Source organism: Orcinus orca, chromosome 10, assembly GCF_937001465.1.
Source record: "Orcinus orca chromosome 10, mOrcOrc1.1, whole genome shotgun sequence".
In the NCBI taxonomy this organism is placed as follows: Eukaryota; Metazoa; Chordata; class Mammalia; order Artiodactyla; family Delphinidae; genus Orcinus; species Orcinus orca.
The window spans coordinates 84,584,174-84,868,429 of record NC_064568.1 but is presented as its reverse complement, the minus strand read 5'-3'; the positions used below and the strand labels follow the sequence as shown (position 1 = coordinate 84,868,429).

Sequence of the window (284,256 nt, the reverse complement as noted above, 5' to 3'; positions counted from 1 at the left end):
TTTATACGTAGTAGTTTGCACCTCTTAATCCCCTACCCAGAACTCATTGATTTTAAGTGTTTGAAGATATCCAGGCTAATGGGGACAGGTTTAGAGATCGAGAGAATAGTGTAGGATGGAGATATAATTTATCTGTTAATTTAATCCAGTGCCATTTTGTAACTACCTACTATATAAGCTGCTTGACTCCTGGAATTGGAGTAACATTCTTGCAAGTCTGTCAGTCAGCCAATCGCATCCAGGTTGCACACAGATAACAATCAGTTGTTGTTGGCGCACAGATAACAGTCAGCTCAGGAAGGCTGGTGTTTCAGCCCACTAAGATCCAAGCTGCAAAATGTAAAAGCTCAAATGATTGTCTTCTCTTTCTATCTCAAACCTCCCCCAAAGGCTGCGAATAGAATCTTTTGACTCTCAGCTAAGTATACATACTGACATATCGGTAAGTCCTTCATCTTCTCAAGAAGTGTAGCAGCTCAACATTTATGATCTTACTGCTTGGCACACTCTCTGAGACCAGGTCGGAATCATCTGGAATTATTCAATTTTGTGATCACCCCCCCTCACCGCTTATTTTAAAAATGTTGTGAGAAACGTTTTAAAATGTTGTGAGAAAGAGGAAAGTTTAATTAAAGTTCGAGGACGTTTCTTTTCTTTTCAAAAAGCTCGGAGCATTGTAAAAAACAAAACGAAGAAAAACTTGTGGGGTCACAGCCCAAATGGGCTTCCTTACAGACAGAAAAAGCTTTCATCTACAGGTGTGTGGCCTTCTCAAAGTTACAAGGTGACAAACGCTGAAAGAAAAGATTTCTTGTGTGACTCTAACAGCCATAATAATGATGATCACATTGGGTTACTTCTTCTGCAGTATTTTCTTGCTGCAAAATGCTACACTCTCTGAGGATTGGCCTCGAGGCTCTCACGTTATGAGGCTCATATGCTGCCTACCATGCCAACAAGGCAAATGACAGGGGTGTCCTGTTATTCTTTTCTAGAGGTTTTATAACTTGTTTGATAATTTTTAATAGCAAAGTAAAATCTTATTTGTCTGTTATCTGCTGGATCCATTGGGATGAAATTTCTGCTTTGGGGAGTTACCAAACGAGGTCTCAATCAAGGGCTGCCAAGTTATGCTGCTTTAGTAGTTCCTAGCAGGGCAGAGATGGTGTTGGTGCCCCTGTGCTCAGGTGACTTGAGGCTTTGGGTCCTCTAGAAGAGTGAACTTGGATTTAGAGGAAAAGGTGGTATAGGCAGGTTACTCAGTATGTAATGGGGAAGAATAATTTACTTTAACCTTTGTATTCTATTGCTTTTGCTACAAGTTAGTCACTAAAGGGATGTTGCCTATAAGCTTAGCTTATACATTATGGCTCATCTCTGGGAACCCTTCCTCCCATGTAATGAGCGTTAAGCTAAAATACCTTTGTTTAGCTCACAGGAAACCTCCTGACCAGGCCCACCTGTGAATGGCTGCAGGAAGGAAGAAATTAACGCATCCTAGAACCAGGACTTTGCTCCCTCCCCTTTTAGTGTAAAAGAAGCCTGAATTCTAACTCAGGGAGATGGTCCTTTGGGACACTAGTCCACCATCTTCTCCTTCTGCTGGCTTTCTGAATAATGTCGCTATTCCTTGCCCCAGCAACTCGTTTCTCGATTTATTGGCCTGTGATTCTGCTAGCGGTCTGAGCTTGGACTCGGCAACAAGCACAGTACCCATTGTTCTGTACTATATGTTACATTTCATCTTTATGATCACCCTACAGCCCAGTGTTTCTCAATGAGGGAGATATAAAATGAAATTAAGCATGCGTATCACCCAGCATTTTTGAGAATAACATGGAATCTGAAATAGAATGCAATGCATGTGGTAAGTGGTAATTCAGGCAACTTTTGTTCCTGTTACACATGTGTGTGTGGGTCCACATGTAAACTAAACTACAAACTGGTCATGGCCAGTGGTGAAGCACTGCCCCTAGGCCACGAATTCTGAGTATGGTGCCACCTCCTCTATCCAGTTTACCTGGGCATCCCCAGAGCTGAGCTCTGAGAGGAGCACACCAGTGTAGAGAAGAGCGAGCAGTTCTGCACATTGGCTGCTTTTCAAGAAAGAGTTTGACCTTTGATAATTTGTTACCATTGTTAATGAAACTTTTACTCGAGCTCTAGATGAAATGTTTTGTGCTGTGGCTTCCGGCTAAAAGGCCCTTCTATTTTCTGAAAAGGTCCTAGGTTGTGATAACTATGCCATGCTCAGGGTCCCCTCTTTTATTCTTTAGGGAAATCGGCTTGTGATTTGAGTTTACCTTCCTTTCTGTTACTATTCTTTAGAGATGAATATATAGGAATAGGGAAAGAAAATGACAACGCCCAAACAGGGACTTGAACCCTGGACCCTCAGATTAAAAGTCTGATGCTCTGCCAACTGAGCTATCCGGGCTCACACAAGAAAAAAAAAAACGCCTTCCACATCAACTATAGTCAATTTATGCATACATTCAGAAGAACGATTTTAGGCATTTCGCCTGTGATTCCGGTTCAGAGCTGGCTATTCAGAAAATGCTTGGCATAGAAACTCAGCCACAGTGAAGGTCTTTAAGGCCGCGATACTTTGATTTTTTTAGGTAAGAAAGGACTAAGCCCTTTTCCAAATTGTATCTTTCCCGCTCACTCTAGTTTAGATATATACTATATGTATATAAACACTGTATCTCTATGTAGCATATAGAGATATGTTCTATAGTACCATATAGAATTCAGTGCAGTCAAAAACTGCAGGTTGGCCTTTAGTTCCTAGGCTTCCCAGAGAAACAAGTCAAATATTCTACATTTGGGCCCAAACACTTTCAAAAGGAAGCCAATCCAATGCTGATGCTTTTAAGGGATAATTAAATCACCTTTCGGCCGCTCTTTGGATACCTGAATATAGGTCTAGGGACTGAGGGAGCGATTTGATTTCGTGCTGGGTCTCAGCTGTCTTTGGAGAGGGGAAAAAAAGGAAAAAGAAAAAAGGAAAGAAGCTTTTAAAGGAGAGTCCCACTCTCTTTTTTCTCGTCAGATTTCGTTCCGTCTCTAAGTTAAGTGCTTGACAAGGGTCCAATGACTGGAAGGCTTTCTCCACTCGAAATGCCCATGAACGTTGCCCCATTCACCATTTCAAGATTTTGCTGAATAAGCAAAGGAGAATTTAATTTAAGCATTCAGAAGATCTTAGAGTTGCAGAGGGGGAAAAAAATTCAGATTCAAAGAATTGGGAAGTGCTACAAACCCGTTTTCTGCAGGATGGGGATGTAGCTCAGTGGTAGAGCGCATGCTTCGCATGTATGAGGCCCCGGGTTCGATCCCCGGCATCTCCAGGTCCTTTTATCTACATAATCAGAAATTGCCCTTTAAAAACATCAATGTTTACTCTGTATCCTCCTCCAATTTTCTCGGTACTCTTTTAGCCACGGCGTATAGAACTGTATACGTAGAGAGGGAAACAGGATACCTTTGAAGTTTTTTAGGATATCTGTAATGAATGAAATTGAAAACGCAGAAAAGCACACCCAATGGACAGATGGCCGAAGAGGAGCAACTTGGAAACTTGCCCAGGATCCATTAGTGAACGGCTAGCTGTGGTAACGGGCCTGAAAACACTCAAAGGGGAGGAGGAGGTATTGTTGCTGAGTCATGGTACTGAAAAGTAGGACAAATGTTGGGAAAAGGACGAAGCCTTGTTTGGTGTAGGCGAATCCAGCAGCTCAGATACACAATACTGTTCCTATTATCAAAACATCAAGAACGAGAAAAGTTTCTTGTAAAGGCTTCCAAAGAAGTGGAAAAACGAGCGGCCGGTTAGCTCAGTTGGCTAGAGCGTGGTGCTAATAACGCCAAGGTCGCGGGTTCGATCCCCGTACGGGCCAGAGTCACCTTTTAACCACCACTGTGATTTAACCGTGAAATAGTTTTGATTACTTTCCAGCCAAACTGTCCAACGACTGTCCTACGAGACAACCTGCGGTATCTCCACAAGAGACATTTTGTCACAAGTCCAAACCATCCTAGGGAGTCCAGAGCACACGTCTTTGAGCAAGACAGATTGCTCAAAATTTTGTCCAAGAGAAGCAGAAAAGCAGCAAGACACCTTAGGAGTTATTAAGTTCATTAGAAGGAAAAACTGTCACCAGTTTGTTTAGTGGCCAAACACTGCCCTCGAAATAGTCTGAAAACATACTGAGATGCGGGGCAAGTGTGAAAAGGCAGTGTTCATGATCTCCGATTGCTCAGTTGAGGATTTCTATTCGGTTAGATCATCCCTCACATGAAGGAAGGACTCCCATATTGGGAAAAGTGTTTTCTTGTTACTTTGATTTTTTTAGGTAAGAAAGGACTAAGCCCTTTTCCAGAATCTACTTTGCCGTCTGTCACCAACCAGTTGGTCCACGTTGACCGACACCAGCAGACCCTCTGTTTCGTCCACTTCTCGATGTTACGCCTCTTGAATCAGTCTCATTTTCCACCAAAACCGACTTTCTGAACACTAATTATGTATCCCCTTGTTCCTTGTACAACGAATTTTCTTTATTCATTCACGACCTCAGAACTTTATATCCCGTTGAGTGAATTTTCACTATTTTCCGTGGAAAATACTGAGATCAAGCCAAGAGGAGTTAGGGAGCTTGTCAAAAATGCAGCTTATTGGGCCTCACCCCCAGGGACTTTGGCTCAGTAGATTTGAGGAAGACTACAGGTTTCTTTATTTTAAATAAACGCCACCGTTGTTTCTTACAAAGGGTGGATCAGCGATCTCTGAGAAATAAGGCTTTATACAGACCAATCTTCGAAGGATTCTGTTGCGGGGAAATCCAGGAAACTTCTGAGCCAAGTCGATCTGGTTTTAAAACTAGGAAGGGAGGGTAGCAGGGAGACAGAAACAAAGAGAAACAGAGACGGAAAAAAATGTTATATATCCAAATAGGAAAGAAAAACGGAGAAGTAAATATTTAGGAGAAGTAAATATTTAATCTGTTTAGAAAAACAATTTTTGCAAGTGGCTCGTTGGTCTAGGGGTATGATTCTCGCTTAGGGTGCGAGAGGTCCCGGGTTCAAATCCCGGACGAGCCCAAGTTTTGCGGCCTACACCCGCTATTGAATTTTTTATTAAACTCACTCAAAAGAAATTGGTACATCTGCTGTTAAATTAAACTGCTATATTTTCATGTAGAAATATGTAGGCTGTATATGCACTTGATTCCAATAAGTAACTAGATAACTCTTCTAGTTAAGAGAGACAAGTACTTTTCAGTTTGGGCTCTTACTCAGTTTTGCATCAGCTCTAAACTGACTCTTGCAAAGGCCAAGGTTTCTGGTTATTCTAGAAGTTCGACTCCACGGTTGTGGTCATATGAAATGTATAGGAAACAACATTGTAAAGCAACTATACTCCAATAAAAGTTAATTTTAAAAAATCCAGGTAATAAACATTATATTTTTAAAATTAAAAAAATAGTATAGGAAGACGATGGTCATATCTCAATTCAATGTCACCCATCATTCATTCATCACATCAAAGAAATGGGTTCAAATGGAAAAATAAAATATTGACCTATAGAGTTGGGGTGCTGGAAACCTTTGTACAAGTTATTTCGGCTTTCCTTGTTGCGTATTCTTCCATCATTCAGGAATAGGAGCTCTGCTTCATTATTGAGAAGGGGCACTTTTTCTCTTTTCCCGGAGCATACTGTTGGTACACTCTTTAAACAGATATTTGTTTAGCATCTATTATAATCAATGAGCTTTTGCAGTCTGTGGTAAACAAAATACACAAAAATCACTGGATCCTATATTCCAGTGGTTGTCAAATATTTTATATTAAAACGCAGTTGCAACACCCCTTCCCGCCTCCCTTTTTTGTGTGTGCAAGCCCTGATTGTGGAGAAGGACAACAAATGAACAAGAACAAGCGTCCTGAAAAGGAGGGAGAAAACCGCAGGGAATTCCTTTAGGACCACATTTACACAGCGTGGCAAGAGGGGCCAGAGTTGACAGGTGATAGAAACAGGAGAGGAATGTCTCAGTGGGTTACGGAGAAGGCCCAGTGCAATGTTTTGGTTCGAGGACCTGACCTTTGGGACTGAGCTTTGGAGCCACATTGGCAACCAGGCCTGGAGCTCTGGGAATGCCAGAGCTGGGCTCACCCTTAGAGCATTCAGAGATTCCGACTCTTGGATTCCGGAAGGATTTTGTGGTCTATCAAGACATGTTGGTGAGAATGAGGCGAAAAGGGAAGATGTAGTGAAAGCGAATGGAATGCATGCCAATAATTTCAGACAATGCTTACATTCTTTGCGTGTCACGTCATCTTATATAACAAAAACAGTCAAAAAACCTAGAATCCTATTAATCCCTGTCAGTCCAGGAAGAATTTTATAGTCTCTTAATTCACCAAAGGAAGTTCGCGTGCGGGGTGCCCGGCTAGCTCAGTCGGTAGAGCATGAGACTCTTAATCTCAGGGTCGTGGGTTCGAGCCCCACGTTGGGCGAGTAATCTCTACCTTTTGCTCGCAGCTACATTTCTGCACCTTCCTCTAATCTCCAAAACAAAGTGCCTCACCGTTGTCAAACGAGAAATTTTAGAAAGTATTGAATTGCGGAATCCCGGTGACCAGCTGTGGTTTACTGGCTCTGTTGAACTATTCCGGCCAGCTCTATGACTCCGGCAGCGTTAAGCCTCATCGCCCCCTGGCGGCAACGCACTTCTCTGGCTTATTAGAGCTTTTGTTTGGGTAACTAGAGAGAACATGGTCTCTGGTAGGGCAGTTAGGCTCCTGGGATGATTCTGAAGCACCATCCCCACCGAAAAGGGTTTAGTATGCAGGGATGTTGGAAAACGTAGTATGAAGGTGGAGACGATCCAAACAAAGGAAACAGTTTGATGGGCAGAGGCTCAGAAGCAGCAATGTCCATGGAGAGTTTTGAGAATGGTGACAACTTTCTGGCCCAAGCAAGTGTCATTATGTAATAACGGGAGACAGATTTTCTATTACCACTACCTCATACACCCTTTCAGTTCCTGATCAACTACACCTAAACAGCACAATGGACCTCCTTTTAGATAGTGCTGTTTCCAAACTTTCTTCCCTTCCTTCGGCAAGTAAAAGAACCAACCAACCCACAACAGGTTGCAACTGCCTGCAAAATAAAATCTAAAGACTTAAGCCTGGTTTTTATAGTCCAAATTGCATTTCTGCCATTCTCTCTTGAATGGCAGTGTGAAGGATATAGTCAAGAATAACTTTAAAGTCAGAATACCAGCTTTATAAATTTATACTAAGAAAAAAAACTAAGTGGCCCAGTGTGTTTTTATTGGCCCTCAAATTTGGGAAGGCAAAATTCATACGAAATGTTGCCTAGTGTATAATCAGAGCAAAACGAGTTAGATGTTAAAAATATTTATGTCGCTTTGAAAACCTGATAATGCTGTCTACACCCATTGAGACCAAGAGCCCCAGAACTATCAACATTGTATTGAAAGAATGCCCACTTCTGAGCATGCTGGAGACAGGACAATTTACCACTCTCCATCCTCCCCCATCCAAACCTTCCTTTTCTCTTTACTCAGGAACCTGAATATTGTTAATATATCCCTTGCTCCATGTGATGTTATATTCCGTTTTAAAACTATTCCGTATTTTACCTATTTAGATGAATAGCACCTATGGTTGGGCACATGGAATCACATGTTTTAAACTAGGTAGAATCCCTACAATTTGGAAGTATTGTCAGTATATACACGATGAAACCGAGAATCATGAGTCAACTTAAAATGGATGGACAAGAAACAACTTTCCTAGAAGAGTACACTGAGCCTTGACTGTTTTCCAGGTCTCAAGACATCTTTCAAATTAATTGATGAACGTATTTTTATTAAGCGCCTTTTCCCTGTTGGATACTTAAAATGAAAATATGCATATAACATGGGCCATGCCTTCAAGAAGGCTATCATTTACTTACTGGGTGAATGTAACTGACTCAAGTGAAAATTAAATTCTCAGTTGTATTTTAACTGTCTAGCATTAGGAAATGAAGGTGCTTGGAGTGACTGTTTTAAAAAATAGGTGATGGTGACAGAAACGGAGTTAAGAAATTACCAGCGTTTATCCAGTAAAATCAAAGGAACAGAGGCCCTGTATCTGACTCATATGAATATTCTACTTACTAGAGAGAACAATCCTTGAAAATTTACAGACTCCATGTTGTGGGTATTAAGCCCTAAGTCTTATTGTAAAGCCTGGACTCTTGATCACCCAGCAGCATCAACTTAATGTTTCGGTTTCCTGGTATGATGAAAACTATAAAGGGATGTCCTAGGTAGAGAACAAGTATTGCTGGTGTTAATAAGCCACATGTCCTGTTGTCAATTAACTTAATGGATTTCTTGTTTATAAGCATTTTTTGAGTTGCTTGGAACAGACTGCTTTTTCCCATTCTTATGGCCCTTTGGCTATATTGTTAAAATTGAGTTGACATACTTAAAAATTGCATTTCTGAACTCAAGGCCTGTGCCAACATCTCCAAGGCCAAGGCCATCCTGAGCTTGGTCCTGAGCACAAGCTAACCTAACTCCTTAGACATAACACTTCAACTGCAAAGGAGTCCTTGATTAAAGGTGGTTAAAAAGGGCACAGGTTGGGGGCTGGTGTCTTAGTCTGCTTGGGCTACCAGAACAAAATACCACAGACTGGGTGGCTTAAACTGAAAATTTTTTATTTTCTTGCAGTTCTAGAGGCTGAGGAATCCATGATTAAGGCACTAACTGATTCAATTTCTGGTGAGAGCTCTCTTCTTGGCTTGTAGAGGGCTGCATTCTTGCCACGTCCTCAGTGGAAGAAAGAGGGAGTGAGCTTCCAGATGTCTTTTCTTTTAAGAACACCAATCCAACCTTAATTACTTCCTTATTCCAAATACTGCCACACTGTGGGGTGGGTGTTAAGGTTTCAACATATAAGTTTGGGGGGGACAATATTCAGTCTACAGTAGGGGGGACAAAAAAAGCAAATCACACTATGACATTTTGGAATTCAGGAATCTGACACACAGTAACCTCTCACATATTTGTTGAAAGAATAACTTTAGTTGCATTGCCTTTAGGATACTTAATCTTTTATATAGATAACATTGTTTAATAAATCTTATCAAATTAACTAAAAAAACCTTAGTGGCTTTTCCTTAGGACAGATAATCTGAAAGCAGAGTCCACAGACTCTCTATTCATAACTAGAGCTTGACTGATACTGGCCTGAGCCAGATATGAAAGAAAAGCCAGAGGTCAGTAATTTGGAGGCTGCCTACAAGAGCATGTTAGCCTACAGTTAGGTCTGAACTTGGGAGGACAGTCTCTGGAAGAAAAGCAAAGGCAGACACAACTACAATTTTGTGAATACACAGGTCTGTTCAGAGAAGGTTATCAACAGCAAATTGTATAGTCAGGTGTGCTTCAGGAAGTCTTGGTAGTTGAGAAGAGTAAACAAGAGACAGAAGTCAGGGCCTTAATCCTGCTCCAGAGCGGACTTGGAAAGCTGGGGTCATAGGTAAAGGGAAAAGGAAGTATTCTACACAAGAGTATTATCTGCACCAGCAGCCCAAGGTGACAATAGCTCAGGCATTCCAGAAACAAGCCAGTATTATTTTTTGAACATGAAATAAAGAGGAAAATATATGTATGCCAGAACATATTTTCATAATCAGCTGGATTCCAGAGTTCAGAGTCCTAGGACTTTTTCTAAAAGATAAATGTTTACATCAGCAGAATACACTTTTATTATATAGTATGGTCTAAACTACCAACAAGAGAGGTCCCACTAACTTAACTACCAAGCGTTTTGAGTCAGAGCCTTCAAAGCTTTAAATCTTTACCTCCATGATTGACTCAAACTTACTGTTTGAGCTTTTCAATTTGACACCTTTTGGGGACAGAGTTTATCTTATTTGCCTCTGTGTGTTCCCAGCACTTAGCATGGTGACTGGAATAGTCAGTGCTCAATGCATGTTTGTGAATATTAAAGGTCACTGTTGTGTATACGTTACCGAGTTCAAGTTCGCACTGCTTGCCGCATGACAGGTCAATAAATTGAGAGACAAGTTTTGGGGGCACGGAATAGTGACTTTATTCGGAAAGCCAGGCGTCAGTTAACATGGTGATCTTGCGTCCCGGAGTACCATCTTATCAGGGGCTGGACGCTAGTTTCTTTTATAGAACAGAGAGAGGGAGGGGATGAGGAAGTAAAGTAAAAAGGCTTTAAGTCTTACAAAAGACCTCCCGGTTTTGGCCCATCCTCGGGGAGGGGATGCGTTAATTTCTGCTTTTCTGCAGCCATTCACAGGTGGGCAGGGGCAGAGTGTTTCCCTGTGGGCTTAACAAAGGCACTTTAATTTAACATTCAGGCAGAGAGGCAGGGTTCCCGGAGGCAGGCCATTATGTATGCCTAGAGCTATAGACCGAACAAAAGCAATGGAAAGCAAGGTCCGGCAGACCGAGAAGATGGAAGACAAACGTCCTCAAGAACCATCTTGCCTGGCTTTGGATGCTAGTTTCTTTTATGGAAAAAAGAGGGGGAGGTGAGGAGATAGAGTAAAAAAGGCGATAAGTTGTTGCAAATATTTCCTGGTTCTGGCCAGACTCGGGAGGGGATATGTTAATTTCTTCTTTCCTGCAGCCATTCACAGGGAGGCTAGGTCAGGATGTTTCCCTGGGAGCTAAGCAAAGGTATTTTTAGCTTAACCCCTCAGGCATGGGAGGCAGGGTTCCTTGAGACGGGCCATTATGTATACTTTAAGCCTTAGGCAACGTCCCTCTAGTGATTAATTTATAGCAAAACTAATAGAATGCAAAGGTTAAAGAAAAAGAAACATATCCAGTATAGAGTCATATTTGTTCTTCCCTATTGTGGGATTCGAAATTCATCTCCCACCTGCATCTAAGAATACTGAGGAAGGCGAAAAAGAAAGGAACACCAAAACTTTCCTGCTTCTTATATTTTCACAGTTATATTTTATTGTGTAAATATATGGAAAAGAAGGCTAGATATATATGGAAGAACCAGACGTGATTCTTGACCTACGAGAATTCAAGTTATTCACATACACACACACTCCTCAGAATCCCTCAAATCTGCTTGTTCTTTTCTCAAGGCTCCTTAAGGCCTGTCTAGCTTTCTGTCTGTCCGAATCTTCTATAATGTGGAGTGGGAGAAAAGGAAGGAATGGATCCTTTTTGTAAAAGCGTATTTTTACAAAATGGATAGTACTAAATACATTTATAAAATAGGATAACTTATTCAGTCAATTGGGGTTGGGGAGGAGATAAAATTTTATATTTAAAATGATTCAGACTAGCCCCCTCAAAACAGATGTTTCATGAAGACTTGAGGAGCTAAATGGCTAAATTAAGTGATTAGCAACTTGCTTTTAATTCCAATTCAGAAAAAAAAAATCTTGAGCCATAGAGGAGTGAACACTGGTCTCAATGTTCCACTTGCACAAGGGGGATCGTTTGTCCTATGTGTATGGCTCCACTGTATGACAATGTAATGATTTTTAGTGGAACGTGAAGAACAAAGATTCCTGATGTCAGTTGCCACCTCAAGTGGATTTCACTTACATGAGAGTAATAGCCATTCTGAGCTTCAGACTGTCACAGAAAATTAGACTAGGCTCAAACTTTGTAAAATTAGTGTTTGAATGACATTACTTTCTACCTTGTTAAGATAATTTAAAAAATATTTTAGCTTCCCATCGACAGTGTTTTTCTGAGTTTAGAATTAGTGTGTTCGTCCGGTTTATCTACAGGGACTAAATGTCAATTAAGAACGTCTTAGTATGGTTTTGAAGAGTTTAACCCTGTGCTTGTTTTCTTCCTCCTCCTCCTTCTGTTAATTATCTGTTAAAATTGCAGATTAAAGTACTTCAAATTCTATGTAAGATTGGTTATTTAAATTCATTCATCACAGTAAAAGACACTCATTGCTAAATTTTTGTCAGTTCCTCATATCTCATTATTTTATTTTCTTCTTGCAAACCAGTGGGTGCTAGCGTTTTCTCCTTGGTCCAGGGCAGTGGTCCTGTGAAGGAGTGCTGGGTTACAAAAAAAACGTGGAGGCCACTAGAGCAGACCTAATCAACAGCACTAATGAGTAAAACAATAAGCACCAATGGCTCTCCAATCTCGTGCAGAGATGGCATGCTCTGCGGGGAAAACAGTTACCGTGATTCCTTCGATAGCTCAGTTGGTAGAGCGGAGGACTGTAGCGAGTATATTCCTTAACCAGGCATCCTTAGGTCGCTGGTTCGAATCCGGCTCGAAGGAGTTCACGTTTTGCGTCTGCTTTTTTCACCCTCACCCTTAAAAAGGTTTATCTCAGCTATATATATCCTTGCTGTGCATCTTTTTAAGAGTAATCTCAGTGTGCAACGAATCTAATTTGTTTAATTATTATTCTCCGTAATAATTACTAATACGCGATCAAACTTCAGGCTCATAGTTCATAAAGGGCCCGTGCCGCAAAAAAGTCCCGAGCCCCAAGCAGGCGGATCAGAGGTGGGCCCCCTAAGCAAGGGATCCAGTGACAAGTCTCCGCCACCCTACCCGGCATCCCAAGACTAGGGGAGGGGCGGCCTGCTAGGAACATAGCTGACCAAAGGTTAGTAACTGGTTGGGCACGGGCGCCCTCTCGTGGTATTAGAGTCCTGAGTCTCTCCGAAGGTTTTGTTTGTTTTTTTCCCAGGTGGACGCTCAACTACTGGCAGTCGCCCACAGACCCTGGGGCACTACTCCCACTTCTCCGTTTAATTATGTAAAAGTGATTCTCAACCCTGGCGCAGAAAAGTGGGTGTATGTCAGAATCACCTGGGACTATTTTACAAAGCGCCTTTAGTTGCGGCACTTTGAAGGTGGGACCCAGGCATTGGTAGTTTTAACAGCTCCCAGGTGATTTTAATGTGTTGCAAGGTTTGCGAACCACTGCAGAAGAGAAAAATTTTAGAATTAAAAATAATAGACAAGGGGAAAATTGATAGAATTTTCTACCCACTTTGGTCTAAACTGGTAGCTCCCTTGCTCTTTGAAAGCGACTCGAGGGCAAAAGAGTAAACAAGAAAAATTGTCCAATTTTCAAAGATAACATGGGCCTTGGTTGCAAATTTTATTAGATAGTCCTGGACTGAGCGTCTCATCAACGCACCATAGATTCCAACCCAAACAAGTTCTCCACCGCAATTTCCCTCCCATAATTGGGCCATATCCTGCAATATTCCAGTATCAATTGGCAGTAGCGGCCCCACCACCCCGTAGAAACAGCCAGATGACTCCAAAAGAGGACGAGTGAATGTAAAAAAACCAAATCTCAAACATACCTACATATTTTTGGCTCTTCAAAATTTCATTAAGAAATAGAAATTATTTGTTCCAGTTGTAAGAACTTGAGGTGGCCCTCAATAGGTCATACATGTGGGAAATAGATTCTGAGGATAAAAATGTAATATTAATGCATAAATAATTGAAGTGTAGATTTGTAAATCCACCTGGCAGAGACCAATATTCAAATCTTCAAAAGGCGAGAGAAATCTCTAAGAATCCATCCTTCCCTATCCTGTCACTGAAGAGAAGAGAGAGGCCATCAATTAGGAATTGGGCCCTTATGTGGTAACGTTGGAGCAAGGTGTTTATTTACAGAAGCATGGAAATAAAGGCCAAAGAGTAGGCGGAACATAAAGCTGGAGAATGCGGGCATCGATCCCGCTACCTCTCGCATGCTAAGCGAGCGCTCTACCACTTGAGCTAATTCCCCTCCCTACTAGATGCTTCTGCCTCCCATACTTTAATATCCGAATGTAATTCAGAACTCGTGGCCACCTTGGTACCTAGTTGGCGTTAGACAATAGGACAAAGTACGGGTTATCAAACAGCCCCTGGGGCGCCACCTAGAATCTGTTCTACGGTACTGGATCCTGTTGAGAGAAGACTGCAGAGTGCAGGTGGACCAGGGCGTGGAATCCATAGAAACACCTGTCTTCGAAATTGGGCAAGATTTTAACACTGGAATCATATCTACGGAAACCGGGGACCGGAAGGAAATTGTAGGTACATCCAGGAGGGCAAATCAAGTTTCTCAGGCAATGAGACTAGGCTTTTGGCCATCCCAATATTTCCTGCCAATCCCCGCACTCCTAAATTTTCCACCAATTGATTCTGCTAGTACCAGAAACAGATTCTCCAGAGTTCCTACGAATGTCCCCTAATCTGCTTTCTGTCTGGCTTTTTTTATAGATAAAAATCACCGTCGGTGGACACAAGGTCACGAGGGGGTGTGCGTCCCAGTTATTTTCTCCCTTCATTCTGGCTTCGTAGTCCCGATTTCGATCAAGGGTGTACAAGTTATTTTTCTAAGGTAAACACTAATAGAAGTGAATATAATCATGGCTGCATGCTTAGATCTGGATTCCTTGCAAAAAACCGAAAGTAGTAGTTGCCTCTTTTTCTTCTGGGCCTGCGGAGTACTAGGTACCAGGTACTGTGCTTAGGTGCTCGGTACTTCACAGAGCTAGTTCTTCAGAGGAGAACTCTTGAGCATTGCCGGAGACCCATCATTTGCAGGAAAGCCATGTGAAGACCCTTCCCGTCAACTGGTTCTTTGTCTGAAATTCCATCATTAGAAACATTTTTTTCTTTTTGGTTTAATGTTATTTTCTAGTCTCAATGAAATTGGGACAAAGTGATGAAATGGAGATGAAACATTTTACTTAAGAAAGTGACTCTATGTCCCTATGCTGTGCAGGCACGCTGCGCAGGCCTTTCCAGGACCCTTTTAATGCCCTTAATGCTTGCTCTTCTCTTTTCTTTTTCATTGCAGTCAGGGCTGACAAATAAAGTGAATAACTTTCTGTGGGAAGAAATCCTCCACCTTCCTGCACCCCCTCCATTTGAGACAAAAGAGTTCAAAGCTCAGATGTTCTAAATGGGTGTGTAGAAACCCACCATTCATCTCAAAACTTGGCTCAAGGTCAGCCTTGCCTTGATTCTCTCCACCGTCTGGGTATTCTCTCCTCACTTCTCCTTGGACAGAATTTACCCAGCTACAGAAGTCAATTTGGCCTCCACTCATTTTTTTTCTCCATTTATTTTCCATGATTCTATTAGGGGTGCAAGTGTGGAACTGGAGTGAAAGAAGGTGGACTAATTCCATAGCTCAGATCCATGGATTAAGCTTTGGGATGACTGACTGTGAACTGGGAGCAACTGGGGGCTTTCAACCATGAGCTGGGAGTTCTAGTTTCCAATACATTGGATTAGGTATTAAAATTTCAACAGCTTAGCTTGCACAGAGGTAAAATGAAGATGAAAAATAATATCTTAAAATTCACATGGAAGTTTTCCCAGTTGTTAAACTACTGACTCAACCTTAAGCTCACTGTTCTGGACTGCATTGTGTTCTTCCAAAATCCAAATGTGACTGTATTCAAAATTGGAAAGTAATTAAGGTTAATGCAGTCCTTAGGGTGGGGTCCTGATCCCATAGGATTACTATTCTCATAATGGGAAACACCAGAGAGTTCTCTCAAGTCAGGAAGAGAGCTCTCACTGGGAATTAAAAGGCTGTCATCTTGATCTTAGACATCCCAGCCTCCAGAACTGTGAGAAAATAAATTTCTGTTATTTAAGCCACCTAGTCCGTGGTATTTTGTCACATCAGCCAGGGCAGACTAAGACACTCATCCTTCTTTAATCTGCCTTGTGATAAAGGAGGTAAACCACACGGCTCCATATTAGGCTTTGCCAAAAAGGAAGCTAGAGGGAGAATGCAAGGTTGGAGGAGGAAGAGGAAAGGTGGACTTGTCTTTTCTGTTTCCTTTTGGAGAGCTTCCTGTTCCTCTAAGTATCATCCCAGGAAGACTTCTGCATCCCAAGAGACGACAATTCTGTAGCAGCAACTGAATCCAGCACCATGCTGAAATTTTACACTTGTTGGCATCTCCGCTATTTTCCACCTTGTATTCAAGGCGCAGATAGGAGGACACTTGACACTTGACAATGAAAGAGAAACTCCACGTCCTACAGTCTCTCTTCTCCCGCTGCTAATTCTCTATTAGGTCAGGAACACTGAAAGTTGCTAGATGATATTTTCTTGGTTTGTCATGGAAAGGGATTTAATTACTGAGTTCAATATCGACTACGTCCTCTCAGTGCCCCTAATAGAATGCATTGGCAATTGCCATTTGAAAAAAATTTTTGGAATTCTTTTTAATAATATCATTTTGTAGAAATAATAGTTTTGTATAAATTTGTAGAAATAAGCACAGATATTTTATAGAGAAATACACTTAATCTTTTCCTTAAGCATATTTCCAAAGAAAGCCTTTTCTCTCCAGATAATTTAGTGTATTCTCCATTTGTGTATATTTCTGCTTTAGGCACAAGTGTAGGGCAATCTCTGTTGAACCTCGATGTTTGATGATTTTCTTTGAAAAAAGAATATATTTGCATTTAAATTTTAGGGGTTTTTGTTTCACTTTAATTGCTCCACAAAAATTATGCAATATAATATGAACCACCCAAATTATTTATCCAAGTAAGAAAATTCACACACACACACACTCCACATATTTCATCATTAGAGCTATGAATACACACGATTTCCCATTAGATTTTCAGAAAGGAGAATCACAATGATACCAAAATGCACTGGATATGCTCTGTTCACAACTTTGGGATCCTCTTCAACCCAAATGTCTGTGTTTACGTAATTATATCATTTATCGAGCCAACCTAGACACTTTTGAGAGAAAAAGGAGAAAGTAATTATAGGGGACAGCAGGAAATCGGGCGTAATCCAGGGAATTCACCCTAGGTATATAATGCTTAGGGAGGAGGGCATGGGATACCGGTAGGGTTTTTGTTTTGAGATATACACAGAACAATATCCTAACGTCTTAAATGTACAACTCAATGGATCTTACATGTTTATTAAACCCAGGAAACCAACTACCCAGATCATGACATAGAACCCATTCAGTGCCTTAAAAGACTTCTTAAATTTGATTATACTTTCAAAAGTGAATATGATCAAAGCGGAAACCATCTGGATAGACATTAGGATTGAGATTCTAAAATGATGGGCATAAGTGGTCCTTCGATAGCTCAGTTGGTAGAGCGGAGGACTGTAGGTACAACACTTAGATATCCTCAGGTCGCTGGTTCGAATCCGGCTCGAAGGATGAGAATTTTGAAAATTGTAGACCGAAACAAATCAAACATACACATAGAGTGAGTGAACTCCTTCCGGTCCAAAAGAATAACAAAAGAATAACTGGACAGTAACTCCGCTTCAAGATAATAGCTCCCTCTTCAACCCATTTAGGAAAACCCTTTCATTTATGGCTCACTTCTGATTGAGAGAGGATGCGCTAAGCTGATGAGACAGCAGGAGTGTCAAGGGTGATGGTCCTATCTGTATTGTATCCAAGGGCACAGGATAATGAATTAAAGCACAACTCTTTATTGTTCAAGGGCATTAATTTTTTAGTATACGCCTATAATCACTACCCATATCAGTTTTAGAATATTTCTAGCACCCTTCATGTTTGCTTCTACTTTTGAAATAAACTTATAGTCAAAACAAAACTACAGGATTGAGTAAAGATTATTTAAAGTATTCTAAGACTTTTTTCTCAAAGGCCCTTCGATAGCTCAGTTGGTAGAGCGGAGGACTGTAGGTGTTTGATCTTTCGGTCATCCTTAGGTCGCTGGTTCGAATCCGGCTCGAAGGATTCCGTTTTTGAAAGGTTGTCATTGACACTGCTGGCCTGAACACGATAGAAAAATTGAACAGTGAACAGTCATTTGTGCTCAGATCTTGTAGGAATGAGTGTATAAACACACAAACGATCCTCAGGTACGCCTAAGAGCCTGTCAACAAAGGTTGCTTCAGCGAGACAGAAGGTGAGTCAGAGTGTCCTCTTGTGGTGACCATTTCTTCGGTACCTTTAACTCAAAATAACGAGTACGCCATTGAGGCATAATTTTGGGTGGCCTACCCTGGACCCCAACACTGTGAAAACAAGTCCTGGAGAGAATAAAGCTCGCGGTACAGGCAGTCGCCTAAATCAGGGCCACGTATACATTTGACAATAGGTATTTGTAACATAAGTATAAATAGGAATCCATGCATCAACACAAATGTAAAACAGGCGCCAAATAAGTTTCTAAAAGAAATAATTGTCAAACATTAAAATTTTTTAGACATTTTATTCACAAAATCAAATTTTAAATTAATATTTTAAACTAAAATTTTTTTAACTAAATGAAAAGGTCACAGATGAAATTTTCAAAAATCAAATCTCAACTAAATTTCAAAAACTTATATTTGCAAAGTTAAATTACATTTTCAAAACTTAAATTTAAAATATTCAAATCTCTAAGTTAAATTTTGAAAAATAATTAAAATTTCAAACTTAATTAAAAAATTGAAATTTAAGTAACCTTTAGAAGTTGAGCCATCCCCCAACCTTGAGTCTCACCCGAGTCCCTTGGGTAAAATGCTATTTTGACCGCTAGAACACAAAGAAACCTCCCCTCACTCCCAAAATAGTTCTCCAAAATTTCCGGAAGAGCCTGCTTCATCCCGTCCTTCTGCATCTCACCGAGGAGCGCTATAGGGTAAGTTATACTTGGAGCTCTACCTCTCCGGTTCTGCCTCATCAGCTCAAGTTCTCTCACGCTTTGAATCTCCCGGCAGACCCGGGACCCACTTCCGCTCTCTCCTCTAGGCCTAGACTCGCGGGCACCGCCCAATCTTGTCCTTTCCTTTGTCGTCACCCGGACCGACCCCGCCCCCTCGACACAGGCAGTCGCACAAGGTGTGCGTCAGAGGCGCGGCGCTTTACGGCTGCCCTGCTTTACCTACTCGCAAGCATGGAGGCAGAGAAATCCGAGAAGGCAGCCGCTGAGCTGGAACCTCTGGAAGGGAGTGATCAGAAATCAGAGGCAGAGGAGGAACAGGAGGAATCCGAAGGGGCGGCTGGCGGCAGCAAGAAACGGGTAGTGCCAGGTATTGTGTACCTGGGCCACATACCGCCCCGCTTTAGGCCTTTGCACGTACGGAACCTTCTCAGCGCCTACGGCGAGGTCGGGCGCGTTTTTTTCCAGCCGGAAGGTAAGTGCTCAGGCCTTGGCGGTGAGGGTAGGAGGGTGATGCTCGCTGGCAGTGAGCACGCAATGCATGTCCTGTTGCCTCAGCTTGCCCTGGTCCGAGGCGCTGACGGAGCCGGGGACCCGCGTCCGGCTTCTTTGGTAAATCGGTAGCGCGCATGTCTTTTAGGAGGCGGCGATGGGATGTGGATAGCGCAGTATATACCTCGCTGAGCCTTAGTTCTCGGATAGCTAATTTTTGGATTTTAACTTCGGCTCCGCCCGCCCATCTTTCCTGAGCCGAATTTACCAGTTTGTTAAATGGGTACAGCCTGAATTAAAATCTCAGTGGTTTTCCCACAAAACTGAACGTATCTCTTTGTCATCGCGGCCCAGGTCTAGAGAAGGTTTATGATCGGCCGTCCCCAGCTCGCATACAGACAGACACTAATTGGAATTGGGGTTGGGGGCCTGTGCGGATTTTAAAGAGAGCGTTTAGGGCAGACCTGATAAAGGAGTTAACATTTGAGGAAAGGATTGAGTTAGACAAGGGGAAAAGGGTGGACTTTGCAGTTATCCGCTTCCGGGCAAAGACGTTGAGGTGGGACTCTGGCCTGAGGGAAGGTTTGGAGAATTCGGCGAATGGGAGGTGCAGTTGAGTGGGTGCTGTATTGGCCTCCTTGACCACTGCTCTGTCTTTGCTTCGCAGACGGGTTCGTGAGGCGCAAGAAGAAGGCAGCGGCAGCCCACGCTGCGGGAGGAAAAAAGCGGTCCAAGTACAGCAAGGACTACACCGAGGGCTGGGTGGAGTTCCGGGACAAGCGAGTAGCCAAGCGTGTGGCGGCCAGTCTTCACAACACGCCCATGGGCTCCCGCAGGCGCAGCCCCTTCCGTTATGACCTGTGGAACCTCAGGGTGAGGGGATCGGCTTGTCTGCCGCACCGCTCAGCCTTCCGTCTTCCCAGCCCCAGCCGGCGCACCCCTGTCACCTCTTGTTGGCCCCGGCCCCCCCATCTCCTCTCCATCCCAGATCTGCCCTCCTCAGATCTTTTCTTGTTTTCCCTTCCGCAGTACCTGCACCGTTTTACCTGGTCCCACCTCAGCGAGCATCTTGCTTTTGAGCGCCAGGTACGCAGGCAGCGCCTGAGGGCTGAGGTTGCCCAGGCCAAGCGTGAGACTGACTTCTATCTTCGAAGCGTGGAGCGCGGACAGCGTTTCCTTGCCGCTGATGGGGACTCTACCCGCCCGAACGTCTCCTGGGCCTTTGCCCAGCGTCCTACTGAACAGGAGCTGAGGGCCCGGAAGGCAGCTCGGCCAGGAGGACGTGAACGGGCTCGCCTGGCCAACGCTCAGGACCAGGCCCGCTCCAACAGAGGGCTTCTTGCCAAGATCTTTGGATCCCCCACCCCCTCAGCGAGCATGGAGGACTCCTCACTGGTCAGGAACCCTTGAAGGGCAGGGAGGCCCCTTCCACCTCCTAGCCCAGCCCAGCGTCCTATCTACCTGATAATGACTACCCAGGCAGACATTTTATTGTGTTTCTCAAACCAGGAGTGAGTGCTCAAGACATAAAAGTTTTGAAGGCCTCTCCTTCCCCCTCCAATTCCTGTACATGCCTCGCTGATGCACTTAATTCTTACTAGCATGATTATGACTACTGCACATGTCTGTTTTGCCTTGTTTGATTCTTGGCGACCTGCCTCCTGCCCACTGGGGGCCTCTAAAAATCCTGCTTTCTGGCCCCAGGAAGAGCCTTTACTTTGAACTAGACTGATAATGGCTAGTCCAGACAGCTGTTTACCCACCACATTACTGGGCATCAGCAACATCCTTTTTATTTAGAAAAGATTAATAAGGACAGGGCTTAATGGGTTAGAGTGGCTTGGGAGCCACCTTCCAAATGTATTTATAGAAAAGAAAAAATATATATATATTTTATATGCCTTTATAGTTTATGGGGGGTGGGGATGGTCATTGGATAAGTTCCAACTTCTGTCTGTGTCCCATTCACTCACCTTCACTCCATCTCCTGGTCTCAGACCCTCCCACTCCCCCCGAATTCAACCTGGACCCTTTTCTATGTATCTAATCAATTTCTTAGGCCATGTTATTAATAGTTATCTAATGCAGCATTTACTAAGTCGCTGTATGAGGACACAGAGCGGACCCTTGGGCCTCGGACCGGTATTGGCAGCACAGCAGGAGGTAAGCGGTGGGCAAGAGAGCAAAGCTTCATCTGGCTCTCCCCATCACGCGCATTGCCGCTCCCCATCACGCGCATTGCCGCCTGAACCATTCCCGCACCCCACCTGGCCCCTGTCCGTGGGAAAATTGTCTTTCACGGAACCGGTCCCTGATGCCAAAAAGGTTGGGGACCGCTGTTACAGACCACTTAAAAAAAGATAAATGTTTAAGAAATAAATGCACAGAAGTACTACAGGCATCATGGTAGATGTGTATAAGGGGTAGAGTGGGGCCATGGGAAGACACGGGTGACTCCATCTGCATGTGTAGTCGGGGAGGTCTCCTGACTTCAAGAATGAGGAATATGTGGACTCTTATCGTCTATCTGGGCAGAGCCCAGACTCCTCTCTCAATTGTCCTGTTGTTCCCGGCTGGAGTATCCGTCCACAAGGAAGGAAGGAACTCAAACCGTTTGCCCTGGGGGCCCATCTGTCTCCTGCCTCAAAATACCAAAAGAGAAAAATCTCTTTTTCTCAAGAAATTGGCCACAAGAGAAAGGGTTAACCTGTATTTGAAACAGCTTCCATGATGAATATTTTCTTTATCTAGAACCACAATAAGTTATAAATGTTAAATATCTGGGACAGTTACTTATTCACTGTCCACTCTGTGTGGTACCCTGGTAAACCAACATACACGATACGGTCAGGACTGGAAAAGGATGAGCAGAGACTTTGCAGTCAGGTGGCATTAATCACACTCAAGCTCCACCATACCAACGTGCATGTCCTCTGACAAGTTATTTCTACGTGCTTCATTTTATTTCCTTTACATAGTAGAAATAACTTTTTAAGTTGTGATTATTAAACAAGATATCAATGCAAACCACAGCATCTGGACAGGGCATCTGACTTCTCAAGAAACATAACCTATTATTAGGATTACATCCATAAATTTATCATATGTCAGTATGTAGTGAATTCTGTAACAGATGAAGAGAGCATTTTGAATGTCATTGCCTATATAGTAAAGTAAAATAACTAATATTCTGTTGTTTCCAAGAGATACTAACTTTTGCATTTATGTAATCTTATCTGTACACCAAATTTAGAGACTAACCAGGACTACTACTTATACAATTACATAGATGATGAACTTCCAGTTCAGAATAATTGGTAAATAACTGCATGTAATTTATACATCATGAAGAGATGATTTAATTGTGGATGAGGAAGTAAAAAAATCAAAATTATGATTTATTTCAGTCTGAAAGGGCAGTTCTTGAGATTTCCCTACCCAGAGGAGGATTTAACTGAAGCTTAAGTCCATTAGAAGGACCTAGCAGTTTTTTATTCACCATTGTATTTTCTTTTTTTCTTAAAGAGGGCCCCTCAATGTCTTAGAAGTTTCAAGCCCAGCCAGAATTGGCCTATCCTTGCTCTCATCCCTTCATTGGTAGAAGGCCTATGCGATTCTATCATCCAGAGACTGTCTGCATCTCCTGCCTTAATGTTGGGCTGTGGCAAGTGACCCATCATTGCACTGTGGGTATCGTTTGCAAACAGTATCTTTTCTGTTTTCTCCTACTCTCGTCCTCCCTGCTCTGGAGATTCATGTCCACTCTAGACTGCCCTTCCTCCAAATTTTGTGGTGAAATTAGCATCTGTGTGTGTGGTTTGTGGGAGGAGACTATGAGGGCTATAATGTGCTTTGATCTAGTCTACTTGGACACTAGTACTAATTAAGAACACTGATCAAATCCATATTTAGCCTTTTGCTTTTTCTGGAATACACTAGGTTTTAGATCCAGAGCCTTCATGATAATAACGTGATGGTATATTTACTTTTAACCTAATAACACTTCAATTTTACTGTAGTATTTTATGCTGAATAAAATTCAAATGAAATCAACTGTGCAGATTATTTCAATAAAAATACACAAATTAATATGTCTTGATTAAATTAATTCAATCAGTATTCACTCAGCTAATACTTAATAAAACTTTTACCATGTTCAGAAAATTATTTTGGAAACATCAAATAATCAATATCCCTATTTACTAATGATAGCATTAGCTAACCAAGAGTTTTACTTTTCAGATATCTGTGCAAAATTATTTTCTAAATAAGTTATTAGAAAAATAGACAAGTTTATAAAACTTGTGTTTTATAAGTGTTACCAAAAATACGGAGTTCTCATCTTAATACAATCAATGAAGATACAAATTTCAAATTCTTGGCTTTTATTAATCAGGGTATTTCAACTATCTCTAGAGTTGTCTGCTATTCTCCCATATTATCTGTTTTAACTTTAATTTTTTAAAAGGCTGTAATTGCACATTTTAAAATGGAAATTCTCATATCTTGTTCCCCACAGGTATACAGTTTTTAATAATTTGTTTATTTCACCCGCTGGTTACAGCCATAATAATACGCTTTTCCTCATGTCAGACTTGACATGAAAGTCACGAATTTATGTCTTTTACAACAAGTAACAGTTGTTGGCCAGGATGTGGAGAAAAGGGAACTCTCGTGCACTGTTGTTGGGATTGTCAGTTGGTGCAGGCACTATAGATAGCAGTATGGAAGTTCCTCAAAAAATTATAAATAGAACTGCGATATGATCAGTCATATTCTATTACATTTGATTCTATTGATTTGAATCTAATCCAAAAAGTTGTATGACCCCGATGTTCACTGCAGCATTATTTACAGTATCAAAGATATGGAAGCAACTGAAATGTCCATCCACAGATGACTGGATAAAGAAGATGTGGCATACATATGCAATGGAGTGTTAGCCTTAAAAAAAACCCCGAAACCTTGCCATTTGCAACAACATGGATGGATCTTGAGGGTAGTATGCTAAGTGAAATTAACAGTGAAAGACAAACATTGCACGCTTTCACTTACATATAGAATCTAGAAAACAAAACAAATTGAAAACAAACTCACAGATACAGAGAAAAAAAATGGATGGCTGCCAGATGGGAGGACGTGGGGACTAGGTGAAATAGGTGAAGGGGAATAAGAGGTAAAAACCTCCATTTACAAAATAAATAAGCCGCGGGGATACAATATACAGCATAAGAAATATGGACAGTAATATTGTAATAACTCTATGTGGACAGATGGTTAGAGACATCTTGGTGATCGTTTCATAATGTATGCAAATGTCAAATCACTATGTAGTACACCTGAAACTAATAATATTGTATATCAACTATATTTCAATAGCCATTTCTTTATTCTGTCTTCTGAAAATATTTATAACCATAGTGTCCCTTAATTCTTTAACTGTACATCTCAATAATCATAAACGCTAATTTTGGTTTCTTCACTCCTTTCTATTCCCAAAGACTCAGTCACACAGTCATACAAATTTGTTATTAAAACTAACTCTCTCATTCATACAAGTACATCTGTTTTTATACCCAAAATCCACAATCCTAATCCTCATATGTTGATAGTTACTATACAAGCTAATTAACCCTTATTTCTGAAGATCATTAAGTTTCCAGCTCATCCTTTACATATATATTAGTGGCCATTACTGTACTTCAAAAAACTACAGAAACTTCAACCTAACATTCAGCGTGTTCAAAGATGTAATCAACTTACTAAATAGAGTTTAATTTTCCATAGGAATATTGTACCTCACTCAGTCGGCATATTTCCTATTCTTGATACGTGTTAAGTAACAGTATCGAAACGTTGAAATAAGGCAAAAAGGCAGTTGGCATTGCTTTTCAATATCATACAAAGGCATTGTTTAACAGACTCTCCCAAGAATTATTTAATACAGGGAATGTACCTGTGTTTGTCTATGTGTTTATGTGTCACTATTCCTGGGAACATGTAGTGTTTCTTCATCCCTTCCAACGATAAGAATTTCTGATCTAAAACTAATCTTCAAAATTTGTTAGAGAGCTTAAAGTAACAGCTGATTAAAACTTCTCTGTATTGTCACACCTGCAAAACTATATCTTGCAGCAACACTAGTGGTCAAAAAACTTGTGGTTCAGTAATTTTCAAGAACATCTTAGACTGTCTTTAGTTATACAAATAGTAATACAAAGGGTTTTATATAGTAATACACCTAAAATCTTAAATTGTGTTAGTTCAATCTTTTGTATTTTACTTTCTTTTGCACAAAAGAAAATCCACATCCAAATGCTTGCAAAATGCTTTCTGCTATATAATCCTGAATTAAGGGCCCACGTGTCATTGATCATTACAAACAATGTATCATTAAACACTATATGGCTATACCTAATTACTTCATTAGAGTACAGAATGAGATTGAGCTTACCTGTATTCCTAGTTCCAAGAGGAGGACCTTCCAAGTATAAATTAAATACATATATACATAAACGGAAAACTGGAGAGAGGAGGAACAGAGAAAAACCTCTGTTGAGGAAGATGACTGAATTAGTTTAAATTTTGAGCAAAAATGACACTTGCAAGGGATAAGAGACAGAGGAGAAACCACATGGAGAGGACAGATAAAAATCTGGACATGGTCAGGGCATACCAAGTATGAAGAAGAGGTCAATTCCTCTGTGGATGCCAGACTAACTTGTATTTTCTCTTAGTTATAACACAGCATCCTCCTGCAGAATACAGTAAAAAGCCTGCCCCAGGACAGACGGAAAGTACTCATTTAGTGCCGTGATTCTCACAGTGCGATCCCCCAACAAAGTAGCATCAACATCCCCTGGGAACTTGCAGGAAATGCACATTTCCAGGCACCACCTCTGACCTACTGAATCAGAAATATGTTTTAACAAGCCTCCAGGTGATTTGAATACTGGCTACTGTTTGAGAACCACTGCTGTAGGCCATCTTCCTGCTTTCGAAGAGGACCCTCTCATGGTATTCCATATAGAGAAAAGCTAGTACCTATTGGAAACACAGGGCTACTTCTGAAAATTTCCTCTGCCTCTCCCAGTAACATTGTTAAATTTTCAATAAAGTAAATCCTTTACTTCCCCTCACGTGGATACAATATTCTCTGCTTGCTTTTTTTTTTAGTACCATTGAGTTATGTCATTCTCCTTGTCAGAGACCTCCACAGGCTCCAAACTGTCAGAAAATCAAATGACAACTATTTCTTTTGGGGTTCAGGATACTGCACAAGAGGTTACTCCCACCATCTCAAGAGGTTTCTCCTCATTGTTTTTCAACACAAACCCTGAGAATTCTCCCTTTCATCCCCAAATATTTTCTAATATGAGGTCTTGGCTCAGGTTAGTTCCCTCATGAAGAAGCTTTGTTCTCCAACTCACCCCAACATTTTTAGTTCGTTCCTTCATTCCAGCTCTAGAACAACCACATCACCCTCATGAACTCTATTTCATTTTAATAGATCATATGCTCCCCATTCACTAACTTCAGTCATATGGTCTCTTCTACTGCTCTTGGAGCAGAGTGCTGAACTGGGATTTTGAGATCAGATGGGTCTGTGATTGAATCACTGCTCTACTGCCAACAGTGATATTCTCAAGAATCCTCTTTAAAAAAAATTCTATAGTGAGACCAATATCATCCCTCAGCGTTGTTGCAAAGATAATAAAACTCAGCATAAAGCTTAATCCAAAACATACGAACTCAGAAAATATAAGCTTCAACCATCTTATTACCGTTACCATACTTTTGGTATTTAATCATACTGTATTAGTTTGCTAGACTGCCATAACAAGGTACCAAAAACCAGGAGGACTTAAACAATCAAAACTTCCTGTCTCACAGTTCTGAAAGCCAGAAGTGTCAAATCAAGGTGTCAGCAAGACTGGTTCCTTCTGAGTGCTGCAAGGAAGAATCAGTTCCATGCCTCTCACCTAGCTTCTGGTGGTTGCTGGCAACCTTTGGCATTCCCTGGCTAGTAGAAAATAACCCTGATGTGTCCTTCATCTTCGCATGGCAATCTTGCTGTTTTGTGTCTGTTTCCAAATTTCCTCTTTTTATAAGGATACTTGTCATCTGGATTAACACTCACCCTATTGACCTTATTTTAACTTGATTACCTCTGTAAGGACCAAATCTCCAAATAAGGTCACATTTTGAGGTACTGGGACTTCAACATATAAATTTTGAGGGACATAATTCAATCCATAAAACTTATGTTAATTCCCATCTTTATTTTTTTCCTATTATTTTGTATAATGACTTATTCTCTAAACTAGAGTATAGGCCACTAAAAGATAATGTCATTTTTAAAAGTACTACTTTAATCAAACAGAACTTTGCTTTACACAGAGTTGAATATGTGCTTCTTAGGGGAAAAAAAGTGTAGATTTAATGAAATAGATCCATGAAGAGATTCTCTGAATGAGTTTTAAAGTTGTGTACATTATAGAACAGTCAAATCATAATGCCTTACATTCACATAATATTCTTTAAAAAGAACCCAAGACCTAGACAAGACTAATATTTCTCAACTTTTAAATATGGGATGAATTAAGGTAGGCCAAGTTAAGATGAAAATGTATCTACTGCTTTGGAAGTATCTAAAACAGTATAGGTTGTCATCCATTTCTGCCTCCTTGAAACCATGAAGGTGCTAGAAATTTTGAAATTTAAACTTCTTTTTCCAATCTTACCTTCTGGTGTTTCCCAAGAAGAAACAATAGCACTGACTGAGTAAATAAAAAGGCTTAAATTCCTAGGATATTTTCCCCTAGTTAAATTTCTTAGTCCACAGGGGTTTAGTCTCTTGCCTTTAATTCCACTGGTGAAGTTATCTTCAATTTTTTCCAAGGTCATCAAGGTAATTGCTTCTGTTTCCAGCATAAGCTTTGTTTTTGATACCAGGTAGTAGAGAATGATCTGTTTCTTCCATCATTAATAACATAGACTGCTTGAAATAGTCACCTAATGTCTGGCTTTAACATCTTCACAATTTCTCCTGCCTCTGCCTGAGTGGTTCTCAAACTTAGATACTTACTAGAATCTTCTGAGGAGATGATTCAAAAATGTTTTCTAGTACCTGACCTTTCTGGACTCACTGAATCAGAATCTCTTCGGAAGAAACCAGGCATTGCTATGTTAACAATCTTCCCAGTTGATTCTATTGTGCAGGTTCTCTTCTTCCAAAGTTAACAATGACATCTTGGTCCCTGGATTTCATTGTTCTCTATCCCATGGAAAAACTTGTTCAATAAGCTTTTTTCGTTCACCCTATTTTCTTTGTCAGTTGACACTTTTAGATTAAGCTACTAATAAGCCTCAAACATGCTTGTTCTTCATTAAACAGCTTTCATATAATGCATAGGCTTGCTGCCAGTGATATTTTACTTTACTATGGTTAAGAAAAAGAGAATTATTTGCTAACTCAGAGTCTGAGGTGATTGCTGAGTTGATGAGGGATATTCCCTTCCGTACCACTTTTTTATTATTTTGGGGGAATATTTCAAATGTTCAATAATGGCCACACATTGTCTTAAAATGGACATCACCAGTCACTATTGGCCTCTTTTTCCTTATGACAGGAGTGATTCAAATATTGGGCCTTCACTCAACAGTCATTACGTTCTTAGTTCTTTGTATGGCTCCCACTAAAATTTCCTGCCTGACCCTAATTAGAAATCTTTCAAAGCTCAGATTCAAATGCCTGATACTTATCACAGTTGGACAGTTTGGGGATATGTGTTAGTTCTTCTGATGACCGGGAAATGTGGAGTCCTATCATTTCCATGAGAAGGACCCATGGGAGGAGAAGTCCAGTAAACACTCAGAAGCCCCAGTAACACTATGAGTAGGAATAGTTGGAGAGCTCCTCCCTATAAATGCCAAATGAGGGATAGATGGAGCCTTACCAAAACTCTACCTACCTTACTTCATCTCAGTCCCCAAATCCACTAAGCTACTTTGTAGCTGATTTAGAGTACTGAGCAAGTTGCTGTGTAACTGGGCTTTATGATACCAGATCCAATGGTGCATCAAGGGTCCGTGTTAAATAGAGATGCTCTATGGAGCCTCTGTCAATCCACAGGAAAAGAATACCTGAGAAAAAGCTCCTCACTCTTTACTGGGCTTTGTAGAGACTTAATGCTGCACAATGGGTTACAAAGGAGGGCCATGTGACCTGAACTTCCTTTTAGATATTGAGTATTGTCTGACTCACAATCCATAAAATTGTGCAAGCCCAGTAGAGTCCTTCATCCATGGATATCTTCCATAGTCACTTCCGGTCATCAGAGAACAGATACCAGAGAGCCTTCCAAGGATGTATGAGTTCCATATAAATTCATATTTTGTACAGATATTTATATTCAGATATTTAGATTTGAGTATCTAGAAAGCAATATGAAACACAGTCCAAGTACAGAAAGCACAGTAAACAAAAAACAAGTATGTTCAGTGGATAGCAAGGAAAACTGCCTAACTAGATAAGACATTATGGAATATATGAAAATGTTTTCAGTTATAAGCAATAGAAACCCAACTCAATAAGACGTAATCAAAAAGGATTTCTTTTTTCTCATATAATTGGAAGGCAGTAGTTCACTTCAGCCATGGTTCTTGACCCATCTCTTGGCAATTCTCTCAGCTCTGCTTTCCCCAGAGCCGGATCAACCATGCCTGTGGAATGAGTGGGGAGGAGTTTATATAAGATTTTTCCTTTAGTCTAATTGGGCCAACATAGTTTATGTGGCCACCTTAGACCCATAATGCTAATTAGGATAATGCAAGGTGCTAAATTAGCTTAAACTTGGGCTCACAAACCAAAGGAAATGGTATTTCATGCCTGAAGTTGCCCTCGATTCATCAAACCACACTCCTGCCGCACAACGGATGAGGGTGAAATGTCAGCTCTAGATTAATTTCAGAAAATATATCTAAAAAGGGATCAAATTTTAGGCTCCTTAAAAGCTAGGTTAGAAAACGTACAGTTGATGCTATACATAATGGAAAGTAATCTATTTAAGGTTGCATAAGACAGTGTAAAAGGCAGGTAAACCTACTGAACTGAGTAGGATGGAGAGAAACGGGATAGATAATAGAGATTATTGTAAAAATCAAAACTAATAAGTTTCTGGACTAGAGTGGTTATAATAAGAATGCAAATGAAGCAATAAGGGTGAGAGACATGAAGAAAGTATAACAGGATCTGGTGACAGTGGAGAGAAAAGAAAGAGTCGAAGATGATACCCTGGCTCAGCAAAGGTGGTGCTATCAATCTTAATGGAAAAATTGGGACATGGGTCAGTGGTTGGAAATGGAAATGAGCTGGATTTTACATGGTTTGAGCCTTTAAGAGAAATGACTCAGGATGCTGGAAAATTAAAATTAGCTATGGGAATGAGAATTTGGAGGTTATTTACATCTGAGTAAAAGACATACAATACAGATGAATACATTTTCTAAGAAAAAGCAGGTAATCAGCCCCTATGCTTTATAAGATTAGGAAAAAAGCAGCCAACATAGGCGTCAACAGAAAGAAATGTCAGAAAGACAGGGTGAGTATCAGTACTATACTGTATTGCTAAGGACACAAAAAAGAGGCAGGCAACTGATGTGCGGTGTTGGAGAGCACATCATCCACTTTGGTTCAAAGGTCGCTAATGATCTTTGAGAGAATACCTAGGTAGGAAATTGTGTAAAGCCAGATTATAGCATGATAGGAAATGAACACTTAGAAACGGAGGCAGTATAGATTTTAAGCTGGTGAATTCTGGAAGGGGGGAAATTAAGAGAAACACTAGCCTATTAAGGGCAACCTAAAGTTTAAAAAGAAAAGGGAATGAAAGGGCATCTATACATATTTGAAGACATGAGGGAAAATCTCAATGAAGGAAATAAATGAAAAAAACGAGATAAATGAGGAAGGTTTCAGAGGTTGTTGAAGAGAATGTGCTTGGCATGTTAAAGGAGTCAGGATGTTTATTCCTTTGGGAGAAGAAAGGCAGGATAAAGAGATTTGTTTTGAAGTGGTCAGGAGGCCTCTACTAGAGATTTTTCTTGTTGGAGTAGATGATCCTATGCAGGGGTGGTGGGGTGGTGGTGGCTGAATAGGGTTGGAGAATGAGGGCTGAGAGTGTGGGCTTATGACATTGACAGAGGAGAGAAGACACGTCGCTGCAGCAGTGACTGTTCCAAACAACTCCCTTATCAGTCCCCTGCTCAGTCAGAAACAACTGATGTGGTTTAAATTGCCTGTTGGTAAATCATGATATGGCCCTACTGCCCCCGAACCAATTGCCCCCATGTCTCCCAAAGCAGTTCCAACTTCCTCTACCTGCAAGACTGAAGCTCCTCATCTAGACGAGATGCTGGATTCAGTAGTGAGGAGGTCCACTTAGAATTCCATATAAAAGACTTCTCATTTTCAGATACATTAACGCAAATTTCTGAGCCAGGCAATTAAGACCAAGATTCCTGGATACAAGAGGGTTGCAGAGAATTTGAAAGTGGATATAAAAGATAACAGGAGTTACTCCAAGTCTTCTCTTTTCTTCACTAATTACCAATTATTTGATGTTATCAGTTACTACTGAGAGTTGGATTCCTATACCCCTATTTTTAAAGTGTCCTGTGCCAGATGGAAAAAGGATTCTCTCTGCAAGGGTTAACTGCCTTCAGCCTCCCTCACTTTAAAGTCCAAATCTCTGCTTGGGTAATGACACAAGCTAATATTTTGGGCATGAAACAAGAAAGCTTCAGTTGCATACAAGTGCTCCCCAGCCCGTCAGGAAGCAATGTGAAGAACTCTTACAAGAAACTCTTGTGGCATATACGTGTACTGGGAGGCACCTTTCCCTTCTTCTACCCGAGTGTGGCACCATTTCTCTTCTAATTACTTGTAAGGGATATGACTAGTGTTTTTCCCAGAGGTATTTCTCGCCACAGCCCAGCTAAACGTTGGGATGTAGCATCACTTTAAGCGGGGGGAATAAGCATGAAGGCCACAGGCCTTGTTCTAGCCACACCACTTTATGTCAAAAGAAAAAACAAAACTTGAAATTGTACCATTTTCCCTTCCCCTTTTCATCCATCCAAATTGTCTTAACTCTTATTCTTTTCCCACAATGAGAGCCACTTAAAACGCTGGGACCTATTCTGTGGCAGAGCAAATAGATGTAAACTGGGGCAAACTTCATAATGGGAGGTAAATCAGTGCCACCATTTTTACACCATCTGCTTTGCCCCACTCCAACAAATGATAAGGTGACAAGAGGTAGAACTGGAGTCATACATGAATTCCACTGGGAACTGAAAATTCAAAATTGTCCTTTATTTTGAGGGTGTAGACAGACAGTTTTGTTGTTTCTGAATTTTAGTCCCAAATACGGTCAGTTTAAGCTATTACTCCTCCCTGTACTCCGTATGTAATGCAATGGGTAGGCTCCAAAAATGATCCAATGTCTACAGCAGAGCAAAGACAATAATTCCTTCCAGGTTTCCATTCATTATTTGCCTTAGCATCAAAAATTCCTGGAATTCTTAAAAAAAAAAAAAAATCTTGGAATTCTAGAGATGGTTCAATGGCTATCATCACCACCAGGCCAAAGGGTCACATGAATATCCACTTTATTCCTTTTCCCCCCAGCTTTACTGAGATATAACTGACAAATAAAATTGTAAGGTATTTAAAGTGTACACTATGACAGTTTGATATACGTATACACTGTGAAAGGATTCCTGAACATCTGCTTTATTCTAACGCAAGTGTAGGGGAAATGCTTTTTCTTAGTACAGTGGAGGCAAAAATGGGAGTTTTCAGAACAATGCTTTTATTTAAGAATTAAGGGAAAACAAAAACATTAAAGCATAGGAATACATTGACTGAATACAGGTGTCTCGTTTGGTCTGAAATCTAGAAAAAGTCACTCTGACTACTTACCTGAGGTAGATTTAGGTTGGCACTCTTTCAAGAGAACCTCCATCCATCCCAGAAGTTACCTTCTAGTTTTGGTTACAGGCTCCCAAGTGGTCCTTTCCAACCTCAGGTTATTCTATATGAGTAATACCAACACCTTTTTCCCCCCATGGTTAAAAGCCCTCAGACCTGTTTCATACCCCCAAAGTTCTCTGTGTGAGGGATGGTCCATTCTTAATTTACTTAAAGACTAGAGACAATTACCAGGAAGATTAGTTGAAAGAAGGGGCAAGTCACTGCCCTGCCAAAGATACAAACTCTGTTCCCTTCTCCAAGTTCTCTCTAATGACTAACAAGTAGCCATAAGGACTAATTTTCATCACCACCAAGCCATACACCCAATACTATTTTAAGAATTACAATTGTCAAACATATACTAGTGATAGACATGATTTTCACCAAAGAGAAACAAATACATCTTGTGTGTTTTATCACACCGAGCAACTTTTTATGGTATAAGAGCTATTTATGAAAATTACTAAAATACATCAGATCAAATAAACTTCCAGGACATGTTTTCTAAAAGAAGAAAGAAAAAAACACCATAGAATCAGATTCCTTATTATCACTATGAGCTATATCTTCTGACCCTAAGATTATCAAGGTCAACAACCAGTCATCAGGATCAAAGCTTAGAGCCATACACAAGGTGGCAGTGCAATAGTTGGCCACTGCCATGAGTCCGAACACCAACGCTCTCTGGAGTTCAGGATTTGCTAAGATAAACCAGAGGACTCAAAACTTATTCACCAAGCCTACAGTCCCAAATACTGTAGAAGTTTTAAGTATTTATATTAAATGTCGTTTAATCGGAGGGAAGAAAAAAACCCTCAGAAGTGTCCACTTACAGATCCCTGGATTAATTAGAGTATTTCTGGAGAATATTAAAGGTAATCATAATTATCCTGTTAAGTTGGAGATAACTGCTTATCCTTAAACCTCTGATGAATCTGCCAACTACTTTTCCCTTCTAGCATTTAGAATCCTACATTACAAGCGAAATATATACCTTATATTGTGGTGACTGCAGTCTTTTCCCTGGGAATAAAAAGTATTCTCTTTCCTTGGCAGAAGCGAAGTAAATGAAATGCATGTCATTATGCGGCTTGATTTGCTATAAACAGCAGGATGATGGAGTGGAAAAAAAACACAAAACACCAGCTTTTGAGTCACGATTCTCAAAATCAAAGTCTAGCTTCTCCATTAATAATGCATCATTATGTGTTTTACTCTGTGCCTACTCAGGCTTAAATCTTTCTTTCAGCTTTAATTATTTTGCAAGGAGCTGATGAGGATATCTTACCATTGAAAGAAACATGATAAATGAAGTCACAAAAGTATGGGTACTAGCAAAAATCATAACTATTATCCTGGAACGTGCATCTCTGAGTTGAGAAGAAATGAATCTCTAAAGCTGAAGCTGCAAATACCAGTAATAATCTGAAAGATTTTAGGGAAAGGAAACTTTTAAGGGTATGCCTCAACTCACAAGTAAAAAGCTGAGTATTCTACCTTGTTATGAGGTTGGCCCTCCAAAGGGGAAGCCTTGGGAAGAGTTTTGATCTATGATAACTACTCCCTAGCTGCTTAGTTCTTTTCACAACCAGCAAAAGGTTCCCATGCTGCTATCAACACACTAGTCCCCATTCCAGCCAAGACTTACAAAATCGACAGAGGCAAAGTAAATGTACTTCTTTCCCCCAACAGTAACACATGCCACACCTTCTATCTCAAGGTTACAGTCCTTTCCTTTATTGGAGTTCCAAATTTTAAAAACTGAAAGTAAAGCAATCATTAAGTGGTTCAGATAAAAGAAAAGCATCTTTACCTGAGTTTCCCATCAGGCCTACTCTGACCTGCCCTAGCTCCTTCCAGAAGAAGTTTCTGGGTATCTAAAAAAAAACAGTTTACATATTGACTCATTAAAAGTCATCTCTACTGTATGAGTCAACTAACTATGAGAACAGTTCTTCTCATACCTATTAAATGTACACAGTCCACAGTTAGATCTCTTACTAGAACAAAATTATCTGCAGAGTAGGTTCTTTGGGGCGCAATAAGGTAGGGATTTCCTGCAAGGCTCTTTTTTAGACTCAAGGTTATTTATAGGGTTTTTCACTTATGTGAGTTCCCCAGTATACCACAAAAACTGATCACTGACAGACGCTTTTCTCACTCAGAGAATTCATAAGGTCTTTCCTCAGATTGTTTTTTTTTTTGGGGGGGGGCGTGCAAACCCAAGAAGGCTCTCCACCTAATGCTTTTGCCACCTTCAAGGCAAATATAGAAATTTTCACCTGTATGGCTTCTCTGATAGGTAAGAAAGTCATAGTTCTGTTAGAAGCTTTCTTCACACTTGTGGGGGTCTCTTCCCAGTGGGGCGTTCTGACGTCCAATGAAATGTGCACACTCTCTGAAGCACTGTTGACACAGGGTATTAAAAATGCTGTCCACCAATGTGAATTCTCTTGGAATGAGAAGAGGTGACCATTGCTAGAAAGCTTTCTCACATTCACCAAATTTGTAAGGTTTCCCACCTGTAAGAATCCTCTTGTGGGTGATCAGATACAAGCTTGGACTAAAGGTTTTCCCAAACTCAGAGCATTTGTAAGGTTTCTCATTGGAGTGGTTGATAAGCTTCTGTAAGGACAGCTCTCTAGGCAAATCATTTCTCAACTTCCTACAATTGCAGATTCTCTGGTCCCCAGTGAAATCTGAGCTCTGAGGAAAGTCTGAGATTTGCTTAGAGTTCTTCATCTTAAGGAGTTCTCTTACATTGCAAATACATTTTTTATGGCATTATAACTTCTTGTCTGGTCAAGACATTTGTGAGGCTTCTGATGCATGGGGAGGGCTGAGCTCAAGACCTTTTTCACCCACATCACAGATATATGGTTTTTCACCAATGTGGATTGTCTGATGTTGAAGAAGTGCTGAGCTCTGGTGAAAGCTTTTATCACAGACACCGTATTTATAATGCAGCTCCTCTGTCTGAGTTCTCATTTTCTGTTGGGCAACAAAGTCCATGCCCAGGAGGAAGCCACTCTCACATGCAGACCACTGATGTGGTTTCTCTTCCATGTGAATTCTTTGATGCACAATAAGGTCTGAACTACAGTTGAAACTTTTCTCATATTCCAGGCATTTAAAAGTGTGAGTGTGAGTTGCCTGGTGCCTGATTAGGTTGGCGCTCCGAGTAAAACTTCGCATACATTCTAAACATTTATACGGCTTCTCACCTGTGTGGACTCTCTGGTGTACAATAAGGTCTGATTTCTGGCCAAAGCATTTCTCACAGGCACCACACTTATAGGGCTTCTCCCCAGTATGAACTCTTTTATGAACAATGAAGGCTGAACGGTGTCGGTAACTTTTCTCACACTTATTACATTTGTAGGGCCTTTCACCAGTATGAGTTCTCTGGTGGCTAATAAGATCTGATTTCCCACTAAAAGCTTTTTCACACTCCAGACACTTAAATGGTTTCTCACCTGTGTGAGTTCTTCGGTGTCTTATGAGGTTTGTACTTCGGCTGAAGCATTTGTCACACTCACTACATAGATACGGTTTCTCGCCTGTATGGCTTCGCTGGTGGACAAGCAGATCAGAGCTCTGACCAAAATTCTTGCCACAAATGTCACATGTATAGAATTTTTTACCTGCATGTGTTCTCTGGTGTCCTGAAAGGGCTAAGTGGTGCCAGAAGCTCTTCTCACATTTGCTACATTTATAAGGTTTCTCATAATTGTGGATCCTCTGGTGTGAAATAAGATCTGAGCTTTGGATGAAGGTTTTCTCACACATATCACATCTATAAGGTTTCTCCCCTGTATGGGTTCTCTCACACATAATAAGAGCTAAGTTTTCACAGAAGTTTTGCTCACATTCAAGGCACTGGTATATATGATCATCTATTTGAGTACTCTCATGCACATGAATAAAAATCTTTTTACCCTTCTGAGGGTATACATGATATATTTTCCTTTTTTGAGTTCTCTGATTATACCTCTCTTCTGAAGTGTACATTTTCTATGGCTCTCTCCTAGGGAGTTTTCCACTGGTCTTCCTGACCCATCATTTTCTTCACAGTCATTTTCTCGATGAGAACTTGAAAGATACATCTGTTTTAGGCCTTTCAGTCATGAGCAGCTCCTCTCTGCAAGTTTCCAGCATCATATATACTAATTCTTTACTTGGTATTTCCAACCCTGTGAGACAAAGAAGAAGTATTATTTATATTCCTTTAACTAAGAAAAAAATGCTCAAAATTAAAATTGCTGCAGAAAAGGCAGAATTTCTGTATCAAAGTCCACAAGTGCTCTAGGTTTTACAGGGGTTGAAAGCAGTTACTTTTCCTCTTTGCTAGTATAAAACCAATCAGCAACACATACAGGGCAAGTACCAGAAAGAACTGTTTCTTTAATGAACTCAGGTGATCTCAAAACCAGAATTCGTCCTCTTCCCTTGGTTCAACTGAATAATCAAGATGCCTAATAATTAGTACGCCTGCTCATGAAGAAAACAATCCAAAAGGGGCTATGAATATCTGTGCAGTCCTTTCTATAGTAAGGTTTGGAAGAAAATGGTTAATGATCATTAGAATTCCCAGTGCAAAGAGAGAGAAAGTAAGTTTCTATGACTATCATCCTAGCTGTGTGATGTCAGGCAAGTTACTTAATCACTCTGTACATAGTTTCCTCATCTATAAAATCGATTAATGATGGAAATTATCTCACATCATTGAGTTGAATAATAAATTAATCACGATCTATCTCATGGTAAGTACTCTGTGTTAGCTATTATAATAACTATTATTATGGTAAAGGGGCCTAAGAGTCTGCTTTGATATGGCTGTATGAGCATAAACCTTGCTCAAAAAGAAAAATCCCAACTTACTGCTGATAAAAAAAAATAGGATGACTTTGCTTCCTATTTTACTGAGAAAATCTAAGGAAGCCAAAAACCAAAAACATAAAAAAAACACTTCCACATGCTCCCACCACATCAACCAACCTCTTCCAAGGCGGTCATGCACTCTCCATCTTTCCTTCTGTTACCACGGATAACAAACTTCCCCTGCCCAATCTAAGGACAACCTGTCCATTGGTGTACTGGATTCCACCCCTTTTTGCCACAAAGACATCACTCCTGCAATTCTATCCTCTTTCTCCTGCAATATCAATTTGTTCTTTCCTACTGGATCACACTAATCAGCAAACTAGCTGTTATGTCTCTCCTAAAACCAAAGCACTAACAAGAAACTTCTCTCAACCACCTCACGCTCGAGCTATTGTCTCACTTCTGCTTCTCTTTACAGCAAAATTCCTCAAAAGAAATCAATCTGTTTATTGTCTTTAATTCTTATCTTCCAAGGTTTCTGGAACATACTCCAATCAAATACCCTCACCACTCCACCAAAACTGCTCCTATTAGAACCTAGGAGTCCCTAGGAAATCTGATTCCTAGTTACCACTCTGACACACTTCTCTGCTCTTCTCGTGTGTACTGCACGCTAGTCACCTTGGCCTCCTTGCTGTTGTTCAAACAAGCCAGGTCCATTCCCATTTCAAGGTCTTTGTGCTTGTAGTCTCCCCCTGCTAAAGTGCTCTTCCTTTAGATCTTCAAAGCTCCCTCTCTCACCTCACTCAAATCTTTGGTAAACTGTCATAGTCTCAGTAAGGCCTGACTGACCATCCTATTTTAAATTATGACACACCTCCACCCCAGCTGACCCACACATACAACACTCCTTCTCTCCCTTCCTGTTTTATTTTTCTCCATAGAATGTAAGCCCCTAAAGGACAAGGATTTTAGTTCATTTCATTTGCTGCTGTTTCCCTAGCACCTGGGACTGTGCCTGGCACAGAGAAGGTATGTTCACATATAATGAGGTACTATGTAACTGTAAAACAGGATGAAGATAACCTTTATGAATTGATGTGGAGCAATTTCTAGGATAAACCGTAAATTTTAGAAAGCAGTTGTGAATTAAGTAGAAATAAGAAACTACACATGTATCTATTCATTTGGCCAAAAAGAAACTCAGAAAAGAAGAAACTAATGAGTTTGGTTATCAGCAAAAGGTAGGTGTAAATGGGATCAAAAGGACAGGAAAATGAAATTGGTACCAAAGGGTGGATGGAAAGAGAGTCATACTTCTGTTAGCATATACATTTTTGTAAAACACACATTTTTACTTTTTAAACTGTTACATTTCACATATTCAACAAATACATAAATACATAAATAAATAGAAAAGCTGAGGGAGAAAAAAATTAAAATGGAATACAAATAAAAACAAACAAGTCTGTATTTCAAATTAATAACAAAACCACCCAGGAGGGGGAAAAATAACTCAAATAACTTTATAATACAGTATTAGGATTATATAAACTCAAACTAAAGATAAAAAGGACTATAAACAATTACTGAACTCTAATTAGTAGGAGTTTTCCTCCAGAGTAGAAAAGGTTCACTACTTAATGTATAGCCTAGGAATGAACAAATAAATAAATATAACGGCACCCAGATGCTTCCCTGTCAGCGAAGGGGGTTACAAACACAGAAAAGGGAAAGGCTAGAATGAACTCTGCATATGTAGTGTTTAACTGGAATTAGAAGTATCAGTATGAGGTCAAGGTTTTTGGTTTTTTTTGCGGTACACAGGCCTCTCACTGTTGTGGTCTCTCCTGTCGGAGCACAGGCTCCGGACGCGCAGGCTCAGTGGCCACGGCTCACGGGCCCAGCCGCTCCGCGGCACGTGGGATCTTCCCAGACCGGGGCACGAACCCGCGTCCCCTGCATCGGCAGGCGGACTCTCAACCACTGCGCCACCAGGAGAGCCCGAGGTCAAGGTTTTTAAGTATACACAGAAAAAATAGAAATGTGTGTATGTGTGAAAGTGTGTACTTTTTTTTTTTTTACTAATGTCTGGCTGTGAGGTCACAAACGATGAAATCCCAGTAGTAATGAGCACACCAAGCACTTAGAGCATGGTTTCTAAACACCATTTCCCACTGAAAGGAATCAAGGCTCACTGGAGAAATGGCTAATTCCAGGGCTTAGAAAGTACAAGATGAACCTGGAACACCTTGTTTGTGTCAGAAAATAAGGAAGTGCTCAAAAAGTGGTGACAATATGCCAAGAGGACCCAGGAGCCAGGCTGAAGGGGCTGCCACTATACAAATCAGGAACAAACAACATCAAAATAAATAATGATAGTGATAAATTAGTAACACAATAAGAATCCATGAATCCATACTCATTTAAAAAGTGAATAAATAGTCCGCCGCCGCCATATTGTCTGTGTGAAGAGAGGGGAGAGCGTCCGCCGCCACTGCAGCTTCCACCACAGTTTGAAGAAAACAGTTCTGAAACAAGCTCTTACCCCCACTTGCCTCTCAACACAGTGACTGCCATCTCTCCAAACGTCAAGTCCAGCTTTGTCCGCCAACCTGTCTGACATGTCGGGACCCGTGCCAAACAGGGCCAGAGTTTACACAGATGTTAATACGCACAGAGCCCAAAAGTACTGGGATTACAAGTCACATGTGGTGGAATGGGGAAATCAAGATGACTACCAGCTGGTTAGAAAACTAGGCCGAGGTAAATACAGTGAAGTATTTGAAGCCATCAACATCACAAATAATGAAAAAGTTGTTGTTAAAATTCTCAAGCCAGTAAAGAAGAAGAAAATCAAGCATGAAATAAAGATTTTGGAGAATTTGCAAGGCAGTCCCAACATCATCACACTGGCAGACATTGTAAAAGACCCTGTGTCACGAACTCCTGCCTTGGTTTTTGAACACGTAAACAACACAGACTTCAAGCAATTGTACCAGACGTTAACAGACTATGATATTCGATTTTACATGCATGAGATTCTGAAGGCCCTGGATTACTGTCACAGCATGGGGATTATGCACAGAGATTAAAGCCCCATAATGTCATCATTAATCATGAGCACAGAAGCTACGGCTAATAGACTGGGGTTTGGCTGAGTTTTACCATCCTGGCCAAGAACATAATGTCCGAGTTGCTTCCCGATATTTTAAAGGTCCTGAGCTACTTGTAGACTATCAGATGTATGATTATAGTTTGGATATGTGGAGCTTGGGTTGTATGCTGGCAAGTGTGATCTTCCGGAAGGAGCCATTTTTCCATGAACATGACAATTATGATCAGTTGGTGAGGACAGCCAAGGTTCTGGGGACAGAGATTTATTTATATGACTATATTGACAAATACAACATTCAATTAGATCCACGTTTTAACGATATCTTGGGCAGACATTCCCATAAGCGATGGGAATGCTTTGTCCACAGTGAAAACCAGTACCTTGTCAGTCCTGAGGCCTTGGATTTCCTGGACAAGCTGCTGCGGTACGACCACCAGTCATGGCTCACCACAAGAGAGGCCGTGGAGCACCCCTATTTCTACACTGTTGTGAAGGACCAGACTCGAATGGGCTCATCTAGCATGCCAGGGGGCAGTATGCCTGTCAGCAGCACCAATATGATGTCAGGGATTTCTTCAGTGCCAACCCCTTCACCCCTTAGACCTCTGGCAGGCTCACCAGTGATTGCTGCTGCCAACCCCCTTGGGATGCCCGTTCCAGCTGCCGCTGGCGCTCAGCAGTAATGGCCCTTCTGTCTCCTGATGCCTGAGCAGAGGCTGGGGAGTCCACTCACTCCCTTGATGCAGCTTGCGCCTGGCGGGGAGGAGTGAAAGGCTTCAGAAGCACCGTGTCTGAACCGTTGCTTGTGGATTTATAGTAGTTCAGTCATAAAAAAAAAATTATAATAGGCTGTATTCCTTTTTTTCTTTCTTTTTTTTTAACTCGAACTTTTCCTAACTCAGGGGATTCCCTGAAAAATTCTCTGCAGGTGGAATATTTCACGGACAAATTTTTTTCTCCCCTTCCAAATTCAGTTCCTCACCACTAAAGAACAACGATAAACCAGCCTCAATTCTGGCTGCTGCGTTTGGGTGGAGATCTCTTCCCATGCCCACCATTGCTCCCCTACCATCTCACACTTTGAGGGGTTTGTATTCCATGCTCTCCTCCAGAGATTACAAAAATGTAGCTTCTTGAAGGAAGGTGGGAAGGAAGGAAGAAGGAAGGACCCAACCTATAAGAGCAGTGTACTGCTAGTCACTTATATCACTTTACTCCAAAAGTGCTTCAGTGGGGTTATACTGGTAAATCTAGTGGAAATATGTCTTAGTTACACCGAGATGCTGAAAATCTACCCAAAGTGCAGACAGCTCCTGAAAACGTCTGTTCAGTATGAATCATGTCTTACTGACCTAACCTAAATGCAACTCACTTATAATTTAGTTTCAGTTCAGTTTAAAACTTTAATACCGTCCCTCCCAGGCTCCTTACCTCGGTCCTCTCCCCTTTCATCTCCCAACATGCTCTATAGCTGGTAGGAGGGGGAAGGCAAAATCTTTTTCAGTTTTCTTTGACTTGGCCCTTTTGAATTCAGTTAGTTACTGGGTATAATTACTGCGTTTTACAAAAGAAAAAAACATTGTCTATGTTGATTTCATGCTAGCAGCTCTTGAAGAGCTAATGAGAGATGTGGCCACTGCATTTTATTTTAAGCTTTCTACCTTCTTTTCCTACCTTCCCCTTCCCTCACATGCCATCCATTGAGAAGACCTGCCCCTCAGTCTTGTAAATATACCTGAGAGGTAGGAGCAGAGCCACTATCTTCAGTGAAACTGAAATGGTAGAACTGTAATTGTGGGAAAACTAAACTCTCCTGTTACAGCCCTGCCACCCCTTGCTGTCTGTATATATATAATACTTTGTCCTTCATATGTGAAAGATTCAGTGTTGGAATTCTTTGGTGTAAATAAACGTTTGGTTTTATTTATCAAAAAAAAAGTGAATAAATAGTGACTGAGAAGGGATAGTTTTTTCTTATATTAAAAAAGCCAACAATTAAATGTAGAATAAATGATGGAATTAAAAACATCACATGTCCAATGAAGAGTAACAACTGTTTCAGGCAAAAATACAAAAATATAGTGGATGAAAGTTTTATGAGAATCAGGATATTTACACAATCTGAATATATCTCCCCACTAGATATTTAATAATTAGAAAGACAAAAAAAGTAACTTCACAGTTTAGAAACCTGGAAGACACCACCTTAACCAAATGATCAGAGTTAACACCACCAGTAACAAGATATATAGTTGCCTCCTAATATGATGCAAAGAACAGAACATCACTTCTGTGCTATCTTGCCAAAAATGTATAACCTGAATCTAATCATGAGGAAACATCAGACAAACCCAAATTGAGGAAAATTCTGCCAAATAAATGGCCTAAACTTAAAAAAAAAAAAAAGTCTAAAGACAAAGTCTGAGGATATGTTCCACAATAAAGACATGACAATTAAATGAAATGGGTGATGGTGGAATGGATCCTGGACAACAAAAAAAACTTATTTTTCTTTTCCTACAAAGGACGTTAGTGGAACAATTGGCTAAACTCCAATAATGTCTGGCGATCAGATAATAGTATTATATGAATGTTAATTTTTTGACTGTGATAACTGTAATGATAATATAAGAGAATAGCCTTGTCTTCAGGGAATAAACAATTGTGTATTTAGGACAGGCTTTCTCAACTAGAGTTCTGGCAAAGAACGAAGCCCTACAGAAAATGACTTGAGTAACTATTTTTAAAATTCTCCCAAGGATGGCATGTAGCTAGTAGCACTGAACACACATGGGAGAGAAGTTAATTCATTGCATACCTATTACTTCAGGGCTTACCATGTCTTAGGACTTTAGGGCTTAATTCTCTCGTAGTTTGAGATGAGGTATTATGTCTATAACTTACTCTCAAAAGGTTCAGAAAAAATGTACATATAGGTACATGTATGTATAGAGAAATTAGTATAGACAGACTCATAAAACATAGTAAAATGTAAACATTTAGGGACTGCAGGTGAAGGGTGTATGGGTATTCTTTATATTATTTTACAACTTTTTTGTAAATCTGAAATTACTTCAAAATTTAAATGTATCTTATTTTGTTTTTTAAGAACATGGGAGCTGAGGGCTTCCCTGGTGGCGCAGTGGTTAAGAGTTCTTCTGCCAATGCAGGGGACATGGGTCCGTGCGCCACTACTGAACCTGTGCTCTAGAGCCTGCGAGCCATAACTACTGAGCCCACGTGCCACAACCACTGAAGCCGGCATGCCTAGAGCCTGTGCCCTGCAACAGGAGAAGCCACCGCAATGAGAAGCCTGCGCACCAAAATGAAGAGCAGACCCCGCTCGCTGCAGCTGGAGAAGGCCAGCGTGCAGCAACGAAGACCCGATGCAGCCAAAAATAAATAAATAAATAAATAAAAAAAAAAAAAATATATATATATATTAAAAAAAAAAAGAACATGGGAGCTGAAGAGTTAGTATATTGTGATAGCTAAAGCTGAATGTTCAAACTCTGGAATCAGATTTTGGCTCAAATTCCCACTGTGCTTTTTGTAGCTATGAGAACTTGGGTAAGTTACTTTCTTCAGCTTCAAACTTCAATTTCGATAAAATAAGTAAGATATCATTACATGTCTTAAAGAGTTGCCATGGGAACTGAGACACTGTCAATAAAGGACGTGGCTCAATGCCTGGATCTCAACAGATGCTCAATAAATGGTAGGTTCTATTATTTTCTTAATTCCAGCTTCACAGTCACAAAAACACTAACATTTCTTGAGCTCATCCTCTGTGCCTATCTCTTATGCAAAGCCTTGTTCAAAACCATTTAAAATAGTTAACTCAATAATAAATAATAATCAGTTAATGATTAATACGAAGATTAAGCAAAAAACAGAAAAACATTTATGGAGAAATGCTAGGAGGAAAAGGAAGACTTCAGAATCACAATTAAGTAAAGATATGCATCCATACAGACAAATAGCTACTCTAAGATGGTGGCTGTATGGGAGTTTTGTCTTTTAAAATGTGTATTACTGTTAAGGTCAAAAGGAGAGGACAGTAGAGTGGAAATAAATGATTCTGAGCATGGTCATAGCCTGTTAAATGAATTAAAATATTCCCTAATTTTATCAGCCGAGGGTATCATATTTGCCCTAAATAGCCAATCAACTGTAGGGCACCAAGGAAAAAAATTAAAAATAAGGAAAAAATTAAAAATAAGGAAGACTTTTAGAGGTCAGCACCTAGAAAATAAAATACAGTCTGGCTGTCAAAATTGAAAGTAATCCATGACACTTCCCCAGTTCAAAATACTATAACTGCTTCCTACCACTCTAAGAATAAAACCTAAAGTTTTCACTGCGCTACATAATGCGGTACCTCCCCCTACCTTCAGCCTCACACAGCACATCAGAATCTTTACACTTGCTCCTTCTGCCTAGAATGCCCTTCCCCCAAGTAGCTTGCTCCTTTATTTGATCAAGTCTCTGACTGAAAGTTATTTCCTTAAAAAGAGGCACACCCTGACTACTTCATCTAAAATAGCTATGTCCCCTTAGCCTGTTTTACAATATTTCTCTTCATAGCACTTATCATCATCCAACTTTGTGGTATGTATCTTATATTTGTTAACTTGTTTCTCTCTCCTACTAGAATGTAACTTCCATTAGGGTTAGGACTTAGTCTTTTGTTCACTGCAATATTCCTAGCGTCTAGAATACATTTATTGAATGAATGAAAAATATGAATGAATATCAGAACCAAAAAAGAGCCATCATCCTCTAAGCCTCAGCATCAATATAACAGGCTAGGCTAGTAGCCCTGGCTGGTGCATCTGGCAAACCCAAATATATACTTCAAGTCTTAGCTTCAGGGTACCCTTCGCTAAGAGGTTTCTCTTACCTCTTCCTAGGAAAAGACTGGTTCTCTCTTCCATGGCTAGGGTCAGAGTGCACAGAATAGGCAGACAGGCTGAGTACAGAACTTCAAAGCTCAAGGTTATCCTTATAGTTAAAGGATGTACGTGACAGGCAGATAAAGTTGATAAGGTGTTATCTAAAAAACTAGATAATGCTTACTGTATCAGGTCCCAGGCTAGGGATTACCTCATTTATTTTTCATTAATTACATGGATTATCTCATTTAATCTTCCCAAGATTGTAAAATAGGTATGAATACCAATGTCTGCGCCTTACAGATAGAAAACCTGATGCTCAGGGCAGTTAAATAACTACGTAAGAACTCACAGCTAGTAAGTAGCAGAGCCAGTGTCTAAATCTTCATCTTCTGACTCCAGGGCCTGCTTAAGCATCGGGCATACTGCCTTTTGGGGGCTGCAAATCAATCACAAAGGAATTACTAAAAGCCTATTGTGAATAAGCCTGTTGAAAAGGAGTAGAAAATACACTTAAATTGGTAGCACAGCACTGGTTTTAGCACTCTGCTATCTCAGGAGCTAAGAAAGGGTCATGTATCTTCTTTCCATGTATCTTCTCCCATTCCTCCTTCTCTCCCCCAGTTTCCCTCTCCTCCGGCCTCAAAAATCCAGTTTATATAGAAACATACAGCCTGGTATGTTACTTACCATAACAACAAAGACTCAAGACTATCTTCCTTTTGGCTCCAAAAGGTCTCTAGTCCATAACTATTCACAACACTCAATTCTTCCCTCTCCTAGAGGAAAAAAAAATCAATAATGTAGAAATTTATAATTTTTGTGAAATTTATAACTTTTCTGAGGCTTGAACATCTAAAAATTGGTTCCATTTACTCCCCGGTCTGGTCAGTATCTTTCAACCATAACTTACCTCTTCCCACCTTTCCTTACATTCTATTTTCTCCTGCAAGAAGCACCTGCCACTGGTAGCCATCAGTTCCTTCCCAAACAGCTCTAGACAAAACATCGAGAATCCTTCTGGGTAATGACTAACCTTAACTTCATAATAAAGCCCTGAGTCCTGTTCTACTTGTTTCAATTTTTACCTCAACTTCTGAGATCAATGACCCATTCTTCTACCACTATAAACCTCAAGATGCAGTTGATAAGTGCATATGATACAAAGCTATATATAATGCCGGTTTCCAAAAATGGTTATGGAATGATTAAACAAACCAGATTTTTCTGCATACAGATTCGATGCAACATGACCAATCTCTGCCTTAAAGATAGGGGTGGGCGGTGGGTGGAGAACATTCAACGTCCTTGTTTTTTTTTTTTTCCCCCAAAGTGAAAGATACACTTAGATCACTTAGAAAAGTGCCTGGCAGTGTTTACTATTATCTCCAGGAACGATAGTACTAAGCTTCTCTTCCTTCAACTTTTCATTGACCTCCTTTCAGTCGCCGTCGGGGGGGGGTCCCAGACCCTGCTCTGTTGCGCGGACCAGAGGCTGCTCCTACCAGGCGGAGGCCGAGGGGGTCTCGGGTCCCGCAGAACCCCTCCCCCGATCCCTGGGCCCCGCAGGCCATGCCCCTCCCAGGCCCCGCGGGCCGCGCTTACCACGGCAGCAGACGGCGCCGCCCCTCCGCCTGGGACGGCACTTCCGGTTACTCTCCGGACACTCGGGTTTGGGTTTCCCGGCGGCCGCAGGCTCCTGGCGGTAAACCTAAGGGCCCACCTTCGGGAAAAGCAGGAAAGCCAACCTGGGAGGCCGACGAGAACCAGAAGCAGCACCCTTTGCGTGGCTCGGCGAGGGCAGTTGAGGCCAGGCCATCCAGGGGGTTCTTTAAGGGCCGACAAGGCCGGCTACCCGAGCCCTTTCAGCCTGGCTGGGAAGCGGCCGGCGCAGCCCCGCCCCCAAGAATCACATGATCACCCCCTGTTCAGCCACTGGGGCAGTCCAACCCCGGCCTCTGGGCCAATAGGGGCCGAGCCTCTGGACCGGGGGCGGGGCTCTGGGGCGCCTGCGCTCCGGGACCCTTGGTGTTTCGGGGCGGAGCGGTCGAGGACTTTATTTAGGGATCCTTTCCGATGCTACTGACGTCTGGGGGTGACGAGAGGACCCCACTACCACCTTGTCTAAGAAGCAGCAACCCTGTTTATCTTACCGTTTCCGACTTATGTTCTCTTTCCTGAAGGCTGTTAAAAGAGGACTCGAGGCAGGAGTAGCGTCAGAAGAGATGGATGCCACCGACCCTGTGGAAAACACCCCGAAGGAGCTGGAAGAAATGGAGGATACCGAAACACGGTGGAAGCGCTCCGCCACCCAAGATGTAGCCAGAGAGATGAATGAAATGCTTTAAAGGGGGGATAGTGTTGGCTTTGTGTGGGTAGAGAAAACTGCAGAGGAGGATAGGACTGCTCTGATTGTAGGAGGTTTCCCAGGCCTTCCTGATTGTTTATGGGCTGGAATCAACTTAAGTAATCACCTATGTTTGGGTTGGAGCAGAAATGAGATTTCCTTCAGAGAGAAGTAAATATACCTATATCTACATCTCCCCTTGCTCAATTGTTCAGTGAAAAAAAAGTTTCCTAAAATCCCTCAGACATCAAAGGAGAAAGATTAGTACAAGGAATATAGAGGACAGAAGGCTGGGTAATGAGACTAAGAACTTGGATTGGGAGAAAAATACTGAGTTTAGGGAGTGGTGAGAGCATCATCAGGGTCATAACAGTCGTTTATTCAAGATTAACTAATCATGTTCCTAATTCTGGAATTCTTCCCCAGAGGAGTTGCAACTTAGTTTCATGTTTGTTTTTAATGAAAACTTCCAAGTAAGGCCCAAATATTCTATCCAGAGCCTTCTTAATATTTGAAATAATTTTTAATAACTTTAGAGTATGTGATATGTTCCAGACATTGTTCTCATCATTTTACACGTATTATCCCTTTAACTTGTAACAAAAATTCTATGAATGATGAATTGGGTGATTGGGATTGACATATATGAACTAATATGTATAAAATGGATAACTCATAAGAAACTGATATATAATAAAATAAAATTCAAAAAAAATTCTATGAGATGTTTATTATTATTTTTATCTTAGGAGAAAACTGGTGCAGGAAGAGATTGAGTACCTTGCCCAAGATCACACATTTAGTAACTAATGAAGCTGAAATATGAACATTCATACCAGAACCTGTGCTTGCCATCATTGTACTTATAGGGCTGTATCAATAGTGGTGACTGTATAGTGGAAAAGTACTGAGTTCTGATTCCTGCACTGTGTATAGGAAGGTCTCAATAATTGTTGAATTGAACTCTTCAGCTTTTTCTTTAAGGATACATTGACCCAAGCAAAGAGCTCATTTTATTCATTGTTTCATTCACTCAACACATGTTTATTGAGCACTTCCAGTTCACCTGACACGATGCTGAGTATTAGGAATTTAAAGGCAGGAAAGACTCAGTCCCATTCCTCTAACGGTTCACAGCCTACTATGGAGAGAGCAAGTGGTGTGATAGAGGTAGAAGTTACATAAGGTAGTGTGGGAGCAGAGAGAAGGAGCACTTGTTTGAGAAAGGGTCAGAAATGACTGCAGAATGTGGGGCATGAGGTGAGGCTTGAAGGAATGGAAGCAAGTAGTTGAAGATGGGACTGGAATGGAAGATGGGAAATAGGTCAGAGATGTTTTAATGTGATTTCAGTTAATGGACTTTATCTTGTAAGAAATGGGAATCCATTCATGGGGTAGCTCAATTATCCCCAACCTTAAAATCTTTAGAAGGATGATTTTATTTTAGTTTTACATATAGAGAGAAGCAAAACAGGAAGCCTGGAGACAAGGATAAAGAATAAGGTAGAGTAGCCAGAAAATTAGGAAAATGAAAAAAATGGGTCATGGCAACCAAGGGAGGAGAGGTTCAATTAAAAGTTTATTGAGAGCAATGTCAAATAACGAGGTCAGATGAGATAGCACCAAAGAACATTGGATAAAGTTTACATGAGAATTACTATGTTCTAAGTGCTGTTATAGGCACTTTATAGTATTAGCTCACTTAATCATCCAACAACACTGTGTGCTTTAATTCTCACAATAACCCCATATTATAGATGAGGAAGATGAGGTACAAGGAGGATAAGTAATTTGGGCAAAATCATGCAGCTGTTAAGAGACAGAATGGGGATTTAAACACTGGGAGTCTGGCTTCTGAGTCTGTGCTTGTTACCACTACCCTATCCTGCCTCTGTAAAGAGGCTCTGCGGAGTTTAGGAAAAAAAGAGGTTTTTTTTCTTTAGTAAGGGCAGCTTCTGTGGACTGTGGTGGAAAGGGAAGTAGGGAATGCAGGTAGCATCATCTTTTCTTTCAGAAACTTGGCTATGAAGAAGAACAAAGAAAGGCCATCTCTAGCATGGAACACAGGTCTTAAACAGTGAGCAGGGCCTAGGGCTTCAGGGTGGGGGAGATTTTAATATGTTGCTAAAGGAAACAAGTTCACAGAAAGGATGAGGATTCAGGAAAGGGGTATTTGGTGTAGAGAGGCCGCTTAGGAAACAGGAGAGGCTGAGGTCTGCAGTACGAAGAGGAACTAGCCTTGAATGGGAGAAGGAATCTGAGATCAGAGCAGGAAAATATATCTGTGTTGCTTTGGTCTTGTTCAGAAACCCCTACTTTTAGAATTTGGAGGGAGGAACCTCAACTGGCCATAGATACTCTATTCATCAGGCTCCCATCTATTCTATTAGTCATTCGCCAGAACCCTGATTCAGAGGAATTTTTCTCACAAGAAATAATCTTCTGTTTGATTGAATCCAAAGATAAAAAGCAGTAATATGTAGGGCTTCCCTGGTGGCGCAGTGGTTGAGAATCTGCCTGCTAATGCAGGGGACACAGGTTCGAGCCCTGGTCTGGGAGGATCCCACATGCTGCAGAGCAACTAGGCCCGTGAGCCACATGTGCGTCTGGAGCCTGTGCTCTGCAGCAAGAGAGGCCATGATAGTGAGAGGCCTGTGCACTGCGATGAAGAGTGGCCCCCGCTTGCCACAACTAGAGAAAGCCCTTGCACAGAAACGAAGACCCAACACAGCAAAAATTAATTAATTAATTAAAAAACTCCTACCCCCAACATCTTCTTAAAAAAAAAATCAGTAATATATTTTTGAAAATAAATCACCATGTTCATGTTTCAGCAATTCTAGTAGGATAGCATTGCTGTTCTTTACCTCCTGATTTCCCAGGTATCTCAGATTTTCCCACTGAAGTATAACCAAGCATAGAGGAGAATGAACAAGTACCTCAAAGTGGCTTCTCACAGTTGGAAAGTTAATTTGGATGTCTCATTTTATCTTTAAAACTCATGCAATTTGCATTCTACCCTGTGATCTAGTTGGGCACTGGAAATAGAAAATTAAAAAAATTGGTTCCTATCATTAATAAATCATAGTTGAAAAATGAAATAGATATTTGCCTAGTTCAGAGGTGGCAAATCTATGTAGTAAATTACTAGCTTCTTCCCCCATATCCATGGCACTAACACCAATCAGTTGTGAATTTTCTTTTCCACTTTACAAAAACTTAAGCTCAGGTACCTTCTCAATACAATATCCACTGTCAGTCAATCAGGATGGATTTTGCTTTGCTACCCCTGTGCACGAGAAAAGTTTAATTCAATAGCATATGAACTAGAGGAAAGATCTGTACAAAGTACCATAAGAATGTTGAAGGAAGTGGGTTATTCTGTCTGGAGGGATCAGAGGAGACTTTATGAAAAAAGATAGGCAGTCTACGGCTGTTATGAGTGCTTTGTTCCACAACTCTTCAGAAAGCTGGGTTTCTTCCAGTTCATTGTCCCCTGTTCGTTGGAATGTTGCTTTTATCTGGTAGGTAGAATTCTAACCATCACATTCACATTTTAGAAAGAAAGATGGAGAAAGAGATAAAGAAGAAAAGGCAAAGGGCATGTGCCAGCTTTTAGTAAAGGAAGTTTCCAAGAAGCTGCCACACAATCATTCCACCTGCATCTCATTGGCCAGACCTCAGTCACACTGTCACATGGAGTAGCAAGTACTAATCCTATGGATGAAAGTGAATATGGATATTACATGGGAATCTGGGATGGGGGAAGGAAGAAGGGAAGTTGCTTTGTTAAATACTGGATTAAATCAAGTGGTCTATTTTTCATTTTCTGCATCACTCTTGTAGCTATAACACCCCTCCCCCATAATATGCATGTTCATCTTCTTCCATAGGAATAGAACCCAACATTTTTGGAAAGCATATGGACAGCAGAATAAAAATTAACTCCTTTGCAGCTACAGAGCATAATGAGACAATGATAGTCGCTAAATAAGAAGGGTAACAAAAGTAAGGAAATCTGGAGAGAATCAGCTTGAAGAAGCAAAAAATGAAGTTGGTGGTATGGAGGGCCCAGGAGGTAAAGAGGGAGTGAATTATGTGAAGAGGGCAGAACTTCGTTTGGGAAATCTGATGAAAAGCCACCAGGGATTTGGCCATATCTGAAGTCTCCTTTTAAAAGAGCTCAAGTGGAGGGGGCTAGCTCAAGTCTGGAGGGGAGAAATAGCAGAGGGAAATTTCTGAGTGTGTCTTGTTTTATCCTGTTAGTGGCTCCGTTCCTTCCTTACCAGAACATGTTTCTCTCCCAAGGAGAACTCAAGGAACTAAGTTGAGTTTCTGTCTTGGCCCTCAACCTCGTGGCTCCCCTCTTGCTGAAATAGACTTCTATCTCCCCTTACTGAGTACAAATCTTGTTCTTAGACACTGACATTCAGCAGTGTCTGGGACGTCTGTTTTGAACACGATCTTTGGCTTTCCCCTGGTAAGCAGGGTCACTTACCCTTCGCAGCCAGGATGGCTAGAGAGAGAGTGGTTACTTTGTCGCAGGCTAGGTCTTTATTAGGTGGGTATTACTGACTCAAGCCTATATACACAGATGCTTTGATTGCCCTAATTTTCAAAAAAAAAAGTTCTCCTCCTATACTTGAGGACGTCTATCGTAAATCTCAAGTACAATCTTCTGCCTCAAGTGTCTTCAGGTTGTTTTTCTAACTTAAATTTTTTTCAAGAAATGGTTGCCCCCCCCCTTTTTTTTTTGGCATGAGTTTTGAGTTAAACAAAACAAAACAAAACCGAGATGAGCACCTCACATCAGTCCTCCAGGTAGCCCCCAGACAGGTTAGAACAGACCTATACGATAATTTGAGAACAAGGACTGTTCTGCTTTTTTTGGAATCAGGCACCAGGTTCCCACACTGGGAACACACACTTCTGTCTTTAAGTCTGCTGCTGAGCCAGAGGGGGAGTGGGGCAAGAGCAAGTAAACATGCCACAAAGATTCCTACCATTTTTTTTTTTTTTTCCTATACGCGGGCCTCTCACTGTTGTGGTCTCTCCCGTTGCGGGGCACAGGCTCCGGACGCGCAGGCCCAGCGGCCACGGCTCACGGGCCCAGCCGCTCTGCGGCATGTGGGATCCTCCCGGACCGGGGCACGAACCCGTGTCCCCTGCATCGGCAGGCGGACTCTCAACCACTGCGCCGCCAGGGAAGCCCTCCTACCATTTTTTGGTTGACTTTTTCTTGAGTCAGCTTTCATTGGTTGCTGTAAACTTTGGACTACCTTCCAGAATTCTCATGAAATTAGCTTTCACATTTTCTGCTTGTTTTTAAATGTTTTTGTCAAGGGACAGGAACTTAGAGTTGCCTGCTCTGCTTTCTTGCCCCAAATGTTTTTATAGAGCATCTCAAACTCTTCCAAAGAAATTCTGCGATATTAATTCACAAAACACGTGAACATAACTGAAGAATCCTTCCCCTTCTGCAGGCTGAGGGACAATATCTTTAGGTTAATAAAAACTTTTGTGCTTTTGTTGATGTGTTGTTGATATTGATGTTTGCTGATGTGTTTAAGACAACAGAAACCTTCAAAACAAATATCGAAGAACCTTTGGAATTTGGGGGATAAAGGAAGAAAAAAGAAAAAGAAAAATCAGATAAAACATAGTAGAGAAATAAGTTAGGGCTCAACAGATTGTTCTGTAAGTTAATACATGGCTCTTCTTTTTAGAGAACAATTATGTATTAACTCAACATCAGCCTAGCTAATAATCTAGGTACCCAGCCTGAACACAATTGGGGCAAACAGTTTTAATTTACTCATTCAGCTAATATGTATCAGACACTAACCGAGGGGCTATGCATGTGACGGACATCATGCCCCAAAATTGCTCTGAATGAAAGAAGTGGTAGTTCTCAAGAGAGACATGACTGTAGAATCCTTTGTATTCCCTGAAAGGGGTGTGAGTCAGTTCTTTATGGCTCCTGTAACAAATTACCATGTACTTAGTGGATTAAACAATACAAATTTCTTATCTTACAGTTCTGTAGTTCAGAAGTCTAATTCAGGGCACACTGGGTTAAAATCAAGTTGTTTGCAGTGCTGCGGTCCTTTCTGGAGAATCTGCTTCCTCGCTCTTGCCAGCTTCTAGGTTTCCTGCAGCTTTGGGCTCATAGCCTTCTTCTTCCATCTCCAAAGCCTGCAGTGAAGGACCAATTTCTTCTTATGTCACATCTCTCCAAGCCTTCTGTCATTGCAAAACTCTGACTACAGCCAGAGTCAGAGTCTCCACTCTTAAGGACTCATGTGATTAGATTGGGCTCACCCGGATGATCTCCCCATCTCAAGGTTGTAAACTTGATCACATCTGCAAAGTCCTTTTTGCCATCATGGTACTATATTCACAGGTTCCCCCTGTACTGATTGCTCATGTCAGGGGAGGACTCTAACGACTTGGCGGGTAGCAAAGATCATCGTTATTGCCAACCACCAGAAATAGAAGTCTAGACAAGTCTGCTCACTGCATCTTGCTCTCAGAGTCACCAGGGAAAACACAACACAGTCAAGCACAGGATGGAGCAACACTTTACTTACATAGCGAAGAGACAGAGCAAGGTCAGCTTTAATATGAGTGTCAGTCCCCCATGTCTAGCAGGTCCCCACAGCAGCTATGCACACCCCTCTCATGCCACAGTAGGAGGACCACAACCCCTTTCCCGTGGGGTCTGAAATACTGGAAGTTGGGAGCATGCCTGAGGGTCACTGATGCATGTGCTTAAGCAGAACAAAGGAATACACATTATGAAACAGGGAAATAGATTCCCACATAAGGCAATAAGCCTGGCACAGACTGTGTGGGCTCTTTATTTCTTGGTAAGGATGTGTTCCAGGCACAAGGCCTATTCTTATCTGACCAAGCAGGGGCTGAAAGACTGTGCACACGAGACTGCCTTTCTCAAGAATCCACCCCAAATCTACTGAAACAATAGATAAAGCATGTCAAATCCGGTAGCACCCTAGTCTACCTCAAATTTGGAAGCATAACTGGGTCCAGTGGGTTCCCTGAACAACCTGTGCAGATGCAGTTCACTGGAAGAGACTTTCTGTCCTTTCGAGAGAGCACTTTACCAGGTTCACTAAGAGAACTACACCCAGGAGTATGACCAGTCTTCCCTGGAGCCTGGTCCTCAACTAGGAACCCCAAATGCCAGGGCTGAACCAGCTGAAGAGGTCAAAGAATGAGTCTAGGTATGACACTTAAAACACGAGCAAAAAAAAAAAAAAAAAAAAAAGCAAAAGTAAACCCTACAGAATTCGAACCTGCCAGTCCACAACCACAAGAATAATTCCAAGAAATAAATGTCTTTATGTGTGAAAATAAGAGCTAGGGCAAGGTTGAAGATAAGGTTCATCTCCTATGTGAGGCCGCTCCTTCAAGACCAGGAAAGGGCTGTTTTATGTAATGTATAGAAAAAACACAGAGTAGAAAAATGAGGAAACAGAGGAATATGTTCTAAAGGAGAAAACAAGATAAAACCTCGCGGGGTGGCGGGCAGACCCAGTAAAAAGGAGATAAGTAATTTACCTGAGTTTAAAGTAATAGTCATAAAGATGATCAGCAAACTTGGGAGAAGAATGGATGAACACAATGAAAACCTCAACAAAGACATAGAAAATATAAGAAAGTACCAAACAGAAGTCATAGAACTGAAGAATACAATAACGGAACCGAAAAATACACTAGAGGCATTCCACAGCCGATTCTTTTCCTGGAGCTCCTAGTCTCTTGCTCCCTCTGGTGTTCATCTGTGGTGCTGCAGGTTCTGTGGAGCTGCAACAAGCTGCCAAACTCTCCGGTGTTCCCTGTGGCCCCAGGCCTCCGAAGTATGATGGTTCCGTGTCAGTGCTCGTAATCACGTGAGACAGAAACTAGTCCCTTGGGCAGCCTCCCCTGCAACCCCCGAAAACCAAAATGTTGGGCCTGTGTTCCATTCTTTCCTTTCCTTCCCAAGAGGGAAACAATAAGTTGGGCATTTTCTCCTGATCTTGCTGGGCTCTGTCAGCTTGGAGGAAAGTCTACAGTGGGTAGAATGCAATGGTTTTATTTATACGTTTCAATGTAGCCATTCTTGGCTTTGCAGTACTTGGGGTACTGCAACTTCTCAACTGGTTTCTGGAGCTCTCAGAAAAGCTTTTTGGACCATATATTGATGTTAAGTTGGTGTCTCTGTCAGGAAACAAGACTTTCTATTTTGCCATCTTGCTGATGTCACCCCTTGCCAGCATTATAATTAATTTAAAGCTCTAGAATTTATACTTGCTATTCATTTGAGGAGGCTGCTTCTGATGGTAACATAATCTGGGGAGGTTTTGTTACTTTCTTCTATATGGATTTCATTTTAAGCAATAAGTTAATGCTCCTTAGTATTCAAACATTTCTAACTCTTGGCTATGCCTCCATCAGTTCCTTTCTGCTGATTATCAGGGATGGTCATCTGACTGAACACTGGCATGTTCACTGACAATTGTGATAACTTCTATCTACAGGAGAGGAGGTTGGGTGTGAGATCCACAATGAAAAACTGAACACATAATACATGAGAATTTTTTACCTATTACTTCAAGATGTATAGGAAAGAAAAGATTCAAGAAGTCCAATTCATCAAAAGCTGGAAATATAAAAAGAAATCCATAGCCAGTTACATCATAGTGAAACTCTAAAAGAAAAAGAGGAGAGCAAGAAGAAGGAGAAGGAGGAGGGGGGAGAGGAGGGGGGGGGAAAGAAAGGATCACAATGGGTTAGAGACTAATGACAATCCTCAAAAAATAGAAAAGAGATTGCCTGCAAAAGTGACACTGTTAGCTACAAAATAGCTTATTAGAATTTTCAAATTGAAGAAATAAAATTACTCTTCAACTAAAATTTTATTTAGTGTATCTATTTTTGAAGAACATTAGTGACATAAAGATACCATAAGACAAAAGAAAATTTGAGAGTTTATCCCACAAGTGATCCTCAATAAAGGAGATCTCAAGAATATACTATAGAAAGAAGGAAATTTTCACAGATATATTCTTCAGCAAATATTTTCAGAGACACTGTTCTGGACTTTTTGGACCAATCAGTATACAAAAATGACAAAGAATTTACATTCTATTAGACTTGCAATGCAAATCACGGTGAGAAAACGCATAGACAAGTATCAAGGAGAACTGCCTATTGCTGGTTGTTCAACTCGAGTGTAGTGCAGAAGGCATCCACTTAATTAAGAAGGGGGCTGCAAGCACAGTGTCGGAGCCCCAGTGAGATGAAGAGGGTAGCTCAGCATGAGGTGTTGAAGCCTAATCAGCAGGAGGGATGTGTCTGTGGAAGCAGGAGCCCAGCCAGTGGCGTCAGATCCTGAGCGGGGTGAGGAGAGCATCCGTATAGTACAAAGAGATGGCAATGGAAAAGAATTTATGAAGAGGATTTTGGAGTGAGCTGTTGGTATGCTGTTATTTCTGCACATTCCCTACACAGGATGCAGATTGCGGTGTCTCTGCCCTTTTACTAAATCTGCACAAGAGAGGTGCCAGCAATGGCATCTTTGAGGCCAGGCAATGGCATCAAAATATGGGAGACACGGTGGAGAGGGGCATGGGTCATATAAAGGCAAGAGGTGGGCAGCTTGACTGCCTGAAGTTGCTCTTTTCTTGGCATTGGCCTGTGGCTCCAGAGCTTATCAGGGACAACCAGGCATCAGCATTTCCCACAAAACATGTGCGGGAAGCAGGAGAGAGGGAGCAATGTCAGGGGATCAACTTAAAGCCGGTTCAAGTAGGCTGAGTGGAGAAAAGAAAGCAGCTTAGGAAAAAAGAAGCAGGAGGAAACTTTGAGTTTCAGAGCTGCTGAAAAGGAAGTCACAAGGAAGGAAGTGGAAGAGAATACGTCCTCATCAGGGGAAATGCAAAAGAGAACCCACAATCTTGTGTGTTGTTCAAAGAAGAATTATTCATATTTAAAATCTGAACAACCAGAGAGGGTCACACTAATGACATCACCATTTAAGTAAGAATTTTAGTGTACCCCCGTCCCCTTAATCTCACCTCGCTCTGCCTTAATTCATCCCTCCACTATACTCAAACTTGGAAGGGTCAAAGCCTTAGTTAACAAGATGGCAGAGGAAGGGTAGGAGTTCAGGGAAGCAAAGAGAGATGAAATATTTTCCCTAGCATTTATTCAAGTAGCCATGACTCAACATCCCCAGTGGGTGAAGGGAGAAGTTTTATCTTTATGTCAAGTTTGCATTTTAGAGTGTTGCATGGAGCTTAGCACTTTAATTTTGGGACTGAGATGGTATTAGTCAGGATAAGTCATAAAACTTCATATGGAGGTAGGAAAAGAATGCATCCAGTGAATAAAACTAAAATGATAATGGAAGACCTAAGTATATCTTCTGTATTATTCTATCCTAGAGATTGGTCATTTTCATGTCACAGAATTTGGAGAGGTCCAATTGATAAAGTTATATGGCTATCCGTTAATCAGTTTTGTTATTATTACTATCATACCAAAAAATGACATCTCAGATATCTAAGAGGCAGTGCTCCATTTGGGTTATTCCAAACACATGGCAGATACAACAATGTTTATAATGTAAAGCTACTTGACATTTTCAATTTCTGAGTATTGGTGTAAATATAATTTCTGTTTAGAGATGGCAAATAAAATAAAAAGCCATGAATTTCATGTGTCCCAATTACTTGCACTTTTGGAATAATATCTTGTTCTAGCCAATAACTCCCACTTATTTGTCTTTAACATACCACAACATAAAAACTGTTTAAAACTAGAGCAGAAAGTAGATACTTCCTGGTCTATTGTCAGCTGTTCCCTATTTGCATTTGTGCTATATATTTTGAGACACGAATGTGTATTTTTTTCTCATTTGATGTCCCTATTCAAATTTAAATAGAGATGTGTAGCAATGTAGAAAGTAGTTATAGCCAGGATCCCCACAACCATCACCCCAAAGATCTAAGAGGGTCTGAAAAGGATCTGAAGAGAAATGTAGCATGGAGGAAGAGGTTTTGTAAAAGAAGCATATTAGACTAGACTTTGAAACAAGAGTGAAAGAACTTCCCTAATTAAGAGAAAATGATTCACCCAAATATGGAGGAAGAGAGGAACATCCCAAGTACCTACAGGCATTTTGACATGCAGACCCATTACTGGCATTGACCAAGACAAATGACAAGAGTTCACCAACGAAAGAGTTCATTAGAAAAGATACTCTTAACATTAGAAAAACTCCTGAGACTATGGCATAAACCATCCCATGACATGGATGCTACAGAGCTTCCAGCTAAAGGAACCAGGTAGGTAGAAACAGAAGCAGGGTTAGCATTACTTTCCTCCCTCTTTTCCTGGGACCCACATTGGATCCTGTAAGCTTGGCAAGAACCTGAGTGAATAAGAAGATAACAAATGGCTACCTTCAGGATCAGGAGAGTCAGGAATTTCTTTAGGCAATATAAATATTGGGTTGGCCAAAAAGTTCATTTGGTTTTCCCTAAGATGTCTCTAGTAGCGCTTAGTTGTCTTAACTTCATTCGAAACAATTTTGTTAGATTGTATTGTGACAGCTGTCAGCGTGTATTTGTATTTAAAGAAAAACTTATCAAAACTGGTGAATTTTTGTGTAGCCATTTTAATATTGAAGATGGAAGAAAAAAAGCAACATTTTTGGCATATTATGCTTTATTATTTCAAGAAAGGTAAAAACGCAACTGAAACACATGAAAAAGATTTGTGCAGTGTATGGAGAAGGTGCTGTGACTGATCGAGCATGTCAAAAGAGGTTTGCGAAGTTTCGTGCTGGAGATTTCTCACTGGATGATGCTCCACAGTGGGGTAGACCAGTTGAAGTTGATAGCAGTCAAATTGAGACATTAATTGAGAACAATCAACGTTACACCACGCAGGAGATAGCCGACATACTCAAAATGTCCAAATCAAGTGTTGAAAATCATTTGCACCAGCTTGGTTATGTCCATCGCTTTGATGTTTGGGTTCCACATAAGTTAAGCGAAAAAACCTTCTTGACCATATTTCCACATGCAAGTCTCTACTTAAACGTAATAAAAACGTTCTGTTTTTAAAACAAATTGTCGCAGGTGATGAAAAGTGGATACTGTACAATAATGTGGAACGGAAGAGATCATGGGGCAAGCGAAATGAACCACCACCAACCACACCAAAGGCCGGTCTTCATCCAAAGGAGGTGATGCTGTGTATATGGTGGGATTGGAAGGGAGTCTTCTATTATGAGCTCCTTCCAGAAAACCAAACGATTAATTCCAACAAGTACTGCTCCCAGTTAGACCAACTGAAAGAGGCATTCGATGAAAAGCATCCAGTATTAGTCAATAGAAAATGCATAATCTTCCATCAGGATAACACAGGACTGCATGTTTCTTTGATGACCAGGCAAAAACTGTTACAGCTTGGCTGGGAAGTTCTGATTCATCCTCATATTCACCAGACATTACACCTTTGGATTTCCATTTATTCCTTCACAAAATTTTCTTAAGGGAAAAAATTTCAATTCCCTGGAAGACTGTAAAAGGCACCTGGAACAGTTCTTTGCTCAAAAAGGTAAAAAATTTTGGGAAGATGGAATTATGAAGTTGCCTGGAAAATGGCAGAAGGTAGTGGGACAAAACGGTGAATACGTTGTTCAATAAAGTTCTTGGTGAAAATGAAAAATGTGTCTTTTATTTTTACTTAAAGACTGAAGGAAATATTTGGCCAACTCAATAATTAGTCTATGCATATGTCAGGTTTTGGAGTGTAGCTCCACTGGCAGCACTTCCTTATGGATACAGTGACCGCTAGATGGAAGATATTAATGAAAGATGGGGCACATCCATACTGAATACTGTAACAGCAAAAACCATAAGATGATTACTGAAAAGGAGTCATGGATTCCAGAAAAAAAGTCAAGATCATATAAGAATGGAAGTATCAAGAATGGGCCTTAGAGAATGAAGAAGAAGAGAAATCACGGATGTGTGAACCAGGCATGGAAGTGGGAATTCCTCTATGAGAAAAAGTGTATGGCCTTTCTAATTGAGGGGGCTTTAAAATACTCATGAAGGGAAGTAGTGACAGCAAAGGCTGAAAATTTGGAGTTGAAAATATAAAAAATCTGAGCGTGTTATGGGCTGAATTTTGTCCCTCCAAATTCATATGTTGAAAGCCTAGCACGCGGTACCTCAGAACATGACTGTATTTGGAGACGGGGCCTTTAAGGAGGTGGTTAGGTTACAATGAGGTCATTAGAGTGGGCCCTAATCCAAACTGACTGGTGTCCTTATAAGAAGGGACAACTAGGGCACAAAGAGAGAGATACCGGACATGTGCCCAGAGGAAAGACCATGTGAGGACACAGCAAGAAGGTGACCATCTGCAAGTCAAGGGGCCTGAGAAGAAACCAGACCTGCCGACGCCTTGATTTTGAACTTGTAGCCTCCCGAACTGTGAGAAAAATTTCTGTTGTTTAAGCCACCCAGTCTGTGGTATTTTGTTATGGCATCTCTAGCAAATTAATACAGAGCAGAAGGGTTACATTATCAAAATGAAATATTCAAGAGGCTGTTTTTAGCTGAGAGAATGAGGAGGTTTGAGAGTATGGGAACGGGGCCTTTGTTTATCCTGTCAGCTCCTGAGGTCGGGGTTGCCCAATTGCCTCTGACTCCCCAAACCTGGCACAGAACACGTCCTCAATAATTATGAGTAGAATGAATGATGGAATGAAAAGGAAGAGGGAGATTCAAGAGAGGTTCTGTAAAAAATAATCTAGTGTAGTAGTTCTCAGGCTTTCTGGTGTCAGGACTCATCACACTCTTAAAAACTTTATAATGAAACCCAAAGACCTTTGTGAATTTTATCTGTCAATATTTATTATGTTAAGATTTAAAATGTTTATTTGATTTTTAAAATAACATGATCAACCTATCAGATGTCATCATAAGTAATATAATTTTATGGAAAATAACTCTTTAATTTTAAACTCTCTTTTTTTTTTTTTTTGAGGTACGCGGGCCTCTGACTGTTGTGGCCTCTCCCGTTGCGGAGCACAGGCTCCGGACGCGCAGGCTCAGCGGCCATGACTCACGGGCCCAGCTGCTCCGCGGCATATGGGATCTTCTCAGACCGGGGCACGAAGCCGTGTCCCCTAGCATCGGCAGGCGGACTCTCAAGCACTGCGCCACCAGGGAAGCCCCTAAACTCTCTTTAATGACTGGCTTAATAGAAGACAGATTTTTATATCTGCTTCCACATTCAAAATCTTGAGATATAATGTTTTGTTTCAAGCATATGAAGAAAGTTTGGCTTCATACAGATATGCTATTAGAAAAGGAAAGAGTATTTCAATAGCCTTTTCAGGTAATTGTGGACATCTTTCTTTGATTTTACACCAATACTTGACAGGCAGTACCTTCTTTAGGGTTGGTCGTAAAGTAGAATCTGACGCCTTATTGCTAACTTTGAATGGATCTTTTACCCATGTGTGATTTGGTAACAACTTGGTTATATTGGTCCACTGAGATATATAGTTCTTCCAAATGTTGAAACGTTTCAGTATACAATATCAAACAAACAGAAAAGAACATTCATTGATACCATCACCAATCTCATCAGAAACATCTCTAAATATTGGGAAGCTGCAAATTCATGAAGTTTCCTAGATGCTAATTTTCACTTGCAGGCTAATATTTTATCACTGCAAACAAATTCTGTCAGTTATTTTCTTTGAAGTGACAGGCTGAATTTTTTTATGCTTGAGAAAATGCCTGAATGTGTCATAGTTTTGTCTGTTACTTCTTTCAAATAAAAGTGGTGTTCCCTGAAAAACAAAACAAAACAAAACCCATAACTAGAACAGTTCACAACTCAAAAGTCACCCAAGTGCTTTTCTTAGAGATAATCATCCTACTGTGGTGCACAGCTGAAGGGCTTTTTCTGCACTTCTCATTTATTCACACAAATTATTAAAAAGACATGGACTTAAGGGTGAGAGTTAGTAAATATTTTTTACTGCTCCATCAAGGATATTCTTAAGTAAAATACTTTTTTTTTTTCTGAGTGTGTGGCGGATAGACACAGTGGCTGCTAGCACAACTCGATGTCACTGCCTTGACACCAGAAGGCACCAGAAGGCACCAGAAGATTTATGCGCTGCTGTTTTTGCACCATCAGATTTTTTTTTCATAGCAAATAAAGCCTTGATAATTATGAAAAAATTGTTGGCCTCACAGATACCCTGAAAGTGTCTCAGAACCCCCATGGGTCTGGACACCACACTTTGAGAACTGATAGTCTAAAGTATTTGTCAGGATTTGAGGGACGAAAGGTCAAGGTTTTCTTGGAAGTTTTGAACTCAGGTGCCAGGCACATGGCAGGCTGTGAATTAATGTCTGTTGAATGGACTGAAGAGTTCACAGTTCTATAAATATGTGTGTAACGAGTGAATGTGGTGATGTGGGGAAGAACATAATCTAGAGTGAAGAAAGCACACTTTTTGGAATCAGCAAAATCTGCTTTCAACATCTGGCTTTGCCATTTAGCAGCTGTGAATCTGATTCTACTGAGCCTCAGTTTCATCAGTAAAATGTGGATAATGATATATAGATTTATGGCAAAAAACTAAATTGGACTAAATGAAATTGAATGAATAGAATCTTTAATAGGATTTTTGGTACATAGAAGTGAAGAAAACATGCAGACTTACAAAGTCAGTTTGTGATATACTGAGGGGAACATCTCAGGCAACATAGGTGGAAATGTAGATTTAAATTAAGACACGTAAGTGTAGACTGCAGATATGTTTGGGAGCTATGCATTCATCCAACTACTATTTGGTGAGAGTCTACTATTCCGACAGAGGAGACTATGGATGGTAAAAAATCGACTGATAATTGAGGGAACGACAATCCAGATGGTTAGAAAATAAGGACAGCATCAACCAGAGGTCAGGCACAATTGTTCAGTGGATACACTAGTTTCCAGGTATGAAGCTCTTTTGAGCGCGGAGCTAGAAAGGACCCTGGCTATTTGGAAATATCTTGGATAACCAGTAACTCTGGACGAAGAAAACTGAAAATCCAGAAAGTAATCCGTTTCGAGGGAAAGAAATTAGATAATTCATTTAGAGCCGGGCTAAGCAAGGTGCCCCAGCGCCTTCTTAGCGCAGTGGGCAGCGCGTCAGTCTCATAATCTGAAGGTCCTGAGTTCGAGCCTCAGAGAAGGCAGCTTTCTTTTCTTCGGCGTGTTCGTTTTCTTTGTTTTTGCACTCATTTACCTCTGGGACGTAGTTTCTTCTGCTGTGAAGTATCAAGAAGTGAGATTGTATGAGATTGTATCAGAGCCAGAGTCTTCCTACAATAACCGTTCGGGTCCCCAGCAGACATGCGCTCGCCGCTCCGCGCAACTGCTGTTTCCCGAGGGGTTCTGGAGACGCTCTGCCTTGAGGGCGGTGATGCTTGGGACTCCAGACTAGCCCTGAAAAACCACGCGGGGCATAAAACTTCTAGTGCCGCAATAACCACGTGCTCAAAATAGCCAATAGCGCAGAAACTGTACTTCACTAACTTCGCTGGCTGGTGCCTGCAGGGTCTACGCCCGAGGTCTTCGGCTGTGCATCTCCTTGCCCTCTTGGTCGGTAACAGCAACTTCCCAGATGACTACAGCTCAATACAGATATAGAAAACATTGACTTTTGGGGGGGGGGCGGTGTCTTAAATTTTTTTTTTATGAGCCCGTAGAAGACAGGGAAATATTGGACATTGAAATATTGGAAGTGTAGTAAATCGGATCTTTCTGATTTTTTTCCTCGTATGGTTCCACACATGACAGGGCTGGCGATGTCTTAACTGACACTCCAACTTTGTAGGCGGTGGAGGAAAACAGTGGAAGAGAGATGGGGGATCTCGGAGCAGGCAGAGATAGATGCTCAAAGAGGAAGAAGGTCTGTGGGAGGCTGGGCTGGTCATTTTCCATCACAGCAATGCGCGGTGCTGTATGTCGGGTGGGTCCTCAACCCCGTGTTATAGAAGCCGAGAGAAGTTAATTTTAATGGTGAAAAGTTAATTAAATGGCCAATGACGGGGACCTAAAGAAGCTAGATTACGAGAGGACTTGCGCGTCTAAGGTCTCCTAGTAGATGCCGGTTGGGGAGGGGATGGCAAAGAGCCAGAGAGTCGGGCAAAGGAAGGTTCTGACGCCCAGTGGAATTTATAGAAAATGAATTCACGCAGGAAGAGGGGGAAGAAAGAGAGTGTTGGGAAGTCTGTCCTTAACGAGATGCTTACCCATCTGCCTAGGACCCCATGATTACCGTCCCTGCCTGTGTATTTCAACCGTAACGCCGGTCCTGAGCAATAACTTTAGAAACCCTTCAAAATCATTAAAGGAAACAAAGAGGCCATTCTCATGTGCTACATACAAAACCTGGATAGTTTTTCCTCTTTTGTTTTAGAGGTTCCTGGAGATAGACATAGATATGCAAAAACTTCACAGCAGAAAATACTGAGAAGCAATTCCATCAGGATATTTATTTTTAATACAGTCTGACATGTCTAGATTGTCAGAATTATTAAAAAATAAACATACTGGGGGTGGTGGTGGGATGAATTGGGAGATTGGGACTGACATATATACACTAATATGTATAAAATGGATAACTAATAAAAAAATATACTGTCTATAAGAAACTCACGTAATATAGTTACTAATAAGTTTGCATACAGATTTACTATTTAATAATTTATTAATTGCTTGTTCCTTTTTTTTTTTTTTTTTTTTTTTTTTTGCGGTACACGGGCCTCTCACTTTTGCGGACACAGGCTCCAGACGCGCAGGCTCAGCGGCCATAGTTCACGGGCCCAGCCGCTCCGCGGCATGTGCGATCTTCGCGGATCGGGGCACGAACCCGTGTTTGCTGCATCGACAGGCGGACTCTCAACCACTGCGCCACCAGGGAAGCCACCGCCCCTTTCTTTTTCATATTTCTTTGTTCCTCTTCCTTCCTACCTTCATTTGACTTATTTAAACATTGTTAGTAGGTGGTCTAGTGATTACCCTATACATCCTTAACATCTCACAGCATACTTGGAATCAATAAATTACCATTCAAATTGAGTATAGAAACCTATACCACCATTATGTACCTTTGCCATAAGCCCTTTATGATATGTATATAGTACATGTAGATATAATTAAACTCTATGAGACAATGTTGTAGTTTTCACTTTCAATCATCAAACATACTTTAAAGAACTCGAGAGAATAAGTCTGTCATTTCTACCCACATCTTTCCTAGCTTTGCTATTGTTCAATCATGCTGTTCCAAGTGTCCTGCTGGTATCATTTTTCTTGTCTCACACTTTACTTTTTTCTAGCACTTCTGCTGGCAATGGATTATCTCAGTTTACCTTCAAATCAAAATGTATTTTTCACCTCTTTGTCAGAACGATATTTTTGCTATATCAGCATTCTGGTCTATTCTTCCAACATTTAAAAAAGTCATGTCATTTCTTTATGGCCTCTGTGGTTCTGATGAGAACAGATCAAAGTTTCCCTTTAGTTTTCCTCAGGTTGCTTTCAAGAAGTTTTTATTTTTTTCCTTTGGTTTTCAGCAGTTTAATAGTAATATGTCTGGGTGTGGCTTTATAGGAGTATATCCTGCTTCAAGTTTACTGAACGTTTTGAATCTGGTTTAGGTCTTTTGCCAAATTTGGAAAGTTTTCAAATTTGGAAATTCAAAATAAATTTCCCCCCTTTTCAAGGTCCTCTTTCTCCTCTTGTTTTGTGTCTCCAATGATGTGAATATAAGATCTTTGGTATTTTCCAATTTGTCCCTGAAGCACCAGCCATCTTTTAAAATATACTTTTCACTCTGTCATTTAGACTGGACAGTTACTATCATCTATCTTCACATTCACTGACTTTTTCTCAGTCATTGTCTGCTATTAAGACAGTCCATTGAGGCATTGTTGTTTATAATTTTGGTTAATACATTTTCAGTTCTGAAGTTTCAATTTGGACTTATATGTCCCATTTTTTTGCTAAGACTTTCTAACATTCAATTCATTTCAGTTCTCACCCCTAATTCTCAGAGCACTGAATAACCACTACTTCAAAGTATTTATTAGAAGATTTCAACATCTGTATCATCTCAGTATTGATATCTGTTGATTCTCTTTTCCAAGTCAGTTAACCAATTTTCCTGGTTCTTCATTTGCTGAATAATGTTGGATTATAACCTGGCCATTTTTGCATCAGACTTTGTGTCTTGTTCAAATTTTATGGAGAATATTGCTACTTTTGTTTTTGCAGTCAATTGACTGCCTTGTGTCAAAGTTCCAAGTACCAACCAGCCTTCTGTGTGTTCATAGTCCAATCCATTTCCAAAGCCTTTCTGATGCTATTTGGAGATCTCTGGAGTGTGTGCAGTCCAGTGACCAGTGTGGACTTGGGCAGTGCGCTATCACTTCAGTTCTCAAAGTTTTTGTTGTTTAGGACCTGAATCACTTATACATAGATCATGGGTTCATCCAGAAGTTCACTAATAACTTCACGTGTTTGCTTTCCACAGTGTCTTTCTCGATATTTTCTGGTTACTTGGGACACTCGGTTTCAGTCCCTGATGAGAAAGCTGCGGCCTTATTGAACCCCGCTCTGTCCTGAGCTTCTCAGGACTGTGCCGCCTTGTGGCTAAGTTGCAGGAAGAAACAGGAATAAAAAGACGAATTGGGCATATCCCTTTAGATGACCAGCTATTCTGAAGAAACAGAAAACAAATTATAGGTTGAAAATATCTGTACATACCGAAAGCCAGTAGAGCCAGCGCTGCCCTGCCTTGTCCTTGCCCAAAGAAGTGTCCAAAGTGTCTAATTTTCTCATTTCTTACTACAGGCTGGAAGATTGGCGCTCCTCGGTAGAACGAGTAAAACTTAGAGAATGTGGATATCGATCCCCCTACCTCTCGCATGCCAAGCGAGCGCTCTACCACTTGGGCTAACTCCCCTACACCAAACTCACTCTCTCTTTTTTCCCCCCGCCCCCCCTTCCTCCTTCAGCTTTTCAGAGTACTTCATTATTCGCTCTTTTGGAAGGCCCAAACGTCAGGAAATGTCAAGGCCATTAATGCGAAACCAGAATTTAGACTAAGGGCACATCTTCTCAAAGATGCCCCAAAGCAAGAGCGCGGTTGGTACCTATTCCTCCGCTAAGAAAAGAAAGTAGCCATGGGAAAAGTTTGATACCCCAAAAGTTCACGTTTCAGATTTTCTGGGACAGAAGAGAACACGTCTCACTTGGGAGGAGTCACCCAGAACAGTTGGCTAATGCGACAAGACTACCTCAGGATGATTATCTGTGTCTTGAAAAGGAGACCGAAACAAGAAACCAAAAGAAGTTGGATGATCACTTGTTCCTTTTAGGGCAGGTGGTACACTGATTTTTCCCAGATGGTGGAAGGCAAAAGAATCAGCTGTTGTTTCCGCTCGGTTTCGAACCGAGGACCTCTCGCGTGTTAGGCGAGCGTGATAACCGCTACACTACGGAAACTCGCGTTCTAATTTTTTCCCGGCATATTTATTCAATTCTTGCTGAGGTGGGTTATGAAAGGTTTCACATCTACACTGTGTGAGAGAATAACCAAAAACTACAAACTATTACAAGTAGGACCCATCGAAAATAAGAAGCGAGATCATATCAGAGAGAAGAAATAAAATATGGACACTGAGGGGTGAAGATGAAGAGTGAACAGGGTGGAAGGAACAGGCATGGAGGTAGGAATTCCTGTGTTCAGCAATTACCTGTTTAGTTGGAGTGGAGTGGAGTGTGTGCGTGCGTGTGTGTGGTAAAATAGACATGGAGGGAAACAGTGATTGAAAAGCCTGGACACATGAAGATACATTGGGGGGAAGATTGTGGAGGCTTAAGAACCTTTGAAAAAAAATCCAGGCACATGCCTTTAAAATCAAAACATTTTATGAAACGTTTTTATTTTGAATGCCAAATAGGTAGGAAACGGAGAAACTAGAATTAGAGAGAGAGAAAAAGAAGTTATAAGATATTAAAGAATCGAGGTTTATTCTTTTAGCTCCTGGGATTAGCAGTAGCATAAGTCTTTCTGCATCTCCAGCCCAGTACACTGCCTGGTACAGAATACATTTTTCATAAACATAGAATGGATAAAGGCATAGATGCATGAGAAGAAAGAGAAAGATTCTGGAGAGGTTGTCCAGGAAGGATCTACAGTATTTGAGTATATGCCAAGACACTGGATGTAGAGATTTTGAGGGAGAAGAAAGTGTCAAAGCCATGTATAGAATACTTGAACCTGGGTGGTAGACACAAGTGATTTTGAATTAATATCGGATGCATGGAAGATTAAATCCACTGATTTATAAGTATTTGTTTTAATAATGAATTAATGAATGAATTGGTCTGGATAAAAAGTGATAAGACTATGCACAGGGCTAAAGGAAAAGCCTACATTTTAATATAGGAAAAAAAAAATCAGTTTTCCACTTCCGGTTTTGCTCCACACATCCATTCAAACTGAGAAAAAAATGGTTCAACTACTCTGAGCTTCAGTTTTATCAGTAAAGTGGGAATAATGATATTTGGATGAACTGCAAAGCCTAAATCAAACAACTTGCATAAAATTAATAAACATTTAGTACAATTTTCAGCATATGGTGCTGAAAAAGGATTTTTTTTTCATTCTTTCGTAGCCTGTATTCCAAGTCCCCAGTGGTGGTCATCCTTCTCTCAAAGGCTCAGAGAGGCAGCAAATGGAAAGAGGTAATCCCCTCGTAACCACTGTGGTGCTTTCTCCAGCCTGAAGATGCCTCCCTTCCTTGAGCCCTTAAGGGGAAGAAACAGCATGGTCTGATTTTCAGGAAGCAATCTCTAGACAAGCTAACCTTCAGAAATCCATCTCTGGGTGTCATTTTGGTAACATGTGTATAAGAAGTAAAACAGAACATCACTTCTCTTTCACATTTTAAAAGAAAATCAACTGGGCAAAGTTGGAATCCTACAACCCATAATCATATATGTCACCATACCGTCACTGGTTCCCCAAAGAATAAAGTGGTTTCAAGATATTTTATTATCCTGAAAAGGCTACTACACTGTCTACACTGTCAGCATTCCAGATGTGACCACTGTCTCCGCTTTCTCCTTCCAGCTTCCAAGCTCACAGAATGTCAAAGAACACCTTATCATTATGTAACTTCTCACTTAATAACTGGAAATTTAAAGTCCACTTTGTCTGATATGAATACATCCACTTCGGCTCTTTTTGATTAATGCTTGTGTGGTGTCTCTTTTCCCATTCTTTACTATCAATCTCCTGTGTAACTTTAATCTTGTTTATAACATTTAATCTCATATATTAACACCTTTGAAAAGAGTTTCTTAAGGTCAGCATATTTATTTTTAGTATATTCTGACGATCTCTGATTTTTATGGGTGTGTCTAGATAATGTATATTTAATGTTATTATTGATAAATTTGCATATAGATTTACTATTTAATAGTTTATTAATGGTTTGTTCCCTTATTTTTTATTCCTTGTTTCTTTTCCTACCTTCTTTCAGCTTATTTAAACATTATCTGTAGCTGCTCTAGTGATTACTCTATACATCCTTAATATTTCACAGTATATTTAGAATCAATAAATTACTATTCAAGTTGAATATAGAAAACTCACTGCCATTCAGTCCCTTTACCATAATCATTTTATGTCATGTATATAGTACATGTAGATACAATGAAAACTCCATGGGACAATGCTGTACTTTTCACTTTCAAACATTAAACATACTTCAAAGAACTCAAGAGAAACATAATAGTCTATCCTATTCACCCAGATATTTCCTTCTCTGCTGTTGTTCTGATGAGAATGGAGTCATCATAGTTCAGGCATATAAAAATGGAGACGTCTGCCATTGAGAATCTGGTCTCAGACACATCCTTACATCAGTGAGAACTTGAATTTTCTTTGAACTTTGCCAAACCCAAGGATGCCATTTGCCCTGTTGAGAACAACATAACCAGCTGCAACTTTATGGTCTCAAGGTTCCCCCTTGTAACTATGTAACCATTGCAGACCCCAACCAAACCTTGCTTAGCCAGTTCTCAAAGCCTATGGTATGTTGTTTAGGATCAGAGCCATTTATTCACAACTCACAGGTGCATCCAGATGTTCACTAATAACTTCTTGTGTTTGCTTTCCTGATATTTTCTGGTTACTTGAGGTTCCTGGTTTCAATCAGTGACAAGAAAGCTGGGGTCTTATTGACCCCCGCTCTGCCCTGCACTTCTCAGGACTCTGCTGCCTTGCTGCCAAGTAGCTGGAAGAAACAGGAATAAAAAGAGGAATTGGGCATATCCCTTGAGATGACCAGCTATTCTGAAGAAACAGAAAATAAATTACAGGTTGATAGTAGAGGTACATAAAAAAGGCCAGTAGAACCAGTGCTGTCCTGTCTTGTCCTTGCCTGGAGAAGGATCCAAAGTGTCTGATTTTCTCATTTCTTTCTACAGGTTGGAAGATTTGCAGTTGTCAGCTGGAGCTCCGTGGTTGAAAGAGTAAAAGTTGGAGAATGTGGGTATCGATCCCACTACCTCTCACATGCTAAGTGAGTGCTCTACCACTTGAGCTAATCCCCCACTTATTCCTCTGGCCCCTTTCCTCAAATATTTTAGAGTAATATCTCCACTTCATTATTCACTCTTCTGGATGACCCAAACTTCAGAAAATTTCAAGGTCCTTATTGTGAAACCAGGACTGGACTGAGGGCACAGCTACCCAAAGATGCCCTGAGGCAAGAGCATGATTGGTACCTATTCCTCTGCTAAGGAAGGGAGGAGAGAGTGGCCGTGGGAAAAAGAAGAAGAGACAGAGGGAACATTTTTGGACTTCACTGTTGAAGAGAAACTGGAAATTAAGAACCTGTGTAGAAGAAAATACATGCAAAAGGAAATAGGGTTTTAATTCTGTTCCAGTTTTCACCCAACTTTAAACTGTTATCAGTTGTGACTGTTTTATAACGGGAGTCCTAAACATCTGTGTTCCCTTACATCTTTATTTGTTATTCACTAATTACAGTAGAAGTAGAAGATTCTGTCTGGGAAAATTTTAAATTATACAGTATAAATAAGTTGTCATTCATCAATAAAATTCAAAACATCGAATAAGGCATAAAGAAAGAGTAAAATAAATCGACAGACGCAGAGATTAACATTTTGGAAGTTAATGAAATCATTTATTAAATTATTAACTGTTCAATATTTGATCTACCTATTCCTTAGCCTTACCTAATATTTTTATTTCAAGACAGAAGCCATATTTATGCCTTAACTTCAGGCACTGAGGACACAGTGAGGGCAAAACAGTGATTTGAGCCTAAAGATCCTTATATTCTAGAGGAGAAACAGGAAATTTAAGAAGAAAAACTTCATAAGACACTTTCTGAACCAGAGTGTTTGTGAGGAAGGTGGCATAAATTGATGTGATAGACTGAAATCACGATAAGAGACATTAGCTATGGGCGGGGAGGTGGTCTCAGTAGCAAAGTAACATTTGATTTAGCGGCTGAATGCCAAGAAGTAGGCACCTTACTAGGTCTGATTCAAAACGAAAAGACGTATTAGTCAGGAGCTGAGAGGTGAAGAAAGGCCCTCTGTGGACAACTGGGAAACTAGCCCAGACAGAGCCCGGTTACCAAATACCCACAGCAGAGCCAAAATGCGAGAAATTTTCCATCTCATTTGAAGACTGTGTGACTCTGGCCTAAGCAAATGTTGGGTGTGCTGAAGGAGCACCCATTCATAGAGTCTCCAAGAGCAGCACCCACAGGATTCTCTGTGCCTGAAGACACTTAATATCAAGTTGAAGGTGAGGGAAGTCTTTCAGTGAAAAGCAAAGGGCAAGGGCTGTTCACAGCTCAGCATGGCAGAATCATGACCCGCTTTATCTTTCCTTCCTGTCTTTGGACCTCATCTGGTTCTGATCGCTAATGTTGGTAAATATATTTCCTGCATTACCTGTTGGGATCCCCCCACCTCCTTTTTAAATCATATTTCAGCTGCCTGTGCAAAGAGGAAAAATTTATTTTGGATTCTATGTGTGGAAAGTAAATACCGCCTGACTGTTTCATAATTTGAGAGATATTTCTGAAGGTGTTGATTTGAGCTGTCATTGCAGGTACTACAACGTTTGGGTTGAGACAGGTGGGTAAGGAACCTCCTTAAGGAAGAACTACCTAAAGATCCTACTCCTATTCTTTATGAGTTTTCTCTAAGAATTCCCCTAATTTCATATTTTCTTGTTTGTTTTGTTTTTTGTTTTTGACCATCTGGGTCTTTTTCGTCCCCTTCCAGACCCAGGAAGCTCAGACCTCACACCCACAAATTCTTTTGTACATCTTGTCTCTCTAGGTGTCCCTCAACAGCCTTCCCTCTTCCCCCAGGTCAATAGACCCCATAAATGTCAATTACAAATAGTGGAAAGGCCTTCTTTTCACCAGGATCTCTCTGTTTGGAAAACAGGGGTGGGAGGTCCACCCTCCCACTAGCCCAAAACCATGAATGTTGAGATGGAAAGGCCAGCACAGTCCAGTACAGATCATGTTCACTCCCTCCACAGCAGGTTTTCCTTCCTTGTTGTAATACAATGACAAAGAGTATTGGTCAAAGACTGAGTCTGTGCTGTCTTCTGTGTGAAATATAAACGTATAAATTGTCATTTTTAAAGAAAATCCAATATTTCCTGGAGTTGGGTTCAGGGGAGAAGCTCTGAGGACTCAGGTGCCTGTGGAGAAGGAATGAAGGAGCAAAACTGGGGAAAATAGATATCTTTCTCACTAGCTCCCAGTGCCAAGAAGGCTTTGTAACATTCAACCTAATTCCCATGCTCTAACCCTCTTGTTGACCTGGGGTCATTCTAGACATGTGCCCTAACCAGTTGTATGGGTCTAACCTGCTGCCACAAGGTTATTTCATTGCCACCAAAGAGGACCTGAGAGAAAATATGACTTCAGCAAAAGCACAATGAAATACTACTGTTTCTATTAAGGAGTGGGGTGGGGGGAGTGAGATCTATAGTATTTCATCATGGGAATGATCTAGCTCTGAAACCATTTCACTCTTTTGAATTGCCAGAAAGCAAGTAAAGGTCCCAGCTGGGTAGGGTGCCCAGCTGGAATTGCAGGGCTGTCTCACATGTCATGTATTTCTCTATAAAACAGAGTTGTGATTGTTAGAGATTTTGGAAATATGGCCACCTAGGAGGAGGAGAGGAGGGGCGGCTTCTGCAGCCCTCTCACCTGCACAATTAAGCCCCCCAACGTGGCCCAGGTTGCTGGGTAGGGCTTCATCCCTCCTCCTGTCTTCCAGAGAAAGATAGGATTGGCATAGTAAGACACTAGGATCCTGGACAAGGATGAGGTAGCAGAGGGAAGAGGAAGAATTTTCAAGAGAACATTGGAAACTGGAAATCAGGGCTTTTACTCAGTCTTTAATTTGAAAGAAATGAAGGAATGGTCAGGAAATATCAACACAAAATCAAGAAAAAACTGCTCAAACAAGAAAAGTTCAACAAAAAACACTGATGCTCCACAGGTCAGAATCCCTTCTCATCCTAAATATCTGTCAGATATTTTGAGTTTTCTAGTGACAATTTTAGTCAGTTATAATGGTAAAGATTTTGGGGTTTGATTTTGTTTTTTTCCATCATGAAAGAAACAAAGTTTCTTCTGTTTGTTTCATTCCTAAGGTCAGTAGACAACAGGTCTGTTGCATTTGCCTTTCAAATTGCGGATATGAAACCAAGATTGTTTCTCTCCACCGTGGACGTTCTGCTCAGATCGGCTGCTTAAGCGTCCGGACATCCTGAGCAGTCACCAGTATGCTGAGACCCAGCTTGCGATCAGACTGAAAAGCATCCTGCTTTTCCCAGGGAACATACATTTTTTCAAACTCATTTAGGGCTCTTTCCTTACCCAGGGACTAAGGGAAACCTTAGCCTGTTCTTTCCAAGAAGAGAACGTTAGTGGGTTTTAATCTCAATATGCAAATCCATTCTTCAAGCCTCTAATGAGCGCCCATAGTACAAACTCAGTGAGTAAGGACAGCACTCCACAGGCAAAAGTGGTAGCTAACGCTTGCTAATCATTTCCTATTGTTCTGACCCTGCACCAGTTGCTGTGAACCACCCAGAGAATTCTGGAGGTCTCATTTTCCACGTGAAGAAACATGTGAAGGATGCATCGGGTACCGCTATTTATCCAGCGAAGTCCACCTGCCTTATGTGCAAAAAGCTCTTGTAAGCCCCGCTTGCCTGGACGGGTGAAACTGACTCTACTGACAGGGTTAGAAAAATTGGGGCGCAAGGATTTCAGCAAGCAAGAAGAGACTAAAACGTATCTCAAGGTGACAACTTTCCTGAAAGCTGAACCTCCACTCTCCCAGCCCCCTGATGGCCTAATGATTACCCCGCAGCAGACATCTTCTCACCTAGCTTATTATGCAGTTTTCTTATTTGCATCTTGTCTGTGTCTCCTACGCCTCTTAACTGGGTTGTAGCTCTATAAGGGAGGCAAGTTTGAGGTTTTATTCACTCTTGAATCACTGCACCTAGAGGGGTCCACTAATAAGAAATATTTGTTGCATGATTAAGAGAATAAATGATTTTACATCTCCCCATTCCTTAACTGCCAATGGCTGACCTTCCGGGCCCAAATTTGGAAGAGAACTCTCCCCTGCTTCTTCCATCAGATGGAGAGGAAGATCAAAAGTGTGATATAACTTGTGTTTTCTGGTATAATCGAAGTGTTTTCACCAATGATTTTACTGAAGTTACTGGGAAGTGCAACAAACTCGAAATCTAATTTCACCCTTTTAAGCAAAGGCTGGCTCATTTTTCAAACGACTGTGGAAAGATAATGACCTGCCTGCCCTCTCTGAGGCTCGAACTCAGGACCTTCAGATTATGAAACTGATGCGAGGGCAGATAGCTCGAGTTTTACTCATTGAGAATAAAATAGGAGACAGTACTTTCCAACCACCACTATTTTATCAGCTGCTAGCTTTTAATAAATACAATCAATGGTACTTGAAAATCATTCCAATAAGCCAATGCCCCAAATCAGGAATGATGCAGTCTATGCCTTTCCGGAATTCACCTACAGATAAGATCATCTGGGTTTCTTGACTGGAGACAATGTGCTGTCTTTTGTTAGTCTTGTGTTCCAGTTACGCGCTTTTTCCTGCCCTCAGAGATCTCAGTCAATCTTACACCTTTCATCACCTCCTTTGTTGAAAGAAACATAGGAGCTGCCCAGTTAATATTATTTCACTGAGTGAATCACTAGTCCTCAAATTTGTCTACAGTCTGTACTTCTCTGTCTTACTCTACATCTCCATTTGTAGCTATATGACTGGAGACATTCTCCCTACAAAAACCACAAACTGAACTTAACAAAAAGCCACCTTGTTGTTTCAACCTTATGTGCTAAATCGTACTAAGAGATTTATGGAGATTATTTCATGTAGTCCAGTTGAATTTTGGCAACAAAACTCTGTATCGTATTTTGCACTTTCCAGATAAAATGGAGGCTCAGAGAAGTTAGGTAGTTTTTCTAAGGTCCCAGAGCTGCTAAACAGCAAAGTATGAACGGAGAAAAATTATTAGATTCCAAACTGTGAGCTCTTTCTCAGCTCCAGCTCACGATCTCTCTGTCTGTTCTTCTCCACAGTAGCCCATTCATCCACACACCACCTGTCTAATTCCCAATCTCTGTGCTGGACTTCTGGGCTTAGACTTCCAAGTCAACTTTGGCTTATTCTCCTCCTTCAAAACCTACATCAAATGACTTGCCAAATACTGAACATTATTCTTGTGCAGCTTTTTTGACTCCATCACCTCCTTTCCATTCATTCAGTGCATATTCGTTGGGAAGCTGCTCTGTGCCAGGCACTGCAGTAGGCTCAAGCCACTGAGAATGAATCTGACCACCCATACCTCAGGAGCAGGGAGGATAAATATGGACAAGGAATGATCCACTTCCGGTTTCACCACTTTCAGTCTCCCTGGCATTGGTAGCTAAGTAACTCTTTCTGAAATACTAGTTTTCTGCTTCACGCTGACCATTTTTGATTTCCTAATTTGGATATGATTTTGCTTTTCTCTCAACTTCTTCTACCCACATTGCAATTTTACTTAATAAGGTGATTTAGATCCAGTGGTGGTTAGTGTTTAGTCCCTTGATGTATTCCCTGATTTGTTATCTACTAGGTCCATCAGTGAAAGAGACAGGATTGTTGACATCTGCAACAATAATTCTGGATTTTTCTACTTTTCTTTTCAGTTTCATTAGCTATTGTTTATGGGTTTTGAAGCTCTGTGGTCAGAGGCATACACATTTAGGATAGTTATTTTGTTAGTGAGCTGACATCTTATAATTGTATACCTTCTCAAGTAATACCTGGCAATTTTCTTTGCTTTCAAAATCCACTTTGTCTTATATTAATATATCCACTTTATCTTTTTTGATTAATGCTCGTGTGGGGTCTCTTTTCCCATTCTTTTCTTTTAATCTCCTATATCTCCTTTACTCTTGAATATAGCTTTTAATCTCACACTTAACTATATTTGAAATGGGTTTCTTATAATCAGCATATTTATTTTTAATACACTGACAAACTGTGATTTTTAATTGATATATCTGGATTGCCAGAATATATTAAAAATAAATATGCTGACTATAAGAAACTCACATCATATTATTACTAATAAGTTTGCATTTACTATTTAATAATTTATTAATGGTTTGTTCCCTTTGTTTTTCATATTTCTTTGTTCCTCTTCCTTCCTACCTTCATTTGACTTATTTAAACATTGTTAGTAGCTGGTCTAGTGATTACCATACACATCCTTAATATTTCACAGTATACTTAGAATCAATAAATTACCATTCAAATTGAGTATAGAAACCTCACCACAATTTAGTCCCTTTACCATAACCCCTTTATGTTATGTATATAATACATATAGATACAATGAAAACTCCACCAGATAATGTAATAATTTTCACTTTCAAGCATCAAATATACTTTAAAGAATTGAAGAGTAACATAAGAGTCTATTATATTTACCCAGTTATTTGCTTCTTTGTTATGGTTCTGATGACAAACTGAAATCATAATGGAGTAATCATAGTTCAGGCATATAAAAATAGGGTGATGGCCACTGAGGATGTGGTCTTAGACCAGTCCCTACATCACTGAGAATTTGAACTTTGAACTGTACCAAACCCAAGGACACCAGCAGCCATATCTGGAGCAACTTCCACAAGCTGCAAACTTATAGTCTCAAGGTCCACTTGTAACTATGTAACCATTGTAGACCCTAACCAATTCTTGCTTAACAAGCAGTCTTGTTTCTTGCCAGTTCCAATTATAATTATGGACAAACAACTTAGGTAACTAACTGTGTGGCCTTGCAGTTTTTCCCTTTAATAAGCTTCCTTCATTTTGTAGTCCAGTGGAACACGACTCATGTGCTTCTTGAATCTGTGTCTCCCAGGCTGCAGTCCCAATAAACATCATTTTATTTCAAACAGGTTTCTGTTTCTGAAACTTTGGTTAACTGTTCCTTCATTTATGCTCTTCTGTTTCCTTCTGGTATCATTTTTTTCTTGTCTCACGACATTACTCTTTTCTAGCACTTCTGTTAGCAATGAATTCTCTCAGTTTACCTCAAATGAGAATGTGTTTCTTTCACCTTTATGTCTGAAGGGTATTTTTGTTATATTTAGCTACTGGAGTGACAGGTCTTTTCTTTCAGCATTTAATAAAAGTCATGTCATTTCTTTACGGTTCTTATGGTTTCTGATGAGAAATCCACAATCATTCAGATTGCAGTTTCCCTTTCATTTTCTTCTGGTGCTTTCAAGCATTTTTTTCCTCTTTTGTTTCCAGCAGTTTAATTGTCATATGTCTGGGTGTAGATTTATTTGGTTTTATGCTGCTATAGCATTGCTGAATGTTTTTATTCTGGTTTATATCTTTTGCCAAATTTGGGGAGTTTTCAACCATTAATATTTCCAGTGTTCCCCCCACCGCCTCTTTTCAAAGACCTCTTTCCCTTCCTCTGTTGGGTTTCCAATGATGTGAATGTAAGAACTTTGCTATTTTCCTATTTGTCCCTAAGGCTCCGTCCATCTTTTAAAATACACTTTTCTCTATGTCATTTTGATTGAGTAGTTACTATTGTTCTATCTATACATTCACTGACTTTTTCCAGTCATTTCCTTCTCCTATTGAGACAATCCAGTGAGATGTTCTTTATAATTTTGGTTAATATATTTTTTCAGTTCTGAAGTTGCAATTTGGATGTATATCTTCCTATTTTTTGCTAAGACTTCCTAACATTACATTCATTTCAAAGAGTTCTCACCCCTAGTTCTCACAGCATTGAAAATATTTGTCAGAGGATTCCAATATTTGTGTCATCTCAGTATTGGTATCTGTTGATTCTCTTTTCAAGCGAATTAAGATTTTTCTTGGTTCTTCATATGCTGAATAATTTTGGATTATAACCTGGCCATTTTTGTATTACATTATAAGGCTTTATGTCTTGTTCAAAGCTTATGGGGAATATTGCCAATCTTGCTTTTGCAGGCACCTGACTGCCTTGTGTTCAAATTCCAGGTACCGAACAGCCTTCTGTGTGTTGTGGTTTCATAGTCCAATCCATTCCCAAAGCCTTTCTGATGCTATTTGGAGATCTCTGGAGTGTGTGCAATCCAGTGACCAGTGTGGACTTGGGCAGTGTGCTATCACTTCAGTTCTCAAAGTCCATGGTAGGTTGTTTAGGATCAGAGCCACTTAGTCACAGCTCGCAGGTGCAACCAGAAGTTCACTAATAACTTCACGTGTTTGCTTTCTACGGTGTCTTTCCTGATATTTTCTGGTTACTTGGGGTACTCGGTTTCAGTCCCTGACAAGAAAGCTGGGGCTTTATTGACCCAGCTCTGCCCTGTGCTTCTCAGGACTGTGCCATCTTGCAGCTAAGTAGCAGGAAGAAACAGGAATAAAAAGGAATTGGGCATATCCCTTGAGATGACCAGCTATTCTGAAAAAACAGAGAATAAATTATAGGCTGATAGTAAAGGTACATACCAAAGGCCAGTGAGCCAGCGCTGCTCTGTCATGTCCTTGCCCAGAGCTGGGTGCAAAGTGTCTAATTTTCTCATTTCTTTCTACAGGTTAGAAGATCTGCAGTTATCAGTCAGAGCTCCTCGACTGAGAGCAAAAACTGGAGAATGTGGGCATCGATCCCACTACCTCTCACATGCTATGCGAGCGCTCTACCACTTGAGCTAATCCCCCACACTCCACTTTCCTTTTTCTCCGAGTTTTTCAGAGTCCCATCCCCATCATTCACTTGAAACCCTGACTCTGCTAAGGGCAAGTCTTCTCAAAGATGCCCTGAGGCAAGAGCACGGTTGGTACCCATTCCTCTTCTAAGGAAAAGGAGGCGGGGAGTACCCATGGGAAAAGCTTGGCGTCCCAAAATTTCACTTTTCAGATTTTCCGAGATAGAAGGGAAAACTTCCCAGTTGGGAGGAGTCACCCAGAACGGCCGGCTAACTCAACAGGTCTATCTCAGGATGTTTATCTGTTTCTTAAAAACGAAATGAAAACGACAAACCAACAGGAGTGGGATGACCACTGGTTCCCTTTAAGGGAGGCGGAGGGCTGATTTTCCCCGCATGATGGAAGGCAAAAAAAGCATCAGTTGTTTCCGCTCGGTTTCGAACCGAGGACCTCTCGCGTGTTAGGCGAGTGTGATGACCACTACACTACGGAAACTCACATTTCATGCCGTCTTAAGATATTTCTCTGGTGTTACTGAGGCAGGTCATGAGGATTTACATATCTACACAGTAGGATAGAACAATAAAAAAAACAAGATATTACAGACAAGAGCCATCGGAAATAAGACGCGAGAGCATATCATAGTGAAGGAAAAAATACGGACATTTAGGGGTGAAGATGGAGGGAACAGCGTGCACAGGGTGGAAGGAACAGGCTTGGAGGAATTCCTGTGTTCAGAAATATACCTGTTCAATTGGAGTGCTTGTGTGTGTGTGTGTGTGTGTGTGTGTGTGTGTGTGTGTAAAATAGACATGGAGGGAAAGTGATTGAAAAGCCTGTACACATGAAGATACACTGGGGAGAAAACTGTGGAGGGTTAAAAACCTTTGAAAAATATCCAGGCACAAGGCTTACATAATCAAGGTAACATTTTATGAAGGGTGGGGGAAACCAGAATTGAAGAGAACGAAAAAGAAGTTATAAAATATTAAGGGATTGAGGTTTATTCTTTCAGCTCCTGGGATTAGCAGTAGCATGAGTCTTTCTGCATCTCCAGCCCAGTACACTGTCTGGTACAGAATACATTTTCCATAAACATAGAACGGATAAAGGCATAGATGCATGGGTTAGCTGCAATGCTAAATCAAACAAGTTGCATAAATTAATAAAATTTTAGTACAATTTCTAGCACATGGTTCTGAAAGAGGATTTATTTCATTCCTTTTTAATCTTTCTTCACCTGTATCCCAAGTTCCCACTCCCTAAGAGAAAATCACGGAGAAATAGTTGGGATCCTACAAACTATAATCATATATGTCATCATTTTGTCATTGGTCCCACAAAAAATAAACTGTTTTCAAGACACTTGATTACCCTGAAAAGTCTGCTACACTGTCTACATTGTCATCATTCTGAACATGACTACCGTCTCCTCTTCTTCCCTGCAGCCTCTAAGCTGCGCAATGTCAAAGATTTGTGGTCTACCTGTATAAGAATTCTCAGAAGCCTCCAAATCCTCAAGCTCTCTTCATCCTGACACCTAGAAGAAGAGACGAGGGAACATTTTTGGGCTTCACTGTTGAAGAGAGAAAGAAAGTGGAAATTAAGAACCTGTGTAGAAGAAAATGTTTGGAGGAAATACATGCAAAAGGAAATAGGCTTTAAATTCGGTTCTAGTTTTCACCCAACTTCAAGCTGTTATCAGTTGTGACTGTTTTATAACAGGAGTCTTAAACATCTGTGGTCCCTTACACCTTTATTTGTTATTCACTAATTAGAAGGTAGAAAATTCTGTCTGGGAAAAATTAAAATTATGCATTATAAATAAACTGCCATTCATCAATAAAATTCAAAACATCAAATAAGTCATAAAGAAAGAGCAAAATGAATTGAAAGATGCAGGGATTAACATTTTGGAAGTTAATAAAATGATTTATTAAATTATTAACTTGTATTTGATCTGCCTATTAACTCCATTTACCTATTACTTCCATTTCAAGACAGATGCCATATTTATGCCTTAACTCCAGGCACTGAGGACACAGTGATTTGAGCCTAAAGATCCTTATATTCTAGAGGAGAGACAAGAAATTTAAAAAGAAAAATTTCATAAGACACTTTCTAAAACTTCATAAGACACTTTCTAAAGCACTTCATAAGACACTTTCTAAAGCACTTCATAAGACACTTTGTGAGGAAGGTGGCATAAGTTGATATAATAGATTGAAATCACAATAAGAGTCATTAGCTATGGGGGGTGCTGTCAGTAGTAAAGTGACATGTGATTCAGGGACTGAGTACCTAGAAGTAGATACCTTATTACTAAGTCTGATTCAAAATGAGAAGATGTATTAGTCAGGAGCTGAGAGGTGAAGAAAGGTCCTCTGTGGGCAACTGGGAAACTAGCCCAGACAGAGCCTGGTTACCAAATACCTACAACAGAGTCAAAATGTAAGACATTTTCTATCTTATTGCAAGACTGTGTGCCACTGACTTAAGCAAATGTTGGGTTTGCTGAAGGCCCACCTATTCACAGAAGTTCTCGAAGAACTTCACCCAAAGGATTCTTTGTGTCTGAAGAAGCTTAAGCTCAAGTTGAGGGAAAGGGAAGTCTCTCAGTGAAAAGCAAAGTGCAAGGGCTGTTCACAGCTCAGCATGGCAGAATCATGATCCTCTCTTTTCTCAGTTTTTTTGGACCTCATCAGGATCTGATCACTAATGCTGATTAATATATTTCCTGCATTACCTCCTGGGATCCGCCCCCCCCCCCATTTTAAACCATACTTAAGCTGCCTGTGCAAAGAGGAAAAATTCTATCTGGGGTTGTTTTTGTGGAAATTAAATACAACCTGATTGTTTCATTTTTTTTTGGAGATGTTTCTGAAGGTGTTGATTTGGACTGTGATGGTTGGGTTGGGACAGATGGGTAAGAAACCTTCTTAAGGAAGAGCTACCCAAAGATCCTACTCCTATTCTTCTTTCATGAGTTTTCTCAAGAATTCCTCTGGTTTCACAATTTTTTTTTTTCTTGTTGTTGCTGTTTTTGTTGTTTGACCGTCTGGGTCTTTCTGATTCTCTCGCAGACCCAGGCTACTCAGACTTCAGAAGGACAAATTCTGCCGTATGCCTTGTCTCTCTAGGTGCCCCTCAACAGCCTTCCTTCTTTCCTCAGGCCAACTGCCCCATAAAATTCAAGTACAAAATAGTGTAAAGACCTTGTTTTCACCAGAATCTCTCTGTTCGGAAACAGAGGTGAGAGGTCCACCCTCCGCTAGCCAAAAACCATGAATGTTGAGATGGAAAGGCCAGCACTGTCCAGTACAGACCATGTTCACTCCCTCACAGCTTTTTTCAGGTTTTCCTTCCTTGTCTATAAACCAATGACACGGAGGATTCATTCCCTGAAGACTGAAACTGAGCTGAATTAGAAAAACTTCGGGCACAAGGATTTCAGCAAGCGTGAAAGGAGAGACAAAAATGCATCTTCAACACAATATCTTTCCTGACTCTTCCGCTGAAAGCTGAACGTGCCACCTCCATAATCCCGAGCCCCTTTACTGCCTAATGATTGCACCCCAGCACACATTTCCTCATGTGCTTATGATGCATTTTTTCTTACTTACTTCTTGTTCAGTTTTTCCCACTCCTCCCGACTGGGGTGTAGCTCCACGAGGAAGGGACTATAAGGAGATATTTGTTGTTGTTGCTTGGTAAAAGATGAAAACACCTGCCCTCTCTGAGGCTCGAACTCAGGACCTTCAGATTATGAGACTGACGCGCTGCCTACTGCGCTAAGAGGGCAGACATCTCTTGTTTTTTCCTTTGAAAATAAAATATGAAATTTTATTTTCCAGGTATGTCCATCAGTTTCCAGCATTTGAAGAATGTAATCAATGTTACTTGTAAATCGTTCCATTTAAACCAAAGCTGCACCCGAAGTGTTCCACATCCAGGAATTGTGGAGTCCACACCTTTCCAGTATACACCCAGCAATTGGACACTCTGGCTTGCTGTACCCAAGAATTGTACAGGTCTTTTGCAGCTCTTTTTCCCTCTTGGGTTCCAGTGATCTGCCTCTTCCCACCTTCAGAGATCTCAGTCACTCTTATACTTTCCTTGGTACCTTATGTTCAAAAGAAACTTTTGAACAGTGCCCAGTTAATATTAGTTCACTGACTGAGTGAATGAATACTCCTCACATTTGTCTACAGTCCATATTTCTCTGTCTCACTCTAAATCTCCACTTGCATATACATGACTGGAGACATTATCCTTACAAAAAACACAAACTGAACTTAATAAAAAACCTCCTTGTTGGGCTTCCCTGGTGGCGCAGTGGTTGAGAATCCGCCTGCCGATGCAGGGGACACGGAATCGTGCCCCGGTCCGGGAGGATCCCACATGCCACAAAAAAATCTCCTCGTTTGTTTCAGCCTTACAATTATACTAAGAAATGTATGGAGATGATTTCATATATTCAAATTGAATTTTGGTAACAAAAGTATGTATCATGATTTGCATTTCTCAGATATAATGGAGGCTCAGAAAAGTTAAGTAATGTTTCAAAGGTCCCAGAGCTGCTAAGCAGCAAAGTATGAATTGAGAAACAGACTTTTAGATTCCAAATTGGGATCTTTTTTCCAGCTCTAGCTCGTGATCTCACTGTCTGTTCTTCTCCACAATAGCTCATTCATCCACACTCTATCTAATTCCCAACCTCCTCTGTGCTGGCCTTTTGGGCTTAGACTTGCAAGTCAATTTTGGCTCATCCTCCTCCTTCAAAGTCCACATCCACTGCCCTGCCAAATACTGAACATTATTCTTGTGACGCCCTCTTGAATCTATCCCTTCCTTTCCATTCAGTCAGTACATATTCATTGGGGAGCTGCTCTGTGCTGGGCAGTAGGCTCAGGTGATTCAGAACGAATCTGACCACACAGATCTCTGGAGCCAGAAGGATAAATATGGACGAGGAATGATCCTCTTCCAGTTTCACTACTTTCAGTCTCGCTGGCATTTGCAGCTAAATAATGCTTTTGAAAATATTTGTTTTCATAATGTCCCTCTGCTTCACTCTGACCATTTTTGATTTCTTAAGTTTTGATATGATCTTGCTTTTCTTTCAACTCTTTGGTAGAACCTCATTGTGATTTTCCTTTATAAGGTCAATTCCACCCATTGGTGCATGGTGTTACATTTTCAATGTGTTTTTTGATTTTTTTAATCTACTTGATTTATCATTAATGAGACATGTACATACCAAAGGCCAGTAGAGCCAGCATTGCCCCGTTTTGTCCTTGCCCAGAGAAGGGTCCAAAGTGTATCGTTTTTTCATTTCTTTCTGTACTTTGGAAGATTTGCGGTTATCAACAACAGCTCCTCAGTTGAACCGATAAAAGGCTGGAGAATGTGGGCATCGATCCCACTACCTCTCGCATGCTAAGCGAGCGCTCTACCACTTGAGCTAATTCCCCACCTCCAATCTTCTTCCTTTCCTCCCGTTTTTCAGGGGACCATCTCCATCCACGTCATTCCTTCTTTTGGGGCCGGCCAGAATGTTAGGAAAAGTCAAGGCCATTAGGCTGGAGTAAGGGCACATCCTCTCAAAGATACTCTGAGGCAAGCGCGCGGTTGGTACCTATTCCTCTGGTAAGGAAGGGAGAAAGTCGCCTTGGGAAAAGTCTGGCCGCAAAAGTACAGGTTTCAGATTTTCCGGGACGGAAGAGATCACGTCCCAGTTGAGAGGACTCACGCAGAACACCAGGCTAATGCGGGAGGAGTATCTCAGGTTGATTACCTGTCTCTTAAGCACGAAACTAAAGCAGCAAAGGAACATAAGTGGGAGGATCACTGGTTCCTTTTAGGGGAGGCGGTGGGCTGAATTTTCCCGATGGTGGAAAGCAAAAGGCAGCACTTGTTTCCGCTCGCTTTCGAGCCAAGGACCTCTCGCGTGTCAGGCGACCGTGATAACCACTACACCACGGAAACCTCCACCTAGCATTGTTTCTGAGATAGTTATTGGATTCTTGCTGAGTTGGGTCTTGAGAAGTTACATATTTACACTATATGCAAGAACAAAAATACATACTGTTACATACAAGAGCCATAGGAATTTAGAGGCGAGGCGTATCAGAGCGAAGGAAAAATATATGGACATTGAAGTGTACAGATGAAGAGTGAACACAGGATGGAAGGAACAGGCATGGAGGTAGGGATCCTGTGTTCAGAAATATACCGGTTCGGTTGGAGGGGGTGTACGTGCGTGTGCGTGTGTGTAAAATAGACATGGAGGGAAACAGTGATTGAAAAGTCTGGACACATGAAGATACATTGGAGAAAACATTGTGGAGGCTTAAGAACCCTTGAAAAAATTCCACGCAGATGGCTTACATGATCAAGGTAACATTTTATGAAAGGTTTTTAATTTTGAATGCCAAATAGGTAGGAAATAGGGAAACCAGAATTGAAGAGAATGACAAAGGAGTTATAAGATATTAAGGGATTGAGTGAGGTTTATTTTTTTAGCTCCTGAGATTAGCAATAGCATGAGTCTTTCTGCATCTCCAGCCCAGTACACTGTCTGGCACAGAATACATTCTCCATAAACATTATAGAATGGATGAAGGCATAGATGAATGAGAAGAAAGAGAAAGACTCTGGAGAGCGTGTGCAGGAAAGATCTACAGTATTTGACAATGTCTCAAGACACTGCATGTAGAGATTTGAGGGAGAAGAAGGAGTCAAGGACAATTAGAAGTCTTGAACCTGGGTGTCAGACACAGAAGTGATTTTGAATTAATGTCTGATGAATGGAAAAATGAATCCACTCATTTAAAAATATTTGTTCTATGAATGTATGAAGGAAGAAAGGAAGTGGTATGGAGAAAAACTGCTTATGAGACTATACCTTAAATTAAAAGAGAACCTCACATATTTTCATACAGAAAAAAAACAACTTTTCATGTCTGGTTTTGCTCCTTGGGGCTATTAGACCTGAGAAAAATGGTTCAACTCCTCTGAAATTCAATTTCATCTTTCAAATAGAAATAATGATATTTGGGTTAGCTGCAAGGCTAAATCAAATGATTTGCATAAAAGTAATAAACTTTTAGTACAATTTCTAGAATGTGAGGTCTACAGAAGTTACCCCACTTCCTCCTCATATGTGTCATATTTCCAAAATCTCGTAACAACCACAGCTGTTTTTATAGAGAAATAAACGATGTGTGGAAGAGCTCCAAATTTCTAACTGCACCCAGAACAGTGCATTAACAAGAAATATTTGTTACATAATTAAAAGAATAAATGATTTGTGGTTGGATGACATTTAGAGCACGAATTTAGGAAAGAAAATTCCCCTGCTTCTCCCATTGGGTGGAGAGGAAGACCAAAAATATGGTATAGATTTTGTTTTCTGGTGTAATCTAAATTTCTTGTCTACTTCACTCAAGCCACTGAGACGTGCAACAAACCAGAAAGCTGATTTCATCCTCTTGAGCAAATACAGAATATTGAAACATTTATCAAATGCTTATCTGGCAGCATTTGCTAATTTTCCTTTGTGTTGATTTCTTTAAGCACAGATGACACATGCTTTGCCAGGCGGACTGTGAAAAGACTTAACGCTGCCCTCTCTGAGGCTTGAACTCAGGACCTTCAGATTATGAGACTGACGCGCTGCCCACTGCGCTAAGAGGGCAGGTACCCCATGCTTTTCGTTTTGAAAGTAAAATATGAAATAGTATTTTCCAAGAACATCTGCTTTATCTGTTTCCAGCTTTTAAAGAGTGTATGTACTCAATGTTACTTGAAAATCACTCCGTTTAAACCAATGTTACCCGGGTAAGATTCCACACCTATGAAAGGTGGAGTCCATGTCTTTCCGATATTCACCCTAAGATAGGACCATCTGGACCTCAGCACTAGGGACACTTCATTGTGTCTGTCTTTTGCTGGTCTTGTGTTGGAATGACATCGTATTTCCTGCCCTCAGAGATCTCAGTGGATCTTACACCTTTCATGATCTCCTTTGTTGAAAGAAAAGTAGGAGGTGCCCAGTTAACATTAGTTCACTGACTGAATGAATCAATAGCCCTCAAATTTGTCTACAGTCCATACTTCTCTGTCTTAGTCTACATCTCCACTTGCATCTACATGACTGGAGACATTCTTCCCTACAAAAACTTAAACTGAACTTAATGAAAAGTCTCCCTGCTTTTTTTTTTTCAGCCGTATGTGCCATTCATCACGCTAAGAGATTTATGGAGATTATTTCATGTAGTCTAATTGAATTTTGGAAACAAAACTATTTATCATAATGTTACCAAACCAAACTTGGGGCCAATGGCCCCAGTGCAGCACAGCCAGTCTGCTGACATCAGGTTGTGGTGAAGGAAAGTACAGCATTTATTGCAGGGTTACAAGCAAGGAGAACTGGCTCAAAAGACGCAAACGCCCCAAAAGCTTTCAGAGAAGGGTTTTTAAACACAGTCTGAGGGAGACATTCACAGGATATATAATCAGCCAATGCGAAATTCCCTGATTAACTGATGGTGAGGTAACAGGGTGGTATTTCGGGAAACTCAATTATCAATTTTCTGGCTCCGACAAGTCTGGGATCTACACACTACTGGTCAGCATGCAGTCAACTTTTTCCATCTGGTGGGAGTTTTAGTATCTGCAAAATAACTGAAGGATATGGCTCAGAATATTATCCATAGCCCTTAAGGAGGAACTAAATGCTCTTGAGTTTTTTTATGGTTAAACTATCAAGATTATTATTTGTCTTGTTTGACGGCTTTTCTTTGTGTCTTCATTTTCTCACTTCTCTGATTAAATTTGCTCTTTGAACTGGGGGAAGGCCTAGGATGCTAAAGCTTTTCTACAAACAAGAGGCAGGCAGGGGATACGGGGGATGGGGGTGGGGGGAAATCTGTCCCCGGGAAGGCCCTGCAGGGTCCTGTTTGGTTTCAATAATTTGCACTTTCCAGATATAATGGAAGCTCAGAGAAGTTATGTTCTTAAGGTTCTAGAGCTGCTAAATGGCAAAGCCTGAATTGAGAACCAGATTATTAGATTGCAAAACATGAGCTCTTTCTCTACTCCAGCTCACGATATCACTGTCGGTTCTTCTCCACAGTAGTCCATTCATCCACACACCAGTTATCCAATTCCCAATCTCCTCTGTACTGGTCTTTTGGGCTTAGACTTCCAAGTCAACTTTGACTCATTCTCCTCCTTCAAACCCATATCCAATGACTTGCCAAATATTGAATGTTATTCTTGTGCAGCTCTTTTGAACCTGGCACTTCCTTTCCATTCATTTGGTACATAATTCACTGCGGAGCTGCACTTTGTCAGACACTGCAGTAGATTCTGGGGTTCTGAAGGGATCATACTACCGTGACCTCAAGAGATAGCAGAAAAAAAAAACGTGGATGTGGGATGCTCAACTTCCAGATTCTCCAATTGAATCTCCAGGTATTTACAGCTAAGAAACTCTTTCTAAAATATGAGTTTCATGATACCATTCTTTTATTCTCTAACCATTCTTGATTCCTTAATTCTAATATGATCTTGTCTCTCTCTCAATCACTGATCCTTGTTTCTACTTGCATTGTGATCTTGATCAACTAGATCCATTTTTTGATGGCATTGTTCAGTTCTTCAATCTCTTTGATGATTTTTTTGTCTACTAGATCTATTAATTATTGAAAGAGAATGGTTTTGAAGCTCTGTGGCCAGGGACTACACTTTTAGGATTGTTGTGTCTTCTTGGTCAATTGACCCTTTATAATTGTGTAACATTTTTCATTACTGCTGGTAAATTTCTTTGCTTTGAAGTCTACTTTGGCTGATACCAATACATTCACTTAAGCTTTCTTTTGATTAGTGATTTCATGTTGTATCTTTTCCTATTCTTTCATTTTAAACCTACTTCTATCATTACATTTGAAGTGAGTTTCTTATGGCCACTGTTTATATTTAATCCATTCTGACAATTTGTGATTTTTAATTGATGTATTTAGACCATTTACCTTTAAGGTAATTATTGCGATTTTTGAATAGAGGTCTACCATTTTATAATTTGTTTTCTGTTTGTTTCCTCTCTTTTCATTCTTCTATTTTCCTCCTCCTCCAATTCTGTACCCTGTTGGAATGGTACTGAAATGCAAATTTAGTTACCGCCCAGCCTAAATTCATTTACCAGCAAACTTTGCTTACAGAAAGTGTCCAAATACGTGCTCTAGGGATTTCCATATAAACACTTAAATTTTCACAGTGTATTTAGAATAAATATTTTATAATTCAAGTGAAATGTGGAAACCTTATCACCATTTAGGCTCTTTTACCCTAACCCCTGCTCATCACACTGAGCAGATGACATCTGAACTTTCCAGCTGTAAAGTTTCATAGTGACCAAGGTTTCAAGTTGATAATAAAAAGATGATAAAGTCTTCCAATCTTCCTAATGAATTTGAAGGGAGGAAAATACTGGAACGTGGTTTATTATTCACTTTTCTGGGAAACACTTGAGAGATCTGATTAGGGTGTTCGTTTACTTATGGTTCTGTTGGTTACAGCCTGCGGTTAACAGCCATTACCTTGTCAGTAATCTGGATAACCTAAATAGCCATTACCTTGTTAGAAATCCCCGAAACAGAGTGAAGCATAACTACAAGGTGTGTGTGTGGGGGGGGGTGTGTGTGTGTCAGTACCAATGAGTTTGAAAGTAGGAAGGGAATGAGAATGCAAATTCGTAAAGACTTGTCTCCTACAGGGCACACACAATTGTTATTAATAGTGGTTGTCATTGGCTCAGCAAGCCGGGCAGTGGTATTGGTGGCGTCTGCCTTTTGACTCCAGAATTGTATCTCCTATTCCAAGCTTTTAAAGAAAAGGTTTGAGCTGGATTATCCTAAAAGGCCACAACTCAGCAGGGATGAAAGGAGCTGCTCTCCTTCTTTTCTCTTCTTTCTTTTCTTTGCTTGTCGCCCGAATTCCATCAGCCGCCTCCCGCGCTCTTTCAACGTGGGTCTCAGTAGACAAGGATGGAAAAACTCGTCCATTTACTGCCCTTCTTCTGTCAGCGGACCCGGATGCTGTGTATCCTTGACCTTCACGAGAAGGTTCTTCTCGAGGGCAGAGACCACAGAGACTCCTCACCTTTGAGCCGCGAAGCTTGGGCTGCGCTTGATGCACGCCATGCGCGGCATTGGATTGATGTTCTGCAGATACCTGCGGGCAGGTAAACTTGCTGCTAGCTCTTCCCAGCAGATCCCAAACCTATCTCAGTCACTTCATAGACACAAGATCCACATCGTTCTCGTTTACTCTGTGAAGGTCTCATCTCTTACGAGCTGCTTCTCCTCACTCGTGGTTCCTTTAACACCTGACTGCTGATTCCCTCCTTACTTAACGTTTCTCTCTGTTGTTTATGACATCGCTGTAGTTTGTTTCGGTGTGAACTTGGACAGTTGAACACTGGAGAAACTTTAGCAGGATTCGTGGAGGATTCTATTCACACTAACTCTCAAGAGAGCACTGTGTTCTCAAGAGGCAAGTGTTCTGAAAAGGGAGAGTTTTTCATGCAAGACGGGTGGGTACAGAAGATTTGTGCAAGATTCTTGTCCTATTATTTTGTATATCTTTTCTAGTCCTGCCCCGCCACAGTCCCATCTTCCCTCCATTCTTCTCGGTTGTGTGGTGATCGAAGAATAACATCACAGGTTTTATAAGGACCTCCTCATAATAAAACAGCCTGAAATGGTTTGTAAATAACTCAGTACACACCTTCCCCGAGAACGGGGAACAATAGCACCGAGCCAGCCAGGAGTCGAACCTGGAACCTTCTGATCCGTAGTCAGACGCGTTATCCATTGCGCCACTGGCCCTGCTTTTGCCAGTTTTCTTTAAACCATTATTAATTAGCCTTTATGAGGTTTTTTGCATTTTCATACCATCGAATTTCTGGATGTGGCTTGATGTGCACTGTCCTTCTGATTTGTCTGCCCTCTTCTCTCCCAGATGATAGAATATAAAGATTCGCGGTCTACTTTGAAGCCTCATTATAGCAATAACCTGCCAGCCTCATGTCCTTGACCTCGTGGTGAGGGACCTGGAAGTAGCAAATGATGGAGTTTTTAGGGCTTTGCTAATGAAGGAAGGAAACCAGGAAACAGGGTCCAGAGTAACAGGGTCCAGAGGGGAAATACTCGCAAACCTAATCGAGTTATTAATTCTTCCCCAGTTTAGATGGTGTTCTTTCCTGTACTCCTAGGGTGCAGAGCACACCCCTCATTTTGGCATTTATCACAGTGTTGTGAACAGCTGTTTGCTCAGCGGTCCTCCCCACTCAATTTTATATTCCTTAAGGGTAGCACGCTCAGTATCTACAATCTTACATTAAAGTCTGCATGCACGAATGAAGAGTTGAGTGAGAAAAATGCCAGTGAGCAACAGGAAAACAATTTAATTTATGGTACACGTAGGCATCACGAGTCTGTGATTCCATGTTATCTCAACCCGGGTGTTTCATTGGAAGAGCAGTGGAGTGCCGTATACAGCAGCAGAATCCTAGTTTCCCGAATATAGGTTTGTGGCTCACAGTGGCTGTTTATGTGCTCAGGGGCTGAGGCTGGGCATGTGTCCATTAAGTCTAAAGCCAGCGACAATCAGATGGTAGCGCTGGGCTGGAGCTAGTGGCTGAGATGTAGGCTTTCTAAGTGAAGAGAATGTCTAGTCTGCTGATATAAAATAAACAGCTTAGTGAACCAAGTGCACACCAGACTGATATATTTAATACCACTTAGTGGTTGGCTTCGAGTTTTTCATGATACCAGTCATCAGGAGGACTTACAACACAATGCTTATAAAACTATAAGACACCTAGCCCAAAGATCCCTCCCCAATCAAGGAAACTTTCAGTAATAGCTCTGCAACAATTCAAACAACAGCATTCAATTGGCTTAAATAAAGTGGATTTATTATCGCACTTAACAAGTCTGGAAGGTAGAGAGGCTACGTGCCTCGTTAACTCGGTGGCTCCATGATGTCATCAGGACCAAGTTTTTTTGAATCTTTGTGTTCTGTCATTCTCAATATATGGATCTCATACTCCAGCTGGTTTCCTCGCAGTACCTCAAACTCTCACAATATCAAGGTAAAGTCCAGAAAAAAAAAACAGACTTCTTTACTGTATCTCTTATTGAGAACAATTTCTCTGATATGCTCCCCAGTGGATTTCCCCCACATTGGCTAAATTTGTATCATATATTCTCACCTAATCCAAGTACTGCCAAGAATGTGACCGCTGTGATTAATTAGATCAATCATAATTCTGCCTCAGGAGCTGAGAATTGGGCCCACTTCCTGCAAAGCCAAGGCAGTATAGAGAAGGTTATGTGAATAAAATCATGTTTCTGTTGGAAAGGAGGAATGGGGGCGCTGGTGTTGGTGACTGGTGGTGGAATAGGCAAGCAGTATTAGCTGCTATACCCTACACCATCCCCATGTTTGGAATAAAATGAAATACTTTTAAAAAGCATTTTTAAGAGCTCCATTCCTTACATTATTAACTCACATTAGACATATATAAATTTCCAGATCTAACCACCATAAAAGGCATTTGATATACAGCTTATATTCAGTATTTGTATTCAGAGCAAGTACATCAATTGTACATGATGACATATTGACTTATAAATCAGAACTGTGTTAAGTTTGGCCATTAATAATGCCATACATCACCTATCTTCATGACTGCATAGTAAAATGACACTACAGTTTCTGAATTTGGAGTGTCAGAGGCTAATACATGTATAATAGTGTAAAGATCTGAAGCTCAACCTTAAATAGTTCCAGGACAGGGCAGGAATCTTAAGTTCCTAACTCTGGAAATCAGTAGTTTATGCTACCTAAACTTGTCTGTAAGGTATATAACACTCACTGGTCCCAGGCTTATTTTTGCAGCTTTTTAAATAACAGTTGACAGTTTAAGTTTATTTCTTCATCACAATCTGTTCATTTCCAGAATAAGCATAGTTTAACGTTTTCTGTCTTAATGTTTACTCTCTATTCGTATCACTGTTCACGTAGAAGAAACTTGATATGGAAAAAAAAAGAGCAGACTTAGAGAGAGACTCTGCCTTTTGCAGGAATATGTGAATTTGGACAAATCACTTTACTTTTTAGTCACCCCACTACCTTATCTGCAAAATGGGATGATACTTACTTTGCAGGTTTGTGGTGAGATTAAATTACACAAAGCAGGTAAAGTCCTGGCAACTATTTAGGCTGTCAATAAAAAGTAGCCATCATTGATAGCAATGTCCAACTGCTTCCCAATCTCTTCTAAAGCTTAATCTTGATAACTCAAAAAGCATATATTGAATATTCATTTACCAAGCAAAATGTGAAAACCTAAGGATTCACAGGTAAAGCTTAATCCAAATTCCTCAAAAAACTAACATCAAGTCAGAGAGACAAATCTAAATTCATCATTACAATACAACAGGAGAAATGCTACTCCAGAAATAAGTGTGCCAGCAGCATGGAAGTACAGCAATTAACTCTGGAAGGGAAGTCAGGGGAAGCTCTTCATGACATCGCATTTCAACTTAATCTTGAAGGAGAAACAAATTTGAGTTTGTGAAGAAGGAGGAAATAAAGGGCCAGAGGGTTCCGTACTTGTATGACTAAAAGTCACAAAAGAGGAGGTCGGAGTCTCCCGAGTGTCTGCACTTTTCGCGGTCGTCTTGAAAGTATCCGCCCCCGTTTCCGCAGAGCACCCTCCGCGTCTTCAGGATTGGTGGCCGGGTGGGGTCTGCAGCTGACCACACTCCGCCTTTGTGCGCAAGATGCAGTTGCGGGACTCCGGGAAGGATGGAGGCACTTGTACCTTTGCGACCGGAGAAAAACTGAATATTCCTGCATAGGCGATGTAATGGGTGACCGAAAAGAAATATAGGAGCTCCAGTGGCGCAATTGGACAGCGCGCGGTACTTATATGGCAGTATGTGTGCGAGTGATGCCGAGGTTGTGAGTTCAATCCTCACCTGGAGCAGTATTTTCCAATCGGAGATTAGCATCCCTTGAAGAGACCCTTTCCCCTTTGCTTTCCTGTCTACTATACCATCTTCGATGTGTTTCTTTGAATTTGTCCTATAGCATTTATTCTTACCGCTCCCTTAGCGCCAATTAGCGTCAAGCAATTACCGACTGAATGAATCTTTTGTGCTGCAGTGGGTTAGCTTCTCTAATTCTTTATCCCCACCTTGTCTTGCAAGCTGATCTCAAATAAAGAACATTTCCTGACACCCCCTCCACCACCCCGTCTCACTTTGCTCTTATGACCATCATTCCTCAGGGATCCCCTGGTGCGTACTTAGAAATCGCTAAGTAACTTCCCCGAGGTGATAAGCATTGAACTCCATTAGAGGGAATCAAAAGTGGGAACTTGCATGGAGTTCCTGCTTGATTAAAGCTCTGGTTTGGGGGGAAAATAAAATACTGTTTTCTGAAAAGAGAGTCACCTGTAGTATTTTTCCCACATTTAATTTCACCCTGATGAACTAACAACCATGCAGCTTTTATCAACTGAGAAACAAAACCTGGCATCCTCAAATGATCCAACTGTCTGGGCCTGGAAAAGGATTAGTGATAATGAGGCCCAGAAACCAGAAATCTGTAGAACAACATTACAGGAAAAAGCATATTGTTGTGAGTGGTGTAGGTAGGAAGTAGGTAGTGATTTTGACTTAAAAATATGCTCCCCCTTCCACAATGACACAAGGAGTATGCCTGGTCATACATCTTATCACATGCCTCCCTACTTCACCCCAAGAGGGTGAATTGAACTAAATAATTTAGAGTACTTTTCCTAGCTGCAAATATTATCCCATACTTGAAAGCATGTATGTCCCACCCAGGACAGGTCACAGAAGGTGCATGTAATAAAGCTGGGTCCAGAGAACTCTCTCTTGAGGTCTGGATTCCTAAATATGTCCTGCATGTACCAGGACATTGTCCAGTCACAGAATCATCTCCCTGGGAAAGGTAGGGAGGTCCCATCCAGAAAAGCACCAGATAATAAAGTGGATACCTTATCACTTCATAGCTCCTGCTAAGCCACGAGAGTATCTTGGAAGCTGTCAAAGTATATATTTAGGTTATATGCAGTATTTTGTATCATACTAGACATTTTGTTTTATTTAATATGATTTTAACTCCTTAGATTTAAAAACTTAACCATTGCACCCATTGAAACATAAACTGAAGCACATTAAAATTTATAAGGGTTTATTTGAGCAAGCAGCCATTCAAATTAGGGAGTGCCAAACAAAAAGTGGTTAGGAGGCTCTGCAGGCAGAAGCTAGAGGCAAGACTTTTGTAGAGATGTCAGAAGCAAAGCAAAGCAATTATTTGATTGGCTATAGCTTAAGACTGCTTTATGTGGGAAAGCCTAGCTGGCTCATTGTGATAAGCTGTTCTTAAATTTCATTTTCTCAGATTCCAGTTTTGGTTTGCTTACCTAAGCTACCAAGGCATTTAGAGCCACCTCAGTCTAATGGTCTCCTTGTTTAATTACTTTAACAAAGCCCTACCAAATTGTGCTTTCCTTTTACAGAATAGTATAAAAACACAGTAAACATACATTGTAAACTTAGTAAGATAAAATTGGGCTTTATAAAATTAGAAACTTTCATGAAAAGAGTAAATATGGTGTCTCAGTTGGTTTGGGCTGCTATAACAGAAATACATAGACTGGGTGGCTTGTAAAAAAAAACAACATTTATTTCTCACAGTGCTGGAGACTGGAAAGACCAAGATTAATACACCGGCTGATCAGGTGTCTGGTGAGAGCCTTCTGGTTTTGCTGACTTCCTACATAGTGGAAGGGGCAAGCAAGCTCTCTGGGGCCTTTAAAAAAATCTTTTTATTGGGGTGTAGTTGATTTACAGTGTTGTGTTAGTTTCTGCTGTACAGTGAAATGAATCAGTTATACTCTGGGGCCTTGTAAATGAAGGCACAAATACCATGCATGAAGGCTCTGCCCTCATTAGCTAATCATCTCCCAAAGGCCTAATACCTAAGAAATACCTAGGTATTTCTCCTAATACCATCACCCTGACCATTAGATTTTCAAAATATAAATTTTAGGGGGGCACAAATATTCAGACCGTAGCACCTAGAAAACAAAGTAGTTCTACTAATATATATTTTCAAATGCTTTTTTTTTTTGAGAAAAAAGAAAAATGTAGTCAGAGCATAACATAGTCATAAAATAATGAAAATGAGATATCTTAAAGTTTATATGATTCTGTCAAGGCTCCACTTAGGTTTCAATTCTAATCCTTAAAAGCTTCTATAATTACAGAGAATAAAATAAATATATGCACCACGGCCTTCTTTTTTTCCTCATTAAGTGTCATCACTTGCTCTGGATTTGTTCCCCACAACTGTGCCCTTGTCTTGGGTGTTGTAGAATGGTAAACAACCTCATAGAGAAAAAACATGAATGTTTTAACTACTTCCCTTTAACACATCCAATTATTCCTGGCTTTGAATCTGCCTCATAAGCCGCTGACCCAAAAACTGGAGAATGGGGGTATCGATCCCACTACCCCTCGCACGCAAAGCAAGTGCTCTTCCACTTGAGCTAATTTCCCTTCCCCTGTGAGTTGACATCATCGATGTCATCACTATATCCATATGTCTTTCGGGCCCTCTAGGATCCGTTGGTAATTTTATGCCCACCAAGGCCAAACTGTACGGAATGGAGTTGAGACAACTCATAAGCAGCCTCGTGCAGGAATCCCCGACCACCGAGCAAAGGAGAGTGAAAAACAGCTAGACCTGGAAGGTCGCTCTAGGAAAGCTCTAGCTTCGCCCTATTTTAACTTCCTGGACCTCTCCGCAGAGGAAGAGGAAGCCCTGAGCAGGACCACCAACTCATCACTTAGCTCTCTCCAAATGCTCTGCCTTCCTCTTTTGTAATAAAGGAGGGCTATCACTGAATAGAGAAGTTTAGAGACTTCTGCAGGTGTAAAGAAGAGAAAAGCTCCAGCACAGCCTCACAGTCCAGGCTTTTCCATATGTGGCTTCTGAAAAAACATGAGCTACTCTCACACATTTTCCCCACAGAAGGTATTTTGATTTTCCCCAAATACATCGCTACCAAATACAGAATGCAGCCAGAGTGTGAGTGGAAGAGTGCAGGGGAGGCTGGTGAGAGAGGGCAGAGGTCTATCGCCAGGGTGTAGGTCATCAATAGTTATTAAAGGGTTTTAATCAGGCTTATAGTATGCTCAAGGTGCCAGTTTACTGTCTTGATGTCTGGGTAGACAGTGGGCTGGAGCTGGCATTCTGATTACTTAACCAGGAGACCGCTGACATCCACAGAGCATGGCCAGAGAGTGAGATAACTCAGTCAGGTTTTGAGAGTCAAGTCACCATGAGAATAGTTGGACTGGATGCCTAAAGAGGGGAGAGATGGATGAAGGCAATGAGTAGCAACTTTAGTCTTGATTTTAAAATGCAGGAGTGGAAGAGAGCGGCAGGGCAGACTATTAGGAAGGTAGTAGTCTTGAACTTGCAAGCTTATGTTACTCAAGCCTTGCACTTTTGTAGAAATCTACTGAGAATAATTTTGCTTCTTGTTTTACACATAGACCATCTCATTTTAAACAGTGAAATCTAGAAGCATTCCTACTTTGTAGACTCTTAATGGCAATAGAAAATAAATGGAAACACAAGTAATAGACAATAACATCATAAACAAACAAAAACTGTTGTTCTCTCCACAGCTGTTCCTGAAAATAGTGGCAGAATTGGCTGATTGAAAACTATTTATTCAACAAATTATACTGATAACTTCTAGAATTTTGAAGATGAATGAATGCCCTCTTTATCTATTAAAGATTCTTATTGAACAGATGAAAGGAAACACAGAATAATATAATGCCTGAGATTAACCTCACAATAATATGGAAAACCAGTTTGGCAAAATGTTGATGATTGTTGAAGCATATGTGATGCGTACTTGGAGATACTTGCCTCTTTCCTATTCTCGCAACAATTTCTTTTGGGACTATGATTAGATATATGGTAGAACTTCTCTCCTAGCCTTCATTTTTCCTATTCCTCTTTCCTAATTTCCAACTACCTGTATCAGTGGATAGTATTTTACATAGTTCCCTCAAATCTAACTTCCAGTTTCCTAATTCTCCCTTCTGCTCTATCTAATCTGCCATCTAATAAATCTGTTTAAGTATATGTTTTCAGTGTTTTAATTTTCAAATTCCTCTTTAATAATTTCAAATACATGAGAGTTAGTGTATTACTTTCCCAATGATTCTCCGTCCCTTCCTGTGAAAGGCCTATTTTTAACAATTTTCCTGTTAATTATACTGTCCTTCCTTGTGAAAGTAATATAATTCCTTTACCCTTTGCTATCAGAACTGACAACAGAATGATTCATATGATTGCTTTGTATGCCTCCTTGCCTTTGCTCAGGCCCTTTCCTCAGTCTGGGACAAACTCATTCTTCACCACCCCTAGAAAACTTGCTCGTCAAGACTCACCTTCAATGTTACCCTCTTTTCCTGGGCATTTATTATCAAACTGATTAGTCAGAATTAGTTCCTATTCTTGTTCGTTCATCTGTTCGTTGTGTTCATGCTTATGAAACAACGAGATGGAGCTGAACACTCTTTTTTCCCCTCTTTCTTCCTTCGAATTATTTTCTCGCTGGTGTTGAGTTTCTTGACGTTTTCTGTACCAGAAGGCTTGGAAAACCTAGTGAAAGTTGGACAAACTCTCCCTAGAAAACACACAGGTATCTGGTGGAGCGCGGGGGCCGTGGAGGAATCAGAATTCGTGGTTCCTCCGATGCGGATCACCCGGGAGGAGAGCCCCACGAAGTTAAAGATTCTTCTCTATGTAATGTCACCCGAAAGTATTGTAGAAGCGGCAATAACACGGAATAGAAATTGAGCCCTATTCAGATCCGTCGTCTAATTTTCCAGACTGACTTATTAACCACGAATTAGGAGTCCACATTCGCCAGCTCCCCTGACAGCGACTCCAGTGGAACCGGCTCTGGGAACCTCTGCCCGGCTGCGCTCTCGGGCCGCGGGCCCAGGCTCCCCTGACGAGGGACGGTGACAGCAAACTGGCTCAGCCCAGGTTGGCCGCGTCACGCCCACCGCCTGCCAGGACTTGACGCTGCGGCGTCTCCTGCCGGGGACCAGGCAGCCCGAGAAAGGGGAGTGAAAGCCCAGGCAGATGTGTTTCTACCACGTCTCAACCAATTTTACGACTCCTGGGAAAGCTAAGCCCGTTTTTTGCCCCCGTCGCAGCTTTTCTATCCCAGTTCTTTGTCCATTCGTGTGGAAGCTAGCCACCTCCACGTCTCCCAGACGTCTCTAAGCCGTCTCCTAAGCGTCTTTCTCTCCCGGATAGCCAGCGAGTTCCCTAGTATAAACTCTGAAATAAAGCACGCCAAAAGGTCGCTGTGAGTGGACGAGGTGGCCGAGTGGTTAAGGCGATGGATTGCTAATCCATTGTGCTGTGCACGCGTGGGTTCGAATCCCATCCTCGTCGGGTGTGTGCTTTTGGTGTGAAGAATTGGGGTGCGAGTGTTTTCGAAACTTTACTAGCATTTCCAGTTATGCTCTCTTTAAGTATTTGGTCAGTATTCTGAGGTTGGCCTAATGAGGTCTGCCTTCCTCTCCACTTTCTATGAGCTCTGTCATGTTTCCCTCCCCTCTGTAAGTGTGCACACTCTTGCATTTAAGGTGCTGACTTCTTATAACAGGTTTTGCAGATTATTCTTCAACTCTACCATGACATATTGTTCTCTTGATATTTAACAGACTTCTTGAAGGAGCTTTTGTTTTCAAGCAACTCGTATCTAGGAGAATTAATTGTTAAGGGCTTTGAACTCTATGGATCTTTTTAACAATCGACCAATTTTGTTTCCAAATTTTTTGTTTCTTTTTCCAACATCTCCACTTATACTTGAGTAAGCCAGATTCTTCAGTACAAAGGACAATCTAGTTTCACAATGATTTTAGTATTTTATATTTATGTAACAATAGAGTATAGGTTATGTATGTATAAATGTCTGAGGTCTATCCAATTAGGAGAATGACTGGAGGATTTTTTCCCTCCTCAAATTTCAATTACATTATCTTACGTAGTTTTTCCAATTACATTATCTTCTCTTTTAAAATTATTATCTTAAAGATTATTTAGTAAAAATATTTTTCCAAACTCTTCCTTTTTGAAAAAAAAAAGTAAAAACATTTTATTTTGGCAATTTTAAAACATATTGAAAATTAGACATAATGTAAAATGTATCTGCAAACTCATCTCAGAGCTTCAGTTATCCCCTCTATTGCCTGGACTCGCCTATGAGTCTCCTCCTGGTCTGCTTTTCCCAATTCCTCTCTTTGGGAAATTAACCTCTCATCAGGAAACTGAAACTTGGCAGCCCCTCTTCCACATCCCCTAGAGCAGTTACCACCTACAAACTTCATTAGGCTTGCTTGCAAACCTACTTAGAGTCTTTGGTAATTTATGAAGAAGAGAAAAAGAAACTGCATTAATGGGAAAGGAAATCTGAATATATGACTCTTTGATGAAACACTTGGCTTCACAGAAGCAAGTGCTCTGTGGAAAGCCAATTTGAAGCAAACCTTTTTCTTTTAAATAAAAGTACTCCAGTGTATAGTATCATTTTTGGTGAAAATCATATCCAGGTTGTGGTTTATAGCAGTGCAATAAGGCAGTGTGTTTTTATACTTAAAGATGGTGGTTTCTGGCTGACTGCAATGCACCTTTCCAAACTTCTCATTTTTTTTTAAATCTTTCCTCCCTCATCTTCATACTCCAAATGATTCTTTATCCTTGTCATTTCTCTCTACAAACATTTTTAATGCTTGTCCCAAAGAGTAACTGGAAGAGAACTTTATCTTACATTACTTAGCAACCCTGTATGATATATATTTTAACTCATTCTCACATTCACTCAATAATTACTTCTTCAAGGTGGGGGATTGGGCCCTGGTGATGATGGGATGAACCAAGTGCTCCTGCCCTCACCAATCTCAAGGGCTCTAAATCTAAACCTAAAACAAGTCATTGGAAGTGTTAGGGGAAAAAAAAAGAAAGAAAGACAAAGTGTTAGGAGGGTTTACAGAGGCATTGGAAGAGCAGAGGGTTGGGTAATATTGGAAAGTATCCAAGGAGCGAACAAGTTGGCTTCTTTAAGGTAAGGAGAGCAAGGAAGGAAGGGGTGGAAGTAAGATTTGCTGAAGGTCATTTGAACCCTGAGAGGAAAATATCCAACACATACGGGCTTTCTGAACATGGACCTACTGCTACCTCAGTGTCTTCCTTTATGACTCATAGACATTAATTTGAAGAACTGATTAAAACCCTCATCTTCCTGTGTTCTACATTGACCTGAGAAAAACCAGAAGCTTATAAAATATTCCCCTCTCTACAAGCCGCACGTGGTTCCTGCTTTTTACACTGCCTACACACTACGTTCTGTAACAGGAGGAGGTCAGTGTCCAACTCAGGTTCTGCTGCTCACTGCCAGAAAGGCTAATATTGGAGAGACAAGTGTTGGTGGAAAAGGAAAAGTTGCTTTATTCAGGAGGCCAGCAACCTGGGGAGATTGTGGACTCATGTCCTGAGACCATCTCAGGACAAAGGTTAGAGGACAAAGGTTTTAGAAGGGAGTGTCAGGGGTGCACAGGTGGGGGAACTAGGTGCCGAAGAGCACAGTCAGCTCTGATAGTCATCTCGAAACTGGTCATGGGGTGGTCTGATCAGCATCCTCTGATGGTTTTATGTGCAATTAATCTTCTATTCCAAGTTCGGCCATCTTCCACCTCTTTAAGGCCAGTCCCTGGAATTCTTAAACAAGCAAGATTAATTCTCACCTAGTTAACTAGTCATTATCTAAGACATGTCAGGGTCAGCAAGAAAGGAAAACATATGTAAGTTTAAAAAATCCGTGCTGCTCAAGATAGAGCATCTTATGCTATGGCTACAGTTCTATAAAGAACCCGCAACGCACCTACCACAAGAAGAGAAACTTTGGGGAACATGGGTATTGATCCTCCTGTTTCGTGCCCGCTGGCATCTACCATTTGAACTATTCCTCCCGAGTACCAGTTGTATCCCTTAATTTCAGAGTGTTAGATGCCACGTCCCACCAGAACTTTCCAGGCAAACTCCCTCCCTTGGAAGCCTTTGCCTGACGTGGGTTCAGTCTCAGTACCATACAAACCCATCTGGACTTAAGGGAGCTTTAAGTCTTTAAAAAGGAGGGCTCGGCCAAGGCCAAGGCGACCCTTCATTGCTCAGCACTTAGCAAAGTGAAGGTGGCGGCGGGAAAGCTCTGATTCGCTAGTTTGAAGATCCTGAATTGTAAGGAGGAGCAGAGAGCAAACAGGTTCCAGCTACGGAAGACCTTGCTGGTTACTTCCGGGCTAAGTAGTGCTGCAGACCCCAAAGGCTCTATTTACAATTTACAATAATATTTATAATATTATAATATTTACAATTGTAATTGTAATGTGATTATGGCCAATGTGTCCGGAGGGTGGAGGCGGTGGCTCTGTGGCTTCCTGTCGCTTCTGTCTTCCAGATCCTCAGTCTCCAGGAGACTCTGCTCCCCTGCCAGGTCAGACCCAAACTCCCCTGCCAGGTGCCGGCAGGCTTGGGAGAGCTGTAGAGCCCCCTCAATCCTCAGCCTTCCAGAATGTGGCCCTTGAGCCTTTATATTTAATATAAAAAATGTGAAACATACACTCAAATACAGAAGAATGTAATGACTTACGACGACCATGGGCCCATCCCTCAACATCCATCAGTAACATGATGGCAGTCCTTTTCAAGTATCCTGTCTCTTTTTTCCCTACCATGCTAGAATATTTTAAAGTAAATTCAGGATATTATTTTATTCCATAGTAAATGCTTCAGGATACATTGCTAATACATACTACAAAATAATACAATGCCAATATCACACCCGACAATTATACTAATTCTTTAATAACACCTAATACGAAGCAGACCTTCAGTAATCTTTGTAACTATATTGTTGTTATTAGTAGCAGTAGTCATATGATTTATTTGAAACAAGACTCCAGAAAGATCCAACATTGTGTTCTTTTCAATTGTCTCTTAAGTCTCTTTAACAAGTGTCTGTAAAATTTTCACTCCTCTTTTTAAATTTCATATCATTTTCTGAAACCAGGACTGTTGTGCAACAGAACTTTTGACATCTGAATATTATTCATTCCCATGGTGTCATTACATATGCTGTCATCCCCCATATTTCCTGTAACTTCAAAACTAGATGTATAAACGTGATTGGATTCAGTGTGATGTTTTGGTTTGGGTCAGGCCCAGACATGAAGGAGGCAGATTTTCCATTAGCGGCTTATGAAATAGGTGATCTAGTTATGATCAACATGACTATGGCAGTTCAGGATGCTCTTTGGAAACATGAAAATCCTGGAACAGGTTTTAGAGCAAAGCCATCTGCAATGCAGAAACTAATTCAGAAACAGTTCCCAGACTGCTTGTGATTCCAGCTAGAGATATGCACGTGGGAATGGATCTTAAGGGTGCAGGATCAAGCTGAAAGTAATATAAAGTTGGATCAGGTAAAATGTATTGATATGGGACTACTGAGCAGAGATTATGAATTCAAAATTTTAACTTGAGGGCCTAGGAATGACTCTAAAAGTTGTCTATGTTTGTTGATTAAAAAATAGACCCACATATGGCCTACACTAAATGAAGTTGAAATCTCAGGACCTTCTTACTATACTGTAGAGGGAAGTACCCAAAGTCTTAGGGATGCTGGAGACAAATGTTTGTGTTGGTTCTGTTCATCCAAACCAAGGGGTTCCAGAGGAATGCCTTTCACCATGGCTGTGACTAGTAAATTCATGAGGATAGCCCCAGCATAAAAGAAGAGCTTTATCGTGGGTCTTCCCTATTGTACTGGAATCCCTAAACATAAGGGTGATGACTGGAGCTCAAGGTGACAGGGGCCAGTGGTAGCACTTAATCATGAAAGACAAAGTGGGTACAATTACAGATGTTAATCAGAATAGGCTGACTGACATAAATCTTTGGTAATGACTGGTTGATCATGGTGTCTGTAGAGCTGAAGCATATGAGAGGTCTACTGAAGTCTTACTTGAACTGTATAAGGAGAAAAGCCTCAGATCTGGTGAACAGAAATCTGACATGTATCACTAAAACAGATCATCAATCAATTCCCAGACTTGAGCCAATTCACAGATCTGGAACGCCTGGGATGAAGAAGACTGGAACCCATCCCTGCTACACTGCCAAAATTGTATACTGTTAATCTACCTCTCAGCCTTCCCCAGAAGGACCTGCAGTCATTACTAGAGCACTATGTAATGGGAAAGGAAATGTAATCAGTATTTTCAGAGATTAATAGACACTGGCTCTGAATTGACAATAATTCCTGAAGATCCATAGTGTCATTGTGGACCACCAATTAGAGTAAGGGATTTTATAGGATCAGGTGATCAATGGAGTTTTGTCTCAGGTCCATCATTTCTTGTAAGAAATTCACTGTCATTTGAGAATTTTTGTTCCCTTATGGGTAAAAGTATTGCTTCTCTTGGGCCATTTACAAGATTTTTTCTATGTTTTAATTTTTACAAACTTGATTATGATTGGCCTGAGTATAAATAGTTTTGAGTTCTCTGAGATTTTTTATATCTGGAGCTTTATGTCTTTCACCAAATTTGAGATTTTTCAGCCATTAATACCTTTGATTTCATGTGCGATTTCACAGGAAAAATTGATGCAGAGTTCATCGTCTTACTTCTTTCCTACTGGTAACAAAAATTAAAAATACATGAAAGGTAAGAGGCAGTTGACATGTCCACCAGCCATAGCTGTGCGTTCTAAAATTATTATCAGTTTCTGCCTCCTACCTGACACTCCTTTAGATATGTAACAATTTAGTCATGTGTTCTTCTATTTTAAATTATTTTCTTTTTAAAATTCTAGAGTTAATTTAAATTTCTAAATTCAATTTGAATTTTTAAGAGATAAGCACAGAATAGCACTTATTTGGAGAATTCAAATTTCAATTTACCATTAACCATTTTGTGCCAGCAATCACACAACATCTCCTTATTTATATAGATACTTCCTGTCTGTTCTTAGTGCTCAATAATCTTTTCTTCATGATTAAATTTTAAAATGATGCTCTTAATTTCTTCCAGGCTCTTATATCCCTTGCTTTTCCAACAATTACCAATGACCAAGTTGGAGAGTGTTTTTTCTTGTTCTCCATGCTAGATATTAGGAAAATGTTGTGAAACTTTCACAGGAAAGCTATGAAACTAAGGTAAATAACATAGCCCTTGCCTTCAAGCAAGCCACAGTAATGTGAGGAAAATAAGCTCGTAAACAAATTTACTATAACATAATAATATAGCTGAGTTATTCAAAAACTGTGTGGACGTGTTATAATGAAGGCAAAAAGTAGGCACTTACCATTGTTTAGAACAGGGATAAAAAACCTTAATGTACAAGGACAATAATGGAATACGGTAGAGAGAGTCTTCAAAATGGAGTAAAGCCTGCTTATATCAATTCTAAGATTTTGTACCATAAATATGTGTAACAAATTTAAAAGCATCAAATTTTTTTCCAAATGGATTCATCAGATATCTTAATGCCAGAACTATGCATTGTACCAAATACCTATATTTAATGGTTCCAATTTAAGAAATCCTTCAGTTAAATTAAAGTAGAACCAGATTACTTTGTAGCTCTTTGATAACAAAAAGGCTGATTGTATTGTAGGGAGTACCAGGGAACTATCAAATGATGTCTAAAAACCCCCCACTATTTTCAAATTATTTATTCATTAAAACAAGATACAATCATTCTCTTCAACAAGTGGTGTTGGGAAAGATGGAGAGCTGCATGTAAATCAATGAAATTAGAACACTCCCTCACAAAATACACAAAAATAAACTCAAAATGATTTAAATACCTAAATATAAGACATGACACCATTGGACTCCTAGAAGAGAACATAGGCAAAATATTCTTGGACATAAATCATAGCGATATTTTCTTAAATCAGTCTCCAAAGGCAAAATAAAATAAAGGCAAAAATAAACAAATGCGACCTAATCAGACTTAAAAGCTTTTGCCCAGCAAAGGAAACCGTGAACAAAATGAAAAGACAACCTATGGAATGGGAGAAAATATTTGCAACCAATGTGACTGACAAGGGGTTAATATCCAAAAATATACAAACAGCTCATACAGCTCAACATCTAAAAAACAAACAACCCAGTCAAAAAATGGGCAGAAGACCTAAATAGACATTTCTCCAAAGAAGATATACAGATGGCCAACAGGCACATGAAAAAATGCTTCCTATTAATTTTGCAGCCTGCTTTATCTGTATATGTTCTCCCAGCTGGGTGAATGGCAGTGTTTGGTTTTTTTTTCCTTTTTCAGTATGAGCTGATTTTTTACTCTTTCAATCCACACAAGCTTTACTCTTTCAAACATCAAACATTTATACAATGCTTCCTATATATTAAAATTTTAATTTCACTATCATCAATTTACTGGTGAGAAAGCACAAAGTAATTTTCCCAAGGTCTCAGAGCTAGCAATTAGTGGCATCAAACTCAGGAAAGGTAATTCTAGAGGCCATAGATCAAACCATTATTCTTTTCTGCCTGTGACTATTATATTATATCATATCGTATTATATTATATTATATAAAACTAGATATTAAGTGTTTCTATTTTCCATTTTCAAGAGACCTATCCAACACATAATGAGAGATTAGGTTGACAATAAAATTATGGAATAAGATATCTTGACTAATACCAAACAATAAGAATGTTGGAGAACCTATATTAATACAAGGCAAAGTAGTTAAGATAAAAGAGCATTATTGTGGTCAGAGAGGGTTTCTATATAACAGCAGTAAACTTTTAATAGAAATAAACATACAAGGAAGTACATAAATCATAAGTGAACATCTCAATTAGTTGTGTGAACTGATTCATATGCATATATCCAGCACCCAGATCAAGAACCCAGCATTCCAGAAGTTTCCTCTTTTGCTGTCTTCTAGCTACTACATATCATGGGTATCCAGTATCCTTCTTCTAACACTGAATGATTTTTCATTATCAATGAAGAGGATAGTTATAAATTTTTTTTTAAATGACCACTTCTGACTCTCAGATGTTTCTTCCAGATTGTTCCTGAGCTTTGGTGGTGAGTGGAGGGCATGGCAGGAAGCTGCAGTAAAGTCTAGGAAACCTGAATCTCTCAGGGAGCTGTGCAGTGGTAACTACTCATCCTCACAGTGCCTCCTACTCATTACTGTCCACTGACTATAACTGGCTTTGGAATGTTTCTGGGCTCAGCAAATTATGGAGCATTAAGGAGAGGAGAGAGATGTGCCCCAGGGATCAACACTGTGCAGAAGCTCTTTACCCCTTGTGAAGGCAAAACTTATGATGTTGACATCTTGACAACAGTGAGAGTTAGGCATGAGTACTGGGACTTTGGGAAATATAAACAGGGCCTGGCTGGCGCTGCTCTGCTAGAACACCACCCAGTGCTGCACAGAGCCACCAAGGTGAGTACACCTGACACCTGTGGATTGGGACAGCCTTTGGCTTTGGAAGAGAGGCCATTGGAGGCAGGGCTGGTGAGGGGCAGGCTGTAAGAGAGAAGACTCTGAGCTCTTTTGTCACTTATGGAAGAAGAAGCTGCCAGGATCCAGAGCAAAAACAGCTGATCATTTCCCAGCTGCCATCCAGAAACATCTGGGTTTTCTTTAGTCCATGAGGGAGCTGATCCATTATGTACTTCGGGATAGTATCTGAGTCTAACCCATTTTGAAAGTCTCAAATAAGAAAAATGCTTACTAGTGAGATAGATAGATAGATAGAGATATATAGATGATGATAAATGAAGACTTTAGGTCAGAATCAGAATATAAGTTGGGCTTTATATGTACCATGATTAAATGTTCAAAACTTCTGGAAATTCTCCTTCTTGATACTGGACCCATGTTCCTTAATTATAGGCTTGAAAAATAATCTCACTAGTGAAGCTACATCGGCAGAGATTTAAACATCACTAGGCCTCATGGCCAGATAACTCTTCATGGTTTTGCTGGTCCTCACATAGAAAGGTTCTGCCAACAAACTCCAGGAGGAGTATACCGTGTTTGCAGATTGCCTTTAGTTGATCCTTAAATGCTGGCTATAAATGCCTTGCAAAAGTTTTTTAGAAATTTATGTAACCTCTCACCCCTCCCAACAGCCAAAGTAGATATAAAAGTAACACCTGCTCAGTCCATTTTTCATCCTCTTGTGAATAGCGAAGAAAAAATTCTCATTCCAAAAACTGCTCTGGGTGTCTTAGAGTGGTGTGTCTGTCAAGTAACAACTATTTAATCAGAAGCAGTAAAAGGCTAAGTATAAATTTGTCAGATTTTACTGTCCCTTGAAAGATGGCACATGTGTCTTACCAGAGCCGATAACATTAATGGGAGCCTTGAAGTTCAAACCCACCTATTTATCTGAGGAGACACTGAGGTTCCCAATAAATGTGTCACCCAACATAGATTGACTTGAGTTCTCCAGGTCATCGACTTTTTAGATTCATAAAGAAAAAGAATCTCCTCAAGTCCCTCTCCTAATTGGCCCCTAACTTCATCTGTCATTAACATGGACTTTTACAACCATAACTCCATGCCTCATTTTGATTGTTGATTTTTTAACTGTTTATTTAATATTATTTTGCAGATACAGAGCCTGGTAATTTAGATACTAGGTGGAGAGTAAGTTAACCGTGTAGCTTAGAAGTGGAGGAAGAAAAGAGAGAAGCAACAGCATCGCAGTTCAATGAATTTAGGGAGGGCTTATTAGGCAAGGGAAGTCTAAGCTGGTGTCTTAGTCTGCTCAGGCTGCTATAACAAAATACTGGAGGCCGGATGGTTTAAACAATAGAAATTTATTTACCACAGTTCTGGAGGCTGGGAAGTCCAAGATCAAGGTCCAGTTGATTCAGTGTTTGGTGAAGTTCACTTCCTGGTTTGTAGGCATCATATTGCTGTTGCTCACATGATTTCTTCTTTGGGGGTGTGGGAGAGAGAGGGGGCTATGGTCTCTTCTTATAAGGGCACTAATCCCATCATGAAGGCTCCACCTTCGTGACTTCATTTAGACTTAATTACCTCCCAAAGGCCCCACCTCCTAATACCATCACATTAGGAGTTAGGATTTCAACATATGAATCTGGAGGGACACAAACATTCATAATGGCTGGTTTATGATGAACGAACAGGAGTTAGCTATGAGGTTTAGGCTATGATTATGAGGTGTCATAAGGATGTGACATAAACAGGGAAAAAGAACCATCTTTCAAAGGAGCTGGCATTTCAGATTCCTCTCTCAATCCTTACTGAAAAGCCAAAACCTTCTTCTAAAGCTAAAGAGATATACAAGAGGGAGCCAAACTAAGCATTCATCTGCCAGCATTGCCATTTTTCAGAGAAGTCTTATGAGAAACTCAGCAAGCAGGGATGCCAACCTATAAAGAATTTGAAGACAACTGCTTGCCCTGAAGAGAAGGTCTTTGCAAGCTGTTTTCTAAAGTGTTAAATCTTTGAAGGATTCTGTTCTCAGTCCTAGCAGAACATAGAGATTTCAAAGTCATAAAACAGATGCAATAATAATGACCTGTACTTGGCGTACAATCCTGTTTAGGGGACCACGTGTTGAAATAATATCTTGACAAAAATGCTTACTTATGAAAAAGCAAGTTTTAGGGGACTTGTCAAAGAAAATGTCAGACGATTTCCGCTATGAAAATAAAGTATAGAAAACTAACATGAATGTCACTCAAATTATTTGTCACACCACGAAGTATCAATACATAATTAAATTGGGAATATGTACTTCTTTAGATAAAAATATGGATCAAGCCTGAAACTAACATAATATTGTACTCAACTATATTTCAATTTAAAAATAAGGATGAAAAATAGAGTACTGCCCTAATGTAACCTTTATTATGTAATCTTGTCAATTAAATCACAGATTAGTCTACTGATGGAATTCACTTAGGAGTAGTTATTACACAACTGACCGGAGGAAGGATGAAAAATTTAGTAACTTGAGCCTAAGCTAAGAGGTCATCATAAGGCCCCAAAATGTATATTGGTTGCAATTTAAATACAATTATATTGATTAAATAGTCAGGAAAATTGGGGCTCATCCTTCTGACTCAAAGTGTGGAAAAAGAAATCTGATTCTAATTCTCTTTATATTAAGTATGGGCGTGCTTTTTCTTTTGCAGAGGTGGCTCGTTGGTCTAGGGGTATGATTCTCGCTTCGGGTGCGAGAGGTCCCGGGTTCAAATCCCGGACGAGCCCACCTCCTTTTCGACCAATTGGAATAAGGAATCAGAAAAAGTATTTTCTCTAATACTATTGCCAGAAAGATGGGCTTTCATTACATTGACAGCAGGATTGCCTTCGGAGAAGCTGGGTGCTTAATTCCAGATCTCCTTGACTGGGAGGTATCAGGAGTGTTGATGCGAGTTTGCTGGCGCCGGCCCAGTTCCAGTTCTCCAGTGGATCCCTTCCCGAAAGTCAAGAAGGAAGGCCTTGGGCATCTAGTCTGTGCGTACGTGTGTACGTGCATACGTACGTGCGTGTGCGTACTTGACTGAGTAGGGCGGGGAAGCGTGAATTATGGTCAACATGTACCTTCCTTCGTCTCGTAGAGACGTGAATATTCATTTCCGCTGCTACGTCCAACTTGAGTGATCATTTTCGGAATCGCAGCATTTACTGCTACCGCACTGACTAAAGTAAGTCACCCCAGCTGCTGCTGCCGCGGCTCCCACTGTAATCGACCGTTTACATTTAATCCCACTGTAATCTACCTCTTTCTTTTCCTGCGTTGCGCCACGGACCTGCATTCCCTGGTCAAAGTTCATTCACTTTTTCACTCAACGAATCGATATTCAGTGAATACTGCGTGTCAGCCTCTGCTGGATGCCAGGAATGCGATGGAGGACCAGGAATTAAAAATTATAATAAAAGGTTTTGTTTCAATGGAATTTAATATCACAAGTAACTAAATGTTTACAATTATCATGCGTCCTATGAAGAAGTGTAGAATGCTCACAGAAGCACATAGCACCAGAGCCTACCTGTAGATTCCGGGGAATATTGCCGGCCAGAGTTTTAACCCCGGAGAGAAAAACCACGAGGAGCAATCGCTAATACTGGAAGTTCAAGGTCTTCCCCACCCCAAACGTGGAAACTTACCAGTAGCCTTATCCTTGGCCCCAGGAAAAGCTCTCACTTTGGAATTGTTGAAAACGCTCAGATAAACTGATTAGTATGGAAATTTGTAAGATGAAAAATAGATGGAGAGGAAGGTATTAATCCAGTTACTTTGCTCATGCTAGCTAAATTATTTCCTCAGAATAACCGTGTGGTTTTGTGGCCCAAACTGAAAGTGGACACACACACATACACACACGCACACACACACCACCGCAGTTTCTTCCTTGCTTTATGACACCGCAGAGGCTCACCTGGCCCTGCTCATCTTGGTGTTCTGAAATAGCATGGATCTTTTTACCTTTCCTTGTTCTGTTTTATCTTTCCCTGATCAGCTTTGGGAACCCATTAAGTATGAAGACACAGGTCCTTATTCAGAAGTGGTGTGTAATATATTGTCTCTTTGTATATACAAATATAAATTTATAATTTATTTGTAATTTAACTTTATAATTTGGAGTAGATGGTGTCATTCATTAAGCTTGAGATTCAAAAAGAATTTCCTCCAACTCCTGTCCTTTAAGAATTTTCTCAGAATTCAAGAAGTCAGTTTTATGCCATCTAAGCAGATTGAATGAATGATCCTTCTTCAAGGGATTTTACTATCCCAAGAAGGATGAGTTAAACGTATTGTCTGATAGTAAATGGCACAGGCAGATCACTTTGTCATATAGCCCACAATCAATAAACTGGACTCATAATCTCATTTTCAGTTATTTGTAGGGCCTAATTATATCTATAGATCAGGAACCAAAGATCACTAGACATCTAAAGTTAATGTCTAATATGAAAGACAGAGATAAAAGTGAACTAAAAAAATAGAGGAAAATATAATGCAGAGAGGAGAAAACATCTCAGGAAAGTTATTATAACTATTCTTGTTTTTTAAAGAGAATGCTGGGTAACTCTTAAGTACAGATGTCTCTTAAAATTGAAGTTGTGAGAGTAGATATGAAAAACGTAATGGAGTAATTGGAATAAAATGTAAAAGACATCCTCAAGAATGTGGAGTAAAAATACAAAGGCAACTCCAGCAGTCATGCTCCTTGGTATATACCCAAATGAGTTGAAAACTTATGTCCACAAAAAAACCTGCACATGAATATTTATAGCAGCTTTATTGATAACTGTCAATACTTGGAAACAACCAAAATGTCCTTCAGTAAATGAATGGCTAAACAAACCGTGGTACATCGTACAATGGACTATTATACAGTAATAAGAAGAAATTAGCTATCAAGCCACAAAAGGACATGAAGGAAATTTAAAAGCATATTACTAAGTGAAAGAAGCCAATTTGAAAGGCTCCATATTGTATGATTCCAACTATATGACATTCTGGAAAAAGTAAAAGTATAGAAACAAAATGTCAGGAGTTCTCAGGGTTATGGGGGCTGTAGGGATGAAGACGTGGAGCACAGGGCAGTGTAACTATTCTGTACGATGCAGTAATGATGGGTACGTGTCATTATACATTTGTCAAAATGCATAGACTGTCTGAAGGGAAGAGTAAACCGTAACATGAATCATGTTAATAATAATATATTAATATTGGTTCATCAGTTGTAACAAATGTACCAAAATAATATAAGATGTAAATAATAGGAGAAGCTGTGAGGGATGGGAGGAGGTATGTGTGAACTCTGTACTTTTTTTTTTTTTAACTCTGTACTTTTGAATTAATTTTTCTGTAAACCTAAAACTACCAAAAATATAGAGTCTATTTAAAAAGTATAAACAGAATGTAACTAGGAGAGAATAATAATTTTTTTTAAAAAAAGTAGAGGAGACATCCTGGAGGTTTAAAATCCAAGAATAAGAAACTCCAGAAAAAAGGTAAAGCAAGAAAATAGAGAACACATAAATGAGAAAATTAGAAACAAAAAATTCAAGCTAATTTCTCAAACTGAAATACATGATTTTCCAAATTTAATGACGTAATGGAGGTCCCAGAACAGTGAATGAAAATAGAAACATACAAAGGCATATCTTTCAGACATTTCAGAGCATTGAGGACAAAGAAATCATCCTGAAAGAGAGAAAAACTAATTGCAAATGAAGCATAGTAATTAGAATGACTTTGTAATTCTCAAAAGCAATACTGGAAGCTAGAAGAAAGAAAATATTCCCCAGCCTAGCATTCCATACCCAACCAAGTATTCAATCAAGTGTTAGAGAAACTTGAAAGATATTCTCCAATACCCAAATATTCCAAAGTCTTATCTCCAATAAACTCTTTCTCAGGAAGCTACTTACTTGGGAAATGGGGTCTCCAGGGGAAGAAAGTATGCAGATGATGGTGAAGGAAGACCTCAAGATGAAAACCGTATAGCAAGTATAAAAAACACCCAATTTCTTTTGTCAAAAATTTATGGTTATTTGTGGTAATTTGAGAAAAAAACTAATGTTCAGGAAACAAAACATCATGAGAGATCAGTGAATGATATTTGCCAATCATAATATATGAACAGTGATACTAATTCAATACACATTATGATATAATTATATTTGGAAGAAACTTTGATAGGAAGAGTATCTGTATCTGTATATGGTGGTGTTTAAGGTGAGAAAAGAGAAGTGAATCTTCTTTTTGTATAAGGGGTAATCAATAGAAAATACTAAACTTAAAAAATCAAAAAGTAGAAATAAAAGCATCAGTATTAATTAGAATACAGTTTTATCTTTGTAACAAAGACCCCAATGAACAGTAGCTTAAAGGAAGCAGAAGTTTACTGATCTCTCATGTAATAGTTTGAAGGTATAATCAAGAGCAGGGTGATACTTTGGCTCCAGGATGTTGGTTCCATTCTTCTATCTCATGGATCCCTCCTTTCTATGGGGTGCTGGGTCCAATCTCTTTATATTTCAGGACACCTTCATTCCTATGATGTTGCCTTTTCCAGCAAGCAGATACAGTAGGAAGAGAGAAGTGAATGGTATTTCTTTCCTCTTCTGGACATAACCTGGAAGTTTTACATCCACTTTCGCTCTAATGCCCTAGTTTAGAAATTGGCCACATGACCATACATCAAGGAAAGTTGTGCATTGTAATCTTCCCATGGGTGGCTATGAACTCTACTAAATTTCCATTTCTTGGAAGGAAAGCACAAATATTGATGGCAACTAGCCATCTCTGCCATAGCATGATATTTGGAGACATGTTGGTAAAAACAGAAACAACAACACAAACAAAAAGCCAAATGGCTGAAAATCTTTGCCTCTACCAAAGAGGGAGAGGAACACTTTTTTACATACACATATTTCTGAATTACTTGATATTTTTAAACATGTGTGGTTAACTTTGGTTTTAAATTTTTAATTAAAAAAATAAGCTTTAGGGGCTTCCCTGGTGGCGCAGTGGTTGGCAGTCCGCCTGCTGATGCAGGGGACGCGGGTTCGTGCCCCGGTCCGGGAGGATCCCACATGCTGCGGAGCAGCTGGGCCCGTGAGCCATGGCCACTGAGCCTGCGCGTCCGGAGCCTGTGCTCTGCAATGGGGGAGGCCACTGCATTGAGGGGCCCTCGTAACAAAAAAAAAAAAAAAAAAAAAAAAAAAAAAAAGCTTTAAACTGAGAACCAGGTATGGATAAAAAAATTTATCCAGGTTAAAATGAAAAAGGTCGAGAGCACCCCGTGAGGGAAATAGGCTTGTCAGAAGAGACAGGAAATAGATTCTTCTTGATACAAAACCATAAATTGGACTAAGCATGGAAAGCAAGGTGGAGGGAAGTGGGTTAAATTGAGGTTGAAGATCCAGGCAGGACAATGCAACAAACACTAAAATATAAGGACTTTTCCAGGTTAAGAAGAGAGATTAATTCTTTGGGACAAGCAAAGGGTGGTCTTCACTCAAGAAGATGTTAGAGCAACCTAAGGTAGTGTCCCTAAGCTTAGAGTGTGAAAATGCCGCAGGGATCCGTTCCTACAGGATTTCCCCTGTGTTTCCTGTTGTTCATCCTGTTGTGGTTGATTTGCTTGGGCTTCAAAAGAAAAATCTTCATGACTACCTTCCATTCTCAGATTTAGTGATGTTTCCTGATCAGCCACTCACGTGCTTCAACGCTCCAGCCACAGTGATTTCCAACAGTTTTCTAGATACTACTCACCTTTGATCACGTGCTTTCCTCAGTCTGGGACACCCTCATTTTTTGCACCTCTAGAAAATTTGCTCTTCAAGACTCACCTTCGATATTACCTTCTTTTGTCAGGCATTTATGATTCATTATGATTAGTCAGAATTAGTCCCTACTCCTCGTTCCTTCATGTGCATTTTATTCATTCCATGAAACAAACCAATCAAAAACCAAAAAAAAAAGCAGCTAAAATAGCTTTTTTCACCCTTTCCCAGAATCATTTTCTCACTAGAAGTGAGTCTCAACATTTTTAGCATCTCATCCCTTGGAATATAGAATGAAAGTTGGGAAACATTTCCCCTAGAAAGCCACTCAATAACACATAGGAATTTGGAAGGAAAACAGAATTCATTGTTCCTCAGATGCGGATGACCCGGGAGGAGAGCCCCACGAAGTTAAAGATTCTTCTCTATGCAATGTCACCCGAAAGTATTGTAGAAGCGGCAACAACACGGAATAGAAATTGAGCCCTATTCAGATCCGTCGTCTAATTTTCCAGACTGTCTTATTAACCACGAATTAGGAGTCCACATTCGTCAGTTCCCCTGACAGCGACTCCAGTGGAACCGGCTCTGGGAACCTCTGCCCCTGCGGACAGCCGGCCGCGCTCTCGGGCCGCAGGCCCAGGCTCCCCTGACGAGGGACGGTGACAGCAAACTGGCTCAGCCCAGGTTGGGAGTGAAAGCCCAGGCAGATGTGTTTCTCCCACGTCTCAACCAATTTTATGACTCCTGGGAAAGCTAAGCCCGTTTTTTGCCCCCGTCGCAGCTTTTCCATCCCAGTTCTTTGTCCATTCGTGTGGAAGCTAGCCACCTCCACGTCTCCCAGACGTCTCTAAGCCGTCTCCTAAGCGTCTTTCTCTCCGGGATAGCCAGCGAGTTCCCTAGTATAAACTGAAATAAGGCACGCCAGAGATCACTGTCAGTGGACGAGGTGGCCGAGTGGTTAAGGCGATGGATTGCTAATCCATTGTGCTCTGCACGCGTGGGTTCGAATCCCACCCTCGTCGGCTTGGCCCTTTGTTAAGGAGAAAAGAAATCCGTCTGTCCAGATCTGAACTTTGAATCCACCTAAGAGAAACCTGTCCTCCCTTCCCTACTCCCAACTGTTATATGTGTGGATTTTCCTATTGATGGTTCCCAGTGATAGCTGATTGGCTTCTGATATTCGATAAAGTTTCTTCATGTAGGTGGAGGAGGAGAAGAAAGTGAAAGACAGATGAAGGTGGTAGAAGCAGGAGTCTGATCTCTCTATTCCCTCATTTTAGAAGTCATTACTACAATTAGCATTAAAATAAATTCATCAAAAAGATATTCAACAGGACAAACACACCAAGGTAGAATTACAATTACTTAGATTCTCAAGAACAAATCTACTGACCAAAATTGAAGAAATGTATAGCACTGAAGAGATGAGTACACGAGTTTTTTAAACATTAAGAAATTCAGAGGTAAGTTAGTTTCAAGTGACAACCACACAAACCTCTTTCCAAGAGGCCACAGGCAGGATGCAGCTTAAGGATGGAACCAAGAACCTGTTGCTGAAGATTGATTGGGTTGGACATTCCCAGCCTGTACCCCTGAGGACTTGAAAATGAAGATGCCCCATGTAAGGGCCACATGGAAAGGAGAAGCATGGTTTAGAGAGATCCAGAGGAACACAGTGTCCCAGGATTTGGTAGGGGAGATGATCGGAAAGTCTGGGAAGAGTGACTTGTAGGACCCTATCTGAGCCCAACTTTAAATGAACTGAAGGTTGAATCAATAGGAAACAATAAAGCAATATTTTACCCCATTCTGAGATTAATATTTGTTCTTTTGGGTAATAGATGCTACATACATGCTCTTCACTCTACCACATTGCCACTAAAGTACCCCAAACTGAAAGAAAGGGTGTCCTCTTTCCCTGAGGTACACATATTTAATGTTCTTAGCCTGCTAGGAAGTGACGTCCTTGACTACACAAAGGGTGGGACTCTCACAAGCCACCAAGTGGACACCAGACGAATTTTCCTGGGAGCACTTCGCAGGTTCTAATGCATTTCCACTTGTGAACTAGAGTTCTTGTTCCTTACTTGTAGGCTTTTCATAACTAATTTTAAGAAAGTATATTGCAAATTTTCCTTTTCCTATTATATTTTAAGTTGACCAAAGAATTGAGTTTTTGCTTTTATTTTAAAAAACAGCTTTATTAAAGTATAATTGGCATATGATGAACTGCATATATTTAAAGAGTACATTTTAATGAATTTTGACATATGTAACACATGAAACCATGATCCCAATCAAGATAGTGAACTTATCTATCAGCCCTAAAATCTCATTGTCCCTTTTTTTTTTTTTTTTTTTGCGGTACATGGGCCTCTCACTGTTGTGGCCTCTCCCATTGTGGCTCCGGACGTGCAGGCTCAGCAGCCATGGCTTACGGGCCCAGCCGCTCCGCGGCATGTGGTATCTTCCCGGACCAGGGCACAAACCCGTGTCCCCTGCATTGGCAGGTGGACTCTCAACCACTGCGCCATTGTCCCCTTCTGTAATTCTTTTCTCCTGCCCCCTCTGTCCCCAATCCCCACAGGACAACTGATCTGCATTTTGTCACTATAGATTAACTCGCTTTTTCTAAAGTTTTGTATAAATATAGTTCAGTATGTACTTTACTTTGATTGACTCCTTTCATTCAGCCTAATTATTCTGAGATTTATCCATTTTATGTGTGTGGTGGACAGACCCCTCCCATGAGCCCCACATCCAGGTGTTTGGGCTTTTGTCTACGTCCTCCCCTTGAGTGTGAGTTGGACCTGGGACTTACTTTAACTAATAGAATATGGCAAAGATGATTGGATCATTCCTGTGATTATACTGAGCTATATAAGACTCATTCTTGCTAGCTGATTCACTCTAGAGAGTATCCTTGCTGGCTTCTTGATGTAAATGGTCAAGGAGGGAAAGCCTACTTGGCAAGGAGCTTCAGGCACCTCTAGGAAGTGCAGGTAGCCCCTGAGAACTGAAAGATACTTCCAGCTAACAACTGGCAAGAAGTCTGTGCCCTCAGTCCTAAAGCTGCAAGGAAATAAATTCTGCCAACAATCTGAGGGGGCTTGGAAGCAGATTCTTCCCTAGCCAATGGAAGGGCAGCAGAATACGCCACCCCAAAATATGCCTCTTTGGCATAAGGATTATTTTGAGCTGATTATTTTTGAGAAGAAAACAAACACAGGAGATGCACTAAAAAACAGTAGACTTTACCCTTTTAAAAGGGAACTTAACATTTATAAGGGAAGTCTCCACTTGTAAGGGTGAATCCCTACCAGGAAGAGAAACTCTTATCAATGGAGAAAGTACCAGACTTAAATGTGCATAAGGACATCACCCTCGCGCACTGTGTTTTTCCTGGTAACCTCCTGTAACTGACGTCCCCAGCCACCACCATCTTTCTTTTGTCTTTAGCTGAAGATGGCACTTAATGTAGTGGCTCGGGGCATTTCAGGGAGTTGTACTCAGTTTTCCTGGATATCTCCCATGTATATACAAGGTAAACATGTTGTAGGGGAGCCAAATTTGCCAGCCCAAGTGCATCCCTTTGGCATGAGGATTCATTTAGGCTGATTATTTTTAAGACACAAGACTCCGGGAGTTTTCCTTGTTGCCTCCTCCTTAACTGCCTAAAAGAATTTAGATAAAAGGCCTGTTCCAGACTAGAGCTATCACCAGAGGTATCTACAAAAAAATCTGGGCTAGTTGTGGCAGTGGGAAACTTGGCAGGGCATAGAGATCAGAACTCACTCTATTTCCCATTGTCTCTGCCTGGCCTAGCGAACATTTGTTTACCAAGCATATGTTTTCCCACCTCCATGTTAACTGCCTCCCTCCCCGCTGAAGTACCAAACCACTACCCCAACATCCTCTTTTGTCTTTAGCTGAGAATGGTATTTAAGATGAGGATTTTGACCATTTTGTCAAGTTACTCAGTTTTCCTGGGTCTCTCCCACATATACGTGTTATTAAAGTTTGGTTTGATCTTCTGTTGTTAAGCTGTCTCAAGTCCATTTAATCCTTAGACCAGCCAGAATGTTACTGGCTGGAGCTGGAACAGAACTCATATTTGGCTGCTCATCGCTCAAAAGTCAATGTTCAAGACACAAGCATTGGTGGAAAAAGAAAGATGCTTTATTTAGGAAGCCGGCAACCTGGGGAGATGGCAGACTTGCCTCGCAAAAAACCATCTCCAAGTCGCCAGTTAGAGGAAAAGCGTTCTATGGGGAAAAACTGGAAAGTTTCAGGGGTGGACTTCCTTTCCGATTTAGATGACTCTTTCTCTTTCCCATTCTCTCTCTCTTCTCCTCCCTTTCCCTCCCTCTCTCTCTCTCTCTCTCTCTGTCTCTCTCCCCTAAATAAAACAAATGAGACAATCCAGGGCAACAGTTTTGTGGAAAGAAATGAGTATCAGGCAGTACTAGACTCCTGTACAGATTCGAAGCCAACACCTTTTGCTTACCAGTAGAATGCACAACAAACAATCCCTATATTGTATTAAAATTAATTTATTTGATATGCATCATATGGACAACTTTTAAGAGGATGCCAGTAGAATTTTAGAATTTGTCATTAAGTCACATATTGTTTGGAGCAGGAAACATATCAAGACAAAGCTCCTTGGTACAAAACACTGTCAAGGCCTGAACACAGGAAGCTGTCAATTGTGGAAAAGGAAAGATACAAATTGGCTGTTTTTCATTTCCTATCTTGACATCTATAAAAAGTTGTTCTAAAACAACAACAAAAACAACAACAACAAAAAAAACACCACAGATCTTTCCACTCTCCAGGACAAATCAACAAATACTGAAGTTTACAAGCTAGGTGTTGAAAATGTGCTAGGTTACAGTGTGATAGTTACTACTCTTGGGGAGATGGAGATGTTCAGAAAAGAAACCACACGCACCCCCTAAAAAATATATGGTGGGAAAGTAAAAACACAAAACAAGTATAAATAAAAAAGCTGTGGGAGTTTAGAGAAAAACAATATATCAGATCAAAGGAACCAAGAATGGGCATTAAAGAATAAAACTGAGGCAAGAAAAGAGGCCGCAGGCATGGAAATGGGAACTTCTCTCTGAGGAAAGAAGAACTTGTTTAATTGGGTATAAAACATTCATTCCGGATAGAAATGAATTTTTAGTGAGCTCGAAAATTGTACATAATGTTGAGTAATGGTTTGAAATTCAGATTAAGGGGATGGAAGATCTTCTGAAGAACTTTGAGCAGAGGAGTTACATTTCAAACTGAGTTTTGAAGTACACTTCTTTAGCTGTGTCAGAAAGATTACAAGATGATGTGACTAGAGGTGAAGAAACCAGAAGCTATTCAAACACGGAAGGGCCCCAGATGCTGGGCCATGTTCCTTCCATCAGCCTCTGAAGTAAGAGGTGGCCTATATGTGACACAGCATTTCCTCTACAGTACTATGTACCACGAATGGCTGAAGGAATGAGTGAAAAGAAAAAGAATGTGCAGGAATAATCTACAAGATCTGGCAAGCCCTCGGAGGTGGGGATATCTCTTTAACTGGTGAAGGAATCCTCAAACCTGTAAATATGTGTTAAGAGAACTTGCAAGGACACATGGAGAAGGAACATGGAGAGAACATGAGCTGAGATGGAAGAAAGAACACACATTTTAGAGTCAAAAAAATTTGCTTTCCAGTACTGGCTTTGCCACTTACCAACCATGTGACTTGAATTAATTTTCCCCTGAGCCTCAGCTTCACGTCTAAAAAGGGGGTAATGATATATGTTCATGAATAAATTAAATTAGATTAAATAAAACAATGTGAGTAATTCGATTTTTATCTTTCTGTGGTACACAGCACTGAATAGATAGTGGCGATTATTGCTATGAGGTCCTTTTGATGGTATTTTGAAGAGGATCTCAGGCCACGTGGTTCCAAGTGCAGATTTAAAGGCGTTTAGGCTGGAGGCAAGTTTGGCAGTAATTCGTCCCTTCATTGGTTGGACTAGATAGAATACTCCATCTACTATGGCCAGAGAGGAGACGATGGGCAGTGAAACAGTGATTGAAATTTCGGAAGGCAAGGGAGTTTGAGAAAATCGGAGCAGGTGAAGAAAAAAGACTAGCCAAATGCGAACACAACTGTCTCCACTCAGAAGTCCACAGGGTCCTACCGCTGGATGAGCTGCGAATGGCATCGACAGCACCGCCCTCTAGTGCTCGGTCCCTCTAACTGCAGGGGTGAAATGGGAGCCTTGGCCCATGTGGAGAAGTCCTCAGACACCAGTGTTTCTCTACTGGGAGAAATGTTAATTCAGAAAACAGTACTTTGAGGGGAGGGAGATTTGTCATTTCCTGTTAACCGCTACCCCTGAAACCAACCAGGCTGCATGTCTTTCCTGACAGAATGACGCTAAGTTTGAAATTCAGAGAGGGCAGACTATCTTGATGTGACACAATGTGTCACTTGCCTTATTTGGCATATAAAAATAAAATAAAATAATGTATGTACCAATAATCATTAATGAAAAAAATTTATGAAGAAGCAGCAATCCGAGTTTTAACAAAAGCAAAGGTTTTTGCAGGGGAGAGAAAACTGGGAGTCACCAGAAGGAGCCCTCAGAGAATGGCAGGAAGTGAAGACAGTTTGTCTTTGATCTGCTGAATCCCAAAGAAGGATTTCTCTTTTTTTCAGCAGGTGAAACAATTTTATTTCACAGTTGTCTTTAAAACCACAAAGACATTATGTTCTTCATATAAAAACGTTAATTCAGATAACTATACTTTCTAGAAAATGATTATAGAGACGCTCTTAAAGAAAATGCACCCCAGGGCTTTCCTGTTGGCGCAGTGTTTGAGAGTCCGCCTGCTGAGGCAGGGGACACGGGTTCGTGCCCCGGTCCGGGAATATACCACATGCCGCGGAGCGGCTAGGCTCGTGAGCCATGGCCGCTGAGCCTGCGCGTCCGGAGCCTGTGCTCCGCAACGGGAGAGGCCACAACAGTGAGAGGCCTGCGTACAGAAAAAAAAAAAAAAAAAAAAATGCACCCCATTATATGGTTTTGGTGAAGTTGCTTGGAAAAAACTCACATCTGGACTGATTCCTAAAACATACCATTCCACCATTCTGCATCTTTTGGTTCAAAGTATATGTTATTGTCATCAATACATGTTCCTGCATTCTTACATGTATGATAATACATATATATACTGGTTTTTCTTTACTTTCTTTACACCCAAGGAAGTAAAGAAAATTCTTTGAGGGTCTCCCATAACAGCAGTGGAGCCAAGGAATATTACTTTATACAGATATACTTTGTGCCAGGCACCGTTCTAGAAGCTTGGGGATACAGTAGTGATCAAAGTAGACCGAAGCAGAAAAATACATCTCTCAAGGGACTTACATTCTAGTGAAGAGGGCAGTATGGTGAAGATTATAAGCAAAAGAATAAGTAGAGTATATAGCATGCCAGATCTTGATACGTATTATGAAGAAAAATATAGTAATACGGATAGGAAATTTGCATGGGGTGGCTTAATTATTAAAGATGACAGTCAAAGAAGGCCTCACTGACAAGATGAATACTTGCATCAGGACCTCAATGTCCCTTATTACAAAGCATGGAAGTCCTATCTCAGGAAGGGAACAGGAATTCAGCCACCCCAGAGCTTTCTGGACCAGGTTCATCGAAGAGTCCCAGGCTTCCTCTCAAATAAGCATCAGGCTTATTTTCAGGGAAGATGCAGCCAGTGTAGGAAAATGTTTGGCCTCAGGTTACCCTCCTAGGGTCACTGGCTCAGGTGCACCTGCTGAGAAGTTTCAGCCACTCTACTTACTAATAGGAAAGAACTCCAAGCTAGATAATGAGAAAAGCAAGGGGCAGAACCGTGAGAGGAATATAGCCATTGGCCATTTATGTTAATGGAGACAGAATAGAATCCACACTTACATATTTGTGTTTGTATAAAGAAATTCCAGATGGGTACACAGGAAACTAATAAACGTGGTTCTTTGTTATTGATGGGGGAACTGGGCAGATGAGGACTGTGTTTGAAATAGGATTGTTTATTGTATTATTTATATATGCAATTATTAAACCCTAGCAATGGACTGCCTAGTAGAAACCACAAAACAATATTAGCTACATTTTCTTAAAGGGCCACAAGATGGCAATAGCGTTTCTTGTTTGTCGAGCCTGGGAGATGGGAGGAGGGGACCGCTGCTGCTATGAGCTCCTCCCTTGTGCAAATGGCCTTCTTGTTCCCTTAGTTCAGTTGCCGGAATTTCTCTTTGCCAGCACTTGATTCCTCTCATTGTCACCCCTTGTTGACTGAAAGAGAATTATCTTCGTTAATTGGGCCAGCTTTTTTGAAACCTTTTTTTTTGGGGGGGGGTAAGGGGGAGGGAAGCGGGGAAAGGATTATGGACGTCTTGAAGTATACCCCAAAGTACACGAAAACGTACCTCCAGGTGTCCATCAGACATGCTTCAACAATTACTAACATCTGCTTTGTTTCATTATCCAGGTGTAAATTGTGGGAGAGGGTAGCAGTGTAAAGAAATCATAAACATATTTTTTTCAATCATGAATATTTTCACAAACATCCTAATGGATACAGAGTTAAATAAAATACAAGATTTTCTCACCTAAGAAAAATTCTAAGTGATTTTTAACATCATCCAATATCTAGTACTAAAAAAAAAAATCCTCAATGGCCTCAAATATTTTTTTACAATGATTTTGTCTGAATGGTATTCCATTAGATCTACAAATGGTATTTGGTTATTGTGTCTTTTAAATCTATTTTAATTCATGACATTTAACCAAATCTGAGTTTGCTCTTTGGAAAAGGAGTTGAGAAACTATAATCTGGGTGATGGGAATGCTCATTGTCCATGGGTGGTCATTGCTTGCAGACCTTTTCTCTGAAAAGTGTTGGGGGAAATAAGGGTTTTCTTAAAAGGAAAAAAAAAAAAAAAGATCATACTGATATTTTCCATTCAAATTTAAGTCAAAAGTGTTTTTTACTTAACATTTTTAAATAGATTTTTATTGGAGTATAATTGCTTCACAATACTGTGTTAGTTACTGTTGTACAACAAAGTGAATCAGCCATATGCATACACATATCCCCATATCCCCTCCCTCTTGAGCCTCCCACCCACCCTCCCTATCTCACCCCTCTAGGTCATCGCAAAGCACCGAGCTGATCTCCCTGTGCTATGCTGCCGCTTTCCACTAGCTCACTATTTTACATTTTTTAATGTATATATGTCAATGCTACTCTCACTTCGCCCCAACTTCCCCCTCCCCACTGTGTCCTCAAGTCCATTCTCTATGTCTACGTCTTTATTCCTGCCCTGCCACTAGGTTCATCAGTACCATTTTTTTTTTAACTTAACATCTTTAAGGTTATAATTGAAATTCTTTTATTCTGAAAATCTTAGTTTCTTATATGATAAAAAAATGACTTGTTTTCTCTATAGACAAAATAAGAAAAGACATCTTAACACTTTAACTATTCTGAATTAGAAAGTAGAATGAAGAGAAGAAAGGTTTGAACCTACTAAAATCTGACCTTGAGTGAGGTCAAGGTCAGATTTTAGTAGAAATAGACTTTTCAACTCTTTCCTCATTTAAAATTGATATTCACTAATATTCTGTCCTTCCCAAATTAAGAAAGAACATAGAAGTCTTGATGCTGCAAAATAATTTAAAAAGAAAGTACCTCCTCTAATGAAGTGTAACATAACACTCTTATCTTCATGGTTAGAACTTTTGTTTCTTGTTTAAGAAATCCTTTGGTACTGTGAGATATTTTCTTAGCTTACCTTTTAAAAAGGCTTAATGGTTTTCCTTTTACATTTAAGGGTCTTTTTTCCTCTGTGGGTAACCAATTGTCCTGATAAATTTTTGAACAGCTTATCTTTTCCTCACTTACCTCACCATTTTCATTTCTAAAGATTCAACAAAAAATTAGATATGATCTTTGCCTTTCTATCTAATTCAGCTGGTAAATGTGTTCATTTCTGTGCAATACCACCCAGTATTATAGCTATATGACTCTTTTTTTATCACTAAATCATATTCTACCTCATCAGGAGTTTCTTGGATTTATTTTTTACCCTTTTGATCCTCAAATAAATGTTAGAATTAACTTCCAAATTCCAAAACTAGGATTTTGACTGAAATTACCTGATTTTGTTAGTCCTCCTTTGGATACTAAAACGTCTTTAAAAAAAAAAGTAAAATAAACACAGCAGAGATGCAAGGATGGAAAGTGAAACTTTTTCAAGTTGGTAATTAAGTAAGTGTAATAGCAGTGGTACCACTCCATTTCTACCTCTTAGTTTAGTTTTGTTTTGTTTTAAAGAAGATGTTGGGGGTAGGAGTTAATTAATTAATTAATTAATTTTGCTGTATTGCGTCTTCATTTCTGTGCGAGGGCTTTCTCTAGTTGTGGCAAGCAGGGGCCACTCTTCATCGCGGTGCGCGGGCCTCTCACTATCGCGGCCTTTTGTTGCGGAGCACAGGCTCCAGACACGCAGGCTCAGTAGTTGTGGCTCACGGGCCTAGTTGCTCCACGGCATGTGGGATCTTCCCAGACCAGGGCTCGAACCCATGTTCCCTGTATTGGCAGGCAGATTCTCGACCACTGTGCCACCAGGGAAGCCCTACCTCTTAGTTCTTTAACACATGTGTTTTGACAAGGGGAGAAATTACACCAATTCTTTGTCACTATTCAGCACACATACAGTATCCAGTTGAACAGAACTCCAGTAAAACTGCTAGGTGCCACTTTGAGTCTCCCAATAATTGATAAGGCTGCTTCTTTATCAACGAAGGATGTGGTACACATTAAGACTGCAGTAAAATAGGAACATACATATCGATAATTACCTTAAATGTAACTGGATTAAATGCTCCAACCAAAAGACATAGATTGGCTGCATGGATACAAAAACAAGAGCTGTATATATGCTGTCTACAAGAGACCGACTTCAGACCTAGGGACACATACAGATTGAAAGTGAGGAGATGGAAAAAGATATTCCATGCAAATGGAAATCAAAAGAAAGCTGGAGTAGCAATTCTCATATCAGACAAAATAGACTTTAAAACAAAGACTATTACAAGAGACAAAGAAGGACACTACATAATGATCAATGGATCGATCCAAGAAGGAGATATAACAATTGTAAATATTTATGGACCCAACATAGGAGCACCTCAATACATAAGGCAAATACTAACAGCCATAAAATGGGAAATCGACAGTAACACAATCATAGTAGGGGACTTTAACACCCCACTTTCACCAATGGAAAGATCATTCAAAACGAAAATAAATAAGGAAACACAAGCTTTAAATGATACATTAAACAAGATGGACTTAATTGATATTTATAGGACATTCCATCCAAAAGCAACAGAATACACATTCTTCTCAAGTGCTCATGGAACGTTCTCCAGGATAGACCATACCTTGGGTCACAAATCAAGCCTTGGTAAATTTAAGAAAATTGAAATCGTATCAAGTATCTTTTCTGACCACAACGCTATGAGACTAGACATCAATTACAGGAAAAAATCTGTAAGAAATACAAATACATGGAGGCTAAACAACACACTACTTAATAACGAAGAGATCACTGAAGAAATCAAAGAAGAAATAAAAAAATACCTAGAAACAAATGACAATGAAAACACGACGACCCAAAACCTATGGGATGCAGCAAAAGCATTTTGAAGAGGGAAGTTTATAGCAATACAATCCTACCTTAACAAGAAACACCTCAAATAAACAACCTACCGTGCACCTAAAGCAATTAGAGAAAGAAGAACAAAAAAACCCCAAAGTTAGCAGAAGGAAAGAAATCATAAAGATCAGATCAGAAATAAATGAAAAAGAAATGAAGGAAATGATAGCAAAGATCAATAAAACTAAAAGCTGGTTCTTTGAGAAGATAAAAATTGATAAACCATTAGCCAGTTGCATCAAGAAAAAAAGGGAGAAGACTCAAATCAATAGAATTAGAAATGAAAAAGGAGAAGTAACAACTGCCACGACAGAAATACAAAGGATCATGAGAGATTACTACAAGCAACTCTATGCCAATAAAATGGATAATCTGGAAGAAATGGACCAATTCTTAGAAAAGCACAACATTCCGAGACTGAACCAGGAAGAAATAGAAAATATGAACAGACCAATCACAAGCACTGAAATTGAAACTGTGATTTAAAATCTTCCAACAAACAAAAGCCCCGGACCAGATGGCTTCACAGGTGAATTCTATCAAACATTTAGAGAACAGCTAAAACCTATCCTTCTCAAACTCTTCCAAAATATAGCAGAGGGAGGAACACTCCCAAACTCATTCTATGAGGCCACCATCACTCTGATATCAAAACCAGACAAAGATGTCACAAAGAAAGAAAACTACAGGCCAATATCGCTGATGAACATAGATGCAAAAATCCTCAACAAAATACTAGCAAACAGAACCCAACAGCACATTAAAAGGATCATACACTATGATCAAGTGGGGTTTATCCCAGGAATGCAAGGATACTTCAATATGCACAAATCAATCAATGTGATAAACCATATTAACAAACTGAAGGAGAAAAACCATATGATCATCTCAGTAGATGCAGGGAAAGCTTTCGACAAAATTCAACATCCATTTATAATAAAAACCCTCCAGAAAGTAGGCACAGAGGGAAATTACCTCAACATAATAAAGGCCATATATGACAAACCCACAGCCAACATCGTCCTCAATGGTGAAAAACTGAAACCATTTCCACTAAGATCAGGAACAAGACAAGGTTGCCCACTATCACCACTATTATTCAACATAGTTTTGGAAGTTTTAGCCACAGCAATTAGAGAAGAAAAAGAAATAAAAGGAATCCAAATTGGAAAAGAAGAAGTAGAGCTGTCACTGTTTGCAGATGACATGATACTATACATAGAGAATCCTAAAGATGGTACCAGAAAACTACTAGAGCTAATCAATGAACTTGGTAAAGTAGCAGGATACAAAATTAATGCACAGAAATCTCTTGCATTCCTATACACTAATGATGAAAAATCTGAAAGTGAAATTAAGAAAACACTCCCATTTACCATTGCAACAAAAAGAATAAAATATCTAGGAATAAACCTACCTAAGGAGACAAAAGACCTGTATGCAGAAAATTATAAGACACTGATGAAAGAAATTAAAGATGATACAAATAGATGGAGAGATATACCATGTTCTTGGATTGGAAGAATCAAGACAGTATGGTACTGGCACAGAAACAGAAATATAGATCAATGGAACAGGATAGAAAGCCCAGAGATAAGCCCACGCACATATGGTCACCTTATCTGTGATAAAGGAGGCAAGAATATACAGTGGAGAAAAGACAGCCTCTTCAATAAGTGGTGCTGGGAAAACTGGACAGCTACATGTGATAGAATGAAATTAGAACACTCCCTAACACCATACACAAAAATAAACTCAAAATGGATTAAAGACCTAAATGTAAGGCCAGACACCATCAAACTCTTAGAGGAAAACATAGGCAGAACACTCTATGACATAAATCACAGGAAGATCCTTTTTGACACACCTCCTAGAGAAATAGAAATAAAAATAAAAATAAACAAATGGGACCTAATGAAACTTCAAAGCTTTTGCACAGCAAAGGAAACCATAAACAAGACGAAAAGACAACCTTCAGAATGGGAGAAAATATTTGCAAATGAAGCAACTGACAAAGGATTAATCTCCAAAATTTACAAGCAGCTCATGCAGCTCAACATTAAAAAAACAAACAAAGAAACAAAAAAACCCAACCCAATCCAAAAATGGGCAGAAAACCTAAATAGACATTTCTCCAAAGAAGATATACAGATTGCCAACAGACACATGAAAGAATGCTCAACACCATTAATCACTAGAGATTTGCAAATCAAAAGTACAATGAGATACCATCTCATAACTGTCAGAATGGCCATCATCAAAAAATCTACAAACAATAAATGCTAGAGAGGGTGTGGAGAAAAGGGAACCCTCTTGCACTGTTGGTGAGAATGTAAATTGATACAGCCACTATGGAGAACAGTATGGACATTCCTTAAAAAACTAAAAATAGAACTACAATATGACCCAGCAATCCCACTACTGGGCATATACCCTGAGAAAACCATAATTCAAAAGAAGTCATGTACCAAAATGTTTATTACCACTCTATTTACAATAGCCAGGACATGGAAGCAACAGAAGTGTCCATCAACAGATGAATGAATAAAGGTGATGTGGAACATATATAAAATAGAATATTACTCAGCCATAAAAAAGAACGAAACTGAGTTATTTGTAGTGAGGTGGATGGACCTAGAGACTGCCATACAGAGTGAAGTAAGTCAGAAAGAGAAAAACAAATACCGTATGCTAACACATATATATGAAATCTAAAAAAAAAAAAAAAAAAAAAATGGTCATGAAGAACCTGGGGCAAGATGGGAATAAAGATGCAGACCTACTAGAGAATGGACTTGAGGATACAGGGAGGGGGAAGTTGGGACAAAGTGAGAGTGGCATGGACATATATACACTATCAAACATAAAATAGATAGCTAGTGGGAAGCAGCCACATAGCACAGGGAGATCAGCATGGTGCTTTGTGACCACCTAGAGGGGTGGGATAGGGAGGGTGGGAGGGAGGGAGATGCAAGAGGGAAGAGATATGGGGACATATGTATATGTATAACTGATTCACTTTGTTATAAAGCAGAAACTAACACACCATTGTAAAGCAATTATACTCCAATAAAGATGTTAAAAAAAAAAGCCTGCAGGAAGTCTCATTGCCATTTGTACATTGCCTTACTTTTTCTCTATAATGTATTGAGATCAGTTAAAAAAATGCTGTGAGATGTGAGGTATAAATGATTCATTAAGTCCACAGATAGTCTTGCTAGCAACAACATAAGAGAAAGTGAAGCACATCCACATCTAGAATAAGTGTCTACCTCATTGAAGACAAATCCCTGCCTCATCCAGGACAAAATTTATTGAACTCAATGGATAGTTTGTAAATGTAGTTATTACTAATTGAGTATTTTCCATATATCATCAACAATTGAAAATAAAATTAACAGGAATTTGTATTATGATGAAATTAACTTTAACATAACAAAGATAAAGTTATAATTGAAGAACAGATATCTGCATGGCATCTACATATAGAGCCACTAATCTTTCGACAGACTCTGTCAGTGTGTCTCTATTAACTTCTGAGGGAATGGGTGCCTTGATTTCAATAAGCGTTGTAGATTAGTTTAGAAAGAAATATGTGTACAGTAGAAAAGGAAATATAATCATTTAATGTACCTTGAAAAAAAGTCCTTTACAACCAGCTGGTTCATCTAAGGCAATAGTCAAGGCATCATCCTGATTTGTGACCTCTGGGGAAGACCTGGCAGTTAGTTCTAAGTATTGTGAGCAACAAATGTCTATTTCTTTTGTGATAAAATACACCACAACGTACATTTTTTCAAATGACATACTGTGTTAGTTTAGCCTTGAACGATGAGATAAACTGATAGCATTTGGTTTTTCAAGCAAAGGAGTAAATCCTCCCCTTACTCATAAGGGAATTCCATCAAGGTGCAAACAGGCCCAAAGATGAAGATTTGATTTATTTACCTGGTTTATATATCTCTTAGGCAGTTTAATTTTCTGCGTAATAGGAGAATTGGCTGGGACTTTTCAACTTTATAGTTTTCAAAAATTTAGTCTTTATGAATTTTCATCTGGGGATAAAGGATGACTCACCTTCTATTCCAATCCCTCTCCTTCTTCCACAGATTTTATTCTGATTGCTATACACTAAAAGACAAAGAAACAACCAAAAAAGTATTTAGCTTGGAAATTATCATCTAATTATTTGGATTAATGGAGAAGATGGGAGGCTAACGTGACACATGACACAACAAGAAACAAAAATCATTTATGTTCCGTTTATTTACAGGACTCGGTTACCATTAGTGTGGGATGGAGATGGTGAAAGAAAATAACTTTTTTTCTTTCTTCCTTTCTTTATTTTTCATGTCATGATGAGTGTACATTCTCTATATGGAAACACACAACAAGCCAGTTAGTAGTAACTCAAATAGATATGAGACACTATGGAGGCAGTTTCCAAATTCTGGACAAGCTGTTAGAAAAAGCTCAAAAAAGGGAAGAAATTTCAGAGGGCAGGCAAGGCTGAAGTGGGCGTTGAAACATGGGTAGGCTTTGGGTCAACAAAGGGGAAGAGTACATTTGACAGTGGATTTAACAAATATTAATTGCTTTTAGACATTATTACTATGATAAATTTAGATCCATTTTAGATAAATTAGGTAACTTATTTACGTAAATTAAATTCATTGAAAATCACGACCTAAATAAAAATCAGCCATAGTGGAAGCTTCCAAACTTTATAGATAATGGCTTTTGACCTAAAAGAGACACGTAATTTTAAACAACCGTAATATAGAGACGCACTGTTTGTTGAGTGCCTGGTTCTCATTTATAACAACCTGAACGACGCGGAATTTGTTTTTCTTCACTGGTTCCAGGCAAAGTTAAAATAGCATTAAAAATACCAACCAAAGCAACTTTAAAATAGAAACGGATTTTTTTTCAGAAAAAAGTTTGAGATAAACGCCCTCAAGCTTCTCGCCTTCATCGGACCCCAAATAGTCATGTTTAGTCTTGCAATGTTTCCTATTATATGGATATAGGGCAAAACGAAAGCAATATTCTAATTAGAAATAAAGCGCTGGTATTTCTCAGGCTGAAAATCACGTCCACCAAGTTCCCTTCTCTCCAAAGAAAATTTTGATTTTTAATTAAATCTCATTCTCGAAAGGGAAAATGCACTAAGAAAAAGACAAAAATGAAAAAAGCAGGAACTACCCGAAAATGTTTATTAAAGAGCTTCTGTGTGCTAGACTGAGAAGCAGGAAGTGGATTCCTCCCGCGCACCGAAAGCCCCGGTCTCTTCCTGGATGCCGGCAACCAATCAGGCCATGGAGGGAAAGAGCGGGCACCCGGGCAAATTTAAACTGCCCGCGCAATCTCTGCACCCCGCAGGAATCCAATTCTTTGTCCCAGAGCCATGAGTATTTGGATTTATTACGAATTTAAAAATTAACTCCTCCCTCGTTACTTAACCCTAAATGGTAACAACTGGTACCTGAACCCTTTTAAATATACGAAGTACCTAAACGACAATGAAAAGGCCAGGGCAGGGTTACAAGGAGTTCCAGAGCTTTGCCAGGGTCAGGTAACATTTTTGAGGTTAGCGTATCTCAAGCTTACCGTGACAGTAAAGTCCTAAAGGACTGTTCAGTAATTGCTCTACTTCGCAGACTAAATACTGTAATGAGCTACGAAGGCCCAGCGCAGAAACAAAACCAGCACCAGCTCTCTCTATTGAGCATATGGTGGCTCTTAAAAGAGCCGTTAAATTGTTTGCAGCCAACTCACTGTTTACTTGGCGCTGGTGTACTTGGTGACAGCCTTGGTGCCCTCGGACACGGCGTGCTTGGCCAGCTCCCCGGGCAGCAGCAAGCGCACGGCCGTTTGGATCTCCCTGGATGTGATGGTCGAACGCTTGTTGTAATGCGCCAGGCGCGACGCCTCGCCCGCGATGCGCTCGAAGATGTCGTTGACGAACGAGTTCATGATGCCCATGGCCTTAGACGAGATACCGGTGTCCGGATGGACCTGCTTCAGCACTTTGTACACATAGATGGAATAACTCTCCTTGCGGCTGCGTTTGCGCTTCTTACCATCTTTCTTCTGTGCCTTAGTTACCGCCTTCTTGGAGCCCTTTTTCGGAGCAGGAGCAGATTTAGCTGCTTCCGGCATGATGAAAAGCAACTCAAAAGAATTTAAGAGAAAGAGAGATAGCGTGGCAAAATATACGATGTGTCCCTTTTATATAGAAACTCTTATGCAAATAAGGTGATAAGTTAAAGTCTTGTGTCTGATTGGTGGCTGTTTAAGAAGCCGTAAGAAATTAGTTCTACCCAATCACAACGCAAGAATCCTACTGCCGCCTTCCCATTGGTTAAAATGAAGCCACAATCCTAACCAATGACATACCTCTTTTATCGCGCCCAATAAGGGTTATAAGAAGTGCAGCCCCTACGCTTTCGTTCTGAAAGACTTCTGAGTTGTGGTTGGTTTCATGATGTCTGGACGAGGCAAGCAAGGCGGGAAAGCTCGCGCCAAGGCCAAGACTCGCTCTTCACGGGCGGGGCTGCAGTTTCCTGTGGGCCGAGTGCACCGCCTGCTCCGCAGGGGCAACTACGCCGAGCGTGTCGGGGCCGGCGCCCCGGTGTACCTGGCGGCGGTGCTGGAGTACCTGACCGCGGAGATCCTGGAGCTGGCGGGCAACGCGGCTCGCGACAACAAGAAGACGCGTATCATTCCGCGTCATCTGCAGCTGGCCATCCGTAACGACGAGGAGCTCAACAAGCTGCTCGGCAAAGTCACCATCGCTCAGGGTGGCGTACTGCCCAATATCCAGGCCGTGCTGCTGCCCAAAAAGACCGAGAGCCACCACAAGGCCAAGGGCAAGTAATTGCCTAGATTATAGCAGCTCGGATAAATTCAAACCAAAGGCTCTTCTCAGGGCCACCCATATTTTCTGTAAAAGAGTTTTAACATTTGTTACGTTGGACGATGAAAAGGGGTAGTGAGATTTAATAAAAGCCTGAGTCACTTTCCCATCCTCTGCTTTGTTGAAAGCAAAGTAAGAAAAACTTTATCACGTTTTAAAGAAAGTTCGCTGCAGTGATTATCTACGGACTTAGGACTTTATCGCTAATCCTTAATAAGTGTGCGTCCACGGGTGACCATTAGCGTCAGTTTCTGAAATATTTTGGTACAAAAGAAGCACTACCCTGACTCGAATTTAGCAGACGGTGCAGCAAGGGCCTGACCAGGCGGCCTGCGGCAGCGTGCCGGCCACGGGCGGCGTGAAGAAGCCGCACCGCTACCTGCCCGGCACGGTGGCCCTGCGCGAGATCCGCCGCTACCAGAAGTCCACGGAGCTGCTGATCCGCAAGCTGCCGTTCCAGCGCCTGGTGCGCGAGGTCGCTCAGGACTTCAAGACCCACCTGCGCTTCCAGAGCTCGGCCGTGATGGCGCTGCAGGAGACGTGCGAGGCCTACCTGGTGGGGCTCTTCGAGGACACCAACTTGTGTGTCATCACGCCAAGCGCGTCACCATCATGCCCAAGGACATCCAGTTCCCCTACAGATCAACGGAGAGCTTCGTGGCACGATAGTCTCCCTCACCCAAATACTGTCAGCCACATACGTTTTCCCTAACAGTACATGTGCCACGAGGCAATGTTGCTACGTTAAAATATTGGGATTACATCTGTAGATGTGACACCACTCTGGAGCACGAGAAAGGTTTCTCATATTTGGGTTGCGGCCTAAATCTCAAATGCTGTTGCCTCAGGAGAACTTGACAGGTTAGTTATTTCTAACAAACTTTAAACCTATCAAGACATTTGAGGAAATGTTTTCCATAACTATTGCTGTTGAAATGTAAAGTGTTGCCAATCACGCAGACTTAAACTTCTGCCTCGTAGACTTAAAGTAAGTGTGGGGTAAGGAAAATAATATAGAGGATTATGATATGGTTCGACAAAGTAGTTGGTAAGTAGTGGAGAAATGTAGTGTGTTGTGGGCTCCTGACAGAAACCAAGTCAGCAAAGCTGATAGGGTTACCTTTGAAAGAGTTATTTGATGTGACATGACAAGTAACTTCTGTTGCTGTAACCAAATAAGGAATACCCCTGCCAATGGTTTTTACTGCCTAGGTTGCAGAATCTAGCCTCTTACTCTCCACTCACTGAACTCTTTTAATTGATGTCATCTCAAAATAAAAGACGTTAACTTTTTTTTTCTTGAATATTGTGAACACCTTTGGCTGTGTGGTGACTAAGTGGAAACTTCTCAGAATGTTTTAAGTGTACAAAATGCAAAAGTTGCAAAAAAATTTATTACATTACAGTTATCAAAGTATTTTTAATAGTAAATTTGATAGAGTGACATATGCACTTATATAATTAACACAGTACATAACGCAATCTTTTGGGGAGCCTAACTGCCATCAGTAATAAGATAAGTATAAAAGATGGTTTAAGATAACGCAGCAATTGTTATGAAAAATGAAACATCTGTGATTTCCACTGGGTAACAAAGTAACAGGTACTGAGGTTTGAGGCCTAAATTCATAATAAAGTGAAATGCCAATGTTCAGTTAAAGTTTAATTAAAATATATATTTTTCTCCATCTAAACTCATGGACTTCCCCCCTCACCACTACCGCCACCGCCCCATCCACATTCTGCTGATTTTTATCCTCAGAGGCATTGTGGCATATATGGATCCCAGGTGAAAAACCGTTGCTGTAAGATTTGGCCAATCTAACCCATTCTTTTGCAACTTAATTATGATTTTTCACTGAAACTGCCTCTTCATAGCTGGAATTTCTTTAGCACTTAAGTCTTCTAATATCTCATATAATTATTCATACCCTTTTATTGTCTTTGTTTTTTGTACTTAAAATAGAACTTCTTCCAATCCTAGTATAAATAAGACTTCTTGAAATAAAAAGAAATGCCAACAACAATATCTAACAATGCTACACACTCAAATGACCCACCAAAAAACAGTAAAATATTTGACTTTTCATAGGCTTTTTAGAAGTTACGTAACCCAAATGATTTCATTCATTATTCAATTGTTCTGTCTTTAAATATGTCTTCCAATTGTAGGGAAAAAACATACTTTTTCCTCCACCCTTCTGAGTTTTTGGCTGAGAGCCTGTAAGCAGATAGGTTAGGGGGTCCCCGCACCTGACCAGGGATTGAACCCGGGCTCTTGGCAGTGAAAGCGTGGAATCCTAACCACTGGACCACCGGGTAATTCCCAGGAATGGCTTTATTTACATAAGAGAAGCCATTTTGGCCTAAGCCATTTTGTGATCTAAGCGTGATCTAATGCTTGCCCTTGAACGTGTCTCAGTAATCAATGATCTTAAGGAAAGTAAGGGAGTGCAGGAACAAAGGAAAAGCAGTCAAGAAACAATAGTTCAACAATAAAAGCCCTAGTTCCTCCTCAAGGGATATAGATAAAAATCTGATACAGTCTTTGAGTTCTGCAGGAACTAAGGCCCCCACCTAGGTGGAGAATGGAACGATAATTTTGCCCCTTCATGAATATGCATGTACCCTTAGCTTAAAACTTCCCCAGTCTTGCTGTTCAGGGAGACACTGCTTTGGGAAGATCCCCGGTGTTCTCCTTACTTGCTGCAAGTAGTAATAAATTCTTTCTTCCTTCTCCTGATCTTTGGCTTGGTTCTGTCTTTTGGTGCGACACCCACCAAGAGGCGAACCCAGTTTTCGGGTAACAAGCCCTGTAATAAAAGCCAAATTCGAAAGAGAAAAACAAGTTTCTTAACAACTATACCTCATCTATACATGGGAGAAACGCAGGGAAAAATGAGTACCTCTAGAGGTTCCTTAGAATTCCAGGGAATTCCCTGGTGGCTTTCACTGCCAAGGTCTCGAGTTCAATCCCTGGTCAGGGAATTAAGATTCCGCAAGCTGTGAGGTGCGGCCAAAAAACAAAACAAAACAAATAAAAAGAACTCCAGCTTAAATACCATCTGCCGCTAAAGATGGAGATGTAGGGAGGTCAGGTACGGGGAGGTTACCAGGGAAACAAGGGTAAACTTTGTTAGGCATATTTAAATTGATGCCTTCTCCATTGATAAGGGTCTAAAGTTGTTTACTAGGATTAACCTTTGTTCTTCCTGGGAAAGAGAGGAGGAGGGACGTCTCTGTAAATCTGTGTCCTGCTTTTAGGGAAACAGAAGGAAAGCAAGAAGATTTTCTTGGATCTGCTTCATCTCAAACGCCTCAGTTCAGCGAAATAATCCTTATGCTAAATGGTGTATTTTGGGGTGGCCTAGTCTGCTCCCCTCCAACACCAAATACTAATATTTTGTTGATGTATACTGTTGTCTGTATTAATATAAAAAACCTGAATTCATGCATTATATTTTAAATGATACACAGAGAATATTTCTAAACAAAAGTTTTAAAGCAAATTAAAACTCTCGCATTACAATTCTTTTAAGGGTTTTTTTTTTAATTTAAATCCAATGTTGTGGGTTAATAATGTAATTGGACATTTTTTTCTTATATTTGTAGACATTTGTATATCCATTACAGTCAGTTTGGGCATCTATTCTGCCCAAACTATTTGGGCATTTGCCCATCTATTTGGGCATTTTGAGATAGAAAGTTAAAGATCAAGTTTAAGATCAAGAATATTTAAGGAAGATCAAGAGCAGAGAAAGCAAGGGTAGAAAGTGAGTTCACAGAGATAGGCAGAGGTCAGATCATGTAGGGCTTTATGATCATGTAGGGTTTTATATGCCATGCTATAAGTTTCTGCAAATCATTCTAAGAGTTTTGAACAGAGGAATGGCATAACCTGATTTACATTTCTTGTGAAAGTTCACTAAGGCAACTGTATGGTGAATACAAAGTTTAGAAGTAATGATATAAATTAGGAAGCTATTGCAGTGGTCTTTTTGAGAGATAATGGTGGTTTGGCTTAAATTGGGGTAATAGACAATGGTTAGGTATAGGATATATTTCACAAGTGTAACCAATAAAGTTTGCTGCTGGATTTGATTTGTACTGTGTAGGAAAAAGAAATTTCCCTTTGAATTCTTGGCTGAGACTACCTAGAATAAAAGACAAATTAAAAAGAGAAAAACCACCAAAATTATATTAACATGTAAACCTCATGTATACAGGAGAGACACAGGAAAAATGAATAAACTCCTCAAGATGGCCCAAGCCACCACCTTACACACCATCTTTAGCTAAAGACAAAAGAAAGTTGTGTAGGGGAGGGGGGACACATTATCAGAAAAATGCATAATAAACAAGGGTTTGTTATGCAGGTTAAAGTGGGTACCTTCTCCCATAAGATCTTTTTCATGATTTCGAATCATCCTTCTCTTCATAGTATACAGAGGGAGACACAAATGTAGCTTTCCTCTATAAATATGTGTCTCTAACAAAAAGGTAACTTCTGTTTTCAGAGATTCACCTGTCTATGCTGTTTCTCAAAAATAATTAGTTCAAAATAACCCTTATGACAAAGAGGCATACTTTGGGGTGACATATTCAGCTGCCCTTCAACAGTGAAAGAACATAAAGCCACAAAGAAAATATTTGATTTGAACTGTTCATCTCGACATATTAAGTCAGTTACTATGTTAGAAAACGGCCCGAAGAGCATTGTATTTTTAAAAAATAATATATTATATGTTTATAGAACAATAAACCTTTGCTTATCAATTTCAGAAATTATAAAGAATCTGACAAACTTTTCAGATATCCATCCATTGCTAGTCTTATAATCACTAGTTGTATGCAAAAACTCAAGAAATCAGATAGGAAGGGAGGCTAATAGTTGGTGGGCATTTTACCCATTTTTAAAGTAGAGAAGGGGGCCTCCCCTGTTGGTCCAGTGGTTAAGACTCCACGCTCACAATGCAAAGGGCCTGGGTTCCAGCCCTGCATGCCGCAGCTAAAGACCCCGCAGACTGCAACGAAGGTCCGCATAAGACCTGGCTCAGCCAAGTAAATAAATAAATATTTTTTTTAAAAAGTAGAGAAGGGTCTGTAAAATATATTCCAGTTAATTAATGTTGGGGAAATATAATGTAAAACAAAAGAAGAGAAAGTTTATTATTGAATAAGCTTAATGCTTATTCAAAATATTATGCTCTACACGGGCAATCTTTTAAAGAGATTGCAAAGATAGAGAAAAAAATCTCACTCTTTTATATAGGTAAGTAGATACTACCCATTACATTAGGTAGGTTTTGCAATCTGGAGTCAGGAAACTGGGAAATAGAGTACTATTTTCCTTGATGATTAAAGAGAGGACTCTAAACTCCTTGAGGAAACTTTCTTGAGTTAAGAGGCTGGCAAAGGGCTTTTTTAGCCATTTTACGTACATTTGGAAAGGACTGAGAAAGAAATTTTGAAAGAGAAAAAGGAAAGGAAAGGGACCCTCGAGGAGAATTAAGCCTCTTATTTTCAACTAGTATTTGCCCTTAAATTAACTTGTTGAATTATGCTGGATATATACCCATCTCTGTAATATATACTGAATTTTGTTCCTGTTGGTTGAATCAGTTTTGTTTTTGCAAAGGTTTTTATTTATTTTATGAAATTTATAGTTTATAGGAGTACTTTGAAAATACTGTATTGCAACCTTGCTAAAAGTAACTCTCATTGAAATAAAGGAAAGTGAAAGAAAATCATTGAATAACAATGGGATTATATGCTAATGCTGAAAGAAGGGATTAAAATTTCTCAGAATTTAAGCAATAGTAAAATAGTATATATTTTTTAAATTAAGTATATACAACCAAGAATGTTTGAAATATATAATCATCTTTTAATAAAGGCTTTCTTAGAAAGACAGAGATAGACTTTCTTTTCTCTGCATTTGAATTTTCTACTTGTTCACTAATGACAAATTAACTGCTCTTCTAATTAATGAAAGTTAAAAAAAATTTTAATTATATGTTACCTAGAAAAAAAATCTACTGAGACATTTAAAGACCCAGATTCAGTATTTTGCAGGTTAGGAGGACACAGTACTTCAAAAATACCAAATTTACCCTAATAAATTGTATAGATTTAATACAGTTAAGAGTACTAAAATAACTACTTTGTTGCAGCTAGATTTATTTTTCTATAATAGTAGAAATTAATTTGAAATTAATTATGAGGTATGAATTCACTGGCAAATACTTATTTTTCAACATTACAAATAATTAAATGCTAGAGCACTATACATAGACTGATCAGCAGAATAAAAACTCAAGAGATAATTTTAAGTGAAATATTCAATAAACGATCAATTAAGTTCCTCAAATAAGTGGAGAAAATATTTACTATGTTATACTGATGAGCCAGCTGGTTAATTTTTTAAAAGTTAATTCTCTATACAAGAAACCAAGTCTGGATTATTATAGAGTTAAATTTTTTTAATGATGCTACCCATTATCAGTAAAATAATAATAGGAATTTATATTAAAAATGGAAATTGACACACATTTGGTGGAAGAGAATTTAGCAATATACCTGGAAGATCTTGAAATTCTCTATTTTATTAGCCCATCTTGCTCTATTTCTAGGTAGTATATTTCCCCCATATATTAGGAGAAAAACTTCACAAAATGGTATTAACCGTATGCAAATACTGATAGAGAAAGAAGACACATGTATATAGAGATAAAAGCAGAATATTTTCTTCTCTGTGCTATTTTATGTATCATCTACAATGTTAAAGTTTTGTTGCTTAACGAGGATGAGGAGCGAAACAAATTAAATGAGAAAAGGGGAGAAAAATAGCCTAGGTCTTGAGGAATCAAAAGAATTAACTGAAAGAGAACGGGAGTAGTACGGCCGGCTTGTTCCTATAGGTCTTTAGGTCCCCTCCCCCAACCCAGAGGGATTCCCGCCACAGCCCTTTTGGTTTTCACTCTGGTCCGCAGAGGTTACTTTTTAAAAGGAGCTGCGACAAGTTGAGTGCAGTTTTCTGCTCATTTCCTGAGAATGTCCGGACGTGGTAAGGGGGGGAAAGGTTTGGGGAAAGGGGGCGCCAAGCGCCACCGCAAAGTTCTGCGCGATAATATCCAGGGCATCACCAAGCCCGCCATCCGCCGCCTGGCCCGGCGTGGAGGTGTCAAGCGCATCTCTGGTCTCATCTACGAGGAGACCCGTGGGGTGCTGAAGGTGTTCTTGGAGAACGTGATCCGGGACGCCGTCACCTACACCGAGCACGCCAAGCGCAAGACGGTCACGGCCATGGACGTAGTGTACGCGCTCAAGCGCCAAGGACGCACCCTCTACGGCTTCGGCGGCTAAAAGAAAAAAGTTTGATCCTGTTTGTTTATTAAAAAGGCCCTTTTTAGGGCCCCCAAGTTTTCAAGGAAAGGGCTAAAGTAACAATCCGTCTGTACGCTGGTGTCTTAAACCATTTAAAGTGGATCGCTCAAGGCAGTTCACATAGTTAACTCTAGGGTGTGGAAAATGGACTGAGCACAGTGATCGCGGGGCAAGATTCCCCTGGGCACGGGTGGGGCCTCCAACTAGCTTCTCGGCTGCGGGTTGGATTTGTCTGGAGGCCTGAGTTTTATGAGACCAGAGGTCCGGACTCAGGCCCAACTCTAAAATCTCCCTCCAGTCCTTTATATTTCTTAATGTCGGGTGAGGGATATGACCTTATTTTTCCCCATTTTACCACCCATCTGTTACTTGTTTCTCTAGCCGTATGTTTTTTAAAAACTAGTAAATTGGCCACATAAGATCTTTTTTGTGAGCCCTCATATTACATATCTTTACTCTGAAGACATGTTTCTCTTTGCCTTGCAGACTTTGTTCCTCCTGGCAGGGGGTGAGCCGGGGGGGCAGGGAGGGCGGCGCAGAGTTCTAGCATTGTCCTGACCCCAAATGGGCTGGACGAGATAACTGCTGAGTTAAAAGGCTGCATTTTAGGAGGTCATTGGAGACCAAGTTTACTAACACATAAATGCACATTAGAACACTGGTGGTGGAGAAAAAAAGGACACGTGACAGAGGCTGTTAAGGCTTAAACAGGAAGCCACTGTACTTCACACAGAAGACCCCCGAAACAAGAATGATTCTCTTTGTGTTCACGTGTTAACTTACCAGATCTAAGGGCCGTGTTACTGAAGCACTTGGTAGTATAATTGGTTTCCTTCTATTCAGAGGCAATTTACGACCATAGTACGTGTGATTCAGTACAGTGGAATTCTCAATACCTCACGTTATCGCTAGAACTTAAACCTAAATTCAGAGTTCGTATTTTCAGCTCTAATACTGACAACTTAGTGGCTCTTAAAAGAGCCTTTGGGGTTAGATCTAAAAGTTACTTGACAAATTTACTTGGCGCTGGTGTACTTAGTGACAGCCTTGGTACCCTCGGACACGGCGTGCTTGGCCAACTCCCCAGGCAGCAGCAGGCGCACGGCCGTCTGAATCTCCCTGGACGTGATGGTCGAGCGCTTGTTGTAGTGCGCCAGGCGCGACGCCTCGCCCGCGATGCGCTCGAAAATGTCATTGACGAACGAGTTCATGATGCCCATGGCCTTGGACGAGATGCCAGTGTCCGGGTGGACCTGCTTCAGCACCTTGTACACGTACACGGAGTAGCTCTCCTTGCGGCTGCGTTTCCGCTTCTTGCCATCCTTCTTCTGCGCTTTGGTCACCGCCTTCTTAGAACCTTTTTTCGGGGCCAGAGCGGACTTCGCCAGCTCAGGCATGATCTATAAAAACAAGCAACGTACAGCGAGAAAAAATACTAAATGCGCAAAGTACCTCATTTATATAGAACCTCTTATGCAAATAAGGTAAGTCGAAGTCCTATGTCTGATTGGTGGCTGTTCAAGAAACCTTCAGAAATTAGTTCTGCCCAATCAGAACGCAAGAATCCCAATTTCACCTTTCCATTGGTTAAAATGAAGCCACATCCTAACCAATGACATACCTTCTTTTTCGCGCCCAATAAGGGTTATAAAAGGCGCTGTCCTTGCATTTTCCCTTTAGTAGCTATTTGAGGTGACGTTGGTGAGCTCGTTATGTCCGGACGAGGCAAACAAGGAGGTAAGGCTCGCGCTAAGGCTAAGACCCGGTCTTCGCGGGCCGGGCTTCAGTTCCCCGTGGGCCGAGTGCACCGCCTGCTCCGCAAGGGTAACTACGCCGAGCGGGTCGGGGCCGGCGCGCCGGTGTACCTGGCGGCGGTGCTGGAGTACCTAACGGCCGAGATCCTGGAGCTGGCAGGCAACGCGGCCCGCGACAACAAGAAGACGCGTATCATCCCGCGCCACTTGCAGTTGGCCATCCGCAACGACGAGGAGCTCAACAAGCTGCTCGGCAAAGTCACCATCGCGCAGGGCGGCGTCCTGCCCAACATCCAGGCCGTGCTGCTGCCTAAGAAGACTGAGAGCCATCATAAGACCAAATAAGTAACAAGGTGAGAAAAGCTGAAATACAAAGGCTCTTTTCAGAGCCACCTACACTGTCAAAGAGAAAGCTGGTACACACAATCTTGTGTTTTGAGTGATAAGATTATAAAGTGCTTCGGTTCTCTTGAGGGGGTGGAGCGCAACTCCAAAGCAATTCGGCACGTGGTCTGAACTGAAAGGACTACTTGCAGATTCACATGGACTAGTATGTGCAGGAGAGGCTTGTTCAGAAGTTGGGAGATGAATCCGATAGACAAGTACCTGAAGTCCAGTTAATAAAACTAATGTTATCTAGAAGCAGTGTCCTTAGGCAGCCAAAATACGGATGCACTGATTACTTTTAGGAAACTTAGCAATTCTGAATGTACTGTTTAGAAAAGTCCTTTGAAAGAGCATCCTGGTTAAGTGACCTAACTAAAGGATAGTTTCATCAGATGATGAAATTCTTACAATTCCACTCAGCAGCCGTTTACATTTTCTTTAGGATTTAATTCTAATGGGAACTAGAGTTTGTCGATTAAAAATATTCAGAACTTATTTAATCCCATATTAGTAAATCCTTGGTCCTATTTCTTTGGGACTCATGTGTTCATTTAACGCACTCTTGTAGTAACTCAGGATACAGCAGTCAATTCAAACCTAGAAAATCTACCTCCCTGGAATTTACTCTAGGTGAGGGAGCCATAAATAAACATGTGAATATATAATATGTAAGATGATACACATCCTGTGAAAAACATAGGGAGGAGATAAGCCATAGAGCATTATGGGGACTCATTTTAGATAGGGGGTAAATGGAGATTACCTCTTAAAAGTATTACTTGCTCAGAGACCTACATAAATTAAATAACGAGACAGTCAGATACTAGAGGAAGAGTATTTCAAGTAGAGGGAACTGAAAATGCAAAAGCCTTAGGACAGAAAATGTGTTTTTCTTGGGCACAGCCAGAAGGCCCATTAGGCGTTGAACTTAAAGGGAGGTGGGGGGGAGGACACCATAATATAGGACTTCGGGTGTGTAAATTAATGTGTATAAGTAATCAAAAGCAATAGCAACCCTGATCTCTGAGATAATAAATTTGATAATACAGATTAGCTAGATAGAAAAAGCTGTGGAATCCAACCCACTTTTTAAAAAAGACACCATAAAAACAGTATTGACTGGGTGGGGGGGTCATGAATTGGGAGATTAGGATTGACATATATACACTATTGATACTACGTATAAAATAGATAACTAATGAGAACCTACAGTATAGCTCAGGGAACTCTACTCAATGCTCTGGTGACCTAAATGGGAAGGAAATGCAAAAAAGAGTGGATATACGTATGCGTACAGATGATTCACTTTGCTGTACAGTAGAAACTAACACAACATTGTAAAGCAACTACACTCCAATAAAAATTAATTTAAAAAATAATATCGAGTTTATTATGAAAGATTGAGAACATAGTTTATAATTCAATACAGGATTTATTTGCTACTCCTAGTCTTTGCTTGCAGAAGCCCTGTCGAATGAAGTGATAATAAAATGCAAGACACCCAGGAAAAAAATTATGGTGATATAGTGATGTAGGTTGAGTTCTCTGGAAGCAGATGCTGAGATGGAGCTTGGGGTGCAAGATGTTTATTAGGGACCAACATCTGTGAAGGGAGGAAGGAACTAGGATTAGACAGAGAATGTCAAACTGTGATACAGGCCAGACAAACATGTGGGGAGCATTGGAGCCTGTATTGCCTGTCAGAGTTGCCCCACACGGGGTGAAAATGTCTCTGGATCAGGCTTTACTTCTGCCACTGATGACTGCCCTGAGGAAGGGCGTGCCTTGAGTTGGGTGGAGATCTGCAACCCTGGGGAACCCTGGAGATAAGAGCTGCTGCCTATCTACTAAGCGCACTCTGCAGTTGGGCAGCAAGTCTTTCCTTGGTGGGGGATCTGGATCCTGCATTTCCATGTCTATGACATACATTAACATGAATATAAATATCAGTGTTGAGTAATGTCTGTGATGGTATTTGTAAAACTGACTTAGCATACATAGTTTCTTTACCTTCATCGGGGAATTTAAAAGGGATGTGTTTTTCTTTTTAGAGAAATGAGAAAACTTACTTTCTAAAAACCTTTACTAATTTCATATACTCCTGTAAGAGTTTTAGACGCCACAATCATTGCAAATGGAAGGTGATATAAAACAATAAGGAATAAGAGAGAATCTTCCACTGGCCTTTTCTCCGTCCTCCAGATCCAGTAATCACTTCACTTATCCAGTCCTGGGTTCCAGTTTTGTACCATAATGTGAAGGCTTCAAAGTGAATAGTTGAGGCCCCAAAAGAGAAGAGAATGAGGCTTTAAAGAAAACATGGAAGAGATATTCAGTACAGACCATTTATGGGCTACATATGCAACATGAATGCACTTGAGGTGGGTATCGTTCCAGTTACAATTTAGAAAAGAAATGCTATGGGACTGAATGTTTAAGCCCCCTGCCCCCTTTTCATGTATTGAAATCCTAACCCCGCAATGTGATGGTATTTGTTGGTGGGGGCTTAGGAGGTAAATGGCTTTAGATGAGGTCATGAAGGTAGAATCCTCATGGTGGGATTAGCACTCTTGTAAGAAGAAGAAGAGACCAGAGCTCCCCACCCACTCCTGGAGCCCACAAAGAAGAAATCACATGAGCACAAAGAGAGGTGGCAGCACCTGCAAACCAGGAAGCAGTTCTTCACCAGACATGGAATCTGTTGGCACCTTGCTCTTGGACTTCCCAGATTCCAGAACTATGAGAAATAAACGTTTGTTGTTTAAGCCACCCATCCTATAATATTTGTCATAGCAGCCCCAACTGAGTAAGACAAGAAAGCACAATGTAATTTATTCAATCAGATTCTCAATTTGTAAGAGATAAAGCTATAAATCAAGATATTAGCTACCTCAACACAGAACCCACACATAACTGCCTTCTCTTAACTATCTGGTCTTATACACTTTGGTCTAAGGTATGAGTAGGAATGTTAAAGAGAGATGTTGAAAAACTTGTACATGGACAATTTTGCAATCATTGATTGGTTGGGGAAAGAGATTGACTGATATCCACAGGATAGATCATCATTTCTACCCCATTCTTAAGAGCCTCCTTCACAGTGGAAGCCCTCTGGTGGTCATTTTGGGGTAACTCATATACTGACTGTGTCCTTGTACATTACACTCCACAAGACCTTCATGATAATAATTTTCTAGTCATGTTTTCCATGTCCTTGATTAGCTGGATAACTCACCAGTCACTGTCTATAAATTAGTAAAGATACATATAGACTCGCTTTTCCTGCATCAGGCCAGATTCCCTACCATAAGAAGTAGACAACCAGATGTACCACCCAATATTCTGCTGACAGGGGGATTTCTTTTCACTACTCTCTCTCAAGACCTCCCATCTCTAAGTGGAAGCATATCTTGTAGCGCACAGCTATCCAATTCTACTAGTGCTAAAATGCTCCTCAAAGCCGCTCTAATAGGGCCATGATTGTTAATCCTTTGTTAACTGGTCATAGGGGGTTTACAAAGAGGTTATAAAAAAGAGTTGAAGGAGAGGTAGCAAAGCAAGAGAAACAGCACAGGAGTCTGAGCATTATACATCTTGCTCAGACCATCACAGATCTGGTCTTGTCTATAGAATTTCATTTTAAAATGAAATGCTACTGTGATATCCATCTTTATAATTTGGTAGATCATAGGACACCCAGTTCCTGGTGAATATTTTGGGGCGCATATTTGCTTTATGTCCCACTGTCAGGTATTCAGTAATTAAAATGGCTCAGTAGATGCTAGAAGCTACTTTTCAAATAAATGATAGTTGCCATCAGAGTAAGACTTGGCCTTATTCTAAATCCCCAGGTGTGATACTCTTCATGAGTTTTGCAAGAGTCTCCTTAGAGCGTTTCTGTCTGCCATGCATAACTCCAGACCAATGACTCTTATGCATCATAAAGCCTAAGTGGCAGGAAATGGGGCCTACTGAAAACCAGCAGGCTTACAAACTATCTGATAGCTGGTGAGGGGAGCATATCCAGATATGGTACATGTCACTTTGGGGAAATAATAATGTTAGTAGCTCAAAGGGTAGCAAGAGAACATTTCAGATGAAAGAAATAAAAGCTGGTAGGAAAGATCCTACAGAGGTTATTATTATTATTACTATTATTATTTGGCCACACCACATGGCATCTTAGTTCCCCAACCAGGGATTGAACCTGGGCCCAAGGCAGTGAAAGCATGGAGTCCTAACCATTGAACCATCAGGGAACTCCCCCTACAGAGATTTTTAAAAAATAATATAGGAAAGAGAGGGAAGGGTTGCTGGAGCTATGCCCCTGAGTGAGAGAGAATTTTAAATTTATTTTTAATAGAAAATTTAGGAAAGTCGGAAGTAGAAAAGTCCATGGCATTGATAAACATAGAGCTAGCAGGTTGGATTAGGCCACCCTGTCTCTTATCCTACTCAGAATCACTGTAGTAAAAGTGTCAGGCAAAATCCTCAGAAAGGCTTTCAAAAATAAACAGCACAAGAAGAGAGGCCATTTTCTAGGCCTGTGCCACACCAAGGACTAACACACAGGATTGGCTTTTCTCTCTTCTTATAGAGAAGCACATGCAAATCAGTCCAATTGCCAAAACACCCAGCAGAAAATGCAGAAAAGCACTTGTGTCCATAAATAGGGTGCTTTCTAAATAGGGTGAGAGGAAGTCCCTGAGGGAAAGAAAGGAAGGAGAAGTCCAACTCAAACAGGCCTGAGACAAAAGCAGCCTGCATTCCCTGTACAGGCAGCATTTCCTTTCCTTCAGCTAAACTGAGCTCATTTCCTCGAGACAGAAAATCCCTAGCTCTCTTCCCTGATCAAATTAATACTGGGAAGCAGGTAATTCTTCAGCAAACCTGCCAGTAATTAGGGTGGCTTTGTGTGATCTAGAAGAAAGAAGATAAAGAAAACCTCAGAAAATTAAAGACATCATTTTGGCTCTGCTGAGAAGCTTTATATGGTCAGCTGCTGAGGTAATTCTGAACTCCTTTGCCTTCATTTCCTAACGATATTTCCTACCCACAGCCTCTGCACACAATAAAGCCATTTGCCTGGCCACATACTGTTGGGAGAAGTTGCCTCCATAAAGGATTGGACTGGAATCTCTGTGCATTCATTCATTCATTGTGTGCCCGAGCAATATTCATAAAGAGCTTACTAAATGTGGAACCCTGGCGATAGACTATTGAACACGACAGTTATCTCCCCTTGGAGCACAGTTGGGGAGGGGACGGAGGGAGGGAGGAGACTGACATTAATTTAAAATAACTCCAGTAACTAATACATCATAAGAAACTGATATGGGGACACTGACAGAAAAATAAAAAAAGGGTCATGGAACAGAGAAAATAAATTTGACTTAGACGGAGAGGAATGTGTTGTGTGGAGAGGGGAGCTCAGGAAAAGCTTCCCCAGTGAATTCAGTGGAGAGCTGAAGTATGAATGGAATTTAACCAGGTAAAGAGAAGAAAGGAAATCATTCTGTACCAAGGAAAGAGCATGTCCAGGACCCTGACTCTACAGTGCGCAGGCAGAGTTGTCTGTGACGGGGTGCGGGCAGCCCGTAGAGCTTCCAGGCCATACAAGAAGTACTGTTCCCTCTCCCCCTCGGGCAACTGGCAAAACTGGGAGAAACAAGTTTCAGTGAGATGTAAGCACTCTGAGACACTGAACATTTTCTCAGTTGGGCAGGCTGAGTCCAGGGGCGCGCCAGATTCACAGGTGTATGGGTCAGGATGGAGCCATATCCCTTCCTTTGAACTCACTCTTGGAACCTGATATAATGCCAGATTCTATGCCAAGCACCTGGAGATTCTGACCAGTTTGGCCAAAAATGGGACCCAGTAAGGTTCAATTCGAAGCAACACCCTCTCCATTCTATCGCTGGAGGTCTGAGGACCACGCTTTTTAAAACTAAGCAAGAGACCTGCATGGGCTGGAAGTGGAAGTGAGAATAGTCAGTCCGCAAGTGTTAGCAACCCCAGAGAGGAGCCATCATGTTTGGAAAATTCCATGTAGTGAAACTTAATTTTATTCCTTTTGGTTTGTTTGCCAGGAGCAACATACTGTATTAGCAAGTGGAGGAGCAGAATAGGGCAATAAACTGAGAAGGCATTTCTAAATAAAGACGGAAAACAAAGTGTATGTTTCTTTAGATGACAGAAATAGACGTTCCTGAGAAAAGAGCAGAGGTGGAGCTCTAAAGCAGATGCTTCCTGGTGCTGTGCTGTGATCATACAGTGGTTAGTACTCTGCGTTGTGGCTGCAGTAAGCTCGGTTCGAATCTGAGTCACAGCAGGATCTTTATTCCTCATATGTGCATCACCGATTTTTTTCAACACTGCCATGGAGACAGCCTCTCTAAAACCTTTGCAAAATTGAAGACAAATGTTCAGCATCCTGCCCCCACTGGCCAGCCAAACAGAAAGTATCCATGGTTTGGGGGAGTTTTTATGTTTTTTGTTGTTTTTTTTCCTCCAATTCTTCTCTTCCCAACCATACCCATGTCCAACACTCCTGTTGGCATTGGCTGGAAGTCCCAATGAAGAAGTTGAGGTAATAACAATAAAAATAGAAAACTTTTCCTTTTAAACACGATGAAATGACTGTTTAAATGCAGATCCGGTTTATTGTGGCAATCTTTTCTTGCACACAAAGGACTGATTATGAATCACACATTTCTATTTTTCTTCTTTTGGATGCATTTTATTGTTTTTTTGATTTTTATTTTAGCATAGTTGATTTACAATGTTGTGTTAGTTTCTCCTGTACAGCAAAGTGAATCAGTTATACATATACATATATCCACTCTTTTTAAGATTCTTTTCCCATATAGGTCATTACAGAGTATTGAGTAGAGTTCCCTGTGCTATATATACAGTAGGTCCTTATTAGTTATCTATTTTATATATAGTAGGGTGTATAAGTATCGTGGTTAGGTCAGTGCTGAGAAACTAAACTTTGATAATCTGGGAAAAATTAGAGGAACTTTTAGGGGGTGGGATCATGACTCAGAAGAATAGCCACTATCTCTAGCCTCTTCAGTTTCTTGAGTGAGTTAGAAAGAGGCAAGTGGACTGGGTAAGGCGGGAGTGGAAGAGCGTTGGTCTGAAGTGGGGAGGTGGCTGGAAAGCAGAAGCAGTAGATGCTACCTGGGGACCACAGTGAGACGACTAAAAAGAAGCAGCTCCCCAGAGGAGCGGTGACTTCACTTCTCATAGCACAGCGCTCTGAGATACACATGGCGCCTCATCTCCCTGGGCCTTATAAATTTTCAGTGCTCAAAAAAATACTGTCTTCTTTCTCATATTTTTAGCAGCTTATTAGAAGTTTCAGCATGAAGGTATCTTCTTCGATTTCCTAAAGCCTTCCCTTCATAGGGCTAAAATAGCCCCCACTTCTTACCCAAGTGTCCACCTGACACGGATTCTGAAACTCGACCCAACAAAGCTTCAGAGATATTGTAATTAAGCTGAAATGTCTTATATTTTCAGTGTCATCCCTTCAGCAGCCCAGGTTTGAGGCTGCTTCCCAGTAGTCTAACAATATTCACAGTGACCATCCATGTTCATCTGGATCACATCTACTTCAATTTTCTCTTTTGTGTGTGTTATTTCTACTCAATTTTATAAGGGTGAGTTCAGGGATCAAGTATGTATTAACCCAGACTGGCTCCTATCAATTTTTTTTTCCCACCAGTGAGTGAGGAAACTCAGATTTAGAACAGAGACAAACATCTTGATCTTTCAATCCTCTAGAACATACTCTCTCCAGCAGTTATTGGCCTGAGTAGCGGAAATGCATGTACTATGGCCCAGAGGCTACTTCTTGGTAAGAGGGTTAGGGTCCTAAATCTGGCACAGAATTGACTTGTAGTGCCAGGCTAGTAATGGGTTAAAGAAGACCTACACTTGGTGATTTGCTCAGAAAGTAGAGAGCTTGCTTGGCATGCACCACGTGGTACTTAGTGCCAATACATTTCTACTAGACATGTCCGTTTCTCTGGTTCACAGTTATATTGTGTAGCTTTGCATGACATCACTAGCAAATCTGATATAAACTGACCAGGGGAATTATAAGATTAAAATTTTGTATTTTCCAGGTGTCCTTTTATGATTGCTTGAATATTGGTTGGGAACATCATTCACAACCTGCCAATCACATTTGCAGAGGGAAAACTGCCCTCCTCTACCTATGGCACTCATGGTCTGCTTTTTAATTTCTCTGTGCCTCATCCTCATCTTTCAATGGAAGTTAATGAGAGTTACCACTTTCTACAATTGTTCTAAAGATTTAAGGACATAATATGCATGGGGCACTAGCTCAGTGAGGTACAAACCAAAAACATGACAAAATAAGCCATTGTTGTTATTGTTAAATAAGTAAATAAATAGGATTGCTATCTGTGCCTTTGTAGTAGTAATGTAAACACTGATACTGAACTCAGCGTCTACTTAAAGTGACTACAGTCCTCAGCTATTTTGATGGTGATAAGCTAATTCCAGCCATGGCTGGAAGAGTTTTGTCTGTCCTCAGAATTAAGGTTCACTTCAAGATTTCAGCCAGGCTATTTATTAGCCCCATGCCTGCCAAAATGTTTGCCATAGGGCTTCCCTGGTGGCGCAGTGGTTGAGAGTCCGCCTGCTGATGCAGGGGACACGGGTTCGTGCCCCGGTCCGGGAGAATCCCACATGCCGCGGAGGGGCTGGGCCCGTGAGCCATGGCTGCTGAGCCTACGCGTCCGGAGCCTGTGCTCCGCAACGCGAGAGGCCGCAACAGTGAGAGGCCCGCGTACCGCAAAAAAAAAAAAAAAAAAAGTTTGCCATAGTGTTACCAAGGCTGTTTCCCCAGAATCATACCCCTGCCCCCTCCCTCGAATAGAAACCAACTACTCTTATCTAAGTTTCAGGAGGAAGCTGCAAAGAGAAAAAAAAATACAAGAACTGGTTAGAATAAACTACACGCAAGATGGCGGAAGATTTGACTTCCAGTAGACCTTGAGCCTCATTATATGTTTATTAGAATACATTAGTATGCTAAATGACACACCCACCAGCACCTTGACAGTTGACAGTTACCATGACAACAATGGGACAAGCTCGTACAAGGACTGAAAAGGAGGATTGCATCAGTTCTGGGCCTAAACCACACCGGTGTTCTCAGATGAGTCACGAATATTCCACCCACTCTTTCCAATTCCCTCCCTTGTACCTCCATTCTCCTATATAAGTATTTGTTTCATTATTTGCCTTGTTCTACATTGTGCTATCTATTCTGTTCCATTGGTTTATTTATCTATCTCTGCAAAAATACCACACATATTAATTACTATCCTTTAAAATACATCTGACGTTAGAAAAGAAAGCACCACTAACATTCTTTTCTTCTCTTTTAAATTAATTTAGTTTGCTAAAGCTCTCTAGTTCTTCCAAGTATTAGAATCTGTTGGAATTTTGATTGATATCTCATTGTATATATATAATTTTAAAGAAATTTTGTATTTTTATTTTATAGAACTTTTGCTCTCATTAATATGTTGTATCACTGCATTTATTTAGGTAGTTTTTTATCTTTCCATAATATTTTATAACTTTCCCTGTGAAAGTACTGTACATAATTTGTGAGATTTATTCTTAGGTATAATTTTTAAAACCTTATTTTCTATGTATTTCTGAATTAAAATTATGAACAGTTATCTAGCAAATGTGCTAAACTTATTTATTGATTTTAAACATTTATTGATTCTCCAGTTTTCTCTGTAGATATCATCTGCAACTAATGATTACTTATTTATTCCTTTTCACTCCTTATACATATTTTCTAATTTTAAACCAGCCTAACGAACTATTATTACTCCTCCCACATGGAATAAGTAATCATATTTTTATTTGCACAATTTTCAATAGGTCTTATTATTTCAACCCCAAATCCATCCACCAGTTATTTAAATCTCTTTTCAGGGTGTTTATCCACATCCAGGTTTCTCTCAACTTCATCTCCTTGAAGAATTCTTCCCCAAACGTTTCTGAACTCTTACAGTCTGGTCTTACTTCCCTTAACATTCCACATATATGATATTCCCGTCATCCTGGACTATCCCTTCACTTATCTCCTATGTTGCACTTGCATCTCATACTTTCTGTATCCCAAGTCTTCCTACTTCTTAACCCACACTTTCATTTTGGTAGAACGTATCCTCCTATGGATCCCAAGAAAGGAAGTACTGAAGGTAAATTATACAAGGCAGTGTATATTTGAAAATATACAAATATATTTGTATATATATCTCTTTTACACTCATACTTGATGGATACTTGGGTTTCATATCGGATTCTAGGGTGGATTTCATTTTCTTTCAGATTTGAATCCATTGCTTTATTGTCATCTAACTTCTGGTGCCAATTTTGAAAAGTCAGCTACTCTGTTAATTTATCCTTTCTGTGACTTCTCAAAAATCCTTTTTACTGACTACTCAGTGATCCCTGCCTGTCTAGATTTTTTTTTAGTGTTGTGATATGTACCTAATTTTTTGAGGTTTATCATCCTTGCATTTTCCCTATTCTTTATATCAGGAAGTACTACTACTTAGATATTGCACATCCTAGAATTTTCCTCTAATAAACTTATTATTTTCTCTGTATCACTAACTTTTTTGCTTGATATTCCAGGATATTATCACACTTTATGATCTATTTATTAAATTTTCATTTCTGATAATATATTTTTATCTTACAAAAGCCTCTTTCCTTGTGTAAATACACTTATCTTTATTTCAGTATTCAGTGTTGTCTCCCATCTCTCTGAGTATATTAATATTGGTTTATTCTCAGCATTGTTCTACCTATGTAGCCTTTGTCCATAAGTTGCTTTTTGTTTCTGTTTTTGTTATATTTCTTTAATACATTCTTCAGAAATATCATGATTCTGACTTTCTATTCATGGTTTAGAGCAGGATATGTGAAAGTCTATTGCCAGCTCTGACCCGTTGGACGGTGCTTGCTTATTTTGAGTGGAAGTGGAGTCTAAGAGGGTTGGGAAGATCACTGGGTAAGGTCAAGGTTTTCATAGATGTCTCTTGTCTTTAGTCTGGAACCTCAGCCATCAAACACATCAAATGCCTCTCAGGACAGTGATCTCTGTTTTATCCTTTTAGGAGCATAAACCTGGAGGCTTCTTCCTGAGACTTCCAGGCAGGAGCTAGGAGAGCTTGACTTTCTAGGAGAGAAAACCTGAGTCCTCTGAAGAATTGAGAAATGCTGGAGGGGTCAGTGTCTGTTGAGCCCCGTCCACACATTTCTCTGGCACTGTTCCCAATCTGAGGCCCAGGTTACACCCTTTTGACCTAAAATCGGATCCTCGCCCCTCCGCCCAGTTTTACAATTTTAGAAATTCTTGCTGATTAGGCTCTCTCACTCTTGAGGTGAGAAAATGTTTATTGTCCCCAGCGCTCAGGCCTCATTGAAATCTATTTCTGCTTGACTTTTATGATGACTGGAGATAACAGAAGTAACAAGACTATTTTTTGGTGACAACCCGATGCTCCACACTGCCTCAGAGAGCTAAGCAGTGTATGAAAGTGGAGCTCCCAAAGAAAAGTCGGGAGAGAATCTGCAATTCTGTTTCATAAACAGCTCTCAGAAGCCTAATCTACAAAAACAAAAACGAAAGCGAAAAGCCCACTGTGTTAGCCTTGGAGTGAGAGAAGGAAAAGGAAGGGGAAAAAAAAAAAAAAAAAAGATGTTTACGAGTTGGCTCCACTGGGGATCGAACCCAGGACCTTCTGCGTGTAAAGCAGACGTGCTAACCACTACACTATGGAACCACAAGTGTGCAAACTTCCTGTCCCCAGACACAAAAGTTTCTAGAAAAATACATCAGCAAATATAGCTATTCGATTCAAAGATAGATGACTTGGAACACAGGAAATTTTGGAGCTTAATTACATTTCTAGTGCATCTCACTCACACACAAGCTTGAAATATGTCCTCAAGTTGCATCATCTGTGAACACATGATTCTTGATTTGTGCCCCTTTGAACACTTCTAAACTAATCTATATTTATCCAGTCACTCAAAGAGTATTTATTTTGAGCTATGTGCCAAGCACTTGTCGAAGTGCTGCAGATAGAGAAGTGCAACAATTAAAACCCCTGTGTGTACGCATCTTTTGCTGTAGTTCCTAGCAAATAACCGGGGCTGAATAAACATATCTTTATTTCAAGGGAATTATAGAAGAAGTTAGCAGCACTCACATGACCTCCCTTTTTTTGCAGCTGGGTTAGAGCTGGCCAGTTGGGGACTGCTCACTAAGTTAAACTTGGGATATTTGTGCATTAAGATGGGATGCAAAAAAAATGTTTTCAATTGTAGGGGTTCAGAGCATGCCACCCCAAAATATGCCTCTCTGGTATGTTGATTATCTTAAGCTAAAGACACTTGAAAAACAGCAGATGCAAGAAGGGCACTCTTACCTTCCTTTTTCTTTCCAAAAGCAGGAGATAAAATACCCATATGCCCTCTTTGTACCAGAGGAAGGAAGCATTCTTATCACCAGAGACTGGGGAGTCCAAGCAAAGAGAAATCTGTACCAAGAAACCTCCTTAAACTAACCCTTATCTTCCTAGTCCCTTTTCCACATAATTGCCCTAGTCCAAACCCTTTCGTCTTGGCACGTTTTCACAACGTTTGTCCAACCTAGTCCATAAGCATTGGGCTCTGATTGCTTCTTTGAGTCTTCCTTTTTCTTGTGAGGGCTCCCACGTACATGTAAAACTTACTTAATAAAATTTGTATGTTTTTCTCCTATTAATCTGTTTTCTGCTAGTTTACTTCTCAGGCCCAGCCAGAAACCCTAAGAATAGAGGAGAAATTTTACTTCCCGTTCACAATCTCTCTCTCTTCCCTCCCTCCTTCCTTGTGATATAATATTGGTCCAATACATCTCCTTCAAACTCTGGGCCCTGATTTCCAGAGCCTTGTTGAAGAGTTGGGAGCCTTTTGGAAATCGAGTCACTGGTGAGGGCCACCAGACTGAGGAGGTTGTTTGCAGGTCACATAATCCTAGTTGTTCAAGGTCTTCTCAGTTTTCATTTCTCTTTAGAATCAATTTACTTAAAAACGGATGGGCTTGGAGTGGTTATACCAAACTGATGGTAGGCAAGGACCACAGTGGAAAGATTCAACCATGTACCTATTAAACACTGCCTACTTGGATTTTTTTTCTATGCTCTGGAGGTAAGGGGTAGGATTATAGGAGAGCGAAAAATAACCAAATAGCCTGAGCACAAAACAGAAACTCATAAGTTTTCTGGAACAAACGTGAGGGGTTTCCAGTTCTTATCGAAAAGGACAAATTAGAAAATAAGTTCATGTGCCAGAAGCAAGGATTGAACCCAAGCAGATAGGCAATTTATAAACTTTAAGTTCAAAACTTTCCCACTCACCAATCACAGCAACATAAGATTCTTGTTCTCATATCTTTTCTTATAAGAAACCAAAAAGTATTTGTTTACAATCTGGGGAGTCTAGGATTGACCTCATAGGTCCATGAAACATTGGCCCAGGCTTACAAGAATATAAACAAAAAACAAATCTTTGGAAGGTTCTTTGATGGGAAATTCATAAAACATAATTCAAACAATTATTTTCATAAAATTTACTATTTATGTGCTATGACTTGTGCTGGGTTGTTAGACTCTCCCTGACCTTGCAGACATATATTTTAACAGAAAAAGCACACAATTTTACTAAATACATAATTTCATGAAAATGTGAGGAGGCTAAGTAAAGGAAGTGTAGGATGCTACATGACCACCAACACATCCTGGAGACCCTTACTAAACCAAAACTTTGGACACTAGAAGACACAACCCCAATAGACTATCATATAAAAACCCAGTACACTTCTCTAGATATTTAGATCATGTCTCAAATATAAAAAAGAAACTCTATACTTTTTAAAAGAGAGAATATTTTTTAACCTAGTAGCAGAGAAAGACCCTTTAAGCATAACCTCAAAAGTACAAACCAGTAGGGGAAAAAAACGATAAATCCTTAGTAAAATCAAGGCTCTGCCATGAAGTTCTGTCAAAGTCAACAGACAGGTAACATAACAGTAGACAATACTGCAAGGTCTAAAATTCACAATAGACTAATGACTACAACATACAATGTACCCCAGGTATATCAACATGAAAAATACACCAACCTCTATACGAATATGGACAAATGATAAGAAAAGTATCAGTGTACATAAGATGCAATTCGAATGACTAACAAACATATAGACAGATGCTCAAAATCTTTAGAAAACATAAATAAAATTTTAAAGAAAACAATGATGAGATTTATCACTCTACACATATTAGATTACAGAGTAGAAAGCTGAATAATGTTAAGCCTGGGCAGGGATAAAGGGATATGCAGTGCTGGTGGGAGTGTAGACTGACAAAAATAAGCTGGGATTAATTAGTATACATATATATATACACTAATCCGTGTGTGTATATATATATATATATATATATACACACACACACATATATATACACACTCGCACAAGTACATAAAGGGAGATGGATGAGGAAGTGATGTTATATGGAGTGGGGGGACAATGGAGGCAACATGTGAGCGCATCACTGGGACAGAAGAGAGGAAATACAGTGCCCATTATGGGATCTTACATAGCAATTAGAAGCAATGATTTAAGTGCACACAGAGCAACTTTGATGGATCTTAAAGTCATAAGAATATATATCATTTATATAAATTTATAATATATGTGCACAAAACAAAAATGTCAATTTTGCAAATATATATATATGATCAAAGTGATACACAATAAACAAATTAGAAAAGTTGTTTATGTAAGGAGAGGAATGGCAGCAGGACATAGGGACAAAGGGAATGAATAAATCTTGTTGTAAGAAAGGGCAAGTAGATTAGGCACAGGCTAGACAGGCAGGGAAGAGCTGAGGGGTGCCTAGAGGAAATCGGGTGTGTAGATCTGTCACAGGATCTCCTAAGTGATTTCTGTTTTCTCCAAGGTCTTGCATTTTGTGGATGTTCAGTGAATACATAAGCCCTCGTCCTTTCCCATAAAGCACAAGGCACAAGGCGGTTATTTAAACATTTCAGAATGGTGGTCTCATCTATTCTTCCCCTACGCTAAGCTGTATTCGGCCAACATGCCACAACCCCTTCTGCAATCATCAACCTGACCTGGAAACTGAGAAGAGAGGTCATGTGACTCTGCTAAGACGCGCCCTGCATCTTGCCCAAGTTAGAGGCTCCCACGGCATCCTGCGGGAGTTATTTACCACATTGTACCCTAATTTTCTCTTTAATTCTCTGCATCCTCCACTCATTTTTACAACCTATGAAGACAGGAATCAAGTCAGTTTTAACTCAACGGTGCAATGAGCAGAATCTCCTGTGCATCAGAGTGTCCTTATCTTTGCTTGCTTTCTTATGCCAGGTTAGATAAAATAGAAGGAAGCATGATAGTCTTGCTCATGTGCAGTGAATTAGCTCAGAAAGTAGCACCGTGGGCTCTTTAACCTTGCGGAATTAGTGCTTACATCTCTCGTTGTTTGGGGGGGGAGGGTTGGAGGGAGAAATTTTTAAAACTTGCTTTATTTCCCTGCTTCTAGAATACAAATCCTATAGATGAAGAAGTTTTCGTTTGGTTGGTTCTCTGCTTTATCTCCAGTACCTAGAAAACTACCTGAAATACAGTAGTGACCACATTTGTTGACAAAATGAATTGGAGAAAAATTTTAAACGTGTTGCAATATCCAATATTTCCTCTAGAGGGCGATAGTCACCATGAAATAGGAATTTCACTCCAATTTAAAATAATTTTTAAAACCTCGCGCTGAAGAATGCATTTTTATTTTTTAATGTTGAAGTTTCTGCTTTAGTGTAGAAATATAGTTCAGAAATACAGGTGCGTTCTCTTTGTCACAAAATCAAGTACGTTTCTGGCAAAATGCTACATTTCACAGAAAATGTTACAAATGTGATATAACCGAAGCATAGTTTGAGAGGGGGCCCTGTGGCTTAGCTGGTCAAAGCGCCTGTCTAGTAAACAGGAGATCCTGGGTTCGAATCCCAGCGGGGCCTTTCCCTTTCCCTTTCCCTTTCCCTTTCGGTTTTTGTATTTCAACAGTGTAGTTGCCACTAAACATGCTGGAGATGCATTGAGGAATTTATATTACTGGTAAAGTCTGTATTGAATTGTTATTCCAATTGTGGAGAGTCTTCTTCCAGATAATACCTTCACAATATGAAGAGTTGTGATGAAGGGAAAAGTGAATAAGTTTCCTGTAATTGATAGAAAGTGATGGATTTGCTAATGATTGGTATATGAATTGAGCACAAATTATCTTCCAGTACCTGATAGAGAGTAAGATTTCAAATTCTGTCTTGGAAGTTCAGTCTCAGCTCTCTTAAACTGTGACATCCAACATAGTCAGCTAAATGATGGAGTTTGGTTATCAGTGTCAGGCAAAGAATTAATAAGCCACGACATTTAGTTGGAATCAGACTCATTTTTATTTTTGAGAACAAGAGAGCAATGTCAAACGTAGACCCTCATCATTTTGGTTTTGTGCAGCCCTAGGAACTGTATTTGTTTGTGCATCAGGAGAACTTACTGAGTGCACAGGGGGAAAATTGGAGCTCAATGACATTTTGAGGAAATAAATCACAAGTAGATTATCACTTTCTTGAATCTTAAGTGACATTGTAGTTTATAGCTAAAATGTACACTGTGTAGCACTGGCCTATACATTGGGCTTTTCCCTTTTATCTAGAGAAATTTCAAAGATTATGACTGGAGTCCCACCAGAGTCACTGTCTTTTCACTTTAGTAGAAATAGTCCTGCACTATGCCTGAAATCCTGTTTATACTTCACTGGAAAACTGGTTTCATTTTCCTCAGTTTATCCATAGAGTTCTTCCCCATCTACTTCCCAAGGAATGTGAGCAAAAAAGGTAGTCATGAAGGGTAGCAGACTATGCCACCCCAAAATATACCACTTTGGCATAAGGACTATTGTGAGCTGAAGACAAATGAGAAGAAGCAGATACAAGAAAAGCTCACTTCACTTTCCCTATTTGCCTATAAAGCGGGACATACAAAGGACATAATACATTTTAAAAGTCCCCCCCCCACCAGGAAGGGCAAAGATTAATCCCCAGAGACAACTTTAGACCCTATCAGCCTGGAATCTAAATAACAAATTTTACTAACTAGCCTTTCTGGAGTGAAAGATCTGATGAGAGTTTATAACGAGACTAATGCCACTAACAAGGAATTTTGGAAAAAGAATAGCAAGGAATAAGAGAGCCATTCCAAAATAAATTTTAGGCAAAAATCTCTGTAGACATAACAATCAACCATATTTTCAAAGAAGACAGAAAACAGTGCATCTAATTTATAAATGTGAATGAACATAATCTTTACAGAGAAACAAAATCTTGATACATAACATATAATAATTCTGAGACACAATATGCCATGAATATCCAAACCATGTAATAAGAATATATAAACAATATATCAACAATATCAAGCAGAGAGATTCAATAAGTCTGGAGTAGGTCCTACACATTTATATATTAATAAGGTTTCACAGGTAAGTAATGTAAATCCTCAATTGAAAGCCAGTTGCCTAGATGTTAGATTCAAAGTGTACAAAGTTAACATTTAGAAAGATAACTGAAATTATGGCTCATTGTATTCTACTGATGTTGTCTAGTATCAGGCAAAACAACACCAGGACTCTGACAAATAGAAATATGTTATGAACAGTGGGTACTGATAAATCTCTAGGAATTTCCCATTCCTTGAAGGCTGTCAGCTAGCGGTCATTCTCAGTTTCTAGTGAATGTCCACATTCCATGGCTGGTGGCCGCCTTCATCTTCAAAGTTAGCAATAACCTGTCGAGGCTTTCTCATACTTAAAATCTGTAAGTATATTATTTAATATGCAATGAAACAGTGGATGCCCTTTATTAATTAAAAACATTTTTTCAGGCGCTGGCTTTGAGCCAGTCACAGTACTTGACATGAAGGATGCAGCACTGACCAAAGCAGAGCAAGGCCTTACCTTCTTGGATTTATTGAGCACTCACTATGTCCCTGGCACTGTGCTTGAGACATTACTTATGTCATTATTTAATCAATATCGTGTATGTCATTTTCAAAGTAACCCCATACATTTAAACAAGAAAAAGAGTAAAAATATGCTGGGAGTCTGAGGGACAGTGCAAGGGTCGAGGAGAGAAACAGGAGGAGGCTCGTGCTGGGCACACGGAGACCCAGGCGCCAGACTTGAAGAAAAGGACAGACAGGGAGAGTGAGGTACTTAGACTGACAGCGGCCCCAGGGGCTCTTGCCCTCCTATCCCCCACTGCGCACCCCGTTTTCATTTTGGATTCAAATCTTAAATCCAACGCTTTTGTGATAAACGTTCGAAAAAAATTTAGACGAGTTGTAAATGACTTCTTAACTGGCAGCACCGAGGTAACGGTCAAATATAACCCAAAGTCTCACCATTGCTCCATTTTACCGCAGAGCATTCGCGGTTGCTGGTCTGAGGCTACGCCACAAGCCTGAGATATTCCCACATTGAGAAGAAGAAAACCGAAATACCACGAGGCATATACTTCAAGAGGAATCGAATCAGCGACCTTGACATTATAAAAACAATAAATACCCTAACCAAGTGAGCAACTTGCCATGAAGAGGAATGATGTTTTTACATTTCAGAAGTATAAACTATATCAAAGCATTATTGCCTGAAGTTTTTTCCAGAATGATGCAAGACATTTTCTCATTCTCCCAGTTTCCTCTTCCCCTAAATACATCCACCTTACCTCATTCAATTTTCTTTAAAAGCTCTCCATCCTGACTCTGGTACTTTATTTCTTTAAAAAGAAATACACACAATCAAATCGTTCAGTGGTAGTGATATTAGGACTGTCTGTAATTGTTTGTACGGGTGCAATTTCCACCGGTCATGTGGCCTATACGTAGGACGGGGACGAGAAAATGAATGTGAAGGGTATTGGCCCGTACGGGGATCGAACCCGCGACCTTGGCGTTATTAGCACTACGCTCTAGCCAACTGAGCTAACCGGCCGCCCCGAGGCACAGGTCTTTACTTACGTGTTTTAAAGTTATACCTAATTAAAGTCGGCGGTCTTTGTAAAATGTTTTTAAAATGTTCTTTTTTCTATCAAAAAGGAAAAGACAAATCCCAGTTGCCTGCACGGATGAACCGTGCTTCTCCCCAGGAAAACTCGGTCTTTCTCAAACCGACCGAGGAAGACTCAGATCAATGTCCGGGAGCAACTACCTCCTTGAAACTATTCCCAGAAGGCCTCGGGAAACGCGAAGCCTCTGCAAGCCTGAGATGGTGGCGGGCGGATCACGGAGCACAGAGCAGGGCTTGGTGGACTCGGCTTCTGCGCACGGGGTGCGGATTCTCGGCTCTTGGAGGTCATACCGGGCGGGTCATCTCTTCCCAGAGGCCTTTAGCCGCTTGGCTTCAGGGTGGTTCCGCAGTCGCCTTTAAGCTAAATCTGTAGCCGTTCGTCCGGAGCGGAGTAAGACAGGGACCTTACGCTGCAATGTCAGCCATAGGCCACTTGGTGGGGCCCGAGTGCAGGGCTGAGGACTGAGGCAAAAGGACTGTGAAGACCGCCCCCCTCCTGAACCTCTGACCCCTCCCCATGCCCCCCAGATCACCAAATCTAAAAAATCAAAGCTGATTTTTGTTGTTTTAAATATGAACACTGTAGGCAAATGTATATTGTGCAAACTGATCACAAGTGAATGGGCCTACCTTTCCAGAACTGGCTCAGTCCTGTGCGCCTCATTTGCATCTCTATCCCAGTTTTAGTCCATATGGGCTGCTGTAACAAAAATACCATAGACCAGGTGGCTTAAAGGACAAACATTTATTTCTCACAGTTCCGGAGACTAGTGTCGATTCTCAGTCTGGTGAAAGTTTGCTTCCTGGCTCCCTGTCTCATAGACAACAGTCTTCTCACTGTCCTCAGATGAAGGAAAGGGTGAAAGAGCTCTCTGACATCTCTTTTATGAGGACCTAATCCCACTCATGAGGACTCCATCCTCATGACCGAAAGCCCCCACCTCCAAATACCATCTCATTGGGGACTGAGATGGTCTCAATGTAATTTGGGGGAGAGAGGCACGTTCAGTCTATAGGAATCACCAAAACATCCATTTCCTTTTCTGACTTCAACTATGTTTAGTCAAGTATAAGTTGATATTGACTTTTTGTGCAGGGAGGCCAGTGGCCAATGGGTGATGTTGAAACCAATTATTAAAACATTTTGAAAGGGAATTATCCTGAACTGATCCTTCACATCCGGAAGTGCTGCCCCACCATACAGTCCTGACTGTCAGTTGAGTCTGAAAGAGTCTTCGTAGCCATCAAAGGAGGCATTTTCTAAGATATCTTTTTACCTCCCATTTCTTCCTGAAATTGAGAAAGGAAGTTGACTGAGAAAGACGCTTGGACAAATTTTAAAATCAAAGATGCTTTAAAGAAAATACCAGTCCGCAGGCGTCAATCCAGGAGGAAAGAGAAAGAACATCTCCTGGGGGAATGTTGATGTGTAGAAGAATGTGGTACCATTTAGAACTGAAAAGAATCCCTGACAAAAGTTAAACTCCCAAGGTGGACACAGGGAGGACGGGATGAACAGTGACTGCTTTTGGACGACGTTATTTTAAACAACCTCCTTTTTCTGTCCCCACCTCCACTTGGGGGTGAATTCCTTAGTAGTGTAGAAGTACTAGGAAGAAAATCAAGATCTAGCTGAGAAAAAAACACAAAAATTTCAAAAGAGCTTTTTCATTTGTAAGTGGATTTCACAGTTTTCACCCCAAGATTATTTAATTCTCCAAAGTGTTCTGTTGGAAGAGCTATAAAACCTCCAGAACTGTGCACTGTTTACATGACAAAACTGGGGACAGGAAACTGGAGATTTATAGAGTCACTTCACTCACTTATGAAGTGAGTGAAGGATTTCCCGTGAAAACAACTCCTGGGCACTGTCCGCTGTAAAGAGAACTACACTCTGGTCAAGACAGAAAATAAAAAGAGAGCTATGCTCTTTTCTCTGCAAAAACAAATCAACAAAACAAGACACACACAAAAACAACTTTTAAAGTTGTATTTCTAGACCCAAAGGAGGAAGTTTAAGCTATTTAAATTCTGCTAATTCTTCCACTTCCTTCAGAACATCCTAGAGCAAATCAAGGGCTTTGAAGTCAGGGTGTGAAGATGGTGGGTCTGACCTACTGAGCTGGTCCTGGTTGCTCACAAATGGAAGATCCAATTCAGTGTCTGAAGAACATTCCAGAATCGTTTGATCTTGGATCAGGTGATTCTCCTAGAGACTCCCAGGTCTCCCGTGCCCTGTGTGTCCAGGGCTAGGCTTGGACAGCATTCCAGAACCTTCTTGCCTTTTTGCCTCAGGCTTCCTGAGTGGCTTCAAATCTTATTTGTGTGATTAGCTCCTTCTGAGGCTCCAAGTGAAGCCTCCTTCAGAGTGCTGACTATTGCTGAGTTCCAGAAAGGAAGGGCTAGTCACCATTCCAGAGGAGAACTCTGGTAAGAAAACTTTTCTCCTCCACTTCCTCATTTATACTGTTTTCTTGAGCCTTTATTTGATTTTTTAAATAGGTAACATCTAAAGTCTAATGTGACATGCAGTAAATTTCTTCTTCCTGCTTCCAAAGAATTCCACCTCCTTAGTCTCCAGCCCCTCAACTGGGAACTTTGTTGTGAGTTTACTGATTATCCTTGACAGTTTTTTTTTTTTTGCTTTGTTTTGTTTTTGTAAAATGCATATACAATCTAACACAAATATATCTCCAATAGTATCATTCTATAGAGATTGCTCTGAACCTTGCTTCTACTTTATAGCATATGTATGTACATAGTGATCTTTATCATTTTGTTTTAAATATGCATAGCATTTCACTGTGTAGTTGTGCCATAATTTATCTAATTAATAGTTCTGACTAACTAGGTTTTTCTCAATCTTACTATTACAGTTAATGCTGCAGAGAATAAGCTAGAACACAATATAATTTCTCATGTGTTCAAGTCTATGTTTTACATTTGTGGAAATGCTGTATCAAAGAGTATATGCATTTGAAATATTGGTAGATCCTGCCACATTGTCCTCCTAGCAGTAAGGCATAGTATATTTGTGGAGAACACAAATGAGCAGAATCGTAGACACACTTAATACAACTCTTACTTCATTCAATGCCAAGTATGAAGCTAAACCAGGCAATCCATGAAGACTGTAGAAAATTTTAGAAAATCAAGGATTCTTGTGATGCTGGAATATTGCCTTCTCTCAAGGAGGTGAGACTTCGCAGCCTGGAGCCTGGCAGGATGGGGACAAGTTGGATGAGGCTGAGCGGAGAGATCTGATGAGGGGACTTGAGGAGTGATCTCCTTTTACGTACTGCTTAAAGTAAACATGCCAAATAAGCAAGGATGGCCAGAATTGGTAAGCAGGATTATAAATCAGGGACCTGTATGGTCTTTTTAGATCCCTAAATAGGAGCTAGCGATCCAAGCTGTGATGGCCGAGTGGTTAAGGCGTTGGACTCGAAATCCAATGGGGTTTCCCCGCGCAGGTTCAAATCCTGCTCACAGCGTTTCTTAGTGCTTTTCCACTCAAATTACGAAATGACTTTCTCAGTGTGGTTCTCAATCTTCGTCTTATTACATAAACAAACTGAGGAGTAAGGAGGCAGCTTTCCGTCCCGTCCCTAGTACACTCTCAGTATTTTGGCTCTTCCATCCTCCCCTAAACTGGGCGGGCACCTGTGAATCACTTGAGCGCGGGGGCGGGGCTTCCTTCAGCCCAACTATCTGCAGCTACCCCTCAGTACCCGGGAAGCCTGAGACTTAGTGAACGCTCAAAACAGCTGCTTGTTTTGTATCCATTCTGTTAAATCTAAAAGTAGCAGCAGGTCCCAAAGGCAAAGAGAAACAAGAAATTCTGTTTTAAAAAATCTGTAATAGAATTCCCCGCTCTGTTAATGGCGATGCAGGTAGCTTCCTTAAAGAGTTCTCTGGTATTTAAACAAAACAAAACAAAACAAAACAAAACAAAACAGTCTAGTGAGAACCATGAAGGTCTAGGATCATAAATATGTGTGTGTGTGTGTGTGTGTGTGTGTGTGTGTGTGAGCGCTCTTTAAAACATTGTGCTATAGAAATGAGGAAACCGAGTCAAAGAGAAGATACACAACTTGCGCCAACGCAATAAATCTAACGAGGGAAGAGTACGGATAAAGGCTGTGGGCACCGTGACTGCACTCGGACCCAAACTATTGTACTTCTCGCTCAAAGAACTGCCCTCACTTATAAACACTTTTCTATCTCCACATACCTATTTCGCCTACATTGAGCCCTTAAATATAGCTAGCCAATTTATGTAATGATACTGGTATTCTCTAATTTTATAATTATATTAACTCTGAACTTCTAAGTTCCTATATGAATTTGGTTCTTAAAGTGTTTACCTTTATTAAATTATTACCCCCATTTCGCCTAATTTGGGAGGGTGGGTGTTTCGGAATGTTTTTCTGCTGCTTAGAGTCTGAAATTATTTCCTGTGTAAAGAGTTTCAGCTCTTTGGAGAGTGAGATTGAAAAATATGATGAATACCTCAAGAATGTGTTTTATTCCACTTTCTCTTTCACTATATCAAAATTGAAAATTAAATGGATCACTAATTTTTGACCCATGCTCAACATCAGTAAGTGCCAAAGGAAAATGAAATGACTTGATGAATGGACAGATGGACCGACTGTTAAAGAAGCGTTCATAAGTAGAAACAATACAGACAATCACGCACATAAATGGGGGGGAAATGCTAACCACAGTCGTTCTATCACATACATGATGCTCCAAGGCAGAAAATTCTTTCATAATTATAAATATTTTAAGTGAATGTAACTTATACAAATTGACCCCGAAGATAACCAATCAGTTTTAGTAGAATGCATAGGTCTTTCTTGTACAACTAACTTCCATCTGTATCATGAATCAACCGTTTTCTCAATGATTCTAGTGAATAATGAGTAATAGAGAGGTTTATGACAAGGGGGGCCAGTGGCGCAATGGATAACGCGTCTGACCACGGATCAGAAGATTCTAGGTTCGACTCCTGACTGGCTCGACGTGCCCTTGTCTTTTAGGAAAAAATATGTCTCTGTGTACATTTTTCAAATTGATAACAAATTCTTAACGTCCTTCGATCTGGTTCTTCGCCTTGCATGGTGCCCGCCACACAGTGCAATTTTGGCTGTCCGTTAAGTCTGAATGGATGCGTAAGTTGTCTCTCTTCTGAAATGTCCTTTTAATCTCGTTTCTTTTAATGATACTGAGAAGGGGAGTTGACAGAAAGGTCTTTAGAAAGACAACTTTAAAAAATTAAATACGGAATATTATTTGACCATAAAAAGGAATGAATTTCTGATACATGCTACAACATGAATGAAACTTGAAGACTTCACGTTAAATGAAAGAAGCCAGACACAAAAAGCCTTATGTTGTGTGATTCCATTTATATGAAATGTCCGGAATAGGCAAATCCATAGCGGCAGTAGTAGTTGCCGAGGGCTGGGGAAAGGGTACAGAGCTGGTTTGCGGGTGATGGAAATGTTTTGAAACTCGATAATGGCGATGGTTGCACAACTCTGGGAATATACTCAAAAACACTGAATTGTACACTTTTATGTGAATATTATAGACTGTGAAGTATATCTTAGTTTTTAAAGATCAAAGAAGTGTCAAAGAAAAGAAACAAAGTCTGACCAGTATTTTCTTCATTAATTTTTCCCCCGTTGGGCAGGGCTCTCACTCTTCAGGCTCTTCCCCTGCACACTTTCTGTCTCTGAGCATCGGTCCTAGAGGAAAAAGAAGGGACATCAGCTGGAGAAACTGAAGCAGGAAAGCCGCTTCTGTGGACAAACGAAATCATAGCGTCCCCCTTAGGCCCTCAATTCAGCGATCTTGGCAAAGATCTGCCCTGACACCCGAGAAAGCTATTCAGACTTTTATCTCCCCGCGCAGCTCCGGATCTCAACTAGAAGAGCGCGGCAGCCTCACCGCCGAAGACAGAGACTAAGAAAGTGTTCCGAGTTGTAAGCGATCCTAGACAAATTTAAACAGACAAGAAGAGGGCGACGGTGTCAAAGGAGAAGAGGAAAGTGGCAGTTTGGGGGTGGTGTCTCTTTCAACAGCTGGATCTCCTTTCTAGGTCTTCCTGGGGTGTGACTTCAGACGCTTGGGGCCGAGTGGAGGAGCCTGGGAAGGAAATCAAGGTGAAGCTGGGAAAGGAACAAAAACATGCAAAGGAGACTTTCATTTGTTGGTATTCATGTATTTATCTTACAAAAGTTGATTGACTCTGGACAATGTGCGTTGTGAGGGGTGCCGGCAACCGAAAGAATGAACCTGCCACGCGTCTAGACCTCGTTTGATACCTCATCTGTTGGGCTGTTACCGAATTAAAAGGGGAGCGGGGTGGGGAGAGAAGAAAGGTCCAAAGGATTTGGAACTTCCTGATGTAAATACTTCTCAAATCTTAGCGCGGAGAAGAATCGCTAAGAAAAAGTATTAAGCCCAGTTTTCTAGGCTTCACCGCCCTCCCTCCCAGAGATTCTATATTGGTACTAGGATGCAGCCCATGAATTTTTAGCAAGGTGATGCTTCTGCTGCTATTCCGCCGACCATACTTTAAGCAGTACTGGACTAGTGCGTTGTATTTTATTACTCACTTTTTCCAGCTAACATCAACAGGGAACTTCCACGGTAGAAGAAAAAAAAAATAGAACATCTATATGGAGACGCTCACAACTTTAGTATTATTCCACTAGGCTTTAACCAACAAAGGTAACCGACTTTTCTACTCTCAAGATTTTTGGTTTGTTTTTCTCTTTTATAAACGTGTTTCATTGAATACTTTTTTTTGGTGGTGGTGGTGGTGGAGGCTTGTTTTAGAAAAAAGTCCGTTTCAACCTCCCTCTCAAATAAACAAAAAGACCTTTCTTTGATATAATAATCAAATCACTCTTGGACTTAAAGGAGATAAGCTAGGTTTTTTCAAAACTCTGCATATCGGGAACCTTCCTGCCCCCCCCAAAAAAATCTACAGAGATTATACTGTGAAGTGAGTATTTTTTCCTTTCCCCCAGAATGTTGTGGAAGTGCCCTGTCCAAAACAATAGCCATTAACACATGTTTCTAAAATTTAGTTTTTTAAAAAAAGAATGTACAATATCTCATTAATTTTTTATTGATTGCATGTTGAAATGATAATATTAGGAGTTAAAACATTAAAATTAATTCCACTTGTTTATTTCTACTTCTTAAAATATGACTACTAGAAAAATTAAACTTACTTATTATGTGATATTATTTGTTAACTCTCACATCTTCTTGCGGTTATTGATGTAGCAACATCAGTAAAGTGTAATCAGTTTGCCAAGGATGTGGTTCTTTGAAGCAGACGCCATGGCAGTGTCATATTCCAAAGAATTTGTTTGTTCTTTACTTCAAAAAATATCTGTATTCTTCTCCAAACGCAATTCTTAGTATGTGAAAATGAAAACTTTCTCACACTATATTTCTTTACTGTTTTTCTTTTTCTGTTCAAGAGGGCTCTGTGGGTTGGCTGGTTGAAGAGCGTGCTTAGTAAACAAAAGATCCTGGATTGCAATTTGGTGGAGCTGTGTCCATAGGTTTCATAATTTTGAAAAGTGTTAGCCCTCATTTTGTTGAACACAGTTTGGGGAATTGATCCTTGATCAAACCCGAGTTGTTCAATTGCTGTATGATGTGGAGAACTAAGAGCCTGATGTTTACTTTATAGATGCGGTTTCTGAAGGTGGCAGGCACTGGAAGTTTTCAAAGAAAAGAGGGAAAGACTGGATGGAGTATGTAAAAAGTTGCATGAAAAATCATTCCACACATGGCATGAATGAAGCACTGTAAATTATTATTTGGACACCAAACAGTTCAGAATTCTCATCAGATGACAATGCCCCTCTCATATGCAATGAGATTAACAGTGATTTGCTTTGCACATCATTGAATATTTTGTCTTTAATCAGTGACTTTACCATCTGAGAGTTTGCAATGAGAGCTACAGCAGTTACTGGAAACCACTGTTTTTTATTTTGTATGATCCCCACAAACAGTGTTAATTCTATTTTGCATCCTGGAATATTTACCACACATGATGTGGTCAATAAATATTTGTGAATGGATTTGTGAATATCCAGTTTCTTTTCTCTACTATTTTGGAAGTCAGTAGCATGGAGCTGGATGCTGGAGATGCTGACGGCTGCAGGAGCTCCTGGAACCAGAAAGCAAAACTCTTTCCTCCTACTGTGTCTCTCCTGCACCCTCTACTGACAAAATTTCGGTGCCAGCTGGCACAAGAAAATAAATGTTTAAAAGGCCCAGAACCCTTTTCAAACAGTAGTCTAAAAGGGTGAATGTGTGGCTGAGAAGTGCGTTAGAAAAAAAACCTGTTTTTCCTCCTGTGTGTCTCCTTCACTACTCACACAAGAACACTTTGCTTCTGACACTTCTGGCCACCAACTACATGGGAGTTTTCCCCCCACCAAGCAATTCTACAGCACTAGCTGAGTGTCCTACAGTTTAACTCAATTCTGACACTATTTATCTGGAGATAGCATCAGATCCCACAGGTTACGGGCTTAGTCCCTCGAGACCGCACCCATTTCAGATGCCAATGGAAAGTAGTAGGTCCCCACGTTACCCCAACACATAAACAGATGACACATTTCAGTAGATCGTTGCAAACTAAAAGTCCAATAAATATGTTAAATTTAAACACACACACACAGTAAGACTAACTAGTCTACTAGTTAGTCTATCAAATGCCTTTGATAGACTAACTAGTAGACTCTATAGAGCTGAGAAAAGAAGTGATAAACTTGAAGGTAGGCCTAAAAACTACCCAAGCTGAAACACCAAGAAAAAAAAGAAAAAAAGAGCATTGAAGAATTATTGATTAATATATTTGTAATCAGAATCCCAGGAGGTGAAGAGAAAAGAACAGAAAAAATATTTGAAGAGTTAGTGGCCGAGTATTTTCCCAAGATAATGAAATACAGATATCCTTCACTTTTCAAAAGTTCACTTTTCTGCCACTTCATTTTTAGGAAAGACCTACGTTTGTACCCGTTTTGTAGAAAGCCATTATAGAGGCAGCGTGCATCAGGAGCAGCAAGGGTGGGACCACCAAGCTCCTCCCCCAGGAACTACAGTCAGCATCTCAGCATCAAGCCGCTATAGCTTTGAACTGTGTCTGTGAGCATCTGTGCTTTACCTACATTTATTTTGTGCATCCATGTGCAAGAAGTGTCCTAAGGTAACTGCTTCTTCACTTCATACCAATTCAGCTTGTGAAAGGTTTTATAGGAATGCTCTACTTTCCGATAGCAGAGGAAACCTGTACATCAAACCTCAGCTCCAAGGTCAGAGAATTCCAATCTATCTATCTATCTATCACCTATCTATCTATCAATCAATCTATCTATCTAAAACAGCAGACTTATCAGAAATTAGGTATACCAGAAGATAACGGAATGACATTTTAAAGTGATGAGAGGCTAAAAAAAAAGAAATTAAAAAAAAAATCTGTTAACCCAAGCAAAAAATATTTTCCAAAAGTGAAGAAATAAAGGTCTTTCCAGACAAACAAAAACTGAATAGTGCATTACTATCAGACCTGAAAAATAGGAAATGTTATAAGATGGACTTCAGGAAAAAGGAATACAAAAGAATGAATATCCATTTCTGTACATATAATGGAGGTACATATAAGGAATACTTTTTCCCAATTTTCACTCTAAAAATGATAGACTGTATTAAGCAAAAGTAGTAGTGATGTATTGTACAGTTACAGCATATATGAAAGCAAAATCTATGACAATAACACACACTATAGGAGGGAGTATATTATTACAAGCTTCTTACACTGCACTGGAAGCAGCATAACATTATTTGAAGGTGGACTTTGATTATTTGTAGCTGTATATAGAAAACCCTAGGGAAACAACTAATGATTTTTTTAGACATACAAATGATAAGGCAATGCTGGAGATATCATCAAATCATGTAAAATACTCATATATTTCAAAGACAGGAAGAAGATAAAAGAAAGGAACAAAGGACAAAAGGAACACATAGAAAACAACTAAGTTAGCGGATTTTGATACAAACATGTCAATATTTGCGTTACATCTAAACTATCTAAATCACCCAATTATAGATAGATCCTATCAGATTGGATAAAAGAAGTTCAGCGACATCTACATGCTGGACTATTTTCCAACTTTGTACAAGGAATTTTCATTTTCAGGTAAGACATCCGCTAAAAAGGAGTTACCGGGAGTGGGGTTCGAACCCACGCGGACACACGTCCATTGGATCTTAAGTCCAACGCCTTAACCACTCGGCCATCCCGGTGCCCTGAACCAGGCCTAACATGTCAAGTATTACTGGGTTAAAATTAATAAGACTTCCTAGTCCCTGGATTATGAATAATTTTACACACGTGAAATCTGGGACCAAGCTTTAAAGAGAGAAAACAAATCCTTGTAATGTTTCTTGGAAAAAACTAATGAAAACGTTTATTTTCACTAGTTTATTAGTTTATCTAATCACAAGTTTGTGCCACGCTTTAACCAGCGTTAGGGAAACACTGAACCACCCCTGATCTTATGGACTTACATTAAGATGAGGAATATTATGACAAAAAAAAAAAAAAAAAAGCACATGATGCTGCAGGAATACATACTTTTCCCGACCCAACTCACTATGTTCAAGAGAAGACACTTCTTTTAGTGGATCTGGAAAGAAAAACCAAAGAGGAAAGGAAGTGGTATAACAGAGGTGGTGAGAATGCAGCCTCATGAACCATGTCTCAAGACTCTACAAAGGTGGAACGTACATGTTTTATTACTCACTACAGAACACTGTTTTGCCCCATTCCAAACCCACTGAATCTAATTGTCCAGGTAAGGGCTTCAGGTTTGGAATCAGAGGACAGTTAATATCGAAACAAGTTCCTCTTGGAGTACATTTGGAAAACCCTAGTGCAAGCATATGGAATTTGGAATTTGAATACAGGACATTGGTTTTAATAAGGAAGTATTTTAAACAGAAGTTCTAACTCTCCACTAATGAAATTTCTTTCCTGAGTACTTACTATGTGCTAAGTGCTGAGCCAGGTGTACATAATCTACCAGGTCAGTAAGACGCTGCCAGACACTTCGGGGTTGGGGTACTGGGTTGTTTAAGAACTCATTAAAACAGGTTTCAGATGGGTATTTGGGGAGTTGTGTTGAAAGTCTGTGAAGGATTCTGGAACCAGAGATGAAATTAAATCCTGAAGTAGGGTTTGGAATAGAAGTAATTTATAAACATCATAAAACATCTATTGCAAGCCACAAAAATAAATAAATACAGTCACCACTTGGTATCTGCATCTGAAGGGATTGTTTCCTGAAACCCCCTCAGATACCAAAATTTGTGGCTGATTAAGTTCCTTACAGTCGGCCCTCCCTATCTATGGGTTCTGCATCCCATACAATAATATGAGATAATATGTATATTATCTCATATATATATATAATATGAGATAATATGATAATAGGATTGTGTCAGCTGTAACATACAAGCACAAAAAGTCCAAGGGCAACTCTCCTCAAGCTTAAAACCATTGATGCAGAAGGAGTCCATCCCTTGTTGGCAATGCACAATGCTTACTGAGTTCAAAAACCTATGTCCTCCATTGCCTTATAAAACCAGGAGAAAGGAATATGTCACTCATTTCATTGGTCCATCCAGTGCCAGGTTCTGTCTCTGGCCTTTTAGATACTATGTGCTAATGAGCAAAGACATGGCCTGAGAGATTCTTGCCTTTGCATATTGGGAGAAATCCAGGCCTGTCAATGTCTGGGTCAGAGCTGAATTGGGAGGGGTGAGTAGTGGGTGCAAGAAAGGGCATATCAGGGAAAGGAGTCCCCATACATAGACATACACAAGAGTTTTTCTATTGTTCTGTTATTGTAATTCTTTTTTGGTCAGTATTTTTATTGAGGTATAATTGACATAAACCTTATATTAATTTCAGGTATAAAATGTAATGATTTGATATTTGTATATACTACAAAATGATCACCACAATAAGTCTAGTTAACATCCATCACTATACATTGTTACATATTTCTTTGTGTGATGAAAACTTTTAGGATTTATTCTCTTAGCAACTTTCAAATATTCAACACAGTGCTATTAACTATTTTACCGTGGTGTACCTTACATCCCCATAACTTATTTTATAACTGGAAATTTGTACCTTTTGGCCCCTTTCATTCATTTAGCCCATCCCCCAACCCCTGCCTCTGGCAACCGCCAAACTCTTCTCTGTGTCTGTGAACTTGATTTTGATTTTGTTTTTTAGATTCCACATGTAAGTGAGATCATGCAGAATTTGTCTGTTTCTGTCTCACTTATTTTCTCTTAGCATAATGCCCTCAAGGTCATTAAAAATTAATGAAAAGTCATTAATAATAAAAATCAGTGTTTTTATTATACATTACTTGGATATTTAAACAACTAACTTTGCTTTATGCCAAAGTAAAATATTGAGAACACATACTAATCACAAACTTAGGAAAAGACTGATTGTCCTGTAGCAGTGGTGACAAGTAGCCACCAGACCTGAATTTAAACCAATTCAATCTACCCATGACAATTGTTTTGTGAACATACTTTTGCATGACAACCAATCACTGTCAACCCCTGCTTTCTGAAAGTGAGCCAGCCAGGGATGCACTCACTCCAATAAACATACCTTTGAGTGCCAACCAAACAACAGCAGTTCCTCCCAATAACCATGCTTCCATAGAATATGTCAACCCGCTTAGCCTCCGAAAGCCTATCTTAAGCCCCCTCCCAGAAAACATCAGCCATAAGCTCTTTCAAAGGGACTGTGCCTACCAACATCGCTCCCTCCTTAAATGAACTTTGGTTTTGTATTTCAAGTATTGAGTGATGAAAATGCACCTTTGTCAAACATGAAATATCTAAATTTCACTTCTTGCTGGAACTATGTTTGCTGGGTGGGGGGGGGGGGGGGGCGGGGAAAGCGGGGGGTGGTGACAAGGAAGATAGGTGCCATTGCTGAAGAACAAATTAAGTCAACATTTAATCCCAATTTTATGTCTGCGAGGTTATTTCCAATTTGATAGGTGCCTGCAAGAAGATTATTTAGTAACTGAAGAGCCAAAAACACGTACTGGCCAGTACGGGGATCGAACCCGCGACCTTGGCGTTATTAGCACCACGCTCTAACCGACTGAGCTAACCGGCCACGTGGGGCACGGTTGTCGCTTTTCATATAAAATAACAGGTTTCACATTCTTGTGCCCACCTAGAACTAAATGATACGTCCACAAATTGGACAACCTAGAAGAAATAGATTCCTAGAAATATACAACCTACCGACACTGAATCATGATGAAACAGAAAATCTGAACAGTCCTATTACTAACAAGGAGATTGAATCAGTAACCAAAAACCTCCCAACAAACAAATGTCTAGGACCAGGCGGCTTCGCTGGTAAATTCTACCAAACATTCAAAGAATTAAGACCAGTCCTTCTCAAACTCATCCAAAAAGTAGAAGAGGGGGAGGCTCTTCCAAACACATTTTACCAGGCAAGCATTACCCTGAAACCAAACCCAGACAAGGTTGCCACCTCACATATTGCAATATGGGGAAGTCATTGTGACTTATACATGATTTGGTGTGAACTTTATGCTAACTAGAACAGCCTATCTTGTGACCCATCAAACATACCTTGTACATCTGCTTTAACCATTGAAAAGGGTGCATTGTCCAGAAGTAAAATATGTCCGTTTTGAAGATAGAGATAAAGCTAAGAGGACTGTTGATAGTCCAAGTCAGAGATGATGGTGGCTAGAAGAAAGTGAGAGCGCTGGAGGTGGGGAGAAGTTGTTGGATTCTGGATAAATTTTTAGAGTAGAACCAGCAACATTAGTTGATGGATTAGTCATTCACTCAACAAACATTTATTGATTGCCCACTATGTACACTGTAGTAAGGACCCAACATTTAGCAATGGACAAAAGAGATGAAAATCCGTAGCCCCATGGAGCTTACCTTCTAGTCTGGGAGACAGATGATGAACCATATAAATAAATAAAATATGTATACTTCTGATAGTGATGTTGCTATGAAGAAGAGTAAAGAATAAAGGAGACCTACAGGTTTGACAATTTATAAAGAGCTGACCATGGAAGACCTATCTGACCTTTGAATAGAGATCTGGCTGAGGTGAGGGAGCACGACATGAGGGTTTATGGAGAAAGAGGAATCCACAGTGAGAACAGCAGGAGCAAGCCTGAGATACTCAAAGTGTTCTAAGGACTCTAAGGAACGTGGTGAGATTGTGAGTCAGAGGGTTGGTGGGGGGGTTGATGATGGGCAGAAAAAGGGGGACACTAGAAAATAGACATGGCGAGACTAAACGAGAGAGAGACTGAAATAGAGAGAAGACTGAAAGAGAAGCGAGAAACAAAGAGAGGGACAGACTGAGTGTTGGGGCAACTGAGGGGGACGGAAAGTGTGCTGAGGGCAGAGAGAGGAAGAGGGGGTCCTGAGGTAGAAAGAAGTGGTGACTGAAGGAAAGAAGAGACTGAGGCACAGGCAGGGAGACTGAGGGCCTGTGGGGAGGGAGATCAGGGGGCAAGAGAGGAGAAAATCGGGAGCAGAGAGAGAAGTAATTGGATATCCAGGGGCCACACCAGCAGGCCTCTATATACAGACTCTGGCGTCCCTGCCTCGCTTTAGTGGTTCCAACAGAAGCTTGACCTGTCCCAGGACAGGAGTCTGGAAAGAAAGCTGAGCTCCTGATCAAAGACTATAAATTTAAAGGCCAGCCCTGGGAACGTTAGATGAAGTCGAGTGAGCGGGGAGAACACAGCACCTAGAGCCCTTGCACAGAGGACTGGACACCATGGCCATTGGGCCTGTCCCGTGGCTGGGCCCTTTGCTCCTGGTTTCCCTCTGGGGGTCCTCAGCTCCAGGTAGGAGGATCCTGAGTGTCAGGCAGGGGGTCCTAAGGGGGCCTGGCCTGACTCTTTCCCCTCCATGTCCCACAGCTTCCCTCCTTAGGCGCCTAGGTGAGCACATTCAGCGGTTTCAGGAGAGCTCTGGCCTGGGCCTGAGCCTGGACCCAGGAGGTGTGGCCCTCCCAAAAGAGGGGTGGCTGGAGCAACCACTGGACCCCTTCAATGCCTCCGACAGACGATCCTTCCTGCAGGTGAGGCCCGGAGAGGGGGAGACCACTGTGTCCCCTGCCCCCCTCCTTAGTCTCCCTACCCTGCCCCTTGGTCTCTGCTTTCCGTTCCTATCTCTACACCTCTGTCTCCCCATCCCTCTCCCCCTCAGTCTTATCCAATGCCTGCTGTCAGAATCCCTTCTGGCCCTTTAGTCTAGCCCCTCTGTTTTTTTGATTTGCCCTCTAACCCCTAATCTCCCCTTCTTTTCTTCAGCCTCCCACTTTTTTTGTCCCGCAGGTCCTGTCCTTCAGTCTTTCCTTTTCCCGTCATTCACTCTCACTCCCCCACTGCCCCTCAACACCTCCCCCACATCCTTCGGATTACACACTAAACCCACCACCAAGTCTCAGTATGGAGCAAAAATCTGGACCATCTTTGTAACCAGACCTGGCTAACAATAGGCACTTGAAGGTATCTACTGAATGAATGAACAGATTCACCATTTTTCACACCTACTCTATCCACAGTCTCCAGAGGTCATCTCACGTAGACCCTATTCCTAAATCCATCTGCATTCATTACTTATTCTACAATTATTATTTCAATATATTGCAAGTGCCTACCAAGTGCTAGCCACTATTCTTGACCCTGGGGATATAAGAGTGAAAAAGCTGACAAAAATATCTGCTCTTGTAGATATTACATTCTAGAGGAGGAGACAAAGAGGAGAGAAATGAACACGTAAAAAACAAGCCTATTTCAGATACTATAGGTATACAGAGATCCATTAGGGAGAGAGACTGGAGCGAACAGGGAATAAAGAACAGGTCAGAACTCTCACAAACCCATTTCTTCTTCCCCATCCTACCTCTTAGCGGTATTGGGTAAATGACCAACATTGGACCAGCCAGGATGGGCCTGTATTCCTGCATCTGGGGGGCGAAGGCAGCCTTGGGCCTGGCTCAGTGATGAGAGGTAAGATGCAAGGGTGAGGAAAGACATAGATGAGTAGCTGGTGGAGGCCAGGAAGGGGAGTTGCATATTGCAGTGCTATGAGGTCTGAGGGTTGCAGGAGTTGACACCCACTTCACACACACCCCCTCTGGACTCTTCACAGGGCACCCTGCAACCCTGGCCCCAGTCTGGGGGGCCCTGGTGATAGGTCTGGAACATAGATTTTATGGCCTGAGTATACCCGCTGAGGGGCTCGACGTGGCCCAGCTCCGCTTCTTGTCCAGCCGCCATGCGTGAGTAGGGGTAGGGAAAGTGTTTGGGGTCATGGGACTGAGGATGTCTGTGTTTTGGCATCTCTGCATCTGTGTCTCTCTCCTCCACTGCCCAAAGTTGACCTCTGAGTCTCTGGTCCCATGTTTTTGTCTCTGTCTTTCAGTGTCCTGTTCTTTCTTTCCCCATCTCTGGGTCTCTCTCCTTCCCTTTCCCCCAACGCCCCCTTCCACTGTATTCTTATGTTTTGCTGTCTCACTATGGCCTGTTGGTCCAGACCACCAGCATCTCTTACCTGGATGACACAGCCTCCTCACTGGTCTCCTTGTTTCTGCCCTTGATCCCTCCAGTCTATTCTCCAGATGAAGCAGAGTGCTCATTAGAGCATAAACCAGATCACCTCTCTCCCGGCTCAAACACTGCACATATCTCTCATCACACTCAGAGTAAAGACAAAAGCTTTGCAATGGCCAAAAGGTCTGATTGGCTCTGGCTCCCCAGTTAACTCTCTGATCTCTCCTACAGGCTAGATTTTCACCCAAACTGCCTTGGAGGTTTTCCCTCTCCCACCTAGTCTGGAAGAGAATGGTGGAGGCTTTCCAGATGGGTCTCCCCTGACCTAGGCACTCATGAAGAAATGAGTTTGTGGGCATGCAGAGTCCTCAGAAATACCTCATGAGAAAAGAGCCCTAGCTTCTGGCCAGACTCCCTCCATTCTCCATTCTCGCCTATACAATGGGGGAATCTTCAGGGATTCCCGGTGTTGGGGACTGACCCAGCCTCCCCTCTGACCCTAGGCTGGCCGATGTGGTCTCTGCCCGCCTCGCACTCTCCCGCCTCTTCAACGTCTCCTTCTCCAGCCCCTGGCTCTGCTTCGGAGGCTCCTATGCCGGCTCCCTGGCTGCCTGGGCCAGGCTGAAGGTCCCGGGACTCCTCTGGGAGGACTGGGGGGAGGGAACTTGGACTCCGGGGTCCCCAACTCAGATAATAGAATACCTGCCCACCACACTCCCTCCTCCCACACTCTCCTTTCCGCCCAGAAGAGCTTCCTACAATCTGCCTTCACGGGAGTCCCATGTATAGAAGGTAGGGACTTGCCTAAGATCACACAACGAGTGAGTGACACAGGGGCGGGAAGATATGGGATCCCAGTCCCTAAGCCCCCAGGCTGACAACTTCTCCTCCCTCAGTTTCCCCATCTCATTTTCGCCTCCGTCGCCTCTTCCGCTCCGGTGCGGGCCATACTGGATTTCTCCGAGTATAATGACGTAAGGATGGCGGGCGGTGGGTCCGGGTGGGGAGGAGGGCCTCAGTGGTCGGAGTCACCTGATACTCTCCGGCGGTCGGACTTTAGGTGGTGTCTAGAAGCCTAATGAACACTGCGATTGGCGGATCCCTGGAGGTAGGATGTGGGGCCCAGTCCAAGGGGGATAGGGAGAGAGAAGAGGCCTTGAGGATGGGGGCCAAAAGAAAAGGTTGAAGCTTGCAAGGTGTCGGGGTCTGAGGGACTTGGGAGCCCCGAGAGGTGGGTGGATTTGGGAAGAAGGCGGGAGCTGAAGATGGGTCCGGGTACCAAGAAAGGAGGAGACCCAACAGGGGCGGGGCTGATACGGAGGCGGGGCCTGGGGACAGACGACCCTATCAGGAGGCTGTTCCACTGTGGGGCGGGGCCTGGGGGACGACCCGGAGGAGGAGCCGGAAGAGGGCGGGGCTTCGGGTCTGAGTGGAGTTCAACAGACCCCGGGATGAATCTGGCGCCGGGAAAGTGGGGAGCCCAGGGAGGATGCAGGTCGTGGAAAGGGAAAGGCCGGGGCCCGGGTCCGAGTCTTCGCCAACGCTGCCTCTCGTTCTCAACAGTGCCGGGCTGCTGCGTCCGCAGCCTTTGCGGAGGTGGAGCGACGGCTGCGCGCGGGCCGCTCGGCTCAGGCAGCGCTGCGAGCGGAGCTGGGCGCATGTGGGTCCCTGGGGCGCGCTGCGGACCAGGCAGAGCTGCTGGAGGCGCTCCAGGCACTCGTGGGAGGGGCAGTGCAGTACGACGGGCAAGCGGGAGCGCCGCTGAGTGTGCGACAGCTCTGCGGACTCCTCCTCGGGGACAGGGGCAACTGCAGCAGCCCTGCGCCCTACCGCGGGCTTCGTCGGGCAGTGCAGGTGAGCACCCCTGAGTACCGCCAGGCGTCGGCAGACAAGGGTTCCTGCTCCACCTCCGCTGTGTGATCTTCGTCAAGCGTAAAGCCTTCTGCACCTTAGTTTCCTCATCTGTAAAATGGGTATGACATCTCATAGGGACCTCGGAGGTGAAATGAAGTAGGGGCATGGAAAACACTCAACAGGGAGCCTGGCACACCGTATGCAAATGTTAACGACTATGCTTACTACCTAGCTTGCCTACCTTGTTCTGGCCTCTTCCTGGAGCCTGCAACAGCGTCTAGCACACAGCAAGCTCTCAATTAGTATTTATAGAATGAAAAACGGTAGCCCTGGGGACACAGTTCTCCTAGAGACCGGGCTCCCAGCCTCGGAATCCACAGCTACAATCCAGCTGTCACTTTTCCAGCGTTTTCTGCACCAAGTACTGTGCAGTGTGCTTCACATTTATTATTTCATTGAATTCTCACAATAGTTCGAGGTAGGCACAGCTGAGGAAACTGAGATCTAAGATATTCTCACATGTCCAAGATCTCACAGGTAAGATGTTCTTGGTCATCTAGTACCTTAATCTCTAACCCACAGGGACCTAGGTCCCCACCACCTCTGACGACTGAATCCCAGGAGAACTCAGGGACTCACTCTTCTGACTTCTGACTTTTGACTTGTAGGGATCTATGGCTCCATGCCCTGGCTTGATGGGGGGAAGGGAGGAACGTATGTATGTATTTATGTATGTATATATGTATATTGTCCCCTAGGTTGTCACACACAGCCTGGGTCAGAAGTGTTTAAGCTTTTCTCGAGCAGAGACAGTGGCACAGCTGAAGGTCACAGAAACCCAAGTGGCCGGCGTTGGCGACCGGCAGTGGTTGTACCAGACCTGTACCGAGTTTGGCTACTGTGAGTGACTGGCCTAACCCTCACCCCCAAAACATACCTTCTGTGCTATGCCCAGACAAGTCATCTAACAGGTAGTCTGGACTCGTTTTCATTTCCATAGGACAACTAGCCGGACTGCTGGGCCTCGTTTAACCTGCAGGTGTGGGGTGTGGGGTGAACAGCCGTACTAGAGTGTGCACGTGTGCTTGGCCCTCACGTACCTTCTCGCTCACACACTTAGCCCTCAACATGAGTGATCGTCCCTTCAATCTTCTCTTCATCTGTGTGCCTGTCCCAGGAATGGCCCTACCCTCTCCAGTTACCAGGCTAGAAACCCTAACAGTGCTTTGCATGCCTCCTTCCCATCAACCCCATAGCTTGTCATCACTGAGTCTTGCCCACTCTTTATCCTGGACAACTCTGCAGTTCACCCAACCCCTTTCTCTTCCCACCTCTGCTGTCCTGGTAGGGACCCCCATGCTCTCCTGCCTGGATCCCTGACCCAGCCTCTTCTCTGGTCTCTAGGACTTCCCTTCACCCATACAATGCAACTTCCTCACAGGGCTTTGCATATTTTGACACCCATCCCCCCACACCCCCACCCGGCCCCATACACCAATCTTCCTAATCCTCAGACATTTTCTTGGATTACTTATCTTCCCCTCTTCACACAGTTTACTCGTTTTCAACTCTCAACACAAGATATTCCCTCCTCAGGAAGGGAGGCAGATCTCTCAAGATAAGTCTGCCTCCCTGCGCCCCACCCCATTAGCTCCTTGTTCTTCTCCTTAGCACTTTCCACAGTCTTACCATACATTCTTTATTGCCTATCTCCCCTCTGGACTGTGAGTCCTGTGACAGCAAAGCCTGGGGCTGTTTTGTTGTCACTATGTTCCCAATATATTGTTCAACATATATCTGACTACATGGTAGGTGCTCAAATAAATGGTGAAGGAAGGAATGAATTAATGTGAGGCTGAGAAGTTAGATTTACCCTGAAAGCACAGAGGAGCTATGGATATTAAGCAGGGGTCCAATTTGTGCTTTCAGCACTGCAGGCTCCTTCTCACCTCTAGACCTTCGCACATGCGGTTTCCTCTTTTCTTTCTTTGTTTGCCTCACTCCGGCTAATTCCTTAAGGTCTTATCCCTTGCAGGATGCTGTCCCTGAGCCCACTGTGCTCCCTCTGAGACGGCCCCACCCCTACCCCAGGCCTTTGTCCATAACAGCCCTGATCATTCTGGGCCATCACTGTCTGGGGCTGAGTATGTCTCTGACAGGAGCCATGAACTTATTGAAAGGAGGGTCTGGAGCTGTCCTGATCATCAGTGGGGAGAGCTCTGTAAATGATTATTAAAGAGGTAGGGGGCTGGCTATGTACTCCACACTTATGGATACCTCTCTCCACAGATGTCACCTGTGAGGTCCCTGGATGCCCTTTCTCCCAGCTCCCAGCTCTGCCCTCCCAACTAGAGCTATGTGAGCAGGTGTTCGGGTTTTCAGCCTCATCCATAGCCCAGGCTGTGTCGCAGACGAACTCCTACTATGGTGGCCAGACCCCAGGGGCCACCCAAGTGCTGTTTGTTAATGGTGAGCATGCTATCAGAACCTGACTCCTTAGTGTCTACCTGGCCCCAGCTCAACACACCATTCTCTCCTTTCTTTCCAGGGGATATAGACCCCTGGCATGTGCTAAGTATAACACAGCCTTTGGGACCCTCAGAATCAGCCCTTCTCATCCCTAATGCTTCTCATTGCTTGGACATGGCACCTGAGAGACCCTCAGACTCCCCCAGCCTCCGCCTAGCACGCCAGGTAAGCGAGAAAAAGCTCTGGGTGATTTGCACTGTCACTTGCATACTAATTTGCATGTTCCTGCTCTCTACTAGTGCTGGAGTCTGACTGTCCAAATTCTCTCCACCTCGCCACAGAACATCTTCCAGCAGCTGCAGACCTGGCTTGGTCCGGCAAAGAAGAGCCAGGTTAGGGGTGGGGTCTGAGCCCCACATCCTCACCATTCCCCGTGTGGCCACCTCAGTCCTGGATGTATACACTTACTGGACAAGAGAAAGCTTGTTTTGAAAGAGGAAATTCCCAGGAATTCGGATTTAGCACCTGTTCTGCATAAAACTGACTTGTGTCTGCAAACGTCCTCACTCCCAACTAAAAGTGCTTTGTTACAAAGAGTTATGTGAATATAAGTGATTCTCCTCATCGTGAATATTGTTATTTTAAATGTCAAAGAAATATGGCTCTTTATGCTCATCTCCTCCCCCTGCAAATCAGCTTCTGTATCAAATTCTGCTCAGCTCCTGAACTGGGCACCTTGCTTCATGTCTCTCTCTGGACCTCAGACCCTGACCTGTCTCTGCTTCTCACTGTTTGTCTCACTGTGCCCTCCTCCCTCAGCCTCTTCCTGTCTAACTTGTCTCTGTCTCTAATTGTCTCTCAACCTCCTCCTGTTTCTCTGGATATCTTTCTTTCTGTCTTTCTCTGTGTCTTAGTCTGTTTCTGTTTATTTCTCTGTGTCTGTGTCTCTGTCCCTGTCTCCCAGTCAGCATCTCCTCTACTCTCCTCTCTTGCATGCTCGGTCCTTAGTTATCTCCACTGCTCTACTCCTGTCTCTCATTTCTGGTCCCTGTGTCCCTTTAGTCACTTTCTCTCTCACTCTCTCTCTGCCTCTATTTCCCTCTCTTCAGACTTTCTGTCTCTCCTTCGTTATCTTCTCAATATCTCTCTCCCTCAGGCTCTGTTTCTGTCCCTTATGCTCTTCCCCACTGTCTCTATTTCTCTTCCTGTCACTTAATCTTTGTCTTTCTCTGTCTGTCTTTCAGTTTTCCATCTTTTTCACTCACCATCTTTTTCCATAATTAAATGTCACTCTCGGGCATTTCCAGCTTCCAGCCCTAGGGATTTAGGGTTCTGGTCAAACCTTCTTGATGGGGACACCCCCAGGTTCTAAGAGGTTGGGCCCAGTACCAAGGGGTCCGACCCCAGTACTAAGGGTCCCGCTTAGCCTGCTTTAGCACTGCCAAGAGTGCCCTGTTCAGCACTCAGAGCCGCAGCCACCAGGAGCAGGAATTAGCAAGTCAGGGCGACTGAGTGCCTCTGCGAAGCTGGGAAGTGGAGGAGAAGTAAAGACAAGTCAGGACAAGGGTTTGGGGGCTGGGATGGTAACAGAAGCCATAAAGCCCATTCTGTGAGGAATTCACTCCCTGCCTTTCTTGACTCCAAACGCTGAGGAGTAACTTTTTTTTTTTTTCTTCTGAGGATTAATCCCAGCTCACCGGGTGCTGCCCTGTACCACTTACTGCTCTTTAACCACAGCCCCTCATGCTGAGGTCTAGCCTCAGTGTCTCCCTTTATATATTTAGCATGTGCACCATGGTCTGACACACCGTGGGTACTCAGTACCTATTGAGAAATGAAAGAATGAGGTCAACTCTCAACTCTTCACATACTTTTGTTTTTCCTCCTACTTTGCTGGATGCAACTTCTTTCATTCTCCTTTGCAAACTTCTTCTCCATGTATTATTCGAATGGGTTTGGGTTTGGTGCTGGGCTACCTTCCCTTAAGTATTCTCAGAGCTTCCCTACCAATGTGTCTGTGGTACCAGGGCTAGCTCTCAGGTATTCCAGAATATTGATTACCTCAGCCTTTGAGGGTTTTCTCTGGAGGCCCTTCGGCCAGTGAAAAAAGCCGGGGCTGCTCCGCACCTGACAGGTGCAGGTGTTTCTGCCTCTTTCCTCTGAAGTTGCTCAATTTGAGTCTCGACTCTGCCACCCTTCTCAGATCTAGATGTTTCTCTTCCGGTCCAGATAAAGGCCCCTGATTCTGGGGGCGTAGTTCTGCTCCGGGTCAGGGCCAACCACACAGTGCGCGGGGCGGGAGGCATTTCAGGATCACTCCGAGACCGAGGCCGGCGGCAAGAGAGTGCAAGTTCGCAGGTCTCATGTCCTGGGATCTGTCCGAAAGGGTCTCCAGGAGCGCAGTATACCCGCAAGAGGCGCGCGCAGGGGCCGAGTCCTCGGAGCCCTGCTCCGTGGCTGCTCCGTGGCCGCTCCGTGGCCAGTTCCGTGATCTGCCCGCCGCCAAATCTGGCTTGGAGCATCTTCTCGTTGGCCCCCGGTCTTCCCTGGGTAGGAGGAAGGACACCTCACTCCGGGGCTCTGATCGTTTGGGGTCAGAACTGTAAGTTTGAGAGGGGCCCCCAAGAAGTAGAGTTCATTCAGGCCAAATGTTAAGTTTTTCTCTTTTTCTTTTTCCTAACTCCGCGATAGGGGAGAGTGAAATAGGAAGAATGTGATTTTTTTAATGTTAATTTTGGGTTGTTTTGGTTCTTTATGTTCCCTTTTTCCCACCCCCAGAAGAATTTGAAGAAACCGTTTTATTTCGTTTTCTTTTAATTATCTAAGGAGGAATACCGTGGCTATCTAGCGGTCAGTTAGCTCAGTTGGTTAGAGCGTGGTGCTAATAACGCCAAGGTCGCGGGTTCGATCCCCGTACGGGCCAAGCTGTGTACAACGAGGTCACTTTCTTACATTTATTCACAGACGAGAGTTCTGCCGGTTTCAGGTTCACCGCGATGTCACAATTAATGTGTGGAAGACAAACCTCTCGCTGAGAACTTTAAAAAACTTGAACACACGCCTTTGATGTCCACCAAGGTTGCGGTCCTGTTTTGACTCCCATCTGCAGGGCGAAAGGTTAGCAGGGAGGGACCCAGCAAGGGAAATAGAGCTGCTTTGGGCATATTATTTTTCCACTGGGTAACTGATTCTTGCAAAGAAACTGACCCTATTGGATTATTTTCGTCCAAAAAAACCCTGGGAAACCATCCACACTTTCTACACTTCCACACTTGGGTCTTAACTAGTTCTGCGAAAGACGAAACAAGATTTTTTATATGACCTGTGAAAAAATGTATTAATATCAACACTAAGAAAGAAACAGCTTTGCCAATTGTCTCTTTCTAACAGGGAAAAGAGCTCCCAATGACCAAACCTGGAACAGTCTGAACAACAAAGAGTGTGGTTTTGGATTATAGAAGTTACCTTTTTGTAAGAGACACTTATATTTATACTTTGGGATAGGAGAGGGTTTCTAAAGGAATAAGACACAACCGCGCTAAACATAAGGGGAAATTTGATAAATTGAAGTGAAATGAAGAACTCTGTTAATCCAAAAAAAAAAAAACAAACAACTATAAAGTAATGAAACACAGAATGGGAGAAGATATTTCCAATATAAATAACGAACAGGACTAACATAAAAATATGCTTTAAAGAACTTTTATGAGTCCATGACTCTATGAAGTCTATGACTTCTTGAGAGAGTGAGCCAGGCAGAAGATGTTTGTCTTTTATTTAGCTTAAGACGTCAAACACAGCGTCACCTCGGCTTCATTCTTTCTTAGAAGCGAATCACTAAGCCCAGCCCATAGTCAAGGAGAAGGCAATCAGACTCCACCTTTTGATAAGAGGAGTGCCAAAGAATTTGTGGAAATATATTTCTTTAAAACTACAGCAACCAGCTTTATTAGAAATTAGGAAAATGCAAGTTATCCTATAATTAAATACTACTGATCTTCCACCAGAATTACTAAAATTAATACGACAAGAAGTACTATTTGGCAAGGATGTGACATAATAAGAACTTTCATCACCACTATTGTCTAAAATGATACAACTACTTTAGAAAACAGTTGGACTCTGTCTACTAAGTTGAAGATATACATACCCTATTATCCTAGAAATATACACAAAGGAAATATGTGCACAAGGAGATTCATATAAGAATGTTCATAGTAGTATTGTTTGTATAGCCAAGAACTGGAAACAACCTGAATGAACCTTTACAGTAAATTGGATACATAATGTTGAATACTATTCAACAATTGACAATGAACAGACCAGAGCTACACACAAAAATATGGATGAATCTTACAAGCATAATTTTGTGAAAAGAAGACAAAGGAAACATTTAGTATGATTATACTTATATAAATTTAAAAACCACAAAATTATGATACATTGTTTAGGGGTGTATGTGTAGATGGTAAAATGTATTAAGAATGTAAAAAATGATTACCATAAAAGTCAGGATTGTGGGGGGGATAAGAAGAGTGTGGAAGGCAGGGTGAGTGGAAGGGACATACTGAGGGCTTCTGGAGTGCAGCAATGCTCTTTTTGTTTTTGCTCCTGAGTAATGGTTAAATGGGTGTTCAATTTATAATTAATTGTTAAGTTGTAGAAATAAGGTTTTATTTACTTCTCTGTATGTTTATTTTGCAACAAAATGTAAAACTAAGCAAAGACAAACAAGGAAGCTTTCTATGTCATCAATGTGTAAAGATTTCCAAAATATATTGTGAGGTACCAAAAGCAAGACCCAGAACATATGAATCTATATATTTACATGCAAGTGGATAAAGAAACTCTAGAAGGTTAAGTAACAAATTAATAGTAGTAGAAACCTATGGATGATGGAGAAGAGAGAAGCAACCAGGTAGGTGAGTAACAGGGATGGGAAGGAAACTTTTAACTGTTTAACTATTTATACATTTTTAACTCTATGAGTATATTACCTTTTCAGAATACAAAACAACCAAATAAATAAAATTTCTTAAAAGCACTATTCAGAAGCCTTATAGGAAAATGTGTCCTCTTTAGAACAGATTCCCACTCCCTCGCAGCCTCATGTATTATCTTCATCCAGCCTTAGCTCCAGTAGCTTGGGAGTCAGGGTTTATTCCTGGACAGTGGAAGGTCTGGAAAGTGGAACAACTAGTGATTACACAGATCAACATCTGCAGGTCTCCAGATGGGATTAGAAGTATTAGGTGCTTAGTCCTAACTGCAGGGTCAAGCTTTAAGTCCTTGCACAAGCACTGACTAGCAATGATGGGTCACATAATTAAACAGAAGACCCACGGTTAGCAACTCAGTCAGGTTTGTACACACACCCACAACAGGGAGCTATATGAATGGAATTCAGAACCTTTACCTATGAACAGACCATTCCTGTCCCCTTTCAAGGTTAAACACTTGAAATTTGCTTGTACATCTACCTGTGGAAAAACTCATTTATTGTACCCTGGTAGACCATCCATTCAACATGTATTCAACAAATTGTTAATGAGTAGCTGCAATTTAACATGTACTCCTCGAGATACTGGGACTAAACCTGTGAACAAAATGGGCAAAACTCTATCCTCATGCGGTTTGCATTGTAATGGGAAATGCAGACCAATGAATAAGTAAAATGTATAGTGCAGTAGATGGTGATAGTATGAATGAAAAAATATAGCAAAAAGATAATAGGGATGGTTTTTTTCTTTTTAATGTCTTGTAATTTAAATATGTTGAACAGGTAAGCCTGCACTGAGAGAGTGATATCTGAGCAGACCTGAAGGATATGAGGAAATGAGTTAGGCACGTATTTGGGAAAGGGTGTTTCCAGGCAGAGGAAGCAGCCTGTGCTAAGGACTGAGGCAGGAGTATGTCTGACTTGTCTGAGGAAGAGCAAGGAACTAGAGAGGACGGTGGAGGGGAGGAGGGGAGGGCTCTTGCAGGCCACGAGAAGCACTTTGGTTTCTTTACTGAACAGGAGGGAAACTATTGGAGAGTTTCAAACCCTTGGGGAATATTTCACTACTTCTGTGTGTAGAATAGACCGGAAAGGGGCAATGTTAATACAAACCGGGGGACCAATGATGGGTCTATTGCAAAAATTGAGGTGATGGACCTGAGAAACGCCTGAGGATCTACATACTGGAAATGTTCCCAATGGCCAGCTGTGGTCACAACCACTATTGGCCACAGGGCAGGCTAAGACTCTGTTCTTTCTTCAATGAAATGAGGACTGTTTGGACTTCACCTCAAATTGTATCTTGTTGCCAGGTAGAACTGGCCTGGAGGAAAAGACAGAAGCAAAATTCCAGAGTAAAGAACTCCCTCTTTATTCACAACAGGAGCAACTTCACATAAAACCTGAGGTTCTCAGTCAGTAAAATGCCTTTAAAATGGTTTTGTAGAAAGGAAACAAAAATTAATGTAAAATTGTGTCAAAGGAAAAAAAGGAGAGGGGAGGAGGTTGGGATTACCATATACATGCTACTTTATATAAAATAAATAATCAATAAGGACCTACTCTATAGCACAGGGATCTCTACTCAATACTCTGTAATAACCTATGTGGGAAAAGTATCTGAAAGAAGATTAGATATATGTAGATGTATGACTGAACCACTTTGCTGTATACCTGAAACTAACACATTGTAAATCAACTATACTCTAATATAAAATTTTAAAAAAAGTTTAAATTAGGTGAGAGATTGATAGACCTTCTAGTATGATAGCAAAGGAAATTGTAAAACCTGGTCGAATTATGGATATATTTTGAAGGTGGAGCTGATGAGATGTAAGATCTGAGCAAAAGCAAAGATTCACAGATAACTGCACAGATGGAGTAGTTGTTTACTGAGATGGGGGAACATTGGGGAGTAGAAACTTTGGGGAGAAGATTAGGAATTCAGTCTTTGGCAATGTTAAGTATAAAATACTTGTCGAGAAGGCAGCTGTATGTGTGAATTTGGAGTTTGAAGGAGCAGTCCAAGGTGGAAAGACATTTGCATATACGTGGTATTTAAGGACTGAGCCCTGAGTGTGCAAATGTAAGATTCATACAAGAGATAGTTATAATACAACATGTAATAAGGACTATTAATAGGATTGAAATAACTTCAGGGATCCTAGGTGTATTCTAGGAGTTTCTAAACCAGTCTTGAGGAGTCAGCAAAAGCTTCAGGGAAGAGGTAGTGGGTAAGGTCTGAACTGAGATCCAAAGGACAAGTAGAAACTGGCAAACGGGAAAGGGAGAAGGAATTCCAGGGGAAATGCAACCTCGACGTCCAAAAGCAAGAGAGGACACGAAACAGTCAGGAATTCCCCTACCCCTTTCCACTCCAACTTCTCTGTCACATTTACCCTCCTGCCAGAAGAGGGACTATAGACGTTTGGAGGGGAGTTAAATTGGAGAGATTTAACATTTGGATTTGGTGGGCAATATTTTTGTGGCTTCTAGTTACTTCTGTGTGGAGTGAAGTTCTTATTCGGCACCTAGCAGTGCAGTTTCTGGAAGGTAGCACGCAGAGGCAGCCGCGAACAGGAGCCTTGGTGTGCAGAGGCTTCCAAAAGCCCTATTCCGAGACCAACTCCGAAAACAAAAATCCTGTTTTCAGACACAGGAACTCCTGTGCCCTGTCGAAACGGATCCAAACGTTATCCAATCGGAAATGGAATTCTGAAAATCTGGCTCCCTTGCAGGCAAAGAAAAACCTCTTGAGATTTTTGACAGTTTCTTCTCAAGCGAGGGTTTCCTCAAGGCTTTGCCCCGCCGGCTCCTCCTAGGTTCCCCCTGCAGCTCCTCCTGTGAGCCCAGACAAGCTTCTGAAGAAGCGGGTTCAGAGACTGAATATTTGGCGGATTGGAAACGGGCAGACTTGGAGGCGCTGCTGGAACCCTGTGGTTCTCCTGGGGACCGAAAAGAGGCCGAGTAAAAGGAGGAGTGAGCTGAGCTAGTGGGGAGGAAGAAAAAGACGGGAGAAAACGAAAAGAGAAGAAGCCATTCTTGTGTTTGAAAACCCAGTTGTGATAACGGAGTTGAATATCGACGAGGGAACATCCGTTTATAAGCAGAGTGGACCAGCTGAAGTGTGTTGGACAGGAAACCCAGAGATCGATGCATCGGAACCAACCTTGGCTGCAAGTTTTATAGCAACTCCATTGTTAAGCTGTATTCAAACAGTTGAACTAAATCTACTTCTAGATCTTACATCATATTTCACCTTTCCTAAGGTATTTACCTTTCAAAAGTCACCTCTCAGAGGATCAGCCTGACATAGAAGTGTGGCACGTAAGTCCCACGTTCTCACCTTTCATGGAAAAGTCTCGCCCTTCTGCTTGATAAATTAAGACATTTCTGATAAATTAAGACTCATTTGGCTGTGGCACAGTGCCCCGGGGTGTAAATATGCTCTCCTCTCGGACTCCCATCACGGGAACAATGGGAAGGACCGAATCCTTCAGTAGACGTAGTCTTGTACACGATTTCATGGAGGAGGGAGGAGGACAAATTCCACATTTATTTCCATTATGTGCTCCATTAAAGGGTCTTTAAATTATTATCTGTTTGTCATCTCTGATTAATTATGTGCAAGTAGATGCAGATATAGCACAATCCACAAGAAGCATTTTTAATACAGATTTGGGTTCAAAAGAAAAACATCAGATTTCAATGTTTATACCTGGATTTGGTACAGAGAAGCATGGTAGGAAAATCAAGAAGATACTAAATATAAAAAGATGTGGTATTGGAATAAAATCCTATGGGAGACACGGGCCGGAAATAACGAATTCAAGGAAATAAAAGATCAAAGGAAAATCTTTCACAGAAGTTTAACAAGGGCTTTCTCTTCTCTCTCTTTCTCAAGAGATGTTGGTAAGTATTAAATTACTATAGTTTTAAGATTCCTTTGATATAAGTTACTCTATCCTTCAGAAAAATTGAACCTTATGAAGAAGAATGTTACATGTCCACTGGAAAAAAATGTGAGGGGGAATATCGAATTTATCAAAATTCTGTTGGGGGTTAAGAATGCCCCCAAAGCAATTGAACTGTACAAAGGAGACGTAATAAACAGGTCCACATACAGCCTGGGTAGCTCAGTTGGTAGAGCATCAGACTTTTAATCTGAGGGTCCAGGGTTCAAGTCCCTGTCCAGGCACTATGGACCTCTGTTTCCCTGGGCCACTAGTACTTAAGCTTTTCTCCCATGGAAAATTTGGGTTAAACTTCGATGACTTTTACCAAACTACCGTGAGAAAAAGCCAAGAAGTCAGCTACCTTCAGCCTTAACTAGTAGTTGAGGTTTGATATTCTGTTCCAAAAAAAAGATGATTTTAGCAGTTTATAATAATAGAGACTTCCTGAGGAATGCAGTACAAAACCCTTACAGCCCATGAAATATAAGAAGGCTATCTCTCTAGACTAGGGTGCTTTAGAAAAGGAACTGGAAACTATATTTGTTGGGTAAAGTATTCTCTGGGTCAGGACCTTTAGATTTTCAGTTCTTCACTCTCACAACTGACCTACTTGGCAGATGGGAAAGCCCTCCACTAAACCGTGGTAATGTAACATTCTAATGGTAAACCCAAATGGTAGGAAGTTATTTCACAAATACTGCAGTATGATCTTTAGGTGAAATGCTCACCCTACCCAGAAATATTGGCATACTTTACCATACGTTTCTGCAATTTTGTCCTGTTGTGTGTTGGTGGTGCAATTTCTTGCTCAGTGGATTGTATTTCTCTTTAGAAATATACCTTTCCCCCCTCCCTCTCTGTGGAAGGATTGTACTTCCCATGCCATTTGAAGATTATGTGGTGGTCTGCATAGAAAATGCTAAGGAACCTAAAAACAAACAAACAAACAAACAAAATTCCTCCTAGAACTAATAAGTATGTTCAGCAAAGTCACAGAATACAAGATCAAAATAGAAAAATCAATTGTATTTCTATATACTAGCAATAAACATGTGAACACCAGAATTAAAATACAGTACTTTTTGTAAAAAAGGAAAAGAACACTTAGATGAAAATCTATCCAGACATGTGAACATGTACATGCTGGAAACAACAAAACTATAAAATTCTGATGAAATAAATCAAAGACCTAAATAAATGGAGAGAGATTCCGTGATTATAAAACTCAACATAGCTAAGATGTCAACTCTCCTGGAAATGATATAGAGGTTTAACATAATTTAACATAATTCTTATCATGATCCAGGTAAGATTTTTTGTGGCTATAGACATGACTATTCTAAAATTTATATGGGAAGAAAAATGAGTTAGAATAACTAGAATTATTCTGAAAAGCAGGAATAAAGTGGAAGAAAATATTCTTATTATTTCAAGACTTATTATACAGCCACAGTAATAAAGAGTGTACATTTTTGGCAGAGGGATAGATATATGTCGATGAAACAGTATAGAGAATCCAGAAAGCACCACATGCAAGTACATCTAAATTATTTTTTACAGAAGTGCAGAGGTAATTCAGTAGAGGAAGAAAAGTCTTTTCACAAGATTGTGGTGGAGCAATCCATAGGCAAAAAAAGCCAACAGCAGCCTAAACCTCACACTTTATTTAAAAAGTAACTGAAAATGGTTCATAGATTTTAAAATAAAACATAAAACTATAAAACTTTTAGAAAAAATATGAGATAATTTGGGGGACCTGGGGCTTGGAGGAGAGTTCCTAGACATAACACCAAACACACAATCCATAAAAGACAAATTTGACTGACTGGGTTTCATCAAAATTAAAAACTTTTGGTCTGCAAAGGACTCTCTTAAGCAAATTAAAAAAGCAAGGTACAGACTGGGAGAAAATATTTGTAAATCACATATCTGGCAAAGACATATCGAGAATATACAAAGACCTCTCACAACTCCACTTTAAAACAACACTCAATCCAATTAGAAAATGGTCAAAAAACATGAAAAGACTTTTCACCAAAGAGGATATACAAATGGGAAATAAGCACATGAAAAGATGTTCAATATCACTAGTCATTTAGGAAATATATATTAAGACCATGGTGAGATATCACTACACACCTACTGCAAGAGATAGAATAACAAATAGTAACAACTGCCAAAGGTTGGTAAGAATACAGAGAAACTGGATCGTTATACATTGCTCATAGGAACGTAGAATGGTGTAGCCACTCTGAAAAATAGTTTGTCAGTTTCTTAAAGGGCTAAACACACACTTACCACACAACTCAGCAATTCCACTCTAGGCATTTATCCCAGAAAAATGAAAACTTATATCCACACAAATCCCTGTGCATTATTACTTATAGGAGCTTTATTTGTAATAGCTCAAGCCTGAAAACAACCAAAATGTTCCTTAATAGGTGAATAGGTTAAACAAGCTGTGGTCCATCTATACTATGGAAGTATACATCCATACTCAACAGTAAAAAAAAAAGAACTGTTGATACATGCAACCTTGATACATTATCTTTGCAACTTCATGTGAATTTATAACTATAAGTATAATTACTTCATGTGAATTTATAATTATTTATGATTATTTCATTGAAATAATATATTTATTATATAATATACACACTTCCTCTTCCTCATGGACTTGGCCATGTGACTTGATTTGACTAATGAAATGTCAGTGGAAATGTCCAGTCTGACCTATCAGAGAAGTTAAGAACCATTATGTGGGGATTAGGTAGAAGAGCCGTTGGTAATCAAATCACCTGGTTCATAGATAGGTGAGTTCTGTATGTTGCTGTGAGCTTTAAATGAACTGCTGTGACACAATCTCCCATTCAGATGTAACCCTGCAAGATAATGGTGAAAAGAAATCCTCCCAGTGGCTAGAGCTTTAGATGGTTCATTTGATGTTCCTCTTTACATGGAGAGAGAAGTGGCCTAAGATAAAGTTATGTATGGAATCCTAGGCAAAAGGGAATGGTTGGCTGGAAGGTCAGGAATCTGAAAAGCGTAAGATGTGAAGATTAGAGACCAGAGGTGTGGAGAAATGCATGTGGACTGACTTGTGGGAATTGTCACAATGTTGAGGATCTTTTATCATATATTAATACCTTCCAGATAAAATCTACTTCAGAACAGCCACTGAACAATTAGCTGCACAGATCAACTCATCCAGTAGATGTCATCACCCTCAGGCATCAATAACAGGAATTTCTTATTTTAAAATATTATTAAAAGATTGAAGGAAGGTTTGTTACCCTCTTTTCTTTTTTCTTCTTGGTGTGGGGCTGAACTTTAGTGAGTCATGTCTCCAAGTGTCTCAAATGATCCCAAATACTTTAAGGTTGAAATTTCCAGTATACAAACATCTAACTGATGCTAGAGAGCCATAAACCACAGCTAGCCAGAGTGAATGCTGAATGAATGCGGTAACATTGCAACCAGTGCACTGTGACAACACAGCAAAGGCAGGTGAGGATTATTCATCCTAGAAGAAATGTTAGGAGAAATTAATAGACAAATCGTTTGAAGTAGTCACGGGAAATGGAGGGGAGACTGCATTTGTCCAAAACCTCTGGATCCATTGATCCCAACATTTGAACAAAAGCTTGAAGGAGGCCAGGGAGTAAATCTTATAGATATCTGAGGTAAGAATTCTCTACACAGAGGGAACAGCATCAGAACAATATGTTGGACACGATAAAATAGAGGAATAAAAGCAAAATATCCTCTAAGAGGTGAAGAAAAATACCTACTTAGCCACACAGGCAAGAATTCTTCAGCAGATGAGGAGGAAAAGAATCCACATCACAACTGTGGAATAGAGGTGGGAAAAAAATGGAATCAGAGAGGACTGTTTAGAATAAGTGTGATTTCCCTTCACTAACTGCAGGAATAATCACAGATGGGGCATGTGGAGTGTAGTCTCTGGGAGAGTTAACATTGTGTCCTGTTTGATACCAAAAAAAAGCTGGTAGCCTTAGAACCATTTCCTTAATTCTTTGACCACTGTGGAACGGTCACTGTCTTTCACGTCTTCCTTATCTGACTCTAAAAGGAAGAGACATTTCGAATACCATTATATAAGTGACAGTGTTTTTCAAATCACTCAGAAGTGAATGGGTGTAAAATTAATATAAAAAAAGGTCATGAATGGTATTTTAATAAATGAAATAGAAGATATAGGAATAGAAATAGGAAATATCAGAATAAACCCATGCAGTAAAATACTGTTCGGTAGAGTTTGGTCTCTCTGTCTTTCCAAATATCTATCATCTATCTATAGCTATATCGATATTGGTATAGATGATAGAGATAGATTCAGATAGTTATCTCTCTCATATATATATATATATATATAAATCTCTCTCTCATATGTATAAATGTATATATATATACATACATTTGTTTGCATATTGTACTGAGTTGTGACTTAAAATGTATTTCGACACTGAGTTGCAGTCAGAAAAGTTTTGAAAAAAGACTTTCTTGAGAGTGTACAATTTGAAGATGGCAGCATCTCCTTGAGATGACAAATATCTGGGGGTGGGGGGTCGGTGTATGAGCCCCAAAGGAATAATGGAGTTTCGCTTTCCTTGGCTGGGGTAGCTGCATAGCTGGGCTCAGGTGAGCGTAGCTGCAGACCCGAGGAGCTGCATAGCTGGGCTCAGTGCGCGTGGCTGCGGACCCGAGGAGGGTCCTCTGCTGGTGCGAGCTGCTAAGCTCGCCACTCCACCATCGCTCCTTAAGTTTTATTGTGGACGGGGACATGGAGTACAAGGAGAAAAAACAAACGAACAAAACAAAGAAAAACACACTAGCATACAAGCCTCGGCCTAGCCATGTGACTGAAGGAACACTGTACGTTCACTAACCAAAAGCTTCCAGTACTAAAGAGAAAAGATTTACAACCTTCCAGACGGGCCCCTTCTAGCGTCATCGCAGAGGCAGCCGCAAATGAGAGCTGTGTTCAGGAACTTCCCAAAGGTTCTGCTCTCTAATATAAGCCTCGGGAAAAGGAAGGTCCTATCTTATTATAAAATGTATTTGTTTGTTTAGTCCAAACGTCCCCAAACGAGATACAGTCGAAATTGTGACCCCCGTGTAATAATTTGAGAAACAAACTGGGTGAACTCTATTTCAGGCGCACCGTACTGAAAATCTTGCGCCCTTGCGAGCAAGCAAAATGCCTCTCTTTTATTCAAAGTGTCATCTATAAGATTTTTCGACAGGTAACGGGGGAGACGGTTAACACGTTTCCTTTCCGGTGGCAGCAGAGTTGGCTCCACGACTTCCGATCTTCTCCCCGAGAAGGGTCCACCCAGAGTTTTGCTCCGCGGGCTCTTCCTCCGCTCCAAGAGGCTAGCGGCTCGAGGGAGTGGGGAGGAGTGCTGGGGAGGGGGTTCAATGACGAGCTTTGGGCACTCTTGGGCAGGTTGGAAAATTGCAGACCCGAAGGTGATGACCCGAGGTCATCTGGTTGCGGAAGAGCTGATCTACGTGCCTCGAGAGAGAGGGGCGACAGAAAGAAAGGAAATCGAAAAAAATGTTCAGCGCAGAAACGGTGACATAATCATTGAAGGGAATAACAGTGGCTTCTGTCAGGGGCTAAGCAGAGTGGCGCAGCGGTAGCGTGCGGGGCCCCATAACCGCAGCGGTCGATAGATCGAAACCATCCTTTGCTAGGGAGCTTTTCCATCCCTTGCTATTAAAACTTTACTCCAACTCGGCTACAAGTACGCACAAACACCGAATCAATATCTACCTCTTCCATGTTCAACCAGTTAACATTCACGAGTTTGAGAATCCTCTAGTTTGGCTTCTTGCTTCCCACCTTACTTTGAAATCCCACCATTCTCTCACTAGGCAATTCCAAAACCCTTCTAGCTATCTGAAGTGACACACTGCCCCGAATTGTAAAATTCCTTCCATCCCTGGTGTCCAGTAGAGGAGCAATGGAAATATTCCTTCAGCGGAGGCCGTCTTATATCAATATATTGTATGCGACCTCTTGGAGAAAGAGGTGATAAATTCCATATTAACTTCTGTTACAACTTCCAGTAAAGACGCTTTCAACTTTGTTATCTACTTACGATATTTTCATTGATTGCATTCTATTAGTAAATGCAAATATAAATGAAACCAAGAGAATTAATTATAACAGATTTGTGGTTCTGTCACATATCAAAATTTCAGATTTCAGTGTTTATACCCATATTTGGTGCAGACTAGTATAGTAGGACGATCGAATAAAGACTTTAAGCGTAAGCATACATTATATTGGCGTAAAATTCTGTGGAAATACAAATTCAAGGAGAAAGATCGATGAAGTGGGAGATACCTGGACCCATTTTTGGACAGTGTGGGTTTTGAATAGAACTCGTTCTCCGAGTTCCTTAACTTAACAACCTTAAAATGACCTTTCTTGAAAGAATCGTATTCAATCCGTGCCATTTTTATTGTTATTGGAAGGAATGGTGTTAGAAATCTTAAAACGTTATTCGTTTTTCAATTTCTCAGAATGTTAGTGCCCTAGTTCACTCTGGCTAAACCTGAATATTCAGCCGCAAATTAAATCTCCCACTTCTTTGCTCCCCTCCTGGAGCTCCGACCCCACCGGGCTGTGTGAGGATCGCGATTGGAAAGGGTGGCCGGGTCGGGGGGGCGTGGCTGAGCGAGGGATAAAGCCGGGTGCCTGCGGAGGCGCTCAGGCTCTTGGTCGGTAGACAAGAAATCCCTTTGGCCCCCTCCGGAGCCTCGCGAGCCCGCCAGAGTGCCATCGTACCTGCATACTCAAAGTGCGAACAATCGAGGGCGACACACATTCAGCCTCGGGGAGGCGGATGGAAAAGGAAGGAAGGAAAAGGTAAAGGCAAAGGAAAGGAAGAAGGGCGGGAATCCCCAAGCAGCAAATCCGGCCTCCGTTATTCCCCGCTGCTGGCGCCACGAACGCCGTCTGGGCTGCCCAGGTCCACGCGTCCGGGTCTCCGGTCCCGCGCTCCCGCCAGCGCCCCGCCCCTCGCCCCCAACCTCCACCCACTCACCCTGAGGGGCTCGGACTGCCCTCCCTACTCCGACTCCGGGGGCGGGCGGGCGGACTCGGTGCCGGGGCCGGGAGCCGGAGTCTGGAGACCCGGCGCCTGCTCGACTCTAGCTCTGGGACTCTAGCTCTGGGACTCCAGCCGCGCGCTTCCTCTCCAATCCCTCTCCTCGTGCCGCGCGCTGCACCCCGGAGAGGAGAGAAGAGAGGCCAGAGCGGCCAGCTTAGGCCTCAAACTAGCAGAGCAGGCTACGGGGGCTGCTGAGGTCCCGCGTGTCCTGTTTCCACCGGCACTTTCGGATGCAGGACCTGGAGGGTGAGGAGCTCCCCGAGACCCTTTCACTTTCCTCGCGCAGGGATCCCAACCGTCACCGGAAAACTTCGACTGCGGCTGAGTCACTAGGCGTCAGAAACCTCGGGAGCCCAAACCCGAAGTCAACTGCTCCACATGGGCACTTACGTGGGCAAGCTGGGACTCTGGCTGTCACCCCCAGCAGGGGGGCGCACAGACTTGTCGGACAGGCCCTTGAACCGCAGGCCAGCTCAGCCCCTTCATCAGGTCCCCCGGGTTCAGCACGTCCATCGTGCCCACCCTGCCCCTCGGCACAGACCTGCGAGGAGCCTGCCGAACTGGGATCCTACCAGTCCCAACGCGTGCGTGGTCAATGAGGCTTGGAGGCCCTTTCCCATGAACAGGTCCCGGAATTCCATCATGGGGCCTCTTCCCTCAGACTGGTGGGAAAGTTACTTCAAGGGGGAGTATCTGGTCTCTTCGGCACCTCAGGGCAACATGGAGCCCGGTGACCAGGAGGCGCGCTCCTCGTGAGCGCACAGCGCCCCCCTCCACTGCCCCAGCAGAGGTAACGAACTCTGCAGGGGTCTCACCTTCTGAGAAGCCCCAGACCCATGTGCGAAGGAGACAGTGCTGAGGGCTCTCAGAGAGTGCAAGAAGGGGAAAGTGAGATGGGAAGAACTACTTGTTCCATGAGAGCTTGGACAGTAAGAGAAGGATTCCAGAGACCAGACCATCTGCGTTTAAGCCTCTGACGAAAAACGGAGTCCTCACTTCTTTTGTGCCGAGGCCTGGGCCTCTGAAGAGAAACCTCGACTGCTGGGGCTCAGATCACAGCTAGAATAACAGGCCCAGCTGCTCCTCCATGGACTCCTTGGCCAGCACACATACAGGTGGCCCCCTTGGCTCCCAAAGAAATGCTATTACAAGCTCTTACAGCTCTTCTAGAGATTTCTCTGAGCCTTGGAAGAGTATTCCCAGTACATAACTCCAGGTACCGGAGTGGCCAATAAAAAGGAAAGAACATTGGTCATCCGTCTCACTCTCCAGTCCCACTGGTATCAGATGAGTCCCCAGAAACATCTGGCAGCTCTGGGCAACAAAATCAGGTTCCCCTGCTTCTGTCAAGCCCCGGGAGCCTGCTGTCCCTGACTCTGCCTCCTCAGCTGGGTTATGCAGTCCCTAAAGACCTGGCCTTAGGGAAGAAAGCTGGCCTCCAACGGAGCAACAAAGCCAGAGAAGATACGACTGAGGTCACCACAGACTCTGTCCCTGACACTTGGTCTGCTATTCAGCCTCCCCTGTCCCAGGGCACTGATCCTCAGCTGGAAAGCTTACATAAAATGCAGGAGTCTCCAAGTCCACTGGCCTTCCCACAACCTACCGGAGAGGCAATCAGTGTGGCCCACTCGCCTCTGAAGACAGCGAGCCTGCTGGCCTCACATGGGTGCTCCCAGTCAGAGCCCCTTTCAGGCACCTCTTCAGACTCAAAACCCACCACTACTTTCATCCTTCTGACCCTTGTTTCTCCCACAGCACCAGTCACTGAGACCACGTGGCCACTTCAGCCTCTCAGGCTGCCATACCCCGAGACTCCCCTGCCATTAACCCTGCAGCACCCACTACGCAAAGCACTGTGTTTGGATTGATGAGCAGCCCAGCCCCCCATATTCCTGCATCTGCACCTCCTGTTGCAACTTCTGCTGAGCGCATGTCAAAACCCATCATGGGGCTCCCAGCCAATAGTGAGACAGGAGGCTCCTCATATTCCAGAATTTCAAGCACAGCTGCAGCATCTTCACCTCCAGGTATCTCAAGTCCCACCTTCAAGCCTATCTTTGGCAGCATAAGACCACTTAAAACTATGCCCGTGAGAGCTCCTTTCTCTTTCAAGCAGACCACTCCTCCACCTACTCCTGCTTCTACCCGTCTCTTCCATGGCCTGGTCAAGGCTACCTCTGTAGTCATGTCCACCACCCCAGCCAGCACATCCAAAGGCTCCTTTAAGCCGCCTTTGGAATTTGGTGTAGTGAATGTTACCAGTACCATGGGCTGCACTTGCTCCAGCCCTTCCACTTGCCCCCCTTTTCCTCTCGGGGCTGCCTGTGCCTTCAGGGCCAGCTTCTCCCCAGATGCAGGCTTCACTTTCCCACTGTGCCAGCGTCCAACCATTCGTACTGTGCACACAGTCACCGTCTTTAGCCAGGTTCTTCCCAGTGCTGTCCAGATATCCCCTACCAGGAGCACTGCCGATTTTAGCGCTGTGGGTGGCCCTCCGGCAGCTTCAGCCCTAGTAACCACCAGCCAGCCTGCATTGTCATCCAGGATCTCCAGTTCGAAGTCAGCATTCACAATTCCCTTGGAGTCAAGCTCAAGGCCACCTTCCCCACTAACCCTGGGAGCCACTCCCCAACCTGCATTTGGGGCTGCATATGTGCAGAAGCAAGAAGCCCCCCAACCAGCCCTTGGCCCAAGCTTCTGTAGCTCTCCCATTTTTGGAAACTCAACAGTGGCCTCCTCAACCCCAACACCGACCCCAGCCCAGCCATCCTTCAGCGGTACCACGCAGTCAACCTCTGGGGGTTTGGCACCACCAGCCTCCACCTTTCACATCCCTGCCAGCTTCCGGCCGGCCTTTGACAGCACTCCAGTAGGTTCCCTTTTGGTCTAATACGAATGGTTTGGGAGTTGTCACCCCAAGCCATCAGACTGGGGCTTGTGGCTCAGTGTTTGGCAGCACATCCCCACGACCATTTGACTTTGGGGGATTAGTGAGCCCCGTGGACTGTGAGGAGACTGGGCTCAGCGTCACTGCCCCAGACGCGAGCTCCAGCTCCGGAGCACTCAGCCCTGGAGCAGTGCCGAGTGGGAGCACTAACACCATCACACCCTTGGGGAAAGGCTGGGGCCCAGGCAGCCAGGGCTGGACCAGCCAGGGCACACCTTTGGCCCTGGGGAAGGCCAGCATTTCTGCAAGAGAAACTATGTTTGGGGACACCCATGGCCCCCTTTGCTCAGAGCACCCCTGTCACTGGATCAGTTAAGGCAGGCAGCAGCCTTGGCTTTGGGATGCCCTCTCCACCGCCCCAGGGGTCTGTTGGGAGAAGATCTTTCAGACCGTCAGCCCCTTCGTTTTCCATTGGTGAAAAATCAAAAACCCCACAGAATAGGGAGCAAGGGCATTCCCGAAGGCATCATGCCCACAAGAAATAACTGTGTTCCTTGCCACTCGTACTCTGATTTGGACCTCAGCATAGTAAAGTGCCTCAGTCACTTCTGATTCTCTACAGCGAAAATACCCCAGATCTAAGGTGAGAGCTTTGCACATTCACCTTGAGGTCCTAATCTACATTCTAGAGGAAAATGAAGGACTATAGTATCCAGTGGTGATAGCAGAATGAAACTGAGTGGAACCAAAGCTTTGGAATTGAACGGAGCCTTGCCTTCCCCTCCCTACCCACTCCTTTCTGTGTCAACGGTGAGCTCAGTCAGGACACTGCCTCCTGCTTTTTTCTCTGGGAACAGACGTGCCGGGGAGGCAAAGAGTACAACCCATATTCTCTTGCATCTTTGGGAGGAGGATTAGATTCTCTCTAAATCTTAGCCTGCTTTTATTTGGCTCAAAGAAGTGGTTCCTTTATCTGGTCCCCTAGGGAGGCCGATTCCTCATTTCTTGCTATTTTGCTCCTCAGTTGGCTCTTGGAGAAGATTTTTTTTTAGTTTAATTTATTTATTTTGGAGAAGCTTTTAATGCAACTTGACCGTGAAGCCAACTTTGCCTTGAGGATCAATGGTCTACCCATGAGAGCATCCATGGCAGGGCCAGGGGAGGAAAAACACAGAGTGGAGCAACCTTGCTTCTTTTCTTTACACCATAGGTCATAATTCCTCCATAATTACGAGTGAGAAATGCTCAATTAGGGAACCAAAGCTTCTACTTTTCTTTTAATTTGTACCTTATAAAATCACCCTCTACCTCACATCTCTCCCAGATAGGGTGGGTAGGGCAGGAAGACTCTTGGGCCTGAGAACAAAGGGAGAAAGGGAGGAAGAGCAGATACCGAAGCTGACCTCTGTACTGTAACCAATGGGAGGTCTATGAGTAGCTACGACATATTCCATCCTGATGGAAAAAAAGAAAAGGCAAGAATGATTCCCTGAATGCATCTATCTCCTGTTTTACGGATACCTTGGAAGAGACCTAACTGGAAAAATAAGCAATCTTAAGTTGGTTGATAAAATAAAAATAAATTGTTGAAATGAGTTTATGATACAGGAATTGCTATCTATTCAGAGGCAGAAGGATATTAAGAAACTTGCCCAAGCTCAACCAGTCAGTAAAGGTTAGATTTGGGATTTCAACCCTATTGGCTCCAAAGTGTGTGTTCGCTTCTCCCTCACTACAGCAGATCACCAAAGTCAGAACTCTAACCCAGGTATATAGGACTCTAAATATCCATGCTGTTTCTACTTTGAAAGGCATTCCAGAACCCAAGATTGCCATCTTACAGTGGGGGGGGGGGGTAAGAGGAAAAGTATTAGACAATTTCTACAGCTCTTTACATGATAATTTAACATTTATACAGTGATGACTGTATACCTTGTATCGTGCTTTGCACCAGCCATTCAGAGGTGAAGGAAAACTTCTGCTTTGGAGATTACAATTTAGTGGGGAGACTGGTAAGTAAGCCAGTGATTCCATAACAAGCGACAGGTACTAAGGGAATGAAAGCAGGGCAGAAGGTCATCTTATCTAAGTCTTGAAACTTGAATTCTGTCTTACGGTGTGTGTTCTCCAGTTCTAGCAACTGGAGAAGGGTATTTCAGGCCAAAGACAAAACACGTGCACAGGAGGGTCTGGAAGACAGAACGCATGTATCTGGGTAACTTTCAAGGAATCAGACATGGTTTGGGAGAAGAAGGGGCAGATCATGAGTATGCTTATAAACCATATCGTGCAGTGTGCACAGGGTTCCAAATACAATGGAGAGTCATGGAAAGATTTTAAGTAGGAAAGAGACAAGCTTGGGTTTAGATTGCTCTAGCTGTCATGTGAGGGAGGAGTCAAATGGGGACAGGCTGGAGGCTTGGAAATGTGTGGGAGGCTGCGGAGACACCAACAAAGATGAAAGATACAATACATTCAAGCTAGGTAATTAATTACCTGGTTAACAGGGATTGTTAACCAGGTAGTTAACAGTGGGCGTGGGGAGGCAGTAGAGAGAGGAGGGATTAAGAAGCAGGACTTGGTGACAGATTGCACCGTGTGGGTGGAGGAGATGGGCAGAATAAGGGTAAGGGGGAGTTGGAGAAGACCAACCCTTAGCCATTTGACTTGGAGGATGGAAAAGGTAATTTTGGCAGAATACATGGAATGTTTATAGACTTGAGTGTGAAATGACTATGGAATATGAAGGAAATATTTGTCATATTCAATCATTCATTCACAAAAAATACTGGGCATCTGATACTGGTTACTAGGCACTCTTCTAATATTTGGGATGTTCTCAGTGACATAAAATTCCTGTTCTTCTGGAGTTTATGTTCTAGTAGGGGGTGTGATTAAAAAATAAACAATAAACATAATAGGAAATAACTCCCATGTGAAAGAGATTGCAAACGGCATGGCAAAAATATAGAGCAGGGTAGGTGGGTTAAGATGGCGCTACAGTTTCATCTGAGCTCTTATGAGAGGTTGACATCTGAGCAAAGACTTGAATTCACTGACAGACTCAGCCATGCCAGAGTATGAGGGAAGAGGATTCCAGGCAAAGAGAAAACCTGGTGGAAGTCCCCAGGAGTGAGATGTGGAACAAGCAGAGGCTTTGGGACAAATAAATGACATGACTTGACTCACTGTTAGGATTGTTCTGGCTGCTGGCTGAGCTGGGACGGTAGAGGAGTGAAAGCGGGGAGACTGGGAGGAGGGTTCTGCAGGAATCCAGGTGGGATTCAATGGTGGCCCAGACGAGGACGCTTACAATGCAAGTGGTGAGAAGTGGTCAGATGTATATATATATTTAACCGATTTGCTCTTAAAGGGGTTGTGAGGTGTGAGATGAGGAGAGGAATCCGGGATAAAGCAAAGGTTTTTGGTTAGAGCAAATGAATGTATGGAGTGTCTGGTGAGGGCTAGGGAAAGATTGGAGCGTTGTCAATGTACCTTAGAATATCGAAATCTTGGGAAAAGGTGAGATCCCTTACGGGGAGGGTATAGAATATGAAAAAGAGGGCTAAATTCGTCGCTTTAGAATGGCAGGAAGTTAATGAACTTTTCAAGTGCAGTTGGTACAAGTAGAAAAACTCTTCAAAAAAATAAAAAAAACTGCTTCATCTCATACAATTAATAAAAATGAATTCCAGATGGATTAAGGACTCTGATAGTATGAAATAAAATTATTTTAAAATAATTTATTTTTATAAATTATTTTAAATAGGTAGGAGGAAGGAAGCCTCCCTCGGGGACTTTGATCTTTTGGGGGGCTCAGAGTTGTCAGTTGGAGAGAGGTCCCCAAGAAGTAGAGTTCAATCAGGCCAAATGTTGTGTTCTCTTATTCTTTTTCCTAACTCCGAGATGGGGGAGAATGAAATAGGAAGAATGTGGAGATTTAAAAAAATAACGTCACTTTTCGGTTGTTTCAGTTCTTTGTGTTCCCTTTCCTTCTCCTCCCTCCCCGCCTCCCCCCGCCCCACCCCTCCGGCCCCCGGCCCCCGGCCCCCTGGCCCCTGGCCCCCCGCCCCGAGAATTTGAAGAAACCATTTTGTTTCCCTTTTATTTAATTGCCTACAGAGGAACAAGCTACCAGTTTGCTAGCCGGTTAGCTCAGTTGGTTAGAGCATGGTGTTAATAATGCCAAGATCGCTGGCTCGATCCCCGTACAGGCCAACTTGTACGACAGGGCGTTCCTCTTACATTTCTACACAGATGAGAGTTCTTCCAGTCTCAGGTCCACTGCGATGTCACAATTAATGTCAGGGAGACAGACGAATCTCCCGCTGAGAACTTAAAAAAATTTAAACACACATCTTTGATTTACCCCAAGGTTGAAGTCCTCCTTTGAATCCCATCTACAGGGTGAAAGGGTAGTAGTGAGTGACTAGCAAGGGAAATAGAGCCGCTTTGGGCATATTAGTTTTCCACTGGGTAACTGATTCTTGCAAAGAAACTGACCCTACTGGATTATTTTCGTCCTAAAATAAACTGGGAAACCATCCACACTTTCCACACTTCCACACTCGGGTCTTAACTAGTTCAGCGAAAGGTGAAACAAGATTTTTTTTATATGATGTGTGAAAAAATTATTTATTAATATCAACACAGTAGGAAAGAAACAGCTTTGCCAATTGTCTCTTTATAACAGGGAAAGAGCTCCCAATGACCAAAGCTGGAACAGTTTGAACAACAGATGGTGTGGTTTTGGATTATAATCCAAAGTATAAAATACATATTCATGAGTCCATACTGATATAAATAAATCAATGAATACAAGAGAAGGGAAACATTTTCCTTACAGAAGCATTCCAACTAATATAAGTAAATACTCCCCCCACCCCCCCAGGAGATGAAGCTTAATGCCCTCCCTTCCGGAATATGGGCCATACTGAGTGACTAACTTCTAAATAGTAGAGTAGGAAGTAGGAAAAAATAGGAACTTCACAAGGGAGAAAAATGGCAAACACTACCTTAAAAATGATCAAGGTTGGCATCACCAATGGTAAGCTATGCTCCTATCATGTAACATCCGATATGATGCGATGGGACAAGTACTTTATCTTTGTGGTCTCCCACAAAAACCTATAACCCCAAACCAATCATGCAAAAAACATCAGACAAACCCAGATTGGAAAACAGTCAAGTATGCTACAGAAATACTTCATCAACACTGAGAAACTGTCACAGACTAGAGGAGGCTGAATACAATGTAGGATCCTGGAAACAAAAGGGACATTAGTGTAAAACCTGGTGTGATATAGTCAAAGTCAGGAGTTTAGTTTTTAGTAAAGTACCCACATTGGCTTCTTAGTTTAAACAAAGGTACCATGATAGTGGAAGAAGCTAATATTAAGGGAAACTAGGTAACGAGTATAAGGCAATTCTCTGTATTGTCTTTGCAACTTTTCTAAAATTATTCCAAAATAAAAATTTAATTTTAAAAATTACAATAAGAAACATGTCTCTTTGCCACCACTGAAATCAGTGTTGAGGCAAATGCCTGGTTGACAGTAGTTCCATGACAGGTAGTTGTTCAAGGCTGAAGGAATGTGATATCGATGTCTTATTTTGGTGAGGGACATGGCAGAGATATTTATATGGTTATCTGTGCCAGATGATGTATACTTGTCCTGCCAAATACTCTCCTAGAGTCCCATTCGCACACTGAAATGCAAACCAGACCAATGAGATTTGTCTTTAGCGTGTAAAAGACATCTGAAATGGAGCCATCTGGTTTATGTTGAACTTGAAGTTCGGTGGGTTTCTCTCACAAAGTTTCACCTCACACCCAAAGGGTTTTCTTTCCTATCTTGGGCCTAAAATATTTCCATTTGGACCAATAAACAACTGAACCACTTCTCTTTGTTACATCCTGCCCCACAAAACTGGGTTTATCTAGCACACCAAGGTCCCATTATAGAATCCAAGTTTTTCAGAAAGAACAGTGGCCAGTTCAATGTTCTTTGGTGGGTTCTTCACAGAGCTCAGACTTCTCCCAGGTAGTATTAATCACGCCCTCTTTTTTGTTCTTAAAGACTTCATAGATTACTTTAATGCTGGGTGGATTTGTGTGTGTGTGTTTTAAGTTTTAGGCATCTCTGATGTGCATAAATGCAGGTGGTTCCTAATTTAACTTAGTCTTCCCATTAATACACATAATACCTGATACTTAAAATACAATAGGAGAGGTGTATTGCATTGGGCAGAAAATTTTAAATCTTATAGATTTGATTACAACGAAAGAGTTCTTCAAATAGAAATGAGTGGAAAGTGTGACCTACCTTTACAGAAGTACTCGAGCTGTTGTAATAAACAACAAAAGGAAACAAATTGCCTGCTATTGCAAGAGATACAGGCAGTTTCCTTACACTGTTCTCTATCAGCTCAGGAAGCAATGCTGTGTACCTGTCCTAGATATAACACGCCTGTAGAAGTCTTATAGATTGAGGCTAGTCATAACCCACACCATCCGCCAGCACTCCCCAAAGAATTTGAGTAAATGAAAACAGGAAATAGAGATGTTACATTATTTTCCCAAGCTCCCAAATATAATGACAGGTTTGGGACAAAGAACCAATGGAGCCTGACATCACAGTTTGTGCTCTTAAGCATCATTCCATACTGCCTCTCATTCTCATAGGGGAGGACAACTCTCTGATATTTATGCATTGATTGTTGATTTCAGGAACTAGGACGAGTTAAGAACTTTATGACATTTTTAAGTAAGACATGTCTACCTTTTATATTGTCTATATCTCTGTGTCAAACATCGTTCTTAACATGTATACATTGGCTGAATTCTTACCTTCCTTTTTCCATTTGCATGCCTTTACCTGCCACATAGCTCCAAAATCAAGATTGGGAAGCACGTTTCTCTTTTGTAAGACATTGCTTTCTCACAGTAAGAGTAGCAAATGGTGTGGTGAAGTCCTTCAAAGTGCTCCAGTTCATGTTATGTTTCAAGACCGATAAGCACCATCATTTCCCAATTGCAGATTTGAAACTGAGAAATATCTCCTATAACGAAGTTGTAAAAGCTCCTGGAAGTGAAATGGCTTGGCTGCCTATTTCAAGGGCCCAGAGGCTCAGAAAGTTTTTCTTGTCTTGGCACAGCATGTAAACTTCTGTGCATATTTCAGGCGAGAGAAAGTAAAAGAACTTGATAGAAATTCTGAGAAGTAGTCCCGAGACTCTATCATTAATCAAAAATTCTTGAGAAATGCATTGGTGAAAGAGGAAAGTGACATCTCCTTCAAATACTATAAGAATGAGTTTGGTGTTGTAGTTGGCTCCGTGGCTTAGTTGGTGAAAGCGCCTGTCTAGTAAACAGGAGATCCTGGGTTCGAATCCCAGTGGGGCCTAAGGTGGCAGTGTTTTAAACATGGCAAACAAAAAGTGGAATTAACTGCAGTTGACATGCCTTCAAGTCCTAGGAGGAGATGGGGACAGCATTAGTCCCCTTGCTTAAAAAATAAATATAATATCAACAACTCTCCCAAGAGCGTTACTTGCCCTGAAATCATGAGAGGAAAATTAGAATTGCCTAGAGTGCTTCTTGGTCTTTCCTTTACCTTTTAGATCAGGTGTCAGACATTGCCAGTTCGGTTTTGTGTGATCTCTTCAATTATTTTTGCCTCCTAGAACTTTTAACACAATGGAGACATTTGTTTCTCTTGACTGATTCATTGCATGGTCAACCTCTCCCCTCAGATACCCCCAATTTTGTGCCAGATAGCTTTTTGGCACATTGAATAGCGCCTTAGAGCCATGCTTCTCAAAATTTTGTGAGCATATGAATGACCTGGTATGGTCCATTACAATGAGGGTTTTAGATGACTACATCTCCAACAGGGTCTGAAAGTCACCATTTCTACAGTCTCCCAGATGAGTGATGTCTACACTACTGTTACGTGGACCATACAGTGTGGGGCAAGGCTACTGAATTAGTGATCTAGTTTCGATGGGTGTGCTTTCAAGTTCTGCACTTACATATGTTTACAGCTATTTTCCACACCCATTACTTAGTCTGGAGTTGTTTTTACCCATTTGCCTTTAGTCAAATCTAATCCAAAACCAATAAAAGAACAAGGGAAAAGTTCTAATATAAATTAGAGTAGTGTAAATCAAGTAGTGTTATAACCGTTTCCTCTTTTCTTTTTAGTTTATTTTTACTGGAGTAAAATAGCTGCTTTACAACCTTGTGTCTGTTTCCGCTGTACAGCAAAGTGAATCAGTTATACGTACACATATATCCCCTCTTTTTTTTAGATTTCCTTCCCGTTGAGGTCACCACAAGCACTGAGTAGAGTTCCCTGTGCTATGTGGTAGTTATCTCTTTTACACATAGCCGTGTATATATGTCAATCCCAATCTCCCAATTCATCTCACTCCCCCTTCCCCCCTTGGTTTCCATAACTTTGTTCCCTACATCTTTGTCTCTATTTCTGCCTTGCAAATAAGTTCATCTGTACCAGAAAATGAATGACCATTTATCTCTGTGGTTTCATTTGGCAATTTTAAAAATAATTAACTGATTTCGTGCAATCTTATTATAATACTCAGTGCATGTGCCCTTTGCTACCTCAGGCTTGCATACTTTTTCAGGACATCTGGTAGGGTCAGGATTGGCCACGTTGGGGGCCACTCATTGACTGCTTTACAGTAAACTTCTAATCAAAGTACTGGAAAATAATAAATCATCATTTATACTGCCAACTCGATATCAGGAAAAAAACCGACTGCAATCTTGCTAGCTGGGAAATACTGTCTCTCTTCTGTGTTTCCTGCAACCTTGGGACCAGTCCAAGTTTGAGTTGCTGAGAGCAGGAGTTTTCAGCTTGGCTCTTGGTCAGATGTGCTGATGCAGAGCTGTCCTATGACAAAATTCTCACAGAGAATTCGAGGAAAGACCATTGTTTTGCTGCTGAGCACCTCCCTGATCCTTGAGGTAAAAGATGGGAAGTGGACAAATACAGTGACGAAGGTCAGGTGAAGTGAGGAGAAAAATAAAGTATAGTCTAGTACGTCAGCTGTTGCACAGATTGACGTCGCTCAGAGCACAGGCGTTCCAGGCCAGTGTGAGTGACACTGGATAAGAAGTTGACTGACGACTCCCACCTCAACCTACTCGGCACAGAGTCCGGTCCCATGAATTCCCAAACACTACTCCTTTTGTCACTCCCTCCTGGGGCACAGCCCACCCCGCCCCTGCTCAGCAGTCTCCTCCGGACAAGCATGCCCTCTCGGAAGTCTGGGGGTCTTCAGGGCTCTGTGTGTTATGTCCTGGGTCCTACGGTGAGCAAGAGACATGGAAATGAAAGTCACAGGGTACTGTCGGGTAGTTCCTTGTAATCACATGCCCTAGGAGCCTGAGGTTACCCTGCGTGGTGTTGGGGAAGGAATTTGGACTCTGCTTTTGAGTTACGTTTGGTTATGAGTCGTAGAGTTCCTATATTCTTATTTTAACACGTTTTTAAAAAGGAGGGTAAGCAAAGTGAGTGAGTGATAATATATTTAAAGAGAAATACTCAAAATTATTAGACTTGGGGAGCACCAAGGAAATGCCGTTTTATTGGACTTGTAAAACGCAACGTGTGTGTGAAGTTTCCGTGGTGCAGCGGTCAGCACGTTCGCCTTACACGCGAAAGGTCCCCGGTTCGAAACCGGGCGGAAACAGTGCCCTTCCCAGGCTTTTGCCACTTTACCCACAAGTACAACTACTTCCTTACTACCTTGCTGCCCTCTCTAAGGTGCCCGACCTCAAAACAAAGGGTTTCCAACCTATCCTCACAGCAGCAGTGCTCAGAACTACATCTTGTTAAAGTACTTACTGCATTTTAACATTTCTGTAGGTTCCTCGGACTCCAACGTCTTTTACATTGTGTGAATTATGAGTATGTCCTGCCAGTCTGTGCCTAGTGTTTTTCTCTCCGAATGGACTTTTGAGGAAAAACGTGCTCAGTTTTTGTTGTTTTGTTTTGCGGGGTGGGGGTGGGGGTGGGTATAGTGTAGCATCTTTCTTGTATGCTTAGTGCTTATTATGTCCTGTCTAACATATAGTTGCTCGTCTCAAAGGCATGGAGTATTCTGCTAAATTTTCTTCAACAGACTTTACTGTTTTCACTTTCACTGTAGAGGCAAATGATTTGAAATGCAAGCAAATGGCCAGGAAGCAGCTGAGGTACGCTTACCGCAATTAGAAATGAATAAGTGAATGAATGCCATCAGACAAACAAGGATGTAAATCAAACAAACGAAAAACAAAAGGTGATGTTTCCAGATGTCTTCCATCTCTGGCATTTTCTTTTTTTCCTTGCCAGAAATATTTTCAAAAGCCTTCAATATAAAATTTGTGTGTGGAGAAGGTGGAAAGCAATGGAGGAGGGGGTGGAGGAAATGAATCAGAAACGTTTCCCGTCCCCAGAAAGTACACGTGGATTTTGTGTCCGGCAGAGGCCGTTGCTTAACCTCACTGCCCTTTCCTTTTTCTCCTAGTTCCCGGGGTCCGCGTTGGTACCGCCGTCAATACCCTCGGGGACTCGGTCTGCAGTCCGCCTTGATCCGGGTCTCTCTGCTCAGGTGTTTGCACAACGCGGTCAAGGCCAAGCCGCCCCTTCTCCGGAAGCCCAGGCTGCGCGCCGGGATCCGTAGGCCGACTCGCCTCAGCCACCTAGGCTTGCCTGGGAGGGGTGGCCGCTCGCTGCCACGAGTTGTCCTTTGGGCGCAGACACCTGTCGCTTACGTGGGTTCAAAAGGCAGTTGCCTTTAGGCACAGAACAGTCCCGGCCGGGCTCGGAAAGGGGTTAGGGTGGGTTTACCGGCGTGTGTGTTTAGAGACAAGTCTGTGGGACAGACGTACGCGGAATGGGGCGCGGGGGCCCTCGCAGGCAGGGTATCGAGGGGCTCCTCTCGGACACTTCAGGGGCTCGGCATCCCGCTCAACTCAAGGTGCGTGCCCGGCGGGCGGAGATGGTCCGCGTTGCCACCAGGAAGCCCGCCTCTTCCCGGAGTCAGGACCATGAACAGCGCACTCTGCATTTGCCGGGCTGTGTGAGGGATTTCTCAGAAGAGAGAAAGGACAGGGGGAAATGTTCTGATATAGTATATTGAGCTGGTGGTGTGAGTGTTTTAGGCACCGATTTTTTTTATTTACAAAAACACAGGAAGTACCGCATACAGTATTTCTACTTGATGGTTACGGAAGAACTGTTCACATATTAAGGTGTGGGGAAATCATGGCTTACGTATGATTTAACTAAAACTTAACCCTGACTAGAGCAGCCTGTTTTGCGACCTATTAAACATACCTTTTACATCAGCTTTAACCGTTAAAAAAAAACCCAAAAAACATAAAACAAAACCATACCGTTACATCTGCTTTAACCATTTAACTTTTACCATTACCAGAAGTAAAAATGTCTGTTTTAAAGATGAAGATTAAACGCCTCCCTTCCTGGGACGCCAGTGTCAGTAGTACTTCCTCTCTACAGGGACCCTGGCTCTTGTCCCTCGTGGACTAAGGGGAGTCACATGATCTGAACGCCTGGGAGTTTTCTCAAATGTTTGGGGGAATTTTAGCTGGCTTTTGCTTAGATTAGGTCAGACTAGATCTCAGATTCTGTGAACTTTGAGAGGACAAAAGTATGACAGACAGAAAGCAGTGTTTCTAAAAGAGTTGCCTATCACCTAAACATCTGATGGCTATTTTATTATGCGGCCCTGAAGATTATGGCCTGAAATCCTCTCCACGGCCACTCCTGTGTCTTCAGCTTCATTTCGTACCTCACTGCCCCCTCTCTCCCAACCAGCAGCCCTTTGTCCTACCTGCCAGCAGTTCCTCTTGTTTCCCAGGGATGTGTGCACATATCATTCGTTCTACCCCAAATACTCCTCTATACCTAGTGAACATCTCCTCAACCTTGAAACTTGACCTCCACCATTACTCCTTCAGACAAAACTTTCTAAGTAAATCTTCACATTTCTGTTAGCACTGTACACCTCTCTTTTATTGCAAAAGCCAGTTAGGTGAAAGATGGCAAGGCTGGGATGAGAACGCATTGCACTCTGGATTCCAAGTTTGGGCCGTCAAGAACATTACCATACCGTGTCTGTCTCTCAACATCCAAGGTCCTTCTCTCGAGGCAGTTGTACATTTTGAGGCATCTCTTTTGCCCAATTTGAAAACTAAAATAAACATGCAACCAAATTGTCTAAAAAGAGCATGTCTGTCTGTTTGAAATGTATGTGGTATTAAATCAGTTCCTAAATTCCCACATTCTATGTCAAATTTGATTTCTGGAATGTGTGTACCTTTACTGAAGGACTGAATTCTTGCCTCGTTTTGCCTTTACCGTTGACTTTTGCATGCTTTTATCCGATGCATGGTTTATCACAGAATTTGCCCATGATTCTCCCTCTTAGTGAGGCTTACTCTTTTAACAGTAAGAGGAAAAGATGTGATTCTTACAGCCGAACGCATTTCCAAACCAAACAGATGTGCACTATTTTTTAACGCTTAATTAAAGAGAATACAGGGCAGTCATTAGTCATCCGCGCACACATCATCAGGGTCCAATAGAAGTACATCCGAATATATGACGCGGGTGGAAGCATGGCAGATTAACAGATTGATTGCAAACATTTGCAAAGAGCACTCGCAGGAGAAAACTTGCTTTCAGGGAATGACATTCTTGCTATCACGTATGGAATGTTCTAAGGGTTACAATTCTTATGATTTTAAATATAGAAATTGAAAACAACGTTGTAGTATATACACTCGCCGCGAATTATATGAATCTGTCGGAGTCAACGGTTTTGCGGTTATTTCCATGCTCACTCCGGAACCAGCGACTTCGGAGGTTTCATTTAATTAAATACGCATGCTTAAGGGCCGGCTTCTCGCAGGGGCCAGTGGCGCAATGGATAACGCGTCTGACTACGGATCAGAAGAGTCTAGGTTCGACTCCTGGCTGGCTCGGAACCCTTTTGACACCCAATCACCTTGCAATTGACACGCCGACCAATTCTTCAAACTTTCTCCGATCGCAATGACGTGCTGGGAAAAGCTCCCTCACCTTCCTTCTTGTTGACCCACAGGGCAATCAATCCCGCCTCTTGTGCAACTCGGAAGGACCCTTCAAAGGCGATCACAGGAACGTTCACAATCTAACGTTTTCTGGTTTCAATCTCATACCGCAAATATGGAGAAAGGTTCAGTCTCACACGGCAAATATGGACAAAGGATCACACAGAGACACCTATACACAGATTCAAATCAAAGAGGCTTTAAGAAAAAAGAAGAGGAGGAGGAAGAACAAGAAGAAAGAAAGAAAGAATCAATGTGGATCTACGAGTGTCTTCACCAATATTAGCTTCACTGGGTTACCCCTCAACCCCTTCCGAATAGAGAGACGAGAGGCTTTGCCTGAGGCAATGGTAAATCGAGAAAGGCCGGGCTTGTGCGGGCCGGATATTGGAGCTGGTCCTGACCACCACGCTACTCCACATTCCATGCCGCAGCTTGCTTTCCAGGACCGCGACTTCCGGAAGAGCGCTGGTTAGACAGTTCCAAAATGCCGGGGGTGGGTGGGGGGTGTAACGTGAGTGACGCGTATGATTTTTTTTTTTTTTTTTCGTTTTCTTTAAGTAACCTGTGCCTTCCAAGTCTCAGAGACGTGTCACCACCTTGGGTGGTAAGGAGTAAAAGCAGGCGTGGCCCGTATGGGGATCGAGCCCGCGACCTTGGCGTTATTAGCACCACGCTCTACCCAACTGAGCTAACCGGCTGGGACATGACGTACTTTTTCACTTAAAACTTTTACCATCATTTCCCGCAGTACCTCTTCGGCCAAAGACAAACGTTTACTTTTCACGGTCCTCGGACACCTAGCTGCTCCATGTGTAACCCACCAAAGATCTGCTGTGCCCTCTACACAGAGAGCCAAACTCGAAGAGCAGCCCTTTGTCCAAAAGGAAGCCTTGGGTTGCACGGCGCCGAGCCATTTACACAACTGCACATACTTCCATGGATTCCACCGGCCGTTGGCCGCAGCTTCCTCCAAAAACGTCGGCTTCCTCTTTCACGTCCAGGAGTACGACTGAAAACCGGTGTGCCTTCTTTCCGTTTGGTTTTCTTTCAGGAGACAGCGTCTCATTCTGTTTATTTTGGGTGGAAAGCAACAACCACCACCAAATTCTCCTGAGAGAAGCTACACTTGGAACTTAACCTTTGGAAGAGGTTGGGGGGTGGGGGCGGGGAAGGAGAGAGGGCGCAAGAGGAACGAAAGAGGAGAATAAGGGGTGGGTGCTCGGGGGCCGGTTAGCTCAGTTGGTTAGAGCGTGGTGCTAATAACGCCAAGGTCGCGGGTTCGATCCCCGTACTGGCCACTCCTTTACGATCACCTCCGCAGGGAACTTCCCCTGCCGAATCCGTTAGGAGGAAACTTGCTTCTTAACCTACGCACACCTGCGAAGAGGGTAGAGTCCTCTCTATAATAACATGTTGCAAGTCCACCGTCCCTCGCGGACCTTTTATCCACTCCTTACCCAACTCGGCTCTCGGCCTACTACAACTTCAACATTCTTCCCAGCAGGCAGTGTACTCTTTCCTCCGGGACCAGTGGCCGAGGACAGAGACACGTGCAGGGCCAGAGGACGCAAGAGTGGGAGCTCGACCTAACACGAAAAATGGGCGGGAAAAAGTGGAAAAGATTACTGGCAACCTTTGGTTACAAGCTTATTCGCTTTTCAATTCTCTTTCCAAAGTAGTTGCGCAATCAACGTCCTTTCTCAAATCCTCAAGAGATACAAAGTAAATAGGCGTTCTTTCAAAGGTCGTTCTTTCCACGTCTCTGACGACTCTTTCAGAGGAACTGACAGCCGAGATTGCCCTGTGAGGAAGGACCACGCCAGGCGGACTGGTTCAGGATACTTCCTCTTCCCTCCATGTCAGCAGCTCTTTGAACACTTTGAGCAAGAAACACAAAACACAGACTTTTCTTTTCTTTTCTTAAGGACAGGAATCGAATCTGGATTCCTTAGACAGACGTGCAACTCATATCGTTGCTTCTGACTTGAAAGGACAGTTCAGTATCATGGTAACTTCTCTGATCTTTGTGGGAAGTCCTTCCTCAGACTTGTACAGTTTCCCTACCTGCGTGCGCTGACCAGTGCTAAGCTCCACGTGGAGTGCTTTCTGGAGGTTTCTCTTCTCGCGGCTCTCTCCTTTCCGGTACTCTGTCCTGCCAGCTTTAGCTGCCTTGGTCTCCTGGACTATCCGCCCCGTCACTTCAACTCAGGGAGTTCACCAGCCTCCGCCTGGGTTCCTGTTCCACGCACTGGGGCCTGGAAACTCTCTCAAGGCTGCAATCCCAGATCTCACCTCGTGCCCAGAAAACTCGCTCATTCCTTTCTTTCTGTCAGGGAGCACCATCCTTCTTTGCCTGATGTTTGGTGTCTTGAAAACTGTTTCATCTATTTTGTCAGGTTTTGCTTCTTTCAAGCAGAAGGGTGTATCTGATCCTTGAGATTTCGTCTTAACTGGAAACAGGACTTTCTGCCCTTTAGAAGACGAAGGGGGAAAGCTGAGGCCTCTTCGGTGTGTGCTGGGGGTTGCAGGCTCCGAGGGAGCAGAGGCAGGCGGGCTGCTTAGTGCAGCGGCCTGTCTCAGGGCAGTTGGCATTGCCTTCCTGGGAAACGTGGGGCCTCATATTGCGTGTGGCAAGCAGTGTGCTCAGGTATTGCACTGGGGCTCCAGGCTGCAACTGGGCCGAACTGTCTGGAGGGCTCAGGCTACAGGCCTCAGCGCCGGTCAGGTGGTTTCCTCTGGTGTGTGAGTGTGATGTGTGTGTGTGTGTGTGTGTGTGTGTGTGTGTGTGTGTGTGTGTGTGTTGGGGGGTGGGGGGGGCGGGGTTTGGGCCAGGGCTGTTTGCGGGAGAGGAGGGCTCTTGTGTGAGAGCAGGGTTGAGTCCAGGAGTGCTGAGGGGCCGATGCCGCCCAAACGGGCATTCGGATCTCTGTCCGGCTGGAAGGCTGAAGGTGGGAGTTTTCTGATGAGGGGGTGGGAGCCTCGGAGGGCGTGGGATCCGGGCACTCTTTCCTTATCGCCTCCCCGCTGTCGCCCGCGGGGCATCGGAACACCTACGTGCTCCGTCAGTGCCTCACCGTGAGTGAATTCCGGTCGTCCTCTTGGTGGCCTGGAGATGACTGCCACTTAGCACAGCCTCAGAGGCTGAGATTGGATGAATCAGTGGGACCCGCCCAGCACCTGAGTCCACCGGAATGACCCCGCTCCGTCCTTCCTTCCCTTGCTGCCTCTAGTACCCTTTCTCTCTCTCTCCCCACACACACCCCCGTCTCTCCTTTCCATTAGGTTACTACTTCTCTGTGGTACCCTTTTCCCAATACTTTATTGAAGTATATTTTTAAATGAAAAGCGTTTATGTGTAGTTGGAGCTGATAAACTTTACCGATGTATCCTACTCCCGTGTGACCACCACCCAGATGGAGACTGAGAACATTCCCATTAGTCCAGAAAATCGCCTTATGCCCCCTTACCAGTCAAGACTGCATCCTGCAAGCTAATCGCTGTCTGATTTCTAGCACCAGACAGTTTGCCTGCTCTCGAACTTCATAGAAGTGGAATCATATAGCGTATCCTACTGTGAGGCATTTTGGGGGCCCAGCATGATATTTCTGAGAGTGATCTGAGTCCTTCCACGTGCAATAAGTCACAGAACTTTGTTCCGCTTATTGCTGGGAAGTTGATTCTTTCGATTTTATAAACAAACCAAAATTCGTTTGCATATACAAGGACACATGACATAGCTCGTGATGTTCATAGTGGGGAAAAAGGAGATCAGCGCGACGGCCTGTCAGCAGAGTGGCGCAGCGGGAGCGTGCTGGGCCCATAACCCAGAGGTCGATGGATCGAAACCATCCTCTGCTAAGCTTCCTTCTTCTAACGCCCAGTTCTTTTCTCCTGGATCGCAGGCACGACATAGCGAGAAGAAATTTCGTCAACTTACACATGCACCTTCTTCTTCGACCACCTCTAGACTCCATTGCCACCCCCTACCTAACCACTGTAAACCAGTTAGCGTTTTCCTTTCCCCTCCTTTTCCTTTCCTTTCCTTTTCTTTTTTCTTTTGCCAGTTGGGAGGGGGGGACGGGGGTGGGGAGCACAATCCACCCTCCTCACTCATTTCAAAAGAGAGGCGAATCTCTAGCCCTTCACACTCGAGAATACTTTAAAAATTTACCGTTCATTTCCAATGGATCAGTATCATTTCTTCCAGGAAATAAAATACACACTTCACTCCAGTTAGGGTTTTATACTTTCTTTACACTCGAAAGAAAAACATTTTTTCTTGATTTCTGCCCGATGACTATGTCGCATTTTTACTTGGGCTCGAGTCTCCTACCCTTTGTCGCCTCTGTTTTCGCTCCTACGCATGATTTATCAAATTTAGATCAAGTTAATGCGAAAGCTTTGTGAATCCTTTTTGAAAGCAATACATGTTGCAATTACCATGAAGACGCCATTCGCGTGCACTCTATGGGGAAAACAGAAGCAAAGGAGTTAAATGTGAATTGGCAGGAGAAAATGAAATGAGTGTGTTAAAATAAAAACATCTGTGCATCACTATCTAACTGTCAAGCTCAGGGGGGAAAAACACACACGTGGAAGTCTTAGGAAAAAAATTTTTTTCCCGTTTTTTGAGGAAAACTTTTTAGTGAAAGTACTCTTTAATGAGTCCTTACATCATGACAAGGAAGTATAAATTCCTCCAAAACAGGAAGCACTCTAAATAATGAGAATTTTTAAAAATCAAATGGAAAACTAGAAATGAGCTGAAGATGGCGATAGAGGGACCTGTTCTCTTCCTCTACCTGTTGCTTTGAAGGTGTTCTTATCTGGACGTCCACTAAACCAACACTCTTCCACTTATTTTGCCTGCTTACCCTCTAAATTGTTCAGAGGAGGGAATAGCCACGTTCTGAACAAAACTCTGGGTCCTTTGGCTCTGCAACGTGTGCCACCATGTGATGGAAGGGAGGGTTTACGCCTTCAAGACACCTTTCCTATGGGTCCCCAAGAGGTCGAGGCCACATCACTTCCATGTGTGAGATGTGATGAGATAAGCAGTAAACCACGCTCTAAGAGTAGAGAGCAATTGCACTCAGCCAGTCAAGCAAGAACACTCGAGTATCTGGGAAGGACATGAAATACCTGACCAAAGCGAGTGGGAGGTGGGAGGAACTGAAGCAGGAATGTTGCACGCGCCACTTTTGGCGTTTGCACCTGGAACTTTGCCTGTTCTCGAAAAGCGGGCAAATGAACTGAATTATATAGACTTTCCCTGTTGACGGCGGAGTTTACTCCACGCGACCCTGACATTTCCTAGCGAGGGTTCCCTGTAGACTTTGCTGGGCGCGCTGCTCCTCGGCTTTCTCTGCGGTTCCTGGTCTGGCCCAGAGCTCGGACCCTCTTCTGCCTGTTCAAAAAGAGTGGTCGTCCTAGAAATTGCTGGGGTCGTTTAGTTTTGGAGAGAGCCCGGGATGGAAGAGGCGAGGAGAAAAGAAATGTGAACAGGAAAACTCAGCTCTAGTGTTTAAGGAAGATGGAAAAAGCGAGAGCACTGTACCCCAGAGCAACTCAACTACAGCGTTGCTACTCTGGAGATGGCCAGGTCCAGTAGGAGACAGTGAAACATTTTCCTAAAATATATCTTCCTGATCGCGCGCTGGCTCCCGATGGATGTGAACGGATTCTACTTTCACATTCCCTTGCAAATCATGCCATTCTATTACTTTTTATACAACATTTTACTGTGGCACGTTACTTCAGGGGTAAAAATATTCCCTGTTGACAAAAAACAAATGGGAATATTGGTGTCTCCAAAGTCTCACCTGTAAACAAGACACAGGGCTGCATCTCCTTTGTGTATTTTATACAGTTTCACAGAGGAGAAAGTGACAAATTCTTCATCTACTTCCAACTACGAACACTACAGTTTTAATGAAGGGAACATACATATATATCACAGAAAGTTAGTGCTTTAATATTTTTACACTTATTCAGACTCGTAAAAAAATTATTCTCCTTGACTCTGTCAAATAGAAATCCATATTTTGTAAAACTGATTTTTATGTAGTTACTAGACCCCTGCTCACTATCACTCCTACTTATTGCCACCGTTTGTTAAATTTAGATAAACAGTGGAAATGTATTGAAGATTCTACTTTTAATAATGCACCTTAAATAATCATAAAAGCACCTTTTGTAAGCCACATACTTATTCAAAACTAATGGTATTTTTGCTAATTTTCACCGAATTCTTCTTATTCCAGCCATAAGAAGTTTTCATCCACAAACGCATGAATTGATGGGAGAAAATATTCCCTGCCCTTCCACTAAAAAATGTCTTACCAATGCAATTCTACTTTACATATGTAACAACTTCCTTATCAAAATTAGCTATTAATATTTTTACTGAATGCTCTTACTAAATGTGAAGGTAATTCAAGTCAGAAAAAAAAACACTTAAACACAGATTTATAGTCACTGGAAATAACTGAAATTTAGATTCCAGTTAATGTAAATAAATACTTTCTATTGCATAGTGGCATGATTGGGTAATTGAGCATAAAAATACATAGTATTAGGATAAAATTCTGTGGCAGAAACGGAATGAGAATATGTTTTGAGAGAAAACGTATTCTCGAAATTTTTTCAACTGTAAAAGCTCAGTAAGAAGGGCTTTTCGACGGAGGATGAGGGGTGGGGGGGAAGAGGAAGGGAAGGGGGAGAGGAGGGAGACGGGGAGGAGAGCTGTAAGGCCCAAACTGAGATCTGAGGAACGTGTAGAGAATGAAGACAGGTGAAGTGAGGGCAGAGGTGGGGACTAGAGTGTTGCCGGTGAAGAATGAGAAGATTATGGAGCTTGGGGGGAACAGAAAAAATTTTATCTTGACTGGAAGGCAATGCGAGTACTGAGGAAGGATGACAATTAAGGCTGGAGACACGAGCAGGTTAAAAGATTATCAAAGTGTGAAAGGCTCCCAGGAGAAAGGGGAAAAGAACTGGTTCTGTGTGAAAATTCTCTTAAAATGACTGCACTTTGAAGAATGGTACTGTACAGAAAGATGAAAAGGTAAGGCTTTGCCAAAAGCAACACTTTTAAAAAGTATTCAAAAGCACCTTTCCACCATGGGACGAGGTGGCCGAGTGGTTAAGGTGATGGACTGCTAATCCATTGTGCTCTGCACGCGTGGGTTCGAATCCCATCCTCGTCGACTTTTACAGTGGTGGGGACTGTGCCATTTGCTCTTTTATCTTCTATCTTGACAAAAGAATTGTGCATTGCACGTGTCCTTCCCAGATACTCGAGCGTTCTTGCTTGGCTGGCTGAGTGCAATTGCTCTCTACTCTTAGAGCATGGTTAACTGCTTATCTCATCACATCTCACACATGGAAGTGATGTGGCCACGACCTCTTGGGGACCCATAGGAAAGGTGTCTTGAAGGCGTAAACCCTCCCTTCCATCACATGGTGGCACACGTTGCAGAGCCAAAGGACCCAGAGTTTTGTTCAGAACGTGGCTATTCCCTCCTCTGAACAATTTAGAGGGTAAGCAGGCAAAATAAGTGGAAGAGTGTTGGTTTAGTGGACGTCCAGATAAGAACACCTTCAAAGCAACAGGTAGAGGAAGAGAACAGGTCCCTCTATCGCCATCTTCAGCTCATTTCTAGTTTTCCATTTGATTTTTAAAAATTCTCATTATTTAGAGTGCTTCCTGTTTTGGAGGAATTTATACTTCCTTGTCATGATGTAAGGACTCATTAAAGAGTACTTTCACTAAAAAGTTTTCCTCAAAAAACGGGAAAAAAATTTTTTTCCTAAGACTTCCACGTGTGTGTTTTTCCCCCCTGAGCTTGACAGTTAGATAGTGATGCACAGATGTTTTTATTTTAACACACTCATTTCATTTTCTCCTGCCAATTCACATTTAACTCCTTTGCTTCTGTTTTCCCCATAGAGTGCACGCGAATGGCGTCTTCATGGTAATTGCAACATGTATTGCTTTCAAAAAGGATTCACAAAGCTTTCGCATTAACTTGATCTAAATTTGATAAATCATGCGTAGGAGCGAAAACAGAGGCGACAAAGGGTAGGAGACTCGAGCCCAAGTAAAAATGCGACATAGTCATCGGGCAGAAATCAAGAAAAAATGTTTTTCTTTCGAGTGTAAAGAAAGTATAAAACCCTAACTGGAGTGAAGTGTGTATTTTATTTCCTGGAAGAAATGATACTGATCCATTGGAAATGAACGGTAAATTTTTAAAGTATTCTCGAGTGTGAAGGGCTAGAGATTCGCCTCTCTTTTGAAATGAGTGAGGAGGGTGGATTGTGCTCCCCACCCCCGTCCCCCCCTCCCAACTGGCAAAAGAAAAAAGAAAAGGAAAGGAAAGGAAAAGGAGGGGAAAGGAAAACGCTAACTGGTTTACAGTGGTTAGGTAGGGGGTGGCAATGGAGTCTAGAGGTGGTCGAAGAAGAAGGTGCATGTGTAAGTTGACGAAATTTCTTCTCGCTATGTCGTGCCTGCGATCCAGGAGAAAAGAACTGGGCGTTAGAAGAAGGAAGCTTAGCAGAGGATGGTTTCGATCCATCGACCTCTGGGTTATGGGCCCAGCACGCTCCCGCTGCGCCACTCTGCTGACAGGCCGTCGCGCTGATCTCCTTTTTCCCCACTATGAACATCACGAGCTATGTCATGTGTCCTTGTATATGCAAACGAATTTTGGTTTGTTTATAAAATCGAAAGAATCAACTTCCCAGCAATAAGCGGAACAAAGTTCTGTGACTTATTGCACGTGGAAGGACTCAGATCACTCTCAGAAATATCATGCTGGGCCCCCAAAATGCCTCACAGTAGGATACGCTATATGATTCCACTTCTATGAAGTTCGAGAGCAGGCAAACTGTCTGGTGCTAGAAATCAGACAGCGATTAGCTTGCAGGATGCAGTCTTGACTGGTAAGGGGGCATAAGGCGATTTTCTGGACTAATGGGAATGTTCTCAGTCTCCATCTGGGTGGTGGTCACACGGGAGTAGGATACATCGGTAAAGTTTATCAGCTCCAACTACACATAAACGCTTTTCATTTAAAAATATACTTCAATAAAGTATTGGGAAAAGGGTACCACAGAGAAGTAGTAACCTAATGGAAAGGAGAGACGGGGGTGTGTGTGGGGAGAGAGAGAGAAAGGGTACTAGAGGCAGCAAGGGAAGGAAGGACGGAGCGGGGTCATTCCGGTGGACTCAGGTGCTGGGCGGGTCCCACTGATTCATCCAATCTCAGCCTCTGAGGCTGTGCTAAGTGGCAGTCATCTCCAGGCCACCAAGAGGACGACCGGAATTCACTCACGGTGAGGCACTGACGGAGCACGTAGGTGTTCCGATGCCCCGCGGGCGACAGCGGGGAGGCGATAAGGAAAGAGTGCCCGGATCCCACGCCCTCCGAGGCTCCCACCCCCTCATCAGAAAACTCCCACCTTCAGCCTTCCAGCCGGACAGAGATCCGAATGCCCGTTTGGGCGGCATCGGCCCCTCAGCACTCCTGGACTCAACCCTGCTCTCACACAAGAGCCCTCCTCTCCCGCAAACAGCCCTGGCCCAAACCCCGCCCCCCCCACCCCCCAACACACACACACACACACACACACACACACACACACACACACACACACATCACACTCACACACCAGAGGAAACCACCTGACCGGCGCTGAGGCCTGTAGCCTGAGCCCTCCAGACAGTTCGGCCCAGTTGCAGCCTGGAGCCCCAGTGCAATACCTGAGCACACTGCTTGCCACACGCAATATGAGGCCCCACGTTTCCCAGGAAGGCAATGCCAACTGCCCTGAGACAGGCCGCTGCACTAAGCAGCCCGCCTGCCTCTGCTCCCTCGGAGCCTGCAACCCCCAGCACACACCGAAGAGGCCTCAGCTTTCCCCCTTCGTCTTCTAAAGGGCAGAAAGTCCTGTTTCCAGTTAAGACGAAATCTCAAGGATCAGATACACCCTTCTGCTTGAAAGAAGCAAAACCTGACAAAATAGATGAAACAGTTTTCAAGACACCAAACATCAGGCAAAGAAGGATGGTGCTCCCTGACAGAAAGAAAGGAATGAGCGAGTTTTCTGGGCACGAGGTGAGATCTGGGATTGCAGCCTTGAGAGAGTTTCCAGGCCCCAGTGCGTGGAACAGGAACCCAGGCGGAGGCTGGTGAACTCCCTGAGTTGAAGTGACGGGGCGGATAGTCCAGGAGACCAAGGCAGCTAAAGCTGGCAGGACAGAGTACCGGAAAGGAGAGAGCCGCGAGAAGAGAAACCTCCAGAAAGCACTCCACGTGGAGCTTAGCACTGGTCAGCGCACGCAGGTAGGGAAACTGTACAAGTCTGAGGAAGGACTTCCCACAAAGATCAGAGAAGTTACCATGATACTGAACTGTCCTTTCAAGTCAGAAGCAACGATATGAGTTGCACGTCTGTCTAAGGAATCCAGATTCGATTCCTGTCCTTAAGAAAAGAAAAGAAAAGTCTGTGTTTTGTGTTTCTTGCTCAAAGTGTTCAAAGAGCTGCTGACATGGAGGGAAGAGGAAGTATCCTGAACCAGTCCGCCTGGCGTGGTCCTTCCTCACAGGGCAATCTCGGCTGTCAGTTCCTCTGAAAGAGTCGTCAGAGACGTGGAAAGAACGACCTTTGAAAGAACGCCTATTTACTTTGTATCTCTTGAGGATTTGAGAAAGGACGTTGATTGCGCAACTACTTTGGAAAGAGAATTGAAAAGCGAATAAGCTTGTAACCAAAGGTTGCCAGTAATCTTTTCCACTTTTTCCCGCCCATTTTTCGTGTTAGGTCGAGCTCCCACTCTTGCGTCCTCTGGCCCTGCACGTGTCTCTGTCCTCGGCCACTGGTCCCGGAGGAAAGAGTACACTGCCTGCTGGGAAGAATGTTGAAGTTGTAGTAGGCCGAGAGCCGAGTTGGGTAAGGAGTGGATAAAAGGTCCGCGAGGGACGGTGGACTTGCAACATGTTATTATAGAGAGGACTCTACCCTCTTCGCAGGTGTGCGTAGGTTAAGAAGCAAGTTTCCTCCTAACGGATTCGGCAGGGGAAGTTCCCTGCGGAGGTGATCGTAAAGGAGTGGCCAGTACGGGGATCGAACCCGCGACCTTGGCGTTATTAGCACCACGCTCTAACCAACTGAGCTAACCGGCCCCCGAGCACCCACCCCTTATTCTCCTCTTTCGTTCCTCTTGCGCCCTCTCTCCTTCCCCGCCCCCACCCCCCAACCTCTTCCAAAGGTTAAGTTCCAAGTGTAGCTTCTCTCAGGAGAATTTGGTGGTGGTTGTTGCTTTCCACCCAAAATAAACAGAATGAGACGCTGTCTCCTGAAAGAAAACCAAACGGAAAGAAGGCACACCGGTTTTCAGTCGTACTCCTGGACGTGAAAGAGGAAGCCGACGTTTTTGGAGGAAGCTGCGGCCAACGGCCGGTGGAATCCATGGAAGTATGTGCAGTTGTGTAAATGGCTCGGCGCCGTGCAACCCAAGGCTTCCTTTTGGACAAAGGGCTGCTCTTCGAGTTTGGCTCTCTGTGTAGAGGGCACAGCAGATCTTTGGTGGGTTACACATGGAGCAGCTAGGTGTCCGAGGACCGTGAAAAGTAAACGTTTGTCTTTGGCCGAAGAGGTACTGCGGGAAATGATGGTAAAAGTTTTAAGTGAAAAAGTACGTCATGTCCCAGCCGGTTAGCTCAGTTGGGTAGAGCGTGGTGCTAATAACGCCAAGGTCGCGGGCTCGATCCCCATACGGGCCACGCCTGCTTTTACTCCTTACCACCCAAGGTGGTGACACGTCTCTGAGACTTGGAAGGCACAGGTTACTTAAAGAAAACGAAAAAAAAAAAAAAAAATCATACGCGTCACTCACGTTACACCCCCCACCCACCCCCGGCATTTTGGAACTGTCTAACCAGCGCTCTTCCGGAAGTCGCGGTCCTGGAAAGCAAGCTGCGGCATGGAATGTGGAGTAGCGTGGTGGTCAGGACCAGCTCCAATATCCGGCCCGCACAAGCCCGGCCTTTCTCGATTTACCATTGCCTCAGGCAAAGCCTCTCGTCTCTCTATTCGGAAGGGGTTGAGGGGTAACCCAGTGAAGCTAATATTGGTGAAGACACTCGTAGATCCACATTGATTCTTTCTTTCTTTCTTCTTGTTCTTCCTCCTCCTCTTCTTTTTTCTTAAAGCCTCTTTGATTTGAATCTGTGTATAGGTGTCTCTGTGTGATCCTTTGTCCATATTTGCCGTGTGAGACTGAACCTTTCTCCATATTTGCGGTATGAGATTGAAACCAGAAAACGTTAGATTGTGAACGTTCCTGTGATCGCCTTTGAAGGGTCCTTCCGAGTTGCACAAGAGGCGGGATTGATTGCCCTGTGGGTCAACAAGAAGGAAGGTGAGGGAGCTTTTCCCAGCACGTCATTGCGATCGGAGAAAGTTTGAAGAATTGGTCGGCGTGTCAATTGCAAGGTGATTGGGTGTCAAAAGGGTTCCGAGCCAGCCAGGAGTCGAACCTAGACTCTTCTGATCCGTAGTCAGACGCGTTATCCATTGCGCCACTGGCCCCTGCGAGAAGCCGGCCCTTAAGCATGCGTATTTAATTAAATGAAACCTCCGAAGTCGCTGGTTCCGGAGTGAGCATGGAAATAACCGCAAAACCGTTGACTCCGACAGATTCATATAATTCGCGGCGAGTGTATATACTACAACGTTGTTTTCAATTTCTATATTTAAAATCATAAGAATTGTAACCCTTAGAACATTCCATACGTGATAGCAAGAATGTCATTCCCTGAAAGCAAGTTTTCTCCTGCGAGTGCTCTTTGCAAATGTTTGCAATCAATCTGTTAATCTGCCATGCTTCCACCCGCGTCATATATTCGGATGTACTTCTATTGGACCCTGATGATGTGTGCGCGGATGACTAATGACTGCCCTGTATTCTCTTTAATTAAGCGTTAAAAAATAGTGCACATCTGTTTGGTTTGGAAATGCGTTCGGCTGTAAGAATCACATCTTTTCCTCTTACTGTTAAAAGAGTAAGCCTCACTAAGAGGGAGAATCATGGGCAAATTCTGTGATAAACCATGCATCGGATAAAAGCATGCAAAAGTCAACGGTAAAGGCAAAACGAGGCAAGAATTCAGTCCTTCAGTAAAGGTACACACATTCCAGAAATCAAATTTGACATAGAATGTGGGAATTTAGGAACTGATTTAATACCACATACATTTCAAACAGACAGACATGCTCTTTTTAGACAATTTGGTTGCATGTTTATTTTAGTTTTCAAATTGGGCAAAAGAGATGCCTCAAAATGTACAACTGCCTCGAGAGAAGGACCTTGGATGTTGAGAGACAGACACGGTATGGTAATGTTCTTGACGGCCCAAACTTGGAATCCAGAGTGCAATGCGTTCTCATCCCAGCCTTGCCATCTTTCACCTAACTGGCTTTTGCAATAAAAGAGAGGTGTACAGTGCTAACAGAAATGTGAAGATTTACTTAGAAAGTTTTGTCTGAAGGAGTAATGGTGGAGGTCAAGTTTCAAGGTTGAGGAGATGTTCACTAGGTATAGAGGAGTATTTGGGGTAGAACGAATGATATGTGCACACATCCCTGGGAAACAAGAGGAACTGCTGGCAGGTAGGACAAAGGGCTGCTGGTTGGGAGAGAGGGGGCAGTGAGGTACGAAATGAAGCTGAAGACACAGGAGTGGCCGTGGAGAGGATTTCAGGCCATAATCTTCAGGGCCGCATAATAAAATAGCCATCAGATGTTTAGGTGATAGGCAACTCTTTTAGAAACACTGCTTTCTGTCTGTCATACTTTTGTCCTCTCAAAGTTCACAGAATCTGAGATCTAGTCTGACCTAATCTAAGCAAAAGCCAGCTAAAATTCCCCCAAACATTTGAGAAAACTCCCAGGCGTTCAGATCATGTGACTCCCCTTAGTCCACGAGGGACAAGAGCCAGGGTCCCTGTAGAGAGGAAGTACTACTGACACTGGCGTCCCAGGAAGGGAGGCGTTTAATCTTCATCTTTAAAACAGACATTTTTACTTCTGGTAATGGTAAAAGTTAAATGGTTAAAGCAGATGTAACGGTATGGTTTTGTTTTATGTTTTTTGGGTTTTTTTTTAACGGTTAAAGCTGATGTAAAAGGTATGTTTAATAGGTCGCAAAACAGGCTGCTCTAGTCAGGGTTAAGTTTTAGTTAAATCATACGTAAGCCATGATTTCCCCACACCTTAATATGTGAACAGTTCTTCCGTAACCATCAAGTAGAAATACTGTATGCGGTACTTCCTGTGTTTTTGTAAATAAAAAAAATCGGTGCCTAAAACACTCACACCACCAGCTCAATATACTATATCAGAACATTTCCCCCTGTCCTTTCTCTCTTCTGAGAAATCCCTCACACAGCCCGGCAAATGCAGAGTGCGCTGTTCATGGTCCTGACTCCGGGAAGAGGCGGGCTTCCTGGTGGCAACGCGGACCATCTCCGCCCGCCGGGCACGCACCTTGAGTTGAGCGGGATGCCGAGCCCCTGAAGTGTCCGAGAGGAGCCCCTCGATACCCTGCCTGCGAGGGCCCCCGCGCCCCATTCCGCGTACGTCTGTCCCACAGACTTGTCTCTAAACACACACGCCGGTAAACCCACCCTAACCCCTTTCCGAGCCCGGCCGGGACTGTTCTGTGCCTAAAGGCAACTGCCTTTTGAACCCACGTAAGCGACAGGTGTCTGCGCCCAAAGGACAACTCGTGGCAGCGAGCGGCCACCCCTCCCAGGCAAGCCTAGGTGGCTGAGGCGAGTCGGCCTACGGATCCCGGCGCGCAGCCTGGGCTTCCGGAGAAGGGGCGGCTTGGCCTTGACCGCGTTGTGCAAACACCTGAGCAGAGAGACCCGGATCAAGGCGGACTGCAGACCGAGTCCCCGAGGGTATTGACGGCGGTACCAACGCGGACCCCGGGAACTAGGAGAAAAAGGAAAGGGCAGTGAGGTTAAGCAACGGCCTCTGCCGGACACAAAATCCACGTGTACTTTCTGGGGACGGGAAACGTTTCTGATTCATTTCCTCCACCCCCTCCTCCATTGCTTTCCACCTTCTCCACACACAAATTTTATATTGAAGGCTTTTGAAAATATTTCTGGCAAGGAAAAAAAGAAAATGCCAGAGATGGAAGACATCTGGAAACATCACCTTTTGTTTTTCGTTTGTTTGATTTACATCCTTGTTTGTCTGATGGCATTCATTCACTTATTCATTTCTAATTGCGGTAAGCGTACCTCAGCTGCTTCCTGGCCATTTGCTTGCATTTCAAATCATTTGCCTCTACAGTGAAAGTGAAAACAGTAAAGTCTGTTGAAGAAAATTTAGCAGAATACTCCATGCCTTTGAGACGAGCAACTATATGTTAGACAGGACATAATAAGCACTAAGCATACAAGAAAGATGCTACACTATACCCACCCCCACCCCCACCCCGCAAAACAAAACAACAAAAACTGAGCACGTTTTTCCTCAAAAGTCCATTCGGAGAGAAAAACACTAGGCACAGACTGGCAGGACATACTCATAATTCACACAATGTAAAAGACGTTGGAGTCCGAGGAACCTACAGAAATGTTAAAATGCAGTAAGTACTTTAACAAGATGTAGTTCTGAGCACTGCTGCTGTGAGGATAGGTTGGAAACCCTTTGTTTTGAGGTCGGGCACCTTAGAGAGGGCAGCAAGGTAGTAAGGAAGTAGTTGTACTTGTGGGTAAAGTGGCAAAAGCCTGGGAAGGGCACTGTTTCCGCCCGGTTTCGAACCGGGGACCTTTCGCGTGTAAGGCGAACGTGCTGACCGCTGCACCACGGAAACTTCACACACACGTTGCGTTTTACAAGTCCAATAAAACGGCATTTCCTTGGTGCTCCCCAAGTCTAATAATTTTGAGTATTTCTCTTTAAATATATTATCACTCACTCACTTTGCTTACCCTCCTTTTTAAAAACGTGTTAAAATAAGAATATAGGAACTCTACGACTCATAACCAAACGTAACTCAAAAGCAGAGTCCAAATTCCTTCCCCAACACCACGCAGGGTAACCTCAGGCTCCTAGGGCATGTGATTACAAGGAACTACCCGACAGTACCCTGTGACTTTCATTTCCATGTCTCTTGCTCACCGTAGGACCCAGGACATAACACACAGAGCCCTGAAGACCCCCAGACTTCCGAGAGGGCATGCTTGTCCGGAGGAGACTGCTGAGCAGGGGCGGGGTGGGCTGTGCCCCAGGAGGGAGTGACAAAAGGAGTAGTGTTTGGGAATTCATGGGACCGGACTCTGTGCCGAGTAGGTTGAGGTGGGAGTCGTCAGTCAACTTCTTATCCAGTGTCACTCACACTGGCCTGGAACGCCTGTGCTCTGAGCGACGTCAATCTGTGCAACAGCTGACGTACTAGACTATACTTTATTTTTCTCCTCACTTCACCTGACCTTCGTCACTGTATTTGTCCACTTCCCATCTTTTACCTCAAGGATCAGGGAGGTGCTCAGCAGCAAAACAATGGTCTTTCCTCGAATTCTCTGTGAGAATTTTGTCATAGGACAGCTCTGCATCAGCACATCTGACCAAGAGCCAAGCTGAAAACTCCTGCTCTCAGCAACTCAAACTTGGACTGGTCCCAAGGTTGCAGGAAACACAGAAGAGAGACAGTATTTCCCAGCTAGCAAGATTGCAGTCGGTTTTTTTCCTGATATCGAGTTGGCAGTATAAATGATGATTTATTATTTTCCAGTACTTTGATTAGAAGTTTACTGTAAAGCAGTCAATGAGTGGCCCCCAACGTGGCCAATCCTGACCCTACCAGATGTCCTGAAAAAGTATGCAAGCCTGAGGTAGCAAAGGGCACATGCACTGAGTATTATAATAAGATTGCACGAAATCAGTTAATTATTTTTAAAATTGCCAAATGAAACCACAGAGATAAATGGTCATTCATTTTCTGGTACAGATGAACTTATTTGCAAGGCAGAAATAGAGACAAAGATGTAGGGAACAAAGTTATGGAAACCAAGGGGGGAAGGGGGAGTGAGATGAATTGGGAGATTGGGATTGACATATATACACGGCTATGTGTAAAAGAGATAACTACCACATAGCACAGGGAACTCTACTCAGTGCTTGTGGTGACCTCAACGGGAAGGAAATCTAAAAAAAAGAGGGGATATATGTGTACGTATAACTGATTCACTTTGCTGTACAGCGGAAACAGACACAAGGTTGTAAAGCAGCTATTTTACTCCAGTAAAAATAAACTAAAAAGAAAAGAGGAAACGGTTATAACACTACTTGATTTACACTACTCTAATTTATATTAGAACTTTTCCCTTGTTCTTTTATTGGTTTTGGATTAGATTTGACTAAAGGCAAATGGGTAAAAACAACTCCAGACTAAGTAATGGGTGTGGAAAATAGCTGTAAACATATGTAAGTGCAGAACTTGAAAGCACACCCATCGAAACTAGATCACTAATTCAGTAGCCTTGCCCCACACTGTATGGTCCACGTAACAGTAGTGTAGACATCACTCATCTGGGAGACTGTAGAAATGGTGACTTTCAGACCCTGTTGGAGATGTAGTCATCTAAAACCCTCATTGTAATGGACCATACCAGGTCATTCATATGCTCACAAAATTTTGAGAAGCATGGCTCTAAGGCGCTATTCAATGTGCCAAAAAGCTATCTGGCACAAAATTGGGGGTATCTGAGGGGAGAGGTTGACCATGCAATGAATCAGTCAAGAGAAACAAATGTCTCCATTGTGTTAAAAGTTCTAGGAGGCAAAAATAATTGAAGAGATCACACAAAACCGAACTGGCAATGTCTGACACCTGATCTAAAAGGTAAAGGAAAGACCAAGAAGCACTCTAGGCAATTCTAATTTTCCTCTCATGATTTCAGGGCAAGTAACGCTCTTGGGAGAGTTGTTGATATTATATTTATTTTTTAAGCAAGGGGACTAATGCTGTCCCCATCTCCTCCTAGGACTTGAAGGCATGTCAACTGCAGTTAATTCCACTTTTTGTTTGCCATGTTTAAAACACTGCCACCTTAGGCCCCACTGGGATTCGAACCCAGGATCTCCTGTTTACTAGACAGGCGCTTTCACCAACTAAGCCACGGAGCCAACTACAACACCAAACTCATTCTTATAGTATTTGAAGGAGATGTCACTTTCCTCTTTCACCAATGCATTTCTCAAGAATTTTTGATTAATGATAGAGTCTCGGGACTACTTCTCAGAATTTCTATCAAGTTCTTTTACTTTCTCTCGCCTGAAATATGCACAGAAGTTTACATGCTGTGCCAAGACAAGAAAAACTTTCTGAGCCTCTGGGCCCTTGAAATAGGCAGCCAAGCCATTTCACTTCCAGGAGCTTTTACAACTTCGTTATAGGAGATATTTCTCAGTTTCAAATCTGCAATTGGGAAATGATGGTGCTTATCGGTCTTGAAACATAACATGAACTGGAGCACTTTGAAGGACTTCACCACACCATTTGCTACTCTTACTGTGAGAAAGCAATGTCTTACAAAAGAGAAACGTGCTTCCCAATCTTGATTTTGGAGCTATGTGGCAGGTAAAGGCATGCAAATGGAAAAAGGAAGGTAAGAATTCAGCCAATGTATACATGTTAAGAACGATGTTTGACACAGAGATATAGACAATATAAAAGGTAGACATGTCTTACTTAAAAATGTCATAAAGTTCTTAACTCGTCCTAGTTCCTGAAATCAACAATCAATGCATAAATATCAGAGAGTTGTCCTCCCCTATGAGAATGAGAGGCAGTATGGAATGATGCTTAAGAGCACAAACTGTGATGTCAGGCTCCATTGGTTCTTTGTCCCAAACCTGTCATTATATTTGGGAGCTTGGGAAAATAATGTAACATCTCTATTTCCTGTTTTCATTTACTCAAATTCTTTGGGGAGTGCTGGCGGATGGTGTGGGTTATGACTAGCCTCAATCTATAAGACTTCTACAGGCGTGTTATATCTAGGACAGGTACACAGCATTGCTTCCTGAGCTGATAGAGAACAGTGTAAGGAAACTGCCTGTATCTCTTGCAATAGCAGGCAATTTGTTTCCTTTTGTTGTTTATTACAACAGCTCGAGTACTTCTGTAAAGGTAGGTCACACTTTCCACTCATTTCTATTTGAAGAACTCTTTCGTTGTAATCAAATCTATAAGATTTAAAATTTTCTGCCCAATGCAATACACCTCTCCTATTGTATTTTAAGTATCAGGTATTATGTGTATTAATGGGAAGACTAAGTTAAATTAGGAACCACCTGCATTTATGCACATCAGAGATGCCTAAAACTTAAAACACACACACACAAATCCACCCAGCATTAAAGTAATCTATGAAGTCTTTAAGAACAAAAAAGAGGGCGTGATTAATACTACCTGGGAGAAGTCTGAGCTCTGTGAAGAACCCACCAAAGAACATTGAACTGGCCACTGTTCTTTCTGAAAAACTTGGATTCTATAATGGGACCTTGGTGTGCTAGATAAACCCAGTTTTGTGGGGCAGGATGTAACAAAGAGAAGTGGTTCAGTTGTTTATTGGTCCAAATGGAAATATTTTAGGCCCAAGATAGGAAAGAAAACCCTTTGGGTGTGAGGTGAAACTTTGTGAGAGAAACCCACCGAACTTCAAGTTCAACATAAACCAGATGGCTCCATTTCAGATGTCTTTTACACGCTAAAGACAAATCTCATTGGTCTGGTTTGCATTTCAGTGTGCGAATGGGACTCTAGGAGAGTATTTGGCAGGACAAGTATACATCATCTGGCACAGATAACCATATAAATATCTCTGCCATGTCCCTCACCAAAATAAGACATCGATATCACATTCCTTCAGCCTTGAACAACTACCTGTCATGGAACTACTGTCAACCAGGCATTTGCCTCAACACTGATTTCAGTGGTGGCAAAGAGACATGTTTCTTATTGTAATTTTTAAAATTAAATTTTTATTTTGGAATAATTTTAGAAAAGTTGCAAAGACAATACAGAGAATTGCCTTATACTCGTTACCTAGTTTCCCTTAATATTAGCTTCTTCCACTATCATGGTACCTTTGTTTAAACTAAGAAGCCAATGTGGGTACTTTACTAAAAACTAAACTCCTGACTTTGACTATATCACACCAGGTTTTACACTAATGTCCCTTTTGTTTCCAGGATCCTACATTGTATTCAGCCTCCTCTAGTCTGTGACAGTTTCTCAGTGTTGATGAAGTATTTCTGTAGCATACTTGACTGTTTTCCAATCTGGGTTTGTCTGATGTTTTTTGCATGATTGGTTTGGGGTTATAGGTTTTTGTGGGAGACCACAAAGATAAAGTACTTGTCCCATCGCATCATATCGGATGTTACATGATAGGAGCATAGCTTACCATTGGTGATGCCAACCTTGATCATTTTTAAGGTAGTGTTTGCCATTTTTCTCCCTTGTGAAGTTCCTATTTTTTCCTACTTCCTACTCTACTATTTAGAAGTTAGTCACTCAGTATGGCCCATATTCCGGAAGGGAGGGCATTAAGCTTCATCTCCTGGGGGGGTGGGGGGAGTATTTACTTATATTAGTTGGAATGCTTCTGTAAGGAAAATGTTTCCCTTCTCTTGTATTCATTGATTTATTTATATCAGTATGGACTCATGAATATGTATTTTATACTTTGGATTATAATCCAAAACCACACCATCTGTTGTTCAAACTGTTCCAGCTTTGGTCATTGGGAGCTCTTTCCCTGTTATAAAGAGACAATTGGCAAAGCTGTTTCTTTCCTACTGTGTTGATATTAATAAATAATTTTTTCACACATCATATAAAAAAAATCTTGTTTCACCTTTCGCTGAACTAGTTAAGACCCGAGTGTGGAAGTGTGGAAAGTGTGGATGGTTTCCCAGTTTATTTTAGGACGAAAATAATCCAGTAGGGTCAGTTTCTTTGCAAGAATCAGTTACCCAGTGGAAAACTAATATGCCCAAAGCGGCTCTATTTCCCTTGTTAGTCACTCACTACTACCCTTTCACCCTGTAGATGGGATTCAAAGGAGGACTTCAACCTTGGGGTAAATCAGAGATGTGTGTTTAAATTTTTTTAAGTTCTCAGCGGTTTGTCTGTCTCCCTGACATTAATTGTGACATCGCAGTGGACCTGAGACTGGAAGAACTCTCATCTGTGTAGAAGTGTAAGAGGTAAGCGTCGTCGTAGAAGTTGGCCTGTAAGGGGATCGAACCCACGATCTTGCCGTTATTAGCACCACGCTCTAACCAACTGAGCTAACCGGTAGCCTGTTCCCCTGTGGGCAATTCAATAAAAGGGAAACAAAATGGTTTCTTCAAATTCTCGGGGCGGGGGTCCGGGGGTCCGGGGGTCCGGAGGGATGGGGCGGGGGAGGCGGGGAGGGAGGAGAAGGAAAGGGAACACAAAGAACTGAAACAACCGAAAAGTGACGTTAATTTTTTAAATCTCCACATTCTTCCTATTTCACTCTGCCTCATCTCGGAGTTAGGAAAAAGAAAAAGGGAACAAAACATTTCGCCTGATTGAACTCTACTTCTTGGGGGCCTCCCTCCAACTGACGACTCTGAGCCCCCCAAAAGATCAGATTCACCCAGGGAGGCTTCCTTCCTCCTACCTATTTAAAATAATTTATAAAAATAAATTATTTTAAAATAATTTTATTTCATACTATCAGAGTCCTTAATCCATCTGGAATTCATTTTTTTAATTGTATGAGATGAAGCAGTTTTAAAAATTTTTTTGAAGAGTTTAGCTACTTGTACCAACTGCACTTGGAAAGTTCATTAACTTCCTGCCGTTCTAAAGCAACGAATTTAGCCCTCTTTTTCATATTCTATACCCTCCCCGTGAGGGATCTCACCTTTTCCCAAGATTTCGATATTCTAAGGTACATTGACAACGCTCCAATCTTTCCCTAGCCCTCACCAGACACTCCATACATTCATTTGCTCTAACCAAAAACCTTTGCTTTATCCCGGATTCCTCTCTTCATCTCACACCTCACAACCCCTTTAAGAGCAAATCGGTTAAATATATATATAAATCTGACCACTTCTCACCACTTGCATTGTAAGCGTCCTCGTCTGGGCTACCATTGAATCCCACCTGGATTCCCGCAGAACCCTCCTCCCAGTCTCCCCGCTTTCACTCCTCTACCGTCCCAGCTCAGCCAGTAGCCAGAACAATCCTAACAGTGAGTCAAGTCATGTCATTTATTTGTCCCAAAGCCTCTGCTTGTTCCACATCTCACTCCTGGGGACTTCCACCAGGTTTTCTCTTTGCCTGGAATCCTCTTCCCTCATACTCTGGCATGGCTGAGTCTGTCAGTGAATTCAAGTCTTTGCTCAGATGTCAACCTCTCATAAGAGCTCAGATGAAACTGTAGCGCCATCTTAACCCACCTACCCTGCTCTATATTTTTGCCATGCCGTTTGCAGTTTGCAATCTCTTTCACATGGGAGTTATTTCCTATTATGTTTATTGTTTATTTTTTAATCACACCCCCTACTAGAACATAAACTCCAGAAGAACAGGAATTTTATGTCACTGAGAACATCCCAAATATTAGAAGAGTGCCTAGTAACCAGTATCAGATGCCCAGTATTTTTTGAGTGAATGAATGATTGAATATGACAAATATTTCCTTCATATTCCATAGTCATTTCACACTCAAGTCTATAAACATTCCATGTATTCTGCCAAAATTACATTTTCCATCCTCCAAGTCAAATGGCTAAGGGTCGGTCTTCTCCAACTCCCCCTTACCCTTATTCTGCCCATCTCCTCCACCCACACGGTGCAATCTGTCACCAAGTCCTGCTTCTTAATCCCTCCTCTCTCTACTGCCTCCCCACGCCCACTGTTAACTACCTGGTTAACAATCCCTGTTAACCAGGTAATTAATTACCTAGCTTGAATGTATTGTATCTTTCATCTTTGTTGGTGTCTCCACAGCCTCCCACACATTTCCAAGCCTCCAGCCTGTCCCCATTTGACTCCTCCCTCACATGACAGCTAGAGCAATCTAAACCCAAGCTTGTCTCTTTCCTACTTAAAATCTTTCCATTACTCTCCATTGTATTTGGAACCCTGTGCACACTGCACGATATGGTTTATAAGCATACCCATGATCTGCCCCTTCTTCTCCCAAACCATGTCTGACTCCTTGAAAGTTACCCAGATACATGCGTTCTGTCTTCCAGACCCTCCTGTGCACGTGTTTTGTCTTTGGCCTGAAATACCCTTCTCCAGTTGCTAGAACTGGAGAACACACACCGTAAGACAGAATTCAAGTTTCAAGACTTAGATAAGATGACCTTCTGCCCTGCTTCCATTCCCTTAGTACCTGTCGCTTGTTATGGAATCACTGGCTTACTTACCAGTCTCCCCACTAAATTGTAATCTCCAAAGCAGAAGTTTTCCTTCACCTCTGAATGGCTGGTGCAAAGCACGATACAAGGTATACAGTCATCACTGTATAAATGTTAAATTATCATGTAAAGAGCTGTAGAAATTGTCTAATACTTTTCCTCTTACCCCCCCCCCCCACTGTAAGATGGCAATCTTGGGTTGTGGAATGCCTTTCAATGTAGAAACAGCATGGATATTTAGAGTCCTGTATACCTGGGTTAGAGTTCTGACTTTGGTGATTTGCTGTAGTGAGGGAGAAGCGAACGAACACACACTTTGGAGCCAATAGGGTTGAAATCCCAAATCTAACCTTTACTAACTGGTTGAGCTTCGGCAAGTTTCTTAATATCCTTCTGTCTCTGAATAGATGTGAGTTTTATAGCAATTCCTGTATCATAAACTCATTTCAACAATTTATTTTTATTTTATCAACCAACTTAAGATTGCTTATTTTTCCAGTTAGGTCTCTTCCAAGGTATCCGTAAAACAGGAGATAGATGCATTCAGGGAATCATTCTTGCCTTTTCTTTTTTTCCATCAGGATGGAATATGTTGTAACTACTCATAGACCTCCCATTGGTTACAGTACAGAGGTCAGCTTCGGTATCTGCTCTTCCTCCCTTTCTCCCTTTGTTCTCAGGCCCAAGAGTCTTCCTGCCCTACCCACCCTATCTGGGAGAGATGTGAGGTAGAGGGTGATTTTATAAGGTACAAATTAAAAGAAAAGTAGAAGCTTTGGTTCCCTACTTGAGCATTTCTCACTCGTAATTATGGAGGAATTATGACCTATGGTGTAAAGAAAAGAAGCAAGGTTGCACCACTCTGTGTGTTTCCTCCCCTGGCCTTCCCGTGGATGCTCTCATGGGTAGACCATTGATCCTCAAGGAAAAGTTGGCTTCAAGGTCAAATTGCATTAAGAGCTTCTCGAAAGTAAATAAATTAAACTAAAAAAAAAATCTTCTCCAAGAGCCAACTGAGGAGCAAAATAGCAAGAAATGAGGAATCGGCCTCCCTAGGGGACCAGATAAAGGAACCACTTCTTTGAGCCAAATAAAAGCAGGCTAAGATTTAGAGAGAATCTAATCCTCCTCCCAAAGATGCAAGAGAATATGGGTTGTACTCTTTGCCTCCCCGGCACGTCTGTTCCCAGAGAAAAAAGCAGGAGGCAGTGTCCTGACTGAGCTCACCGTTGACACAGAAAGGAGTGGGTAGGGAGGGGAAGGCAAGGCTCCGTTCAATTCCAAAGCTTTGGTTCCACTCAGTTTCATTCTGCTATCACCACTGGATACTATAGTCCTTCATTTTCCTCTAGAATGTAGATTAGGACCTCAAGGTGAATGTGCAAAGCTCTCACCTTAGATCTGGGGTATTTTCGCTGTAGAGAATCAGAAGTGACTGAGGCACTTTACTATGCTGAGGTCCAAATCAGAGTACGAGTGGCAAGGAACACAGTTATTTCTTGTGGGCATGATGCCTTCGGGAATGCCCTTGCTCCCTATTCTGTGGGGTTTTTGATTTTTCACCAATGGAAAACGAAGGGGCTGACGGTCTGAAAGATCTTCTCCCAACAGACCCCTGGGGCAGTGGAGAGGGCATCCCAAAGCCAAGGCTGCTGCCTGCCTTAACTGATCCAGTGACAGGGGTGCTCTGAGCAAAGGGGGCCATGGATGTGTCCCCAAACATAGTTTCTCTTGCAGAAATGCTGGCCTTCCCCAGGGCCAAAGGTGTGCCCTGGCTGGTCCAGCCCTGGCTGCCTGGGCCCCAGCCTTTCCCCAAGGGTGTGATGGCGTTAGTGCTCCCACTCGGCACTGCTCCAGGGCTGAGTGCTCCGGAGCTGGAGCTCGCGTCTGGGGCAGTGACGCTGAGCCCAGTCTCCTCACAGTCCACGGGGCTCACTAATCCCCCAAAGTCAAATGGTCGTGGGGATGTGCTGCCAAACACTGAGCCACAAGCCCCAGTCTGATGGCTTGGGGTGACAACTCCCAAACCATTCGTATTAGACCAAAAGGGAACCTACTGGAGTGCTGTCAAAGGCCGGCCGGAAGCTGGCAGGGATGTGAAAGGTGGAGGCTGGTGGTGCCAAACCCCCAGAGGTTGACTGCGTGGTACCGCTGAAGGATGGCTGGGCTGGGGTCGGTGTTGGGGTTGAGGAGGCCACTGTTGAGTTTCCAAAAATGGGAGAGCTACAGAAGCTTGGGCCAAGGGCTGGTTGGGGGGCTTCTTGCTTCTGCACATATGCAGCCCCAAATGCAGGTTGGGGAGTGGCTCCCAGGGTTAGTGGGGAAGGTGGCCTTGAGCTTGACTCCAAGGGAATTGTGAATGCTGACTTCGAACTGGAGATCCTGGATGACAATGCAGGCTGGCTGGTGGTTACTAGGGCTGAAGCTGCCGGAGGGCCACCCACAGCGCTAAAATCGGCAGTGCTCCTGGTAGGGGATATCTGGACAGCACTGGGAAGAACCTGGCTAAAGACGGTGACTGTGTGCACAGTAGGAATGGTTGGACGCTGGCACAGTGGGAAAGTGAAGCCTGCATCTGGGGAGAAGCTGGCCCTGAAAGCACAGGCAGCCCTGAGAGGGAAAGGGGGGCAAGTGGAAGGGCTGGAGCAAGTGCGGCCCATGGTACTGGTAACATTCACTACACCAAATTCCAAAGGCGGCTTAAAGGAGCCTTTGGATGTGCTGGCTGGGGTGGTGGACATGACTACAGAGGTAGCCTTGACCAGGCCATGGAAGAGACGGGTAGAAGCAGGAGTAGGTGGAGGAGTGGTCTGCTTGAAAGAGAAAGGAGCTCTCACGGGCATAGTTTTAAGTGGTCTTATGCTGCCAAAGATAGGCTTGAAGGTGGGACTTGAGATACCTGGAGGTGAAGATGCTGCAGCTGTGCTTGAAATTCTGGAATATGAGGAGCCTCCTGTCTCACTATTGGCTGGGAGCCCCAAGATGGGTTTTGACATGCGGTCAGCAGAAGTTGCAACAGGAGGTGCAGATGCAGGAAGATGGGGGGCTGGGCTGCTCATCAATCCAAACAAAGTGCTTTGCATGGTGGGTGCTGCAGGGTAATGGCAGGGGAGTCTCGGGGTACGGCAGCTTGAGAGGCTGAAGTGGCCACGTGGTCTCAGTGACTGGTGCTGTGGGAGAAACAAGGGTCAGAAGGATGAAAGTAGTGGTGGGTTTTGAGTCTGAAGAGGTGCCTGAAAGGGGCTCTGACTGGGAGCACACATGTGAGGCCAGCAGGCTCGCTGTCTTCAGAGGCGAGTGGGCCACACTGATTGCCTCTCCGGTAGGTTGTGGGAAGGCCAGTGGACTTGGAGACTCCTGCATTTTATGTAAGCTTTCCAGCTGAGGATCAGTGCCCTGGGACAGGGGAGGCTGAATAGCAGACCAAGTGTCAGGGACAGAGTCTGTGGTGACCTCAGTCGTATCTTCTCTGGCTTTGTTGCTCCGTTGGAGTCCAGCTTTTTTCCCTAAGGCCAGGTCTTCGGGGACCGCATAACCGAGCTGAGGAGGCAGAGTCAGGGACAGCAGGCTCCTGGGGCTTGACAGAAGCAGGGGAACCTGATTTTGCTGCCCAGAGCTGCCAGATGTTTCTGGGGACTCATCTGATACCAGTGGGGCTGGAGAGTGAGACGGATGACCAATGTTCTTTCCTTTTCATTGGCCACTCTGGTACCTGGAGTTATGTACTGGGAATACTCTTCCAAGGCTCAGAGAAATCTCTAGAAGAGCTGTAAGAGCTTGTAATAGCATTTCTTTGGGAGCTAAGGGGGCCACCTGTGTGTGTGCTGGCCAAGGAGTCCATGGAGGAGCAGCTGGGCCTGTTATTCAAGCTGTGATCTGAGCCCCAGCAGTCGAGGCTTCTCTTCAGAGGCCCAGGCCTCGGCACAAAAGAAGTGAGGACTCCATTTTTCGTCAGAGGCTTAAACGCAGATGGTCTGGTCTCTGGAATGCTCTTACTGTCCAAGCTCTCATGGAACAAGTGGTTCTTGCCATCTCACTTTCCCCTTCTTGCACTTTCTGAGGCCCCTCAGCACTGTCTCCTTCGCACATGGGTCTGGGGCTTCTCAGAAGGTGAGACCCCTGCAGAGTTCATTACCTCTGCTGGGGCAGTGGAGGGGGCCGCTGTCTGCTCACGAGGAGCGAGGCTCCTGGTCACCGGGCTCCTTGTTGCCCTGGGGTGCCGAAGAGACCAGATACTCCCCTTGAAGTAACTTTCCCACCAGTCTGAGGGAAGAGGCCCCATGATGGAATTCCGGGACCTGTTCATGGGAAAGGGCCTCCAAGCCTCATTGACCACGCACGCGTCGGGACTGGTAGGATCCCAGTTCGGCAGGCTCCTCGCAGGTCTGTGCCGAGGGGCAGGGTGGGCACGATGGACGTGCTGAACCCGGGGGACCTGATGAAGGGGCTGAGCTGGCCGGCGGTTCAAGGGCCTCTCCGACAAGTCTGTGCGCCCCCCTGCTGGGGATGACGGCCAGAGTCCCAGCTTGCCCACGTAAGTGCCCATGTGGAGCAGTGAGGCGGGGTCGGTGACTTTGACTTCGGGTTTGGGCTCCCGACGTTTCTGACGCCTGGTGACTCAGCGGCAGTCGAAGTGTTCCGGTGTCGGTTGGGATCCCTGCGCGAGGAAAGTGAAAGTGTCTCGGGGCGCTCCTCATCCTCCAGGTCCTGCATCAGAAAGTGCCGGTGGAAACAGAGGACACGCGGGACCTCAGCAGCCCCCGTAGCCTGCTCTGCTAGTTTGAGGCCTAAGCTGGCCGTTCTGGCCTCTCTTCTCTCCTCTCCGGGTTGCAGCGCGCGGCACGAGGAGAGGGATTGGAGAGGAAGCGCGCGGCTGGAGTCCCTGAGCTAGAGTCCCAGAGCTAGAGTCGAGCAGGCGCCGGGTCTCCAGACTCCGGCTCCCGGCCCCGGCACCAAGTCCGCCCGCCCGCCCCCGGAGTCGGAGTAGGGAGGGCAGTCCGAGCCCCTCAGGGTGAGTGGGTGGAGGTTGGGGGCGAGGGGCGGGGCGCTGGCAGGAGCGCGGGACCGGAGACCCGGGCGCGTGGACCTGGGCAGCCCAGACGGCGTTCGTGGCGCCAGCAGCGGGGAATAACGGAGGCTGGATTTGCTGCTTGGGGATTCCCGCCCTTCTTCCTTTCCTTTGCCTTTACCTTTTCCTTCCTTCCTTTTCCATCCGCCTCCCCGAGGCTGAATGTGTGTCGCCCTCGATTGTTCGCACTTTGAGTATGTGGGTACGATGGCACTCTGGCGGGCTCGCGAGGCTCCGGAAGGGGCCAAAGGGATTTCTTGTCTACCGACCAAGAGCCTGAGCGCCTCCGCAGGCACCCGGCTTTGTCCCTCGCTCAGCCATGCCCCCCCGCCCAGGCCACCCTCTCCAATCTCGATCCTCACCTAGCCCGGTGGGGTCGGAGCTCCAGGAGGGGAGCAAAGAAGTGGGAGATTTAATTTGCGGCTGAATATTCAGGCTTAGCCTGAGTGAACTAGGGCACTAACATTCTGAGAAATTGAAAAACGAATAACGTTTTAAGATTTCTAACACCATTCCTTCCAATAACAATAAAAATGGCACGGATTGAATACGATTCTTTCAAGAAAGGTCATTTTAAGGTTGTTAAGTTAAGGAACTCGGAGAATGAGTTCCATTCAAAACCCACACTGTCCAAAAATGGGTCCAGACATCTCCCACTTCACCGATCTCTTTCTCCTTGAATTTGTATCTCCACAGAATTTTATGCCAATATAATGTATGCTTACGCTTAAAGTCTTTATTCGATCGTCCTACTATACTAGTCTGCACCAAATATAGGTATAAACACTGAAATCTGAAATTTTGATATGTGACAGAACCACAAATCTGTTATAATTAATTCTTTTGGTTTCATTTATATTTGCATTTACTAATAGAATGCAATCAATGAAAACATCGTAAGTAGATAACAAAGTTGAAAGGGCCTTTACTGGAAGTTGTAACAGAAGTAAATATGGAATTTATCACCTCTTTCTCCAAGAGGTCGCATACAATATATTGGTATAAGACCGCCTCCGCTGAAGGAATATTTCCATTGCTCCTCTACTGGACACCAGGGATGGAAGGAATTTTACAATTCGGGGCAGTGTGTCACTTCAGATAGCTAGAAGGGTTTTGGAATTGCCTAGTGAGAGAATGGTGGGATTTCAAAGTAAGGTGGGAAGCAAGAAGCCAAACTAGAGGATTCTCAAACTCGTGAATGTTAACTGGTTGAACATGGAAGAGGTAGAAATTGATTCGGTGTTTATGCGTGCTTGTAGCCGAGTTGGAGTAAAGTTTTAATAGCAAAGGATGGAAAAGCTCTCTAGAAAAGAATGGTTTCGACCCACTGGCCATCTGGTTTATGGGCCCCGCACGCTACCGCTGCGCCACTCTGCTTAACCCACAGGGGAGGTCACTTTTCTTCCCTTCAATGATTATGTCACCGTTTCTGCGCTGAACATTTTTTTCGATTTCCTTTCTTTCTGATTTCCTTTCTTTCTGTCGCCCCTCTCTCTCGAGGCACGTAGACCAGCTCTTCCGCAACCAGATGACCTCGGGTCATCACCTTCGGGTCTGCAATTTTCCAACCTGCCCAAGAGTGCCCAAAGCTCGTCATTGAACCCCCTCCCCAGCACCCCTCCCCACTCCCTCGAGCCGCTAGCCTCTCAGAGCGGAGGAAGAGCCCGCGAAGCAAAACTCTGGGTGGACCCTTCTCGGGGAGAAGATCGGAAGTCGTGGAGCCAACTCTGCTGTCACCGGAAAGGAAACGTGTTAACCGTCTCCTCTGTTACCTGTCGAAAAATCTTATAGATGACACTTTGAATAAAAGAGAGGCATTTTGCTTGCTCGCAAGGGCGCAAGATTTTCAGTACGGTGCGCCTGAAATAGAGTTCACCAAGTTTGTTTCTCAAATTATTACACGGGGGTCACAATTTCGACTGTATCTCGTTTGGGGACGTTTGGACTAAACAAACAAATACATTTTTAAAAATAAGATAGGACCTTCCTTTTCCTGAGGCTTATATTAGAGAGCAGAACCTTTGGGAAGTTCCTGAACACAGCTCTCATTTGCGGCTGCCTCTGCGATGACGCTAGAAGGGGCCCGTCTGGAAGGTTGTAAATCTTTTCTCTTTAGTACTGGAAGCTTTTGGATAGTGAGCGCAGAGTGTTCCTTCAGTCACATGGCTAGGCCGAGGCTTGTATGCTAGTGTGTTTTTGTTTGTTTTGTTCGTTTGTTTTTCTCCTTGTACTCCACCGTCCCCGTCCACAATAAAACTTAAGGAGCGACGGTGGAGTGGCGAGCTTAGCAGCTCGCACCAGCAGAGGACCCTCCTCGGGTCCGCAGCCACGCGCACTGACCCCAGCTATGCAGCTACCCCAGCCAAGGAAAGCGAAACTCCATTATTCCTTTGGGGCTCATACACCGACCCCCCACCCCCAGATATTTGTCATCTCAAGGAGATGCTGCCATCTTCAAATTATACCCTCTCAAGAAAGTCTTTTTTCAAAACTTTTCTGACTGCAACTCAGTGTCGAAATACATTTTAAGTCACAACTCAATACAATATGCAAACAAATATATATATATATATACATGTATACATGAGAGAGATTTATATATATATATAAATGAGAGAGATAACTATCTGAATCTATCTCTATCTATCTATCATCTATACCAATATCGATATAGCTATAGATAGATGATAGATATTTGGAAAGACAGAGAGACCAAACTCTACCGAACAGTATTTTACTGCATGGGTTTATTCTGATATTTCCTATTTCTATTCCTATATCTTCTATTTCATTTATTAAAATACCATTCATGACCTTTTTTTTTTTTTTACATTGATTTTACACCCATTCACTTCTGAGTGATTTGAAAAACACTGTCACTTATATAATGGTATTCGAAATGTCTCTTCCTTTTAGAGTCAGATAAGGAAGATGTGAAAGACAGTGACCGTTCCACAGTGGTCAAAGAATTAAGGAAAGGGTTCTAATGCCATCAGCTTTTTTTGGTATCAAACAGGACACAGTGTTAACTCTCCCAGAGACTACACTCCACATGCCCCATCTGTGATTATTCCTGCAGTTAGTGAAGGGAAATCACACTTATTCTAAACAGTCCTCTCTGATTCCGTTTTTTAATTTTTTCCCACCTCTACTCCACAGTTGTGATATGGATTCTTTTTCTCCTCATCTGCCGAAGGATTCTTGCCTGTGTGACTAAGTAGGTATTTGTCCTCACCTCTTAGAGAATATTTTGCTTTTATTCCTCTATTTTATCGTGTCCAACAATTTGTTCTGATGCTGTTCCCTCTGTGTAGAGAATTCTTACCTCAGATATATATAAGATTTACTCCCTGGCCTCCTTCAAGCTTTTGTTCAAATGTTTGGATCAATGGATCCAAAGGTTTTGGACAAATGCAGTCTGCTCTCCATTTCCCATGATTACTTCAAACGATTTGTCTATTAAGTTCTCCTAACATTTCTTCTAGGATGAATAATCCTCACCTGCCTTTGCTGTGTTGTCACAGTGCACTGGTTGCAATGTTACCGCATTCATTCAGCATTCACTCTGGCTAGCTGTGGTTTATGGCTCTCTAGCATCAGTTAGATGTTTGTATACTGGAAATTTCAACCTTAAAGTATTTGGGATCATTTGAGATACTTGGAGACATGACTCACCAAACTTCAGCCCCACACGGAGAAGAAAAAAAAAAGAGGGTAAAAAACCTTCCTTCAATCTTTTAATAATATTTTAAAATAAGAAATTCCTGTTATTGATGCCTGAGGGTGATGACATCTACTGGATGAGTTGATCTGTGCAGCTAATTGTTCAGTGGCTGTTCTGAAGTAGATTTTATCTGGAAGGTATTAATATATGATAAAAGATCCTCAACATTGTGACAATTCCCACAAGTCAGTCCACATGCATTTCTCCACACCTCTGGTCTCTAATCTTCAAATCTTACGCTTTTCAGATTCCTGACCTTCCAGCCAACCATTCCCTTTTGCCTAGGATTCCATAAACAGCTTTATCTTAGGCCACTTCTCTCTCCATGTAAAGAGGAACATCAAATGAACCATCTAAAGCTCTAGCCACTGGGAGGATTTCTTTTCACCATTATCTTGCAGGGTTACTTCTGAGTGGGAGATTGTGTCACAGCAGTTCATTTAAAGCTCACAGCAACATACAGAACTCACCTATCTATGAACCAGGTGATTTGATTACCAACGGCTCTTCTACCTAAACCCCACATAATGGTTCTCAACTTGTCTGATATGTCAGACTGGACATTTCCACTGACATTTCATTAGTCAAACCAAGTCCATGAGGAAGAGGAAGTGTGTATATTATATAATAAATATATTATTTCAATGAAATAATCATAAATAATTATAAATTCACATGAAGTTGGAAAGATAATGTATCAAGGTTGCATGTATCAACAGTTCTTTTTTTTTTTTTTACTGTTGAGTATGGATGTATACTTCCATAGTATAGATGGACCACAGCTTGTTTAACCTATTCACCTATTAAGGAACATTTTGGTTGTTTTCAGGTTTGAGCTATTACAAATAAAGCTCCTATAAGTAATAATGCACAGGGTTTTATGTGGATATAAGTTTTCATTGTTCTGGGATAAATGCCTAGGAGTGGAATTGCTGAGTTGTATGGTAAGTGTGTGTTTAGTCCTTTAAGAAACTGACAAACTATTTTACAGAGTGGCTACACCATTCTACATTCCTATGAGCAATGTATAACAGATCCAGTTTCTCTGTATTCTTACCAACCTTTGGCAGTTGTTACCATTTGTTATTCTATCTCTTGCAATAGGTGTGTAGTGATATCACACCATGGTCTTAATATATATTTTCTAAATGACTAGTGATATTGAACATCTTTTCATGTGCTTATTTCCCATTTGTATATCCTCTTTGGTGAAAAGTCTTTTCATGTTTTTTGACCATTTTCTAATTGGATTGAGTGTTGTTTTAAAGTGGAGTTTTGAGAGGTCTTTGTATATTCTAGATATGTCTTTGCCAGATATGTGATTTACAAATATTTTCTCCCAGTCTGTACCTTGCTTTGTTTATTTTCTTAACAGAGTCCTTTGCAGAGCAAAAGTTTTTAATTTTGATGAAACCCAGTCAGTCAAATTTGTCTTTTATGGATTGTGTGTTTGGTGTTATATCTAGGAACTCTCCTCCAAGCCCCAGGTCCCCCAAATTATCTCATATTTTTTCTAAAAGTTTTATAGTTTTATGTTTTATTTTAAATCTATGAACCAGTTTCAGTTACTTTTTAAATAAAGTGTGAGGTTTAGGCGGCAGTTGTCTTCTTTTGCCTATGGATTGCTCCACCACAATCTTGTGAAAAGACTTTTATTCCTCTACTGAATTGCCTCTGCACTTCTGTAAGAATTAATTTAGATGTACTTGCATGTGGTGCTTTCTGGATTCTCTATACTGTTTCATCGACATATATCTATCCCTCTGCCAAAAATTTACACTGTTTATTACTGTGGCTGTATAATAAGTCTTGAAATAATAAGAATATTTTCTTCCACTTTATTCCTGTTTTTAAGAATCATTCTAGTTATTCTAACTTGTTTTTCTTCCCATATAAATTTTAGAATAGTCATGTCTATAGCTACAAAAAAATCTTACCTGGATCATGATAAGAATTATGTTAAATTATGTTAAACCTCTATATCATTTCCAGGAGAGTTGACATCTTAACTATGTTGAGTTTTATAATCACGGAATCTCTCTCCATTTATTTAGGTCTTTGATTTATTTCATCAGAATTTTATAGTTTTGTTGTTTCCAGCATGTACATGTTCACATGTCTGGATAGATTTTCATCTAAGTGTTCTTTTCCTTTTTTACAAAAAGTACTGTATTTTAATTCTGGTGTTCACATGTTTATTGCTAGTATATAGAAATACAATTGATTTTTCTATTTTGATCTTGTATTCTGTGACTTTGCTGAACATACTTATTAGTTCTAGGAGGAATTTTGTTTGTTTGTTTGTTTTTAGGTTCCTTAGCATTTTCTATGCAGACCATCACATAATCTTCAAATGGCATGGGAAGTACAATCCTTCCACAGAGAGGGAGGGGGGAAAGGTATATTTCTAAAGAGAAATACAATCCACTGAGCAAGAAATTGCACCACCAACACACAACAGGACAAAATTGCAGAAACGTATGGTAAAGTATGCCAATATTTCTGGGTAGGGTGAGCATTTCACCTAAAGATCATACTGCAGTATTTGTGAAATAACTTCCTACCATTTGGGTTTACCATTAGAATGTTACATTACCACGGTTTAGTGGAGGGCTTTCCCATCTGCCAAGTAGGTCAGTTGTGAGAGTGAAGAACTGAAAATCTAAAGGTCCTGACCCAGAGAATACTTTACCCAACAAATATAGTTTCCAGTTCCTTTTCTAAAGCACCCTAGTCTAGAGGGATAGCTTTCTTATATTTCATCGCTGTAAGGGTTTTGTACTGCATTCCTCAGGAAGTCTCTATTATTATAAACTGCTAAAATCATCTTTTTTTTGGAACAGAATATCAAACCTCAACTACTAGTTAAGGCTGAAGGTAGCTGACTTCTTGGCTTTTTCTCACGGTAGGTTGGTAAAAGTCATCGAAGTTTAACCCAAATTTTCCTTGGGAGAAAAAGCTTAAGTACTAATGGCCCAAGGAAACAGAGGTCCATAGTGCCTGGACAGGGACTTGAACCCTGGACCCTCAGATTAAAAGTCTGATGCTCTACCGACTGAGCTACCCAGGCTCAGTGTGCACTTCTTTATTAGGTTTCCTTTGCAGGGTGCAATTGCTTTTGGGGCATTCTTAACCCCCAACAGAATTTTGATAAATTCGATATTCCCCCTCACATTTTTTCCCAGTGGACATGTAACATTCTTCTTCATAAGGTTCAATTTTTCTGAAGGATAGAGTAACTTATATCAAAGGAATCTTAAAATTATAGTAATTTAATACTTACCAACATCTCTTGAGAAAGAGAGAGAAGAGAAAGCCCTTGTTAAACTTCTGTGAAAGATTTTCCTTTGATCTTTTATTTCCTTGAATTCGTTATTTCCGGCCCGTGTCTCCCATAGGATTTTATTCCAATACCACATCTTTTTATATTTAGTATCTTCTTGATTTTCCTACGATGCTTCTCTCTACCAAATCCAGGTATAAACATTGAAATCTGATGTTTTTCTTTTGAACCCAAATCTGTATTAAAAATACTTCTTGTGGATTGTGCTATATCTGCATCTACTTGCACATAATTAATCAAAGCATGATAAACAGATAATAATTTAAACACCCTTTAATGGAGGACATAATGGAAATAAATGTGGAATTTGTCCTCCTCCCTCCTCCATGAAATCGTGTACAAGACTACGTCTACTGAAGGATTCGGTCCTTCCCATTGTTCCCGTGATGGGAGTCCGAGAGGAGAGCATATTTACACCCCGGGGCACTGTGCCACAGCCAAATGAGTCTTAATTTATCAGAAATGTCTTAATTTATCAAGCAGAAGGGCGAGACTTTTCCATGAAAGGTGAGAACGTGGGACTTACGTGCCACACTTCTATGGCAGGCTGATCCTCTGAGAGGTGACTTTTGAAAGGTAAATACCTTAGGAAAGGTGAAATATGATGTAAGATCTAGAAGTAGATTTAGTTCAACTGTTTGAATACAGCTTAACAATGGAGTTGCTAGAAAACTTGCAGCCAAGATTGGTTCCGATGCATCGATTTCTGGGTTTCCTGTCCAACACACTTCAGCTGGTCCACTCTGCTTATAAACGGATGTTCCCTCGTCGATATTCAACTCCGTTATCACAACTGGGTTTTCAAACACAAGAATGGCTTCTTCTCTTTTCGTTTCCCCCCGTCTTTTTCTTCCTCCCCACTAGCTCAGCTCACTCCTCCTTTTACTCGGCCTCTTTTCGGTCCCCAGGAGAACCACAGGGTTCCAGTAGCGCCTCCAAGTCTGCCCGTTTCCAATCCGCCAAATATTCAGTCTCTGAACCCGCTTCTTCAGAAGCTTGTCTGGGCTCACAGGAGGAGCTGCAGGGGGAACCGAGGAGGAGCCGGCAGGGCAAAGCCTTGAGGAAACCCTCGCTTGAGAAGAAACTGTCATAAATCTCAAGAGGTTTTTCTTTGCCTGCAAGGAGGCAGATTTTCAGAATTCCATTTCCGATTGGATAACGTTTGGATCCGTTTCGACAGGGCACAGGAGTTCCTGTGTCTGAAAACAGGATTTTTGTTTTCGGAGTTGGTCTCGGAATAGGGCTTTTGGAAGCCTCTGCACACCAAGGCTCCTGTTCGCGGCTGCCTCTGCGTGCTACCTTCCAGAAACTGCACTGCTAGGTGCCGAATAAGAACTTCACTCCACACAGAAGTAATTGGAAGCCACAAAAAAATTGCCCCTCAAATCCAAATGTTAAATTCTCCAATTTAACTCCCCTCCAAACGTCTATAGTCCCTCCTCTGGCAGGAGGGTAAATGTGACAGAGAAGTTGGGAGTGGAAAGGGGCAGGGGAATTCCTGACTGTTTCGTGTCCTCTCTTGCTTTTGGACGTCGAGGTTGCATTTCCCCTGGAATTCCTTCTCCCTTTTCCATTTGCCAGTTTCTACTTGTCCTTTGGATCTCAGTTCAGACCTTACCCACTACCTCTTCCCCGAAGATTTTGCTGACTCCTCAAGACTGGTTTAGAAACTCCTAGAATACACCTAGGATCCCTGAAGTTATTTCAATCCTATTAATAGTCCTTATTACATGTTGTATTATAACTATCTCTTGTATGAATCTTACATTTGCACACTCAGGGCTCAGTCCTTAAATATCACGTATACGCAAATGTCTTCCACCTTGGACTGCTCCTTCAAACTCCAAATTCACACGTACAGCTGCCTTCTCGACAAGTATTTTATACTTAACATTGCCAAAGACTGAATTCCTAATCTTCTCCCCAAAGTTTCTACTCCCCAATGTTCCCCCATCTCAGTAAACAACTACTCCATCTGTGCAGTTATCTGTGAATCTTTGCTTTTGCTCAGTTCTTACATCTCATCAGCTCCACCTTCAAAATATATCCATAATTCAACCAGGTTTTACAATTTCCTTTGCTATCATACTAGAAGGTCTATCAATCTCTCACCTAATTTAAACTTTTTAAAAATTTTATATTAGAGTAGAGTTGATTTACAATGTGTTAGTTTCAGGTATACAGCAAAGTGGTTCAGTTATACATATACATATATCTATTCTTCTTTCAGATACTTTTCCCACATAGGTTATTACAGAGTATTGAATAGAGATCCCTGTGCTATAGAGTAGGTCCTTGTTGATTATTTATTTTATATAAAGTAGCATGTATATGGTAATCCCAACCTCCTCCCCTCTCCTTTTTTTCCTTTGACACAATTTTACATTAATTTTTGTTTCCTTCTACAAAACCATTTTAAAGGCATTTTACTGATTGAGAACCTCAGGTTTTATGTGAAGTTGCTCCTGTTGTGAATAAAGAGGGAGTTCTTTACTCTGGAAATTTGCTTCTGTCTTTTCCTCCAGGCCAGTTCTACCTGGCAACAAGATACAATTTGAGGTGAAGTCCAAACAGTCCTCATTTCACTTAAAAAAGAAAAGAATCTTAGCCTGCCCTGTGGCCAATAGTGGTTGTGACCACAGCTGGCTAGTGGAAACATTTCCAGTATGTAAATTCTCAGGCGTTTCTCTGGTCCATCACCTCAATTTTTGCAATAGACCCGTCATTGGTCCCCTGGTTTGTATTAACCTTGCCCCTTTCCTGTCTATTCTACACACAGAAGTAGTGAAAAATTCCCCAAGGGTTTGAAACTCTCCAATAGTTTCCCTCCTGTTCAGTAAAGAAACCAAAGTGCTTCTCGTGGCCTGCAAGACCCCTCCTCTCCTCCCCTCCACCGTCCTCTCTAGTTCCTTGCTCTTCCTCAGACAAGTCAGACATACCCTGCCTCAGTCCTTAGCACAGGCTGCTTCCTCTGCCTGGAAACACCCTTTCCCAAATACGTGCCTAACTCATTTCCTCATATCCTTCAGGTCTGCTCAGATATCACTCTCTCAGTGCAGGCTAACCTGTTCAACATATTTAAAATTACAAGACAATAAAAAGAAAAAAGAAGCCATCCCTATTATGTTTTTGCTATACTTTTTCATTCATACTTATCACCATCTACTGCACTATACATTTTACTTATTCATTGGTCTGCATTTCCCATTACAATGCAAACTCCATGAGGATAGAGTTTTGCCCATTTTGTTCACAGGTTTAGTCCCAGTATCTCGAGAAGTACATGTTAAATAGCAGCTACTCATTAACAATTTGTTGAATACATGTTGAATGGATGGTCTACCAGGGTACAATAAATGAGTTTTTCCACAGGTGGATGTACAAGCAAATTTCAAGTGTTTAACCTTGAAAGGGGACAGGAATGGTCTGTTCATAGGTACAGGTTCTGAATTCCATTCATATAGCTCCCTGTTGTGGGTGTGTGTACAAACCTGACTGAGTTGCTAACCATGGGTCTTCTGTTTAATTATGTGACCCACCATTGCTGTTAGTGCTTGTGCAAGGACTTAAAGCTTGACCCTGCAGTTAGGACTAAGAACTGAGTTGCTAACCATGGGTCTTCTGTTTAATTATGTGACCCACCATTGCTGTTAGTGCTTGTGCAAGGACTTAAAGCTTGACCCTGCAGTTAGGACTAAGCACCTAATACTTCTAATCCCATCTGGAGACCTGCAGATGTTGATCTGTGTAATCACTAGTTGTTCCACTTTCCAGACCTTCAACTGTCCAGGAATAAACCCTGACTCCTGAGCTACTGGAGCTAAGGCTGGATGAAGATAATACATGAGGCTGCGAGGGAGTGGGAATCTGTTCTAAAGAGGACACATTTTCCTATAGGGCTTCTGAATAGTGCTTTTAAGAAATTTTATTTATTTGGTTGTTTTGTACTTTGAAAAGGTAATACACTCATAGAGTTCAAAAATGTATAAATTGTTATACGGTTAAAAGTTTCCTTCCCATCCCTGTTACTCACCTACCTGGTTCTGTCTCTTTTCTCCATCTTCCACAGGTTTCTACTATTATTAATTTGTTACTTAACCTTCTAGAGTTTCTTTATCCATTTGCATGTAAATATATAGATTCAAATGTTCTGGGTGTTGCTTTTGATACCTCACAGTATATTTTGGAAAACTTTACACATTGATAACATAGGAAGCTTCCTTGTTTGTCTTTGCTTAGTTTTACATTTTGTTGCAAAATAAAACATACAGAGAAGTAAATAAAACCTTATTTCTACAACTTAACAATTAATTATAAATTGAACACCCTTTTAACCATTACTCAGGAGCAAAAAAAAAAAAACCCCAAAAAACAGAACATTGCTGCACTCCAGAAGCCCTCAGTATGTCCCTTCCACTCACCCTGCCTTCCACACTCTTCTTATCCCCCCAGAAAACCACAATCCTGACATTTATTGTAATCATTTTTACATTCTTAATACATTTTACCATCTACACATACATCCCTAAACAATGTATCATAATTTTGTGGTTTTTACATTTATATAAGTATAATCATACTAAGTGTTTCCTTTGTGTCTTCTTTTCACAAAATTATGCTTTTAAGATTCATCCATATTTTTGTGTGTAGCTCTGATCTGTTCATTGTCAATTGTTGAATAGTTTTCAACATTATGTATCCAATTTACTGTAAAGGTTCATTCAGGTTGTTTCCAGTTCTTGGCTATACAAACAATACTACTATGAACATTCTTATACAAATCTCCTTGTGCACATATTTCTCTTGGGTGTATGTTTAGGATAATAGGGTATGTGTATCTTCAACTTACTAGATAGAGTCCAACTGTTTTCTAAAGTAGTTGTATCAGTTTAGACAATAGTGGTGATGAAAGTTCTTATTGTCACATCTTTGCCAAATAGTACTTCTTGTCATATTAATTTTAGTACTTCTGGTGGAAGATCAGTAGTATTTAATTATAGGATAACTTGCATTTTCCTAATTTCTAATAAAGTTGGTTGCTGTGGTTTTAAAATATATATATTTCCACAAATTCTTTGGCACTCCTCTTATCAATAGGTGGAGTCTGATTGCCTTCTCCTTGACTATGGGCTGGGCTTAGTGACTCGCTTCTAAGAAACAGAATGAAGCCTAAGTGATGCTGTGTTTGACATCTCAAGCTAAATAAAAGACAAACATCTTCTGCCTGTCTCACTCTCTCAAGAAGCCATAGACTTCATAGAGTCATGGACTCATAAAAGTTCTTTATACCATATTTTCATGCTACTCCTGTTTGTAATTTATATTGGAAATATCTTCTCCCATTCTGTGTTTCATTATTTTATAGTTTTTTTTGGATTAACAGAGTTCTTCATTTCACTTAAATTTATCAAATTTTCCCTTATGTTTAGTGCTGTGGTGTCTTATTCCTTTAGAAACCCTCTCCTATCCCAATGTCCTCCAGGATTTTGAAATATTCTCTTCTAAATGCTTTATACTTTTTCCTTTTACATTTCAACAAATTAATTAATGCAGCTGAATTAATTTTTATGTATGGTGTATATTTTCCATATAGAGATCTAATTATGCCAGCATAATTTATTGAAAAGTCCTTCCTTTCCTTACTCTTCTACAGGGTCCTATTTATTACATACAAGATGTGCTCTTTTTTTTTTCTGTTCTCTTGGTCCATTTGTCTATCCTTGTACCAATACCACTCTGTCTGAGTTGATAAGGCTTTAAAGGAAGTTTTCGGGTATGGTTGAGAAAGTGTCCCCTTCCTCCTCTTTCTCTTCTTCTTCCTTTTTCTTGACTTTTTTAGCTGTTCTTGGCTCTTTGCATTCCCAAATATTTAGAAAGATATTACTAAATTCAAAAAAATGTTGAGATTTTAACTGGAATTACATTAATCTATTAATCAATTTTAGAAGAGTAAATATTTTTACAATATTGTATTATTTTACAATCCATAAACATAATATGTAACTTCAGTTATCTAGGTCTTATTTAATGCCACTCAATAGAGTTTTATTTTTCCTATGAAGAATTTTACATTGTTTCTTAAATTTATTCCTGAGTATTTGATATTAATGCCATTTTAAGTTTAATGTTAGAATTCATAGAAAAACAATTTATTTTGTATCCAGCAATCTTGCTAACTCTCTTACTGATTTTAATTATTTATGTGGATTTAAAATTTTCTGCATACTGAAGTAATAACTCTAAATAATAAGAATTTTATCTCTTCATTACAATTCTCTCTTTTGTTTGTCTTGCTTTGCAGCACTGGCTAGGACCTACAGTACAGCATTGAATGGTAGTGGCCTTACTACTCTGAGATAGCTGAGATAGCTTTCACAATTTTACCATAAATGTGTTGCTGCCCTTAGCTTTTTATACATGTTCTTTTTCAAACAAAAGAAGTTCTTTTCTATTTTTAGTTTGCTTAGAAGTATTATTATTACTGGTGAATGTATGTTGAATTTTATCAAAACCTTTTCTGCATCCATTGAGATGATCATATGTGTTTCTCCTTTGATTTTTTAAAATAATGTTAATATTCCTTTAAAAAAAATTTTTTTTAATAGCTGTGCAGCCTGTGGGATCCTAGTTCCCCTACTAGGGATCGAACCTGAGACTCCTGGAATGGAAGTGTGGAGTCCTAACCACTGGACCGCCAGGGAATTCCCTTCTTTGATCTTTCAGTGGGATGAATTAATGTGGATTGGTTCTATAATCTTCAGCCACCTTTCATTCTTTGGATAAATCCAACTTGGTAGTGCTGTATTATCTTTCACACTTATGTGGATAGACAGTGGGTCAATAGTTTGTTCAAGAGTTTTGCATCTATGATCATGAATGAGACTGGCTTGGAATTTTCCTTTCTAAATATTGTCCTTTTCAGACTTTTGTATGAAGGCTATGCTAGACACAGAATGAGTTGGGAAGAGCAGACTCTCTTACTCTCTGGAAGCATGGAACAGTTCTTTCTTTACTGTTTGACAGAATCCACTGGTAAATCTATCAGTGTCTAGAGCCTTTTTTGTGGGAAGATTTTAAATTATTGATTCAAGTACACCCCCAATAAACCTGACTTTAAAAAATGTCCTTTGGCAAGTTACATTTCCAGTCAATTTTGGTTTCAGGGCCATTAGGTACTATTATTATTGTTCAATAGAAAGGATATCTCCTACTCCTTCTGAGCCTACCATTTTTTGACTGACTAATTTATAATTTATGCCATCATTGAGGTCACAACATAATAAAATAGTTCACATAAGTTATTATATAATATGTACAGTATACTATAATAGCTTACTGTAATAACTATTATGGTATATTGTAGTATATTATATACTATATATTACAGTATGTTATATTATATAACTAATAACATATAATATTATATATGTTATATAATTACAATAGTAAACTTCCCACAAAGTGTCTGGCACATTTATATATCATCTCATTTAATCCCTAAGGTAACTGTTGACAGGTAACCTTGTCATTATTTTACAGATGAAGGAACTAACTCTGAGAGGTTATATTCTCTGACCAAAAGTTACACAACTGATAGGTTACACAACTGATATGTTGAGAAATTGGTGCCCTTAACCATTTTCCATACCAATTCCCTCAAATGAGCTATTCCTCAAAAGAATGTGCAGGCTGCTCAAATTTTTTTTGGTTTTGCCTATTTCTTACTAAATTCATTCCTAAATATTTTTTGTTTCTATAGTTATTGTGAATAAAATCTCTTTTCCATTACATTTTCAAATTATTGTTAGTATAGTGTATATGTATTTGTAGTAGTATTAACTTTATTTTGTAACTGCTTACAAAATTGTGTGAACGTGTCATGCATTTTTCTGGTGAGAAAGTCTGCGACTTTCATAGGTTCTTAAAAGGATACATAAATTCAGAAAAGCTTAAACACTGCCGCCTTAAGTCCAGGTTTTCCCAAAACTTTTGTAGCAAGTCCATTACAGTTTATGCTTTGTGTGAACACTCTTCTTGGACACCAAAACAAACACCAGACTTTGAAAGTCTGGACTACTCTCCAAAACCATGTACTGGATAAGTTCCATAAGTGGATTTTTTTCTGTCCCTAGGTAGTGAATTTAAAATCACAGGATTCTGAGGTAAATCTTCATATTTTCAGGCCATTGTCTCTATAACCACAGGAAGAAGTCAGACAACAGACCAACAGACTTTTCTAGATGTTCTGAAACTCAGAATTTATTCTCATTCAGATGACCCTTACCTATTTAGGTGTGTAAATAACAAATGAACTTCCCAATTTCATCTTTTCTTGGTAATCTGCCCAAGACATATTTCTAGTTCCTTTTCATCTGGGAGATGATGGCAACACTACTCAATTTAGTAGAGAAAGTTGAGAAAGTTACATTGCAAGATTAAGTTTGAATAAATTCTAGGAAAGCTAGCTTTATTTTATTATTTTTTAAATAAATGTATTTATTTATTTTTGGCTGTGTTGGGTCTTTGTTGCTGCGCGTGGGCTTTCTCTAGTTGTGGCGAGTGGGGGCTACTCTTTATTGCGGTGCGTGGGCTTCTCTTTGTGGTGGCTTCTCTTGTTTCAGAGCACGGGCTCTAGGCACACGGGCTTCAGTAGTTGTGGCTCTCAGGGTCTAGAGCACAGGCTCAGTAGTTGTGGCACACGGACTTAGTTGCTCTGCAGCATGTGGGAACTTCCAAGACCAGGGATGGAACCTGTGTCCCCTGCATTGGCAGGCATATTCTTAACCACTGCACCACCAGGAAAGTCCCGAAAGCTAGATTTATATACCAACAGTTCGATTCATTCTTTGCTGGGGTTTTATCCAACATCATATCCTTAAGAAAAGATCTCAATGTTCCTACTGAAATAAATCAAGGAATTTATACTATTTTATCTCAATATTCTTCAATATTCATAATATGTTGCATTTTGGAGGAAAAGTACAAGGGTAATATATAGCATATATGGCATATGGTCTGTATCTTCACTGAATCACACTTGATGTAGAGTAAATAAGTCACAATTTAAGAACCACATCTACAGAAGCCTGCATTAGTAATAAAAACAATAAATGTGGAACTTAAATATAAATTAATCAGGCCTTCCAAATTTTCAGGTGAGTAAATCAAAGTTTAAAGAGGTAAAGCAACTTACCTCAAAATAACGAATAGACCTAGTTAGTAATAGAGCTGAGATTAGAATCCAGGACTTCCAAAACCCAGACATGTGCTCTTTCCACTGAACTATGTGGTCACTCTAGGAAGTTGACAGTTTTTTGTTTGTTTGTTTGTTTTGTTTTTGGTTGCATTGGGTCTTCGTTGCTGTGCTTGGGCTTTCTCTAGTTGCGGCGAGTGGGGGCTACTATTTGTTGTGGTGCATGGGCTTCTCATTGCAGTGGCTTCTCTTGCTGCAGAGCACAGGCTCTAGGTGTGAAGTCTTCAGTAGTTGTGGCACATGGGCTCAGTAGTTGTGGCTCACAGGCTCTAGAGCACAGGCTCAGTAGTTGTGGCACACAGGCCTAGCTGCTCCGTGGCATATGGAATCTTCCTGGACCAGGGATTGAACCTGTGTCCCCTGCATTGGCGGGTGGATTCTTAACCACTGCACCACCAGGGAAGTCCTGAAGCTGACAGTTTTCAGGATCTTCTTTCTGTTTCCCTGGGGAAGGTCTCCATACTAGCCAAGTTCCCAAGGCATTCAGAGGATTTCTCTCCAGTGTGAAGCTTTTCATGTTGAACAAAAGAAGAGTTTTGTCTAAAGGTTTTCCTACACTCAGTATGTATATTTGCCTTCTCTCCACTATGAATTTTCTGGTGTTTTGTAAGATATGTGTTCTGGCTAAAGGCTTTCCCACATTCATTACATTTGTAGAGTTTTTCTTTAGTATGAGTTTTCTGATGATTTTTAAGGTCTGTCTTCTGGCTGAAGGCTTTGCCACATTTATTGCATTCATAAGGTTTCACTTCAGTATGAATGATCTGATGTTGAATAAGGCCTGAACAGTAACTAACAACTTTTCCACATTCATTGCATTTATAAGATTTTTCAATGGTATGAGTTTTCTGGTGATTTGTGAGTTTTGTACTCTGACTGAAGGCTTTTCCACATACATTACATTTATAAGGTTTCTCTCCAGTGTGAGTTCTCTGATATTGAATAAGTGCTGACCAATCACTGAAGGCTTTTCCACAGTCATTGCATTTAAAGGGCTTCTCTCCAGTATGAATTCTCTTGTGCTGAATAAGGGCTGAACAGAAACTGAAAGCTTTCCCACAATTGTTACACTCATAGCACTTCTCTCCAGTGTGGGTTCTCTGATGCTGAATATGCCCTGGGCGGTCACTAAAAGCTTTCCCACATTCATTACATTTGTAAGGTTTTTCTCCAGTATGAACCCTCAGTGTTGTGTAAGGAATGAACTCTGGATAAAAGTTTTCCCACATTCATTACATTTATATGGTTTCTTTCCTCTATGACTTCTCTGATGTTGAGTAAGGTACATACTTCTGCTGAAGGCTTTCCCACGTTCCTTACATTCATATGGCTTCTCTCCAGTATGGGTTCTTTGATGTCAAATAGGAGCTGAGTAGTTACCAAGGGTTTTCCCACATTCATTGCACTCATAAGACTTCTCTCCAGTGTGAGTCCTTTGATGCTGAATAAGGCTGAACAATCATTAAAGGCATTCCCACATTCATTGCATTTGTATGGTTTCTCTCCAGTGTGCATTCTCTGATGTTGAATGAGGTCTGAACAGTAACTGAAAGCTTTCCCACAGTCGTTACATTCAAAAAGTTTCTCTCCAGTATGGACAATATGATGTAGGGTAAGAGCTGAGTGATCACTGAAGGCTTTCCCACATTCGTTACATTCATAGGGCTTTTCTCCTATATGAATTCTTTGATGTTGAGTAAGATGTGCACTCTGACTAAAGGTTTTACCACATTCGTTGCATTCATAAGGTTTCTCTCCAGTATGAATTCTTTGTTGTAGAGTAAGATGTGTGCTCTGGCTAAAACCCTTTCCACATTCAAAACATTTATATGGTTTATCACTAGTATGAATTCTTTGATGCTGAGTAAGTTATGTACTACGACTGAATGTCTTGCCACATTCAGTACACTTGTAAGGTCTTTCCCCACTATGAATTCTCTGATGTTGAATAAGGACTGAGCAATAACTGAAGCCCTTCCTACATTCATTGCATTTGTAGGGCTTTTCTCCAGTATGAGTTTTCTCATGGTTTGTTAAATGGGAACTCTGGTTAAATCTCTTTTCACATTCATTACATTTAAAGGGTCGTTCTCCAGTATGACTTGTTTGATGTTGAGTGAGAGTAGTGTAGTCTCTGAAGGTTTTCCCACATTCACTATATTTATAAGATTTCTTTACATCACATTTACTTTGTATAATTAAATCTGAGTTTTGTTTGAACATTTTTCCATGTGTACCACATTCATGGCAATGCTCTTCTATAGTAGGACTTCCCTGGTTGTCCAGTGGTTAAGACTCTGTGCTTCCAATGCAGGGGGTGCAGGTTCAATCCCTGGTCAGAAAACTAAGGTCTCATATGCAGTGCGGTGCATCAAAAACAAAAACAAAACCAAAAAACCTACTAGAAAATTTTAAATTATATATGTGGCTTGTATTATATTTCTATTGATCAGTGCTGGTTTAGAGAGATTAGACATTTGCTCAAGGCTACAGAGCTAGTTAGTGGCAGAGCAAGGACCCAACTCAGTCAGCTGGATGAGAGAGTCCACCTTCTTCACGACTGGTCCCCATGTTGTGTCAGCATATTCTCCATCAGAGAACTCATCAGTCTTTTTTACTAGACTTTGAGCTTCTGGAGATCATAAACTAAAATCTTTAACCTTTGAATTGTCAATTCCTAACACAGTATCTGACATATAGAATATGCATGAGGAACGTTTGGTGGTTTTTTTTATGAGAATGCCACAATGATAGCAGTTTTTAAAAATTAGTCTGTCCACTTTTTTTTTAAAACTAAGCCCTAGAAATTACTTAAAGCAAAAGTTGAGATAAAGCCACTATCCTAATACTTGGAAGAATAATGTTTGATAGTGAGCATCTCCTTTTAAAATAATTACAGGCATAAATGCTAAGAGGGATATTCAACCTGTAAACTGAAACAAATTTCAGTTTACAGTTCAGTTCCTTCAATTTCCTTCAGAAACCATGAAGGAACCCATGGAGTAGCTGGAAATTTAGGTGCGTCAGAGCTTTACACTGTCATGCACAGCATGAAAAGATGGTTTCATAAAGGACAGTGAACTCAATCAATTTTATCGGAGAAAATAAAAGAGGGCTAGGAAAAGATAATCAGATTCTTTCTGAAAAAAAAGGAGAAATGCCCTTCATAAGCATATTTGCAACACAGTGGTGAAAGATAAACAGAAATTATAGTCAAGAAGTGATTGTGTGATCATTAAAAGAGCAACATTAACAACCACTTTTAATATTATTTGACTTGCTTCAAAAATTACTTGCATTTTAAAGGAAATTTTACATCAAGATCATGAATATTACAAATAATTCAACTAAATATATAACTATTAGCATAAACAATGTTTTTTTGTGTATTATCCTGTGGAACTGTGTAAATACCTGCCATGAGGATTGGTGTAAAAGAAAGGATGCACAGTAGATGGAAGTACATAAATAAAGAGGCTAAGACTAAAATGAGGATGAGATTCAGATAACTGAACTTGAAAATCTGCAACTTTATTAGGGTTTTCTTGGTTGCCTAATATACATGATTAACTTCATAATTCTTACTGGACTTTATAGTAGAAAATGTATTTTCCATTTGTAGAGGTACAAAATCAACTTTAATGAATTATCCAGACATTCCTCATCTTTATTTTTTGCTTGTTTGATTTTGCCCAGTAGTATGAAAGGCATATGATCATTGCATGCTTGTCAATATATCTTACATTTTTAATAATTTTATGTTACAGATATATAATTTTTTTCCCCTGCACTGGGCAGCTTGCGGGATCTCAGTTCCCTAACCAGGGATTGAACTTGGGGAATGGCAATGAAAGCCCAGAATCCTAACCACTAGGCCACCAGGGAACCCCCACTCCCCCCACCTGAAGTCTATTTTGAAATTAACTTGCAGCTTAACTTCCTTTTTATTTATATCTGTCCAATCTTTTATTTGAAACTTCTTTATTACTTTCATCCAAAAATCAAAACACAACTAAATGAGAAGCCCATATTTTAGGGACAATAACAAGTCCTACAACTCAGGCTTATCACAAGGATTAGATAAATTAATATGTAACAAATATGTAAATACGTTAATATGTAAAGCAGTTAGAACACTTAGAAAGTAGCTGTGTGAGGCTAGTTTCAATTAATGTCATCCATTACATCAACAGACTAAAAAAGATAAATTATATGATCACATCAATAGATGCAGAAAAAGCACTTGAAAAAAATCCAACAATATTCATGATAAAAACTCTCAGTAAACTAGGAATGGAGGGGAACCTTCTCAACTTGCTAAGACTATTTTTAAAAAATCTTCAGCTAACATCATACTTAATAGTGAGAGCCTTGAAGCTTTTCCACTATGATGAGTTACAAGGACAGGATGTCCCCTCTCACCTCTCTTTTTCAAAAATTTACTAGAAGTCTTTGGTAATGCAATAAGACAAGAAAAGGAAATAATGGTATACAGACTGGAAAAGAAGAAATAAAACTCTCTTCATTCACAGATAACATGATCATCTTTGTAAAAAATCCAAAAGAAAACAAAAACTCTTAGAACTCATAAGAGATTATAGCAGGATTGCAAGATACAAAGTTCATACACAAAAGCCAATTGCTTTCCTATATACAAACAATGAGAAAGTGGAGTTTGAAATTAAAAACACAATACCATTTATATTAACACTGAAAAGAATAAAATACTTTGGTATAAATCTAACAGAAAATATATAAGACCTATATGAGTAAAACTACAAAATTTTGGTGAATGAAATCAAAGAAATAAATAAATGGAGAGATATACCATACTCATGGATAAGAAGACTCAGTATTGTCAAGATGTCAGTTCTTTTCAACTTGATTTATAGATTCAGTGCAATCCTAATCAAAATCCCCACTTATATTATGAATATAAACAAACTGATTCTAAAGCTTATATGGAAAGGGACAAGACCCAGAATAGCCAACATAATATTGAAAGTGAAGAACTAAGTTGGAGGATTGACAATACCCAACTTCAATACTTACTATAGAACTACAGTAATCAAGACAGCATGGTAAAATAATTGGTAAAAGAATAGACAAATAGATCGATGGAACAGAATAAAGAGCCCAGAAATAGACCCACATAAATATAGTCAACTGATTTTTGACAAAGGAGCAAATGCAACACAATGGAGCAGAGATAAATTCTCAACAAATAGCTCTGGAACAACTGGATAGTCACATGCAAAAAAAAATTAACCTAGACACAGACTTTACATCTTTCACAAAAACTCAGAATGGATCATAGACACAAATGTAAAATACAAAACTATAAAACTCCTATGAGGTAACATCGGAGAAAACCTAGATGATATTGGGTATAATGATGCCTTTTTAGATACAAAATGATCCATGAAAGAAATAATTATTAAGCTGGACTTCATTAAAATTAAAAACATCTGCTCTGCAAAAGACAATATCAAGAGAATTAGAAGACAAGCCACAGACTAGAAGAAAATATTTGCAAAAGACACATCTAATAAAAGATTGTTATCCAAAATATACAAAGAACTCAGAACTCAGCAATAAGAAAACAACTCTGTTTAAAAAATGGACCCAAGATTTTAACAGACACCTCCCCAAAGATACACAAGTGGCAAATAAGCATATGAAAAATGTTCCACCATGATATGTCATCAGGGAAATGCAAATTAAAACAAATAGATAACACTACACATCTACCAGAATGGCCAAAATCTGGAACACTTACAAAAACAAATTCTGGGGAAGATGTGGAGTAATAGAAACTCCATTCACTGCTGGTGGGAATGCAAAACGTAGAGCCACTTTGGAAGACAGTTTGACAGTTTCTTACAAAACTAAACATACTCTTACCGTATGGTCCAGCAACTGTGCTCCTTGATATTTACTCAAATGAATTGAAAACTTATGTTCATACACGAAGAAAGGGGCAGCATAAATAGACAGACAGATAGATAGATAGATAGACAGATAAAGATACATATACAAGCTCAGGTAGTGAAAAATGCTATCAAAAGAGTAACGTAAGGGGATAAGAAATAAAGAGGATCTTTATTGTAGATAGGATGGCCAAGGAAAATTTTTATGGGAGGAAACATTTGATCAGACCTGAGTGAAAAGAGGGAGTGAGCCATGAATATATCTGAGGACAGACCCAGAGAACAGCAAGTACAAGATCTCTACATCAGAATCCTGAGGTGGGAATAACTTCAGGATGCTATGGGAAGAATGGGAGGCCAGTGTACCTGGAGAGAGTAGTAAGCTAGGAGAGTGTAAGAAATGAGGAATGGATCATTATGTGGTGTAAAATACAGCCAGCCCCCGGGATCTGAGGTTGGTTTAATCCATGCGCGCAGAACCCACGGTTCCTGAGGGCCAACTGTACTGAACAATTTTACAGAAGAGACTTGAGCATACCAAGATTTTGGTATACACGGGGGTCCTGAAACCAATCCCTGTGGACACCGAGGGACAACTGGAATGCCATCTCCCTTATTCTTCAAGGATATGGGAGAACTTGCTTGTTAAATTCTTACAGTATAGGACATACTGGCTTTATTATCATAGGCAGTGTTATTTAATGGAAAAAAAAAACACTCAGCTGGGGATAAAGGACCCTGGATTCTAATATCTGAGTAAAATGCTGTAAAAGTATTAAGCAAGTCAGTTTGAGTCTTGGTTTCTTCAGTAACAAAATAATAGGCTTAACAGTATCTGTTCCCCTTGTTTTACAGAATTTTGTAGGGATTAAGCAAGATTTAAAAATTTTAAAGGCTCACTAAATTTGAAGGGAGAGGTTTGGAACACTGCTTCTCAAAATGTGGTCCCTAGACCAGCAGTCTGAAAATCACTTTGGAACTTGCCAGAAATGCAAATTGGTTTTTTTTGTTTTGTTTTTTTTGTTCGGTATGCGGGCCTCTCACTGTTGTGGCCTCTCCCATTGCAGAGCACAGGCTCTGGATGCGCAGGCTCAGCGGCCATGGCTCACGGGCCCAGCCGCTCCGCGGCATGTGGGATCTTCCCAGACCAGGGCACGAACACGTGTCCCCTGCATCAGCAGGCGGACTCTCAACCACTGCGCCACCAGGGAAGCCCCAGAAATGCAAATTCTTAAGTCCCACCCCAGACCTACTGAATAAAAACTGGCAATGGTTTTAGTAATCTGTGTTTTAACGAATCCTTCAGGTGATTCTGATGCACACTCAAGTTTGAGAAGCACTGGTTTATAAGAAGGTGAAATTGTTGAGCCAGTCCCCAAATTACCAAGCAGTGAGAATTTCCTCTTGGAGGTTCAGAACATTGCTGCTTGCAGCTGCCATGAGCTAGTAAATATACTGAATATTTCACATAATTCAGGATCTCAATGAGCAGGAACTGGCCGTTATAATGACTGGAGGAAAGGGCCCCTACTAGCAATTAATGTGTAAGAGCCAGGATGCTAGATGCCCTTCAGCATAGGATAGTCCCATACAATTTTCAAATGTCCTGCAGGACATTCACATGGGTGTAAATCTGTTGACAATTAGCAGAGCCTAGAACATAACTCTTTTTTACACACGACTACAGAGTTTTGTGTTTGTTTTTCCAGTGCTAATATACAATGATTTTTCTCTAAAGGTAACTACAGTCTAAATCAAGGTACTTTTTCTGAATTTTACTAACATTTGGATATTTTATCAGCCTGAGATGCAGTGTGTTCCTTTTTTATTTCTCCTCTATTTTAGAGTTGGAGCATTATATAGCTTTTAAAAGTATGTAGGTTAGGGCTTCCCTGGTGGCGCAGTGGTTGGGAATCTGCCTGCTAATGGAGGGGACATGGGTTCGCGCCCTGGTTCTCGGAGGATCCCATATGCTGCTGGAGCGGCTAAGCCCGTACGCCTAAAATTACTGATTCTGTGCTTTAGAGCCTGTGTGCCACAGCTACTGAAGCCCGTGTGCCTAGAGCCCGTGCTCCGCAACGAGAGAAGCCATCGCAGTGAGAAGTCCGTGCACTGCAGGGAGGAGTAGCCCCCGCTCACCACAGCTAGAGAAAGCCCGTGCACAGCAAGAAAAGACCCAACACAGCCTAAATAAATAAATTTATTTTTTAAAAAGTATGTAGGTTAATTTTACTAATTTAATAAACTTTATTTCAGGATAGAAATGAAAGCATTACAAAATATTTTTTATAAAAAGGGACTGTTCAGTCTGAAAGAGTTGAGAGCCACTGATATATATTGCATTATTTAACCTCACAACACCCTGATGAAGGTACTCATCAAAGTTAAATAACTTGTGCAAAGTCACCACACAGTCAATAAGTCTCAAAGCTAGGATTCAAATTCAGACTTGTTTGCCTTCAAACACCAGGCTTAATGAAAACGATTTTCACACAAAAACCTGTACATGAACATTTAGGGCAGCATCATTCATAATTACCAAAAACTGGAAAAATTCAAATGTCCATCAACAGGTGAATGGATTTAGAAAACAAAACAAAACTGTGGTATATCTATTCAGTGGAATATTACTGAGGAACAAGAAGGAACTGACACACACAAGATGGATGAATCTCAAAGGCATTGTGCTGAATGACGGAAGCCAGTCTCAAAATGTTATGTAATGTATGATTCCATTCAAGACATTCTGGAAAAGATAAAACTACAGAGATGGTGAATAATCAGTGACTTCCAGGGGTTAATGGTGTAGAACGGTACGCCCCTCTCAGATAGATTTTACTGTATGTTAATTACAAAACTAACTAAACCAGGCCGTTTTCTCTGTGCCATGATGGATAAAAGACTGGCGTGGAAAAATGGGGTTACTCGAGGCAACACAAGGAGTGATTTTATTTTGGTCGAGGCTTCAAGCATCCCCTCTCATACAGACCCCACCACGCAGGCCCGGAAGTTTTCTTCCCACCTTCTCACACAAAGCTCCTGCCCCTGTGTTCTCCTCTCACCCATCAAGGTGAGGAAAAGGAAAGCTACCTTTCCTCAAATTCAGTCTCCAGATCACTCTCGCACTTGATCTCATCGATTTCTTACCTCTCTTTTAATGCAAAGTCGTCGCCTCCATTTGCAGTGCTCTGGCTGCTGTGATATCACGAAGGCTCTGTTCTCTGTATTATCGTTGGTTCTGTTTCCTTAGTGACGCTGGGCCTCCACCAGATGAGCCCCTGGTCCGGGCTAGGGGGCTTTCTCTTATCCAGTTTGAGGCTCTTAGAGAATTCGCCTCTGCCCCTCCCTCTCACGCACCTACCTCTTTCTGACATATGGAGGCCAGGCAGGGCCTAGTATTTTATCACCAGCGCCCGCCAGCTGCTGTCACTCTCTGGATGGTCCCCTTAGCGCCAGGCTCCAACGCCCAGAAGCCGTCGCAATCCCGGGGTTCCTGAAACCCCGATCTTGCACGGCCCCCGAGCTGGCTCGAGTTTCCGCGGAGACACACCGCAAGTCCGATGGCCAAGAGGGAGCGTCCTGGTTTCCCCCGGGGCCCTTCAAGGGTTAGCGACAGCCACAGGTAAAAAGGTGAACCTCCGCCCCCACTTCTGAAAGAGCAAGGCCTACCCTCAGCGAAGCTTCAGACTCTGCGAGGCTTGACCCACTTGCCCCGAGCTAGGGGAACCCCAGACAGCTCGCAGCGGGAAGCACTGACAGTGTTCCCCCGTCCCAGAACTACGCTTGCGCGCCTCTAGCCGTCCCTTGAACCCGTTCTCCCTCCAACGAGTACATTTCCCAGCAAGTCTGCGGCTGCTCTGATTCAGGGGCAGGGGCGTGTCTAGATTCGACCCCTGTAATCCTAATTGGGCAGAACTAGGCGTGGCCACTGGGGAGCGTCACTTGCCTGGAGTTTTCCCAGTATGGTCCTGATTTATGTGACACCTCCACGATGACTGGGATTTACGTGAATAATTTGCATGAAACAAAGTTCTTCCAAATTCCAGCATTCACTGTTCTCTAGTAAGCAAAGGACAAAGGCAGATTCCTATTAACTTTTTACGACTTACATTAAGCCACTAATTAAAAATTAGTGTCATAGGAAAAGCAGTCTCCTTTATAATAACAATAGCCAGTGATTATTAAGCACATACTGTGTGCCAGGCACTCTTACACTTTATATGTATTATCTCATCTGAAAAAGCAAAAATCAGCCCTGCCATTAACCAGACTCAGATGACACTGATAAAGCCTGCTGCAAAGTTAATAGCAAACAATCTTTCCCCCAAATCATACTGCAGCTGTAAAGTGTCATAATGGTCCTCTTTAAATACTGCTTTCTTACCAATGCGACATCCCCATCTTTGCTTTGCTACTCCCACTTCAAAAAAAATACTGAGAAATGTTGCTTGCTAAAATCACAGACTGTCAAACTATTTGACATCCTATCAGGAAAAATGAACGTCTCACTCTTGCCTGGAAGATCAGAGCCCTCTTTGAAAGAAAAACAATCTCAATTTCCAAGCCAGGTGCAGAGCTTCAGATACAGCATTTTCAGACACAACATATCACATTTACCATAACTTTGAGATTTCTAAAGAGAGAGGACCTGGAGTCCATTTTTTAATCCAAACATGCCTTGCAATGAGCCTGTTAAAATGCTACAATAACCCTGGTTCATCCTTTGTGAGATGCTCCATGGTTCTGCTGGTGACCTTGTGGTAGCAAGTGAATAAATCTAATTTTGTTGGACTATAAGTTTATCTCTGGTAGTCCTTATCAGATGTGTTTTAACACATTTTACTTCAAAACATAAGCTCAGAGACTGCCACATTGTAATCAAATAATTAATGATTTATGTAATCTGTTTCCTCATTTTACAGATTACAGATGAGGAAACAGATTCAGAGAGGCTAAGTAACTCACCCAAAGTCACCCATATGGTTTGGCTACAAGAACTCATATACTTAATTGCTGTGTTTTGCGCCCAACTACTTTCCAAATGCAAAGAAACAGCCCCAAGATGTTACTTGCTTAACGTTCCACAAATAGCAAATGGCAAAACTACAATTAGAGTCCTTATCTAATCCCAGTCCAGTTCTTTTCCTACTCTACATCACTGTACTTTCTGGATATGTATGTTTGTGTGTACAATCTAGCTCATCTGCCTGATTTTGTAGAGACTTCTGTATACTATTTATCCATGCATGACAATATCTCTGATATCCAATACCTTCATATTTAAAATGGAAAATAAATTAGGTGCCATCCCTTGGTAAGGTATGGCCTTGATGTTTTTTGTTGTTCATTCTAGCAGTGATGAATGTTAAGGGGCCTCACACTGAGAAGCATATCGGTTATTGTGAGAAATCAGTAATGCACAGAAAAGCACAGTGCCTGGTACTGAATAAGTGTTGTTTTGTCAGCATCACTTAAAATGTCTTCAGTTCCTTCCTAAATGGACAAGCCTGGGAAAACCACCATCAGTGGATTTAGGGGATTGGTTCTCTACATTTCTAGATTCTTATATCTAAGCAAGTCTCTCATATCTTTTGATTAAGAATGGACAGAATTTGAGAGCCTCACAAGGTATGGCGTTCTCCCGTAGTACATTTTGAAGATTGTTCCTTAGTGGTTCCTAAGGCGGTTGTGAAGATTAAACGAGTTAGTAATGTAATGTTGCTGAGACCACAGCCTGGCAAATGACACAGGAGCATCTCAAGGAAATTGGGAACAGTTAAGAGAGAGTCAAATGGAACTCATAATTAAGTATCTAGGACCTCAATAAAAACTGCCATGGACATTCAAATAAAGCAAAATAAGAAAAGTACAAGGAATACTATCTGGGAAAATTGAAAACTAGAAAATCATTGTCAAAATAAAATAGGCATGATTAAATTTTATGATATTCAATGATGCAGCAAGAGATGGAAATATGTATATACATATATGTGTGCATGTGATACGTGTATAGAGAGAAAAAGAGAAATGAATGCTGCTGAATTTGAATCTGGATCCTGTAGATTTTCAAATTTGAATAAAGACCCAGTTTTACAAACTTTTTAAGAATGTTACAGATCTTAAAGAAAAAATATATTACCTGAAAGAGAAACAACAGAAATTATTGAATGGGCTATTAAAATAAAAAAATTTCAAATATTTGTTGATGTATAATTTTTAAGTATACAGGTAAATGACTTGACAAATGTATACACTTCAGTAACCACCACCCCCATCTCTCTCTACAGAAAGTTTCCTAGAGACCCTTTTGCAGTCAGTATCCCTGTATATAACATTTTAACAATTTCCCATTAAATATATGAAATCAGAATTTTTAAAATTAAAAATACAGTTGAATCATAGATTCTATAATGAAAATTTTATATAGTACTTTATTTGAAGTTATGTCTCTTGGATTTGTTAACTAAATGATTTTGCAAATGAAAATCAGCATTATTGACTTTTACATACTCAAACTGTCCAAAATACCGGTTGTTAGAACTGTACCAAAATAACCACAATGTCATTAACCCATCAATGGATAGCTTAAATTGAAGTTAGTTGAAATTTAACTTGTATTTTCCATTTATTATCACTAAATATTGACCTAAAGATTTAGAGAAATAATTTTTGTACAATATATTTAAGCTATTTCTGTTGCCAATGTCAGGCTGTATTGTAATTATTGCAGTGCCATACAATCTAGAGTATATTTTAAGTTGTATTTGAACTTACACTGATTAACAGTCAACTAAAACTAAATAGAAATAAAGTTTAAGGAGGAAGCAGAGCAGTTCTGAGAAGGAACAGAAGGAGTAAACCAAGTCCCCCAGTTCCATCATGTTTAGGTGATTTCTGGTTTTATTCTTCTATGTTGTGGGTATTTCAGGGGAAATCTGATTTATTATCATCTTACCTTTCTACCTAAGGCCGAATCTCTTAAAATGATGTGCTTTGTAAACCAAGTACAAAGTAATAAGAAATAGGCTTGGAGATTTAGTATCTTTGTTTTTCCCAATCTTCTACTTGCTCACTGGTATGTTCAAAGGGGAGAAGATAGACTTCAAAGAGTACATGCTTACATCCTGTAGAATGTATTTTTGTGAAATAAATCTTGAAAATCACTCTCTGTCCATGCGTCTTTTCTTAGATAAAACCTCGTGGTGTTGGGGATGAGAAGGTAAAGAGAAGCATAGTGATGGAATTGCTCTGTTAAAGGGATCAGTTATTTAAAAGGTATCCTCTTGCTCTTGCAGGTCCTCTGTTATTGTCTCTGTTATGGTGGAGAAGACCCATGTTATAGATACCTGGATTCCTGGCTTCTCTGAATAGAAATTGTAGATACAGAATTTGTATCTAATTTAATTAACTTCCTAATTAAAAGCAGTTTCTCAATTTTATTTGGGTGATTCTATTTCCAGTTGGGGCATTCCTATTTTTAAAAGCCTAAAAAAGTTTCTGAGGATGGGAGTACAACAAATCTGACCAAAAATCTATTAACGATACAAGCATTTACTACAGAGTCACTGTACAAAGCCCTAAGAAAAAGCTGCTAAGGAATATCAGAACCACACAATACCTGTCCTCAAGTATAGTATCTCACAAAATTTATTTAGTGCTCTCTTGCTCAGAATATTAACTTGCTGACCTTTCATGAAATGTCAAATCTTACGTAAACTTTCCTTATGTTAAAATCTTTGATATCTGGTGATGACTGATATTTACCAGAAGTCATTAGTACTCATCACATTCATGAAATTTCTAGGCGTGTGAGTTGGCAGATGCTTAAAAGAACTGAACTATGGCTGAAGGCTTTTCACACTCACTACATTCACAGGGTCTTTCTCCAGTGAGCATTCTTTTGGTGTTTGGTGAGACTTGCATTCTGGCTAAAGACTACCACATTTACCACATTCATAGGGTTTCTCTCCAGTATGTATTGTCTGATGTGTGGTAAGGTGTGAACTCTGGCTGAAGGCTTTTCCACACTGGCTACATTTACAGAGTCTCTCTCCAGTGTGTTTTCTGATGTTTGGCAAGATTTGCACTCTGGCTAAAGGCTTTCCCACATTTATAAGGCTTCTCTCTGGTGTGGATTACTTGATGTATGGTAAGGTGTGAACTCTGGCTAAAGGCTCTCTCAGATGCATTACACCTGTACGGGTTCTCTCCAGTGTGAGTTCTGTAGTGACTTCTGAGAGCAGAGTGGTCTCTGCAAGCCTTCCCACAATCAACACATTTAAAGACGTTTTCTCCATTATGAGTCCTCTGATAATGAGTCAGGGATGATCTTTGGCCAAAGCCTTTCCCACACTCATTACATTCATATGTTTTCTCTCCAGTGTGTATTTGTGATGCTGAATAAGAGCTGACCAATTTCAGAAGGCTTTTTTACATTATAACTTTGCACTCAGAGGGTTTCTCTCCAGTGTGTATTCTTTTATGTTTAATAAGTGATGAGCTCTGGCTGAAGGACTTCCCACACTCATTATGTCCATAGGGTTTCTCACCAGTGTGAGTTCTCTGATGTGTGTGTGTGTATTTTAAAAAAGGTTTATTTATTATTTATTTTTGGCTGTGTTGGGTCTTGGTTGTGGCACGCGGGATCTTCACTGAGGCATGCAGGATCTTTCGTTGCAGTGCGTGGGCTTCTCCCTAGTTGTGGTGTATGGGTTTTCTCTTCTTTAGTTGTGGCACGCAGGCTCCAGGGCACATGGGCTCAGTAGTTTGTGGCATGTGGGACCTAGTTGAGGCGCCAGAGCTCAGTAGTTGTGGCACACAGGCTTAGTTGCCCCAGGACATGTGGGATCTTAGTTCCCTGACCAGGGATGGAACCTGCATCCCCTGCATTGTAAGGCAGATTCTTTACCACTGGCCCACCAGAGGAGCCACTGTCTGATGTTTAATAAGAGAACTCCTGCTGAAAGTTTTCACACAGTCATTGAATTTGAAGGGTTTCTCTCCACAGTGGATTTTCTCACGCTGAGTAAAGGTTACATTCTCACTGAAGATTTTCCAACTATTACATTCAGAAGATTTCTCTCCAAAATGAGAAGATAAAGGGTGACTCTTTGGATGATTGTTAAGAAAAGAATAGTAACTGAAAATTTTCCCACATTCCTTACAATTGTATTGTTTCTCTACACTGCACATTTTATGTTTCATTAGTTCTGTATTCTGTTTGAAAATACCTTCAGTCACATCACACTTATATGCTCTCTTTCCTATAGGAATTTTTGTTGTATAATAGGATATATTCTTGCAAATTTTCTTTTTGCCTGGCCCCTCTCTTTGTTGAGTATTTTTTTGCTGGCAACTGACATTTGATCCTATACTCTGCTGGTCTCCCTCTCTTGGCTCTCCAACCTATTCTTTACATTCCCCATCTTCTCTCAAGTTTAGGTTTCAGGGACCATCTTTGGTCAGTCTTTTCATTGCTCCCAAGGCGGTCTTATTCAGAAACATCCTGATTTTCAATAGACTTTTTGGTCTCCAAGATTATTTTCTCAGCCTGAAAGAAAAATTTTTTAATGCACGTGTCTTGTGCTGAGTGACAGCACAAGTGAAGTAACAGCACTGGTGAAGGTGAAGTGATATCATGAAAACATGTCCACAGATATATATGGCTCTTACACTCTGAAATATGTCTTTGCATTTAACATCACAGAGGGATGAGGAAGGAAGATATACATAGGACAAGAATGGTATGAAAGGGGGCCACATCAATCTATATACATAATTCAAAATGTGAGAGAAGGAAGGGAGGTGATCTAGTGGGAAGCATCATCAGAAGTTAGACAGATGGACCAGAAAAAAGGAAAATGGTCATGCCATTTGCAGGGAAATGACTGGGGTTGGGGGTAGTGGGGTGGGGGAGAGAATACTGGAAAGCTGGAGGCAAAGCAATTACTCAGAGATGTTTGGGCACTTATTTCACTTTTTACAGTCGAGTGAGAATATCACCTCCTGCTGGTGTTTTCAATACCAGAATCAGGAAAGCCCAATCTGAGTAAACATTTCTTTTCTTTTCTTTTCTTTTTTGCGGTACGCGGGCCTCTCACTGTTGTGGCCTCTCCCGTTGCGAACACAGGCTCCGGACGCGCAGGCTCAGCAGCTATGGCTCATGGGCCCCGCCGCTCCACGGCATGTGCGGTCTTCCCGGACCGGGGCACGAACCCGTGTCCCCTGCCTCGGCAGGTGGACTCTCAACCACTGTGCCACCAGGGAAGCCCCCTGAGTAAACATTTCTTTAAATGAAAGTAGCAGGCTTCCTGAATAGTGACAAATGCCCCTACTATAAAATTATGTGGTACACCATGTGCAAAACAATGTCATCTTCAGGTACCTGGCTTTTGTTGGGGGATTCTGGGGAATGTGGTGAGCCACAGTGAGATATGTTGCATCTGTTCCTGCTCTGTAGGACCACCTAAGTTTCAAGCTTGAAGACAGTTGGCTAATTAGTTTAGAAATTTTCAGGGTTTCTTTTTATTTGGTAAAGAGGCTCTCTTTCCCCCAATTCCTAGCCCATTTGAAACATGCATATGTATAATAACTGTGGGAAGGTATCTGAACTTAAAATCTAGGTCTTCGTGCCTAAATTATGTGTCTCCTGACTAATTTCATGGCTGGCAGTCTCTCCTCATCGCAGCCATCTACGGTCTCCCAATCTGTTCTCTACAATTTCAAGGTGACACTGTTTTGCACACAGTGGGGTTTTATAACCATGGACCACACAAGAGTCTAGGTAGATGGTGAGGGCAATCATGGCATTCCAAAGTGTCAGGGACCCAGGCTCTTCTATCTTGTTTGTCCATCATGTATAAACTTGACCTCATACTCCAAGATTATAAGGAGAACAGAAGGGATAAAGAAGGGCAAAGATCAGCTATTTCTTCAGAAAGTTTCCCAGAAGCTGCCACCTGACACTTCTGCACATATTCCATTGAGTAGAATTCTAAGATAGCTCCAAGATTCCCACTCCGGTGGTACTAACTCTGTATAATCTCCTCCCTTTGAGTGTGCATAGCTCCTGTGACTATGGTGGGGTAGTCATTTCCTTGATTAGGTTACATTATATAAGACTCTATGGTAGCAGACTGGACAGATTGTCCTTCTGGCTGTGAAGAAGCCAGCTGCCTCACTGTGATAGGGCCATGTGGCTAGCACCAAAGGACAGCCTCTAGTTGCTAAGAACAATGCCCAGCCAACAGCCAACAAGAAAATGGGTCCTACACATAAGGAACTGAATTCTGCTAACAAACTAAATGAGCTTAGAAGAGGATCTCAAGCCTCAGATGAGACTGTGGTTCCAGCTGACATCCTGATTTCAGCCTGTATTAAGCCCTGAACAGAGAACCCAGTTGAGCCCTGTTCTGAATTCTGACCTACAAAAATGTGAGATAATAAATGGGTGTTGTTTTCAGCTGCCAAATGTGTGGTAATTTGTTATGCAGCAACAGGAACCTAACACAAAATGTTTAATGGATGGATAAGTAAATCAATGACTTGAAGAGGTGATTACTACAGAATGGTACTGTTGAGAAGGAGCTTTTTCTACAGAACCTACCATTTACTACAATAAGTCAAATAACTTTAGATTTGATTTCAGAAGTGTATATATGGGAACATAAATTTTAAGGTGAGAGGATAAAATGTGTTAATGCTCTGAACACTGGAACGGCATTTCTGATGGGAATAAACTCATATTTACCTGGTGTCCTGCAGTTAGATGCATGGTAGCCAGCCTCTCTCCTTTGGGCTCCATTTTGAGGGAAGGAAGAATCCTGGGAAGACAGGGATGTCAAAAGAACATGGACTCCTGAAGACAAACTACTGACCAGCAAGTCCCTCAGAACAAGAGATGTGGCCCCTACCTTCTCTCCAAAGAAAGCTATCAAAGGAAGCAAAAGGACAGATATAACTCCCAATTCCTAAGTTTCAGAGAAAGGAATTCTTATCTCTGTTATTAGAGTGGGTTGCAGGTAACAGTTATCTGGGTGCTATCGGGGGCAGGAACAGAGAGGGAAGCATGAGGACATAGGATGCCTGGGCAGGGAACACTAGGAGGTGACAATCAGATACAAAAAAGGAAGATGAAAATATTAAGGAGAAACTTAACCTCAGTAAGGTGTTCATGTAGTATAAAGTGTTATATCCTTTTTGGAGAGTAATTTGACCCCTCATACCACAGAATCATGCAGCATTTTGTTGATAGTACTCTTAACAAGTAGTTATAAGAGAATCATTTTTTACAAAACAGAATCTTTTAAAAACAAAAACAAATTGCAGGTTAAAAGATGATCCCTGCAGAAAGCATTAAAATATCAAAAATTCCAAACAATCTAAGTATGTCATAAAAAAAATTAAATTTACAAAGTATTAAAACAGCATCTTGAGGGAACAGCCCACATTTATCAAAATAATTATGAAAACTACACAGCCAACATATAAAATACTTGTGATAGAATGAAAATGTCTTAAACAATTATTGTGACTATTCTACAATTAAAATTGAGTAAAAAGTATGCATTTATCTAGGCAGGGAGTGGAAAGAAACATGGAAAATACACTTGATGTGTTATAAGATTCTGGCTGATTTTTGCCCTTTTCACTCTTGTTGGAAAGTTTGTGCAGTAATAGAAAATGAAATTACCTAGGATTGACTCTGTGCCTAAAGAAGGGTAAGGAAAACTTATGTTTCCTACTTTTACTTTGCAGACTGCCTTCTTCTAAGCTTATTCCATTAGTACATTTTTTTCTATAAGCCATATTTATTTCTTCCTCATTTGGGTTAAATCCTCCAGAGACACAATCTTCATTATTTTCAGAGTTTTGAGACAAAATTTAAACTCCTTGTTCAGGAGGATCTGAAACTGTTTCAGCACAAGTAATTTCACCATTTCTTTGATCTTGCCAGTGCCAATGCTCTAAAGACCTCTGGGTCAATTTGTCTGTTGATTGATCCTGCACACCTAGCTTTTCCTCCACACAAGGGTTCAGAAGATGTCTGAAAGGAGCTGGAAGCTAAAGCTTCTCTTCAGACTGCAAATCCTCTTCCAAGATGCAATTTCTTTGGAGGCTCACCTCCATCTCAGGCATTTGAGCTGTACTTTCAACCTCTGAAGTTCCAAGCTGAGGCCTCTATCCAGAAAACCTGTGGGCAGAAACACAACTGCAAACATTTACTGAACAGTACTCTGTAGAGGACACCAGGATTCCAAACTTTTAAAAGATGTTAAACTATTAGGGGGAAGGTTGACAGGAACCTTTATTATATATAAATCAGATGGACAAGCAGAACAGTGGGACATCAAGCCATCATATTCCTCCTGCAAAAAGAAGGACAAAGCCACAGGTATCAGTATTCTTGTCAGGAACTTGAATCTAAATCTAAATATAGTCTTTAGATATAACCACCAGCTTGTAGAGATTACAGAAGACAGAATTGTTTAAAAAAGAACTATTAATTGATACCACTAATATGTAATTATCCAAATCCAAAATGTAGGAAATTCTACATGATGAATGACCCTGTTTCTTCAACAACAACAACAACAAAAATGGCATGGGGAAAAAAAGAAAGGAGATTGTGAGAAAATGGCAGAGTAAAGAAATCCAAAAGTCTATCCCTCCACAAAAGCAACAATTGCAATTCTGGAAAAAAACTGTCAGAATCAACTGTTTTAAAATTCTAGAAATTAACCAAAACTTGCAGCAGCCATTGGAATGCTTAATAATCAAGGAAAATCATCTGAATCTTAGTAAGAACAGTGAGCTTTATGGCATTTTAACTGGTCCCATTCTACACTCCCTAGTTTGGCTGTAGCCTTGAAGATAATAGCCCTCATTTTCAGCACGGGTACTAGTACCAGAGGGAATGGAATAGACCTCATCCACAAAGAATTGTGGGTTTTTTGTTTTTACCTGTCAGGTGGGTTCATGGAGGAATGACTCAAAGAAAATATAAGAAGACTGAACACTTACTAATTCATTGTATGAGACCAATATTACCGTAATACTAAAGACAGAAAAAGACATCACAAAAAAAATCAAAACTACCTAACAATATCCCTTATGAATCCAGATGTCAAAATCTTCAACAATATACTAGTAACTTGAATTCAGTAGCATATTTAAAATATTATATACCACAGCCAAGTGAAATTTATCCCAGGAAGGCAGGATGATTCAACATAAAAAATCAGTGTAATATACCTTATTAACAGAATGAAGGGGGAAAACCACTAATTCATCTTAATAGATGTAGAAAAAGCATTTGACAAAAATCCAACACCCTTTCATGAATAAATATATATGTAATATATATATGTATTATATATATTATATAATATATATATATATATATATATATCTCACACAACAAACTAGGGAAAGAAGGGAACTTCCTCAACCTAATTAAGGGCATCTATGAAAAAAAACCACAACTAACATCATGCTTAGTAGTAAAAGACTGAAAGCTTTCCCCCTAAGATCAGGAACAAGACAAGGATGTCCATTCTTGCCACTTCTATTCAACACTGTACTGGAAGCTCTAGCTAAGGCAATTCAGAAAGAAAGGAAAAAAAAACAAAAACAAAAAAAGCATCCAGATTGGAAAGGAGCAAGTAAAACTATCTCTATTCACAGATGACACAATCTTATATCTAAAACCCTAAAGAATCCACACACACACAACACACACACACACACACACACACACAAACTATTCCAACAAACGAGTTCAACAAAATTGCGGGATAAGATAAAATCGAAAGATCAATTTGCAAAACTCTGTTGTATTTCTACATACTAACAAGGAATAATCCAAAAATAATATTGAGAAAACAATTCTATTTATAATAGTATGAAAAAGAAAAAATACTTAGGAATAAATTTAACCAGAGAAGTGCACAAATTTTACAATGAAAGTTATAAAACACTATTGAAAGAAATTAAAGAAGATCAAAGTAGGGCTTCCCTGGTGGCGCAGTGGTTAAGAATCCCCTGCCAATGCAGGAGACACTGGTTCGAGCCCTAGTCAGGGAAAATCCCACATGCTGTGGAGCAACAAAGCCCGTGTGCCGCAACTACTGAGACTGCACTCTAGAGCCCACGAGCCACAACTACTGAGCCTGCGTGCCACAACTACTGAAGCCTGTGTGCACTGAAGCTTGTGTGCCTAGAGCCTGTGTTCTGCAACAAGAGAAGTCACTGCAAGGAGAAGACCGCGCACCTCAATGAAGAGTAGCCCCTGCTTGCCGCAACTAGAGAAAAGCCCCTGCACAGCAACGAAGACCCAATGCGACCAAAAATAAAGAAAGAAAAGAAAAGAAAAGATC

The 284,256-nt window shown here is 41.5% G+C and overlaps 11 protein-coding genes, 2 long non-coding RNA genes, 43 other non-coding genes and 2 pseudogenes across 63 annotated transcripts in view; 32 read left to right on the top strand and 26 right to left on the bottom strand.

Annotated features, from left to right (window-relative positions):
- Positions 1–2,364: 2,364 nt before the first annotated feature.
- TRNAK-UUU (transfer RNA lysine (anticodon UUU)) lies at positions 2,365–2,437 on the bottom strand. Its single transcript has one exon. It is a non-coding gene; the product is annotated as a tRNA-Lys (tRNA).
- Positions 2,438–3,281: 844 nt separating this feature from the next.
- TRNAA-CGC (transfer RNA alanine (anticodon CGC)) lies at positions 3,282–3,353 on the top strand. The gene has a single exon. It is a non-coding gene; the product is annotated as a tRNA-Ala (tRNA).
- A 475-nt stretch (positions 3,354–3,828) lies between these two features.
- Positions 3,829–3,902, top strand: TRNAI-AAU (transfer RNA isoleucine (anticodon AAU)). Its single transcript has one exon. It is a non-coding gene; the product is annotated as a tRNA-Ile (tRNA).
- Positions 3,903–5,031: 1,129 nt separating this feature from the next.
- TRNAP-AGG (transfer RNA proline (anticodon AGG)) lies at positions 5,032–5,103 on the top strand. The gene has a single exon. It is a non-coding gene; the product is annotated as a tRNA-Pro (tRNA).
- Positions 5,104–6,447: 1,344 nt separating this feature from the next.
- Positions 6,448–6,520, top strand: TRNAK-CUU (transfer RNA lysine (anticodon CUU)). Its single transcript has one exon. It is a non-coding gene; the product is annotated as a tRNA-Lys (tRNA).
- A 5,727-nt stretch (positions 6,521–12,247) lies between these two features.
- TRNAY-GUA (transfer RNA tyrosine (anticodon GUA)) lies at positions 12,248–12,342 on the top strand. The gene is made up of 2 exons: positions 12,248–12,284; positions 12,307–12,342. It is a non-coding gene; the product is annotated as a tRNA-Tyr (tRNA).
- Positions 12,343–13,749: 1,407 nt separating this feature from the next.
- Positions 13,750–13,822, bottom strand: TRNAA-AGC (transfer RNA alanine (anticodon AGC)). The gene has a single exon. It is a non-coding gene; the product is annotated as a tRNA-Ala (tRNA).
- Positions 13,823–17,158: 3,336 nt separating this feature from the next.
- Positions 17,159–17,246, top strand: TRNAY-GUA (transfer RNA tyrosine (anticodon GUA)). The gene is given in 2 exon segments: positions 17,159–17,195; positions 17,211–17,246. It is a non-coding gene; the product is annotated as a tRNA-Tyr (tRNA).
- Positions 17,247–17,707: 461 nt separating this feature from the next.
- On the top strand, positions 17,708–17,798 carry TRNAY-GUA (transfer RNA tyrosine (anticodon GUA)). The gene is given in 2 exon segments: positions 17,708–17,744; positions 17,763–17,798. It is a non-coding gene; the product is annotated as a tRNA-Tyr (tRNA).
- A 1,109-nt stretch (positions 17,799–18,907) lies between these two features.
- ABT1 (activator of basal transcription 1) lies at positions 18,908–23,253 on the top strand. Its single transcript, XM_004273465.3, has 3 exons — positions 18,908–19,183; positions 19,868–20,073; positions 20,230–23,253. Exons 1-3 carry the CDS (start codon positions 18,943–18,945, stop codon positions 20,608–20,610), a joined length of 828 nt encoding a protein of 275 aa, XP_004273513.1. The 5' UTR covers positions 18,908–18,942; the 3' UTR covers positions 20,611–23,253.
- Positions 23,254–32,857: 9,604 nt separating this feature from the next.
- LOC101273955 (zinc finger protein 322) lies at positions 32,858–47,989 on the bottom strand. 6 transcript variants are annotated; one of them, XM_033434716.2, is made up of 4 exons: positions 47,681–47,989; positions 46,989–47,071; positions 46,766–46,854; positions 32,858–37,431 (listed from the first exon to the last, which is right to left on the bottom strand). In XM_033434716.2, exon 4 carries the CDS (start codon positions 37,247–37,249, stop codon positions 36,041–36,043), a length of 1,209 nt encoding a protein of 402 aa, XP_033290607.1. In that variant the 5' UTR covers positions 37,250–37,431; positions 46,766–46,854; positions 46,989–47,071; positions 47,681–47,989; the 3' UTR covers positions 32,858–36,040. The 6 variants fall into 6 exon arrangements, with proteins under 6 accessions (XP_033290607.1, XP_033290606.1, XP_004273514.1 ...); XM_033434715.2 differs by lacking the exon at positions 46,989–47,071; XM_004273466.3 differs by lacking the exon at positions 46,989–47,071 and having other exon boundaries at positions 47,824–47,987.
- On the top strand, positions 40,514–41,863 carry LOC101273710 (casein kinase II subunit alpha-like; annotated as a pseudogene).
- A 16,652-nt stretch (positions 47,990–64,641) lies between the features above and the next one.
- TRNAM-CAU (transfer RNA methionine (anticodon CAU)) lies at positions 64,642–64,714 on the top strand. Its single transcript has one exon. It is a non-coding gene; the product is annotated as a tRNA-Met (tRNA).
- Positions 64,715–68,959: 4,245 nt separating this feature from the next.
- On the bottom strand, positions 68,960–69,032 carry TRNAV-AAC (transfer RNA valine (anticodon AAC)). Its single transcript has one exon. It is a non-coding gene; the product is annotated as a tRNA-Val (tRNA).
- Positions 69,033–81,286: 12,254 nt separating this feature from the next.
- On the bottom strand, positions 81,287–81,359 carry TRNAV-AAC (transfer RNA valine (anticodon AAC)). The gene has a single exon. It is a non-coding gene; the product is annotated as a tRNA-Val (tRNA).
- A 3,233-nt stretch (positions 81,360–84,592) lies between these two features.
- Positions 84,593–84,665, bottom strand: TRNAM-CAU (transfer RNA methionine (anticodon CAU)). Its single transcript has one exon. It is a non-coding gene; the product is annotated as a tRNA-Met (tRNA).
- A 1,600-nt stretch (positions 84,666–86,265) lies between these two features.
- TRNAA-AGC (transfer RNA alanine (anticodon AGC)) lies at positions 86,266–86,338 on the bottom strand. Its single transcript has one exon. It is a non-coding gene; the product is annotated as a tRNA-Ala (tRNA).
- A 2,152-nt stretch (positions 86,339–88,490) lies between these two features.
- Positions 88,491–88,563, bottom strand: TRNAM-CAU (transfer RNA methionine (anticodon CAU)). The gene has a single exon. It is a non-coding gene; the product is annotated as a tRNA-Met (tRNA).
- A 4,122-nt stretch (positions 88,564–92,685) lies between these two features.
- Positions 92,686–92,758, bottom strand: TRNAR-ACG (transfer RNA arginine (anticodon ACG)). Its single transcript has one exon. It is a non-coding gene; the product is annotated as a tRNA-Arg (tRNA).
- Positions 92,759–95,834: 3,076 nt separating this feature from the next.
- On the top strand, positions 95,835–95,928 carry TRNAI-UAU (transfer RNA isoleucine (anticodon UAU)). Its single transcript has 2 exons — positions 95,835–95,872; positions 95,893–95,928. It is a non-coding gene; the product is annotated as a tRNA-Ile (tRNA).
- Positions 95,929–101,386: 5,458 nt separating this feature from the next.
- Positions 101,387–101,468, top strand: TRNAS-GCU (transfer RNA serine (anticodon GCU)). The gene has a single exon. It is a non-coding gene; the product is annotated as a tRNA-Ser (tRNA).
- Positions 101,469–112,300: 10,832 nt separating this feature from the next.
- On the top strand, positions 112,301–112,372 carry TRNAP-CGG (transfer RNA proline (anticodon CGG)). Its single transcript has one exon. It is a non-coding gene; the product is annotated as a tRNA-Pro (tRNA).
- Positions 112,373–115,536: 3,164 nt separating this feature from the next.
- LOC125960322 (uncharacterized) lies at positions 115,537–118,799 on the top strand. Its single transcript, XR_007469895.1, has 3 exons — positions 115,537–115,628; positions 117,093–117,167; positions 118,615–118,799. It is a non-coding gene; the product is annotated as an uncharacterized LOC125960322 (long non-coding RNA).
- Positions 118,353–118,434, top strand: TRNAS-GCU (transfer RNA serine (anticodon GCU)). Its single transcript has one exon. It is a non-coding gene; the product is annotated as a tRNA-Ser (tRNA).
- Positions 118,800–121,949: 3,150 nt separating the features above from the next.
- Positions 121,950–135,370, bottom strand: LOC101274434 (histone H2B type 1-J-like). The gene is made up of 5 exons (XM_004273468.4): positions 134,973–135,370; positions 133,272–133,567; positions 132,828–132,901; positions 125,898–125,938; positions 121,950–125,763 (listed from the first exon to the last, which is right to left on the bottom strand). The coding sequence occupies exon 1, from the start codon at positions 135,354–135,356 to the stop codon at positions 134,976–134,978; it is 381 nt and encodes a 126-aa protein (XP_004273516.1). The 5' UTR covers positions 135,357–135,370; the 3' UTR covers positions 121,950–125,763; positions 125,898–125,938; positions 132,828–132,901; positions 133,272–133,567; positions 134,973–134,975.
- A 302-nt stretch (positions 135,371–135,672) lies between these two features.
- Positions 135,673–136,538, top strand: LOC101274676 (histone H2A type 1-like). Its single transcript, XM_004273469.3, has one exon. It carries the CDS (start codon positions 135,679–135,681, stop codon positions 136,072–136,074), a length of 396 nt encoding a protein of 131 aa, XP_004273517.1. The 5' UTR covers positions 135,673–135,678; the 3' UTR covers positions 136,075–136,538.
- LOC117202701 (uncharacterized) lies at positions 136,176–138,723 on the top strand (annotated as a pseudogene).
- Positions 138,724–142,663: 3,940 nt separating this feature from the next.
- Positions 142,664–143,511, top strand: LOC101274925 (histone H4). Its single transcript, XM_004273470.4, has one exon. The coding sequence runs from the start codon at positions 143,167–143,169 to the stop codon at positions 143,476–143,478; it is 312 nt and encodes a 103-aa protein (XP_004273518.1). The 5' UTR covers positions 142,664–143,166; the 3' UTR covers positions 143,479–143,511.
- Positions 143,511–144,911, bottom strand: LOC101274190 (histone H2B type 1-K-like). The gene has a single exon (XM_033434734.2). It carries the CDS (start codon positions 144,894–144,896, stop codon positions 144,516–144,518), a length of 381 nt encoding a protein of 126 aa, XP_033290625.1. The 5' UTR covers positions 144,897–144,911; the 3' UTR covers positions 143,511–144,515.
- A 285-nt stretch (positions 144,912–145,196) lies between these two features.
- LOC101272689 (histone H2A type 1-J) lies at positions 145,197–164,822 on the top strand. 2 transcript variants are annotated; one of them, XR_004485136.2, is made up of 3 exons: positions 145,197–145,606; positions 147,843–148,021; positions 150,700–150,776. XR_004485136.2 is itself a non-coding variant. In XM_004273462.4 (2 exons), exon 1 carries the CDS (start codon positions 145,212–145,214, stop codon positions 145,596–145,598), a length of 387 nt encoding a protein of 128 aa, XP_004273510.1. In that variant the 5' UTR covers positions 145,197–145,211; the 3' UTR covers positions 145,599–145,606; positions 164,254–164,822. The 2 variants fall into 2 exon arrangements, 1 of the variants encoding a protein (XP_004273510.1); XM_004273462.4 differs by lacking the exons at positions 147,843–148,021; positions 150,700–150,776 and adding an exon at positions 164,254–164,822.
- TRNAV-UAC (transfer RNA valine (anticodon UAC)) lies at positions 157,423–157,495 on the bottom strand. Its single transcript has one exon. It is a non-coding gene; the product is annotated as a tRNA-Val (tRNA).
- TRNAT-AGU (transfer RNA threonine (anticodon AGU)) lies at positions 161,722–161,795 on the top strand. Its single transcript has one exon. It is a non-coding gene; the product is annotated as a tRNA-Thr (tRNA).
- TRNAI-AAU (transfer RNA isoleucine (anticodon AAU)) lies at positions 164,748–164,821 on the bottom strand. Its single transcript has one exon. It is a non-coding gene; the product is annotated as a tRNA-Ile (tRNA).
- A 3,486-nt stretch (positions 164,823–168,308) lies between the features above and the next one.
- TRNAS-CGA (transfer RNA serine (anticodon CGA)) lies at positions 168,309–168,390 on the top strand. Its single transcript has one exon. It is a non-coding gene; the product is annotated as a tRNA-Ser (tRNA).
- Positions 168,391–175,166: 6,776 nt separating this feature from the next.
- TRNAL-UAA (transfer RNA leucine (anticodon UAA)) lies at positions 175,167–175,249 on the bottom strand. The gene has a single exon. It is a non-coding gene; the product is annotated as a tRNA-Leu (tRNA).
- A 2,837-nt stretch (positions 175,250–178,086) lies between these two features.
- Positions 178,087–178,160, bottom strand: TRNAI-AAU (transfer RNA isoleucine (anticodon AAU)). The gene has a single exon. It is a non-coding gene; the product is annotated as a tRNA-Ile (tRNA).
- A 1,606-nt stretch (positions 178,161–179,766) lies between these two features.
- Positions 179,767–186,529, top strand: PRSS16 (serine protease 16). The gene is made up of 12 exons (XM_004273461.2): positions 179,767–179,898; positions 179,974–180,134; positions 180,969–181,068; positions 181,211–181,340; positions 182,115–182,238; positions 182,508–182,585; positions 182,672–182,719; positions 183,175–183,465; positions 184,224–184,365; positions 185,755–185,934; positions 186,014–186,159; positions 186,276–186,529. The coding sequence occupies exons 1-12, from the start codon at positions 179,829–179,831 to the stop codon at positions 186,342–186,344; spliced, it is 1,539 nt and encodes a 512-aa protein (XP_004273509.1). The 5' UTR covers positions 179,767–179,828; the 3' UTR covers positions 186,345–186,529.
- Positions 186,530–188,783: 2,254 nt separating this feature from the next.
- TRNAI-AAU (transfer RNA isoleucine (anticodon AAU)) lies at positions 188,784–188,857 on the top strand. The gene has a single exon. It is a non-coding gene; the product is annotated as a tRNA-Ile (tRNA).
- Positions 188,858–195,058: 6,201 nt separating this feature from the next.
- TRNAK-UUU (transfer RNA lysine (anticodon UUU)) lies at positions 195,059–195,131 on the top strand. The gene has a single exon. It is a non-coding gene; the product is annotated as a tRNA-Lys (tRNA).
- A 7,281-nt stretch (positions 195,132–202,412) lies between these two features.
- Positions 202,413–205,469, top strand: LOC101272190 (POM121-like protein 2). The gene is given in 8 exon segments (XM_012534373.2): positions 202,413–202,718; positions 202,720–202,858; positions 202,861–202,949; positions 202,951–203,286; positions 203,288–203,863; positions 203,866–204,920; positions 204,922–205,255; positions 205,257–205,469. Coding segments are annotated over 8 exon segments (3,048 nt in total).
- Positions 205,470–212,256: 6,787 nt separating this feature from the next.
- On the top strand, positions 212,257–212,330 carry TRNAT-AGU (transfer RNA threonine (anticodon AGU)). Its single transcript has one exon. It is a non-coding gene; the product is annotated as a tRNA-Thr (tRNA).
- A 2,241-nt stretch (positions 212,331–214,571) lies between these two features.
- Positions 214,572–214,644, top strand: TRNAV-UAC (transfer RNA valine (anticodon UAC)). Its single transcript has one exon. It is a non-coding gene; the product is annotated as a tRNA-Val (tRNA).
- Positions 214,645–217,872: 3,228 nt separating this feature from the next.
- On the top strand, positions 217,873–217,945 carry TRNAR-ACG (transfer RNA arginine (anticodon ACG)). The gene has a single exon. It is a non-coding gene; the product is annotated as a tRNA-Arg (tRNA).
- A 735-nt stretch (positions 217,946–218,680) lies between these two features.
- TRNAI-AAU (transfer RNA isoleucine (anticodon AAU)) lies at positions 218,681–218,754 on the bottom strand. The gene has a single exon. It is a non-coding gene; the product is annotated as a tRNA-Ile (tRNA).
- A 526-nt stretch (positions 218,755–219,280) lies between these two features.
- On the top strand, positions 219,281–219,354 carry TRNAI-AAU (transfer RNA isoleucine (anticodon AAU)). The gene has a single exon. It is a non-coding gene; the product is annotated as a tRNA-Ile (tRNA).
- Positions 219,355–221,842: 2,488 nt separating this feature from the next.
- Positions 221,843–221,914, top strand: TRNAM-CAU (transfer RNA methionine (anticodon CAU)). The gene has a single exon. It is a non-coding gene; the product is annotated as a tRNA-Met (tRNA).
- Positions 221,915–225,182: 3,268 nt separating this feature from the next.
- On the top strand, positions 225,183–225,264 carry TRNAS-GCU (transfer RNA serine (anticodon GCU)). The gene has a single exon. It is a non-coding gene; the product is annotated as a tRNA-Ser (tRNA).
- A 1,350-nt stretch (positions 225,265–226,614) lies between these two features.
- TRNAM-CAU (transfer RNA methionine (anticodon CAU)) lies at positions 226,615–226,686 on the bottom strand. Its single transcript has one exon. It is a non-coding gene; the product is annotated as a tRNA-Met (tRNA).
- A 2,488-nt stretch (positions 226,687–229,174) lies between these two features.
- On the bottom strand, positions 229,175–229,248 carry TRNAI-AAU (transfer RNA isoleucine (anticodon AAU)). Its single transcript has one exon. It is a non-coding gene; the product is annotated as a tRNA-Ile (tRNA).
- A 526-nt stretch (positions 229,249–229,774) lies between these two features.
- TRNAI-AAU (transfer RNA isoleucine (anticodon AAU)) lies at positions 229,775–229,848 on the top strand. Its single transcript has one exon. It is a non-coding gene; the product is annotated as a tRNA-Ile (tRNA).
- A 735-nt stretch (positions 229,849–230,583) lies between these two features.
- On the bottom strand, positions 230,584–230,656 carry TRNAR-ACG (transfer RNA arginine (anticodon ACG)). The gene has a single exon. It is a non-coding gene; the product is annotated as a tRNA-Arg (tRNA).
- Positions 230,657–233,884: 3,228 nt separating this feature from the next.
- Positions 233,885–233,957, bottom strand: TRNAV-UAC (transfer RNA valine (anticodon UAC)). Its single transcript has one exon. It is a non-coding gene; the product is annotated as a tRNA-Val (tRNA).
- Positions 233,958–236,198: 2,241 nt separating this feature from the next.
- On the bottom strand, positions 236,199–236,272 carry TRNAT-AGU (transfer RNA threonine (anticodon AGU)). Its single transcript has one exon. It is a non-coding gene; the product is annotated as a tRNA-Thr (tRNA).
- Positions 236,273–239,382: 3,110 nt separating this feature from the next.
- Positions 239,383–239,459, bottom strand: TRNAI-AAU (transfer RNA isoleucine (anticodon AAU)). Its single transcript has one exon. It is a non-coding gene; the product is annotated as a tRNA-Ile (tRNA).
- Positions 239,460–243,053: 3,594 nt separating this feature from the next.
- Positions 243,054–246,107, bottom strand: LOC101287039 (POM121-like protein 2). The gene is given in 6 exon segments (XM_012539204.3): positions 243,054–243,603; positions 243,605–244,701; positions 244,703–245,236; positions 245,238–245,570; positions 245,572–245,660; positions 245,663–246,107. Coding segments are annotated over 6 exon segments (3,048 nt in total).
- Positions 246,108–253,350: 7,243 nt separating this feature from the next.
- On the bottom strand, positions 253,351–253,423 carry TRNAK-UUU (transfer RNA lysine (anticodon UUU)). Its single transcript has one exon. It is a non-coding gene; the product is annotated as a tRNA-Lys (tRNA).
- Positions 253,424–263,153: 9,730 nt separating this feature from the next.
- Positions 263,154–265,172, bottom strand: LOC101290281 (zinc finger protein OZF-like). Its single transcript, XM_049716162.1, is given in 3 exon segments — positions 263,154–264,135; positions 264,138–264,308; positions 264,392–265,172. Coding segments are annotated over 3 exon segments (1,716 nt in total). The 3' UTR covers positions 263,154–263,371.
- A 12,299-nt stretch (positions 265,173–277,471) lies between these two features.
- Positions 277,472–284,256, bottom strand: part of LOC117198886 (uncharacterized) — a 13,259-nt gene continuing 6,474 nt past the window's right edge. Inside the window, exons 2-3 of one of the 2 annotated variants that reach the window (XR_004480148.2) lie at positions 280,629–282,071; positions 277,472–278,429 (exon numbers count right to left, since the gene is read on the bottom strand). This is a non-coding gene — a long non-coding RNA (uncharacterized LOC117198886). Of the gene's footprint in view, positions 282,072–284,256 lie in introns of both variants that reach the window. The other variant, XR_007469892.1, reaches the window with a different exon arrangement.

Excerpts from the sequence above, each read along its gene's own strand:
- ABT1 (XM_004273465.3), top strand. The coding sequence starts at position 18,943 with ATGGAGGCAGAGAAATCCGAGAAGGCAGCCGCTGAGCTGGAACCTCTG. Across the intron at positions 19,184-19,867 it reads CGTTTTTTTCCAGCCGGAAG|ACGGGTTCGTGAGGCGCAAG; the intron begins GTAAGTGCTCAG and ends TTTGCTTCGCAG. Across the intron at positions 20,074-20,229 it reads ATGACCTGTGGAACCTCAGG|TACCTGCACCGTTTTACCTG; the intron begins GTGAGGGGATCG and ends TCCCTTCCGCAG.
- LOC101273955 (XM_033434716.2), bottom strand. The coding sequence starts at position 37,249 with ATGTACACTTCAGAAGAGAGGTATAATCAGAGAACTCAAAAAAGGAAA.
- LOC101274434 (XM_004273468.4), bottom strand. The coding sequence starts at position 135,356 with ATGCCGGAAGCAGCTAAATCTGCTCCTGCTCCGAAAAAGGGCTCCAAG.
- LOC101274676 (XM_004273469.3), top strand. The coding sequence starts at position 135,679 with ATGATGTCTGGACGAGGCAAGCAAGGCGGGAAAGCTCGCGCCAAGGCC.
- LOC101274925 (XM_004273470.4), top strand. The coding sequence starts at position 143,167 with ATGTCCGGACGTGGTAAGGGGGGGAAAGGTTTGGGGAAAGGGGGCGCC.
- LOC101274190 (XM_033434734.2), bottom strand. The coding sequence starts at position 144,896 with ATGCCTGAGCTGGCGAAGTCCGCTCTGGCCCCGAAAAAAGGTTCTAAG.
- LOC101272689 (XM_004273462.4), top strand. The coding sequence starts at position 145,212 with ATGTCCGGACGAGGCAAACAAGGAGGTAAGGCTCGCGCTAAGGCTAAG.
- PRSS16 (XM_004273461.2), top strand. The coding sequence starts at position 179,829 with ATGGCCATTGGGCCTGTCCCGTGGCTGGGCCCTTTGCTCCTGGTTTCC. Across the intron at positions 181,341-182,114 it reads TTCTTGTCCAGCCGCCATGC|GCTGGCCGATGTGGTCTCTG; the intron begins GTGAGTAGGGGT and ends CTCTGACCCTAG. Across the intron at positions 182,720-183,174 it reads CGATTGGCGGATCCCTGGAG|TGCCGGGCTGCTGCGTCCGC; the intron begins GTAGGATGTGGG and ends CGTTCTCAACAG.